A 288,358-nucleotide genomic window follows, 5' to 3' on the forward strand; every position below is an offset into this window, starting at 1 on the left:
GTAACTTTGTAACTGCACAGAAATCAGATATCTATAGGATTGTTCCATGAAGGGATTCAAAAAACATTTTTTCAGTGTCTAGATTGTTAATTATTGATTAAGTAATGATCTAGAAAGCGTAAGAGTTGATGACTCATGATAACATTCCAGTTATTAGCAGTCACTATAAGAGTATTTTCTTTGGATAAAAAAAAATACTGCTTTGGGTCACTTCCACTTGGGTCTTGTCTTGATACTTAACTCTGTTTTAAAATATTTCATGTGTCAATGTTTTGTCACCTCACCTAAACTTTAAGGCCCTTGAGAATGTGCACTGCCATAATTTATAGGCTTCTCACAGTGCTTAGAATATCATAAGCATTCACTAATTAAATAGATATATTTTAAAGATTTACATCACAAAAAGAGCCATCTACAACCAGAGAGAGAATTGTGGGAACTGAGTGTGGGTCACAATATAGCATTCTTATTCTTTTTGTTGCTGTTTGCTTGCATTTTTTTTCCTTACTCATTTTCTTTCCTTTTTGATCTGATTTTTCTTGTGCGGCAAGACAATTGTATAAATATGTTACATATATTGGATTTAACATATATTTTAACGTGTATTTAATAAAAGATTAACATCACAATCATTTTAGATGCACCCCATTGTCTCTCCTCTCTCCTTCCTAGTTCCACCTTTATCTTCGCCATGAGACCTTCCTGGAAACAAAGAAAATAAACAGTCAAATAAAACAATACAACACAGTGACCATGTCTTAACATGTATCCAGTATTCCATTTCTATAATTTCCCATCCCTCTAGGGAAAAGAGGGAGATATATATCTTTCTTTCTTCTTTGGTACTATGATTGTTTGTTATAATTTTAGTCACTATCTAACTTTATTTCATTGAACTGGAGTTATGTGTACTGTTTTCCTGGATTTGGGTAGTTCTATCAATTCAAATTTATTCATGTTCCTCTGAATTCCTCATATTCATTTCTTATGGTGAAATAGAATTACTTCTAGCTATCACAATTTTTTTTCAACCAATAGATATTTACATTGTTTCCAGTTACTTTTTTTTACCTCAAAGTTGTTTCTATGAATATTTTGTTTGAGATATTTCTTTTATTTTTTACTTCCTTGGACCAAGCAATGGGATTTTTGGATCTCAAAGTGTGAATAGGTTCTGATTACAGACGCAAAATTTGTGACTATTCTCTCATTGTGTCTTAAGAATCCATGTTTAGATTTTTTTAATTACAAGAGGTGAGGATCAGTTTTTCATTCTGTAGGCATTTCTTAACTGTACCCCACAATTCTGAATATAAGAAATTATTTAAATAAATTATTGTTAATTTAATTTTGTTGTTGTTAATTTAATGTTTAATTAATAAAAATTATGTTAATAAATTGTTAACTGAATGTTTGTTTGTATTCATTATATAAATGAATCCCAGACTGAATCCTAGAAGAATCTCTACAATCTGAAAGGAACTTAGAGATGGAAATAGAAAGATCCACCTCAAATATTCATACTTTTCATTTTTGTTTCATTATATATACATATATATGTAATCACATGTGTGCTTATATATATATATACATATATAGTTGTAATCAATATGTCATCATATGAGAATTTTTTTCTTCCTATTGGTGATGCTGGCAGTACAAATACACTGATCTGGGAACTTTTTAAAAGAAAATTTTATCTCTGAAAATTAGGTGAGTTGAAAATTTCATCTTTGAAAACATATAAAGCTCTGGAAAATTATTCAAATTTCAAAAAAAAGTTGTTCCATTTACAAATATTTATTCCTTTAAATCATAGTTTCCAACCATTTTTGTGTCATGTTTTTAAATCTATAAAATAAAATACATGTGATAAAAAAGGAATCCAGTTACATATATAAAGATAGATATAATAATGATAAAACAACTTTATGGGGTCCACGTTAGGAACCATTTGAAAACTTTTCTACTGGTTCTTTAAGTGGGGGACTCAGTTCACTAAAGAATTTTATAGCTCTTGAATAAGCGTTTGATATAAATGCTGAAAGAGGGTAGCATCATAGAAAGAGTTAAAGCTAAAAGTTTTGGTATCAGTGCTGACTGGAGGTCAAAAATGAAGATGCAACATCTTTTAAATATAAACCAATAGGAAGAGACAATATGATTTACAAAATATGACTGACACATCATTTTTTTGTGTCTTAACTTGAACTAGACTGCCAAGTTACTTTTGAAAACTTCATCTCCCCAGCTGTCATATTTGCCTTTTCATTTCAGTTTTCATTTTCAAGGCATGAACAGACTTGTCCCCTATATGTCAAAATGAACATGTGCATATAACAATGGAATTGTTCAAATATTTTGAGTAAATCCAACTAAAATGTCATGACTTTTAGCTTTTTGACAATTGATATAAAATGTGCTACCGTGTCTTATTTTGGGAAATAACATAGTATGGGGAGTAGTGTATATCTTACAGCCAAAGTTTAGCCATCTTACCTCCTTTTGACTCATGATATTTTGATTTATTGAATGTTTTTGAAATTATTTGAATTCACTTGGATGAGTTTGGAAGTCCAGTATATTTTATATGCTGATATTCTGAAGAGAAAATTGGGAGTATCTTATCCTTAATTCAGAATTTGTAAGGATAGGACTTCTGAACTGATCAATGTGGCAGACACATTGACAAAATTGTGTGAGAAGTTGAGAGAATCTGAGAGCTGTAAGGCAAGGATACCAGGATTTGCTTAATCTCGGGCTTCCACTTTCTGCCTGATCCCAGCAACAACAGGATTATGAGGGGTGGGGAGGGAGAGCATTGGATGTGAAGTCAGAGGACCTTGATTTGAGTCCTCACCCCTCTCACTTGCTACCTCTGTGTCCTTAGGCGAGACACTTAACCTGGAGGAGGGCTCTTCTATAAAGGAGTTGGATTAGATACCTCTGAGGTATATTTTCACTTTTAAATCAGCAATCCTGTGACCTTCAGTCTTCCACCTCTCTCTTTTCCACCTTCTTTGGGGCTCCCCAGTGTGACTATACCAGAAAGGTCTTCTCCCTTTCTCAGGACTGAAAATCCACCTTTGCATTTCTCTTCCTTTACGTGTTCTGTTTGCTTTTTCTTCATTTTCTTGTCTTATTTTCTTGACTCAATTGATACATGTTTTATCAAGTTTTAAATCTTTCCATTTGAGTAGATAGAGAAGGTCCAAAAACAGTGATAAAATTTTTTGGTATAGATAGAATTTTGAAAGAGCTAAAGAAGGGTCCTCGGTATGTTGGGTGTACCTACTATAGAGGATTTTGGCAGGACATAAACAAGAGTAGCCCAATATAGAAAGGTTTTGTGAGATAATCATCTGCAACACTGAAAGGAACACCCTCATCAAGATGTCAAATCCACCAAATTTTCTGTCAGTCAGTGAACATTTCTTATCTAGATTTACTTTATTCATTCTAGCCTTCTATTCTAACAGTAAGCATTCATCTCTCCTATGGATTCTAATCTTGTCTAATTCTTGGCTAATGGGGCACTAATGGCATGGAGATCAGTACTTTTTTGATTACAGATTTACAGAAGTAAGAATATTATTAGAGATCATCTGATAAAGCACACTTACTTTATAATATGATGTGAAGTAATTCTCCCAGCATCATGGAGAAGAAGAACTAGAATTCAAACTCAGGTTTTCTTACCTCATATTCATCACTGTTCTCCTTATTCTAAATCTCTATCTTTTGTTGACAGGAGTTGTGAAATTGTCAAAAAATGATCAGCGCTGTGCTTTTTTTCTTGAGATCGTAGTAGGTCAGAATATAAAATGTCATGCATTTTAAAGAAATCAGTCCTTGAGAAAGAGGAAAAAATTCCTAAAATGTTAAGATTTCTATTTTCCATCTGCTTTGTAAAAACTTCTTTTTTTCCTACCTCATAGCAAATCTTAACAGTTTTCATTTCACTTGAAATTCACTTGTTTATAGGGGGGGATGAGCCAAGACTACAATTAAAATAATGGAAAATTCAACATCTCTGACTGCACTTCTGCATTTAATTACTTGAGTAATTTTTGTCTGTAGGAAATATCAGTTGGCAAATTAGAGAAGGGACATGAACTGGATTAAGAAGAGGGGGAAGTAGGATTTTAACATGCATCTGCATGGATTACCTATAGTGTTTATCCAACTGAATGCACATCTAGGCCTTGCAATGCAAATGGATAGTGAATGTGATCCAGAATTGAACAGAAAAAGGAGAATGAGATGGATTGCTTTGGGGATTATGAAAAACTTTTTTTTTTTTTTTTTTTACTGACTCCTAAAATCTCATGAAAACTAAGACCTATCTTCTCGATACAGTTTATCAGTGTTGATATATGGCAACAAGACTTAGCATGCTACTTTCTCTGAAAAACTCAAAATGAGTGCTACATAGGGCAAGAGGTCTTCACAATTGTGTTTTGTGTGTGTGTGTGTGTGTGTGTGTGTGTGGCCCACTTTGTCAGTTTTATGGAATCTGTTGCCCTTTTCTCAGAATCAAGTTTAAAAGTGTAAAAAAAAATGATGAAAAAAATCCATTTCATTTGAGAATTGCTGCTGTCATGTAATATTATATTATTATTGATATACTTTATAATTTAGTTCTCTATAATATCTCTCAAATGCTTTCCCTTTTCTCTCTAATCAAATAACTATTATAATTCAAGCTCTTATTACCTTTTCCTGGACTATTGCATTAGCCTGTTCTCTCTGACACTATTCTTTTCCTGCATGCTTTTGTCAAAGCACTTTTTCTTCAGGGCAGATCTGATTATATGACTCACCTACTCAAGTCAATTCCAGAGGCTTCATCTTGACCCTATGATCAAATATAAACTTTTCTGTTTAGTTCTTAAAGCCCTTCACAATCAGGTCCCAACTTATCTTTCCAAATTTCATTGAATCAGGAGATCATTGTACATAGCAACAAGAAGATTATACAATGATCAGTTCTGATGAATGTGACTCCTTCCAACAATGAGATGATTCAGACCAGTTCCAATGGTCTTGTGATAGAGCCATCTACACCCAGAGATAGGACTGTGGGGACTAAGTGTGGTTCACAACAGAGTGTTTTCACTCTTTTTGTTGTTGTTCCTATGCATTTTGTTTTCTTTCTCATTTTTTTTCTTTTTTGATCTGACTTTTCTTGTGCAGCAAGATTAATGCATAAATATGTACGCATATATTGGATTTAATACATATTTTAAACATATTTCACATATATTGGATTTCCTGCCATCTAGGGGAAAAGGGTGAGGGTATAATGCTGGAGAAACGGAGGCAAGACAGAGATTAGAGGGTTTTAATATTTTATTAGTGGAGAGGTTTGACTAGTTGGCAGGATGGGACTCTTGTCTCAAAGCACTCAGCCTCTAGCAATTAATTCCAGAGACTTTTATAGAGCTCCAACTATTAGGGAAACAAAGTCAATGGGGGAGAAACATCTAGTAAATCCTAATTTCAGAAAGGACTATAAATTCTGATAAATTGGGAGTGAAGAAGGTGGTCAAGAAGGAGATGGGAAGTATAGGCCAGGAAAGATGGAGGGTGCTATCTAGGTATTTGAGATAAACCATCTGAAGTTTTATGATTCTTTGGAATGCCAGAGTGGCCAGAGCTCTGCAGCCCTAATTATCTCAATCCTAATGATCAGGAATGGGGGAGGAGAATATAGCATACTAACTCAGGGCAACTGAGATATTATAATTCAAGGAAACTAATGCAGGGAAATTGAGGTATTACAATTCAGGGAAACTGAGGTATTACAATTCAGGGAAGCTGAGGCAGAAACACTAAGGTATTTCATTCCATTCTCTCTCTCCTGGATATTAAAATCATTGAACCAGATTCCCCTAGATATCTAGAAGGTTTTATCACCATGATTTTGATTGACTATACCTGGTAGTGGATAAAATGGACAAGATTTGAAATGGTTCAAGAACCTATGATGAGGGCAAGGAGAAGGAGAAACAATAACCCTCTAAGGGATGTAAGAAGGATGGTTAGCCATGGGGATGAGTTAAACAGAGACTGGTACCAGTTACTTTCCTGATGCTGCTCCAGTCATCTAGACTCAAGATTCTTATGGACCAGAGCCAGACATTCCCTTATTATCCCAGAGTTGTTAGTGTAAAAGCAACATTCTTCATTTAGGGAAGCACAAAGATCCCCTCATTGCAAGAATAACAGGTCAAGCGCCTGTGGTTTTGGAGCACCAGCTAGCCAGGGAATCAACCTGGGTTTCCACTTTCAAGAAGGATGATTCAATCTGAGTTAATTCTGTGGTCATTTGCACACTTAATAGCATACCCAGAACTGCCCCTCAGGAGGGCTCCGTGCTTAAGGGCTGTGGTACTCTCCAGCCTGAGCCCTACTATGAGGGGAAGGAAGGGCAGAGCACGTTTCTGTATGATAAACTCCAACAGAGAAAAATGGGACCAAAAATGGCTCCGTTCGTCCCCTCCTAGAAGAACACTTAGCCTGGGAAACACCGCTACCAGGATATAGAAATGATCCAGATTTCTGAGCACACTTAGTCAGGTCATCACAGCTGGCAAATCATGAACCTTCAGGGGCCTGAACCAGACTGCAACATCCTTGAAGGATGCTGAAATGTTGATTAAGGAGCCAGGGTTACAGGATGGGAGGAGCAGGTCAGAAAGACTCATGGAAGCAGTCACCAGACAGGTGTCTGTGCCTTACAGATTTCCAAGGGTGATTTTTGGTTGTTCTTAAAAACAGGTAGATTGAGAAGTGGTCCCAGGAACTGAGTCTGCCAGGGCGATCCCAACAAGATAAAGGGGTTCAGAGCTAAGTGGGGACCAAAGGAGTTAGGGGGCTGTCAGCTGGAGCCAATGACTCAGAAAGGATAAAGGGATTTTGGACCAGGGCAAGGTCCAGTGGTGTCAGGAATGGTGTTGGCCGAATGGGGTCAACCAGGGCTGATGTTCTAGGAGGGACTAGTAAGGCAGCCAGAGGCCCTCTGAGGGGAGTGCATCTATACATTGAACTAGAAGGTAATGGCTGAACTTAAAACTGCTACCTGACCGGGAACAAAGGGTCAACCTTCAGGACCTCTCCCACTTTTGGTGGGGTAGTTGTTGGATAGTTAGGATAATGTGGAAGGGTTTGCAGAGTGGTCTGGGTCTGCTGATCAAAGGTTTGGATGATCATCTTGAAGGAGTCATTCCCTGGGAGTGAGTACCACCTGGCATTGAGGCATAGGAGGAGCCATAGGGGCTCTCAAGTGGGAGCAGGGAGCCAGGGTGGGATCTACTGTCATCGAGGTTCTAGACCTGAGTAGTACGGGGGACAGAAAAGGAGGGATCTCCCTCCAGGTCTCTAAAAGTCATTGTCCATGTGAGTCTTGGGGCATGTGGGTTTCCTGAGGCTTTGTGAAGCAGAGGGAGGAGGAGGAGAACTAGGGAAATGGCTCTGGAATTACACTTCTGGAGAAAATTTGAGAGGGAACCCTTAAGGGACGAGGTTATCCTGTGCAGACAAATCGGGTGATCACAAACAGTAGTAAGAAAGCAATGGATACGAGGACTAAACCTCCCAGGATTTGCCACCCAATGTTTCTCATAGGTCCAGTTGGGATTCAGGGGAACCAATGACCAGAGGAGTGGACCAGTCTCAGTTTCAGGGGGTCTTCACTAATTTCTGCTTTGCATTCTGTGGTGACTACTGGCTGTAATCTGCTGTAATGGATCCAGGCAGGGATAGACTCAACCTTTACAGTGGTAGACATGGTGAGGATCACAGTATGAAGTCCTTTCCACTGGGGTTCAAGGCTGGTGGTAGAAAATTTCTTTATCATGTTTTCTTTCTCAGTTTTTCTTTTTTTTTTTTCTTCTTGATCTGATTTTTCTTGTGCAGCAAAATAACTGTATACATATGTATAATATATTGGATTTAACATACACTTTAACATATTTAATATTATTGGACTACCTGCTATCTAGGGGAGGGGGGGAGGAGGGGATAATTTGGAACAGAGTTTCACAAGAGTCAATGCTGAAAAATTACCCTTGCATATGTTTTGTAAATAAAAAGCTTTAATAATTTTTTTTAATTGTAAAAGAAAATTTCTTTATCAGGACTGCATCACCAGGCTGGAATGGATGAGCAGGTTCAGCAACAGGGACAGGAAGAGCCTCTTGGACGAGATGTGAAATGTCTTTCTGGGTTTTCTGCAGGGCCTATAGGAACTTGATAAGGGAGGAGTTAGAGATTTCCACAGTTATGTCCTCTCTAATCAAAGGAAGGATAGGTGGTGGTTTCAATTTCAAAGGAATTAAACCCAATCTGTTGGGGGTGCATCTACTTCTAAGCAATGCTAATGGCAGTAATAAGACCCAGGAGCTTTGGGTTTTTAGGACAAGCTTTGTAAGGAATTTTTAAGTGTTCAACTCATTCTTTCCACTAGTCCAGAACTCTATGGTCAATCCATTCTATCCCAAGTGCCTTGCTGATACCCTGTGATGTTTTGTAACAAAGGCAGGGCCATTATCAGACTCTATGGTCCCTGGGAGAACAAAATACCCATTAGTTCATTTAGTATCTTTCTCATCACTGTGAGAGCCATTTCATTTCATGTGGGGAAGGCTTCTGTCCATTCTGAGAAGGTATCTACAAAAACTAACAGGTATTTGTACCCAGCTGTTGATGGCTGTATCTCAGTATAATCTACCTCCCATCTCTCCCCTGGGGTATGTCCCTTAAGCCTGATTCCCACACGGGCCTCTTTAATTCTTTTTGCATTTATTTGGATGTAGGTATTACATCTATAAATATAACTTCTGATCAGTTAGCTGACATCTTTTACATAATATCTGCTCAATAGCTGATACATTTTCTCTTCACCCAAATGAGTAAAATCATGTAAGTTCTTCACCATCAATCTGCTCAATGCCTGTGGAATAAAAATTTTGTCTTCCATGGACCACAAAGGGCCCTCCCTCTTTCCCTTGTTTTTGAAAGCAAAGGAATCTTTGGAAGGAGAGTACACAGGCACAGGTGTGGGGGGGGGATGGCGAGGGGCAGGGAAGAAGGGGGGGAGGTGGCCATGTGCTCGGCTGCTGAATTTCCATTGCTTCCATTGTCTCCTTGGATCAGTGACCTGGACAGAAGATAATAACAACAGAGAGGGGCAACCAACAGAGTCTAGTAAGGAAAGTATCTCTACCATATTCTTGATTTCTTTACCAGCGGAGGTCAGTAATCCCCTTTTTTATGGATATGGACTGTGGTGAAAGCCTAACGCCTGTCCTTGAATATGTTAGCCAACTTCCCTTCTGCTATATAGGATGTGAATCAGGAAATGAGATAAGCTTTATGAGCAGAAGACCCAGGAGAGAGAGGGATAGTCTCCCACTGCTGCCCCAGAAACACAGGTGTCCCCCAAAACAAAACTTTTCCTGTTTGTAAAAAGAATCAGGTCAGGGTTTTCCAGTGGGGTGTCTGAAATGTCGGATGGTACTGACTGGGGCTCATCAAGGGGCTAGAAGCAGTCATGCAGGGGGGCAGGGTGAGAACAAGGATGTGGGAGCAAGGTGGCAGGGATCAGGGCAGACGATTTGGAGAAAATTGTGATCCAGAAGCAGAGCCTGATAGTGGGTGATGAGCATGTTAGAAAGCCATTGGTCAGGGGTGGACCTGAGGAGAACCTCAATAGAGTGAGGGGCAGAGATAGAAAGAGACCCAAGAAAAGCTTATCAGCTTCCTTCACCAGGAGGGAGGTCGCTGCCACAGCCCTTAGACAGGGCAGTTACCCAGCTGTTGTCGAATTCAAGCCCTTGGAGAGATAAGGAACTAGGTGACAGGACACCAAGGGCCAAGCATTTGAATGAGAACTCCCTTTACAACACCTCTAGCTAGTGCCATGAAAAGATTGAGAAGTAGAACAGGGGCCTTGCTGAGGGCAGTCCTGAGGTGATCAAAGCAGCTTGTTCAGGAAGACCCCAGACAAGGGGACCCAGTCCAGCTGTGACAGAATAAAGGGATTTTGCTATCTCAGCAAAGGAGGGAATCCAAAGGCAGCAATAACCAGCTGTCCCCAGGAATTTGCAGATCTGCTTTTTAGTGGAAAGGACTGGGATAGATAAGATAAGTTCAGAAGACAGGGAATGGTGCCCCAGATAAGAGACCTTGAGGAGGCAAAGCTGAGCCTTCTTAGCAGAAACCCAGTAGCCAAGGGATTGATGGAATTGCAAAAGGACAAGGGCTGCTTGCAAGCAAAGGGACTCATCGGGGGCTGCAAAGAGAAGGCCGTCAACATACCAGACAAGGGAGCAACAAGATGTTCTCTGCAAAAGGGTTGGAGATCCAGATGGAGAACTTCATCAAACAAGGTGGGGAGTTTTTGAAATCCTGTGGCAGCCTAGTCCAAGTGAGCTGCCTTGAGAATTTCCCCTGGGGAATCTATCTACTGGAAACAAATAGAGATTGACTAACTGGCACAAGGGGTAGAGAAAAGAAAGTATCCTTGAGGTCAAGGACAGTATATACAATATGACTGGGAGGTTACAGGCTGTGCAGGGTGTATGGGTTAGGAACTGTGGGATGGATAATTTCAACCCGTTTGTTTACCACCCTAAGATCCTGAACCGGGTCTGCAGACCTAGGCTTCCTGACTGGAAGAAGAGGATTCCAAGGGGAGTTACAGGCAAGGGGCCTCCAGAAATGTAATGCCAGGGAAACTGAACCAAGACAAAGATTAGAAAGTTTTAATATTTTATTAGTGGAAAGGTTTGACTAATCAACAGGATGGGACTCTTGTCTCAAAGGATCCAGCCTCTAGCAATTAATTCCAGAGACTTTTATAGGGCTCCAACAATCAGGGAAACAAAGGCAAGGGGAGAGAAATATCTCATAAATCCCAATTTCAGATAAATTCTGATAAGTTGAGAGTGAAGAAGGTGGTAAAGCCAGAGATAGGAAGTCTGGGCCAGGAAAGATAGAGCGTTGCCATCTAGGAATTTGAGATAAACCATCTGGAGTTTTGTGACTCTTTGGAATGGCAGAGTGGACAGAGCTCTGCAGTCCTAATTATCTTAATCCTAATGGTCAAGAAGCGGGGGTGGGGGGGAGGATCTCTAACTCTGAGAAACTGAGATATTCAGGGAGACTATTGCAGGGAAACTGAGGTATTACAATTCAGGGAAACTGAGGCGGGGAAACTGAGGTATTTCAGGGGGAAAGAAGGGAGAATTTGGAATGCAAAGTTTTGTAAGAGTCAATGTTGAAAAATTATCCATGCATATATTTTGAAGATTAAAAAGCTTTAGTTAAAAAAACAAAAAACAAAAAACAAAAACAAACATTACTGCCTTGCTTGAATTTCTGATCCAGCCAAACTGACTTCTCTCTTCCTCATGCTCACTCCATTTTCATCTCCTTTTTCAATTTTTTTTTGCATCAGCCATCAATTATATTTGGAATCAATTTTCTCCTGATCTCTAAATCATAGACTGCCTCTCTTTTTAAGATGCAGTTCAAATATTATTGTATGAATTATTTCCTGATCTTCCAGATTGTTAGTGCTCTCTTTTCCAAACTATAGTTGTATTTAAATATTTTGTACATGTAATAGGGAATTGTGTTATAAATGCTCAGACCTTTGGGCACATACAATGAGTGAAAGAACTTCCATAACTGACAGATCGTAAATGTAAACTATCTTTTACTAGTCAACTAATTGACTTCCATTATGAACCAGAGCTGACCTATGCAGAGATAAGCAAATCTTGTGTCCTGCTTTTGGATATCAATACCACACACTAATACTAAACCTAACACTGAACCTATAGGACTTTGAAGGAGTCCTGTAATTAGAAACAGTCTCCAAAAGCCAGCTATATCCTCCATCAGAAAACTTAATAATGGCAATTCTCTATTCCATTCACAGACCGAAATTCTTAAGGACTCTGAAGGGAGATATCATTGATATTCAAACATTATGTATATGGATCTAATTTTTCAGGGCTTTCCTTATATATTTACTAATAACAGCTCTTGTCTACTAGCAGTTGATGGCATTATTTCCTGAAGGCCAGGTGATACCAGAGAGCTATGGTGATACTTAAAAAAAGAGTAAAGAGTATATATGCTCCCAGGGATTTGGGTCATAGTCAATGGAGGTGTATCTGAGACTAGGATTTCTACCATACACAAGCCAGCATCAAATTCAAAAATCAAAAACAGCACTGTTTGGCCAGATTATTGAGTGAAGGGGGAGCAAGGTCAATTAAGCTAGGAAAGATTGGTTGCAACCATGTTGTAAAAAACTTCAAAAGTGGAGGAAGAAGCTATGTTTGGAAGCTATGAGTTTTGAAGGAAGCCAGAAAGAGTGGTAGATTCTTTTGAGGAAATGAAGATCCAGTAGCCACTCTTAGATTGAGGAATACTGTTCTTCTGATCCAACCATTCTAGAGAGCAGTTTGCAACTTATATGTATACTGTTTGATCCAACAATACCTATATATTATTTATATATATGTATATGTATATATATATATATATGTATATACACACATATATGTATACATGCATATGTACACATATGTGTGTATATACACATATATTTGTACACACGTATATATGTATATGTACATATACATATACATATATGTGTGTGTATATACATATATATATTTATACACATATGTATATAAGTATACAAACATAAATATATTATCATAAAAAGGGAAAAGGACCTACATATACAAAATATTTACAGCAGCTCTTTTTGTGGTAGCAGAAAATTGGAAATTGAGGGGCTGCCAATCAATTGAGGAATGGCTATTTTCACTTAAAAAATTGTGACTTTCTTCTTTTGTTCTGTTTTTTCCATCACAACATGACTAATGTGGAAATATGTTTACATGGTTGCACTTGTATAATGAATATTTGATTGCTGTCTTAAAGAGGGGGATGTGAGAGTGGGAAAAAGAAAAAAATTGGAATTCAAAATCTTACAAAAATGAATTTTGAAAAAATATCTTTACATATAATTGAAAAATAAATACTATTCATCATCCCTCCCCCCCCCAAAAAAAAAGACCATTCTTGATTGAGATATTTATAAAATTTCAACAAGGGAAGGAATCTTCTTATAAACCACTTAATACATCATCAAGTTCTAATAGGTAGCTTTTTCCCGATATGCTTTCTTTCAAAAGATTGGACCTTTAGATTTCTGACAGTGGTAAATTATTTACTCTTTTTTCATTAGCCAGACTAGTTAAAATCCTTGGATTTATTTTAAAGATAATCTAATAACTTTTCTTTCATAACTACAAATTGATTTTCAAAATAGTAAAGCTAAGAGTTTTATTAGAAGTGATTTGTAAGTTCATTTTCTCTCAACATTTAATTTTCTATCTTTGCTTATGTGACAGGGGAAAGGAATACTTTAGCATTTTTAATTTTCATTTCTCTTACTAGTAGGGATTTAGACTCTTTAAAATGACAGGGATTGTTTAAAAATCATTTTTTTATATTTGTTGATAGTGTATATTTTTTTCTTTTGAAAACTGTTCATATCCTTTGTCTATATGTTAAAGAAAGGCTCTTAATTTTAGAAGATTGTGATTTCTTTCTATTATCAGTCTAATATACACTGTACCTTATCTCTAGCATTGTGATGTCTTTTATACTCTTTAAGCACTAAGGACAAAAAACAACAACAGACTTATAACAGAGATGTTAAAACAAAGATCTCTCTCTAATCTGTGTATTTTTATTTTCTGTTAGATTTGCCTTTATTGTTTTTATGCAATTTAAATTTTTTTTACGTAATTGAAGTTGTTTTGTATAATATTCTACAAAAATTTTCATGATCTTTAATCTTGATCTTCCTTGACTGAGTTTATGCATCAAGAAGATATTATTGTTATTAAAATCCAAAAATACTAAATATTCAATAGAGATACTCTGTTGAAAATCAACTATGTGCCCAACTATTGATTAATGGCTGAACAAATTGTGGTATAAAAATTCAATCATATTTCTGTGCCCTAAAGAAGGACAAATTTTAAAAATTGAAAGGGACATAGGAAGATTTGTATTAAATAATACCAAAGTAAAAAGAGCTTAAAAAATAAGATACACAGTGTCTGAAGATAAATTAACTAAAACAACATTAAATGTCAACAAAAGTCTGGTTAATTACTATAGAGAAAATTGGTTTAAGTTTTTTGTTAGTCATTTTTCAGTTGTGTCTCACTCTTTGTGAATCCATTTAAGGTTTTCTTGGCAAATATACTATAGTGGTTCAAAATTTCCTTCTCCATATTCCTTAAAATAATAACGAGCATATATTTAAAACCGTCAGTAAACATCATATGTAATGGCGATAAACTAGAACCTTTCCTAGTATGATCAGGAATGAAGCAAGGTTGCCCACTATCACTATTACTATTCAATACAGTACTAGAAATGTTAGCCTCGGCAATAAGAGCTGAGAAAGAGATTCAAGGAATTGGAATAGGAAATGAGGAAATCAAACTATCACTCTTTGCAGATGACATGATGGTATACTTAGAGAACCCCAAAGACTCTGCTAAAAAGCTATTAGAAATAATTCAGAATTTTAGCGAAGTTGCAGGATACAAAATAAATCCACATAAATCCTCAGCATTTTTATACATTACCAACACAATCCAAGAGCAAGAGATACAAAGAGAAATTCCATTCAAAATAATGGTCGATAGTATAAAATATTTGGGAATATATGTACCAAAGGAGACTCAGGAATTATATGAGCAAAATTACGAAACACTTCCCACAAAAATAAAGTCAGATTTAAATAATTGGAAAGACATTCAGTGCTCTTGGATAGGCTGAGCGAATATAATTAAGATGACAATACTCCCTAAACTAATCTATTTATTTAGTGCTATACCAATCAGACTCCCAAGAAACTATTTTAATGACCTAGAAAAAAATAACAACAGAATTCATATGGAACAACAAAAGGTCAAGAATTTCCAGGGAAGTAATGAAAAAAAAAAATAAATGAAGGTGGTCTAGCTGTACCTGATCTAGAAATATATTATAAAGCAACAGTCACCAAAACCATTTGGTATTGGCTAAGAAATAGACTAGTTGATCAGTGGAATAGGTTAGGTTCATAGGGCAAGGTAGTGAATAAAAATAGCTATCTAGTGTTTGACAAACCCAAAGATCCCAACTTTTGGGATAAGAATTCATTATTTGACAAAAATTGTTGGGAAAACTGGAAATTAGTATGGCAGAAATTAGGCATGGACCCACATTTAACACCACATACTAAGATAAGATCAAAATGGGTCCAAGATTTAGGCATAAAGAACGAAATCATAAATAAATTGGAGGAACATGGGATGGTTTACCTCTCAGACTTGTGGAGGAGGAAGGAATTTGTGTCCAAGGGAGAACTAGAGACCATTATTGATCACAAAATAGAAAATTTTGATTATACCAAATTAAAAATTTTCTGCACAAACAAAACTAATGCAAACAAGATTAGAAGGGAAGTAACAAATTGGGAAAACATTTTTACAGTTAAAGGTTCTGATAAAGGCCTCATTTCCAAAATATACAGATAATTGACTTTAATTTATAAGAAATCAAGCCATTTTCCAATTGATAAATGGTCAAAGGATATGAACAGACAATTTTCAGATGATGAAATTAAAACTATTTCCACTCATATGAGTGTTCCAAATCACTATTGATCAGAGAAATGCAAATTAAGACAACTCTGAGATATCATTACACACCTTTCAGATTGGCTAAGATGACAGGAACAAATAACGATGAATGTTGGAGGGGCTGTGGGAAAACTGGGACACTGATGCATTGTTGATGGAGTTGTGAAAGAATCCAATCATTCTGGAGAACAATCTGGAATTATGCCTAAAAAGTTATCAAAATGTGCATACTTTCTCAGTAAGAAATGACCAGCAGGAGGAATACAGAGAGGGTTGGAGAGACTTAAATCAACTGATGCTGAGCGAAATGAGCAGAACCAGAAGATCACTGTATACTTCAACAACGATACTGTATGAGGATGTATTCTGATGGAAGTGGAAATCTTCAACATAAAGAAGATCCAACTCACTTCCAGTTGATCAATGATGGACAGAGGTAGATACACCCAGAGAAGAAACACTGGGAGGGGAATGTAAATTGTTAGCACTAATATCTGTCTGCCCAGGTTGCATGTACCTTCGGATTCTAATGTTTATTGTGCAACAAGAAAATGATATTCACACACATGTATTGTACTTAGACTATATTGTAACACATGTAAAATGTATGGTATTGCCTGTCGTCGGGGGGAGGGAATAAGGGAGGGGGGGTAATTTGGAAAAATGAATACAAGGGATAATATTATAAAATATATATATATATAATAAAAAAAAATTAAAAAAAAAATGTGCATACTTTTTGACCCAGCCATACTACTACTGGGCTTATATCCCAAGGAAATACTAAAAAAGGGAAAGGGACCTGTATGTGCCAAAATGTTTGTGGCAGCCCTTTTCATAGTGGCTAGAAACTGGAAAATGAATGGATGTCCATCAATTGGAGAATAGTTGGGTAAATTATGGTATATGAATGTTATGGAATATTATTGTTCTGTAAGAAATGACCAGCAGGAGGAATACAGAGAGGCTTGGAGAGACTTACATCAACTGATGCTGAGTAAAATGAATAGAACCAGAAGATCGCTGTACACTTCAATGCTGTATGAAGAGGTATTCTGATGGAAGTGGATATCTTCAACATAGAGAAGAGCTAATCCAATTCCAATTGATCAATGATGGACAGAATCAGCTACATCCAGAAAAGGAACACTGGGAAATGAGTGTAAACTGTGAGCATTTTTTGTTTGTTTGTTTTTTTGTTTTTCTTCCCAGATTATTCCTTTGCAACAGCAACAACAACAAAATTCGGTTCTGTACATATTCTACCTAGGATATACTATAAGATATTCAATATGTATGGGAATGCCTGCCATCTGGGGGAGGGGGTGGAGGGAAGGAAGGGAAAAACTTGGAACAAAAGGGATAATGTTGTAAAATAATATCTATGCATATGTACTGTAAAAGAAAATGTTATAATTATAAAAATTAATAAAAAATAAAAGAAAAGAAATATCAAAAAAATTTTTCCTTCTCCAGTTCATTTCACAGATGAAGAAATTGAGGCAAATAGAGATAAATAACTTGTTCATGGTCATATAGTCTGAGACCAGATTTGAACTCAGGAAGATGAGTCACTCTGACTCTAGGCCAGATGCTCTATTTACTGTATCATCTAGTTGCTTTGGTATTATCTCATTGAAATTAATTACTTTGTATGTGTTTTTACTTAATGGCTTTTGAAGAATGTACTTTGTGGGTGATTTGTTTATGAATTTAGCTTTATTATCAAAACAAAACTTATCACTGCAATACAAAAACTAAGGCTTATGTAACATTTCTGATTTTTTTGAAATGATCTTTGCAATAAGTATATAAAATAATTGAAAAACAAACAAATATGATTAGGATCTTATGTCCTGGGAGAATGAAGGAAGATAAAACTGTCAGAGTAATTTTGAAACCAGCAGTTCTGAAAACATTAATATCTAGTTTTTAAATACCATCCTAGCATTACAAATCCCTTCTAAATGGAGTAAGCCTGATATTCAAATCCTAGAGATATAAAACATGGAAAGACTATATTATAGATCATAATCAGTGATAAATAGTATGCGAATAGAGCAAAATCTCAGACCAATTCTACCAATTCTATCAATATGCATATCATCTAAAGATTAACCTAGATATGCTTGGAGAATCATGTCCATTGATTGATTTTATATATATATATATATATATACACATACATATATATTTTTTTCTTTTTTCCACAGAGCCTTATGAAGACTGTCTTCTAAAGGTATGACTGTATTCTATTTCACTGGTTAGAGTGGTTGTTACCAATGAGATCACAGATCCTTTGAAGTCATAAAATATTGGTGTGTCGTAAAATAATGTTCTAAAATAAATATATCCTTTGAATTTTAGGTATATTGACTTTGTCTCCTTCCCTGGATGATAGTCTCTTTAAATCAGACATAACATTTTACATTTTATTTTGTGCCCTTCCAAGGATGTGTAATAGAAACTTTAGGCCTAAAAAGACAATTGGGTATTACCAATGATGAATTGCTTGCTTGAAATGGTACAAAAAAAAAAACATAAAGTAAGTGAGCTGACCACACAGTGAGACACCAGATAATAAGCCAGAATCATAAACTACAGCTCTCCAGATGTTGGAAGAAATAGAGGAAGGTCTCCAGTATGTTGGGGTGGTGAGGAACTTCTCTATGAGATTTGTGGAAAATTATTTACAAAAACAAGACAAGCAGATGTTCATAGATTTTTATCTGTTTTGGTCAAGATCTCCTGATAAAAAAATCAAGCATTCTTTAATATGTCCCCAATGCATGTAGCACAATTCTGGATATAAAATAAACACAATGGGCAGTTGAACACATACTGGATAGAGCACTGGGTTTGGAGTCAAGAAGATTCCTGAAATCTAGAAGACCTGATTTCAAATCAGGTCTCAGACACTTATTAGCTGTATGCCCTGGATAACCCATTTCATTCTGCCTCAATTTCCTCATCTATAAATGAGCTGGAGAAGGAAATGGCCAAGTGCTCCAGTATCCTTGCCAAGAAAACTCTAAGTGGGGTCATGAAGAGCTGGATATGACTGAAATAAAATACAATATGCAGCTAGTAAATAGTGGAACTAAGTTTTGAACCCCACATCCTAACTACTTGACTTATGTTCTTTCTATTCAACCACCTTTTCCTTTGAGGCTCTTATTCATATTTGATCCTCAAAGGGAGGATAAAATGAGGTGAGGAGGGGGAATTAAAGAATTGAAATTTGAAGGGAACCTTAGATTGCCTCTTAGATAAGTGGGGGATGACTGATCAAATTGTGGTATGGAAATGTACTGGATATCAGAAATGAATCTTGGATAGTATGAACTTGCAGGCTGAAGTCAGGGGAATCAGGAGAACAACTGGAAAGCAACATTGGAAAGTAAGTATCTCTGAAAGACTTAAGAATTCTGGTCAGTGATGTGATATATCATATCTCCAGACAAGCTGTGATGAAATATGATTTCTACCTTCTGACAGAGTGATGATGGACAGAAGGTACAGAGACATATGTTTTCAGATATAGCTAGTTTGGATTTATTTTGTTTCACTATTTATTGGTAAGAACGACTTCTCCTCCTGCCTCACTCTTTCATTATCTTTGTTTTTTATTGGGGATAAGGAGAGGTTGAAGTAGGATGGATAGCCATAGTGATGCCAGAGGCAGGGAGATGGAGGAGGGTCAAGGAGAGACAGAGAAAAACAGACAGTGACAGAGATACACTGAAAGAAAGAGAGACAGAGATAGAGAAAAAGAGATAGAGAAAAAGTCAGAAATTCACAGAGAGACACACAGAGAGGGGAGGGAAAGTGAGTGAGAGAAAGGCAGATAGAGCCAAACACACAGAGAGACAGACAGACAGAAACAGAGAGAGACAGAGAGAAAGAGACAGAGACACTTACAGTGAGAGAGACACACACAGAGAAACCCAGAGATAGAGAAGGGGAAAAGTGAGTGAGAGAGAGAGACAGACAGACAGAGACAGACAGAGAGAGACAGAGAAGTAGAAAGAGGGATACAAAGAGAAGCAGAGACAGAGACAGAGAATAAGACATTTTAAAATGCACAGAAGAGAGAAGGAAGTTAAGAAAGAAACAGATAACCAAAAGTTTTGAAAGTAAGTGCAGAACCTTATATACCTAAAAAAATAAATAGTATGAAATGAAGATTCACATTTCTCAATTGAATTCTCTTTTTATATTTTTATCATATAGAAATGTTGTTTTTCTGTGTGCTTAAGTAGGTAATTAAATTTTTTTAAAGAAGTGAAAAGAGGAGAAAAAAAGAGAAAAGTTATATCTTTGTATCTCAGAGGGGGCCTTAAAGAGCATAGCTCAACTCTTTTATTGTTAGTGAAGAGAATATTCTGCTCAGAATAACAAGAACAGTGACAAACAAGTCAAAATTTAATGAGTATCTCATTAAAGAGGATCTTTCCACCTGCAAGACTTAAAACACAGATTCAGCAACAAGTTGTATATCTATCACCACCTTCCTGCAAATCACTCTCTGGGAGGAGATCTGCTGTCTCAACTCAATCTCTCAGCCGCCAACTCTGACCTAGAGTCGAGACTTCTCTCCCTTGCTCAATGTTGCTTCTTTTATCCTCCCAGAGAATGGGCGTGGAATAACTCAGGGGCTTCTGGGAAAAAATACTTCAAGCAATGAACTTGCTCCTCCTAAGCATGCAAGCTCCTCCCCAGAAGTTCGAAGGGGTAAAACTGCCCTTAAAGGCCAGAACTAGAGAATTGTTAAGTACCGACTTAGCACTTAGTAAGAACCTAATATCTCATTATCTCATTAGCACTTAGTAAGAACCTAATACCATTTTCACCCCCAACCCATTCTATCACTACCCTCTCCTTCACTATAAAAACTTTTCCTTGCATGCTTCTTTTATGTGCGAAATTTCCCCCCTTCTTCTTCCCTCAAACCTCTTATAGCATGTTTCTCTTTCTTGCCTATCCATTTTTTTACATCATACAATCATAATCAACTCACTGTAGCACCATTTTTCTATGTAAAATTCTAAGTGCTGCAATAATGATTCAGTTCTTAGAAGCTATATGTATCTTCTCATATAGAAAAGTATAGTTTAAGTTTATTCATTCCTTTTGATTTAGCTTTCAAGTTTACTTTTTTATGTTTCTCTTGAATCTTATATTTGAAAGTCACATTTTTAATTTGACTCTGGTTTTTTCATCAGAAAAATATTCAAAAGTTCTCTTTTTCACTAAATATATTTTCCCCTTAAAGTACTATACTCAGTTTTGCTGAGTAGATTATTAAGATATTCTGTTGATAATTTTTTTTCACCCATATCTCGTTGGTCCTCCCCTAAAAACTATTACAGATACTTAATAAATCTGAGGGAATGGCTAGACAAAGAACAAATTAAAACTCCCCAATTAAATACCAAATTAGAAATTCTGAATATCTTAAATTGAATAAGTATAGAAGCATTCAGCTGAGCTCTTCCAACATTCCCCTCCAAAAACTTTAATATAAGGCCTCACTTTGAATTCTGCACTTACATAGAAGCTCAATAAGCATTCCTGAAAGTAACATAATGGTGAATTAATAGAAAAGATTAGATATACATGATACAATTATTTGGGCATAAAGGATGATATTATAAATAAATTATGAGAACAGGGAATAATTTGCCTATCAGATCATTGAAGAATGGAGGAATTTATGACCAAAGAAGAAGTAGAGACCATTATGAAAGGCAAAATAGACAACTATGATATTAAATTTTAAAAGTTTTTGCATAAACAAAACAGAAAAAGGAAAGTGCAAAGCTGGGAAAAAATTTTTATAAAGAGGGGTGAAGGAAAAATTAGGTAAAGAAATGAAAATACAGCATAAAAATTATGAAAATATTAACAGTTTAATCAAAGGACAAACAATGCTAAAGAAAATATCACCTTAAAAAACAAAATTTGCTAAATTAGAAAAAGCTCCAAAAATTTACTGATGAAAAGAAATCCTGAAAAAAGCAAAATTGACTAAATTATAAATAGAGGTACAAAATCTCAGTGAAGAAAATAATTCCTTAAAAATTAGAATTGGATATACACCCAGAGAAGGAACACTGGAAATTGAATGTAAACTGTTTGTACTACTGTCTTTCTACCCAGGTTACTTATACCTTCGGAATCCAATTCTTACCGTGCAACAAGAAAATTGGATTTACACACATATATTGTACCTACGTTATACTGTAACACATTTAATATATATGGAATTGCCTGTCATCTAGGGGAGGGAGTGGAGGGAGGGAGGGGACACTTTGGAAAAAATGAATACAAGGGATAATGTTGTAAAAAAAATTACTCATGCATATGTACTTTCAAAAAAATTATAATTATAAAATTAATAAAAAAAATTAGAATTGGATAGTTAGAATTGGAAGCCAAAGGGTCCATGAGATATCAAGAAACAATAAAACTAAGTCAAAAGAATGAAAAAATATGAAAACATGAAATATATAATCAGAAAAACAGTTATTTGATAAATAAATTAATGAGAGATAATTTAAGAACTATTGGATTAACTGAAAGCCATAATGAATAAAAAGAGCACAGGCAACACATTTCCAAAAATTATCAAGGAAAACTGTGCCAATATTTTAGATCCATCAGGTAAAATAGAAATTAGAAAAAAAATCCATCAACACCTAAAAGAAATCCCAAAATGAAAACTCCCAGAAATATTATAGCCAAATTTCACAGCTCCCAAGTGAAGGAGAAAATATTGCAAGCATCTGGAAAGACACAATTCAAATATCATAGAGCCACAGGTAAGATCACACAAGATTTAGCAGCTTCCATGTTAAATAAACAGAGATCTTGGAATATTATATTCCTGAAGGAAAAGGAGCTAAAATTTCAACCAAGAATCATTTACTCAGTAAAACTGAGTATAATCTTTCAAGGAGGAAATTAAAATAGAAGATTTTTAAACAATCCTAATGAAAAGACTAGAGCTGAATAGAAAAATACAAATTCAAATACAAGAGTGAAGAAGTATAAACAGATAAACATAAAAGAAACTAAAGTTAAACTGTTTATATTTTTATATAAAAGATGATACATCTAATTTCTAAGAACTTTATCATTATTAGTACAGTTAGAAAGAGTCTACATAGATAGAACATGTAAGTGTGAATTAATTATATTAAGATGATCTTATAAAAAAAATGTAAAGTGTTTGAAATAGGGATAATACTGGGAAAAGTGGGAAGGGAAAGGATAGGATAGAAAAACCTTCTTCATAAAAAAGAGGTACACAAGGAAGAGCTTTTATAGAAAGGAGAATGAGGGATAATGAGCAATGCTTGAACCTCACCTATTTTTTCAGTATCAGTTCATGTAAGTCTTTCCAGGCTTTTTCTGAAATCAGCCTAATCATCATTTCTTATAGAATAATAATATTCTGTTACATTCATGTACCCTAACTTATTCTACTATTTTCCAACTGATAAGCATTCATTCAATTTCCAGTTCCTTGCCATTGCAAAAAGGACTGCTACAAATATATTTGTATATGTGTATCTTTTCCCTCTTTTATGATCCCTTTGGGATACAGACCCAGTAGTGTAATTCTCTGTTTTGTAACCCTTTGGGCATAGTTCTAAGTGGTTTGGAATTTCACTTTCATTAGAATTGGCTCAAATCTGGGGGGGGGGGAAACACACACACATACATTATACATATTTAATTGAGTGTGGAAATCTTGCCACACACATACATTATACATATTTAATTGAGTGTGGAAATCTTGCCCAATAGGAAGAAAAAAGGGATAAGAGATACTGGAAAGAGTAGAGGAAAACGATACAAGGGGGGATAGATACAGGGAAACAATAGTCAGAAGCAAAACAAAGTTTTGAGGTGGGATAGGGAAAAAAGATACTGATTAATAGAAGAAAATAATATGGAGGCAAATACGAAGATGGTATTTATAACTCTGGATATGAATGGGATCAACTCATCCACAAAACAGAAACAGCAGAATGGCTTAGAAACTAGAATCTAACACTATTTTGTTTACAGGAGACACAATTGAAACAGAAACACACTCAAAGTTAAAATATAAGGTTTTAGCAAGATTTGTTATGCTTCAGCTGAGGTAAGAAAGGCAGCAGTAACAATCATGATCTCAGATAAACAAAAGCAAAAATAGATCTAATTAAAGGAGAAAATCAGGGAAACTATATTTTGCTAAAAGATACCATAGACAATGAAGTAATAATAAAAAAAAATTAAGAAGTTTCTCTGATAAATGTCTTATTTCTCAAATACATGAAACAAGAGTTATTCCCCAATTGATAAATCATCATGCAATATGAACAGGCAGTTTTCAAAAGAAAAAATCAAAGTTAACTATAGTTATATGAAAATATATGTTAAATTACTATTGGTTAGAGAAACACAAATTAAAATAACTATGACATACCACCTCACACTTATCACAAATGACAAATGTTAGAAGAAACTAAGGAAAACTGGATATAATAAATGAACAATTGGTGGAGTGAACCAAACATTCTGAAGAATTGTTTGGAACTCTATCCAAAAAACTATAAAACTCTGCTTACCCTTTGATCCAGTAATATCACTACTAGCTCTATACTCCAAAAAAACTTAAAAAATGAAAAGAACCCATATATACAAAAATTTTTATAGCAGCTCATTTTAGAGGGTAAAGATTGAAAATCAAGGGGAGGCTTAACAGTTGGGGAATAGTTGAACAGGTTGTGGCATATAATTGTGATGGAGTACTACTATGCTGTAAGAAATAACGAGAAAGGTGATTTCAGGGGAAAAAAAAACAACATAGCAAGGCCTATATGATGAACTGATGCAAGGTGAAGTGAGAATTGGTAGATCATTGTGTACACTAGTAGCATTGTTGTGATGATAATCAGCTGAGAAAGACTTGACTTCTCTGATTAAGAAAGGTCTTAATAATTCCAAAGGACTTATAGTGAAAAAAAAAAATAAGTGCCATCCATCCATTTCTAGAGAGAGAAGTGATTAATTTTGAGTACAAATTGAAGTAAGTTTTTTCATAGTATTATTTCTTTTTGACATTATGCTAATATGGAAATATTTTGAATGACTTCACATAGATAATTAATAACATTTTGTTTTTCTTCACAATGGGTAAGAGAGGGGCAAAAAGGAAGAAAAGAATTTGGAATTCAAAATTTCAAAAAAAGAAAGTGTTAATAATAAATAAATAATAAATTTGGAGAGTGAGGGGAGAATAAATCTGCTTTGGTAGTGGGAATGTTCATACCAAAAAAAACATCAATTCCTGAATGATAATATATATATATTACTTTTTTGAATACTAAAAGGTAGATTTCATTAAAAAAACTCTAGAGTTTCAAGTAAAGAGTAAGCATGTTCAATTATACTATTAGACAGCTACATTTTTAATTCTGCACATTTCATAATAGAAAAATATCTATGTTCTGCCAATTGTGTCTAGACCATTACACAGTCTTTATAAAAAGAGCTTGAGTTTTTAATAATCAGTACAAGTAGGACTGAATGCAAAATACATCATTCTAATTTAAATTAGAAAACTGAATCTGAGAAGTATCAGTATAAAATAGCATAAACTAATATAAAAAAAGCATTAATCATTTCCCCTTCAGGGTACTTTCTATCATCCCAAACAATAGTATCGTAAGATCACAGATTGAGATCATCAATAAATTTTAATATACTATATACATCCATTGCCACTTATATCTAAAGAAAAAAAATTCTATCCAGAAGTTCTGCATTAAATTAAAATTTATAGATAGCTTCAAAACGGTGGGAATACAACAAGCTATGTATAATAGAGACTAGTAGTTTCACAAATAATCTTTTTTCTGTTCTACTTTGCATATGGAAATGTTATCTGTTTTTGTGTGTTAAATTCAGAATAAAAAAGTGAAGAAAATAAAATAAAATGTTGAAAATTGATCCATCACACTCTCCCTTTGCCCCCCTCCCCTTTTCTGTTATGTCTTCACCATTTCTAAAGAAACAAAAAGGGCTGGCCAGCACTGCCTTCCATATAGCAAGAACAATATATATATTTACTTATTTATCAGACCTCTAACCGAACAGATTTTTGGACACAGATGAAGTCATGGCATTGTCCTGAATAATTATTAGCTGCATGATTTGAATTTTGCTTGCCAACATGCTTTGGATCTGAAATGTGCATTGTTAAATTATCTGCTATCTCAGCAAAAGTCTGGATGGTCTATATTGAAAGAAATGTATTTATATACCGAAACATTTTTTACTTGTGACAAAGGGCAAAGTGAAAGAGCTTGGTCTGTGAAACAAATTGAGATAAGAGCCATTTCTGAATTCTTTTTGTTCGCTTCCAATCTGGGTTGCCAGTGCAGTTCCCTGACCTTTTCTTAACTGTTTCTCCACTGCCTTTTCTTTAAAAAAAACCAAAAGCAAGGTCCTCAATCTACATCTTGTTTCTGTGTCATCTTGACCATAATAAAACTTGAAATCTGTATGGTTCTTTCCTTCCCTTTGAAAGTAGTCTCTTCCTCTTTACACATATAGACACACATATACACACATATATACACATACAAATACACAATCTCATGTGCTTGAGTCCCAACTTCATTTAGCTATGTGTATTCTTGTAGGGAATATGTATTTTAAAAAAAGGGTATATTAGCATGGAGGAACGATGCTCCTTCTTTTGAATGACTTGCATTTTTTTCACCAGTTCAGACTAATTTGACATTTGTACCTGGAATTTGAGTCAATTTAAATAATTGTCACCATCCTAAGTTGAGAGAATAGTAGGTGAATAGTGAGGTGTTTTCAAGTGATTCCCCCTGATATCACCAGTGGACCAGGTAAAACAATATCACCAACAAGAGAGTCCTGGACATAGTAACAGAATCAGGACCAAAATGGTGTTTGTTGTAGGAATCCTAAAGTTCGATATAAGATTTAGAACTGAAAGGGATAACATCAGCAACAACAATGAATGTTTCTATGACTGTCTTCTGTGTTTCTCAGCAGTCTATTATTTTAGACACCATAACTTCAAAGAACCTTGCCTTTTTCATCTCCTGTTTGGTTATAAATTATTTATGCAAATTAGCCTTGATAAATCTTCATAGAATTGTCATATGTATAGCTGCATATAGCAAATGATTTGAGATAATTCATACACAAATCTCAACTAAATAATCATAGTTACCATCAATCAGAATTGGGATATATTTCACAAATACATATGAAATAAATAAAAATTTAAAAGTGTTCCATAATGATAGTACTAGGGACTGAAAAAAAAATCACACAATTTTGAAATCATATACTAAAGTCTCTAATTCATATGATTTTTGAGTTAGAGCTAGAAGGAACTTAAGAGGCCCCCTATTTTACAGATAAAGAAATTGAATCACAGAAAGGTTATATGAATTGCCCAGAGTTATATAGCTAGTAAGTTATTAATTTATCTCTTTCCACTCTAACTCTTCAATCCTAAATCAGCTAGTTGTTACACTAGGAGAGAGAGGGAAAGACACACACACACACACACACACATACACACACACACAGAGAGACAGAGAGAGGAAAGGGAGAAAGAGAGAGACAAGGAGTGAGAGAGGAAGACAAAGAGAGGGATGGAAGAAGGGAGCAGGAGAGGAAATAATACAAGAGGTTAGTTTCTAGGGAAATAGTCTGAAAAGCATTTAAAGAACTAGATAAAGATGAACCAATGTGGGTAGAACTCACTAAAAAGTTGGGTTTCACCTGTTCTCCAGTCAATGTTTTGCATACCTAGGCCTCTTGTAACCTGTGGTTGATTTGCTTTTGTCTACCAACTAAATTAAACTTTGTCCCCCAAAGTGAGGTCATAGAGCTTAGTTTTAAACAAAGTGGGCCAAGGACCTGTACATTCACAGTGATCTCTTTAGAAAATTTCCCACTTTCCTCCTCATTAGAATTGTTTCTCTGTTTCTTCACAATTTTAGTTCAGGTTCCCAGGCTAAGAGGTTTGACTTTCCTCAGAATTTTAATCCATAAGATCCTTTCTCTAAACTCTTTTAAGTCTCTCCAAAAATCTAAGGGCTATACCACTAAGTTTTCTATTTTTTTCTTTATCAAAAATCCTAAGATAGAGTACTCACTTCCTCGCAAAGTTCCCCTAGTAGAAACTAGTTTTTAGAATTTAGAAATAATAATGATAAAGTGGAATGTTCAGAAAAGGGTGGCCAGACTGATAAAAAAGTCACTATAAAGAAGTTATAAAATAGAACTTAGTTGACAAGATATCACATCTTTCTATGTGAGGATTAATGAAGGAAATGGGAATGTTAATATAGAAAATAAAAAATCAAAAGAATATATAACTCCAAGTTTGGGGAAGATTATCAAAGACTTTTAATTGTTGGTCTCAGAAGACAAAAATAACTATGATGAGAAGTTGAAAAGAGATCGATTTAGGTCTATTCACCTGTGGGATTGCATGTTAACTTGAGTTGAACAGTGAAGAAATATGGCTTGAACCCTATCTTGTATTTATATTATAATAGAGTGGCAAGAACCATAAGATTAAGAGGAAATAAATTAGAATATAATAGAGTAGTAAAAAATAAAATAAAAAGAAGGCAAACAAGTATATAATCTCCAATGTGTTTATGTGTTTATGAGAAGGGGAACAAAACTTTGAGAAAATAATAGCTTAAGGTGAGGAATGTTATGGTGGAAGAAAGAAAACAATTAATTGCATCTAGACGATTTATTTTGTGATGCATGAAGTTTCAGAAACAAACTGGGACCAAGACTATTGGTAGCCAAGGATCTAGAACATTAATTTCTACACAGTTAATATATCATTTGGAGTAAAAAAAAAATTAGGGAAAATAAGATTATAAAGATTAAAACAGCTGGTTAGAGAGAATAGGGAGACAAATGAGAGGGAGAGGGATAATTTTGTGACATTCCATAAGTCAAGTGATATTTGGAAGGGGATAATCTTGTGATTTATCCAAAATTAGGTGATTTGAAAGCAGTTTAAACTTAATTTCACAAAATGGTAGTTAAAGGCAAAGAGGAGTCACTAATGTTATATTTTAATGTAGCCAGAAAGACTCCAGTTCCATGTGCTTTAGATTGTGTCAGGACAATCTCTCCTGCCTGAATTCTCCTGCCTGAGATGCTACCTTTCACAACAAGTTGTATCTTGATCCTCTTACTAGCTCTACCTCCCACTAGTCTTTGAGATTTTTCAGAATGTCCTCCTACTGCCTCTCCAATCATCCTCTGCATTCTTATGGCTCAAAGTCCACCATATGTCCTATTCCCTGACTCTATGGACTAGCGTACAGATTCTTAGCTTCCATTCACTACCTCAACTATCTCAACCCAGTAGTTATTTGACAGATGAATAACCGTAAACAAAGAGAAATTTGCTTACTATGCTACAAAGTATCTGAGACAGGATTAGACAAGTTCTTCCTTTCTCAAAACCTATCACCCTATTTATTATGTCAGGATGTCTTTGTCATTATTCTTTGATCTTCTCATTCTGTTGTAATATTCTCTCTAAAATGTAATGTTCTCTGTTGAGGTTTTCTTGGGATCTCTGGGAGCAGCCTTTGTTTCAGTTCAGTAATCACCACAAATGCATCCAGGAGTTAAAGTCCAAATCCTTTATATCTCCTTCAAAGTCTTATCTCCTTCACTTGGGGCTTGGCTAGTTTTCTGGAGGCCTTCCGGATCTTGATTTCAGTGGAGAAGTGAAGGAGGAGAGCCTGTCACCACTTTTCTGTCTCTTTCTGGCTGAGTTTGTCTGAGCTAATACAGTCTCTTATCAAAGGTGTGAATCTTGTAGAACTATAGTAAGCACTAAGTACACATACAGAACTAGAGAACTGCTAAGCACCATGCTAAATAACCATTGTCTCTATCAATTCCACTGACTTAGGACCTTGTTTCAACTTCTGGCCCATAACATTCTGTAATGTCTTTCTTCAAACCAAATCTTAAAACTTCTCTCAAAGACCAGCTGAAGATAATGGTTGTGTGTGACTATGGACAAATCATTTTACTGCTCTAAATCTCAGTTTCCTTATCTGTAAAATGAGGTGGTAGGATTAGTTGACCTCTGGGTCCTTTATAGATCACTAAAACAATGGTCCTACCATCCTATAATTCCTTAATCATGCTTTATACTCTCCTGCTAATTATCTCCCAATGTCTTTTACAATGTGGAATGTGATAGTTAAGAACCTTAAGGTACTGATTCTGAGCGAGAAGGATTACCAGAGGTTAATTGATCCAACCCCTCATTTTTTACAGATGAGAAAGTTGAGACTTGCCTAGATCCTACAACTAGTTTATGAGTCAGACTTCAAGTTCAGATCTTCCTGAATGCAAGACTAGCACTCTATCCACTTCATCATGTTATTATCATATCTAGGATTTCAACAGTGTGGTGTTTCTTCTATGAATCCTTCTCACTTTAGCAAATGGTCTTTGTCAATTGTTTTGACAAAAAAAAAATGAAATCATCTTCCCCCCCCCTATCTTCTGATATTATATGAGCTTATTTACTGCTTTGTTAATCTGCTTCTTGAATGAGAGTCACAAAGACCATCCATCAGGTATATTCAAGATCATTCCAGCTTGTTAGAATCTGCCAAAGCTTATGGTCTGTTGACATAGCATTTGAAAATATACTGTCATTTCCACATCATACTGAAGTGGAGAAGATTGTCTATTCAATAATTTTTATCAGATAAATGAACAGATGAATGAATGAATGAGATTGCCATTTATTTTGTCCCTCCAAAACATATATTTTTTTATAGTATGAGGCAGTGGAAAAAGAATGTTTGACTTGGAAGTCAGAAGATCTCTGTCAATGCTATTTGTCCAACTCCCTTAGCCTCTCTGGCTTTCATTTCTTTTTCTATAAAATGAAAGGAAGTAGAACTAGATGGTATCTGAAGTCCCTTCAAGGGTCAAATCTATGATCTTATGATATACGATCCTGTCTTCTCACCTGGTTAAACTTTGGCAAAATAAAGCAAATGTGAATGGCCAGGGAGATTGAATGCTAAGCTTCTGTAAATATGTTAAGGAATGTAAATGATAAAAGAAGCAGACTTTGAATTTACTTTCTGTGCAAACTATAAATTACCATTCATGGATGATTAGGATTGTTCTCTGTGTTTTGTATACAGTTCTTTTTATGTAGACACTACACATGTCTGTATCTAATTCCTGCTCTATCTTCATGGTTATGCTATTTTCAAGCATAAAAGTCAGATTTCCAAATGCAAGACCCTTCTTTGCATGGTTAAGAATCTCATTTTTCACTCATCTTTCAGAATGGTTGGGGCCAAAGAATCCCACTGACAGTAAATTTCCATAGAAAAATTCTTTTTTGAGCAATCAGAAATATTTAAGCATTTCCTTTACTGGATGAGAAATTGCCTTGTGCTCCTGACTTTGTGTGATCAATAGTGATCCTTTTGACACTTTTCTCTAGAAGCTCCAAGCATTTGCTTTATTGTCTGGGAAAAATTCCAAGCTGCTTAATTACATTCTGCCTATGTAAAATCCCCCCTTGCTATTTCAGCTAGATGTAGCATGCATTTCTACCTTTTCTTTTTTTGTTCTGTTACTCCATGTGGACAGCTGTTTTATTACATTAAATTGATTGCTTGAGTGAACTTTGAAGAGACCATTATAGGGATATTGGGAGGCTTAAGTATTAATTGCTTCAAATTCTTGAATAGCCTCAAGTGAAGAAAGTTAAGGATTATTATGGGTACCATCTCTATTGGCTTCTGATCCTCCTCATACCATTTCTTAATCTTAAAAGAACTATCTTGATATTTGAGGACTCAGTTTCTCTAGAAACAAATGAGAATTAAAGTGATGGATTTACTGAAGCATCAGCTTTATTCTCAGGGAATCTGAGGAATTTACTTAGGAAGGTATATATTTCTTTTTGAAATGCTAAAACCAGGGCAAATGTTTTCATTCTGGCTGCTGGGTTCCATTTCTGAATATATCCATTTCCCCACTTACATGCATAAGGGATCATGCACATGTAGAGGAGTGTAAATATGCAAGTTCCTCATTGTATGGCACATCCCACAAAGAAATGCTTGAGCCCTACATATATTATTCATTAAGGTATCTCTTACTCAAATGTCCTGCAACTCTAATGCACCTATCAATTATAGCCATTGAATATATTTTATGGTAGCTTGTCATGCTTAATGATTCAGTCAAAAAAGAAGAGTCAAGGGGAGGGTTGGAAGACAATAATCTTATTTTAGAATAAACACAAACATGAAAATAATCTCTTTTTTTACAATATGAATCTGGTATTTAGCAAGTATCCTTTCTCCAGCTCCTGAATTGTGCTTAACAAAGAGTGACTGAATTAGAAGTCTGGTACTTTACTTTTTTTCTGGTCCTGGATCTCATAGAAAATCAAGCCAAACATACTCAGTTCTAATCTAAGTATGTGGTTTATTAATAGCATACAAGCCAACAGCAGGACATTTATTTATGATAAAATGACAAGGAGACAACTACTTCTATCTAACTGTGGTCACTGTGTTGAGGGAAGAAGGTACTGAAGAAGAGGTTAGGCAGGACTGGGTGAGGTTCAGTTCTCCAAGGCCTGGTTCTGGCAAAGGAATTTTGCTAAACCCAAAAGCTATGGCAAAAAAGCTTTATTGTTAAAGAAACACCAAGAGGGATTCTCTTGGTGGACATATTCTCAAGAGAGAAGTAATCTGCAGAGTCATTTTCTGAAGACCCATTTTATGCATGAGTCTAAGGGAAGTCTAGAGTGGATCTTGCTGGGGTTGTGACTTCCAAGAAAGCTTATCTTGCTCAGAGAGGATGCAAGACCATTTGGATTTGTAGATCAAAAGAGACATTCCTTGATGATTTTACTTAATTTGAAAGGGCTCACTCAGATCAAGCAGTTTCACTTTCATTACCTGGGCCCCATTCTGACTCTGGCAAATGAAGATACAAATATGTTTTTCAAGAAATAGGAATTGAGATCCATTGAGTGTCTTGGAAGAGCCCATTATAGGGATATTGGGAGACTTAAGTAGTGATTGCTGCAAATTCTTGAATGGCTTCAAGTGGAGAAAGTTAAGGATTATTATGGCTGTTATCTTTATTGGAAGTTGAGGTTTAATAGTGAGGTAGACAAAAGGAGCTGGAATCTTTTATAAAAACATTCATTAATAATGTGCATATTTCAAATAACTTAAACTATTTCAGTCCTAAGTAGATCAAATAAGATAGATCACATAAACACGGGTTGGATTTGATTGCTACTGTTGTCAAGGGTTCAAAAGTCATTATAATTGTATCTCTTTCCTCTCTTCCTTCTGGAGAAAGTGGCTCAGTTTTCAGTTTTCGGTATCACCTGTTATATACATACAAAAATAATTAATAATGATAAAAGTAGTTAATAAGTAAATATAATAAGTAAACCAATTCACTAAGCTAGTCCATCTACTTGAATGTCAAAGATTTCACTTAATAAGGGAATATTTGAAGGTGGGGGAATGAGTCCTGTCTTTAAAGACTTGAAATTCTGTCATGTGGAAAAGGTATTAGATTTGTTCTCTTTGGCCCCACAGGACCAAGCCAAGAGTTGTATTTCTGAAGGACAAATTTTGGCTTGGTATCAGGAAAACAATGTATTGTCCAAAAATAGAATGGGACATTTTGGAAGAGACTGGTTCCCTTTGTATGGAAGTTGCTAAGGAAGTACCAGTTTTCACTCCTTGGCTCTACTGGAGATAGGACGGACCCTTTTTCAGGGACTATTAAACTATTGGACTAGATGATGAGTGAAATACTTTCTTATTTTCAGTTTCTGTGATTGTGATTATTTTATGATGAGCAAGAAGAGAAAAAAATTATTGGAATAAGATCATATTCACAAAAAAGTTCTGAATCAAGGCTATTGTTAAATTTTCAGTGAGCATTTATTACCTTATGGCAAATGCTATACATCAAGGTTTTATTTCTTGTTTTGTTGATTTTCTAAATTTACAAAATTAATGGAGAAAACATTTATAGGGAAGATTCAATTTAAAAGTGTGTCACATATATATGTGTGTATGTATGTGTGTGTATCTATGTCTATATCTATCTATCTATCTATCTATCTATCTATCTATCTATTCCTTTTGAAGAGGAGACCCTGAAGCTCTTGAAAATCCTTAAAGAAGAAAATATCCTTCAACTCTGCCTCAGTGAGGGACCTGCCCAGAAGGACAAACAGTTTCATCTTTATTATCTGGGTGGGGTCGCCTCAGTCCAGAAACTCATTGAATTCAATTCAAATTCTAGTTCTAGCTGAAACCCAGCAAGGAGCCAACTTGGGACTCTACCCACTGGTCCCCTTTAGCTAAATCTCTCCTTATAAAAAGAGGCAAGCTAAAATCCTCTCTTTGCAGAGGTTCCAAACATGCCATGCTATGCCATGCTAGGCTATGTCATGCTATGCCAAGAGCCTTTGTCCACTGGAATACTCTTTCCAGTGCCATCCTTTTCTACCCTCACTTATTTACCCAGCCAGACTATTTCTAACCTTACTTCCAATTCCTATAATGAACCTCTTTTATCAATTTAGGTTTTCGGGTCTGTAAATTCCTTATAGGAAATCTCTGCGCTGCCAGAAGTGAGTCCCCAAAATTCCCTACCCTGCGCCAAATCCCAAGAGATTGTAAGGGAGCCAAACCTCTCCATTTGGCTTCCTTAACTCCAAACCTACCACTAGACCTTATCATTTAACTCCCTGACCACCAGAAACCCTAATTTCATTTTGGTTCCCTAAATCTAAACCTCATCAGTTTCTCCAATCAAGAACTGGTTGTTAAATATTTACCACATAGGAGTGGCAACAAGTCATGTTAACCTCAAACAATGGGTTTTGCTATTCCTCTGGAGAAAATGAAAAGAAGTAAGTTAGGAGGTCTATTGGTTTGCCCTAACCCAAAGGTAAATTAGTAACCTTCATATTTCTACTTAACTTATTATATTCCCAATTCCAATTTAGTGTCTGGCACATAGTAGGTACTTAATAAATGCTTGTTGACTTAACTTGTTTAATTCCTTTTCCAGACATTCCCAAGGGGAAACATTTTGGAAAGGAAATAAGACACAAGGGAATCTAGCAAAAAGTAATGCTATCTATATTGAATTAATTGTCTTAGAGAATTGTCTTAGTAACTTTATATTGAAATATATATGAAAGGGGGAAAGAAATACTTATTTATATAGGAACTATTGAATACCAGGCACTTTACAAATTTGATCTCAATTGATCCTTGCAACAAGTCTGATGAGAATAGGTGGCATTATTATTCTCATTCAACTATAAAATGGGGATAATATCACTTATTCCCATCAGACTTGTTGTAAGGATCAATAAAGATCCCCTGTTTGCCTTAGTTTCCTTTATAGTTGAGGAAACTAAGGTAAACAGTGAATAAAGGATTTACCCAAAGTGACATAACTAGTGAGGTCTGAAGCTGGATTTGAACCCAGGTCCAGATCTTTATCTACTTTACTATTTTGTTGAATATGTCACTAAGAAGAAAGTTACTGTTAATAGTTAATTCTTATGTATTATGAGGAGAATGTAAGCCTAGATAAGGATTGTCTATTTAAGCTGGTTTTCCAAAAAGGCACAAAAAGCCTAAATTAAATATAAATATTGTGTTCCTAATCAAAGATTACAGCTACCTGACACTAGAATGAAAACTTTTAGACCTTGTGGTGAATCTGGGAATCAATTTAATTTAATCAGATTCACCAGGGAAGTACCAAAAGTTATCATTGCTATGATTATTGCTTATAGTTTACCCTCCCTGCCCCAAAAAGCTTTTCTGGTGTTAAAATCCATAGTGATAATATTATGAAATGTTACAAGAAGGTGTTATTACTTCATAAAATAATCCCTCTATTTACTATAAAGAAGGGGCAAATGCAGAGCAAGGAAAGTCCTAGAAATCATTTGAAAATTTCTCAAAGCCTGTCTTTATAACCTTGAAATATTTCTCTATTGACTGGAAATTCACTGTGCCTGAAATTTCCATTATTAACATCATTCTTCAAGGCCTTCTGGAACCTGTAATTTGAACTAGAACATTATGTTACATAGGAAAGATAATACTGTGATTATCTAATAGAATAATAGTAAGGATTGATTTATATTGCCATTTAAACATTGGTAGAAATGAGGGCCTTGAGGACAAAGCCAAAGTAAGTTTGGAGGATAGTAGAGGAAGCCAGGATAAGGGTTCTAAAGCTGTGATCTCTGGGCTTGTTTTTAAATTTTTAATAATTGTATTTCAATGTAATTTTTTTGACAATTCTAGATATTTTATATTACACATTGAAGAAGGTCCTGAGGGGTCCTGGCTGATGGATGAGTTCCTGGCTAGGATAATGAATGGTGTCTTAGGAGCCCCAGCCCTGGTGTTTCACTTTACTTGCTACTCAATCTCAGGGCTGCTTTTCCTTTATATCCTTTGACTTGCCCTCTCAAGGATGATCCTATTCTGAGGGGTCCTTGTTGAATGATCAGTCTCTGGCTAAGATCATAGTATGTTTTTTTTAATACTAATAACTTTTTATTTTTCAAACTACATGTAAAGATAGTTTTCACAAAATCTTGTGTTCCAAATTTTTCTCCCTTACTCCCCTCTCTTAGGCAGTAATTAATCCAATATAAGTAAAACATGTGCAATTCTTTGACCCCATTTCCACATTTATTATGTTGCACACACACAAACACACATACACACACACACACACACACACACACACACACACACACACACACACACACAATCAGATCAAAAAGGGGGGAAAATGAGAAAGAAAAAACAAGCAATGGGGCAGCTAGGTGGTGCAATGGATAGAGTACCAACCCTGAACTCAAGAGGACCTGAGTTCAAATCAGACTCAGACACTTAACACTTCCTAGCTGTGTGACTTTGGGCAAGTAATTTAATCCCAATTGAGAAAGAAAATAAGAAAGAAAGAAAAAAGAAATAAAAAAAGAGAGAAAGAAAGAAGAGGAAGGAAGGAAGGAAGGAAGAAAGGAAGGAAGGAAGGAAGAAAGAAAGAGAAAGAAAGAAAGAAAGAAAGAAAGAAAGAAAGAAAGAAAGAAAGAAAGAAAGAAAGAAAGAAAGAAAGAAAGAAAGAAAGAAAGAAAGAGAGAGAGAGAGAGAGAGAGAGAGAGAGAGAAAGAAAGAAAGGAAGAAAGAAAGAAAGAAAGAAAGAAAGAAAGAAAGAAAGAAAGAAAGAAAGAAAGAAAGAAAGAAAGAAAGAAAGAAGCAAACAACAACAAAACAGGTGGAGATACTATGTTATGATCCACATTCAGTTCCACAGTATCTTGAGGAATCACAGCCACAGTATTCACTTTTTTAGATTTGTTATCTTCTGCTTCTAACACCAAACCATCTGAGTTGCCCTTCTTCCTCCCTGTATGAATACATTTTCTCCCCCCACTCTTGTTTTTTAGCTCCCTTTTATTTCTTTTTTTCTGGATTAGAATGTAAACCTCCTTGAGAGTAGGGCCTGACTTACTTTCTCAATTTTAATTACCTTAGAAATCAGCATGATCTGTGGCACGTGGTAAGTGTTTAATAAATACTCTCCCTACCTTCCTCTAGCTTTCTCTCTGTATGTCTTTGTCTGGTCTGTCTTTTCTCTCTGTCTTTCTTATCTAAAACATAATTCTGAGAAAGAAGTCATAGACTCAGCAAAATTATCAGATGGGTCCATGGACACACACACACACACACACACACACACACACACACACACACACAGCTCAAGGAATGCTAGCTGTCCAGCTCTAGAGAAGTCCAACAGAACAAGGACTTTTCAAGCATGACACCAGATGGAAAGAATTAATTGCCACAAGGTCATAAAATCAATGAGTGTAATGACACCGTTAGCACCCTGGATACCTTAGAATCAGCCAGAGTCAGGATAAGCAAAAGTCCTTGATCTTTATTCTTGGTCTTTTGGGGTTGCCATTAGGGGAATAGATATAGGAGTCTCCACACCTCCTTTCTCTCTCTCCACTGCCAAAGAATGATCCAGCTCCACCCTCCCATGCCTCTTTTCATTCACTGTATACGCCCACAGATCCAGGCAGCACAGGATGGTGGGCCAGGTCATTCTCCAAGCATACGCTGATAGAGTATTGTCCAATTGGTAATTAACCAAAAGTACAAAAGTACTTGGACTCAGTGCAACTCAGTTTCAACCCTTTACAAATCAGGATAAATTTGATAATTTAGTTGGCTGAGACAGTCTTGTGTATTGGAAAGGAGACTTTGTTGGTGATCTGTATGTTGATTTTGCCTGCTCTTGGTGCTTATTGACAGCCAAAAAGTTTTACACTTCCTAAGAACTATTATTTCATCAGGATGAGTACTTCGCCAACCAATAAAATTTTTAATTATTTCAATCTCAATGAGTGATAAAAATATTTATTACCTGTAGGACAAACTTCTGGCACTGAACCTCTCCCTCTTCCCCCCAATCCAACTTTTTTCCCTCCCCATGCTGCCACTCCCAGTGACTGGTTCCCTGGGCTTATATTTAGTACTTTTATGACCTGACAAGACTTGCTGGAGCTTGTGCTCTCCTGGCATATCCCTGGAAAAAAACAGTATCACCCTCAAGACAAAGAGAATTGTTAGAGGAGCCTTTGGGCCAAGAGTTAATTTAATGTTCTTTTAAATCTTGAGCATTGTAATGTAGCTGATTTGCTGTGACCCTTCAGAAGATCTTTAGCAAGTGGGCTTATCTGCTTAAATTTCAAATCTTAAAATTTTAATTTTTTTAATTTTTAATTTTTTTTTTTTTTTGGCTACTCTCACTTTCTCTCTTGAATAGCATCAAGCATGTTTGGGATTCTCTTAGCTCAGTGGGAGTTGGGAGAAAAAGTTTCATTTATAAGCTCAAATGAATTTTTTCCTGTTCTAGGGCTAGAGACTACCGGAGTATTTAAAGTTAGTCTATTCTATCTTCTTTTCACCAATCTGAGATGGATGTAGGTCATTTTCAATATTTTTTCTTTACTTTTTAATTTTTTTTTTACTAATTTTACAAATATTTTGATTTACTTTTTTTATTTTCTGTGGCTTCCCCTCCCCTTGCCTTAGCATCAATCTTACAGATAACTCCTTTTTGTCTTCTTGCTGCCAACCTATAGATCTCATTCCTTCCCTGGCTGCTCCCATTTGCTCTACTGTGGTACCATATTTGGGCTTGGTCTTTGAAGTGTATTGTGTATTGTACATACCATTGTGTATGCTCTTTTGCTCTTACAAAACTTATGTTACATGTGTCCAAATTTCCTTAAGACTTTGTTATTCATAAGGAATATGAAAACTGGGAAAGAAAATCATTTCTATGAGGAGATATTGATAATGGGGGAGAAGGGGGTAGGGTTCCTCTTTTTTACCTAGGTAATTCATATGTAACTACAAGACAGTACTCAGACCTAGAAGATCCCAAGGAAAGATAGTAAGATGCAGTAACACTTTTGTTAAAAGAAAGGACTAATAGGTACTTGTCTTTTTTGTACAGTTCCCCCCCCCCCTTTTCTAATGATGGATGCCTTTTATCTTCAAATAAAAGTCATTTTTGGGTATATTCACTTCTACCCGCTAGGTCTGAGCTCTTTAAAAAAATAAGTTAAACAAATGTTAAATGAAAAAAAGTAATAAATGTAACAGTTATCAATCAGCAAGTCAATCAGCACTCATTTAAGTGCTTACTAATATAGTAGGTCTTGGAGATACAAAGAAAAAAAAAGGAAACATTCTTTGCCCCCAAGAATTTATATCCTTTGGATAAAACTTTATACATATATAATACATTGTTTCCTCCAATGCAGTAAAGAAGCTTCTCAAAAGGCCCAAATAAACCCTATGAAGAGCTTGGAATTCTTATAAAAGAAATTCAAAATAACTTTTATCTGACAGGTATATTCTTGGTTTGAAAATCTCATTGCTATAAGCAGCTGGCAGGGTAGTAGATGGATTACTGGAGCTAGAGTTAGAAAGGCCTGACTTTAAATCCAGCATCAGATACTTACTAGCTGCATAATCCAAGATTATCACATCTCTATGTATCTCAGTTTCCTTATCTGTAAAAATGAATATAATATTAACACTTACCTTCCAAGGTTCCTGTGATGATCAAAACATTTTTGTCTAAAAAAAAAAAAAAAAAAAAAAAAAAAAAAGATGCTTAGGTTAGTGTTTGGTTCTATATGAATACTTACTCCTTTCTTTCCCATTCTCCAAAAAAAGAACAGAGATGGAAGTACTTATCTCTTTTCTTGGGTCAAGATTAGTCATTCTACCTATACAATATTATGCCGTTATATTGGTTTTATTTTAGATTTCTTTTACATTATTGTAGTCATTGAATATACTATTTTCTTGTTTCTTTTTCATATAGCTCTTCTCATGTTTCTCTGAATACCTCATACTTGGTATTGCTTTTGTTGTAATAATTTTCCAGTATATTTGTGTACTATAATTTGTTAAGACAGTCTTTCATTAATGAGCTCCTACATTATTTCTATTTACTTACTCTCTCTGTGTGTCAATCTGTCTGTCTGTCTCTCTATCTATTCATTCCTTTATCTAGTTATCTATTCATTCATTCATTCATGTATGCGTTTGTTTATTAGTTGCTCACACAGAGCAGCAGTGGACTACAAATCTTGGAGGTGGAAGTTGCCAATCAGATCACCCACTTTAGTATGTGACCTTCTCTTTCTCAGACAGTACAGTAGTCACCCCAAAGCCCTAAACAAGGGGGCACTAAGAGCCCCAATTGTTCTTCAGATGCCTCATTTTTACTGGAAATGCCACTTCCTTAGTGGAGAGGAAATGAGTCTCTTGGCAAGGCCATTCACTGCCTTTGCTTTTAAGCAGAACACCCCCACATCTGTATCTATAGTTCTAGAGATGTAGTCCTTATTTTTAACTACTAATTCTAGAACATCAAAAACCCTCACTTAAAGTCCAATATGGCTTTAAAATTAAATGTAGTTATGCTTACATCTTTCAAAAAATCCCTATGTTTGACTTAATTATTGTCATCAAGGATATGACTTTTTACTATCTTTGACTTTTCCCTCAACTCAATGCAAATCAATTTAACACGTTTGGAAATACAAAGTGAAAGGAGGAAGGGAGGAAGGAGAAAAACAAAAAGTAGAAAAAGAAAGAAAGGGAGGGAGGGAGGGAGGAAGGAAGAAAGGGAGAAAAGGAAAAAACAGAAATAACAGTTCTTGTTCTCCAAGAACATATTCCAATTCTACTCAGTTGTCAGATTTGTACACTGAACTTCCAAAATATTTCTCACATATGTCCCTCCTTTCTAATTCCATGGCTCCCACCTTACCCCATGTTCCTATAACCATCTATCTATACTTCAGCAATAACCTCTTAATATCTTACACCTTGAATATCTAATCAACTTCAAATCACTGCTCATACCACTGATAGGATCATGTTACTTTCCAGTTCAAACTCCTTCTACGGCTTCCAAATACCAAGCCAAATTCAAATTCTTTAGTGTGGTATTCTAGTCCTTCCAAAATCTGGTACCATTTCAACATTCCAGTCATATTTCATATTGCACCCTTCTTTATGCTTTGCTTTGGTAGTCATTTACAGTTCTGCTCTATCTGCCTCCTATATCTTTATTATATCTATGTCAATGGAAATTCTACCTATCATTTAAGAACTTTAACTTCAATGTATTTCTCAGGTCTCTTACAGAACTTAGCTTATAACTTAATTTTGCAACTTATTTAGTATCATTTCATATTATGGTGACTGTGAAATATACTATCTCTTTCTGCTTAATTGCAAGTTTCATAAACGTAAGGATCATTTTGAATTTAGTAGTTGTATTCTCTCATTGCCTAGTACAGTATTCAATATTTATTAGGACTTTAAGAAGACCCTAGATACTTTGGTACAAGAAGATATTGTTGTATCCTTCACATAAATAACCAAACACACATCTGATATTAAGTATTTTGAAGTTTGTAAAGTACTTTATATACATTATCTAATTTAAACCTCAAAAGTACTTTGCGAATTATCTCTGTTTTATAAAAGAAGAAACAGAAGAACAGGAGAAAAAAAATTGATTTGCCTGTGGCTATACTACTAACAAGTATAAGAAGTACGATCAGAACCCAATTGCTCTTGAGAATAAATCTACTACTCTATTATATTATTATACAGACAACTATGCAGAAGGAAGGGTATTGAAGTGAGTAAATTGGTATATTTATGCTTTTGCAATATCTTTTGTTATTTAAATGTATCCTGAATTTCTTGATTATTAGAAATCTTCATATAAGAATGGAAGTTTTTTTTAAAGTTAAAAGCATCTTCCAAAGCAAAGAAATAAGTGTTTGAGGCCTAAGATCTTTCCTGAACATAAATAATTGAAAATTTGCTTCAGTTTTCAACCAGCACCATTTCTTTATCTACAATTTCTGAAGGAGTAGGTAGGTAGATTCAAAAATCTGTTTTAGCATTGTCATATTGTATAGACGGAGTTTGTTTAATGATTGTTTTTTATAAAGAAGATTATACAATGAAAAGAAATGGAAGTACAGGAGAAGGATAAAAAGAAATAATTACCTTTTAAGTATTGATTCCTGAATCAGTCAAGTGAGATAGTTGAGGGTACCAAGGGAAAACAGGAAGACTGAGCAGCAGATTAGTATAAAGACAAAGAGATCCAAGGAGTGGCTCACAAATGGACAGAAGTCAAAGGGAGATCTGGAGACCTAAGGATCTGCCCCTTATAGGACAAGAAGCCAGACAGTTCTTCCTCTATGAGAATGGGCAGTCAGTCAAAGGTGACCTTTACAGGACAGAAAAGAAATTTGCTAGAGGAGAAGTTTCAAAAACTCAGTCTTCTGGCCTGGACCCTATAATATATTGGAGGCATCACAATTAGTTTATAGTGCAATTGGAGACATATTTCACAAAATAAATGAAAATACCATAAAATGTGGATAACATTACATTTTAAAACAGTGAATATATGGTCTGCAGGGTTTGATAGCTCCTCCTTTCTATTTGAATTCGACACCATTATTCTGGGTTGTAGCTAGAGGAACAAAGTCTCTCTTTAAGTGAAAATAGTTTTATTGGAGAATATCATAGAGTATATGAAATATTTCCATTGACTAAAAAAAAAAGCAAAAACATTTTAAGCAAAGGGTATAGATATAAGTTATAGGGATCTGATTCCAGTGGATGAGAAACCAGAGAAAAGACAAAGAAGTAGGCATTTGTATCTAAGTAGACAGAAATACATACAATAGATTGAGGAGATATTTTGACATCCATGAACTATGAATATGGTTTTGAAATTTGACATTTCTGAGGCAGATGGCAAAAAATTAGGATTACAGTCTAGATAAGAAGGATGAATACCTTGAATGCCAATTGAAGCACACTTAAAACTATTTTGTGGGCATGTATGTGTGTTATCTTTTGTAACATAACTGATATGGAAATGTTTTGCATGACTTCACATGTATAATTAATATTGGTTTCTCAATGGGTGAGGGAGGGGCAAAGAGGAGAGAGAGAGAAATGAAAACTTAAAATTTTTAAAATGAATGGTAGAAAAAAATTTACCTGTAATTGGAAAATATTTAATGAAATAAATTTATAAATTTAAAAAGGATGAGTACCAACAAGTTCTGTCTTAAAATAAATTAAAAGGGATTTGTATATTTTAAAGGAATGTCTTAATAGGAAAACCTATTACAAGATTGTTCTTGTTTTTGTGAGGATAATTTTCTTAGAAACATTTTAAGATTGTTTTTTTTTTTTAATATGTCCTGGACTTTAAAAACTAAATATAGCAAAGCAATACTTGCAGGCCTCAATTCTTGAGGTTGTCATATATTGAGTACTGCCTATTGTTGACACTGCTTCATGTCTTTAAATCCCAGATTTGGCCCTTTTTTCTGGTACTGAATGCTTTAATCTCTGACTCCCATTATTGTTTTCCCCTTCAGTGGGACTGTTCCTCCCTCAATAAAGGTATAAAGAGGAGGAAGAAGAAGAGAAAGAAGGGAGCAGGGGAAATCCTTATTCATCTGGATATATACAAATATATTCATTTTCACCATCATTTATGATTTGCCTTTGTCCAGAATGAATTTCATCAAAATTTCCTTCCAAATTAATATTCCTACAAGTCTATTCAATGTTTAACCTTAAATCTTACTTTCAGTAACGGGTTCACATCCCTCTTAAAATACCTTTGGTTTTGCTATTGTGATCAGTTTGCTTAAAATCTTTTTATTTTAGTCAATTGAAATGCCACATGCTTAATTTATAATATTAAAGAGCACACTGATATTATTAAATCCAATCCATCAAATATTTATAAATCATTTACTATGGAAGCAGCTAGGTGACAATGTAAATATAAAAACAAGACCTGGAGAAAGTAAGACTCCATTTCAAATCCAGTTGTCCTCTAAATTAGAACAGGCTGGTTTTAATTCTTGTGTTTGGCTGTAATCTTGGTCAACTAGGTGGCCAAGTGGACAGAGCTTTGGGCCTGGAGTCAGGAGGACCTGAGTTCAAATTCCATCTGAGACACTTACTAGTAGTGTGATCTATGTCAAATTGCATAACCCACTCACTTTCTTCATCTGGAAAGTAATAATACCTATCTTGGAGGGTTGTTGTAAGGATCAAATGAGATATTATTTGTAAAGTACTTAATATATTGCCTAGTATATACTAAATGCTAAATAAATGCTTATTCCTTTCCCTGGGCAAGTCTGCAGCCCAATGTACAAATCCTGTTGAGATTAGACCTGGACTACTTACTGTGTGAAGAACTTGAGGTATTTGCATAGGCTATACCAGAGATACCCTGTTACCAGGTCCTACTAGTTCCCAGAGATGATTGTTAAACTTTTACTGTGAGCATTTATTCCTTGGAAATAGTAAATTCCATTCAGGGCAAATCAGGGCTTGATTTATTGATTTGTTGCTTGTCTAGATTTAAGGAAGTGATAGAGAATATGTTAATACAGATTCAACTTGTATGTTTTGCTGGTGATTTTGTTTTAGTTTTTGAGAAATGGTTGTTAAACATTTCCTGGCATATCACTGATTGTAAGTTATAGCTAAACTGCACTTACTCCTCACTTCATTCCCTTGGAATCCTTAGCTGCCTTAGATTCATCTCAAGTATTGCCTCCTAAATGATAAAGCTTTCCAGATCCTTCATTTGCTGGTATTCACTCCTCAAATGATTTGTGTCATATATCTTTGTCCAGGTGGGGAAGGAATGAAAACAAAATTTTTCTGAGTCTCTGAATCCTTAGTGTCTAACCTAGTTCCTTGCACATAATTGTTGTCATCCTTTGTTCTCGAAGAGCAACAAAATGGCATCACTATGTTAGAATCAAGTTGCAATGTGTCTGACTGTGGTTGATCTTGTAGTCCTCTACTACAGATCAGGCACAAATAGTCCATGTAAACATTTGGGGTAGATTCTCTAAATTTGTGCATCTCCTGGGGTTTTTTGTTGTTGTTGTTGTTTGTTTGTTTATTTTTTAACTACTTCAGTTGTGCTTTGCTCATAGAGCACATGTCTTGCTGGTGGTCCTATGCCAGTGTCTCCTCTGTGGCTCAATCAGTTCCATAGTTCTTAAGAGGGACCTTGATAGTGTCCTTTTATCATTTTTTCTGACCACTTTGTGAGCACTTGCCCAGAAAATAGTCTTTTTGGCAAGCATATATTTGGCATTCAAACAATGTACCCAGTTCAATGGAATTGTCCTTTCTGCTGTAGAATTTGAATGCTTGACAATTTAGTTTGAGAAAGGACCTCAGTGATGGGTATATTGTCCTGCCAGATGAGCTTTAGAACCTTTCTAAGAATTCAAATGGAAATGATTCAGTTTCCTAGAATGGCTCTGATATACTTTCCATGTTTGACAGACATATAACAATGAAGTCAGCACAACAGCTCTGTAGACCTTCAGTTTCATAAACAGTTTAATACCTCTTATCTCTTCCACTTTATTTTAGAGCTCCCAAACATTGAGCTAGCTATAGCAATATGTGTGTCAACCTCATTATCAATGTTGGGCATCCCTACTGCCAAGGTAAGTGAACTTATGCACAGGATTTAAAACTTTTCCATTTGCTGTAATTGATGGTTTCACATATTGATGGTGTGGTGCTGGCTAATGGAGTACTTGTGTTTTCTTGGTGTTAATTGTTATGACAAAATTAGTACAAGAAGATGAGAATTGATCCATACTTCATTAAATCTCAACTTCAGAAGTTTCATTGAGTGCACAATTATTTGCAAACAAGGGGGTAGCTAGGTGGCGCAGTGGATAGAGCACCAGCCTTGAATTCAGGAGGACCCAAGTTCAAATCTGGTCTCAGACACTTAACACTTCCTAGCTGTATGACTCTGGGCAAGTCACTTAACCCCTAACTCAGGGGGGGAAAATTAAATAAAAAAATAAGAATTAAAAAAAAATAAAAAATTATCTGCAAACAAAAAATTATGCATTAATGATCCCTCCATTTTAATTTTGGCTTGTAGCCTTTTCAAATTGAAGAATTTACCATATATGCAATACTTGACTTTGATTCTTATAGGTCCTCATTGAAGGCATTTGACAACATGGCTGAAAACATTGTTCTAAAAGGCATGGTAGCAAGAACACAACCTTGGTTCACTCCATCAGTGACTGGGAAAGTGTGAGAGCATTGTCCATTATCCAGAAGTCAGGCAAGAATGCCATCATGAAATTGAACTTTTCTGGGCAACCAAATTTTGACATGATTTTCTATAAGTCCTCATAACTGATAGTATCAAAGGCCTTGATCAGATCTGCAAACATTGTATCCAGACCTCTGTTCTGTTTCTGGCATTTCTCTTGGAGTTGAGCAAAAACAGTGTATGAACCCTTGGCCCTTTCCAAAGCCACACTATTTTGATTGAATGAAAATATTTAGCTTGGAGAGTCTAAGTCTATGATCAGTCCAGCACTCTGCACCAGTGCCTTTATTACTCTCACATCCAGTACATATCTTCGCCTCACAATTACATAGTCTATTAAATGGCAATGTCTGCTGCAAGGATATATTTACAAAGTGATGGCTTTTTAAATTTTGGTCATGAGATGCATAAGTCCTCAACAGTAAGTGATCATTGCTGTTGCTGTTTCCAACTCTATACATTTTAAGGACTACCTGCCATGTCTGGTAAACTGGATCTATTCTGGTATCAATCACCCAGAATTATAAACTTGTACTCTTTTGGCACACTGATGATAAGGGTCTCCAGGTCTTTATAAATATTTTTTGATCTCAACAGTCTTCATCATTATGGGAGCACAGTCACTGATGATGGTGGTATGATATTTTCCTGCAAGTGACAATTGCATTGTCACGAGCCTGTCATTCACTTCTTTTGAAAGGCATACGAGCTTGCTGACTAAATTAGTTTTAATTGCAAAACTTATTCCAGCTTTATGGTGCTCTTCTTTGTGGCAGCCATTCCAGAAAAAAAATATGTACCCAAATCTAATTTCAGTAAGCTGACCTTCATTTGCCAGCCTTGTTTCACTCAGGACTGCTATTTGGATGTGATACCCACTGAATTCTCTTGCAATAAAAGCTGTTCATCTTTTAGGTCTACTAAATTTTGTGTTGTCTATATATGTGTGACATTCCATGTATTTATATTGATATATTGATCATTTTTGATGATGTTTTTGTACATTGTGTGTGTGTGTACGTGTGATCCCACAGAAGGGGATCCTGTCTACTACATAGGTCAGGGTTGAGTAAGCAGACAATTTTTAGGTCATCTCTTCTAGTTCCTTCCTCACACCTGTAAATGAGCAATGAAATCCTTAAAAAACTGCTCAGACACCCAAGGGCCTGTTAAATCCCACCACTGCTTCCAGTGAGAAGATAATACTATGGCTTGGGCTTTCTATGTGCAGGGTTGTGACTATAGGTCTCAGTGTATTTGCACCTACTGCTTCTTCACTTGCCTGTCACCACAGGATTTTGAGATAGGAAGAAATGTAAAATGGAATGAGTGATATCTTTTGATTCGTGAATTTAAGTGAGATTGAATTACATGGAGTCATCATCAGCCTCACTTTCTCTTCCGGTTACCATTGTCTAATGGCAGAAGAGAATCAACAAGACTTGTGATAATTCACAATGCAGTGGATGGCCCAGATGTCTTCAATGTCTAACCAAGCTTTAAGCACTCCATAGCACAGCCTACTTAGCAGCCTTCATGACCATTGGAACAAATTATTCTCATTCAAACATTACATTAGAGGAAATCTGCGCATTCTTGGAGTAGATATCCCCCTAACTGACACATTTGACATCTCTTGGTTACCCTCAACCAATTTAGCCCATCTACTGTAGTGGTTTATTGGGATGTGACCACTGAGCATGCTACAGCTTCCTGGAGTCACAGATGAGTTGGGTGGAACACCAAAGATGGAAAGCAGACCTGAAAGGGCTAGGTAGCCCTCACAACAAAGGTACTAGTTTTCTCTAAACACATCCTACACCCCCTACAAAGAGTAGGTACTTCATAAATGCTCCTTGGGTGTAAAACAACTACCACTACTACCACTACTACCACCACAACTGATTTGCAGATGAGAAACCTTAAAGTTATGTAACTCCTCTGGGTTAACACATCTTGTAAAAGGCCCACTCAGGTCTTTTGAATCTCGTGAGTGTTTTTTTTCCATTCCCCCAGGCTGCTTGTAATGGTTAACTTACTGTTTAGTCTTCTTACATCTTCAAAAAGATAATGACCTGGAAACCACTTTAGAGAGTGAGTCAGCCAAATAACTAAATTCCACTTGTGATGTATGACAAGTGTGGGACTTTGGCACACTTAATTTTCACTTGACAAATCCTACTTTATCTTTAAAATAATAGACATTTAAAAAACTGAATTGTCAAACTAAAGGAAACTCTGTTGTTTTTAATTCTAAATGCCAAGCAAGACAGGAGATTCGTTTTCTAATGTTGGAGATTACTGATTTAGAGGGTAGGTGTATTTCCTTAGGAATTTCCTAGTCCAGTCTTCTAATTTTAAAGATGTGGAGACTGAGGGAATCAGAAGAGATTAAGTGATTTGCCTTAAGGTCATAAAAGTTATCAGTGGCAGAATCAAGATAAGAGCAGCTTATGGGCATGTTTTAGTCATTTTCTGACAATCTTGAGTTAATCTTGCTGATAAACTTTGAGTGTTTCCCGAAGAGGAAAATATTCATATGATAGTGTTTGGTCCTAAAGTAATTATTTAGTTGCTCACCACTGTTTGTAATTTTTAATAGCTGACCAAATGTTGTGCATTCAATAAAAATCTAAGTTGTATTCAGGGAACGGTTTTTCTCCTAGTACTGAGTTATTGTGACAGTTTGGGCTACAAACCTTTTACTCTTCTGGAGTCCCTAATTACAATCTTACCTATATGCAAGAGGGTGTTTTTTCATGAATTAGGAAACTGAATTAGAACTAAATATTTGGGAATGGAAAGGGAAAGAATGAACTGAGGTCTGAAATTGGCATGCCTGACTTTTTCCTCTACTTATTTCTTCTTGTTCTTGTTCTTCTTTTGCTTCTTCTTCTTCCTCCTCCTCTTCTTCCATCTTCTTCCTTTTCTTCTTCCTGCTCCTCCTCTTCTTGTTCCATCTTCTTCCTCCTCTTCCTCTTCTTTTCATTCTTTCTCTTCCTTCTCCTTTTTCTTCTTTGTCTTCTCCTTCTCCTCTTCCTTTTCTCCTTTTCCTCCTCCTCTTCTCCTTTTCTTCTTTCTCTTCTCCTTCTTTACTTTTTCTCCTCTTCCTCTTCCTCTTCTTTCTTGTTTTTGTTCTTCTCTTCCTTCTCCTCCTTCTTCCTTCTTTCTTTTTCTTCCTTCTTTTTTCTTCTTCCTTCTTGTTCTTCTCTTCCTCCTCCCCTTCTCCTCTCTTCCTCTTTCTCCTTCTCTTCCTTTCTCTTCCTCCTCCTTCCATCGTTCTCTGATTCTAAGGCAATTCTATTCAATTCATTTCAAGTTTTTATTAAGGGCCTCGTTCAGCACCTCTGTGTGGAAGGTGCCTCCTTAATACAGAGGAAAACCTCGGAGCAGATTGCACTCGTGTTAAGGACCACGCCTAAGTGTGAATGGGCAGGTCGATTCTCCCCGGGCCCCCACAGCAGTTGAATCATAACACCCCTGAAGGAATTGCATATCAACGTTCAGTGACGCAGATATTGCCTGTGAATTAGGAATGAAATAAATCGGAGGCAAAAGGGAGGAGGAGGGAGGCCAGAGAAAGTAGCTGCCTCTCAGTCTCAGGGTAACGTTATCAGCCTCTCACATGAAGGGATCTATTTGCTGGTCAGAATGAGATCCCCAGCAGCCACTCGAGCTTACTTTTGAGTGTGAAAGCTAATGTGAATGGACCTCTTGTCACGATAATGACAACTATCATTTATAAAGGTCTTTTTAAAGTTTTCAAAGAACTTTATAGATATTACTTCATTTAAGCCTCATGTCATCCCAGTAGGGTAGATGCTATCATTGTCACTACTTTAAAATCTGGTCTGAGTGATTTGCCCAACGTCCCTCGACTGGAAGCTATTTGAGGGAGGATTTGAATTCAGGTCTTCCTTTATCTGGCTCCAACACTCAGTTTACTGTGCCACCTGGTTGTCTCCGTATTCACCTGGCACGTTGATCAGGTTAATTACATTCATTCAATAAACATTTATTAAACGCCTATTATGTGCCAGGTACCGTGCTTGCAAAATGCTGTGCAGAATATAGAATGGTTCCATTTTCTAGAGTGGAAAACTGAAAGTTTCAGTGATTCATGGATTCATGGTTTCGTGCAAGCCTCCAGACAGCATAGCCTGGAGCTGTTCGGGTGTATCGAGGTCCCCCGTTTTCCCGGATAAAACTACACTATCCGGGTGCCTCGAGGCTGAGGCATCCCGGGACACTCGATCCCTGCGGTATCTTACTCGCTTCTCTGATCCTTTCTAGCCTTTCTGCGCCTCCACAGCTGCCTTCTCACAACCCCGCCTCGTTCCGGGACGGGTGCACGAAGTGTTCCTAATTAGCCAAACTCTCTCTCTCAGGCGCAGTTGACAGCAGGATATGGACACCTGTCAAACAGGTGGCTCCGCCCGTTTCTCCCCTCCCCCAACGCCATGGTACCAACAAGTGGAGGCTGAGTTGCGGACAACTTGGGGATCGCTTGCCCGGAATCCGTTTGCCTGAACGCGGGACTCCGGGCTTGACCAGAAGCTGGCGAGGCTAGCCACACCTGGGACACATGCACTCTAAGGAGGCCGCTCCCACTCCGCTCCCCGCTCCCGGCGCCCCAGCGGGCTCTCCCCCCGGCCTGGGGCCAGCTCGCCGAGGTCAGGCTCGAGAAGCCAGCTGCGGCTGTCGGACACTTTCCTCTTTCACTTTTCTTTTGAGCACCAAAGAAGGTTGTTTCTCTTGGCGCTCGGGGAAACCCTGTTGACCCTGGAAGGCGGAGGGCGGGCTTCCTCTGGCTGCGCTCTGCGCAGAGCAGTGCAAATGCGCTGGCTGGCTCGGACCCCGGCGGTCGCGTGGATCTGCTCCGGCCCCGGCTCCCGTCCGCCAGCCACCTCACCGCAACCCAGAACCTGCTAGCGAGCCGCGACCCTATGGAGGTAAGACCCGCGCGCTTTGAGCTGGAAAGGCAGGAGGGGGGTGGGCGTTCCTTAAACCACTTGAAGGTTAGTCCTCTCAGTCATTCCCGGGTCTGGGTATCCGACCCCCGCTGCCCTCCCGGAGGTTGCCCGGCCCATGCCCACTGCTGCTTTTTCTTTTTTCTTCTCTCTTATCCCGGAAGTGTCTTAGTTAGGCTCCTGAATCCCCCCTCCCCCCCCCCACTCCCGGCTATGGACTTAGTCGCCAGAGTTTTCTATGTTTGAGTTCTAGCAGAAAACCTTAGAGGTCCAACCCCTGTCATTTTACAGAAAAGAAAACCGAATTCCAAATTACCATGACTCGTCCAAGGTGATTCTCCTGGGAAGCCGGAAGACCCGAGACCCGAATAAACCCTCCATCCCAAGAGTCCACCTCCAGGCACCTCAGGAGCGCTTTCCCTACCTAGTCCTTGCGCTCCGCTCTCTTTCCCCCTCCCCCCTCCCCGGCCATGCCTCCTCTGCCCACTTCCAGTTTCTTTCCAGTAGATCTACTGCCACATTAGTTTCGGCTCTGGAGGGCAAGACCCCAATGGGGACCGCGAGAAACTGCGCGCGAGGGGTTTGGCCGAGAAGCCGAGCAGGTGGAGAGGAAGGATGGGGAAGGGAGGGGGGGAGCACGCAGGGAAGCAGGGAACTTGCGGCTTTTCTGAGAAGTCGCGCTTGCAGAAACTGCGCTCCTGAGTTGACAAGTTGCAGTTGACAAGTGTCGCAGTCACTATTGAGATTGTAGAATGACCGTCCTCTTTCTCTTCCTCCTCCTCGTGTGCGTGTGCGTGTGTGTGTGTGTGTGTATGTATCACGCATGGTTGTCTTATCCACCAGCTGTCCCCTTACCGTCTTGATTCAGATAAACACTTCCCCAAGAAGAGCCCTTGTGGACCTGGGACCCTTTCCCACCTCTGCTACCCGTTCTGGCCTCCGAGTCTCAGCTAAAAGTGCCCCATTTGGCAAGAAGCTTTTCCCTCTGCCATTATCTCCAGGTTCTCAATTATCTCTTCTACATATGTTGTTAACTCATGTTTGCTTGTATGTTGTGTCTCTCCCTCACACACACCTCTCCCCTCCCCCGCTTTCCCATCCCCCTCGACCGTTCTGGTCTCCTTCTTCCCTCCCTCAGAACCCGTGTTTATTTGTAACCCCCAGCGCCCAGCACAACACCTGGCACGTAGTAAGTGCTTAATAAAAACTAGTTGATTGACTGGCCTATTTTTAGCTCATCCGCATCTCGGGCAAGTTTGTAGGTCTACTACAAACTACTAAACTACAAACTAAAAAATGCCAGTTGACTGGCCTATTCTTAGCTCAGGGGCATCTCGGGCAAGTTTGTAGATCCTAAATGAAGTGATTGTTGGGAAGTGCCCAGAGCTCTTTGGGAAGAAATGCTGACTATGTGTATTTTTGACTATTTCTTCTACAGTTTATTCATGTCTTTAATTGTATTTTGGCAGTACCTTTTGAAATATTTTATTTTATTTTTAGTTCGTGAAAGGAAACAAACATTTCCATAACACTGTATAATAAAAAGATGGTCACATATGAAAGTGCAAATCTGCTATGTACAACTTACTATTCCTTTTAAATATACCACAAAGTTAACATGTACATTTTTCCCTTTTTTTCTCCTCCACTCAGATATGCCACCTGACTTATTTGCTCAGTCATTTTCCCCCAAAGTCATTCTTAAAACAATATTGCTAAATAAAGGGGAATCTTGTAGACCTAATGTGGGAGGAAAAGAGGGGAAAAAAGGAAAACTTCTTTGAAGATACTTTGGGCTTTAGAGCAGAGAGAACAGAAGAAATTCTTTAAGTGGGGCAATGCGTACTGAGACTTGAAAACAATAAATATCTTTTACCCCTTTAAAAAAAAACCAAACAATATTGCTGTCACTGTATGCTAGGGCTTCTTAAACTTTTTCTACTTATAATTCCTTTTTGCCCAAGAAATTTTTATGTCACACTGGGTATATAGGTATTATAAAATAGGTATACACATCAAACATTTACTGATAATAAATCATAATTTGCAAGAAGTTATTTACAGTTTAAGAAGCTGGACTGTATATAGTGCTCTCTTAGTTTTGCTCATTTCCCTTTTCATTATTTCCTGGAAATATTTCCATGTTTTTTGGAGATCACCGCGTTCATCATTTCTTTACTTTTCTTTTTTTTTTTTTTTATTTATTAAAACTTTTTATTTTCAAAACATATGTCTTGATAATTGTTCAGTGTTGACCCTTGTAAAACCTTGTGTTCCAAATATTCCTTTCCTTCCCCACCCCCTCTTTTTTTTCTTTCTTTTTAAAAATTAATTTTATAATTATAACTTTTTTTTTTGACAGTACATATGCATGGGTAATTTTTCACAACATTATTGCTCGCACACATTTCTGTTCTGAATTTTCCCCTCCTTCCCTCCACCCCTTCCCCTAGAAGACAGATATTCCCATACATGTTAAATATGTTATAGTATATCCTAAATACAATATATGTGTGCAGAACCGAATTTCTTGTTGCACAAGAAGAATTGGATTCAGAAGGTAAAAATAACCTGGGAAGAAAAACAAAAATGCAAATAGTTTACACTCATTTCCCAGTGTTGCTTCTCTGAGTGAAGCTGATTCTGTCCATCATTGATCAATTGGATCTGAATTAGACCTTCTCTTTGTTGAAGCTATCCACTTCCATCAGAACACATCCTCATACAGTATCATTGTTGAAGTTTATAATGATCTCCTGATTCTGCTCATTTCATTCAGCATCAGTTCAAGTAAGTCTCTCCAGGCCTCTCTGTATTCCTCCTGTTGGTCATTTCTTACAGAACAATAATATTCCATAACATTCATATACCACAATTTACCCAACCATTCTCCAATTGATGGACATCCATTCATTTTCCAGTTTCTAGCCACTACAAAAAGGGCTGTCACAAACATTTGGGCACATCCTGGTCCCTTTCTCTTCTTTAGTATCTCTTTGGGACATAAGCCCAGTAGTAGCACTGCTGGATCAAAGAGTATGCACAGTTTGATGACTTTTTTGGGCATAATACCAGATTGCTCTCCAGAATGGTTGGATTCGTTCACAATTCCACCAACAATGCATCAGTGTCCCACTTTTCCCATATCCCCTCCAACATTCATTATGATTTTTTCCTGTCATCTTAGCCAATCTGACAGGTATGTAATCTTATCTCAGAGTTATCTTAATTTGCATTTCTCTGATCAATAGTTATTTGGAAACTCTTTCATATAAGTGGAAATAGTTTCAATTTCATCATCTGAGAATTGTCTGTTCATATCCTTTGACTGTTTCTAAATTGGAGAATGGCTTGATTTCTTATAAATTAGAGTCAGTTCTCTATATATTTTGGAAATGAGGCCTTTATCAGAACCTTTAATTGTAAAAATGTTTTCCCAGTTTGTTGCTTCCCTTCTAATCTTGTTTGCATTAGTTTTGTTTGTACAAAAGCTTTTTAATTTGATGTAATCAAAATTTTCCATTTTGTTATCAATAATGATCTCTTCCTCCTCCACAAATCTGAGAGGTAAACTATCCTATGTTCCTCTAATTTATTTATGATCTTGTTCTTTATGCCTAAATCATGGACCCATTTTGATCTTATCTTGGTATGTGGTGTTAAATGTGGGTCCATGCCTAATTTCTGCCATACTAATTTCCAGTTTTCCCAGCAATTTTTTGTCAAACACTCCCTCTTTTAGATGGCAAGTAATCCTATATATATAAATAAATATAAATATATAAATAAATATAAATATATATATAATTAATCCTATATATATATATTAAATCCCTATATATATAAATTATAATATATATATTAAATAAGCATACATATTTATACAATTATCTTGCTGCACAAGAAAAATCAGATAAAAAAATAAGAAAATGAAGAAAAAACACAAACCACAACAAAAAGAATGAAAATGTTATGTTTTGATACACACTCAGTTCTCACAATCCCTCTGTGGGTGTAGATGGCTCTGCTCATCACAAGATCATTGAAACTAGACTGAATCAGCTCATTGTTGAAATGAGCCACATCCATTAGAATTGATCATCCAATAATCTTCTTGTTGGCAGGAACAATATTTTCTTGGATCTACTCATTTCACTCAGCATCAGTTCATGTAAATCTCTCCAGGCCTTCCTGAAATCGTCCTGCTGATTGTTTCTTATAGAATAATAATATTCATATACAATGACTTATTTAGCCATTCTCCAAATGATGGACAGTTACCCAGTTTCCAGTTTTTTGCCACTACGAAGAGGGCTGCCACAAATATTTTTGCACATGTGGGTCTCTTTCCCTCCTTTAAGATCTCTTTGGGAGATAAGCCCAGTAGAAACATTGCTGGATCAAAGAGTATGCCCAGTTGTTGTTGGATATTTTTTTTAGCCTAAACTCTGCCCGAAATGTAGCTTTCTGTTCAATTATGAGTTCTGAGAAGAGATGAGTCCAAAGACTTCATTAGACTGCCAAAAGGGTTTATAACTCCCCCAAAAGCTTAAGAACCTTTGTTTTAGAGCTGTTCAAAGCACTGCAAGGTTAAATGACTTGGTCGTCATATAGATAACATGTGTCAGGGGCCTGATATGAACTCAGGTTTTCCTGACTTTGGGACCTGCTCTTTATCTATGATACTTTACCCATTGCCTTATAAGCAGGTAGGTGGTCCAATGAATAATATTGGATCTTTAGTAACTTTAAATTACTTAAACTGTCCAGCCTTAGTTTCTTCATCTGTAAAATGGGATTAATAACATTTACCTCACAGGATTTTTCTGAGCCATATAAATGATGACTACTGCTGCTACTACTACTATATCCCATTCTGCTTCTCAAGATTATTCTTGTCACAATTAGACATGTATATGCTTAGGAATTCAAATGATAATAATTAGCAGTTATGTAGTACTTTAAAGTTTTCAAAGTGCTTTGCAAATATCTCATTTGATTTTTACAATAAGTTTGGAGTTAAGTAATTATTATCTTATTTCACAGGTGAGGAAACTGAGGCAGAGGTTAGATGATTTGGAGTTGAATTCAAGTCTTCCTGATTCCAGGTTCAATACTTTGTCACTTTGCGTCAGGAGTCATGGAGGTGACTATACCATGCTGTCTCATAAGGCACCTTAGAAACTATATAATTGCCTCTTAATTTTACTAATAGAAAAACTAAAGGGTATTTTACTCCAAACTCACAGGTTTCTTAACTGCAGATCTTCTGTGTGTAAATCCAAAGCTCCTTCTACCATTTGGGACTTTGAGAGACTTGTGAGAGTTACTTAGCAACTCCATTAAGATTGTTTGAAAGGGTATTCCCCTCCCTTTGTCAATTACAAAATAAAAATCAGGTTTGTTGGGTGTGACTTTCTCCTTTCTATCTGTGGGTGTCTTCATTCTTGCTCAGCAGAAGCTGAAAGAAAGGCAATTTCCTTGAAAAGGGAGATTCTGTATTTGTAGAAGTTATAAATGGCCAAAGGCAGTAAAGTAGTCTGGAAAGGGAGGAGGAATGCTGAGAAGTGGTGATCACCAAAAGGTAGGAAAAATAAGCAACAATAGTGAACCTGAGGAGGCAAAAGCCTTTCTTCAAGAATTCTGGATGCAGATAAGTGGTCTTCAGTTCTTAGTCTTAGCTTGATTTCTCAATCCAAACTAAGGCTTCTTTATATCAGTCTGTTGTTCCTTTTACCTTCTTCCCACTCTCCCTATTCATTCTTTTTCCCTTTAGTTTTCTAACACAAGAAATAATTCTTGACAGGATTTATTATTGTTGTAGAGTATTTTTGGAACTGATAGATTGGATGAGAAATCTCTTTTTATGCTAAGACCTTTGGGAAGTAGATACTTGTTCTTTGTTGCATCTGAGGTGGAAAAAGTGGGATTGGTTTGGAATCAGGGATTTCCTCCAGAGGTTGCCACTCACTTTTTGGATATGTTAGATGTTTGAATACTTGTTTCTGTCTCCATTAAATGAGATACTGTCATGACCATCTCGCTTGCTTCTCCATTAAATGAGATTAATAAGTATCACAATTCTGTAATTTCCTGTCCATAAAATCTTAGTCAACATTCTCAAACTCTTTGGAACTCAGCTTCCTCATCTATAAAATTGGGAATGTATTTTTCTTTTATGTGATTTACTGTTGTTTAGAAATTATTCAATCATCTCTAATTCTTCCTGACCCTCTTTGGGGTTTTCTTGGCAGAGATACTGGAGTGGTTTGTCATTTCCTTTTCTAGCTCATTTTATAAATGAAGAACTGAGGTAAACAGTGTTCAGTGACTTGCCTAGAGTCATTAAGCTGGTAAGTGAATGAGTCAAGGTTTGAATTCATGAGACAAGTCTTCTTGATAGGTCTAGTATCCTATTCATTGCTGCACTTTGTTGCCCCCAATTTTTGCATGGTAACCTTTAAAAATATTAATGCAATAAAAGTGTTATTATCTGTATGCTAATATTAATAATTGGTTTGGATCTGTGATTATATCCATAGGCTATAGAGCCATCCCCTACCTTTGTCAGATACAGAAGAGTGAAATGATTTGCTAGCCTGTAGTGACATAACTCATATGCATCAAAGGTTAGACTTGAATTCAGGACCCCTTGACTCCTGAGATGGCCCTTTATATCACCTTGCCATGCTCCTGCCTCTTAATGTAATAATAATAATAATAATAATAATAATAATACCCCTTTAAAATGAAGGAAAAAATCCTAAATAAGAGCTAGGATGATTTAGTAGAAAGAATAACTACAAGTGACTTGCCCTTTCTTTCAATAGAAAGCAGTATGATGAAATAGAAAGCCTCTTTTCTATGGAACTACAGGGTGTGGGCTTGAATTTCTACTGTACTATTCACTAATCATGGCTTTTCTGAGCCTCAGTTTTCTTATTTGTGTGTGAGGTGGTGGACTACATGGCCTCCATGGTCTCTTCCAACTCTACATCCAAGATACACTCATTTACCACCACATTTTGTGCTCAACATTTTGATACCAAATCATATTTAACTATCATTAAATGGAGCCATTATCCCTGGCCTGCCAACTTGATGAAGATGAATTAAATTGAATCTGGAAAATTATTATCATTATTTTTTTCTTTGCTGAGGCACTTGGGGTTAAGTGACTTGCCCAGGGTCACACAGGCAGGAAGTGTTAAGTGTCTGAGACTAGATTTGAACTCAGATCCTCCTGATGACTTGAGGGCTGGTGCTGTATCGACTATACCACCTAGTTGCCCCTGGAAAATTATTTAAAATTTCTTAAGCTATATTTGAGTATGAGAGACACGACAAAATAATGTTGCCCAGCAGGGGCAAAATAGATATTTTCCCATAATTCATCTGGTGTACTCTATTATGGTTTCATGACCAGGAAGTGAACAGACTAGGAAGAATTACTTGGTTGATGGGATAAAAGGATAATAGCTGCATCCAGATTAGCTTTGACTTCCTGCCAAGGTCAATGACCCCTACATTGGGGCTGCTGTAAAAGGCTCCATAAAGTGTATGGCATTTAGAGGCTAAATGCAGCATGATTTTATAGTCATTAGCTTGTGGAGGGATCTTTTCTAATTTTCTTATTGGTGCTTAGGGGCTCTAAATTGTTAATTATATGTAGTGACTTATATAAAGGTCTGTATGTGTCCTTGACAGCTTATCTGCCAAAAAAAACCCCACTTTTAACTTTATTTTAAGGAATATTAATTACTTTTATTTAAGGAAAATTGATTAGTTTTTATTTCACTTTTTTTTTTTTTCCTGGATCCATCACTCCTCCTATCCTTCACTCCCAAAGGAATTCAAACTCTTCTTTATAACAGAAAATCAATCAAAAATGCCTGTTACACAGATGGATGTGATATATTGCCTTATTAGTGACTGTCCTTTTCCTGCCCAGAAAGGAATTAAAGTTCACCATCTCTTTCCTGGAAACTTTACTATCTTTCATTTATTCAGTATTCAGCTTACTTTTATTGATTTTTCTCATTTACACTGTTGCATTCATTGTGTTAAATTGTTTTTTTTCCTTATTTCATTCTGCATACCTTCTTATAAATGTTCCTATATTCCTCCCAAATCCTCATAATCATTTTTTCTTATGGTACCATCATATTTTCTTATGTTCATGTGTCACAATTTTTTGAGCCAACATAAAAGAGTTCCTGGGGATATTTTGGTACATATTAGACCTTTATTTCTGTCTCTGACTTCCCTTGGGTTATTGCTAGGTAGGAATAAGTGATTGAGTCAACTTATTTTCACAAGTCCAAACTGATATAGAAAATGGCTGGAGAAATTCATAACTAATTATTTTCTCAGAGTCTGACTGAGTCAACAAGCATTTATTAAATACCTACTATGTGCCCAGCATACTGTGCTAAGTTTTCAGGATACAAAGGCAACACAGCAAGGCCAGTTTTACTGAATTGGAGACTGTGGAAGGCAGGACCCAAAAGGCAGGAATTAACTAGGTGGTTGTCCAGTTATTCAATCTCATCTGATTCTTTGTGAACCCATGGATCAAACTATACCAGGCCCTTCTAACCTTCACTATCTCATGGTCATTTTTCCATGATATTATTTATGCATCTCATCTTTAAGAGTTAAAATTATCTTATCCTTATAAGGACTATTTATTTGATCCTTATAAATTCTATTTTATTCTCTTCTATGAGAGTACAGGCCTGAAGAATTGGGTGTATGGTAGATTGGAAAAAATACCTTAAGATTTATTCCTAAAGCACAGCTCTGACCATGTCACTTTACCCCTACTCCTGTTAAAGGAGCTGTAGTGAATCCTTATTCCTAAATCAAATACAAATTCCTTCTTTAGGTTTAAAATCCTTCACAACCTGGCCACTTTCCATAAGAACTTTTTAGTTCTTATACTTGCCAGCCTCCAAATATGTTATAGTCAGGAAGATCTATATTTAAATCCCAATTCAGATGATTACTGGCCTTATCACCTGACCATCTCCGGGTAAGTTGATAACAAGGGCCCCCATTGGATGCTCCCGTTTTTGTTGTCTCTCTTTCATACATGGGATGCTCTGTTTTCATCTTTCCTCTGGGCTTTTCTACTTTCTGTGGAAGGCCTTTCCTAAAATACTGTGTTAACTCTTCCCCCCAAATTACCTCCCATTTACACTATGTGTATCTTCTTTGTATATGGGTGTTTGCATGTTTTCTCCTTCATTAAGAAAAACTCCATTAAGAGTTTCTTGAGGACCAAAGCCTTGTTTTTGCCCCCATCCCTTTTTTTCCCTATCAACAGCACCTAGAATTAAAAAATTAATACATATTTGATAGTTAGCTAATTGTCAGGATGCTCTTTCAGAACATCATACCAAAATTGTTGGAGTTTGAACTAGGTCCTATAGGGTTTTCTCAGAATGAGCAAGGTCCTCCTTTCATGGTGGGGACTTTAAAGCTGATGAGGATAGCGGATTTTAGGGGGTGAAGGAAGGAATTGATGACCAACCCTGAGTTTCTTTACAGGTTAATTATAGTGATTTGTTAGTGTACAGATTTCCTCAGTTTGTTTGAATGTGTCTTTTGAAGTACTATGGGTAATTTTGAGCTGTTTTTTGAATGTGTACTGAACCACAAAGTATTTTAATATAGGGTATTATTCAAGGAAAATCTTAAGTGGGGTCTGAGGTAATGCTCAGTCAGTATTCTTTTTTTTTTTATTATTATTAATTGGTAAACTTACAAGCACAATACACATTTCTAGTCTTTAATGAAATGTTTTTCATCTTAAAAATAGGAATAGCATGGATGTATAAAGAACTTGTAGAAGACTTAAGTTAAAGAATTGGTTCAGAGACATATAAGCTGTGACTCTACATAAATCACTGAACTTTTTAGAATATAAGGCAGCTACTTAAGACTTTTATGAATTAGGTACTTATTCTTATGATCAAGTACCTTACTCTTTTGGATGGCTGTTTACTGCTTTGGTAGAAGGCATTTCCATACCAGGAATTCACTATATTCTTCTTTCACAAGTCTAGATTCTCCTTCCCCAAAAGAAAGCTATCTTGACATTTGGGATTCTATAGATTCATTGAAGTTTAAGATGCAAATTCTTCCCAATTTTTTTTTTCTCCTGCCACCAATGGTTATTACCTTGCCATAGAGAAGGGTTTCTTAAACTTTTTTGTGTGATGTGCTTTTTGGGCAATATGGCAAATTATAGACCCCTTCTCAGAATAGTCTACTTAAGATGGATGGGTGAATAATAGATTAATTTTATTTTAACATCTCTATGCTTGCAGGTATTAATAAAACTACGACTATGTCCTAATGTAAAGACTGATCTTTTCATATCTTTATTTCTGTTTTACTTACAGATGGGATGATTGATAATTATCATTTCAAAAGTGATAAAAAAATAAAATCAGAGGTATCAATCATAATCTAAGACAAAGCAAAAAACAAAATAGAACTATTTTAAAAAGGTAAGCAGAGAAATGACATTTTGTTTAAAAGGCAGCATAAACAGTGAAGTCATTTTCACTCTTAACATATCTGCACCAAATAATCTGTATTTAAATTCTGAAAGCACAAATTAAGTATGTGAGGAAATAGGTAATAAAACTATACTTCTGGGAGACCTAAATGTTATTCTCTTAGAACTAGATAAATCTAATAAAAAATAAACAAAAAAGTAGTTAAGGAGATGAATAGAATTCTAGAAAACTTTTAATCTATATTTTCATATTATTAAATGTAATTTTTATTCATTATGATCTAAAAAGAATGTGTTTAATTCTAATACTTTTCTGCATTTTATTGTGAGATTTTTAAGACCTAATACATGCTCAAATTTTGTGAAGATAGCATCCACAACTAAAGGAAAGGTCTACACTATTTTTATTCCCTTTCAATTTTCTACAGAAGTCTATCATATCTTTTGATTAAAAAAAAAAAACTTATCAGTATCAAATATGAAAAGAATAAATTCACCCCTAATGAAGATGAAATTAAAGCAATTATTAAAAGGTATTTTACCCAATTATATTCGAATCAGTCTAAAAACCTAAATGAGGGGGCAGCTAGGTGGCGCAGTGGATAGAGCACCAGCCCTGAATTCAGGAGGACCCAAGTTCAAATCTGGTCTCGGACACTTAATGTTTCCTAGCTAATGTGACCCTGGGCAAGTCACTTAACCCCAGCCTATTAAAAAAAAAAAAAAAAAAAAAAAAAAAACAACCCTAAATGAAAGAATGAATATTTACAAAAATATCACTTGCCCAGATAATGCTTAAATAACCCTATCTTAGGAAAGAAATTTAACAAACCACAAGATCCTCAAGAAAAAAATCTCCAGGATCGGATAAATTCACAAGTGAATTATACTAAACATTTAACAAAATTTAATTCCAATATTGTATAAACTATTTGGAAAAAGGCAAAGTAGTTTTACCAAATTCCTTTTATGACACAAATATGGCATAGATACCTAAAGTAGGAAAAGCAAAAAAAGAGAGAGGAAATTATAGATCAGTCTTCCTAATGAATATCATTACAAAATTTTTGAAAAAAAAAATGCTAGCAATGAAATCATAGCATATATATATATATATCAACATACATATATACACATTTTCACATATGTAGACACATCAACATATGTAGATATGCATTTTCACATATGTAGACATACTGAAAGATTTCTCTCTTGATTAAATCTTTTCTTTCTTTCTTTTCTGTTTTTTGTTTTTTGTTGAGGCTGTTGGGGTTAACTGATTTGCTAGTCTTTCCTATTCCCACAGTTAGTCTTAAGTGTCTGAGGCCAGATTTGAATTCAGGGTCCTTTTGATTGAATCTTTTAAGTTTGACTTTGAGATCAATGATTTTTTTTTTTCCCCTAATGAATTCTACTCCTAATTCTGGTTATGAGTGTTTGTGTATAGCTCTTATTTCTATCTTTAATTCTATTTTAATTTTAATCCTTAACTTGCTTTGCTATTACTTAACCTACCCCCTCCCCAAGGGTTTTCTCCCTTATCTTCTCCTTCCACTTTTTCCCTCCCTTTTTATCTGATTCCCTTTAATCTACATACTTTATCCTACTCACCTTTATCTAAAAACTCTTTTATGCCCCACCTTATCCTATTCCCTCCTTCTTATTTCTTTATAGATTTTTAAAGAGTACTATATATCCTTCATTGTGTATATATGTATTGTTCCCCATTTAACCCATTCCTGATATAAGTTTTCAGAAAGATCTCCTCCTCTGTGTTGGTTCTTCTTCTATATCTCATTTGTATAATATCATTACTATTTTTACCTTTTACTAGGCAGTTTTGCTTTTTAGAGTCATATCATACTCAATTCTGCCCAGTCTTTCTTTGGAGTTACCTACTTACTGCTTTCAATCTTAAGCATGTGATATATATTTCCATGAAACAAAAAATGTGTTCTTGTTGAGCCTGTTGAAATTAAATTTTGATGCTAACTCTTATATGTTAAATTTTCCATTAAGATCAGGTTTCGTTGTGACAAAGTCCTAGAAATTTGTAAGTTTGTTGAATGTCCATTTTTTCATTCATAATTCATTTCATTATTCATAAATCATATTCATTAATTTCATTATGTATACTATAGGTTTTTATTGTAGCTGTAAATAAATCTTGTACAATTCTAATAGTAGGTCCAGCATGCTTGAATTTTTGTTTGTTTCTTGGAGAATTTTCTTTGGGGGTTTCAAAATTTAGTAAGGATATTCCTCTGTGCTTTCCATGTAGGCTCTCTGAGGCAGTGATCAGTGCATTTTTCTATGACTACTTTTCCCTTGTGTTCTATCACTCCAGGACGATTTTTTTTGATTATTTATTGCTTTATTGGGTCAAGGTTCTTTTTTTGGTCACAACTTAATTATTTTTATATTTGAATAGTTCTTGAACGGTTCTCTAGATCTGTTGTTTTTCTTATATCTCACATTCTCTCATTTTTTCATTCTTTATATTTTGTTTTGTTGCTTCTCTTTGCCCAATTCTAATTTTCAAAGAATTATTTTCTTCTTTAAGACTCTATCTCCTTTCCTAATTGATTGAATTTCTTTTCACAATCTTGGAGTTTTCTTTTGGATTGTTTGATTTTTTTTTCTTTTTAATTTTAGTTTTCCCTCAATCTCTCTCATTTGATTTTTAAAATCTTTTTTGAGTTCTTCTATAAATTCTTTCTGAGTAGGTAGCCATTTAACATTACTCTTTGGGGAAGAGCCTGCCTTTTTTTTTTTTTTTTAAAGTTCAATGTCTTCTTCTGAAGATGAATGCTAGTCTTTCCTATTCCCATAGCAAGTTTCTGTTCTTGGATTTTTTTTTTTCTTGCTGCTCATTTTTTTTTTTTTTTTTTTTTTTTTTAATGAGAACTATTAGTGTAAGCATCTCTAATCCTGGGATAGGGGGAGGAGTTCTATCTAATTCTAAAATTCTTTGGGTACTCTCAATTCATAGAGCTGGCTAACACTTTAGCCAGCATGTAGTTGAACCCCCTGATTGCATAATATCTGTATATATACCCTACTTTTCCACCACTTAGTCTTGATAATGCGTTGGCAGAAGGTTTTATACATAATGAAATGGAAGCTTGGCAACATCCAGTGATTTCTTGAGATCACAACTAATTAACAGCAGTGTTGGTATAAGAACCCATGTCTTCTGACTTCTAAATGAATGTTCTTACCCTTGTGCCACACTTACATTTGGTCTTATCTTCCTGTGATCAGATGGCAGCTGGCCAGATGAAGTTAGGGATGTACAACCTGAGCCCTAAGTGGTAATCTTCTTGGTTGTTGAGTTACCCTTCCCCTCACCCCATTTATATCATTTGTAAAACCACCTCTATTCTGTCTTACTGTTTATAGAAATCTTAAAGAACAGAAACCTGACCGAGGAAATTCTGGATTTGCCTTCAAGAATTTGCTCTTTTGGGATCACTTGAACTTGAAACAAATTGTTGCTTTTATTATATGCCACTACTAGAGAAAGCTCTTTAGTTAGAAACAACTAAATTTAGGCCATCGTCCTTAACTTTCTTTCTTTTTTTTTCTTTTTTTTATTAATTTTTATAATTATAACATTTTTTTGACAGTACATATGCATAGGTATTTTTTTTTAACAATATTATCCCTTTTACTCCCTTCTGTTCCAAATTTTTCCCCTCCTTACCTCCACCCCCTCCCCTAGATGGCAGGCATTCCCATACATATTAAATATCTTATAGTATATCCTAAGTACAATATATATGTGCAGAACCGAATTTTGTTGTTGCAAAGGAAGAATTATATTCGGAAGGTAAAAATAATCTGGGAAAAAAAACAAAAAACAAACAAACAAAAAAATGCTCACAGTTTACACTCATTTCCCAGTGTTCCTTTTCTGGATGTAGCTGATTCTGTCCATCATTGATCAATTGGAATTGGATTAGCTCTTCTCTATGTTGAAGATACCCACTTTCATCAGAATACATCCTCATACAGTATCATTGTTGAAGTGTATAACGATCCCCTAGTTTTGCTCATTTCACTCAGCATTAGTTGATGTAAGTCTCTCCAAGCCTCTCTGTATTCCTCCTATTGGTCATTTCTTACAGAACAATAATATTCCATAACATTCATATACCATAATTTACCCAACCATTCTCCAATTGATGGACATCCATTCATTTTCCAGTTTCTAGCCACTATGAAAAGGGCTGCCACAAACATTTTGGCACATACAGGTCCCTTTCCCTTCTTTAGTATTTCCTTGGGATATAAGCCCAGTAGTAGCACTGCTGGGTCAAAGGGTATGCACATTTTGATAACTTTTTGGTCACAATTCCAGATTGCTCTCCAGAATAGTTGGATTCTTTCACAACACCACCAACAATGCATCAGTGTCCCAGTTTTCCCACATCCTCTCCAACATTCATCGTTATTTGTTCCTGTCATCTTAGCCAATCTGACAGGTGTGTAATGATATCTCAGAGTTGTCTTAATTTGCATTTCTCTGATCAATAGTGATTTGGAACACTCTTTCATATGAGTGGAAATAGTTTTAATTTCATCATCTGAAAATTGTCTATTCATATCCTTTGACCATTTATCAATTGAAGAATGGCTTGATTTCTTATAAATTAAAGTCAATTCTCTGTATATTTTGGAGATGAGGCCTTTATCAGAACTTTTAACTGTAAAAATGTTTTCCCAATTTGTTACTTCCCTTCTAATCTTGTTTGCATTAGTATTGTTTGTACAGAAACTTGTTAGTTTGATGTAATCAAAATCTTCTATTTTGTGATCAATAATGATCTCTACTTCTCCTCTGGTCATAAATTCCTTCCTCCTCCACAGGCCTGAGAGGTAGACTATTCTCTGTTCCTCTAATCTATTTATGATCTCATTCTTTATGCCTAAATCATGGACCCATTTTGATCTTATCTTGGTATATGGTGTTAAGTGTGGATCCATATCTAATTTCTGCCATACTAATTTCCAGTTTTCCCAACAGTTTTTTTTTCTAATAATGAATTTTTATCCCTAATATTGGTATCTTTGGGTTTGTCAAAGACTAGATAGCTATAGATGTACTCTTTTTTGTCCTTTGTACCTAATCTGTTCCACTGATTGACTGGTCTGTTTCTTAGCCAATACCAAATGGTTTTGGTGACTGCTGCTATATAATATAGCTTTAGATCAGGTACACCTAGACCACCTTCATCTGATTTATTTTTCATTAGTTCCCTTGCAATTCTTGACCTTTTATTCTTCCATATGAATTTTGTTGTTATTTTATCTAGGTCATTAAACTAGTTTCTTGGGAGTCTTATTGGTATAGCACTAAATAAAGAGATTAGTTTGGGGAGTATCTTTATTATATTCGCTCGGCCTATCCAAGAGCACTAAATGTCTTTCCAATTATTTAAATCTGACTTTATTTTTGTGTCAAGTGTTTCGTAATTTTGCTCATATAATTCCTGACTTTTCTTTGGTAGATGGATTTCCAAATATTTTATACTCTCAACATTTGTTTGGAATGGAATTTCTCTTTGTATCTCTTGCTGTTGCATTTTGTTGGCGATATATAAAAATTCTGAGGATTTATGTGGATTTATTTTGTATCCTGCAACTTTGCTAAAATTCTGAATTATTTCTAATAGCTTTTTAGCAGAGCCTTTGGGGTTCTCTAAGTATACCATCATGTCATCTGCAAAGAGTGACAGTTTGATTTCCTTCTTACCTACTCTTATGCCTTTAATCTCTTTCTCGACTCTTATTGCCGAGGCTAGCATTTCTAATACAATATTGAATATTAATGGTGATAGTGGACAACCTTGTTTCACTCCTGATCTTACTGGGAAAGGTTTTAGTTTATCTCTATTACATATGATGTTTACTGACGGTTTTAAATATATGCTCCTTATTATTTTAAGGAATAGTCCATTTATTCCTATACTCTCAAGCATTTTTAGTAGGAATGGATGTTGGATTTTGTCAAATGCTTTTTCTGCATCTATTGAGATGATCATATGGTTTTTATTAATTTGATTATTAATATGGTTAATTATACTAATAGTTTTCCTAATATTAAACCCGCCCTGCATTCCTGGCATAAATCCTACTTGATCATAGTGTGTTATCCTGGGGATGATTTTCTGAATTCTTTTTGCTAATATCTTATTTAAGATTTTAGCATCAATATTCATTAAGGAAATTGGTCTATAGTTTTCTTTCTCAGTTTTCGATCCACCTGGTTAAGGTATCAGTACCATGTCTGTGTCATAAAAGGAGTTTGGTAGGACTCCTTCTTCTCCTATTTTTTCAAATAATTTATATAACATTGGGGCTAATTGTTCTTTAAATGTTTGGTAGAATTCACATGTAAATCCATCTGGTCCTGGGGATTTTTTCCTGGGGAGTTGGTTAATAGCTTGTTCTATTTCTTGTTCTGAAATGGGACTATTTAAGCAATTTATCTCCTCCTCTGTTAATCTAGGAAGCCTATATTTTTGGAGGAAGTCATCCATTTCACTTAAGTTATCAAATTTATTGGCATAAAGTTGGGCAAAGTAACTCCTTATTATTTCTCTAATTTCCTCTTCCTTGGTGGAAAGATCCACCTTTTCATTTGTAAGACTAACAATTTGATTTTCCTCTTTCCTTTTTCTGATCAGATTTACCAAAGGTTTATCTATTTTATTAGCTTTTTCATAAAACCAACTCTTGGTTTTATTTATTAATTCAATAAATTTTTTTTTACTTTCAATATTATTGATTTCTCCTTTTAATTTTTGTATTTCAAGTTAGATTTTTGGTTGGGGGTTTTTAATTTGGTCTTTTTCTAGCTTTTTAAGTTGCCGGCCCAATTCATTAATCTTCTCTTTCTCTATTTTGTTCAAATAAGCCTCTAAAGATATAAAATTTCCCCTTATTACCTCTTTAGCTGCATCCCACAGATTTTGGTATGATGTCTCATCATTGTCATTATCTTGGGTGAAATTATTAATTGTTTCTATAATTTGCTGTTTCACCCAGTCATTCTTTTTTTTTTTGTCCAGTCATTCTTTATGATGAGATTATTTAGTTTCCAATTACTTTTTGGTCTATTTACCCCTAACTTCTTATTGAATGTAGTTTTTATTGCATTGTGATCTGAGAAGAAGGCATTTATTATTTCTGCCTTCCTACATTTAATTTTGAGATCTTTATGTCCTAATATATGGTCAATTTTTGTATAGGTTCCATGAACTGCTGAGAAGAAAGTATATTCCTTTCTATCACCATTCAGTTTTCTCCAAAGGTCTATCATACCTAGTTTTTCTAATGTTCTATTTACTTTTTAAATTTCTTTCTTATTTATTTTGTGGTTTGATTTGTCTAAATCTGAGAGTGCAAGGTTGAGATCTCCCATTATTATAGTTTTGCTGTCTATTTCTTCTTGCAATTCTCTTAACTTTTCCTTTAGAAAGTTAGATGCTATACCACTTGGTGCATATATGTTTAGTATTGATATGGCTTCATTGTTTATGCTACCTTTTAGCAGGATATAGTTTCCTTCCTTATCTCTTTTAATTAGATCAACTTCTGCTTTTGCTTGATCTGAGATAAGGATGGCTACCCCAGCTTTTTTGGCTTTACCTGAAGCATAATAGATTCTGTTCCAACCTTTTACCTTTACTCTGTATGTATCTCCCTGCTTTAAGTGTGATTCCTGTAAACAACATATTGTAGGGTTCTGACTTTTGATCCAGTCTGCTAGGATTCTGACTTTTAATCCATTCTGCTAACTGCTTCCTCTTTATGAGGGAGTTTACCCCATTCACATTTATGGTTAGAATGACTAATTCTGTATTGCTTGTCATCCTGTTAACCCCTGCTTATGCTTTTCCCCTTTCCTTCCCTCTTACCCCCCCTATCCAGTATTAAACTTGTGAACACCACTTGCTTTTCACAGTCCTCCCTTTTTAGTATCCCTCCCACACTTCAAAGTTCCTCCCCTTATTTTACCCCTTTTCCTCACAATTTCTGTATTCCCTTCCCCTTAGCTTACTCCTTCCCTCTCACTTTTTAATGAAGTGGAAGAAGTTTCACCATAAATCGAATATGTCTATTGATACACACTACATTCATCTCCCTCCTTTCTTTCTCTCAGATATAATAGGTTATCTTTGCCTCTTCATGAGATGTAGTACCACCACTTTACCCTTTGTTATGATACAATTTCCTTTCCATCTCTAGTTTCTAGGACAAATTATATATGTGTTCTTTACATATCTTTATGGCAAAAATATAGTTCTCAAGATTTCTTTTTACCTTTTTAGAAATCTCTTGTTCTATATCTGAAGATCAAACATTTTGTGCAGGTCTGGTTTTTTCATCAAGAATAGATGGAATTCATTTATTTCATTAAATGTCCATCTTCTTCCCTGGAAAACGATGGTCATTTTTGCTGGGTAAGTTATTCTTGGCTGCATACCAAGTTCCTTAGCCTTTCAGAATATCATGTTCCAGGCCCTTCGTTCTTTTAATGTAGATGCTGCTAGATCTTGGGTTATCCTTATTGTGGCTCCTCCAAATCTGAATTGCTTTTTTCTAGCAGCTTCCAGTATTTTTTTCTTTGTCTGATGGTTCTTGAACTTGGCCACGATATTTCTTGGCCTTTTGATTTTAGGGTCTCTTTCAGTAGGTGATCAATGAATTTTTTTAATGTCTATTTTACCCTCTGTTTCCAAAACATTTGGGCAGTTCTCTTTGATAATTTCCTCGAAAATAGTGTCCAGGCTCTTTTTTCCCTCACATTTTTCAGGGAGTCTTATTATTCTCAAATTGTCTTTCCTGGATCTGTTTTCCAAGTCTGTTGTCTTTCTAATAAGATACTTGACATTCTTTTCAATTGTTTTGTTTTTCTGATTTTGCTTGACTACATCTTGGTTTCTCCTTGATTCATTCCTTTCTACTTGTTCGAGCCTAATTTTCAATGATGTATTTTCTTCACTCACTTTTTAAATATCTTTTTGTAATTGTCCAATTGTGTTTTTAAGTGAGTTTTTTTCTTTTATGGACTTTTTTTCCTTTTCATCCATTTTATTTTTTAGAGAGCTGTTTTCTTTTTCCAGCTCACTAATTTTGTTTCTCAATGATTTGTTTTCTTTATCCACTCTGTCTTTAAATGCGTGGAATGATTTCTCCAGACTCTCTTGCCAAGCTTCCCTTTCCTTTTCCTATTTCTCTTCTAGCTCTCTTGTGAGAGCCTTTTTGATTTCCTCTATGAGATTCTTTTGTATTGAGGAGCAGCTCATATCCCCCTTAAGGGATTCCTCTGGGGACAATTTGCTTTTAGTGCCCTCAGTATTTGAAGTCTGCTCTCTCTCCATACAGAAGTTATCAATGGTTAGAGCCCTTTTAAATTTTTTGTTCATTTTGTCAGAGCAGTACTCAAAGAAAACAAATTGACAAGAGAAACAATTGGTCTGGTTTTGGGGGGATGGGGCTGGATGGTGTTAATGAGCTTGCTCTACAGACTGGGGGGAAGGGCAGCAGCGAGGCACTAACAGGACAGCGATGGCTGCGCTCTGAGGCTCTGAGAATGTGCTGAGACACTCTGGGTGGGGGTGGGGGTGGCCGGGTTCTGAGAGACGCTACCTTTCTGGAGTTTTATTCTTCACCTCCGGTGTTTACACCTTCTCTGCAACTCCTGGTTTGCTGCCAAGATGGAGTATCCACACTGGTGTAAAAGTCTTTTCTCAGAAAAGGAAGAGATCGTACCCCACTCCACTCCTGTCAGGGTAGTGTGAGATGCCTGTCTCACTCTGGCTTGCCTGCCCTCAGTTTGTGCCCAGTCTGTTTGATCCTCCCCCAAGAAAACACAGACCTTCTCTGTTGAATTTTGAGGATGTCTTCTGTTGGTGAATATTTGTGGGTTTCTTTTCTGGTCAAGCATTAACTCCGAGGCTTGTCATGAAGTAAGTCCTGAGAGAAAACACAGAGCTTAAGCAGCTGTCTGCCTCCTCCCCGCCATCTTGGCCAGAAGTCCCATTCTTCTTAACTTTCAAGCACCTTATTTGAATTGTGCCTACTCCAGACTAGTGTGGTTTCATGAAATGCATGAGTCCTTTTGAGAAAACTGCACAAGGATGAATTGTCTTATAAACTTTTTTTCATTCATTGGGTATTTAATAAAAATTTTTAATAGTAAGGATAAATTACAAACAAACAAACAACAACAAAAAACAACTCACACACCCCAGGTATAAATCTACCATAGATTGTTCATTTCTATGGTGAGATGGGAAGAGGCCTTCCTAGAATACCATGATTAGTTTGGATATTCTTGTAGACTATATTTTGCTTAATTTAATTCTAAATTCCCATAGAACATTTTCTTCTCTAGATGTTGACTATAACTTAGAAAAGTGGAGGTATTTGGGGTTCAATTGTGCAGGGAGAAAAAATAGTGTTGTTAGGGGTAGTGATAGGAAAATCATGGTAGTAATATATATTAGGATTGTGTAACTGATATAGCCGTAAAATTATACTAGATTTTTTTTTGGGGGGGTGTTTTAATTTTGCCAGAGTGGTAAACTGCTGAGTGAATACGAGTTCATCTAACCCACTATATCTAGACCATGCTTCATACCTCATTCAGTCATTTACCAAGAAACCAGGTTAAGGTATGGTAAAGATTTCCTTTTTCCCACTACTTTAATCCTTTATTAGCAAAAAAAAAAAGTCAAGTAAAACTGATGCTGAGTGAAATGAACACAACCAGGAGAACATTCTACACACTAACAACAAGATTATCTGATGATCAACTATGATAGGGTTATCTCTTCTCAGCAATACAATTCCAATAGAATTGGTATGGAAAATGCCATCTATATCTAGAGAAAGAACTAAGAAGATTGAATGTGGAACAAAGCATACTATTTTCATCTTTTTTTTTTTAAGTTTGCTTTTTCTTTCTTGTGTTTTTTTCCCTTTTCTTCTGATTTTTCTTTCACAACATGACTAGTATGGAAATATGTTGAAAATGATTGCACATGGATGACCTATGCCAGATTTTTTGCTTTATTGGAGGGGGGAAGTAGGAAAGTTTTGGGGGGAGAAGTTTAGAACTCAAAATCTTACAAAAATGGATGTTGCAAACTATCTTTATTTATAATTGGAAAAATAAAATATTATTTAGGTAAAAATAAAGTTCATACAGTCTTAGAATAGACAGTCAAGACTTGACATCTGAGTCCTGGTGTACAGTCTCTCAGACCTTTGCTAGTTATAGGATGATGGGTAAATCACTTGTCTTCTCATCTCTAATTTCTCATCTATCAAATAGAGTTAGATACATATATTATAATTATCTATCTATCTATCTATATCTATATACATTTTACAGAGTTGTGAAGAAAGCACCGTATTAAACCTTTTAAATTCTTATTTTAATGTGGACTATTAGTCATCCTTCAATTCTCAGCTTAAACTAATCATGGCTCTGTGTGAGGTTTTGGTAATAGGTTAGGATCAGGGACCTCTGTGGGTTTATGGCTGCCCTAGATTCTAGAACCCTAGAAAAATCCCAAGACAAGGCTCTTAGAGAAAAAGAAGAGAAAGGACATAGGAAATAAATGAATGAAAAAACAGTCTACTATGGGTAAAGCAAAAAGCTATAAGTGCTAGACATAGAAAATGAGACAGCTCCTGCTCTCAAGGAACTTATACTCTAAGTTGTATATTGAGTATACATAATATATAAATATGCATGTGTATGTGTGTGTATATATATATGTACATATATATATATATATGCTTTTATTTATTTATTATTTATATTATGTGCTTATATATTTATTTATACACATATTAAGTATAAATAAATGGTGAATTTTATTTTGCAAATTAGTGATCCTACCATAAAAGATGAAGAGTGGGTGTAAAGAGGTGGTAATGACAGTACATGTAAGTCTGCAGGGCAGATCAGTAGAAGTTTGGTAAGTGCTAGTTTCCTGGTAAATGGCTGGATAAGATATGTCATCTCCTAGGATTGGTTAAATATGAGTGGGTTAGTTACACTCAGCCCATCAGTCTGGCTATCTCAGCCTATAATGATATAGACAAATGACAAATAGAGTTGGAGTCAAATGTGAAGACACTGGAAATTAACAGGATTCTGTAACTGTATGTTACTATATGTAAGGTAGAGAGAAAGGAAGGGTCTAAGGCAGATACTCAGTTTCAAACATAGAAGACCAACAAGAGTAAAATGGAAAGGGAGAGAGGTTTAGGAAGCTCAGATAGGCATAGTATTAGTTTGAAGTACCTGGGATAAAGAAGCTGAAAAGTCTTAATTTGTCTTAAATTAAGGAATAGAGAGCAAAAAAGACTTAAGTATTTTATCTTGCTCATTGTCAACTCAACTCAATTCAAATTGCTAAGACCAGCTCTTTATTATGAGAGAACCTATCAGGTACCTAATTATCTGTGAAGCATGGGAACTGCTATCTTTTTTTAAAATTAATTTTATAATTATAATTTTTGTGACAGTACATATACATGGGTAATTTTTTTTTACAACATTATCCCTTGTATTAATTTTTCCAAATTTTCCCCTCTCTTTCTCTACTCCCTCCCCTAGATGACAGGCAATCCCATACATTTTACATGTGTTACAATATAACCTAGATACAATATATGTGTGTAAATCCAATTTTCTTGTTGCACATTAAGTATTGGATTCCGAAGGTATAAATAACCTGGGTAGATAGACAGTAGTGCTAATAGTTTACATTCAATTCCCAGTGTTCCTTCTCTGGGTGTAGTTGTTTCTGTCCATCATTGATCAACTGAAAGTGAAATTGATCTTCTTTATGTTGAAGATATCCACTTCCATCAGAATACATCTTCATACAATATTGTTGTTGAAGCGTATAGTGATCTCCTGGTTCTGTTCATTTCACTCAACAACACTTCATGTAAGTTTCTCCAAGCCTCTCTGTATTCCTCCTGCTGATCATTTCTTACAGAACAATAATATTCCATAGCATTCATATATCATAATTTACCCAACCATTCTCCAATTGATGGACATCTCTTCATTTTCCAGTTTCTAGCCACTACAAAAAGAGCTGCCACAAACATTAGGTCTCTTTCCGCTCTTTAGTATTTCTTTGGGATATAAGCCCAGTAGTAGCACTGCTGGGTCAAAGGGTATGCACAGTTTGATAACTTTTTGAGCATAGTTCCAAATTGCTCTCCAGAATGGCCGGATTCTTTCACAACTTCACCAATAATGCATCAGTGTCCCAGTTTTCCCACATCCTCTCCAACATTCATCATTATTTGTTCTTGTAATCTTAGCCAAACTGACAGGTGTGTAGTGGTATCTCAGAGTTGTCTTAATTTGCATTTCTCTGATCAATAGTGATTTGGAACACTCTTTCATATGAGTGGAAATAGTTTCAATTTCATCATCTGAAAATTGTCTGTTCATATCCTTTGACCATTTATCAATTGGAGAATGGTTTGATTTCTTATAAATTAAAGTCAATTCTCTGTATATTTTGGAGATGAAACCTTTATCAGAATCTTTAACTGTAAAAATGTTTTCCCAATTTGTTACTTCTCTTCTAATCTTGTTTGCATTGGTTTTGTCTGTACAAAAGCTTTTTAATTTGATGTAATCAAAATCTTCTATTGTGTGATCAATAATGGTCTCTAGTTCTCCTTTGGTCATAAATTCCTTCCTCCATAGATCTGAGAAGTAGACTATCCTCTGGGGAACTGTTATCATTTTCAGAATTAGAGATCAGATTTCCCCCAAATAAGCAATTGTGATTTAAGGTCCTCATCAACTTTCTCATCCCTACTGTCAGCTCCCCTTAAGAAAAAAAAAAAAAGTTTAGTATCAGAGCTGATAGGGTTAAATAGGGAAAAGCCTTGTCCAGTCTTCAAATAAACCTTAGCAGACATAGATTAGAACCTCAAAGATTTCCTACAGCAAACAGTTTACCCTTATATCAGTGGATTTATACTTTGGGATCAGAGGAAACATTTTATGCGAAGAATTTCCAATTTGAAGGCAGAAGATATGTTTGTCTCAACTCTGCTATTTATTAACTTGTTATTTTTTCCATTTTTATTATTTATTTATTTGTCTATTCATCCATCCATTTATTGATTTATTTATTCACTCATTTATTGATTGATTGATTGCTGAGACAATTGGGATTAAGTGACTTGCCCAGAGTTACACAGTTAGAAAGTATTAAGTGTCTGAGGCTAGATTTGAACTCAGGTCCTCCTGACTTCAGGGCTGGTGCTGTATCCACAGTTAATGTGTTATCTAAGGCAAGTTAAATAATAACTTTGGGCCTCATTTTTTTTTATCAGTTAAATGAGGATAAAAATACCCATCCTGTTTACTGTGGAAGAAATCTTTGTTATTCTATATATTTGTTTTCAACTTTGTGATACACATTTTGCATGTGTATATGTGCGTGTATGTAATTAGCATTTTAAGGTATACAAAGTGATTTTCCTAGATTATTTTATTTGGTCCTGATGATATGTGGATATGTCTTTCTTGTCTATCTGTCTGTCTGTCTATCAATCTATCTATCTATATATCTATCTATCTATATACAGAGAGAGAGTCCCAAATATCTTAGTGCAGTTTTAAATATTTTTGTTCAATCGTTTTAGTTATGTCTGAATCTCTGTGACCCATTTGGCATTTTCTTGGTAGAGATATTAGGGTGGCTTGCCATTTCCTTCTCCAGCTCATTTTATATATAAAGAAACTGAGGCAAATTCTCCAATTGATAAATGGTCAAATATGAAGAAATTGAAATCATTTCTAGCCATATGAAAGGGTGCTCTAAATCACTATTGATCAGAAAAATGCAAATTAAGATAACTGTGAGGTACTATTGCATATATCTCAGAATGGCTAAGATGACAGGAAAAGGTAATGATGAATGTTGGAGGGAATGTGGGAAAACTGGGACACTAATACATTGTTGATGGAATTGTGAACTTATCCAACTATTCTGGAGAGTAATTTGGAACTATGCCCAAAGTGTTATTAAACTAAGTATACCTTTTGATCCAGCAGTGTTTCTATTGGGCTTGTATCCCAAAGAAATCTTAAAGCAGGGAAGGGGACCTGTATGTGTAAAAATGTTTGTGGCAGCCCTTTTTGTAGTGGCAAGAAACTGGAAACTGAGTGGTGCCCATCAGTTGGAAAATGACTGAATAAGTTATGGTATATGAATGCTATGGGATATTATTGTTCTATAAGAAACGAACAGTAGGATGATTTCAGAAAGGCTTGGAGAGACTTACAGGAACTGTTGCTAAGTGAAGTGAGCAGAACAGGAGATCATTGTACATGACAATAGTAAGATTATAAAATGATTAATTCTGATGGTTGTGACTTTTCTCAACAATGAGAAGATTCAGGCCAGTTCCAATGATCTTGTGATGAAGAGAGTCATCTATACCCAGAGAAAGGACTGTGGGAACTGAGTGTGGATCACAACATAACATTTTCACTTCTTTTGTTGTTGTTTGCTTTAATTTTATTTTCTTTCTCATTTTTTTCTTTTTGTTCTGATTTTCTTATTCAGCAAGATAATTGTATAGGCATGTATGCCTATATTGGATTTATATATGGTTTTTATCATGTTTAACATATATTGGATTACTTGCCATCTAGGGAAGAGGTTTGGGGGAAGGAGGGAAAAATTGGAATGCAAGATTTTGCAAGGGTCAATGTTGAAAAATTATTTTTGTATATGCTTTGAAAATAAAAAGCTTCAACAACAACAACAACAACAACAACAAAGAAAGAAATAAAAAGAAAAAGAAAAAGGAACTGAGCCAAACAAGGTGAAGTGATTTGTCCAGAGTTACACAGCTAGTATGTGTCTGAGGCCAGATTTAAATTCAGGTCTTGCAAAGCTGGTCTTCTATCTATTGCACAAGGTCATCTGCTGAATTCTGGGCCATTGCTGGTCATTGTAATGTTCTTGAATTGTGAGGGTCGGGTTGTCTGCTCAATTATAATCTTCTCTGGGAGGAGATCTGTAAAATCTTTTCCTTCTATATGCAGGTTTTTTGGGAGCTCTGAATCTCCTCCTGCTCTTGTCCTTTCAGCCCAGAGTCAATTCTCTCAGACCCAATGCTGCCCTTCTTTTATCCTCCCAGAGAATGGGCATGGGATAACACAAGGGCTTCTGGGAAACATTACTTCAATCAATGAACTTGCTTCTCTTAGAATTCCTAAGGTGTAAACTTCCTTTAAAGGCCCAAACCAAAGGTCTGAGCCAGAGAACTGTCAAGTCACCCTGAGTTCTCACCTTGTAATTGTCCAGACAACCTGAATTCTCACCTTGTTACTGTCCAGACAACCTGAGTTCTCACCTGGTAATTTTAACAGGTCATCCTGACTTTTGTCTTACCTCTAGCCTTCACTGACTCAGGGAACTCTGCCTCACTCAATTTTTGTACAAGTCAATCACCCTGAGATGTCATTGGTCCTCTTTGAAAATGAAGGGCAAACATCATTAATTGAGGGGAAGCTGACATGGTTATAACTACACTTGAGGAAAATCACTTTGGTAGCAAAAATGATTGGAGAATGGATTATTGAAGGAAGAGATTTGAGACTGGGAGACTGAAATGAACTGCAAAAAATCTATGAAGGAAGCCACTGTTGGCACCCACAGAAAAAGCTGAGAATTAGCAGTAATATTGGATGATTTTACATGTATAACATATATATGTATATATCTGTAAAATATAAATATGTACAAATATATAATATGTATATTTATGTAATAATAGCCATTTCTAAGGTGGGAAGTATGGAGGGCAGAAAAAAAAAGAAAGAAAAAAGAGAAAAAAGTTACAGGATAATTTTATTATATATTTGAAAATAATAACATTGTACATAATATATTTGCAGTATCATGTACAATCATATTGTTGTTTTACTAGTTTACTTATTGAATTACTATTGTTTTATTTATTTTTAAATATTATGGAAATTATTAAAAGTAAAAGAAATACAAAATACTATAGTAATAGTCCACATGAGATAAAAATGGCTTGCCTCAGAGTGGTGGCTATGTGATTTGGAGAGAAGGGAGCAGGTAGGAAAGATATTGTGAAAGTAAAGACAATGTTTCACAATATATTTGATATATAGTGTAAGTGTGAGTAAGATGACAGTGTTCGTGAGCCTGAGTGACTGGGAGTGTGGTAGTGCCTTCAGTATTGATAGGAAAGTCTGTTTTGGGGAAAAGATAAAATTTAGTTGGGGTTACATTCAAGGAAATGAGAAAGATCTATTTTGAAGTGTCCAGAAGGCATTTGATGAGTGACATGAGAAGACTATGGCTAGGGGTGGAGGCAAGGGTCAGATAGGGACAAAATAAACTGATGACCTTTTGGTAACTGTGGAAAGGATATTGGAGCTAGAATCTGAGGGTCTAGATTCAAATGCTGCCTCTGACACCTAGTAATTGCTTAGCCTTAGACAAGTCTTTGTTCCTATAATGGTCAATTTCTTCTACTGTAGCATGATTGATCCTTTCCAATTTGAAATCTATAATCTTACTTCCATGATTTTTTTATTTGGGTTGGATAATAACTGCCAAGTCAAATTTGATATGAACGGAGAGTTTTCAAATGAAAAAATAACCCCATAACTTTTTAATAATCACTTTAAATAATATGCAATGCAACATCTCCACTAATTGAAGTCGCAATTTAAAACAATGTGATACTGCTGCATAAGCATCAGATAATTAAAAGTAAATAAAATTTGATGTACACAAGAATTTAGAGAAAGTCATGTCCATTTGTTATTGGTAAACTTAAAAATCATAGTAATGTTTGGATAGCAATTTGGAAGATTTAGTTACAGTTAGAAAAATTCTTAAGCCCTCAGATCCAATAATTCCTTTTAATAAAAAAAGGAAGTTGTTCAAATATTTTCATATTTATTTATTACTGTAAAATCTGAATGTAAACCAATACTAGAAACTGTATAGCAATAGAGAAATAGCTAAACAAATATAGTACATCAATATACACCAATAAAATAGAATCCTATAATGCAGTTAAGACAGATATAAAGAAACTGAGAAATATGGAAATATTTTATAATGTGCAAAATGAAAAATAGAGTATAACCAAATGATTAGCATGTATGATTATTTAAAGAATGAATAGACAAAGAATTCTGATGAAAATTTAGAATCATGGAAAAATTGATATCGTAGAAAAACATGTTTTCTATTTAATTTAAATAATTATGAATCAAATTTAATTAGATTCATTGATATTCATCCTTGTTTATAAATAATTAGTAAAATAAAAATAACTTTCTTATAACTGTTGCTTTTACTCTCATACACATATACAGAAATTTTTTTCTTAACAGAATTGTGTAATTTTTATTAATATATCATCACTTAACATGTAGAATTAGAACCAAGGTAGTCATGTTTCCTAAAACTTTAGGAATAATAAGAGCTTGGCTCTCTGAAAACAGTTAATGATCCTGTTTTCTACTTTCAGTCAAAAACATTTAAATAATACTTGGTGACAATCTTTCCAAATTTATTTCTCTATAAAATATAGGACTCAGACTAGGTGATTACTTAGCCCTCTTTCCATCATGACTCCAAGTTGATGGACAAATCATAATTCATGTCATCCTTTTATTCAATCTTATTATCTGACTAAGTTTTGTTAATTCATTTGACATCTCTGAGCTTCAGTTTTTCATCTGTCACATGAAGTTGTTGAATTCAATGATTTCCAAAGATCTCTTCCTTCCATATTTAAATGTTGTGGATGTGCTTTAAGAATAAAGCAAAATTCCAGTGTTGTCACACCTAAAATAGTTGCTTGCTTTATGATAAGTAAGGATACTTGTAAGCTGCTTCTGACAGTCATAAATTTTTGCCCATTGGTATTCACAAGCATCTTCAAGATGTTTGTTTTGGGAACTGTGGTGGGTATATGACTTAGTGAAGTTTGGGTGGGAGAAATTAAGACTTTTAGATCAATCACTTTATGTTCTATGTATTTTTTTTTTCTTTAATTAGGGCAACATAGACTACAGAGTCCACTCCCATAAGGGTGGAACCCAAGGATAACTCACGATATTCACTATAATCATTAAGTAACAAAAGGCAGTATCTAAAAACTAGGAATGTTACCCACAGTCTTTTGATTCTGGGTAATAATAATAGCTCATCTCTATAAAAAAGTTTTGTCTTGCAAAGGGCTTTTGCATTACATTATCCCATTTTATCTTCACAACAACCTGTGAGACAAGTATAGCAGGTGCTACTATTAGTGTTACTATTATTATGACTATTTGACAGATGAAGTCAATGATAGAAGATAAGAGACTTGTTTGTTGTTACTTTGGAGAAGTGGAATATGAAGCTAGGTCATATTTCATTCCCTGCCTAGTTTTATCTTAGGCTATGGGTTGTTTCAATTCAGAATGAGTTAGTGGCTGAAGTCAATCAAAAGGAAATATTAGAACTTGAGAAAAGAGGAGGAGGAAAGGGAAGAAGGAGAAAGGAGGAAATGGAGAAAGGAGAATAAAGAATGGAGGAGGAGTAAGAGAAGAGAAATGGGAAGATAGAATGAGGAGAAGAAAGGGAGAGAGGTATATATGGGAGATAAAGGAAAGGGAAAAATATAAGGGTAGAGAGAAGAGGTAATAGAAACTGGATGGAAGGAAAGAAAGGGTAAGAGGAGAAACATATCTTGGTGGCTACAACATGGAGTTTTCAAAAGGAGATGAGGGAGTTTAGCGGAAGAAAAAGAAAGGATATTTCTCTCACCTCCCAAGCTTTCTTGATCTTTAAGGTGGGAGTAATAATACATTTGCCATTTTCTTCTCCAGATCATTTTACATTTGAGGAAACTGAGACAACAAGATTAAGCAACTTGATGGAGGGTCTCACAGCTAGCTGAGGTCAGATTTGAACCTAAAAGGAGCCTTTGGACACTCTACCCATTGAATCACCTAGTTGCCCAACAACGATCACACCACTAGATTGTTGTGAGGATTAGTAGATATCATATTTGTGAAGTGCTTTGTAAGCAATAAAATGCTCTGTAAGTGGGAATTACTGTTGTTATTATTCTTTGTTGTGATTTAGGAGTAAGTACATTGTACTTCACCAGGTTATAACCAGGGACTTTGAAGTGATGTTGGGGCATAAGTTTCACATACATAGAGAGTGAGAACTGAGAATCAGCAGCAAGAATCAGACTTGGCAAGAAGTTAATAATGAATAAGATTCAGTTCTCTTGATTTTTCACATAGCTCTCATAATAACTCACAAGAATTTTTGTGATTTATAAATCTGACCTTCTCTGTTCTGATGCCTTCCTTTCCCCCTATCTTGTTGCTATATTGCTATTGCTTTAATTTTTTTCTTCTTTTTCAATAATTTAATTTCCCCCCAATTGTATCTATAAATTTTTTTAGCATGTTTTTTTAAAATTTTGAGTTCCAAATTCTCTTCCTCCCTCTTTGCTTTCCTCTCTTCCTGAGATAGTAATTAGTTTAATATAGGTTATTCCTGTACAATGAGATGGATAGTGTTTGTTTGTTTGTTTGTTGTTGTTGTTGTCATTTTGTTTGTTTTTACTGAATCCCTTTTAAAACACTTTGAGAGGGTAAACAAGCTTTCATGACAGAATCTGTTATGTAGAAACCCAAGGAAAAGGAGGAATAGTATCAATTTAAAAAAGGCTCTTGGAAACAGGGAAGAAAAGATTAGGGAGAGGAGCAGTGGTTGTCTTAATAATTTGAAGACTATTAAGTACAAGAATGATTAGAGTTGACTCCAAAGGGCAGAACTAAGGAGCAGTGGATGGAGACAGCATAGAATCAGATAAATTCATGACACGAGGTGAAAAACAAACAAGAAAATCATTAGAGCCAAAACAATTAGAGCTATCTGAAAGTGAAACAGACTGATTTGTGAGGTAGTAGGTTCCTCTTCATTGGAGGATTTATGTAGAGTCTGGACCATTGCTTGTTGAGAATGATGTATAGCTAATTAGATGCAGAGAGAAGTGCATACCCTTCAGGTCTTCCTCTAGCCACCTTAAGGGGAAAGAGAGTGAGATCTATGTCATCAAAATTGAGAACTCCCCTTCTTTGAAAGGGACTATGCCATCCCACACTAATTTCACTTCAAGGCTAACTTAATCATTACTAACATGGCCAAGCTTCCTTCCCAGAATCATGTTCAGAATTCCCAAGGTGGAGCTATGAGATCCAAAAGGTGAACCCATGCTTTAGATTTAAGTGTGAAAAAGTCCTTGAATGAATGGGAGTGAAGTTGCACAATATTGACTGAGAACTCTTGGTTATGTTGATTTTATAAACTAATCAAGCTAGTTCAGAAGTCAAATTATTCAAGAAACTACAAAAGAAATTTGACATTTTATTAAAATCTCTGGGGAGGAATGGGATTAGAGGTGAAGGCAAGGGGAAAGAAATTCTGTTCCTATCTATATTGTCTGTGTGTGTGTGTGTGTGTGTGTGTGTGTGTGCGCGTGCGCACACACACGTGCATGTGTATGTGTTTGTATTTATTATTATTGTTATTATTTTGGCAAGGGGAAGAGAGATGGACAGCAGAATTGTAAGGCACCTAAAAGATCTCTAAATGCAACTTTTGTGAGCACAGTGCTCAAGATAATCTCTATGGATTCTTCCAAAATATTCTGGAAGACAGAAATTGCCACAAGGCAATTATAAATTCCTTCAGTAAATTTCCTTACTAAAAGTGCTCACCAGATTGATTACAGTTATTCCTTCCACATTGTGTCATCTGCTGCCCTTGTATGGCTTCTGCAAATCTCCCTCTGCCTTCTTATGTCAAAATGATGATTGGGGAAGTCATGCTATGGAAGGGATAATTATTTCTTTTTCCTAGACAGAATTCCTAGACTCCCAAATATTTTTTATGTCTATAGTTATTTGAAATGGAATTTCTCTATCTACCTCATTGCTAGTAATATATACACACACACACATGTATAAATGTTGAATTTATTTGGGCTTATTTTATATCCTACATCTTTGCTAAATTTGTTAATAACTTCAAGTAGTTTTTTAGTTGATTCGCTAGGACTTTCTAAGCATAAAATCTTATTTTCAATAATATGTGATAGTTTTGTTTCCTCCTTATATATTCTAATTCCTTTAATTTCTTTTCATTCTCATGTTGCCATAGCTAACATTTATAGGATAGTATAAAATAATAGAGGTTATAATGGGCATTCTTGCTTCACTCCTGCTTGTATTGAGAAGGCATTTAGCTCTTGCTTGTTATAAATAATGCTATCTAATGGTTTTAGATAAATATTACTTATAATTTTAAGGTGAGCTCCAATAATTCCCATGTTCTCTAGTGTTTTTAATAGGGATGGCTGCTATATTTTGTCAAAAGCTTTTTCTGCATGTATTGAGATAATCATATGATTTTTATTAGTTTTGTTATAGATATGATTAATTATGCTAATGGATTTCCTAATATTGAACCAGTCCTGCATTTTGGTATAAATCATAGGGTCATAATCTACTCATAAGGTATAATATTTGTGATATATTGCTGTAATCTCTGGTAGTATTTTATTCACATTTTTTTGCATCAATATTTACTAGGAAAATTGGTGAATAATTTTTTGTCTGTTCTGGCTCTTCCTGATTGGGATATTTATGTTGTAAAAGGAAATTGGTAGGACTTCTTCTTTGCCTATTTTTCCAAATAGTTTATATTGTATTGGGATTAATTAATCTTCAGATGTTTGGTAGAATTTTTCATTTGGTTCTTGGGATTTTTTCTTATAAAGTTCATTGATGGATTGTTCAATTTCTTTTTCTAACATGGGATTATTTAAGTATTTTATTTCCTTTTCGGTTAATCTGGGTAATTTATATTTTTGTAAACATTCATCCGTTTCATTTAGATGGTCAAATTTATTGGCATAGAAATGGGCAAAATAGACCCTAACAGTTGTCTTAATTTTCTTTTCATTGTTGGGAATTCATCCATTTTGTTTTTGATACCTATGAACTAGTTTTCTCCTCGACTTTTTAAAGTAAAATTAACCAATGGTTTATCTATTTTGTCACTCTCCCCATAAAATCAGTTTTTATTTTTACTTATTGGTATAATTTTTTTAAAATTTTCAATTTTATTAATTTCTCCTTTGATTTTTAATATTTCCAATTTGGTGTTTAACTGTGGATTTTAATTTGTTTTTCTAGTTTTCTTAGTTGCATGCCCAATTCATTGATTTGCTCTATCTCTATTTTATTCATGTAAGCAATTAGAGATATTTTGGCTTCATCCCATACATTTTGTTAGGTTGTCTTACTGTTGTTATTGTCTTTGACAAAGTTATTGTTTCTATGATTTGTTCTTCGGTCCACTTTTTCACTATTAGATTATTTAATTTTCAATGATGTTCCTTAGAGTTTTCCTTTGGGGATTTCATTCAGGCAATGACCAATGGGTTTTATCAATTTTTATTTTGTCCTCAGATTCTCTATCAGGGAAGTTTTCTTTGATAATTTCTTGAAAGATGTCCTGGCTTTTGTTGTTATTGTTGTTGTTATTATCATTATTATGGCTTTCAAGGTAGTCTAGTGATTCTTATATTATCTTTCCTGGGTCTATTTTTTAGGTCAGTTGTTTTTCCAATGAGAAATCTCAATCCTCCCTCCCCCTTTTTTATTTTGTTATATTTTATCTTGATGTCTCATAGTCATTAATTTTTACTTTTTAAATTCTAACTTTTAAGAATTATTTTCTTCAGTGAACTTTTGTACTTCCTTTTTCATTTGGCCAACTCTGTCTTTTAGGGAGTTATTTTCCTTGGTAAATTTTGTTTCCCTTTCCCCTTGCTATTTACTCTATTTTCATGATTCTTCTATATTGTTCTAATTTCTTTTCCCATTTTTCTTTTACTTCTCTTCTTTTCTATCCTTTTTAAAAATCTTTTTTTCCCCCCCAGAAATTCTTTTTGCATCTGAAACCAAATAACATTTTTTTGAGGTTTCACATGTAGCTATTTTTGATACTATTGTTCTCATCTCATCTTATACCTTGATTCTCTCTACCACCATTCCAGGAAACCAAAGTCTTTGGGTTCCGGGGGGAGTATGGTTGCAAAGCTGAAACTTAAACTAATTGACCGAAGGGCACCACCAGGAGTGGAGACCTGCTGCGGATATGGGTACGGCCCAGCGCGAGATTTATACCCTCATTTGTAATGTTCTTGAATTGTGAGGGTCTGGTCGTCTGCTCAATTATAATCCTTCTCTGGGAGGAGATCTGTAAAATCTTTTCCTCTGTGCGCAGGTTTCTTGGGATCTCTGAATCTCCTCCAACTCTTGTCCTTTCTCAAATCAGACTGGTCTCCTTTCAGCCTGCCTAGCGTCAAGACTTTATCCCAGAGTTGATTCTCTCAGACCCAATGCTGCCCTTCTTTTATCCTCCCAGAGAATGGGCGTGGGATAATGCAAGGGCTTCTGGGAAACATTACTTCAACCAATGAGCTTGCTCCTCTTAGAATTCCTAAGGTGTAAAGTCCTTTTAAAGGCCCGAACCAAAGGTCTGAGCCAGAGAACTGTCAAGTCAACCTGAGTTCTCACCTTGTAATTGTCCAGACAACCTGAATTCTCACCTTGTCACTGTCCAGACAACCTGAGTTGTCCCTTGGTAATCCTAACAACTATAGTAACTTTCTATAGTCAAGCTCTTTTCTTTCTTTCTTCTTCCCTCTCTCGTTCCCTTCTTTCCTTCTTTCCTTCCTCCCTTTACTCCTTCCTCCCTCCCTTTTTCTCCCTCCCTCCCTTTTCTTCCCTCTTCCTTCCTTCCTTCCTTCCTTCCTTCCTTCCTTCCTTCCTTCCTTCCTTCCTTCCTTCCTTCCTTCCTTCCTTCCTTCCTTCCTTCCTTCCTTCCTTCCTTCCTCCCTTCCTCCCTTCCTCCCTTCCTCCCTTCCTCCCTTCCTCCCTTCCTCCCTTCCTCCCTTCCTCCCTTCCTCCCTTCCTCCCTTCCTCCCTTCCTCCCTTCCTCCCTTCCTCCCTTCCTCCCTTCCTCCCTTCCTCCCTTCCTCCCTTCCTCCCTTCCTTCCTTCCTCCCTTCCTTCCTTCCTTCCTTCCTTCCTTCCTTCCTTCCTTCCTTCCTTCCTTCCTTCTTTTATCTTCACTCATTTTTTCCCCTGTCTTTTTAAATGTCTTGGTATTTTTATGTGACGTTTGGGTTCTGGTTGCGTACTAGCTCAAATTTTTTGTGCTTGGGCTTTGGTTCTTAATTCTGGCTTTCACTGAGCTTTTGGGCTAGTTGTTTGCTTTTGCTGGAAGACAGACTTCCATTCTGGTTTGTCCTGGGGACTCCCCTTTGGCCTCCCTTGGGTGTGGAGTTTAGCTTCTGGCCTGTTCCATGGGTGAGGCCTTGTTACTGGATTGCTATGATAACAGAGTCTTTCTGGTGACTGGCTGTGGAGGAGAGTTCTTGCTACTGGTCTGCCCCAGAGGTGGGGCCCTGCTTCTGGGCTGCTATGGAAACAAGGTTTCTCTACTGGTAGGTCCCAGGAGTCCCAGGAGCTGACTCTCATTGGAGAGGGATCAGCACTGCTCAGCAATGGGATCAGTCAGTCAGTCCCGGGCCCATATGGCTTGTGCTAGGAGAGGCATCACTGGGGTGAGACCTCTTGTGCTATATTGACTGCTCACTTGCTTAGAGTTTTCCTGGTTTGCAGAAGGGTAGAACTTCCCTGAAGATTGCTCAGGCGTGAAGCCTTGCTGCAGGTCCTCTGTTGTGCATCTGGATGCTGCCTACTGCTGTTCTTGGATCAAGATTCCCTCCCACCCCAGTGAGATTGACCTTTTCCTGTCAGACTGAAAAGTTGTAAACCTGGTACTAGACCAATTCTGAGATGGCTTTCTAATTGTTCAGAAGGGAATTTGGAAGGCTTCAGAAGTTTCCTTCCTTGCCCTGCCACCTAGACACTAGAAGAACCAAGGCACATTTTAAAACTTATTGATATTATTAATTTTTTCATCATTACTTTCTTAAATCTAAAAAAAAAATCAAGCCCTGACTTATAATTTTATAAGGTGTGCAGAATGATGAGGTGTATGAATTCTTGGGCTCAAAATTTAGTAATCAGGGTGGAGCTTGCTCGGCACACCCATGTGCATAATTCTGGACAAGTTACTAAACTTCTTATTGCCCCTAAGCAGATTTCTATGAGTACATGTCCATAGAGAAGATGCTGAGATCTATATTGGTAGAAAGAAATTTTTTCCCTAGCATGTTCCCTGTGGCAATGAAACTATAAGTCTGGTCCCAAACCAAAATGATTTGAAAGAAGGGTTCATGGGAAACTACTTTGCTAGCAAGAATTATAAGAAGGGCTGGATTCCTATGTACCTTATCCATTGAGTTCTAATTGAGCAAAATCACATTCTAAACAACATTTCTGATGTCCTTAAAAAATTTCCAATAACCCCCAAATTTCACTGTTAATTTTTCAAATCCATGTTTGTTTTATTTGGACTTCACTCCCAGGTATTCATGTCTTGTTTTCTCCTTGCTTGGGAAAATGCTTCTCATCTTGCCTGCCAAGAAGGGGACCAGACTGGTGAATCTGATTTGACTTACAGTGGACAACTTTACGACTTTCAGGCTTTACAAAGTTTTAGAAAATAGCATCTTTTGTTTGACTGTGTTATTCAAGACTCCATGGATGGATAGCTTCCTAGTAAGGGAATTTTCCCTTTCTGATACCATTGTGAAATGAAGAAAATTGAAGAATAAAGAAATCAACAGAGTGAGCAGAAAAATAAGGAGATAAAAATCAAACATAGTTTCCAGTCTTTCAGCTGTCTAAGTGTGAGGCTGTTTGGTGTGCCAAATAATTATTTACTTAGCATTGTGAATAGAGTGCTGTATTAAAATTTTGGAAGACCTCCATTGAAATACTTTCTTAGTTGTGTGACCTTTTGCAAATCACTTAGCCTCTGTCTCAGTTTCCTCAATAAGTAAGATGTTTTAAATAGCTTTTAATTTTTTCAAATACATGCAATGATAGTTTTTAACATTCATCTTTGCAAAACCTTGTGTTCCAAAATTTTCTCCTCCTTTTTCCCCTTCCCTAACCAGGAAGCAATCAATATAAGTTAAACATGAACAATTCTTCTAAACATATTTCCATATTTGTCGTGCTGAGCAAGAAAAATCAGATCAAAAGGGAAAAAAAAAAACACAAGGAAAAAACAAGCAAACAAAAACAAGGTGAAAATATTATGCCTTGATCTATAGTCAATCTTCATAATTCTCTCTGAATGCAGATGGCTCTTTCCATCACAAGTATATTGGGATTGCCATCAATCAACCCACTGTTGAAAAAAGCCAGGTCCATCACAATGGATCATTGTATAATCTTGCTGTTGCTGTGAACAATGTTCTCTTTGTTCTTCTCACTTCACTTAGCTTCAGTTCATGTAAATCTTTCCAGACTTTTCTGAAACTAGCTTGCTCATCATTTCTTATAGAACAATAATATTTCATTACATCCATATAACTTATTCAGCTATTCCCCGAATGACAGGCATCCACCCAATTTTTAGTTCTTTGCCATTACAAAAAGAGTTGCTACAGCCTTGTGGGTCCCTTTTCCCTTTTTTATGATTTCTTTAGATACTTATGTGCCAGGCATTGTTTTAAATAACAATAAAGGTGGTCCCTGTCCTCAGAGGAATTCTATTTCAATGGATAGCTAGAATAGAAAGGATGAGTATACCCATGGCAGTGGAGTTTGGAAATGTACAGGAAATGGCCTGCTATGGTAGCCTGATTATGGACAAGAGAAAATGAAAACTTGTCTATCAGAGCTGAAGAATCAAAGACTCTTGGAAAAAAGTAGAAGAAGATAACCAGAATACATGAGGGCAGATTTCTATGTGGGGGAAATGTGGCTGCCCTAAAGGAAAAAAAAAAAAAGAGAGACATAGTTTTAAAATGCCACAAACCTTAAAACATATTCTTTTGAATAAAACATTGACCCCAGATAGTCAAAATAACCTCACAAGGTATCATTCTACTTTTAAAATAAGTCACTAAATCAGAATATTGAAAATGGAACCCCAGAAACTCTCCTTTTCCCAGATGAGAAACTGAATGAATAAATATATGTCTAATATTATATGTTATGTAATAATAATATATAAATATATAAAATAGTATGTATACATTTTAACCTGTACTTATGATTGTATTAGTGTAGGGAACTCCTGGTGGGTGGGAAAATTCCCTCTATCCATGCAGTTTGACACCAATTATGTCACTTAAAAGAGTTGATTAGGGTTTATGAGATTTTCAGTGACTTGGCTAGGGTCACATAGCTGGTACCTTTTTGAAGCAGTACTTAAATCTGTATCTTTTGTGTTCTGAGACCATGTTTCCATGTATAAAATGCCAGGCTGCTTCTCAAAAAATAGTCATTTCTGAAGCCTTAGTATTTGTAGTGATTATTCTCATCAGACATATTTTAGAAATGCCTGTGTTTTCTATTCAAAGTAATTTTCTTGTATTTGATCCATTAGGTTGACTTGCCTCCCTAGGATTATCAAATCTAGAATTGGTCTTCATCAGTTTGTATAGTCCAGTATAAAGAATTATTGATTGGGCATCAGAGAACTTCAGCTGAAGTCCCAGCTATGCTGACTTTGGGCAAGTCATCTAGCATAGGGTTTCTTAACTTTTTTTCCCCACTTCTGAGCCTTTTACACTAAAAAAAATTTATATGACCCCATCTTGAATCCAAGCCAAGATATTTCTGTTCAAGTATGCACAGTGCAAAGAACACATGTGTGTTCAGAACCAAGAGTGCAATGAAGTTGCACAATTCAGTAGAGGCAAGTACCGCCAGAAACACCTCAGGTTGATTATGTGTTTGATTTTGAGTTAATTTTTGGTTGCTTTTACTGTTGCCAAAATTTCCATGACCTCTATATTCAATTATGTGACCCCTAATTAGACAGTTTAAGCTGTTCCACTTCTGTGAATCTGTTTTATGATTTGTAAAATAATGGAATGGGATTAGATGCCATGTAAGGAGGTTTTACACACACACACACACACACACACACACACACACACACACACACACACACATATATATATATATATATATATATATATATATATATATATATATATATATGCTGTTCTTGTTTAGTCATTCAGTCCTATTTTATTCTTCATGCCCCATTTAGGGTTTTCTTGGCAAAGTTCCTTTTCCAATCAGTTGCCTCCAAATCACCAGGTATCTCCGGTCATCCTTAGTAGTAGTGTTTCTGATGATCTCCTTTAGGTTCATAATTAATAGATTTAAGTGGAGGTGGGTGGCTTCCTTGGAAGCTATTAAAACCAGATTTAATTGCTTTAGTGTGAGTCATTTTTTATATCCCTGCCAAATACTGTCCACACCAAAATGTGACTTTGGTGATCTTGCTCGAGGCTGGAAAAGTACTGGTCTTTACTGAATAAAATTAACTTTAAGAATTTACTCAAGATATGCAATTCTTACTAACAGTAGGGATATGGAAATTTTATAAATCACCAGAAATTTTTTATCCTTGAAATGAATTTATGCCTTTGAAGAATTAGGACTAAAGGAATTCATTAAGTTTATTTTTTTTTAATTTGTTTTATTTTTAATTGTTTTTTCTTGCTATACATGTACATTAATCTTTTTTTAAAAATACACATTTCTTTTTTTTTTTCCCCTTTGAGGCAATTGGGGTCAAGTGACTTGCCTAAGGTCACACAGCTAGAAAATGTTAAAGTGTCTGAGGTCACATTTGAACTCAGGTCTTTCTGACTTCAGGGCTGGTTCTCTATCTACTGGGGTACCTAGCTGCCCTTAAATACACATTTCTTTATGATTCATGTTGGGAGAGAAAAATCAAACCAAAAGAGAAAAACCATGACAGAAAAAAAAAAAATCCTGAGCATAGGATGTATTGATTTAATCTCCATAGTTCTCTCTCTGAATGGGAAGGGCATTTTCTAGGCAAAGTTTATTGGGATTGCGCTGGATCTCTGAACCACTGAGAAGAACCAAGTTTTTTTATAGTTGTTCATCGCACAATCTTGCTGTTACTGTGTACAATATATTCCCATTTCTACTTGTTTGCTCAACATTAGTTCATGTAAATCTTTCCAGGCCTTTCTAAAATCAGCTTGTTCTTCATTTTTATAGAACAATTACTGTCATATACCATAACTTATTCGGCCATTTCCCAATTGATGGGCAACTACTCATTTTCCAATTCTTTGACACCATAAAAAGAGCTGCTACAAACATTTTTGCACATGTGGGTACTTTCCCCTCCTTTATAATTTCCTTGACATACAGATCCAGTAAATGGCACTGCTGGATCAAAGAGTATACACAGTTTTATAGCCCTTTGGGCACAGTTGCAAATTGCTCTCCAGACTCCCTAACAATGAATCAATGTTCCAGTTTCCTACCTCCCCTCCTATCATTTATTATTATCTTTTCTTTTCTTAGCCAATCTAAGGTGGTATTTTAGAGTTGTTTTAGTTTGCATTTTTCTAATCAATAGTGATTTAGAGCATTTTTTCAAGTGACTAGAGATGGCTTTAATTTCATCATCTAAAAATTGTTCATATCCTTTGACCATTTCTCTATTGGGGAATAACTTATATTTTGATAAATTTGACAGAGTTCTTTATATGTTTTAGAAAGGAAGTCTTTATCAGAAAAACTGAGTGTAAAATTTTTTTTCTCCAGCTTTATGGCGTCCTTTTAATCTTGTTTGTGTTTGGTTTTGTTTCTGTAGAACCTTTTTAATTTAATGCAATCAAAGTTGCCCATTTTGTTTTCCATAATGCTCTCTGATTCTTGTTTGGTCATAAATTCCTCCCTTCTCCAAAGATCTGATAGGTAAACTATCCCTTGCTCTCCTAATTTGTTTATGGCATCACTCTTTAAGCCCAAATCATGTACTCATTTTGACCTTATTTTGATATAGGGTGTGAGATGTAGGTCTAAGCTGAATTTCTGATATATTATTTTCCAGTTTTCTCAGAATTTTTTTTGTGAAATACTGAATTATTATCCCAGAAACTGGAAGTTGAGAGTGTATCAAGTATCAAATTACTATAGTCATTGATTATTGTGTCATGTGTATCTAACCTATTCCACTGATCTACCACTCTATTTCTTAGCCAGTAACAAGTGGTTTTGATGACTGTTGCTTTATAACAGGGGTACAAATAAACCATCATCCATTTTTTTTTTGTTTTTTGGGTTTTATTTTCCATTTATTCTCTTGATATTTTTGCCCTTTTGTTCTTCTCGATGAATTTTGTTATAATTTTTTCCTAGCTTTATAAAAATTTTTTTTCACCAGTTTGGTATGGCACTGAACAATCAGGGCAATTTAAGTAGAATTCTACTTAATTGTATTAGCTACTTTATTGTATTAGCTGGACCTACCCACTTTTTAGATCTGACTTTATTTGTGTGAGAAAGGTTTTTGTGTTCACATAATTCCTGGGTTTGTCTTGGCAGATAAACACCTAGATATTTTGTTTTGTTTACAATTATTTTGAATGGAATTTCTTTTTCTCTGTCTTGACACTGGACTTTGTTAGTAATATATAAAAATGCTTATGATTTGTGTGGGTTCATTTTCTATCCCGCAATTTTGCTAAAGCAATTAATTATTTCAAGAAGGTTTTTGGATGATTTTCTAGGATTCTCTAAATATATCATCATATCATCTGCAAAAAAATCCTTTAATTTCTTTTTCCTTTCTTATTGCTATAGCCAACATTTCTATTACAATAATGAGTAATAATGGTGATAATGGGCATCTTTGTTCCACCCCTGATCTTACTGGAAATGTGTTTAGGTTCTCTCTATTACAAATAATGCTTGCTGAAGGTTTTAGATAGATGCTGCTTATTATTTTAAAGAAAACTCCCTTTGTCCCTATGTTCCCTAATGTATCTAATAGGCATGAGTGCTTTTTTTTTTTCCAAAAGCTTTTTGTGTACCTATTGAGATTATGATGATTTCTGTTGATTCTGTTACTGATACGGTCAATTATGGAAACAGTTTTTCCTGATATTGAAGCAATTTTCTATCCTCCTATAAATCCTATTTGGTCATGGTGTATGATCATAATGATAAGTTGTTGTAATCTCTTTGCTAATATTTTACTTGAAATTTTTGCATCAATACTCATGTAAATTTCTCTTCAGGAAGGCCTATCAGCAGTGGATGTGAAGTGAGAGGATCTAAAAAGGATTATCAATGCAGAGTGAGAAGGTACTTTGAATACCATTTAGGTTTACCCCTTCAGTTTTACAAATGAGGAAACTGAGGTCTAGAGAGATTAAGTATTTGTCCAAGATCACAGTGAGATATGTAGAACTGGAATCTAGTTGTTCTAACTCCAAATCTATTTTAGACAAAGAAATGAAATTCAGAATGCCTGAGTCTGGGTCAAACAGTTAGCAAGGAGCAGAGCTGATTAGGGTCCTCAGACATTGCATAAAGTTTCTTTCTCCCTCCCTCTCTCCCTTCCTTCTTCCCTCCCTCCTTTCCTTCTTTCTCTTTCCTTTTCTTCTTTCCCATTCTTATTTCCTTTTCTCTCTTTCTCTTGTTCTCCATTCCTCACTTTTTCTCTTGCTTTTACTTTACAAATTGAGTTATTGTGAATTTTTTATTTTTGGTTTTTTCCTATAGAGGTTTTTTCTTGTCAGTAATCTCATTTACTCAAAAATCTAAAACTGGGATCATATGAAAAGTTTTGTAACATATTACATAATTTCAAGTAGATTTCATAAGTTTTCTGAGGACCAATTTAACTAAATATGGTACAGGCAGTCATTAAGTAACATACTGGCTAGTTAGCCGTAGTTTCTTCAGCCATGGAAACCTATGAATCAACTAGATATAAACCAATGAACCAACCATATTTCCTGTGCTGCCCACTTCCACAGTGATAGTGACTAGCAGAAAAGGGAGGCTGGGTCTATTAAGAATTAAACAAGTGTTAAGCAACTTACAATCATTAGCTTAGCTATTAGTATCTTTTAAAAAAAATTGACATATTTTCTTGTCCCTCTCCTCCCCTACCCATATAATGAAGAATATTTTTTAAAGTGGAAGAAAAGGAGAAAAATAATTGGCAAAAAGTGACCAATGGCAAAAATCTGAAAATTTATACCAGTATATTTTCTTATTGAAAATATTTTTCTCATGCAAAGTAGTGGGAGGAGGTGTCTTCTCATATGTTTTCTTTGGTGCTCTGCTTACTTTGTAATTTTGTAACATTTCTATTCCTTTGTTTGTAGTTGTTATTCTTTACATTTATACTGTTGTAATCATTGTGTACATTGTTTCCTTGGCCCTACTTACTTCACTGTGCATTATTTCATAGAAGTCTTTCCATGTTTTTCTAAAATCATTGAGTTCATCATTTCTTTCTTCAGAAATAATAGCTTTTCATTTTCAAAATACATGCAGAAATAGTTTTCAACATTTACCCTTGAAAAACCTTGTGTTCCAAATTTTTTCTTTCCCTTCCTCCCCACCCTCTCCTCATAGATAGCAGGTAATCTGTGCAATTCTTCTATACATACTTCTACACATGAAAAATCAAATCAAAAAAGAAAAAAATGATAAAAAATAAGCAAATAATAGAAAATGTGTGAATTTTCCATAAAATGGTCTTTTGGGGGTCAGCTAGGTGTGCAGTGGATAAAGCACCAGCCCTAAAGTTCAAATCTGCCCTCAGACTCTTAACGCTTCCTATGTTACCCTGGGCAAGTCACTTAACCCCAACTGCCTCAGCAAAACAAATAAATAAATAAATAAGTGATTGTCTTTTTGGAGAGTGTATGTTTGACATTCAGACAATGTGATCAGCCCAATGGAATTGTACTTTCTGCAGTAGAATTTGAATGCTTGGCCATTTACTTTGAGAAAGGTCCAACCTAATTTTATATTTCAAATAAACAAGTTTCTCTTTACAAAAAAAGAACATCCAATTATGATTCAGCAAGTATTATACCAGGCATGATCTTGATAGGGAATGTATTACATTTCCTGTGAAACCTAGACTTGAGGTGGGAGATAGGATTAGAGACAGAGGGGATACTGGCTAGAAGATTATCCTTGGAAAAGCAAATACAGCAAATTGTGAACTTGGATTTTTTGTGCATCGAAGGGCAAAAAGAAGAATCACTTTTGGGGGGCATTTGGTCATTTTTTTGGTTACCATGCTTATGATTAAGTTTGGGGAAAAATATAATATTAAAATATCTGCTATAGAGAATGAAAACATGGATAGGTTCTGTAAATTACTCATTACTGATGTGGGAGTCATCTCTGTATACAATCAGTTCACCAATTTATTAGAGCCAAAATCAAAATAATAAATCTAGAAGAAAGAATAAAAGCAAGAAAAAGAAATATATTAAATATCATTGACACTCAATAGTAGAAAATAGATGGAAGAAAGGAAACTGACAAAGATTATAAGTTTCATAAATAAGTTTAATCTATGTGAATTAATTGCTCCACTGACTTGACCCAAAAGAATCTAAAGCCACAAAAATTTGGCTTGCTTGCCAAATAGAGGCATAGTATTGTCAAACCCTTACCAGTTTAGAATCTGAACTTTTTTGTTAAACCCTATAGAAGAGGGGGTTGGGAGATTATAAATAGTGTTTCTTCATAAAACACTGAGAAACATGGGAAGAAAAAGTTTAAAGAAAGCTTTTGGGGGGGCGATTCTGGGAAGATGGTGGAGTAGATTGGTAAATTTTAAGTCTCCAGATTTCCCACACAAATAGAACAAATTTGCACCTCAGGGAGAACATTAACTGGTGAAAAATCAAGAAGACTTGGAGCAGAACCAGGTCCTCCTGATACAACCTGAGAAGATCTGAAGGAAATCCCTGAGAGCCATTAACCTGTCTGAAGTGCAAATACTTCCAGACCGAAACACCCAGTGGCAAACTGGGTGTGGCTGGAGTTCTCTGCAGGAACCACAGGGACTTTCACCTCCTGATCTGTTTGTGGAGTCTGGGTCTGAGCCCATAGAAAGGGGGAACCTCTGGTGATTAGGAACACCATGCTGCTGAGAGTTGGTCCTGAGTAAGAAGGAAACAGCACTTGGTTAGTAAAGAGGCAGTAGGGCAGAGATGCTGCTAACTGTGGGTACTTGCAGAAGTGGGGAGCTCTTGTTTTGGGACTCCTGGTCAGAAGGGAGAGTGAAAGGAAGTTTGAGGCACCATCCCACCACTCCACAATTAGAAGTGCTTAAACTAATACCTGTTGTAAAAAATGAACTTATAAAGCATAAATGATCTCACTGTGTATTTTGTTTTCTGACCTTTGATTTAATAGGGAAAAAACCTACCACCTTGAGGACACTATTCTAGCAAAATTATCTTCCCTCTATATGTGAAAATTATTCCATATTCCTTGGAAAATATAAATAACAAATAACTCTGACAACTATGTGCTTATTGGTATGAAGTAATATGCCAGATAAAGAAATGGCGGCAACTATCTTGAAGGATAATCCAGCACAGAGTCCAAGCTAAAGAGGGATTCCCTGGAAATAGTATGGTCCTCTCTTTGCTTCATTTGCATATACCATTATAAAATTCTCTACCTCTAACCTGAGAACATTGTAGAACTTCCTAAGTGATAGAAAATATTAAAACGAGAATATCCTAATTTACCAAACAGGACAAAACTGATATGAAAAATGCCTAGTGTCCAGGCCATGATATGCAATTGAATGAGCAACTTGGAGTGAATCTAGCAGTATATACACATGCTATATGTATCTATATGTATCTATATCTCTTTCTCTATATATAGATATACACACTAGTAGAATTGTTCTCTCTCATCCTTTTTTCCTTTTCTTTATTCTTTCTTCCTTTCTCTTCTTTCTGCCCATCCTCTCTGGTGTCTTATTCTGCCTAGTCCTCCTCTTCCTCCGCTTTTTCCTCTTCATCATTCTCTTCTTTCTCCTTTTTTTCTTTCCCCCTTCTTTTTCCTCCTCCTTTCTCTCCTCCTCTTCTTCCTTCTCCTCCTTCCTTCCTTTTCTCTCCCTTTCTTCATTTCTCTTCCTCTTTCTTTTCTATTTTATCCTCTCTTCCCTTTCCCTCTCTTCTTTTCTGCATTGTTCCTCTTCCACTCATTTTCATATCACCCTACCACTTTTCATTCCCCTTTTGTCTCACTCTTCATCTAACAACTTTTCTTCTTCCCCACAAAGAGTCAACAACATTATTATTTTGATAATTCTGAATAACTTGTAGTCTTAGAATCCAAAAGGCAATGAAGAGATGTTTGATGGATGTGAATAAATTCCATATGTTGCATAGAAAAGTTATCCTTCAATACAATTCAACAAACATTTATTGAGCATTTACTATATGTTAACCATTATGCTAACAAAGATATAAAGACAAAGTAAAGAGGTCCTTAAGGAATTTACATTCTACTTGGAGGCAGGAGAAGTAATATGGACTTTAGGATTAACGGGAAGTTTGGGATTAAAAGTTGGGTGGATATCTTGCCATGCTTCTTTAAAATGAATTTTTACTCTTTTACTGCCTCTCTCTGCTTTATGAAATGATACTGCTCATGATTTTCTATCATCTATAAGATATGTTTTTGTCATGCCAAGGAAACTAATATTTCACTAATATTTCAAGAGTTATTAATATAAAATTTACTTTATTGAAAGTTTTTAAAATGTAACTAATGATCAAATCTGGTTTTAATGGTTTGTTAATATTTTAATGCCAATTTATTATTATTGTTGTTTAGTGTTAAATTGCTCTTGCACACTTGATATATCTGCAGCATGGTAAAAAAAAACTTTTAGATGAATTGATGTAATTTGCTAGTATTTTATGTAGTAATTTTACATATACATCCATTAGAGATGTGAAAAGAAACATGTCTAGATATGAAGATAAGACAGTATGCTTAATTAGCTTTGTAATTTTAGATAAGTTGGGAGCAGCTGGGTGGCACAGTGGATAGAACACCAGCCCTGAAGTCAGGAGACCTGAGTTCAAATTTGGCCTCAGACAATACTTCCTGATTGTGTGACCCTGGGCAAGTCAATCCCAATTGCCTCAGCAAAAAGCAAATACATATATATGTGTGTGTATATATATGTGTATATATATGTGTGTGTATGTATATATATAATGTGTGTATATATATGTGTGTATATATAGGACAAGTCACTTAGTCTCTCTGGCATTTAGTTTTCTTATTTTAAAATGAGACCATTGGGATAAATAGCCCTTAAGATCAGAATCTAATCTATGATCCTGTTTTGCTTTTCCTGGATGCGTGAACAATTTACTCTTTAAAAAACAAACTCTGAAATTTGCCAACTGCATTTCTGGCCAATTTGAATTTAGACTTCTCTCTTGACAACTGATATATCCTACAAATTATTATTCATCTTTTTAAAAATATCTCTCTGAAATTTTCATGTATGATTTTTCAAAATATATGATATACTTTGTTTCTTCATAATTTTCTATAAGATCTCAGAATGTAAAAAAAAATGTAAGAGTCTTTTTGTCTATAAGGTTCTTGAGTTATGCCTCTAAGCTTTCATCTCTAACTCTGCTATTTCAATTTGTATAATTTTCCTTCCAGTTGTACTTTTTTTGATTTTGGTTATACAATAATTTTGATATTAGTTATTTTTCTTCTTTTAGGACCATTCCATATTCTCTCCATATGGCATGAAATGAGGTTAGATTTTCTCATACTTTTTCTAAGATTTGGGATTCTTCCCCCTCTTCTTGAATGTTACTATCTTCTTTATGTATAAAGAGCCCCAGGTGAGGGACCTTGTCAGATGTAGATGGTGCTGTTGATTAATTGATTTTGTTAATAATTAGTTAATTCTAAATGCCTGTGGTTGGGACAGTGGTAGCAGTATCTGGGGGCATTCTAGAGAATGACTGATAATATTTTTATTTAGTTTCATGCAGTAGTAAAAGGTGAGCATAGATCTATGCTTATTGTCCCTTAATCTTGAGCAGTACTGGTTTTTATTAGTATTTTACAGTTCTCTAAACTTGCATACACATGTCCACAATAATTGTAGTTGACAGAAAATAGAATGGTAATTTGAAATTCTCTGTAATAAATTTGCCCTTTAGCAAAAACTTACTGTTCTTAGGTGCCAAAAGAAACAATCTTTCTCATGTGAGTGGATAAAACTAAGATGTGTATAAATTATGGAGGTGCAGGTTTACCAATCTGAAGGTGGTTTGCATTGCTCTCTTGCCAATCATGGGAGATGTTTAAAACATGATTCCCATCCCTCCCTTTACCTATGATCAATCAATGCTTCTTTATTCTGCTATAGTTTTTCTTGCCAAAACTAATGAGTTTTTCTCTTTAATAGGAGTTAGTTGTTTGGCAGCCATTATTAGAAAAATCCCACTTCCCTCATCAGTATATGTTGTCTCCCATATTAACTTATGGGATATATTAACTTCATCAGCTTTTCAGTTTTTGATAGGAAGGGGTGAGTTGTTGTTTTTTTTTTTTTCTTACTATTGAATTTAATCCATTTAGCTAGTTATATTAATCAGATTAATGGGATAATTGTCAACCAACTCTAGTTTATAGGGTCTCCCTACCATCTAGGAGAGAAGTGGTAGGGTGGTATAGTGAATCGAGGATTGACCTTTGAGTCAGGTATATCTGAGTTCAAATATAGCCTCAGGAACTTCCTAGCTGTATGATTTTGAATGAGTCATTTACCTTTTGCTGTTTCAGTTTTCTTCAACTATAAAAGTGGGAAAATAATAATAATACCCCACAGAGCGGTTGTGATGATCAGATTACATAACATATATATATTTTTAAGTGCTTAGTACGAAAGTGCTAGCACATAGTAGGTTCCATATAAATACTTATTCTACCCTCTTCTCCTCCTTGGGACACATAAGAAAACATTTTTAAAAAAAGAAATCATAGTGTCTGATTTTATCTTATAATTGTAAAAAATGCTTATAATTATCATGCAAACAGTAATTAATCAAATTGTTAAGAATTTGAATTTTTTTTCCCCAAGGAATTGGAAAGTAATTGCTTTTCAATTTTCAAAAGAACTTATGCTATTGAAAATTTTGAAAATGGGTGTGTGGAAATGTCTGTATCATTATGTTATTTTTTGTTGCAAGAAAATTCATATCTTTATATTTTAAAAAACCAGAAATAGAATTTTCTTTTGTATCTTAAAATCTAAGAGTTTTAGTGAGATTTGAATCTATTTGTTAAAAATATAAAGATGGAATACTTTTGAACTTGTTTGCATGAGAAATTGATTGACATAGGGAAGATAGAAGTTCAGTGATTGAACTTTTAAAAAATATTTTCTTAATTGATCAGTGGGATTAAATAATGAATATCCTGATTTAATAAACAAAACAAACTGGGCACTTTTCCCCCGTAAGGATCTACATATCTTCCATCATTTTGAGATATCTTTTAAATCTGTGAAATTCATTAAAACTGCATTTTGAAATAAAACAAATTTAGAGTTTGTTAATTAGCAAGCATTTATTAAGCACCTGGTATGTATCAGACATTGTGCTAAGCCCTGGAACCAGACTTTAGGATCTTTATATTATTAAATATTAAACTAAAGAAGGAAGGAAACAAACACTTATTAAGTACCTAATTATGTGCCAGACACTGTTCTATATATCACATTTGATCTGTACAACAACCCTTGAGAGGTCTTTGCTACCATTATACTCAGTTCACATTCAGAGGCTAAATGTCTTGCTTAAAGTTACAGAATTAGCAAGTTTCTAAGATTTTCAAATGTAATAAAGCATTTTCAGTTGTAATACACTGCTGGAAATATTGCTAATTATATAATTGATAATGAATGTCATTTTGATGAATGAATATTTTTTCTATCATTAAATTTTGTTAAATTATTATTTTCTTTCTTGATGTGCTTTGGTCTTTCTTACTCAGTCGTTTCATCTTCACTTGTTATGATATCATGGCTAACCCAGCTTGGTCACACCTCTGCCTGTGTTTGTTTTTGACTGCACTAATTTTGTTCTTTGATATAATCCATCTCTTTCTCATTTTGAAAAAGAATAAATGATCTTGACTTCTCTGGTTTCAGGAGCAAGCACAAATAATCAATCTTATTGGATTATAATCAACTTGGTATCTTTTTGCTGATTTTGGAAGGGTTCCCTGGTATTTTAATTCCTTTCTTTCTGTTCTCTTTGAATTAAATTCTGAAAATAGTGATAAATAAATAAAAGCAGAATAGAAACATTCTCATAACAACTTCACAATTAAATAGTTATAACTAGCAATTTTCACACTGTGCACACTGCAAGTGATGCACCAGCTTACTTTTGTGGTAAAACACACAGGGAAAGAGGAGTGAGTCTTCTATGGGGTGGGATCACGCAAAGGAGAAAGCATATTTCAAAACCAGGAGAATATTGTGGTAGCCCTTTAAATTTCCTTTCCAAAAGCTTGATTCATGATTCTGAACTTTAGTAGCATCTTAAAGTTTTGCAGAATTACTCACTACTTTCCAACCTCACCACTGAATCAAAACACAGTTATCAAGACTTTCCTTTCTATACAATTTTCAAGACTTTCCCATCTACTTGCTTTCTCATTTGGGACTTATAAACATTTATCCCCAGCAGAGTGACTATGCTAGGCCAAGTGAGGAAGTATTTCTCTTCCTTAGTCATGAAACTCTCTTAGTTTGACTTCTTAGTTGTAGATCAAGGGATCAGGAACTCACTGTAGGAAACTCTTATTCCCCCTAAATCATTCCTGGCTGGATTTGGAGTAGCAGCTTTCATTAAGTAATCTGAATCCAACAGGGTTTAAGCAATTCTCAGGTTGTTGAGTTAGGCACTTTCCAGAGTTGCTTTTCACTCTCAAGGGACTATTTTTAGTATCCTGAAGCAATAATTTGCTAAAAGGCCTGAAAGAGTTGGATGCAGCTTCCCAAAGTGCCTTCATCCACAAAAGTAAGTAGTTTGCTTACTGGGAAAATGATTTCAATAATAAGATTGAGTGCTTTAAATTATTAGTGAGACATCTTTTCTCCAGAAAACTGAATATGCTTTTGTATAGTAGAGTAATCTCTTTGTAGGAAAAGTGTTAATGTAACAAGTGTGCCTTGCCATTATATAACATTTATTCTCCTATTTTAGGTAGAGAAACTAGTCTGAAGATATAACATGGTCTAGGGAAAAACCAAACAAACAAACAAACATAAATTTGGAAGCATAGCTCCATAGCCTCTCTCTACCCCATCACATGGTACTATGTGAATTTGTCTCATCATCTTACTATGATTCACAAGTTTCTTCATTTGTAAAATGGAGATATGCTCTCTAATGTCCCTTCCAGCTTTAAATCCAATTATGATCCACTAACTTGGCTAAAGGGAAACCAGGTGGCACAGTGGGAAAAGCACTGTATGGGAAGTCAGGAAAACTCATCTTTTTGAGTTCAAATCTAGTCTTAGATACTTACTAGCTATGGGGTCCTGGGCAAATCTCTTAGCCCAGTTTGCCTCCATTTCCTTATCTGTAAAAATGAACCAGAGAAGAAAAGGGCAAACCTGCAAAATACTTGCATTATTGAGTAGTGTTCAGAAAACTGGGGGGTCAAGAAGACTTGGTTAGAAACCCTCTTTGGACATACACTGTCTGGATTTCTCTGGTTAGTCTTGAAACCTCTCATTGCCTGAAGGCAATTGTGTTAATGCCAGAAAGAAGGTGGAGTGCCAGTGCTGGATTGCTTTAAGAATGGAAATTTCCATAAGAGACATTTTCTGTAACAATGAAAAGCCCAGATTCAGCCCAAGAAAGAAAGAGAACTGCTTGATTTGACTCAAATTCTAATTTGTTAGGTATTCCTGATAGTGACACCTCAGGTGTCTTGGCTTTCCTTTCCTATTTACAAGGACATCTCTTGAGTATTAAGAAGAATGAGGGAAAGAAGTCTCCATTCTCTATCCTGACTTATTTAATTCATGCTGCCAAAGCTGTTTTGTGAAAGGGATAGATTTAATAAAATAATGAGTGTGTGTACAAATGTTTATTATATATACAGTGTCCCGAAAGCCTTCATGTAATTTAAAGCTTTAATAGCTTAAAACTGTGGCCACACTGCTATAAATAAATGAATGAATGACTAAAGGTGTGTGCACATATGCATTTGAGTATTTATATATGTATGCATTTCTGCAAGTGTATATATATATATATATATATATATATATATATATATATATATATCATCTAGGTTTGATTCAAAGGGGTACAAGGGATTAGGTACAGGGTGAGAATTTTATGAAGCACCATATGCACAGCACCTCACAAAATAAATAACAACAGAATGGAAAGGATATTTAGCTATGTCTTTGTATGTCAGAAGTAGCAGCTTCTGCGACCTTGACTAGATGATAAGTATGGATTGAAGAAATCTGAAAGAGGAAAGATTACTGAGTAATAGTGATAGAAGCAGATTCTGGAAATAACAGTGTGGAATAAGGAACATTGTGAATTTTCGATAAAACCATTTAGTAGAGAAGGTAGGAGTGAAAGTATTGAAAAGGCACTCCTACAAAGGGTGGCTGGGGATGCATGGTCAACAGGAAGGATCTTGGGATTAGTAAGAGTCAGCAAGTAGTGGGAGCAAGAAAGGAAAGAATTTTAGATAAAAGCCTGTTAATCTGTAATGCTGAGAAACTGAGGCAAGAGTATTTAATCTTTTATTTGAAAGGGAGAGATTTACTGGGACCAAATGGATCCATGGTTTGGTCCCAGGGCTAAATGAGACCATCTTCTTCAAGAATCCAGCAAACAATATGAGTTCTCAATGACATATATACACGTGGCTCAGATACAGGGGGTAGACTGAGGCAGGGGTGGAGTCAGGGTGCTGAGAGCTGGAACATGGGGTTATGGATCTGGTTCTGACAGGATGGGGGGAGGCATTCTGATAAGTAGGAAAGGGCTGGGGTCATGATGTCTAAGATAGAAGGTCTTTTATCCTTATCAAATATTCTGATGATTAAGAGGGAAAGGTGGTGTGAAGCCTGGGGTTTGGGGCAGAATAACTGAGGTAGGGCAATTCAAGGAGAGAGTGACATAACAAACTAACCAGGACAACTTAGGGAAACTGAGTCAGGCTAATTAGGGAAACTGAATGAGGATAATAAAAGAGAACTATGGCACAACAAATTGTAAAGAAGGCATCCCAGAGAACATAATGTCTGTGGTTGGATTTGAACTCAGGTCTTTCTACAGGATTAATATATTATACCACATAGATACTAGCATTTGTATATTAATCCAGTTGTTTTTTGACCAGAGTAGAGTGAAGCAAAATGATGAGGTTCAGTTCCCCTCGATTTCCAGTCATGGAGCCAAAAATGATGAGGTTCAGCACAGGCAGAGAGTTGTGGGAACCCCTTTCTGGTTGGTGCAGGTCCTTTGTAAATGAATTTATGAACCTAAAAAGTTAGACTGGCAAAAAGAAGTTTATTGGCACTTGGCATTGGGAAGTTAACCTTTTCTAGGAAGACTGACTTCCAAGTGGCAAGGTCCTGGCAGAGAGGTCTAGCAGAGAAGTCCCAACAGAGAGGTAAAGAAGGGCATAGTTCTGTTAGGGAAATGTGTGAGGGAGACAGAGGTTAGCCCTGAAAAAGAGAATGTCTTTTCAGCAGACAGAGAGTCCCTTGCAGGTAGCTATGCCAAGGGCAGTCCCTTCTTGCTTTTAGGCCCTGCAAGGACCTAAAACTCTCTGCAAGGAATTGAGCTGAAGGAAGCTTGGTGTGGGGGCTGGGAGCAGTTTGAGTTGAGATCAGAAATCAAAATAGAGAATCTTTGCTTGGTTCCCTGGAGCAGGTCTCTCAGGGGAGAGCTTGCTTCTCTAAGGGAGTTTCTCAAAAATTCCCTAGAGGGAGAGGGAGAGAGGGAGACACACAGAGACAGAGATCGAGACCAAGAAAGCGTTTTGGGGCACCCCTCTTCAAAACTATTATTTCTTTATATTCTCATCACTTAGCCTGGTCTAGTTTGTGGTCCTCCTCCTTCACTCCCTTTTTTCCTTTCTTCCTTCTCATCCTCCCTTCCTCTGTACCTCCCATCTTTCTTCCCTCTCTCTTCTTCTCCCTTCTTCTCTTCTTCCTTCCTCCCCTCTTCTCTTTCTCCTTCTTTTCTTCTATTCCTCCCTCTCTCCCTTCCTCTGTCCTTACCTACAGGTGCTCTTAAAAAACATTTTTTTTTTACTTTTATACCTTTGAATCCTCCCAAGATATCTTGGAATTTCCTGGCTAGATTTCTTTCTTAAGGACCAGATTTTAAACCACAACTTATCTGATTCTAACTGGCCATCAAGAGGTCCTAGTCAAACTCCATTTGGTCATTGTTTGGGTCCCAATCAACTCAGATTGAATGTGAATAGCAGTTCTTTTCTGCTTTGACCAGAAGAGTTTTCCCTTCCCAAATTCATCAATTCATTTTTTTATCTAGATTTTTTTTGGACTAGGTCAAAGATGAGATTCTTTGCCTCAAATGCTACCTAGCCTTAATCAAAGAATGGGTGCAGCCTCAGTCAAACCTTAGCTTAAAAAGACCAAGGTCTCCCATTGCATTCAGGGCCATCTCCAATAATCTTGATCTCTACCTGGCCACTGAATCCAGATGGCTGTGGAAGACAGAGGGAGGCAGATGACCTTGCCCAGCCCTCTCACCTCAATCCAAGTCACTTGCATGTCCTGGCATCTCCTCCCTGAGCTCATGGCCCTCTTCTAGAATGGACAAACAGCAATAAGTTAGCCCAGTGCCTGGCACATATTAGATACTTATTAAATGTTTATTGACTGACTGAGCTAGATAACATAAGCTTTTTTTAGCTTCCATATTACATTATTTATATTGATTTAATGGACTATGGAAATCCCTCCCTCCATTCTTATTCTTTTTTCTTTTTCTTTTTTTTTTTTAACAGGAACTGCTGTTTTTGCCATGTCTTTCTATTTTACATTTATGAAATTGTGGTTTTGAAATCGAGTTTAGAAATATGAGCTGTTATTAAGATGCCAAGATTTCAAGGTTCTTCTGAGTTCATCTTACTCCAACACATACCTGAAGATTTTTATGAAATCATGATCAAATGTCTATCATTTGCTTAAAGAACTTTTGTTTAAAGGATAATACATTCTCTACTCCTAGTTCTTCCAGATAACTACTTACACTTGTGGGTATTGCTAACTACTAGGAAGTTTTTCCATACAGCAAGCCAATTTTTGCCTTTCTATGCTTTATGTTAATCTCTTAATTTTATATTCTTGTGCCAAGCAAAATAAATATGATGTCTCTTTCACATAACATCAATGAACAAATATTTATTAATCATACTTTATGACAAACATTGTGCTCAAAGCTGGAGATTCAAAGACAAAAGACAAGAATTTGTAGTTCCTGTAAATACTTGAAGATAGCTTTCATTTTCCTTTAAAAGTTTTTCTCTTCCAGTATGAACATTCCCCATTTATTCAATTGTATTTCAAAGTAAATGAATTCTTGGGTTTATACCATGTTAAGGTTGTTAACCTTTAACCAAATATTAAAGGTTATTCTGGTTAAAGCTTAGTATGAAGATGTTATCTAAGGGAAAAAAAGTAGAAAAAGGAAGATTACCATACTTCTACATACAATGTAAATGTGTAATACTGAATGTTAGAGGTAGTTGCCTTGTATAAAGCACTTGGCCTGGAGTTAGGAGGACCTGAGTTCAAATTCAGCCTCAAATAGTTAGTAACCTCTCAACCTCTGTTTATCTCAGTTTCTTCTGTAAAAAATGAGGATAATAGCAAATACTTCACAGGGTCATTGTGAGGGTCAAATGAGATAATATTTACAAAAATGTTAAGCCCTCCACCACCTCTATATCTCAAAGAAATATTAAAAGGGGGAAGTGGATTCCTAATGTGCAAAAATTTTTATGGCAGCTCTTTTTGTAGTGCCAAGGAATTGGAAAATGGGTGGATGCCAGTCAATCGGAGAATGGATGAGTAGATGAATAGGTTATGGCATATGAAAGTAATGAAATATTATTCTATAAAAAATGAGTGTGCTGGCTTTAGAAAGAAAGGCCTGGAAGAATTGACATGAAATGATGCTGAGTGAAACAAGTAGAACCAGGAAAACATTATACAAAGTAACAGCAATATTGTTCAATGATCAACTATGATAGACATGATTCTTCTCACTGGTTCAGTGATCCAGGACGATCTCAGGGAACTTTGGATGAAAAACACCATTTACATCCAGAGAGAGAACTATGGAGAGTGGATGTAGAGCCAAACATACTATTTTTACCTTTCTTTATCCTCTTGTGGGTTTTCCCTTTTCTGATTTTTCTCTCCCAGCATGATTCATATGGAAGTGTGTGGAGGATGAATCTTTTTGCATGTGACTGGGAAAAAATAAAAACAATAAAATTGCTTAACACAGTGCCTGATGCACGGGAGGTATGATAATAATTATTTCCTTCTTTTACTTCCCCTTGTCGGAAAAAGGTATCCATGAAGACATGCCTAAAATAAGGATTTTCATGTTAGAATAAGAAGCATAAAATACTTAATTTTTTTTCTTTTGAAAAGTGTCAAGTATTTGGTACTAAACATAGGAGGAACATACAATGCTTATGTAATCTGATGTAACACTACTTATGCTTATTAGGACTGACAGTTTATTAATAGGACACACTCATCAGTGCATACAATCAAGCTTTATCGATTCTTTGATGATATAAACATAAAATGCTTTAAGGACAAACTATTAACTTAAAGATCCCAGTAAGCATGTTTCATTCTGGTGTTCATTACAAGATTCCCTCTCTTCCCAGTGAATGGCCATGTATCTTCCTCTGAGGGAGCATTCTGAAAAGACTCCATCAATTTGAACTACTGTCAACATAGGATGATTGCATTCCAGGAGGGAAAACAGAAGAGTCTGTCCTAGTCATGGCCTAGAGCAAGATGTTGCCCGGATCTTCAGGAAATTTTATGGTTCTGCTTAAGGAAGAATATTTACAAATTACATCTAGATTCTGATAGGTGGTTGTTTGCCTATGTTTATGATGGAAGGAAAGTATCAAGGAAAGCTAACATCATTAGAAAGTCTTTATCAGTTGTTTACCAGATTTGAGGGATATACACTTTATAGAAGGTGTAAAAAAGGGAGGATACTTAAAATGGAGTTGTTCATTCTGCTAAAATATTTACTCATACTGTATTTCATCTGGCTGCTGGATACTTTTCTCGGTTTTGAAAAATGGTCTATAACAGGTTCCAAAAGTCACTAAAATGTCCAACTAACAACTTCAAATGTGCTATGTTTATAGCACTTAAGATTAACACTTAAGTATTGACATCACATTAAGTATTAAACTATTTTTAAGATGTTGATGGACCAAAGGAATCTCCAGTTAGGATTTTTCTGATTATCTATAGTCTTTCATACCTAGTCTTCTCAAGCTCAAGAATGTTACTTAATGTTATTTACAAGTAGATGTTGCACAGATTTTTAATTTCCCAGCTGTTCTTATGGCCTTCAATTCTTGGGCTTGTATTGATGATCATTTATTTTGTTTTGTTCTCTTTGCAAAGTGTGCCCTAAACCTTTAAATGCTGGCACAACCCCTTGGTGCTGCTTAAATAATTGTTGCCTAATGCCTAAGGTTCTGTTGAGTTTCAATCAAGGTTAAAAAAGTTATACTCTATTTGTACTGGGGCATCCAAGAAAGGGATGATAATAGGGATTAGAAGCAGTAGGATCATGAAGACACAGATCGTGAAATCACAACACTTGCATATATGTTAAGAGCAAATAGAAGTTGGCAGATCTCTGTTGTGTGAGTTATCTTTAAAGGACATGAAGTAATTTACTGGGTCCATCAGTGATAAATATTGTTTTCTGATTTCATTCTCCAGTGGTTTCCCTAGTATCAATTGGTAGCTGAAGTGAGTTTGTTCTACCACATTTTGATTTCTTCAGTAATGTTTTACATACATATATATATATATGTATATCTATATATATATATATATAGATATACATATATATATACATACACACACACCTGGAATTAGACCATTAGATAACATTGCTTATTAAATTTATCGTTTAGTAGATCAATGTAATTTACTTGCCACATTGTTTTCAGCGCCATTAGTGATGGATGTAGGTAACAGTTTTAGCAATGATCTAACTTTTTGACAAGCAGGATAAATAGTACATTGAATTTATATTACTATATTACTATTTTTCATTTTTTCCATCTAGTGAGCTGAATGCCCAAGGGTCCAGTTTTCTCATATGTCCATTTCACTATGGTTCCATCTCTCTTGTTACCTTCCTTTATTTTTGTCTTCCTCAATTTGCTAATATAGTCCACTTTCTCAATCCATTTTGCCTCATTTGATTTTCCTTTGGTACAAACTGAAACGTGCCCAACCTTAATCTTCATGTTTATGTTCACATTATCTTTCTATGATTTATTTCTCCAAACCTTGTTGTTCACTGTCCAATTATCATTCTTCCATTTAGCTTATCTATTAGCAACAGGCTGAATCAGTATAAATTACACCACCGTCCAGGTTTTCCCTAGTGGTTCTGGTGACAATGAAACACTGCTCTTAATTTAGCTTATTGGGCTGACTTTCTAACCCCTTTTTTGACCATTTGGTACCTGGTAGATTGACTGAGGGCAGCTTCTCACTACTTTCAATGACAATGGTGGTTCTATCCATATGAGAACCACGTATTGCTTTTGTCTGTTACCTTTTGACAGTTTGGGGGCCAGTCAGCCAGGGGTTTGCCTTTCTGACAGCTTAGTTGACATGCTGTTCAATAGTAAAGGTCATTATCTCCTTGTTTCCCTAGCACTGAATCTGTCAGCTATAAGTCATTTCTACTTGAGTAATGACTGCATGGTCTCTGTCTCATGTTGAAACAATGGCTGCTTCAAGCTGGAAAGGGGTGTAGTTCATTAGGTGAATAAAGTTTACATTTCACAACTAAAATGCATAAAAGAAAGAGTTACCTTTCTGGCCCAATGACAAAGACTTGTAAACTCAGGACTCTGGAACTTAAACTGTTCTACATACTTAGGGTCCCAAGAGGAGGATTTTAGGATTCAGGAACACAAAGGATCCCCAACTTAGAAATGGAGGCTGCAGGGGGAGGTTTTAGGGAGCCTACCATGTCAGAAAGGCTGGAAATAAGGATAAGCTGCTGAGCTCAAATGTAGCAGTAATCAAGCCAGCCTTGGGCAAGCCTCTCATCAAGGAAGAGAAACTGCATGGTCACTATTCCAATATTTTGATCCATGTTAATACAAGAAACAATGTTCATCGTATCAGTGGTATATCTTGGATCAACCCCCCTGTTTCCTTAATATTATAATCCACCGACAAGGTCATTTTCTATATTTGTGTATTTGATCTAAAGATCGGTCATCTTTTGGTCCAAATATATTTGGCATATAAAAGACTTCTCATTATTCCTCTTTGGCTTGGTTCTCAGGAACTGTCATGTGTCATTCATTTTTGAGTTCTACTCTGACAGAATCTGAAGCAATCAGAACAGGAGTCTCAACATGTCATAGCCTCTTGTATCTGCTCTAGTGCCTGCTGTTGTTTCAGACCCCAATCACAATTTTTCAGTTTTCTCATGACCTCAGTCATTGGGGCTAGCATCATCACCTAAGGGTGGAATTTGTTTTCCCAAGGACTGAACAATTCAATAAATCCCTGTTTCTTTTTTATACTTTGGTCTTTCAAGATTAAGATTTTTTTTAACCATTGGTTGGAGAATTGATACTACCTTCAGGGATCAAATAATATGTAGAAACTTAACTGATAAAGTACCGTTTCCATAAATTCTGTGGGACAACTCTTTCTTTTTTTAAAATTTTTATTATAGCTTTTTATTTAGAAGATAATTTTTCAGCACTGACAATTGCAAAACCTTTTTTTTCCAATTTTTCCCCTTCTTCCCCCCATCCCCTCCACCAGATGGCAGGTAAACCAATATGTGTTAGATATGTTAAAGTATATGTTAAATATAATATTTGTATACATGCCCATACAGTTATTTTGCTGCACAAGAAAAATCAGACTTTGAAATAATCTACAATTATCCTGTGAAGAAAATCAAAAATGCAGGAGGACAAAAATAGAGGGATTGGGAATGCTATGTAGTGGTTCACACTCATTTCCCAGAGTTCTTTCACTGGGTGTAGCTGGTTCAATTCATTATTGAAAAAATGCAACTGATTTGGTTTATTTCATTGTTGAAGAGGGCCACATCCATCAGAATTGATCATCATATATAGTATTGGATAGCTATCTTTATTCTCTCAGTAATCTTTTCTGTAACTATCTTCACTTCTTACTTACTGTGATTTCTTTATTCATAATTATTTATATAATATTGTATAAGGCAAGTATCTTTTTCAATTTTCCTAGATCTATATAAATTGAGACATAAAATTAGGCTATTATCTTGTGGAAACAACAGGAGGTATATTGTACTTACTCTATCGTATGAAGGAAAATTGTTCCTGACTTTCTTAGTCACAATGAACTTAAAATCACTTAGAGCAGTGAACAAAAAACCAAAGGTCCATTTTATTTAATCATTTCCTAAATATTAGAAAGAGTTTCCTTTATTAATTCAGTCTTGGCATTAAGTTTCCTATTACTTGCTATAAATCTCGTTCTTCTCTGGCCTTTTGTAGTAGCCAAACCAGAGAATTATGAGGGTTAATAATTTTCCTAATTAGGCCTTTCTTTTTATGTTACAAATATTTTACTCTATTGTGGGAATTTTCTAATCCTCTTTTTTATTTTCTACTAAGGGGTATTTATAGCTTGCTTTGGGGTAGCCAAGTCTGCTGGATCCCATAAGACTTTTCCCATCAATAATTGAACATTAATTTTTGGTTTCTGCCATAGGGCAAAGTTTTTACTCAATATGTCAATTCCAATTATTGCTTCTTCTGACCCTGAGATAGCAACTACTCTATAGATCTCCTCAGGCCAAGTTGTGATTTTTAGCTTTATATATACACTTTCCAACCTGGGGTTTTAGAGTCTCTCAAATCATTTATCGAAGTTTGGTTCATTTTCTCTTACTGGATCTGTAGCTTCCATAATATGGTCACTTATGAGCTAGTATCTAATAGAACCAACCTGTGGGGGTCTCCATCCTGACTATGTCAAATTATTGTGCTAGATAGGAGCAGTTGGCCTCCTGTAAGAACTTAAAGGGATGGCCAAAAACCCATAGAGAAATGGTCTCATAAGTCAGAGCTTGGTTGACCTTTCCACAAGGTCAAATTCCAAAAACTTTCTGCAACATTTTTCTAAATCTTGGGCTTTCTTTTTGACCACTGTCAAATCCCTAATAAAGGTCAGTACTTTGTATTGTCCCTATTTGGGTAAAAATTCATTAATTCTAATATTCCTGCTGTTTGGGAATCAACATCAAATTTAATTATTTTTTTTCTCTGCTTTTAAAAGCACATTTATATTCTGTTTATTGCCTATTTGAGTTTCAAGTCTACAGTTGTGAGTATATTTTCTCTATTTCTTTTAATTCTCTTTTTTGACTCTGATCAACCCCAGATGGAACATTACAATTCATAGTTACACTTTCTTTTTAATTCTGTATTCCAAAACACTCAGTACAATGCCTGGCACATGGTAGGCTTTCAATAAATGCTTATTGATTGACTATACCTTTCTTCTTCCAAATCATGTCTATTTTCAGAATTAGTTTCCTCTTAACTTTGTTTGAATATTGTCAAATTTGGTAATAACACAACCTCTGTGATTTATAATAGTTTTCAGGGGCACACTTTGGTTTGCATGGTCAATTTTCTTATTATTGGTTCAGCTTACTAATGTATTTACCCTATTGTTGATTTTGGTACCCCAGCCACACAGCAAAATAACTTCCAAGGTGCATGATACTGAATCTATTATTAAATGAGGCGTATGGTGATAGAATTTACCAGAAAGAAGGAGATTTTTCTTTCCCAAGATGACTCATAAAAGAATGTGTGTTAATAAATAAATTAATTAATTTAAAAATCCCATAAGGAATGACATTGAACATCATTTAGTAGTCTAATTCCTTAATTCTATAAAGCTCAGCTTCTTAAATTTTTTTCCATTCACAACTTCCGCTCATCCCCTGAGAAATTTTTACTTGACCAAGGGCAGATAGGTATATAAAACAAATATACAAATTAAACATTTACTGATAATAAAACATAAAGAAATTTATTTGAAAACAGTTCTTCGATACATACATACAATTTTACCATTTATTAAAATCAAAAGCCTATTAGTGTGCAATGAAATATATGTGCTTGTTTATTTTTATATAAACAATTAAATCTTGGTGGAAGATTTGATACCTTTCTGGTTGCCAAATTTTTTTTTGCAACTCCCATATTGTTACTTGATCTCAACTCAGTTTTAGAAGCTTTGCCACAGAGAATGATTCTGAGGCCTAAAGTGAGTAATAATTTCTTTAGGATTATAACTTTATTAAATGTTTTTTCTTCCCACCTCTCTCTAAGAAAAAATATAATCTTCTAGAAGGTAGCACCTCTTTTTTTTCATATAATAGCTCCTAAGATCTAGGGCAATGCTTAATACATTGTGAGTACTTTAAAATGTCGTTTGAATTAACCACCCTGAGAGAATGGATGAATGAATGTATAATGAACACGTTATTATTCTTTGTAGCACCACCTAGATAATAATGAACACAGAACACAGACTTGAACTCTAGTCCTCTTCCTTTAAATCTAAGAGATTTTCAATTCAGGTTGATTCATGTATATTGAACTGATTATATGTGTATTAAATACATAAACTCAATACATGTGTATTAAATTTATAAATTAAATAACATGTGTTATATATGTAAGGCATTTTACTAAGTTTGGGTGTACAAATGCAACATGAAAAGGTAGTGCCTTTAATGAGCTGCCATTCTGCTTGGGATGAGATAGTGGTCAAGGATACAACATGTATACAGAAAAGTAAATACATGACATTTAAAAAAATAATTTTATTTTATTGACATGATTTTAATGTCATGAGTTTTATTGATGTTATTTGTTTTAGCATAACTTTAATTTCCCCTAGTGTTTCTTCCCTTCTCCCCTTAGAGTCATTATATAAAACAAATAAAAAAATATGTATATATGCATATATATACATTTGTGTGTGCATAATTTATACAGGAAAGCTAATTTCCCCAGTATTTCTTCCCTTCTCCTCTTCAGAGAGTCACTGTATATAACAAATGATGTATATGTATGTATATACATATTCATGTGTGTATAATTTATATAGGGAAGCTAGGTGATACAGTGGAAAGAAAGCTACTTTCTGATCCTGGGAAAGTCACTTAACCCCTATTTGTCTCTGTTCCTCATCTATCAAATGAGCTGGGAAGGAAATGACAAATTACTCCATTAGCTTTGCTAAGAAAATCCCATGGACACAAGTTGATGGGGTCATGTAGAATTGGACATGATGGAACAACAACAATATTATATACATATGTGTGTATGTATATTGTATCACCCATTAAGAGGGTCACGATGGGAATGTGCTGGAATTGGAATCAGAAGACTAGCAGTTTGGTTCCTGGCTCTCCTGCTGAACTGCCTCTGTGACCCAAGTAATTTATACTCTTGGGTCTTGTTTTGATCAAATTAAGATCCGTTCTAGCTCTGAGTCATATAAAACAGAATGATTTCAAGAGAGAGAGGGACAATGAAAGCCAGTCCCTCTGGGATGCTCTTTGAAATGTCCCAACAATCATGGGTCAATCAAACTGAAGTTTTCCAAGGCAAGTTTTTAAAACACTCACACACACAGACACACATGCGAGCATAGAAGTGTTATGTCTGGAGTTAGACAGCTCATTAGTTTACTTTTCCAAAAAGTTCACAGAAAGCAAAATTTTCATGGTTCTGTGTAATGGGAAGCCAGTGACATTACTCAGTCTGAGTCAGAGCCATTGTCTGGGGTAGAAAAACTGAAAGCTAATAGAAAGTCACAAAAGGTCAGATAGTGCATGAACAAAATTTATTATAAAAATGTGGTTTTAAAAAAAAAGTCTTATTAATGTCCTTTATTTTCATACCACAAATATTCCCATCCCACTCCAGGGATCCTTCCCTTGGAACAAATGCAGTAAGCAGAAGCAGCTAGCCTAATGATGTTGTTTGATGCTGTATACCACCTATCATATTCATAGACTCCCCTACTTCTTTGGGGAGAGGAAGAAGAGAAGTGTACTTCTTTGGAACTAAAAATGGTCCATCCTTCATTGGATTGAATTGTCTTTTTGTTAATATGATTGTAGTCATGGAAAGAATGGTTATATGGATATGATTCTATTGGTATCTTTTGTTTTAAATCTTGATCATTTCCTATACCACCCCCCTACTCAACAAGTCTTCCCTGGGGACAAAGAATTAAAAAAGAAATAGAAAAAAAATCACTCAAGCTTATGAATACATCAGCTGTGTTTTATAATATATGTGATAATCTACATGCATAGTTCCCCTCTCAGCATTTGTAATTGTTTAGTCATGGTCAGTTCTTTGTGACCCCATTTGGGGTTTTCTTGGCAAAAATACTGCATGGTTGCCATTTCCTTCCAGAAGAGGAAACTGAAGCAAACAAGGTTAAGTGATTTGCCCAGGGTCACACAGCTAGTGATTGTCTGAAGAGGGATTTCAATTCAGGAAGATGAGTTCTCCTGACTTCTAATTGGGCACTTTATCCATAGTGACCTTGGCATATATAAACATGACATAACATAAATATATATGTATGTATTTGTTATATACATATAGTTGTAACACATGTATACATTATGTATTATATGCATGTATTTGTTATAGACATATGATACATATGCATGTTAAATATATTATGTAACACACAATCTATAAATTATGTGTAGTATGTATATGCATACACGTGTGCACACATGTATATACATAGTTATTGACTTTTAATGTTACCTTAATTTTCCTCAGCATTGATTCCCTTCCCTCTCCTAGAAAGAGATTGCATAAAGAAAAAAAAGAATATGTACATATAAAGGATATATGTATGCATGTGTATCATATAATATATTTTTATAATTATAATACAATAAACAATTATGTATAATTAATATGTAGTAATATAGTTGTGTATATGTATAGAAGGGCCATTAACTGAGGAAAAATAGTTGAAGGCATGGCATTGAGGAAATCTCCCATTAGAAATGCTGCTGTATTTAACAGAGATTCAGCTGTTGCCTTAAAAAAAATCTTTCGTTATGTTACCCTAAGTGCAAAATCTGAGGATTGGGATGGTAACTTGGGCCCTCGTGTCTCAGGGAGGGATTGTTGGAAAACAGCAGAAAGGTTTGGAATTCAGTTGTTTGCCAGCAGGAGATGTGCAGTATAATTAAACTGTCGTCCGCACTGATAGGTTATTACCAGCAGGTAATAAGATATGTGCATCATTGCAAATTGTTGTACAGTATTTCATGCAGCAACAGACGAGGTACGTCTTCTGTGGCAGCTCAGAGTGATCGTTTGGAGATTGTTGCCATTATGAGGGTTATAAATCACCGTCTACACTTTAATAGTCAAACAATTATCCATCCTGGCAGTGCCGGAAAATTGTTTTGTAATGAACGGCTGATTTTTAGGATGAAGGATGGTATTTTTAAAGATCATATTTGAGAAATATCAGGAGAATTCAAAAAAGTATTTGCATTTTCAACATTTACACATGGTGGCTGTATGGTACAATGGAAATATAGTTGCATCTGAAGCCAGATGAGCTGGATTCAAATCCCAGCTCTTCCATTTAACACCAGTGTGATACTGGGAAAGTCACTTAACCTTAGTTCCCTTGCTCTACTCCCACAAGGGGATTGGCTGCAATGACTTTTAAAGTCAGTGTGGCTATATGAGGTGTGACTGGTATGGTTTTAGTTACAAAAGTTTAATGGAGATAGTGCCACTGGTTTTCCAGAAATATCATTTTAAGTTGCCCTTTTTTATATGTTTTTTTTTGTTTGTTTTCACAAAAATTTTATGCATAGGTAATTTTCCAGCATTGACAATTGCAAAAACTTTTGTTCCAACTTTTCCCCTCTTTCTCCCTATCCCTTCCCCAGATGTCAGGTTAACCAATACATGTTAAATATGTGAAAGTTTAAGTTAAAAACAATATATGTATACGTGTCCAAACAGTTATTTTGCTGTACTAAAAGAATCGGACTTTGAAACAGTGTACCTGTGGAGGTTGCCATTTTTTAAAAAGAAATGAAGATTATACATTTAGTAATTGAAGCTTAGACATTATCCATTTCACTCTCTTCATTTTGCAGAGAAGAAAACTGAAAGCTGTTAAAAGTGATTTATTCAAGATCACCCAGACAGTAAGCATGAGAGCCAGGGTACAAACCTCGGTCCCCTGACCCGAAATATACTGTGCTGCTAGTACTTTCATGGCGGTCTCACCAGGGGAGAGCAGAGTTGTCACTGTACTTTTAGCAAAGAAATGTATTAGTGCCACTGGATCAGACTAGAAGGTAGATAAAATGGGTGACTTTTCAAAAGTCAGGAATAATGAGATGGCTCATGTGAATCATAGTAATGAACAAAGAAGGGAAAGTGAGAGAGCTTGTCAAATAAGACAAATGTATGTAACACAAACCTGTCTCCTACCTTTCCCCCTTATCCTTTATGCTTGCCTAGAGTCCCTCTTCTCTCTTAATTCATACAATCACAGCTTATATTTCTATACCATTTTAAGGTTTACAATTCCAATTGAGATACTGGAGTTAGAAGGGACTTCAGGCTAACTGATGAAAGCCACAACTGGACAGTAAAATTCTGGACATTATCCCAATGAGAGGATCTCTAGGGGACCCATTGTGTGTGTGTGTGTGTGTGTGTTGTTGGGGATTAGAGAGCCCATTACCTTGACCCATTACCATTCTAGTTTGGAATAGCTATAAATCTGTAATTTCCACCCATTATTCTTAGTTTTATCATCTGGGATTAAACAGAATAAATATAATACTTCTCTTCAATGATTATAAAACTTTTTGATCTTAGGTCATTTTTTTTCACTCTTAAAACTAATTGAGAACTCCTTAAAGATTTTTTTTAATATTTATGAAAATTTGCCATGTTAGAAATTAAAACATCTTAGTATTATTATGAAAATATTTTTGACTTTTGCAGGCACTCTTCTATTTTTTTATTTAGATTGTTGAAAACAGCTATCATGTGAACCACCAGTCTTTTCTTCTCCAGGTTAAACGTCCCTAGTTCTGTTAAGGAATCCTCATATGTATTGACTCATCATTCAGGCTACCCTTCTTTGAATATTCTTTACCTCATCCATGACCTTTCTAAAATGGGACACTGTAAATGAGCTTACTATATCCCCTCCCCCTATAGCTTCATAAAAAAACAAAATACAACGGGGCTACTACTTCCCTTATTCTGAACCATCTGCCTTGCATAAGTCTAATACCACTTTAGCATCTAGCATAGGTGCCTTATCATCCTACTGAATCCCATTGAGCTAGGAGTTCTCTGGAGACTACAGTATTTTAATGTGAGTTGCTGTCTAGCTCTATCTCTCCCATCTTTTTTAATCCATTTGATTTTATGTCCAATTGTAGACTTTACATTTATATTATTAAATTTAATTTTATATAATTGTATAGTCTAGGTTTTCAGTAACTCTAGATTCTTACTCTATCATTCTTTTTATATACCTATCCCTTCTACATTTGTGTTACCTACTGATTTGATAAACAAGTTATTACTAAAAAAATTAATACTATAAAGTCAAGGATAGCTAGATGACTATTATACTTCTCTAGAATCTCCCTCTGAGTTGACATTAAGCTATTAATCAATTTTCACTTCATTTATCTTCTAACTCACATCTGTCTTATTCCCAAGAACTACATAATGCCTTTTGTCAAATGCTTTGCTTATATTTTTATTAATTACATTTTTCTGATTTAACAATCTAGCAGTTTTTACATGCAAAAAATAGACACAAGGTTTGTTTTTCATGAGATGTTCTTGAGACCATGCTGCTCTTTGTAGTCACCACTTCCTTTTCTGTATACTCACCAAGTATTTTATAATGTATTTTGCAATTTTGCCAGGAACAGATGGCCCGTATTTTATATATACTACATTTTTCTTTTTATTCAAAATTAAGGGTAGAACAAAGATAGCAGGGACTCCCCTGAGTTCCTTCAAATTCTCATGCAAACAGTTTTAAAGTATTATCTCAGGATGAATTCTGGAGTGACAGGGTCAACAAGGGCGTAGGGAGCACTGGTCCAAGATTCAGGGATTTTTGTGCTGCCGTTTTCAGAGCTATCTCTGGGGGTTTATAAATTTGCAGTTCTTCTAAGATGGTATGATCTAGGAGATGTATGGTCCCTGCTTTTGTGGCCTGTGCTCTGGTTTGTGAGCAACCACAAGCACTATTATCTGCCCTGAAACTGTGACCAGGATTCTGATCCCCCGTGACATCATATTCTAGTGTGATAGTGTTCCTCCTCACCGTGGGAACTTGCATTACATATGGACAGTGCAATAGAGTCCTGCACTCAGTGCCAACAAAGAGTCCTCTGTATTCTCCTTTGTCTGTTCCCTTTATGGTCTGTGGGCTGAGAGCTCCCAAAGTTGCTATTGATTAGAAATAAGCAAATTGAACAATTCTAACACCTCATAAGCTGTTAGGTTGACTAATATGACAGAAAAGACAGATCAAAATGTTAGAGGAGATGTAGAAAAATTGGGACACTTACGTACTGTTGGTGGAATTGTGAACTGATGTAGCCATTCTAGAAAGCCCACAGGGCTATAAAACTATAAACCCTTTGGCCTAGCAATATCATTACTATTTATATATTTCAAAAAGATTTTTAAAAAGAGAAGGAGGACTTATATGTACAAAATATTTATAGAAGATCTTTTTATGGTGCTAAAGAATTTGAAATCAAGAGGATGCTCATCAACGGTGGAATACCTGAAAGTATTATATGATTGTGATGAATATCTTGAGCTATATAAGCTGTGATGAGCTGGATGACCCCAGAAAAACCTGGAAAGATTTGCTTGAATTGATAATACTGAACTGAGTGATCAGAACCCAGAGAACATAGTACATAGTAATAAAATTATTTTATCATGAGGAACTATGAAGGATTTAGCTATTCTTAGCAATGCAATGTTCCAAGCAGATTCTAAGGGACTTAATGATCAAAAACGTTCTCCACCTCCAGAAAAAAAAAACAAAACCTGATGGATCCTGAATGCACATTGAAACATATATATTTTTTAAACTTCCTAAGTTTTTCTCATTTGTTGTTGTTTTTCAGTCTGCATTTTCTTTCACAATTTAACTAATATCAAAATAGTTATTCCATGACTGTTTTTCCATTAATGTAGCCTATATTAAATTTCTTGTCTTTTCTGTTAGTGATGGAGAAAAAGGGAAAGTGGAACAGAATTTAGAACTCAAAATTAAAAAAAAAAAGAAAAAAATGTTAAACATTCTTTTTGCATGTAATTGGGGGAGGGGAAGTATATATACAATCCACACAATCATATCTCAGCTAAAATAAATCTTACCTTGATTTTCTTGGGGAAAAAAAAGATACAAAAAAAGGAAATTAAGATAATAATAGCTACTTTCTGGTTCCCAGATTTCTCTCTCTCATTCTCCTTCTGGTTTTTATTTCCCATAATTTTTGAGATACTGATATTTGCTTACAGTCACATTTAGCACTTATTTGGTCAGTAGAGATCTGGTTCTTTTAATCTTGATGAATTAAAATCATCAAAGAGGGGTAGCCAGATTTGCATTATTTTCCCACATATCTTGGACTTCAATTCTCTATTAGTTATTTTTGTTATATTCTCTTTTGTCCAAAGAGCATTTTCCTTGACAGAAAAAGTATAATCCAAATAAGAATGGAATGTTTCATTTGCTTTCTATTTTCTTTTATCCTTATCTCTTCTACCTCAAACAGTTGTCCTACACCTCATTCTAATCTCAGTTTTCCCCTATTACAGCTCTCATGATTAAATCCATTTTATTATCCTAAACATTTCTTGTCAGATTTGTCAGACTTACCCCCCCAATTACATGTAAAAATTTTTTTTACATTTGTTTTTTTTTGAACTACTAAACTACTAAATAAATAGATTAGTTTAGGGAGTCTTGTCATCTTAATTATATTCGCTTGGCCTATCCAAGGACACTGAATGTCTTTCCAATTATTTAAATCTGACTTAATTTTTCTGGCAAGTGTTTTGTAATTTTGCTCATATAATTCCTGACTTTCCTTTGGTAGATATATTCCCAAATATTTTATACTATCCACAGTTATTTTAAATGGAATTTCTCTTTGTATCTCTTGCTCTTGGATTGTATTGGTAATGTATAAAAATGCTGAGAATTTATGTGGATTTATTTTGTATCCTGCAACTTTGCTAAAGTTCTGAATTATTTCTAATAGCATTTTAGCAGAGTCTTTGGGGTTCTCTAAGTATACCATCATGTCATCTGAAAAGAGTGATAGTTTGATTTCCTCATTTCCTACTCTAATTCCTTGAATCTCTTTCTCGGCTCTTATTGCCGAGGCTAGCGTTTCTAGTACAATATTGAATAGTAATGGTGATAGTGGGCAACCTTGTTTCACTCCTGATCTTACTGGGAAAGGTTCTAGTTTATCGCCATTACATATGATGTTTACTGACGGTTTTAAATATATGCTCCTTATTATTTTAAGGAATAGTCCATTTATTCCTATACTTTCAAGCGTTTTTAGTAGGAATGGATGTTGGATTTTATCATATGCTTTTTCTGCATCTATTGAGATGATCATATGGTTTTTATTAATTTGATTATTAATATGGTCAATTATACTAATAGTTTTCCTAATATTAAACCAGCCCTGCATTCCTGGTATAAATCCTACTTGATCATAGTGTGTTATCCTGGGGATGATTTTCTGAAGTCTTTTTGCTAATATCTTATTTAAGATTTTAGCATCAATATTCATTAAGGAAATTGGTCTATAGTTTTCTTTCTCAGTTTTCAATCTACCTGGTTTAGGTATCAGTACCATCTCTGTGTCATAAAAGGAATTTGGTAGGACTCCTTCAATCCCTATTTTTTCAAATAGTTTATATAGCATTGGAGTTAGTTGTTCTTTAAATGTTTGGTAGAATTCACATGTAAATCCATCTGGTCCTGGGGATTTTTTCTTAGGGAGTTGGTTAATAGATTGTTCTATTTCTTTTTCTGAGATGGGACTATTTAGACTGCTTACATCTTCCTCTGTTAATCTGGGCAAGCTATATTTTTGAAGGTATTCTTCCATTTCATTTAAGTTATCAAATTTATTGGCATAAAGTTGAGCAAAGTAGCTCCTAACTATTGTTCTAATTTCCTCTTCATTAGTGGTGAGTTCTCCCTTTTTATTTTCAAGATTAACAATTTGCTTTTTATCATTCCTTTTTTAAATCAGGTTTACTAAGGGTTTGTCTATTTTGTTGGTTTTTTTCATAGAACCAACTCTTAGTTTTATTAATTAATTCAATAGTTTTTTTTACTTTCAATTTTATTAATCTCACCTTTTATTTTTAGAATTTCAAGTTTTGTGTTTGTCTGGGGGTTTTAAATTTGTTCCTTTTCTAGCAATTTTAGTTGCAAGCCCAATTCGTTGGCCCTCTCTTTCTCTATTTTATGCAAGTAGGCCTGTAGAGATATAAAACTTCCCCTTATTACTGCTTTGGCTGTATCCCACACATTTTGGTATGATGTATCCTTATTGTCATTTTCTTGGGTGAAATTATTAATTATGTCTATGATTTGCTGTTTTACCCAATCATTCTTTAGTATAAGATTATTTAGTTTCCAATTATTTTTGGTCTATTTTTTCCCTGGTTTTTTATTAAATGTAATTTTAATTGCATTGTGGTCTGAAAAGGATGCACTTACTATTTCTGCCTTACTGCATTTGATTTTGAGGTTTTTATGCCCTAGTATATGATCAATTTTTGTATAGGTTCCATGAACTGCTGAGAAGAAAGTATACTCCTTTCTGTCTCCATTTACCTTTTGCCAAAGATCTATGATATTCAACTTTTCTAGTATTCTATTTACCTCTTTGCCTTCTTTCTTATTTATTTTGTGGTTTGATTTATCTAATGCTGAGAGTGCAAGGTTGAGATCTCCCACTATTATAGTTTTGCTGTCTATTTCTTCTTGCAGCTCTCTTAATTTCTCTTTTAAGAATTTAGATGCTGCACTACTTGGTGCATATCTGTTTAATATTGATACTGTTTCATTATTGATGCTACCCTTTAGAAGGATATGATGCCCTTCCTTATCTCTTTTAATTAGATCAATTTTTGTTTTTGCTTGATCTGAGATGAGGATGGCTACCCCTGCTTTTTTGGCTTTGCCTGAAGCATAGTAGATTCTGCTCCACCCTTATACTTTTAGTTTGAATGTATCACCCTGTTTCAGGTGTGTTTCCTGTAAACAACATATAGTAGGATTCTGACTTTTAATCCAGTCTGCTAACTGCTTCCTCTTTATGAGGCAGTTTGCCCCATTCACATTTATGGTTAGAAGGACTAATTCTATATTGCTTGCCATCCTGTTAACCCCTGCTTATGTTTTTCCCCTTTCCTTCCCTCTTACCCCCCTACCCAGTATTAAACTTGTGAACACCACTTGCTTTTCACAGCCCTCCCTTTTTAGTATCCCTCCCCCACCTCAAAGTTCCTCCCCTTATTTTACCCCTTTTCCTCACAATTTCTGTATTCCTTTCCCCTTAGCTTACTCCTTCCCTCTCACTTTCAATGAAGTGGAAGAAGTTTCACCATAAATCGAATATGTCTATTGATACATACTATGTTCATCTCCCTCCTTTCTTTCTCTCAGATATAATAGGTTACCTTTGCCTCTTCATGAGATGTAGTACCACCACTTTACCCTTTTTTATGATATAATTTCCTTTCCATCTCTAGTTTCTAGGACAAATTATACATATGTTCTTTACATATTTTTATGGCAGAAGTATGGTTCTCAAGATTTCTTTTTACCTTTTTAGAAATCTCTTGAGTTCTGTATTTGAAGATCAAACATTTTATGTAGGTCTGGTTTTTTCATCAAGAATAGATCGAATTCATTTATTTTGTTAAATGTCCATCTTCTTCCCTGGAAAACGATGCTCATTTTTGCTGGGTAAGTTATTCTTGGCTGCATATCAAGTTCCTTAGCCTTTCAGAATATCATGTTCCAGGCCCTGCGTTCTTTCAATGTGGATGCTGCTAGATCCTGGGTTATCCTTATTGTGGCTCCTCCATATCTGAATTGCTTTTTTCTAGCAGCTTCCAGTATTTTTTTCTTTGTCTGATGGTTCTTGAACTTGGCCACTATATTTCTTGGCGTTTTGATTTTAGGGTCCCTTTCAGTAGGTGATTGATGAATTTTTTCAATGTCTATTTTACCCTCTGTTTCCAAAACATCTGGGCAATTCTCTTTGATAATTTCCTCGAAAATAGTGTCCAAGCTCTTTTTTTCCTCACATTTTTCAGGGAGTCCGATTATTCTCAAATTGTCTCTCCTGGATCTGTTTTCCAGGTCTGTTGTCTTTCTAATAAGGTACTTGACATTCTTTTCAATTGTTTCATTTCTCTGATTGTGCTTGACTACCTCTTGGTTTCTCCTTGAGTCATTCATTTCTACTTGTTCAAGTCTTATTTTCAATGATGTATTTTCTTCACTCACTTTTTTTATATCTCTTTTTAATTGTCCAATTGAGTTTTTATCTTCTATGGAATTTTTTTCCATTTTATCCATTTTATTTTTTAGAGAGCTGTTTTCTTTTTCCAGCTCACTAATTCTGTTTTCCTTGGAGTTGTTTACCTTTTCCAGCTCACTAATTTATTTCTCAATGATTTGTTTTCTTTATCTATTCTGTCTTTAAATGCGTGGAATGACTTCTCCAGGCTCTCTTGCCAAGCTTCCCTTTCCTTTTCCCATTTCTCTTCTAGCTCTCTTGTGAGAGCCTTTTTGATTTCCTCTATGAGGTTCTTTTGTATTGAGGAGCAGCTCATATCCCCCTTAGAGGATTCCTCTGGGGACAGTCTACTTTTAGTCTCCTCAGTATTTGAAGTCTGCTCTCTCTCCATACAGAAGCTGTCAATGGTTACAGCCCTTTTGAATTTTTTGTTCATTTTGTCAGAGCAGGACTCAAAGAAAACAAATTGACAAGAGAAAGAATTGGTCTGTTTTTTGGAGGATGGGGCTGCATGGTATTAATGGGCTTCCTCTACAGACTGGGGGGAAGGACAGCAGCGAGCCACTAACAGAACAGTGATGGCTGTGCTGCGTCTGCACTCTGAGGCTCTGAGAATGCTCTGAGTCAGTCCAGGTGGGGGTTGGGGGTGGACGGGTTCTGAGAGATGCTAGCTTTCCAGGGTTTTATTCTTCACCTCTGGTGTTTACACCCTCTCTGCTGCTCCTGACTTGCTCCCAAGATGGAATATCCACACTGGGGAAAAAGTCTTTTTGCAGAAACGGCAGAGATCATACCCTGACCCACTCCAGTGTGAGCTGTGTGAGCTGCCTGTCTCACTCTGTCTGCCTGCCCTCAGTCTGCGCCCCAGTCTGTTTGACCCTCCCCAGAGCACACATAGACCTTCTCTGGCGAATTTCAAGGATGTCTTCTGTTGGTGAATATTTGTGGGTTTGTTTTCTGGTCAAGCATTAACTCTGAGGCTTGTCATGAAGTAAATTCTGAGAGAAAATGCAGAGCTCAAGCAGCTGTCTGCCTCCATGCCGCCATCTTGGCCGGAAGTCCCCTGCTTTCACTTTCTTTGTACTTTTATTAAACAAATATGAGGACTAAGAAGTTTGGCATCTACATTTGTTTGTTTGGAGAAACTGCATTCCTCCTCAGGATTATTTCTTTTTGTCTTTAGAATTTCCTTTTTTTTTTTGGAACTTCTCATCCTCATTGGGCTGGTCTCCCCTGGGCATTTTTGCTACATTTTTTCTGACACCCTTTGGAATCTTTTCTTCCCAAATCTAGTTTGTATTTTAGATTGTACCTGGCTTCCTCTTCTTCCTTAACATAATGTTTTACAGTGTATCAGTTACTTATCCCTCATGTTCTTGCTGGGCAGCTAGGTGGCAAAGTGGATAGATCTGGGCCTGAAGTCAGCAAGTTCAAACTTCGTCTCTGATATCTACTAGCTCTGTGACCCTGAATTATCTCAGTTTCCCCAGCTGTTGAAAGAGCTAGAGAAAGAAATAACAATCTACTCTTGTATATTTGTCACAAACACTGGAAGTAAAGTCATGAAGTGTGAGACATAACTGGTATGGGTCAAAAACAATAGATTCTTGTTATATCCATTAGTCCTGCTCATTAAAAATGAGGTACAAAATAGCATTGTGGTTTTTCTTTTTTTCCCTTCTCCTCTGTTATTCAAAGGATAACATCATCATGAAAGCAATTAGTAGTTTATAAATTGTTCTGCTTTTGGCTGAGAAAACTCTGGCAATTATCTGATGATTGAAACTTCTTCATGTTTCTGTGCTCGGCTTATGGCACATATCCCAAATCTCTCCTTTCCTTCTCCTTTTCCTCCTTCCTTTTAGACAGTCTATAATATTCTCTCACAACAATGTTGCTTCTATTCTGTTTCTATGGGTCTTCACATAGATGTTCTCCATTGTTATCTTTCACACTAAGATTCCTAAATTTTTTATCTGAATATATATATATATATATATATATATATATATATATATATATTTCTATAGTCTATATGTCTCTCTATATATGTATACACATAATACACACACACATACACACACATACATATATATATATATATATATATATATATATATATATATATATGTATGTATTTGATATGAAACAATACTTTAATTTCCTCCTGGTTTAGCCATTACTTTTCTTTTTAAGAAAATACCTCTTTTCTGAATCATGTTTGAAGCTTCAGGGTCATCCCATGAAATCTCATTTAAACTTTCAAGGGCCTGTAATTAATAAACTTTTCCACTGAAGAGAATATTACAGCTGTATTTGATCAGTTTTGTCATCTTATAGCTATGGACCTTTTCAATCAAAAGACAGAATGTTTTATATAGTTTTCCCAAACAGTTTCATCAGCCACTAAGAAAGCTCTTCCTTCAGCAGTCACATGACACTGGAAGTTACAGGGATTTAGGCTGAAATTAGCTCTGTTCTTTTTCCTCTTCTTAGAAATCTTCTATTCTTTTTTTTTTTTCTTACTGAATTTTATTTTCCTTGCTAAACTTTGACTCTTTGTGCTAAACTGCCCTTTATTGTGTTCAGAAACCCATTTATTTCTAAGGAGTTATTAAATTTCCAGAATGAGGTAATTCTATCCAAATCTCTACTTCCTTAAATTGAACCATAGTACTATAATAGGAAAACTTTTTGATTTCACTACATTATCCCGTATTTTTTATGCAAAAATATCGGTGACTGTCTAGTCTAGAAAATTTTGTAAGGCATTTGAGCTCTGTCCCATCTTGCCCAGCAACATATAACTGCTTCATCTTTCTCTGTGGCCTTTCTACATTGTCCTTTAATAAAAAATTTGCAGCCCCAGGAAATTTTGTGGTGAACACAACTATTCTTATTATACAAGGTTAACATTATAAACACAATAAATTAACCTAAGACATTGGCAGTTATATATTTTTGTGTTATTTATTTATGTGGTAACTATGAGTACTTTAAAAAAAAAGGAAAGAAATAGATCAGAAGAAAAAAAAATTTAAAAAAGTAAGTTTAAAAAAATGCTTCAAACTGCATTCAGAGTCCTTCAGTTCTTTTTCTGGATGTGGATAGCATTTTCCTTTTTAGAGTCATTTTTATTTATCATCACACACTATTGCTGATACTGCATACAATATTTTTCTGGTTCTGCTCCCTTTGCATCAGTTCATACAATTCTTTCCAGGTTTTTCTGAAATCTTCCTCTTTATAATTTCTGATTGCACAAGAGTAATCTATTATATTCATATGCTACAGCTTGTTTAGCCATTCCCTAATTGGTGGTTGATAACTCAGTTTTCAATATTTTGCCACCACAAAAAAGGCTGCTATAAATATTTTTGCATATATAGATACTTTTTCCTTTTTTTATGATCTCTTTGGGATACAGACCTGGTTGTGGGATGCACAATTTGGTTGCCCTTTGGGCATAGTTCCAAATTACTCTCTAGAATGTTTGGTTCTTCAAAATGGGATAGTTCACAACTCTACCAATAGTGAATTAGTGTCTCAATTTTTTCCATATTCCCTTCCACATTTATCATTCTTTTTTGTCATTTTAGTCCCTCTGATATGTGTGAAATTATACCTCAGAGATGTTTTAATTCGAATTTCTCTGATGAAGAGTGATTTAGAACACTTCTTCATGTTTGTATACATAGCTTTTATTTCTTCATCTATAACCTATAGCTACTTTAAATGAAATTTAACTTTTTGCTTTTTCTGCTGTGTTTTGTTGGTAGTATATATAAATGTTGATAATTTTATGTGGGTTCATTTTATATTCTGCAACTTTGCTTGAAATTGTTAATTGTTTCAATTAGTTTTTAAGTTGAATTTCTAGGGTCCACTAAGTAAACCATAATATCATATGCAAGGATTGATAGTTTGATTCTTCATTGATTATATTTTATTTGTTTTCTTATTTTTTTTCTAGAGCTAGCAATTCTAGTATAATATTGAATAATAATGGTGATTAAAGACATCCTTGCTTCACTCCTGATCTTGCTGGGAAGGCTTCAAGTTTCTCGCCATTACACATAATGATTGCACTTGGTTTTAGATAGATACTACTTATTTTAAGAAGAGCTCCACTGATTCATCTTATGTTTTCTAATGTTTTTAATAGTTGTTGTATTTTATCAGAGGCCCTTTCTGCCTTGATTGATATAATCATATGATTGTTGTTTTTGTTATTGATATGGTCAATTATGCTGATAGTTTTCCTAATATTGAAATAGTCCTGCATTCCTGGGATAAATCTCACCTGGTAATAGAATATGATCTTTGTAATATATTGCTGTAATCTACTTACCAGTACTTTATTTACAAAATCAATATAAAATTTTATATCAATATTCATTAAGAAAATTGGTCTATATTTTTCTTTCTCTATTTTTGCTTTTCCTGGTTTAGAAATCAACACAATAACTGTGGTTATTAAAAATTGAAATCAAATGTTTCTTAACTATTTGGTAGAATTTTATCTGGAATATTATGCAGGAAAAGTTAATGGATCAATCTTTCATCCCTACTTAAACAGAAAGAATGGAATAAACTGAATTCAATTTTTTTTTTCTTCTAATGTCATCAGTATAAAAATTTCTCCTTATTTGAATCATCATCTTGCTCAGATTTGATTTAATTTTTTTGGTAACAAATGATCAGATTCATATTCAGAATTTGCTTTACTTTCTGTTGATTTTTCCCTCTTATTGTTTACCATGGAATTCAAATAACTATCCTGTAGGCAATAGATGATTTCAATGCATTATCTTTGTGAGTCTCTGTCCATTCCTTTTTTCCTAATGAAATCTTTTTTTTTTTTTTTTTTTTTTTTTAACTGAGAAATACTTTCTGCCTTCCTTCTTCTTCCCCTTCCCCTCTACTGGGAAAAGAAAAAGAAAATCCTTTTGACAAATATGCATAGTGAAGCAAAAGAAATTTCTGAATTGATCTTATCTCAAAATAGAACTCATTTTATACTTCAAATTCATCACTTCTGTGTTATTGTTCATTAAACCTTTGGAATCTAAGTCATGTTGTTGATTAGTTTTCTTAAGTCTTTCAAAGTTGTTTGTCTTTAGGGAAAACACTTATTATGTGCCAGGCACTGTGTTAAGTGCTTCATAAATATTATCCCAATTGATCTTTACAACAAATCATTCAGATAGATGCTATCGTCCCATTTTTATAGTTGACATAATTGAGGCAAGCAGAAGTTAAGTGACTTGATCAGGTCACATAGCTAATGAGTGTTTAAGGCTAAATTTGAACTCAGGTCTTCTTCCCATCAACACTACCTTTTTGAAGTTTGTTGTTGTTGTTTTTTTTGTTGTTTGTTGTGTTTGTTTGTTTGTTTTTGATCTCATAACTTCTTTTCCTGTTTCTGCCTATTTCATTCTGCATCAGGTCATATAAATCTTCTCAGGTTTCTCTGAAATCACTCCTTTTAGCATTTCTTACAGTAGAGTAGCATTTCATTATTTCATTATTTATATTAGCCATTCCAACTGTTGAACAGCTGATCATTCTGTCATGTTTTTGCTCTCTTCCAGGCCTCTAAGGATAATTGAGACAAAGATAGTTAGTTCAATGAAACAAAATTGATGTAAATCAGGGACACACTTTCTGATGAATGTTCTAAACCAACTCTGTTATACTTGGCATTTGTGGCTAAACTAATTGGATTATCACAAATAATCTTACCTTTTTCTCTGGTTAGTATCATAGGTTCTGTATATGTGGTCTATGTACCAGAGTATCTATATTTTCCTTGGTTAATAGTGTATATGGAATACATAGTTGACTGGTACTACTATCCATCTTTAACATATGGCAGGAAAGTTGTTGCTGGCAAAAATATAAATTGTTATTGGTCCAAACTTGAAATTTAGCTCCATTCTTGTGGCCTTTATATTATTTTGGTAATAACACTCTATAAAACCAAAACTTGTTTACTTGCTTTTTTTCTTTCTTATTTTTTCCCCTTTTGATCTGCTTTTTCTTGTGCAGCATGATAAATGTAGAAATATATATATATATATATATATATATATTAGAATTGCACATGTTTAACATATTTTAGATTACTTGCTGTTTAGAGGAAATGGAAGAGAGGGAGTACAATTTGGAACACAAAGGTTCATGTTGAAAACTATTTTTGCATATATTTGAAAATTCTGAAAAAGCCAAAACCACAGTTCTCTCATATCTTATTCATGATATGTATATTTGTGTATGAACTATCTAATACAAGACTCTTTATATTTTTTTTTTAGTTTTGTTTCTTGTCAATTCAGGCATTTCTTTGCTATTTTTCAATGTTGCTCTTGCAACTCTATATGCTGGATATACTCTCTGCTCTTAGATGGATATAGGGATAGTTGAACAATTACATATAATGAATTAAAGGGCCATCAGTTTTCTCTTCCCTCTTATTTTTTAGTTAAAAGCTTTTTCATTAGATTTTCAAAACTTCTAGATAATATACTTTTTTTTCTCCTTAATAAACGAACCCATTTTAGATGTACTCCATTTCTGGCCAAGAGCTCATTATTCTTCCTGACTTCAGAGCAGGTGCTCTATCCATTATACAATCTAGTTTCATCATCACTACATTTTGAGTTGTGGTCTAGAATTTACCTCAGAAATGGAAAGGGTAGACTAGAATGATTGCATGCTACTTTGAGAGCAACTTGAAGGAAGTTCAGATCTTTAGTCCAAAATTAATTATTATATTCCAGGATCTAGAAATAAACTGGAGGTATATGATCTCAGAATCTCTTTTGATCATTTAAAAAATATCTTTTTTTGGTGAAGCAATTAGGATTAAAAGATTTGCCCAGGGTCACACTTCTACTAAGTATTAAGTGTCTGAGGCTGGATTTGAACTCAGGTCCTCCTGACTTCAGGACCCATACTCTTTCTACTGTACCATCTAATTGTCCCCTTCTGGGAAAATTTTTAAAGGATAAAATAGCTGTTAGATGATGGACCAAAGCTGACCAATTTTTATAAGACAGAGAAGAATTAGTTCTTGAAGCAAAAAATAGGTGGTTTTGTTGTTCAGTTGTTTTAGTTATGTTTGGTTATTTATGATCCTATTTGTTGTATTTTTAGAAAAGATATTGATGTGGTATGCTATTTCCTTCAGCTCATTTAACAAATAAGGAAACGGAGGCAAACAGGATCAAGTGACTTGCTCAGAGTCACTGAGATATTAAGTGTCTGAGATCAGATTTGAACTCAGGTCCTCCTGACTCCGGGCTTGACATTCTATTCATTGTACTTTTTAGTTTCCCAGGTATCTTGACATTGTAATAAATTTCTAAAAACACATGATTAAACAGAAAAAGCAGTTATAATAAGTCAGCATATGATTGATAAGAATAATTTGTGCTGAACTGACCTTTTTTCTAATTTGAATTGTGATTGGGTCCCTATATAGGCATACCATGGGATTGTCATTAAAAGAACATTATCAAAATTTCAGAAAGGCAATTGATAATGTTACTAATAAATTTAGTTGGAAGAGTGGAAATGAAGTGATAGGTGAATTCATAGAGCAGTAACTGTACCCAAAATATATTGGTTAATGGAAGGGGTCCATCAGGAAGAAATTTTCTAGTAGCATATTATAGGGCTATATCCTTGGTCCTATTCTTAATATTTTTATCAGTGATCTGCAAGAAAATCTAGAAAGCAGATGTATACTCTCTCTTTGGATCATTCAGTCTAAGTTAAGGCATCATTCCAATAAGGTCATTCCTTGACCTAAAAGCTTTGGCTGGTTGTCTAATGCTATTGAATTATTTATCCTGGATTCAAGGCTGTCTGCTTTCAAGATACCATCTTGGCTTTCAATACTTGCTTGCCATGACGGTGAAGAAATACTATGACTCTTTTGTGAGCTGTTATTATTGTTTCCTTTCACCTGCTCTCAGCTTCTTTCAAGACTGGCCCTTCTATGACGGACACATCCTGTATGTTTCCTCCTTGGATCCTTTGTCCAAATCAGGCCCTCGACTTGGAATAACTGTTTCAAAGAGAAGAACTAGAACAAATGGGTAAAGAGAAATGAGAGGCAAATTTCAACATAGAAGTAAAGATGAATTTTCTAGCTATTAGAATGGTCCAAAATTGTAATGGGCTGCTTCGTGAATTAGTGGACTTTCCTGTAAATGAATATTTTCAAGCAGAAATTCATCATAGTATCATAGATTTAAGGCCTTGGTAGAAAATTTAAGGTCATCTATTTAATTTCTTTACTTTATGGCTGAGGAGGAGACCTAAAAATAACTAAATGACGGTTGTAGTCTCACATGTAGCAAGTACCAGAGCATGATTTAAATTCAATTCTTCTGATTCAAAATACATATTTTTTTTCCTTATGCGATCTGTCTAGGATGTAGAATTTTTTGCTATTTCTTCTACTGAGGAGGAAATTCAGGGGAAATGAGTTGAATCGTTCAAGAATGTATAGCAAAGAAGTAGAAGAAAGAAGTCTGGAAACTAGTTATTTTTGGTTAAAGTCCATTGCCAATTACTATACAATCTAGTTTTTAAAAAATTATAATACTCTCAGCAATTAGTTACTAATTTGATATTTGGTAGCAGTAGAGTAGGAAGGGAAGAAACAGAAGCATATAGGAGATCTGATTCAGATTTGTATAAGAGAGTAAAAGAGAACTAGGGATCAGCTCTCTCCTCTCTGTCCCTCTCTCCATCTTTCTTCTCTATCTTTTCCTCTTTTTATTTTCTTCCTCTTTTTTCTCTTTTCATATTTATCATCCCTCTTCTTTCATCTCCTCAAGCCTTCAGGAATTCAACTAGAAAATTGTCAAATGAAGTAGGTTGTGGATTTCACTAAACTTGATGTGCATGGGCTGGACATGGCTGTTGTTGCTTGTCCTTTGCAAGAGGACTAATAACATCATAGGCCAAGAATGACCCAAGCATGAATTGGACTAAAATGAGATAGTATTGTACAAAGTAAAGTCATCAATTTCATTCTCTCATTCATCTAAGTCCAGTGGCAAAACAAAAGTTAAGATGACGGGTATGGTCCAGGATACAGTAGATCATCTTGGTGATTTGGTGTTTTCTGTATCTGACCAAGCTTTAGGTTCTTCTCTGGGGCGCTTTAGCTACCTTTGTAGCCATTGGAACATTTTTTTTTTCTCATTCTACTGTGCATCCTTGTAATCTCAGCTACTGAAAAAGATGAGCCCAAGTGAATCACTTGGGCTTAGAAGTTCTCCATCTCTCCTTTTTAATTGGATAGGATATTTTTTTTGGGGTAACAGAAAATTCCCTATAAGGAAATGTTAGATTTTAGTTCTCTTGAAAGGAATAAATGCCACTGACCCCATGAGAACTCTCCAGAATGCCCTCCTATTAGTTAATGTCTCTGCCTCTACATCACTATGGTTTTGCATTTACTTGATTTGTATTTATCTGCATACATACTGTATCCTACCCAGTGTGATGTAAACTCTTTGAAGGGCGGATCTATTTCATTTTTGTCTTTGTATCTTTAAGGCAATTCTTAGTGATTTGTTAGTGGTTGTTGTTGAGTCATTTTGGATGTGTCTGACTTTCCATGACCTCTTTTAGGGTTTTCCTGGGAAAAATATGAAATATGGTTTGCCATTTCCTTCTCCAGCTCATTTTACAGATGTGGAAACTGAGGCAAACTATGTTAATTGACTTACCCAAGATCACACAGTTAATAAGTGTTATAGATCTACATTTGAACTCATATCATCTTGATTCCAGGGCCATTATTCTATCCACTGTGCTACCTAGCTGCACTATGTCCGTAGTAGACACTTAAATTTTTATTGAATTCTGTTTATTGAATCACTCTGTATCAATCAGTTTCCTTGTCTATAATACAAGCTGGTTTGACTAGCTTGACCTCTTAAGGTTTCTTTCAGCTCTTAATCTGTGATTCTATTTGCTCTTCTAGAGAATAGCATAATTTAATATCAAGTTTATTCATTATTTTAAATAAAGCAATTGATAAGTTAGTATATTGATTCAAATATTGATTGCCTTAACTTTTAAAATTTCACATGGTTTATCTAAAACTTGAGTAAGTCTATAATTGATGTTATTTTTTAGTCTTTAAAAAAACTGGCTTTGAAAAAAAGCATGTTAGATGAGTATAAAATGTGATAATAGTAAACTTTATAAAATAAATACTTACTAAAACTCCTAGGGCCTCAATTATTTCTATGCAAATGACTTGCAGATATACATGTCTAGTTCTAGTCTTTCATCTGAACTTTCTGTACATCATCATCAATACCCTATTGGCCATTTTCCATTGGATGTCCATCGCCATCCTAAACTTAATGTTAACCCATTCTATTTCTTTTCAAATGCTCCCTTAAAAAATTTCCCTAATTCTATTAAGGGTACCCACCATCTGTCTTTTCAGTTATCCAGGGTACAATATCATGGTCATTCTCAACCCTTCATTCTCTTTCATACCAGATACTCAGTTGCCAAATTCTCTTGGATCTACCTCAATTGCCACTTGGCTTCTGTTCCCTTTCTCCCCTCATGGACCATAATCGAGGTTGAGGCCCTCATCACTTCTCTCTCATACTGTTCTACCTTGCTAATGTTCCAAACAGATGTCAAAGCCATATTCCTAAACCATGTTTCTTATCATGTTATTCCTTGACTCACAGTGCTCCGGTAGTGGTCTTTTATTTCAAAGATCAAGTATAATCTCTTCTATATAGCATTCAAAGCCTTTTATAGTCTAGGTCCAGCATACCTTTCCAGAATTATTATACAAGAATCTCCTTCATGCTGTGCTATATATACAGCATACATACATACATATATATATATATGTATATATATATATATATATGCTTGTCTTAGTGACTTTTCATGAGCAAATCTTCATGATTGGAGTGCACTCCCTCTTTTCTTCCATTTTTTTTTTTTTTTTTTTTTTTTTTTTTTTGTAATTTGGCTCCTTTTCCATTTTTTTATTATCTCTTTGAGATACAGACCTAGTAGTAGTTCTGCTGGACCAAAAGTTATGTAGTGTTTGTTTTTTTTTATTGAAGCTTTTTATTTTCAAAACATACACATGGATAATTTTTCAATATGGATAAAATTTCGACCCTTGCAAAACCTTGTATTCCAAATTTTCCCCTCTTTCCCCCCACTCCATCCCCTAGATGACAAGTAATCCAATATATGTTATACATGTTAAAATATATGTTAAATCCAATATATTTACCTGCATTTTTAAAGGGCAATTGATTGGCATGGTGGTATAGAGAGCCCAGTTTCTTAAACTATGGTTTGCAACCCTATATGGAATCTTGTAAGTAAGTGTGGGGGTCATGAAATTATGATTTATTATCAGTAAATGTTTCATTTATATGTTTTATGTATATTTGGGGTCACATGAAAATTTCTCAAGCCAAACAAGGTTGTGTATGGCAAAAAGTTTCAGAAGCCTGGTATACAATATAGCACTTGGAAAGAGGAAGATCAGAGTTTAAATCCTGTCTTACATATTCGCTAGTTGCGTGACCCTGGGTTAGTCACTTGATTTCCCCATTTGAGTTTCCTCATTTGTAAAAAATAGGATAACTACTTCACAGGACTGTTGGTGATCAGATGAAATAACACATGTAAAGTTTTTGCAAACAATAAAGTGCTATCTAATTGCCACCAATTATTATCAGCTATTACTTAGAACTTCCAGCATCTTTCAAAGCTCAACTTGAGAGCCACCTATTATGTGAGGTGTTTTTTAGGATTCTCTCCCAGCTACTAGTGCTTCTTCCCACATGGAGATTTCAGTGCTTTCTGTTTTTATATTTTATATTAATTTTATACATATATGTTGCTTCCTTGATAGAACATAAACCCCTTGAAGGTAGAAAGGTACAGTTTTTGTCTTTTTCATTCCCAGTACCCAGAACTGTTGGGGACAGATGACTAGTTGATTGATTCTTTGTCAGATTGCATCTGCAATGAGCCATTTTAGCTCTTAGGAAGGTACTGTATATGTGGTTTATACCCTCAAGGAACTTAACAATCTAAAACAAAGACTGAGGTTTTCTACTCCCCAAACTGAAATACATGTTTACTATAAATATGAGTTCTATTTTCAAAAGTCCTTACACTGCCTGGAACAATCAGAGCCTGATTGATTCTCAGGAACTGAATAGGTGAGCTTAAGAGAAGATGTATCTGCATGTAGAAAATCAAGTATTGATTTTCTATTTGATTCTATTATGTAACAATCTCAGCCACGTTTCTGTTTATTTTTTTTTCCTGAGTTAAGTTCAGAAGTTCATGAGTCCAGAAGTTCAGTTTTTCCTCTCTGAACTCATTTAAAATCCAGTTGTCCTATAGACTCAATTACATTATCAGCTTTGCATATCCCCACACAAATAATGAATATCTGTTATCTCACTAACAAGCCTTACAAGATGCAGGTGGATGCCAGGAAATCTGTTATTGCTGACACTAACTAGCCATTCAGGTGGACACCACCAATAAGCTTTCCATAAGAACAAAATGGAAGGAGGATTTGTTGTTAGCCCTGCCTTCCAGAATTCCATCCAATCATACTGTTTTTCACCATGTATGATACTTCAGAATTTGTGGCCATTTCCATCTTTGATGCTTCCTGTTCTTTGTTTTCTTGTCAAAACTATGTAAAGGCTGGCAAATCCTTCCTTGTAGTCTCTTAGTTGGCTGAAGAGTCACGTGTTTGGTACTTTGTGCCTCAGTTTACCCTAATTTTAATCATGACAGTGCTATTCTTATCCCTGTTTTAACTTTCTTTTTGTAACAAAACCCTGTTTTGTTATTGATTTTGGAACCATAACGCTAAAGCTAAAGAACATTTTGTTTTTTTGTTTTTTGTTTTTTTGTTTTTTTAATTTTCCTTTTAAATTCTATAGAGTCCAATTCCTGATGCAGCCATCTGGCTCCATGGAGTAATGTTGCAGCATCATGCACCATGCTGGTAATGTCACGGGTACCACGGAAGACAACGAGAGCATACAGCCAATCTATTGGGGGTAGGGTAAGTGTTTAAAAATTTTTTCAATACAATGCAAAAAAGTTATATGGCTAATAATAATGAAAAATGGTGGTCATGATACTTTGCTTAAAGGCAGATGGCATAATGTCAGCACCTGACAGCAGAAGCAGAATTGGAATCTTATCAGTAATTTTACTTGGTCCCTTTTGAGGAATAAGAGCAGTGGAAACAATTCTCTACTTTTCAAGAGATTATACTATTGGAGTAGTTAGTTCTTACTTTGAATTGGAGTTGGATTTAACTTTTAGTCAACTTCTTATTGTTGCTGTTGCTTTTAATATCTTGCTTCCATATTTCAAACTAAGTTTAAAGTATGAATATATGGACAATTTTTGATGAGCAACCACAGTGCAGGTCTCTGAGAAAATGTCTCCCTCAGTATTTTTCTCTCGTTTTAACTATGCTATCTAGACTCTTTTCTAATCATCCCCTTTATCAGTAAATAGTCAGACACAGTTTTTGATGTAGAGACATTTGGCAGCCAAGACAGTGAATTCAATCTTAGTATTCATGTGAGTGGTATGGCATTCAGGGTACTCTGGCCTCAGCAGACCACACTTAGGGCATTGTGCTCACTGCTGGAGCACCGTATTTTAGAAAGAATATCGGCAGACTGGTCAGTGTCCAGATTAAGGAAGCCGTGAAAGGCCTGGAATTCATGTCATAGGAGAATTATTTGTAGGGCCTAATGCTTTGCTTGGAGGCTGAAGTAGAAGAGAAATAATAACTTTCTTTATAAGCCTTTTAAGAGGCTCTATTGCAAGTTGGGTTGGGATCTTTCTCTTTAGTCTCCAAGAACACAATGAGGTTCATTAGAAAAAAGTTAGAATGAGTTAAATAAATGATTTAAATTAATGAAAAACAATTATTTCCATAAATGGATTCCACTACCTGGGTAGGAAGTTCCTGGAAAATCTTCAAGAAAAGGTTGGATTTCTACTTGTTAGCTATGATACATCGTTGCTGTTGCTGTTGCAATTGTTGCTGGTGGTAGTGGTGGTAGGCCTTCTTATTCAGATTTGGACTAGACTAGATTTTCTCTAAGAGCTCTTCCAAATCCATGATGATGTTGATTATCATATTCAAAACACTTCTTGGTGTTGTCATCCATATGAACTCTGAGAAAATCAAAGATGTCAAAAATGAAACCCACTGTCCTGAACAATTTAGGACAGTTAAATGTTTTGTGGTCATGGAAGATTGCTATTTTGTCAAGTTGTGGGATCTGGAAAAAAGTAACTAATGGTTTATTTCCTTTACTTTGAATTAGCAACTATTACAACCTATGCTCTGAATTGATTAGAGGAAAGAAGGAGGTATCAATCATCATATTCTTCCTAAGTCTTGGGTCCTTTTTTGAATTAAATTTTTGAGTTTTTTGGGAGCTGAAATTTTCTCAAGGTGATGGTTTACAAATCAGAGGTTAGAAGGGAAGAGAAGAGTTAACGAGTAGTTGTTGCTTATTCATATTTAAAAATCCAGAATCTTAAAGGTGGAAAATCAAGTTTGGTTTCTAGTCAACTTATGAATACATTGTAGTTAAAGAGATTTCTTATTCCATTTTCCTGTTGGTGCTGTGATCACCTAATTTGATAGCTTTCCCCAGGAGTGTAACTTACGGTGATAAAGGCGAGACAAATCAGTATTTGTGTTGGCTTTTTGCCATTTTACTCTACTAAGTCTGACTCCATCTGGAGTGTTATATTTAGTTCTTGGCCTAATGTTTTAGGAAAAAAAAAACACAGAGATAAGCTAGAGAGTGATAGGAGTGCTATCACAATTAGTCAATCTACATGCATTTATTAAGCACATATTTATAAGCTGGGAATTATGCTGAGTGCTGGGGACCTAAAAGGGGGTAAAAGAAAAAAAAAAAAAAAGAAAGAATGAAAATTCTTTCTCATAGCCACAGATGCCACCTGCCTTCAAGGAGCTTACATTGTAAAGGAAGAGACAACACAAATGTTAATAGGTATATGCAAGATAAATACAGGATAGATGGAGGGTTACTTTAGAAGGGAAGATATGAAGTGGTAGTAGGATTGAATAACTTTTAGTTTCCACCATATGTTTACTACTTGAAGACAATTCTTTGGAGCTAAATCAGGAAAGTGCTTGTTTTTGTGACTTTTTACATGGAATTAGGAATGTCATTATATGGAAATACATAATATATAAAACATTATTATATGTAATTATTACTTAATATAATATGACTCATATAAGGCATAAAAGTAATATTATATAGGACCATCTACCCTATCATAATAGTATTTTCTGTAGTGAAACATTTGTATTCATTTGTAGCATCCTTTTGTTTTTCTAGTAGCATGGGTATCTTGCCTTCTTGTTATAGAGACAAATGTTTATATATGCAAATATATGTATATATATATATATATATATATATATATATATATATATATGTATGTTTTACTGAGTTCCTTTGAAATGAAAACTAAAGGAGAACAGATTTTTCTTTGCTGGTCAGTGTGACTGGCTCAAAGAATCATGAATTTAGGAATATTAGGTCATCTAGTCTGTACTTAAACTTTTTCTTACTTGCGACCATTTTTTACCTGAGAAATTTTTATATGACCCAGATATATAGATAAATACATAAATCAAACATTTGCTGATAATAAATCATAATTTTGTGACCTCCACATTCAGTTATGAGACATGGGGGCACATCCTGCAGTTTAAAAAGCTTTGATCTAGTTCAACGCCTTCATTTTGCAAATGAAGAAACTGAGGTACAGAGAAGTTGTGATTGCCCAAGGTTAAGCAAACAGGAAAGATAGAAGAGCTGGGATTTAAACCTGCAATCACTTTCTACAAATCCAGAACTCATTTCACATTGATTTGGGTTCTATGTATTGTGTCTGTATGTATGTATGTGTGTGTGTGTGTATAGCATATATCTTTTACTATGAGTCCTAAAACATGTATTTACCTATATATAGTCAGATCGAGTCAATAAGCATTTATTAAATATCTATTATATGCCAGGAACTGTGCTAAGTGCTGGGGCTACAAAGGCAAAAATTATCCTTGTCCTCAGGGAGTTTTCATGCTAATGAAAGAAACAAGAGGTAAACAATTATGAATATAGAATGGGTGAATCTATGACCACATATACATATAGGTATGTATACACACATCATATGTTCATAATTTACATACATGCACATTCATATGTGACAAAAGATTGACATATATTGAAATTGAACAGATGAATAAATGAAAATATATTTCTTTTTTCTCTCCCCCCCCAAAGAAAACCCTTAGGCTCTTTTGAATTATTGGAAGTGAGAGGGTCAGGGATGAAGAAAGGCCTCATGTGGGAGGTGGCAATTAAATTGAGCACTAAAGGAGGCTACTAAATATACCTGGAGGCAAGGATTTAGTATATTCCAAACATAAGGATAAGATAAAGTATTTTATGTATTGGAGACAATATGAATTTCATTAACGACTTAGGAAAAAAATAATGAAGAAAAAGGCAGATAAAGTTCCTATCCAAAGATATGATTCTGTTGAAACATTCTCCATAGGATTTAGTAAAACAAGTTTTGTAAAGAATCCTATTAACTAGAGATGCAAATGAGAAAAATTTTAAATAAAATATATGCTTTGGATAAAATAAAGGTTTTAAAATTGTGAAGCAGTTTGATAAGAAAGTAAGAAAATCCCAAATGTCACAATACCCTGAAAATGAACATAAACCAAGATCTGACTTTGCAAGCCTCAAGGAGGCTAAAGCAGGCATTTGAATTATGAGCATAGGATGGAGCTTTCTGACATTTATGCTTGACTAGGTGCAACAAGCTATAGGAATTATGACCAGTAGGTCACCTAGTGACAAGAAATGTGGTTATATAGTATATCTGTGGAAGTTTGTGGTTTCTGTCCATTAAAAAAAAATTGGCCGCAATCCATGGCATTATAGAAAAGTATTAAAAAACAACAATCTGAGTTCCTTAACTCGACCAGATTTAACTAAAATCGATAGAAGTAATTTGGAGGATCCCATTAACTGGCTATAATTAATGAACCCATTTATCTTCTCAATTTGGGTAGATTACTAAAGAGTGTATTTTCCTAACTGAATTTTATTGATTGCAGGTTGAGATGAGATGATTTGTTTTTACAGTACATTTATAAAAAAGAGATTCTTTTTTGTTCACAAATATCAACCCAGAAATTATACTGTATTGTTTCTTTCAGGATGTTGACGCTCACATTTATCTTTGTTTATAATGAAACTTGGCTGAAACCTTAACATTTTAAAATAAAATACAACTTATTAAACTAAAGTTTTCAGATTTCAAGAAATGATATTTTGATTGTGGGCTTTTTAAAAGATCACATCCAGATTATTGTGTGATTTATTGAGTATTTTGAGCGATTTCATTTGGGGTTTTCTTTGCAGGAAGTTTTTTGTTTTGTTTTGTTTTGTTTTTTGGCCATTTCTTTTTCCAACTTATTTGACAGATGAGGAAACTGAGACCAACAGGATTAAGTGACACAGCTAGTTTGAGGCTGCATTTGAACCCAGTATGATGTCTTACTGAGTCCTTACTGAGCTTCTTTATTTTTCTGATTGACAAAGTAATAGTGTTGTCAGTCTATCCTTCAATCAGCTGTCAAATTGATGTTCATAAAGCATAGTTGCCTCTCTATTTGGTTAACTCCAGTGGTTTCTTATTACTTCCAGGACCAAATATATAAGGTCTTTTTTTTTTTTTAACCTGATCCCTTCCTATTTTTCCAGTCCTATGACACTTCTTGAATTGACTTGACACTCTTCTCCATACTTTGCAAAACTAACACTGGCCTCCTTTTTGTTCTTTATATAAGACATTCCATCTCCTGACTCAGTACATTTTCAAGGTCTGTCTCCCTGTACTTGACATTCTCTCATTTTTTATCTCAATCTTGCCACTTCCCTGGCTTCCTTAAAGTTCCACCTAAAATTCTGCCCTCTGTTAAGAAGTCTTTCCAAATTGCTCTAATGCTACTGCCTTCCCTCTAAGGTTATTTCCAATTTATGTAGTCTATATCTTCTTTGTACTTGATTATTTTCATGTTTTCTTTCCCATACTTTGAACTCCTTTAAAACACATTTTATGGCTTTTTATTTTTATTTTTTTGTATCTCTAGTGCTTAACACAGTTCCTAGAACACAATAGGCTTGTTGGATAAATGCTTGTTGAGTTGACTTTTGTTAATCTCAGTGTGAAGATCGATTTATATCAATTAAACTTCTTTAAAAATAATGTATCCTGGATGTGGCTCTCCAACAATGAGATGTTCCATACCAGTTCTAATGATCTTGTGTTGGAGAGAGCCATCAATACCCAGAGAGAGACTGTGGGGACTAAGTGTGGATCACAACATAGCATTTTCATTCTTTTTGTTGTTGTTTGCTTGCATTTTATTTTCTTTCTCATTTTTTCCCCAGTTTGATTTGATGTTTCTTGTGCAGCAAGATAATTATCTAAATATGGATGCATATATTGGATTTAACATACTATGTTCAATATATGTTGGACTACTTGCCATCTAGGGGAATGGGTGGGGAAAGGGGGGGGGATAATTGGAACACTAGGTTTTGCAAGGGTTAATGTCAAAGAATTATCCATGCATATGTTTTGAAAAAACAAAAAGCTTTAATAAAAAAAAAAAGAAAATAGGAAAACTGAGAAAATTTTGTATATCCTCTCTTGCCTTACTCATAATTAGTATTTAATAAATGATTTATCTTTCTCTCTGCCATACTCTACCTGTTTGCCCTCTTCTGCATGCCCTTTCCCTTCTCCCTTTTTCTTTTCCTTCCTGCCCCTAAGCTATGTGTATGAAAATGTTGATATCAACTCTTTGTGGTGACACAAACACTGGAAGCCCATAAATTGGGGAATAGCTGAACAAATTGTGATATATAAATGTGATGGGCTATTATTGGGTTATAAGAGATGATGAAGAGGATAGTGTCAGAGAAACTGGGAAGATCTGTATGAACTGATGAAGAATTAGAAAAACAATTTATACTAAAACAACATTCTAAAAATGACAAATTTTAAAGACTTATATATGAAGAATATGAAGAATGAAATGAGTAGATCCAGGAGAACAATTTATATAATAGCAATAAAATTGTAAAGACAAAAACAGCTTTGAAAGCTGTAAGAAATATAATTAATGCAATGATCATCCATGATTCCAGGGAACCATGCAAATCCTATGCAAAATAATTCATATTTTTTAAACATGGCCAATAAGATTTTGTTTTGCTTGATTATGCATGTATGTTATGATGAATTTGATTTTGTTTTGTTTTTTCTTTTTCTAAGGAGTGGCAGTATGAAGGAAAACAAATAGATTCCTATCACTTAAAAGATAAAACTTTAATTCCAAAGTGGAAAAATGGTTTTAATGTAAAAATACCAAACACAATCTTCATTTCATAAGGAGGTTATGGAGAAAATGTTTTGTAAAATAAATAGGAGCATTTTCTATTATCAGATTATTCAATTATTCGATTACTGTATTTTATGCCTATAACTAAGTGGTCATATGGGGAAAAACACGATTTCTGAAGCTATCACAATGAGACAATATTTTAGAACATATAAGATCTTTTCCTTTTTCCTTACTCATCTTTGGAAATAGCCTTATAAGTGGTATTTCTGGGCTAAAGGGTAGGGGTACTTTAAAAACACTTTGGGCATAATTCCAGATTGCTCTCCAAACTGGCTAGATCTGTTGGGAATTCCACCGGCAGTGAATTAGGGTTCCAATTTTTCTATATCTCCCGTAACATTTGTGTCTCTCCCATTTGATGATCTCTTTCCCATTTGATGATTTTAGATAAAAATGATCCCTCAAGATTGTTTTAATTTTCATTTTTCTAATCTATAATGATTTAGAGCATGTTTTTCAGTAATATAAATTGTTTTGATTTCTTCATTGCAAAATTACCTGTTCATATCTTTTGACCATTTATTAATTGGGGAATGGTTCATTTTCTTACAAGTTCTTTAAATGTTAGAGATGAGGCCTTTATCTGAGGAAACCATTATTTCCCCCAATTTTCTGCTTTCCTTCTGACCTTAGCTACATTTATTTTATTTGTACAAACTTTTAAAAAATTTAATATAACCAAAAGTAATCATTTTCCACCTCATACTGCTCTCTACCTCTTGTTCATTCATAAATTGTTCATTTATCCACAAATCTGATAGTAATAGGTTTTGTGATCTTTAAATTTTCTTATGATATCTGGGTCATATGTCCATTTTGAGCTTATCTCGGTAAATGGTATAAGGTATTGGTTGATGCCCAGTTTTTACCAGACTTTTCCAGCTTTCCCAATATTTTTTTTAACCAAATGATGAATTCTTATCCCCCACATTTAAGTTTTTACACTTGTTAAACACAATGCTACAAGTCATTTGCTGTTGTGAAGCATATATCTATTGTCTTTCTACCTTTTTATTCCTTAACCACTACTATATTGCTTTAATAATTACTACCTTGTAATATAGTTTAATATAATTTAAAATCTATTTCATTTAAATTTTTATTAGTTCCCTCGATTTTCTTGACCTTTTATTCTTCCAAATGAATTTTATTATTTTTTCTAACAGTAAAATATAAAGATAAGGTTAATAAAATATAGAATAAGAAAACCATTGAATCAATAAATAAAATTAAGGAATGGTCTTATGGCTATTGGCTAAATGATTTTTTTAAAAGGGAAGAAAGCCAAATAATTAGTATTAAAAATAAAAAGGGTAAATATATCACTAATGAAGATGAAATCAAAACAGTTATAAGAAGTTATTTTGCCTGGTTATATGTAAAAAAAATTAACAATTTAAGTGAATTGGGAAAATATTTATAAAAACGAACTTCTTTAATTAGAAGAAGAGGAAATAAAATATATATTTTTAACTTTTTTTATATTTTTATTTATTTATTTATTTTGCAAGGCAATTGGGATTAAGTGACTTGCTCAGGTCACATAGCTAGTTAAGTGTTAAGTATCTGAGTCTAGATTTGAATTCATGTCCTCCTGACTTCAGGGCCTATACTCTATCTAATGTGCCATTTAGCTGACCCCAAATATCTAAATAACTCTATTTTGGAAAAAATCAATTGAATAGGACATAACTGAGCTTCTTTAGGAAAAATACCAAGACCAGACAGATTTTTATAAGTGAATTCTATTGAACATGTAAAGATCAACTCTCTAATATTAAATAAATTATTTGGAATAATGGGCAAAGAAGGGATCCTACCAGACTCCTTTTTTTTTTTTTTTTTTTTTTTTGGCATTTTTGAAATTTGGAGTGATATGAGTGACCTCTACATATCAGCTCATGTTTTAGAGGCCATGTTTAAACTCAAAAAGGTGAGTCTTCCTAACTACAGTTGGCTTATGCCTCATGTCTACCAGCCTGCTTTCTAATTTTTCCAACAATTTTTATCATATAATGAGATCTTGTCACCAAAATATGTATCTTTATATTTATCAAAAACTGTATTACTATGATCATTACTATTGTTTATTATATACATAAAATATTCCATTGATTCACTCCTATTTCTTAGCCAGTATCACATTTATTTTATTTTTTGATGGTTACTGCTTTGAAATATGTTTGAAATCTGGTGCTGCAAGACTTTCTTCCTTCACATTTTCTCCCCATTTATTCTCCTGATATTCTTGACTTTTTGTTTTTATAGATGAATTTTGCTATTATTTTTATAGCTTTATAAAATAATTCATTGACAGTTTGATTAGTATGTAACTGAATAAGTAAACTAATATAAATAGAATTGTCACTTTTATTATATTGGCTCATAATTTAATTATTATTTCTCCAATTATTCTTTATTTGTGTGAAAAGTTTTATGTAATTGTGTTTATACTGTCCCTGGGTGTGTCATAGTAAATACACTGCCAAATATATCATACTGTCCAAAGAAATTTTAAATGAAATTTCTTTTTCCATCTCTTCCTGCTGTGTTTTGTTGGTAACGGTGATGACTTATGTGGATTTATTTTATGTCCTGAAAATTTGCTAGTTGTTAATTGTTTCAACTAGTTTTATTGTTATTGTTGTTGTTGTTGATTCTGTAGAGTACATTAAGTATACTATCATATCATTGCAAAGAGTGATAGTTTGTTTTCTCATTGGCCAATTTAGTTTTTCCATTTCTTTTTCTTCTCTTATTGTCATAGCTAGCATTTTCAGGATAATATTTAATAATAGTGGTGATAATGGGTATTCGTGCTTCACTCCTAATCTTACTGGGGAATTATGATTTATTCTCATCACAGATAATGATAGCTCTTGGTTTCAGATATTTTAAGAAAAATTCAATTTATTCCTATACTTTCTAGTGTTTCTTATTAATAATGGGTTTTGTATTTTTCAAAAGCTTTTTCTGTGTTGACTGATATGACGTGATTTTTATTTTTTGTTATTAATATGGTCAATTATGCTAATAGTTTTCCTAATATTCAGACTGCTCTGCATTTTTGATATAATCCCATCTGATTATAATATATATGATTTTTATGATATATTGCTATAATCTCATTTCTCATTTTTTATTTGAAATTTTAGTATCAATATTCACTAGGAAAATTGTTCCATAGTTTTTCTTTCTCTAATTTTTCTCTCCTTGGCTTAGCTATCAAAAAATTTTTGTTTTGTTAAAAAGTATTGATGAGATTTATTTTTTTGATGTTTATGTTTAGAGATGTAAATTTTCCTTAAATATGGCTTTGGATGTATTCTCCAAATTTTAGTATATTGTCTTATTATTGTCCTTCTCTTTAACAAAGTTATTGATTTTTTTAGGATTTGTTCTTTGAACCACTTTGTCTTGATTATTTAATTTTCAATAATTTTTAATATATGATTTTATGACCCTTTATTAAATGTAATTTTAATTGCATTATGTGATGAAAAAGGCATTGCATTTGGCGGTAATGTTTGCATTCTCCAATGGTCAACTTTTTTTTGAAGTTCCAGATACAGCTGAAGAAAAGGTATATTTTTTACTATTCCCATTCATTTTTTTCCAAAAATATGGCAGAGATTTAAGTAGCCATAGAATAAATAAGAAAGAAATTAATGAAATGAAAAAAAATCTTAGAAAAGTAAGACATAATAAACTTTTGGAGAAAATATAGAGGAAAATGTGAAATATCTCATTGGGAAAGTAACTAATCTGGAAAACAGATCTCCTTGATAATTTGAAAATTATCAGATCACCTGAAAGCTACCATCAAAAAAAATGTTTTTACATACCATAAAGGAAAACTGCCCTCAATGTCATAGATTTAGAAAGTAAAATAGAATTGAAAATATCCACTGATTACCTCCTGAAAGAGACCCACAATGAATAGTAAAACCAGGTTCTAGAGATTCCAAATCTTAGAAAATGCAAAGACAAAAAAAATAGACCTAATAAAAAGAGATAATCAGGGAAACTATATATTTCTAAAAGATAGACAATGACAATATAGACAATTTTTTTTGATGGTAGCTTTCAGGTGATCTGATGATTTTCAAATTATCAAGGAGAGATCTGTTTTCCAATGAGATATTTCACATTTTCCTCTATATTTTCATTTTTCTGACTTTTTGTTTTTATTGTTTCTTGATATCTCATGGAGTCATTATCTTTTATTGTCTAATTTTAATTGTACCTGGGAGTCATTTTCTTGGAGTCCTCAAGATTTTTTTTTAGATATTGTGTATCTTTTTTGCTAGGCTCTTTGTAGAGCCTTGGACCTGCTTTTCCTTCTTATATTCAGTCTGTTCTTGATTGCTAAAATGGACAGTGCTTTTAACTCTTCCAGGGATGGTGCTAGAACTCCAAGGAAAAGTCTTATTCTCACAACTTCCAAATTTCACAAGATAGGAGGGAGGAGACTGAGACTAAGTAAAGCTAAGACCAGGCTTTTTTTCCTTCCCCCATCAAGCAATTCCTTCTCAGATGCATTGTTTCCTGAGTCTCCATTCTGCCAGACACTTGAACCCTCCATTCCAACTAGCTCACTGGTTTTACACAAGCCCCACATTTTTCAACTATTCTAAATAGATTTTCTGTGCAACGTGACCCCAGTTAATCCATTGACTTCCAAAGACACAGAACAGATCAGCGTCAAACCTAGTCTAAAGTCTGTCTGTGATTGATTTTTCAGTGAAAGTGCTCCTGTTTTGCTTATGTCTAATGAATATTTACTATAGTGGAATGAAGGTAATTCGTGTGAATCTGACTTATGCTTAAACCAACCCTGTAAAATCAGTTCAACTATAGTACATTTATGGATATTATGATTCTAATTTTATATGCAATTGAAGCACCGAGCTCATGAATTATCCAAGTATAGCATGCTAGAGTTTGAAGCCAAGTTCTTCAATACCAAATCTTTTTCTCTTTCCCCAATACCATATCCATCTGGATGGAAATTTTCAAGGTTGTAATATTTCTCTTTCCTTTTGATGGTATTCCTTATCCAAGCCATAGTTAAAAAAACAAAAACAAAAACAAAAAACCCCAACAATAAAAAAAGCAATAACAAAATACAACAAAAAACAAATAGTCATGAATTCTCTTCCTAGAGGTTATGACATTTATTCTGTTTATTCTGTTTCAGTCCTTGATTGCCTGTGGGAACAAATTCGCCCCCACAGAGCAAAGATGTGAAAGAGTAATTTAAAACTTGAAGGAAAAGGAACTGGATTCAGAAATTATGTCCTCAGTCACTAACATTAAAAATGAAAAGGTACAGCAATTTCACAAATGGCCTTAAGCCCCAAGCCACTTGCCAGACATCCCACAGAGCCCTAGCAAACGTCCATGGAACACAGTGTGAAAAACCCCATGTGAGGATTCATTGTCTGTTTACTTTGTATCCCAAATTCCAGTTTTTATCACTGCCAAAAATAAATCTTTTAAGCTCTATCTTCTTTGTACTATATATAATTTTTTTTGCTAAGCTTTTTTTAATGCTAATTTTGGGCACTGTCTAATTTATTTCCCTCTATCTTCTGCCCTCCAAGCCCCAAGTTTGGGGTACTTTTGGATGTTTTTGCCTCTTATCTCTCTATATTCAGGACATGAACAAGTACAGATACTTCCTCCTCTATTCCATTGTTCAACTGGTACCATATTTCTTTGTCATTATAATGGAAAATTCCTTTCTCAAGAGTTTAGTAATTTTCCATCTACACCAGTGGGACAGTGGAAAGATCATGAAGCTTGGCAGCAGAATACTTGCAAGAAGGAGGGAGCCTAATGGTGGCTTACAGATTCAGGAATAAGGCTTTGGGTGACAAGGGATCTTCACTTTGATCCTCTGAATTATGCAACTAAAGGAGGGAATTCAATTAGATCAGTGGTTTTCAAACATGTTCATGCATGACTATCAATAAGATTTCTCCCCCCCCATATTGTGAGTATACTGATTAGGGGGATGTGGGAGAGGGAATAGGAAAGAAGAGGCAATATTCCTAGAGATATTGTCAGGGATAAATTGCAACCACTCTGTGGGACTGATGCTCATCTCAGAAAGGAGAAGGTTGGATCATTACACATCTGATGGGAAGGAGGGGAATGAGGGAAGATTGGGCTGTATTTGGGAAGGTGAAGTGTGGCTATGTTGGAGATATCACCAATGATTAGCTATCACAGTGAGAGTGAGATTCTTCCCATTTTTGTTCCCTCTGATTGACTGAACTCACAACCCTTAGAGTTAGGTCATGGCCCCAACTTTGGAGACCAATGAATAAAATAATCCCCAAGGTTCTTTCCAGCAACAAGATTTTATGCATCCTATGAGTCCTGGTTCAATGACTAACTGTGTAGCCTTCAGCAAGCTATAAAAACCACCCAAGTCTCAGTTATATCATCCATAAAATCAGCATTGTAATGTTTGAACTATATACCTCATAGATTTGTTGGGAAAAAAATGCTTTGTAAATTGCAAAGCGCTGTATAATGTGAGCTACAGTCATTTAAAATTGTTTGGCACCCTTTAAGATCCTTTCACATAAATCAAAGCTGAAAGCCAGTCTCTCCTGGGAATATTTCTAGATTCTTATTCTCTCCTTCCCTTCTCTGGTATAAATCCTGACCTACCCCTTTCCTTCAGCATATGGTTCTCCTTTTCTAATTGCATCTCATGTATTTAGTCAATGATGATCAGGAAACATCCCAGCAGCTGGAATGGAGAGTATTGGGCTTTCAGATTAAATTTGGAGTCAGGGGACTTTAGTTCAAATCTCAGATCTGCTACTTGCTATCAGAACATCCCATGTAAGGCAGCTTTGCTTCATTAATCAACAGGAAGTGTCTTCCTCAATTTCAGACTTTGTTTTCTATAGCTAAGTAATTTTCCTCCTTTAATTCTTAAATGACCTACAAATGTCTCATTTCATTCCAGTATCAAATTTAAACTACCATTGGACTGGCCTGAGCCAGACCTTACCAAGAATAGTATTTAAAGCTCTTCACAATCTGATTCTTTCCTACCTTTCTGGTCTTCTTAAATTTTATCCCCTTCCATATACTATTTTGATCCCAATCCACTGACCTCGTTTCTATTTCTCATGCATAACATTCAGTTTCCTTTCTCTGGGCCTTTGTATTTTCCCCATATCTGGGGGCATGGAGATCTCTCTGCTCACATCCCCTTCTTCCTTTAAATCTCAACTCAAATTGAGACCTCCTGCAAAAAGCTTTCCCTGTCTCCCCAGCAAACTTCCATTCCAAGGTTATTTGACATTGACTTTATATGTACCCTGTTTTGTCACCTGTAAAACAAGGATAACAATAAGGTTGTGAAGCTCCTCTGAGTTAACATATGTGATCATGCATTACATACTTTAAAGCATTATTTTATAATAATTTTATAATTAATACAATAACATTACTCTATATAATAATATTAGAAAATATCCCTTGAAGGTTATAACTATATTTGTTTTTTCTTCATATCTCCTGGGCTTAGCATAATTTCTTGCACACAAGAAGAAATTTTTGCTTAATAAATGTTTATTGATTGATTGTATACACTTCTTTTTTATTGAAGTTTTTTATTTACAAAGCATGTGCATGAGTAATTTTTCCAGCATTGACCCTTGCATATCTTTTGTGGCAAATTTTGTCCTCATTCCCCCCATCCCCTCCGCTAGCTGGCTGGCAATCCAATACATGGTAAATATGTTGAAATATATGTTAGATCCAATATATGTGATTATATACACTTTACACTTGATTGTCTACATATATATGTATATGTATATATATATATATATATATACATATACATATACATATATATATATATATATACACTCTGTGCTTCATGCAACTCCAATTTTGGTAGACTGGACATCCTTTCATTGAGGCAGATTATAATCCTTCTGCTTCTTGGCAATTATAGAATGTCATCTCATTGAGGACAGGAACTATTTTTTTTTGTATTGCAGGACCTAGCATCATGCCTTATATAAGATAAATAGTTAGCAAATGTTTTTAGTATTGGATCGAAGGCTGTTTGAGAATGGCTTTCACCCAAAAATTCATCACCCTTTGATAACAAATTTTTTAAACTTATATAGGTTAGCCCTCAAATAGTAGACAGAATTTGTCTCTGGCTTGGTCTGTGATAACACTCTGAAACAATATTAATTTTTTCTACATTTTTTTTACATCAGACATGTTCAAATATGAAATACTCCCTTTTACTAAAGAAAAAAATAGTTTAAGCAAAATCAACCACCACATCTGATAGCATACACAACAAGGTACCCATTTATAATATCTCATCCTAAGAGAGAAAGGTATTCGATTTTACTATCTGTGTTCAGGATGGAGATAGGGAATTAAAATTTAATAGAAGTTTGTAATCATTCTGTAGATTGTTCTCTAGGATCTGATACTCTATCTGTCGTTGACTGCCCAGCACTGGGTTAACTGGGTCAAAAGGCATGGAGATATGCTTTTATCTATAAAATTTTTCATTGACCCTATATTACAGACTGTTTAGACCTGTCATGAGTCTGTCATTTCCCTTTGATTGTTGGGGAGACATAAAATAAATAAGACATAAACTGCCCTCTAAGCACTTTATAATCTGGTAATTATAAATGTAAACAAAACTTATCAGGATACAAAGATAAACTTAAGCACATAGTAGACAAATAAAGCAATATTATGTGGGGAAGAGAGAGGTTTCTTTGAGATTAAGAAATCAGAGAATTAAACAACAATAAACATTTATTAATCATCTACTTCATATGGAGACCTCTGTACTGAGAGAAAATATAAGTCATGGTACTTGTTCTCCTAGACCTTTGAGTGGTGACATACACAAGTTATTGAGACTGGACCTGGGATTTTCTTGGTAGAAGGAACTCCCAGGTGATAAAACTTCCTCTACAGAAATAAGTGCCTACCCCAGATTTTCACTGACTCTGCAATTTATAGTCTAAGAGAGTAATTCAGAATAGTGAGAAATTCAATGACTTGCTCAGTCACTCTGTGTCAAAGGCAGGACTTCAGCCTATATTTTCTTGCCTCTCTCTCCATTACACTGTGGTCTATGTAATTTATAATAATAAATGATAAATGTAGACAAAGGCTACAAAATTATGTCCTTTGTGGGGTCTGAAAGATAGTGGACCTTGAAGGATGCTTAGCATTTTAAGAGACAAAAATAGGGGAGGGCATTTCAGGTATTGGGAGCAATAAAAAGTTTATACAAAGGTGGGAAGGGACAGAATGATTTAGGGGAATAGTAATAGCCCAGTTTGGTTAGCTTATACAGGAAGTAATTGATATTTAATTATTAGAATGTCTTTTGGGAGAGTCACACTGGGTAATATTGAGTTTATTCTTCTTCCTCCATTAAATAAACATCTTCCATAGGGGATACAGTGCTGGGCAAGTTAGGAATTCCTGGTTAGATACTCATTAGCTGTGTGACTTCAAGCAAACCATTCTACTTTTCTGAATATTTTCCTCATTTATAAAATGAAGGGATGGATACCAGTGAACTCTAAACCTACTTACTTATTTATTTTCAATATAATTCTATTTTCCCAAATTCATGTAAAGATAATTTTCAACATTCTTTATTGTAAGACTATTCTGAATTTTTCTCTCTTCCTTCTTTATTTCCTCCCCTCTCCAAAACAGCAAATGATCTAATATAGAATAAACATGTGCAATTCTTTTAAACATATTTTCTAAAGCATTTTCTAATTATCTGATGAGCTTCTCCCTTACCACCTGAGTGCCTGCTTTTTCCATAACTCAAAGGTATAGAAATTAGGTAAAAGCATACTACACACCCTATCCTCTTGTAGCTTTCATTGCGAAACTGAAAATTATGAGGTTGAACATTGGCCTGGCACAGAAAAGAAATACAATAGTAAGCCTTTGAATGCTACTCCTTTGTTAATTTGTTAGTTTTAGGTGATGATAGAGGGCATGTGATTCTTCTGAGAACAGTTTTCAAAATAATTATAATGAGTTAGGAATTTCCCACAAATCATTGGGACAAGCTTTGAGCCATTTCTGTCTAGAAGGAGAATAAATGGAAATTCTGCTTTCAAAGTATGAAGAGATAAAGATGTTTCAGTGAGATGCTAGTTTAGAGATGGTGTTCTGTGTTTTAAAAAATAAAATATGAATAATAGTTGTTTTCATTGTAGCAAAGAACTGGAAACAAAGAGAATACACCCAAAGAGTAACAATTATGGGATATAGATATAATGGAATATCATCATTCTTTGAGAAATTATGAAGGAGAAAGTTACAAAAAAGTCTGGGAAAACTGGAATAGACTTCTTGTAAACTGAGCAGACTCAGGAGAATAATTTAAATAGCTAACTTACTATGTACCTACTATGTGTCAGGCACTGTGCTAAGCTCTTGATTATTACATCATTTGATCATCAGAACAACCCTGGAAGATTGGTGCTATTATTATCTCTTTTTTATAAATGAGGGAACGGAGGCAAAAGTCACTTGACTCACCTTACATAGCTAGTAAGTGTCTGAGAACAGATTTCAATTTGTTTTCCTGATTCTGGACCTTGCATTTTATCCACTGCATTACTTGGCTGCTCCAAGTATATTTTGTATACTTAAAAAAATCCCCAAACTAGCTGTATATAATAGAGGTTCATGTTTTCACATATAATGCTCCTTCTGCTATGTATGTGAAAATATTCTCTTTTGGAAAGTGTTTGTTGAATTAAAAAAGGAAACAACTACATCCCATAGCACATGCGTTAGCAAAAGCACTGTGAAGAAAAACGGCTTGGAAAAACTTTAGAACCCTGACCAGTACAGAGACTAATTTGAAATCGAGGACAGTGATGAAATAAAATAAAATTTAAAAATCAGAAATTGGTGAAGAGTTGCCGGTGAAGAATGAGACATATACTTTTGAAGAGTCAAATTGTGGATTGATTTTTCTTTATTTGTGCTTATTTGTTATAAAGATTGTGTTTTCCTTTTTTCAAAAATTAAGTAATGCTGTTTGGATAGAAGGGAGTGCCTAGTGATATCAGTCTCCTCAAAAAAGGAAAACAAAACCAAGAGGGCTACTGAATCATTTTGAAAAAAAAATACAGAGATGGGAAGACTATTCAGAGGATAACAGATAAGCAGGTGAGCTTTGGAAATTAAATGATGAATTTATCATCTATGCTTAGCAACTATGTGATCTTGGGTAAATCACTCAACCTCTTTGCCTTAATTTCCTCATCTGTAAACCTCCCTTCCAGTGTTGTGAGGATTAAATGACATACTATTTATAAAGCTCTTAGCACAGTGTCTTGAGTATAATAGGGGCTATATCATTTTTTTTTTCAGTTTTTCCTATTTCAGTTATTGGAGACAGCAAGTGAAAAGGCTATGGAAGTGGGAAGAAAAAATATTGTGTCCTGTGTGGAAGAGACTAGCTTTGAAATGTCATAAAAAAGCAATTTGGTTAGATTGGAAAGAGTAATGGGATAAGAATAAGAAAACCTGGGATCTACAGGTCACTTCCATGCACTGAGATCTTAAGTGTAAAGAGATTCTGGCCTTTGATCCCAGTCCTAAGGAACGGGTAACCGTATGAATGAGCATGCTGATGTGTTTGGGGCAGTTTGGGAGCATGAGTGACTTGGTGACAAAGTAGCCTGTGGCTACATAGCCAGAAAGGGGGTTACAGGGAGGGTATTAGCTGACCAGAGCAATATTTCCTCCTGCCTTTCTCTTGGGAGAAAAGAGACAGTGCTCTAAGAGGGAGAGGCCTTGGGATCTCCCTCAAGGCTGGTGTGGTGCTTGTAAATATGGGCTTTGGTTCTTGGCTTTCCTCTTTTGTTTTATGGGGGAAAGACTAGAAATATAAATCAGAGATTATGAGCTTTAAGACGTGAGAAAAGTGCAAGAGGGAAGTCCATGCGGTTTGGGGCCTAGAGACATGACTTTGGGGAGTGAGCCACCCTAGTGTTAGCTGATATAAGAACTTAACCACTAACATTGAATGGAACATTTAAGTGTGAACTTGGTAGGACCAAGGCTATATTAAATTTCAACATTTTTTCCCAGACACCAAGGTTTTATAGAAGAGAATATTTCCTCTGATTTAGGGGAAAATGTTTGTACTACTCTGTTTTTATTATATCATCAGAGCAAATGCTCCTTTTGTTGATGTTAATTGGTTAAATGGAATTGGGGTGCTAATGCCTAATAACAGGGTAGGATTAGGCTATAGTGTTAGAAATATTACAAACCCTCAGGGAATCCTCTTAGAATCCTGAGCGTGAGAAGTAATAGGTCTGGATGGTTGGATAAAGCCAAAGAATATATTAATTATATAAGTCACTTGATTTCCTGGAATCTCAGTTACTTATCCTATTTTAAAGATATAACTACATTAAAAAAATCCTGCTCTTTATCTTTCTATTTTTATTTGCTATTTATCTTTTGGATTGAGGTGAAAATTTACTAACATTTTTTTGCATGATTTCATTTTATGTGAATACTAAGAAATACATTTTGGTAGACCTCCAGAGAGCTCATAAATAGAATTAAACAGATATCTTTATGCAAATTTTATAGAGAGAATAGGTATGTTTTTCCATAATTATTAAAATTGCCTCATATTCTTTATACTTAGTACCTACAGCTCTTCTAATAGAGCAAAAAACCCAACATGTTACTTTTTTTTTATATAACCAGAAATGACCCCATGACATATCATTCAAAGCCTACTCAGCTCTGATTTTGCATAACATAAAAACCAAAATGGATATTTTTAACTATCTTCATGAAATCATGAAAATGTAGAAGACTGAGATGGCATGCTGAGGGGAAGCTTAATGGCCAGGAGATGTGGAGATTAAAATTATCCCATCTACAATAAGAGAGACTGAGGCAGAGCTCTGAGCCATTATTATTAAAGGTTCCATGATTTCCTCTAATGAAGTGGACCTCAGATCTTCCTCATGATCTGCGATGCTTCCTCCTTCCTGGGCCCTATTTTTACACAGCTAGATGTCCAGTCATTCCAGAACAGCTCTACCGAATGCAATAATTCCACTGAATAAGCAATATATCAGCAGGGTCACAAGATGGGTGAAGCAAGGACTATCTCCACTTAATCTGGGCAGGAGGAAATAGTACCAGCTATCACAGTCAATTATCCAAGTACTCATAAGATGACCATCTGCTCCCATTGGACAATGCGATGACTTGGAGGTACAAAAATATTTTGGGAGACTTCCCACGTAGTTGTCGCCTCTGCCAAACTGGTCATCATCACAAGGCAAAACAAGGGTGGAGGGCCTATAATTAAAGCAAGGGAACTTCGAATCTGTAGCTCATAGTTCTGAGGCCTTCTACATAGAATTTTGAAATTATTCCATCTATCAAATTGATTAATACTGATTGAAATCGAGTAGGGAACCAAAATGAATTATTTCTTTCAGAGCACAAAGGTGATCATGTCCATCTTTAGGAGACTGATTTTGTTTGTACCATTCTGGTCTCATTGTTTGAATAGTATTACCTAAAAATACATGACTCCTGAATGCAACAAGCCTAGGTATCTTTACAATTAAAAAGTCTTAAAAAGGAGCCAGCATGGGATAGTAGAGTGCTTTCTGAGCCAGGATGGAGTTCTGATACATAATAGATGTGTCTTTTAAGAAGCAACTCTTTTTTATAATGGTTGATTTAAGTGTCTTTGATATTCATGGCATTGTTTAATGTAGAATTCATCCAAAGTGATTATTCAATCCATCAGATCTGTTGTCAATAAATTCCAAAGCTTCTTAGGCCTTCCATATAATTAGGCAATTTTGTGAGATTATAATTTGCAGAGGAGATGCCATAGAGGGAGTTTCCTTCACTTGGGAGTTCCTTATATCAGTAAAAACATTGATTAGGTCCCTATTGCATTCCCTAAAATAAACATACATTTGTTACATACATATGTATGCCACTGCATTAGAATTCAGTGGTATGCTCCAGTTCTTTTTTTGAAGGGAGACTAATATTCTATACAACATAGGTATAGGAACTGCTTATTAATAAAGCCTGAAGTCAGCCCATTTTCATTTGGGATTTGAGGAACAAAGGGAGCTTTTGCAGTGTATGAACTTAAACCCATGTATGCATCTCTACATAAAAGCAAGGATGCTTCAGTCAGTGCAAAGGGAAACAGCTGTTTATCTGTTTTCTTTGAGTTTTATTTTCTTTTTACATGGCCATTCTGTCAGTATGGGGCTTCATAAAGCTGTAGGATATTGATAGGGAACTACCGAGTCCATGTGCTTTGGAACCCAAGCCAATGATTTCTGAGCTCAATAACACTATTTTATGATAGCTAGAGGGAGAACATGAATCGGAGTATTGGAGGCAAAGGGGCTAATGTCTCCAACACTTTGTCCAGATGCCTGCCATTGGCTGTGTTTTATGTTTCTCAACTCTTGAATGAATACCATATTATTGTTTTTATTTTTATTTTTTGTTTGAACAGGAGATACATATCAGATGGCTTTACTTCTGTTGAACACTTGATGTAAAGGCTTATTGTAAGAATACCTCCATTGAGATTCCTTAATGTCCTGGCTATAAACCAAAAAACTCATAAAATCTGATTGGATATTATCTTTACGGGATACCACCCATACTCTCATAACAAAATAGCAATTCTGAAACTTCATAATATTTTTTCTTCAGAGCATTCCTTTCCCTTTGTCAAATCTTACTGTTTGGCCCTTCATGTCTTTAGAAATACTCACCAAGGACATCTTATGTAGCAGCCAGAGGCAGTGGAAAGAATGCTGAATTTAAAATCAAAGAAAGTGGGTGTGACCCCAAAGTGCTCTTTACCACCAAACATGACTTTCAACCAATCTTGTGGCCTTTCAGTAGTGGGGAAGGGAAAAATAAGGAGAGACAGAGGGAAGGGGAAAAAAAGGAAATTTATATGATATACATGATAGATGTGTATTTAAAAGTAGTAGCAAGTTATATATATAGTAGATGTAAGTTTCATGTGCAATCAAATTTTTTTTTAATATACTATTTTATGGACATGCTTGTTTCATTCTTAAATTTAAAAAAAAAAAAAAAAGAAATGATTTAGGGCTGATGATCTTGAAGCAACTTTTCAGCTCAAAACTCTTTGAACACATTATCTTTCCTATAGATCATTTTTTTCCATTTGTATTCCCAAGGATTCCTTGAATCAGACAGACTTTCCTGGTCCTATTTCAACTTAGAAAGAAAGTGAAATCATCCAAGTCTGTATTTGCCTTTTGGTTTCATGTTTACACTTTTGTTTTTCCTTTGGCTTTGGTTAGATAGATAGATAAAGCATTTATTAAGACCTTTCTTTGTGTCAGGTATAGAATAATTCAGGGTACCAGATGTTATCCCTATTCTATGATTCCTTCTCTTATCTCTTTTCACAAGTTGTATTGTACCATATAAATTATCTCATACTCTGTGTGTATTTTAAAGGTAAACTTACTTAATTTTAAAATTTGGATTGAATTTATTTTAAATAAGTGAATTGATTTTCATTGACTTTTTATTTTCATGATCTGGTGCAGACTTTTCTATTTTTCCTTGTCCAAAGATACAAACCTTAGGCTTAGTAGTTTCCCCTCCTCCATCCTCCTTCAGTGAATTTTTTCCCCCCACATTGCTGATTGGTTTGTCCGTAATGGTCTGTACCCAACTGGACCAATCTCTTCATGACTACCTGCCTTGTAGTACTGATATAAGGAAATGACAAAGTTCCACAAAAAACTGACCTGTCATCATCCTCTCCATCACTGCCATGTAATTCTGTACATCATCACAGTCCTGTAGAGACCCTATTTCTGCATGTAATTGCCAAGTATTGGATGAAACCTTTCTGATTCTTTGGTGTTCATGTCCCCCAGTTTCTAGCCCCATGGTGTGACCCATAGTAGATACTTAATCAATAATCCTCAAGCTCTTCCATATTTCACTGTTATTGGTTCTGTAGTCCTGTCAGTATTCCTGGACATGACTCCTGGACAGTCCTGTCATGGTACATTTGTACTGGTTGTCTCCTAGGTAGGCAACATTCTCTCTCTCTCTTTCTCTCTTTACCTTTGACTATTAAAATCCTCAGACAGCCATATATCTCTCCAAAATTGTAGCAGCTTGGTGACTTAGTCCACAGAGAAGGAGACCTGAAGTCAGGAAGCCCCAAGTTCAAATCTCACTTCAGAGGCTCACTGGCTGTGTGATCCTGAGCAAATCATTTAATTTCTCAATGCACTGGCAACTCACTTAATCTCTTAATTCACTAGAGAAGAAAATGGCAAACCACTCCAGTATATCTGCCAAGAAGACTTCATCCAGGGTCACAAAGAATTGAACACAACCAAATGATGCTTCCCTCCAAAATTACTTTATTTTATTTCAGGTTAGACACAGTTACATGTTTACATATTGTATCTCCAGAATATAAGCTCCTTAAAGCTATGGATTGTTTCCTTTTTTTTGTCTTTATATCCCCAAATATTAATCCAAAGCCTAGCCCATAATAGATATTTAAGTTGGATTTAATTGAACTCTTTCCCTAAAAATATTTTGTTCCCTGTTCTGTTGAGATATAAACATTTTCAGTGTTCTAGTGATATGATATGAAAAAATATATGTGATATATAATATACTATAGTATTTAATGTATTTTATCATATTAACATAATATGAAGTTGTGTAACTTTTTACATAATAACTTTTAACTATATATATATATATATAAAATACACAATATAAAATATTTTATATGTGTGCACACACATACATACACACATGTAGCGAGCTATCGTCTCCAGAAGCTGCCGGATCGCTCTCTGGGAAGAGATCTGCTGTGTCTACTCAAATCTTTCCGACAGATTCTTCTTCCTGTAACGAACCGTTGTCTCCAGGCAGTTGCTGTTAACTCTTGTCCAAAGAAGTGACTTCCCTTCCTGCAGAGAGCCCCGTCAAGCCTGATGCAATTCAGAGTCTTTCTTCTTGAATCCTGGCTCTGAATCTCCTCCAGCTCTTATCCTTCTCCAGGCCGATCTGCTCTCTGCGCCCAGTGCTGTCTCTTTTTATCCTCCCAGAGAATGGGCGTGGGATAATGCAAGGGCTTCTGGGAAGAACCACTTCAGCCAATGAGCTTGCCCCCTCTATCAAGTCAACCTGAGTTCTCACCTTGTAATTGTCCAGAAAACCTGAATTCTCACCTTGTCACCATCCAGACAACCTCAGTTCTCACCTAGTAATCCTAACATCTCCCCCTTTCTTTTGATTTAAAACATAGGACAGTCATGATCTTGAAACATAAATCCATCAATATGGGAAGTATTACACATAATTACATAAATTACATAAGCACATAGTAACATAGTAGCATAATACATGCTAGAAGTATATGACAAATAACATAATCAAATAATCATAAATTGAAAATTTTTAAATGTCCATAAGTCCATTGTCCATTAGTCTCATCTTGTGTGAGGAAGTCCAATGATTCCTGCTGGTTTTTAAAGTTCTTTAACAGTCTTCTTATTAGCCATGCTCTTTCAGTGTCAAATGTTTCTTAGATCTTCTCCTTTATTTTGAGGTCTTTCTCTTTTTCTGTCTCTCTCTGATGGACAAGGCGAATATGACTCGTTGGCACCCATCTGATTCCTTTTCCTGCTGAAGAAATACAAGCAAACCCTCTCTCCCAGGCAGTTAACCTATCTAATTACCTTCTATTTACCACTTTCTAAATCTCTTCTCATCATCTGGCAATTACATTGGAATTGTTTGCACTGGACACAGCCCTGTTGGTTTAAAAGGCCTGTATTCTCCCCAAGTGTAATCCATTTTTGCAATCTGATTGCCTTTTGACTGACTTATCAGGTAATCACTTTCTGCCATGTGATTGCTTCTCTGCTGATTGATTAAATCAGAGTCCTGGCCTTCTAAAGGTTCTTTGGGTGTAACATCAGCTGCCATCATGCCCCAAGTCTTTTTTGCCTGGGGCCCTGGACCTGGGCCCCTCATCCTATTTCCCTGAATTACTCTACACTCTGATGCCCAATGGAGTCCTCTGTTGCATTTTGGACATAGGGTTTTAGGTCTTCTTTCACCCTGTCTTCTCACTGTATCTCCATATCTACACTGAGCTCTTAGATGTCCAATTTTTCCACATTGAAAACATCGCCGAGTTTCTCTAGAAGGCCCTTGCCAGGAGGGACCCTGTCTTTCCACATTCATCATCGTCTGGGTGTAAAAAGCATTTGTTCCCACTGTAGCACAGCGTCTTATGATCTCCTCTAAAGGAGCATTTTTGTCTAATCCCCATATAATTCTTTTGCAAATCTCATTGGCATTTTCCTTAGCCAGATGTCTGGTCATTATTTCTGTAGCTGAATTTTCTCCAATAGTTCTTTTGACAGCAGTTTGAAAACGTCCCACAAAATCTGCAAAAGGTTCATTGGGACCTTGCTGTATTTTAGTGAAAGCCTCTCCACGATCTTTCTGTCCAGGAAGGACACCCCAAGCTTTTATTGCAGCCTTAGCAATTTGTTCATATATTGTCATGGTATAATTAATCTGTTCCGAATTCTCTCCATACTGACCTTCACCAGCTAAGTGCTCAAAAGTGAATTGTGTGTTAACTCCTATTTCCAAATTGCATCTGACTTGAATTTTACATAATTCATGAAATTCCGCAAGCCATAATAAATTTTCTCCAGGTTCCAGACATGTCCTTGCTATGGATTTCCAATCATTCGGGGTTAGGACTTCATAAGACAAACCATCTAGTAACATTTTGACATAAGCTGATGTAGCCCCATAAAGGGTACAACCTTTTTTCAAATCCTTAATTTTATTCAAATCTAAAGGTGCATATCTTCTCCTTTTTTTACCTACAGAGTCAGTATTTTCAATCACAGGATATGCATGTATAAAATCACTTATATCCTGTCCTTCTCTCTTAGCTTTAACCAATGCTTTTTCTAATCTTGTCATAGGCTTAGGCTGCTTCACAGGCAATTCTGTTTGTGTTTCTGCCTCTTCCCCTCTTTATTCCTCCATCTCTGAAGGTGGGGTTGATGTGGGCCTGTCAATAATCTGTTCTCTAGGCAGGGTTGAAGCTTCTTCAAGAGAATCATACCATAATTCCTCATTTAAATCCTCTTGCTCTAGGGAAAGATCTTGATCTTTCCTTTTTTCCTCACACTTCCTCCTCTGTTCATTTTTAAAACTTTTCCTTCTCCTACAACTTGCTTGATAGTTTAAGGCTAATTGAACTATGTTGTAGATATAAAATACTTCTGCAGAAATTGAACGAGGCCCATTTTTTGCTTGAAATTTTTTCATTTCATATCCCACTAGCTTCCATTTATCTACATCTATCTTTTCTTCCTCTAAGAACCAAGGGAATGTGCGTCTTAATGCAGCCAAGAGTTTAGCAATCTGTACCCAGGTTACAAGTAAACTCTGCTCCTCAATTATGTTGATTATACTCTCTATAGTACCACTCCTGAATGGGGGTGGGGCTGAGGTTGCTTCTGGGGCTGGGGATGAGTCGGCTGAGGTCCAGGGATTGAATATAGCTAACATCTGCCCCATTTCAGCTATAAGAGATTCCTGGTTTAGCCCTTAACAAGTTAAGTTCCTGTTCGGGCGCCAAATTGCGAAGGTCTGGTCTAGCTCCTCTTGTCAGGATAAGCAAAAGTCCTTGCCCCACGTTGGGCGCCAAATGTAGCGAGGTATCGTCTCCAGAAGCTGCCGGATCGCTCTCTGGGAAGAGATCTGCTGTGTCTACTCAAATCTTTCCGACAGATTCTTCTTCCTGTAACGAACCGTTGTCTCCAGGCAGTTGCTGTTAACTCTTGTCCAAAGAAGTGACTTCCCTTCCTGCAGAGAGCCCCGTCAAGCCTGATGCAATTCAGAGTCTTTCTTCTTGAATCCTGGCTCTGAATCTCCTCCAGCTCTTATCCTTCTCCAGGCCGATCTGCTCTCTGCGCCCAGTGCTGTCTCTTTTTATCCTCCCAGAGAATGGGCGTGGGATAATGCAAGGGCTTCTGGGAAGAACCACCCCAGCCAATGAGCTTGCCCCCTCTATCAAGTCAACCTGAGTTCTCACCTTGTAATTGTCCAGAAAACCTGAATTCTCACCTTGTCACCATCCAGACAACCTCAGTTCTCACCTAGTAATCCTAACACACACACATATACACAAACATACACACAAAACAAAAGATTGGGAATAAAAAAAGAAACCCAGAAGCTTAGTCAATCATGTTTAAAGAGGATTGAGCTTCCCCATAGTAAAAAACAGTACAGTGATGTTTTGAATTGTCCAAATTCTATTAGTTTCATTTATTATCTTTAAAGACTGAAGGAAGTTCAGATATTGGAATATTATAAATGAGAAAATTTCAATGGTTTTTCTAATTAATTATATTGTTTACTTGAACATACTCCATTCTTATTTATTAATGAGTGCTTAAGAAGGTACAAATGAACTAAGTAGGTTGATATCATTTTTCCCCTTTTCAGCTAATTTTACATGGGATTGTTTTTTGCAAGATTTTCCAATAAGTGGTTCTTCATAGACTGTTTTCCTTTTTGCAGATCTTTTCTTTTTCTTCACCTAGTAACCCAACCATTTCTTTTGAGGTATGCAGTAGGTTCATTGGTGAGTAGTTGTTAGGAAGAAATTTTCTCCTTTCCTTTGATTTTGATTAATCTTGAGTCACTGAGCCATAACTGTTTCCTCAGGGGTACTCTATAGAATAAGCAGCTAGACTAAGCTCTGCAATTTAATTCACTAATCACTGGGCTTGTTTCATGGAGCTTGTGTGGAATGAGGTTCTTCTAAATGAAATTTTATTGTGCACCAAGTCAAAACTCATTAATGTGGGGCCCTCTAACATAGAATTGTTTGGTTATTCTCCTGGGCAAAAGTAGAATTTTTTCTACTTGTGTGGATTTGTTTGGAATTCTTGAAGAAGAATTAACTCTTAATTTCTTCAAGATATTTTGAAGTGAAAAATAGTATTTTTTTCTAATTACATGTAACTTATTTTTAAACTCTTAATACTTTTGAAAGAAATATTATTCCTTCAATATAGGTGTTTCTTCCACTGACCAAGGAGACAAATTTTTTTTATCTGATCTTATTCTATGTGATGTTTCTCTGCCTTTTCATATATTCCCTCCCATCCCAGTTGTCATAGTAACACAAGATTAAACATGCAACAAAATGCAATGAGACCTCATGCTCATGATTAATATCTCACTTTTGTCTTAACACATCTCTCTTCATAGAGATGCTCCAAATCCCTCACCCCCAAAAAATATTTCAAAGAAAAAATGGGCCATAGGAAAATATAGCATTCAGACATATATAAATAGTTTTTCATTTTATATGACAGTATGGCTAGGGAAATAATGTGTAACTGAAATTCATAGATAATACAAATAATTGATTTTAGTGTGCAGATTCAATTTTATCTTCCATTAAGTCCTTTTGACTTTTTAAAATTAGAAAGAGGTTAAAACCTTAGCTCCCTCCCCAATTTAGCTCACTTGCTAGCTTCTATAAGTGAAATTTCATCAATAACCTCAGTTGTTAATATTCCCTCATATACCCCTCACCCCCATCTCCCAGTCAGTTATCAATCAACAAGCATTTATTTAAGCATTTTCTATTTGCTAGACATGGTAGCTGTCATGAGGTCATGAGTGATTTCCCTTCAACTCTAAGAATGTTGTGGAGTCACTCAATGGACATGTTTATACCTTTGATTAATTTTGCATCTTAAAAAGCTGATCAAGGTATCAGGGGTAGAGCAGATTGTAAATTATTTTTTGTATATTGAAGGATATGGCACCCCAATTTTTTCATCACTCTCAAAATATACCACAAATTAGTATTAATCTCTCTTCAGTAACAGTCTCTCAATGGACTCAACTCTACCATGAGCCTCTTCTAACAAAAAGTTCTAATGTTACTTCTTTTCCCTGACAGGAAGGTACAGAAGGAAGTGAGTCAATTCTATTGTCCTTTAGATCATCATTATAGAATGATTGAATTAACTAAGTTAGACCCAAGCCATCATAATTCATATTCTGGCTAAGGACTCTTTGATGTCCATCATCAGGCCTTAATGATAGCCAGACTTCCTAGAGATAGGGAATTACTTAATAAGCCTAAATGACTTCTCATTCATTAGAGGTATTTATTGTTATTGTTTGTCCTTCATCCTCACAGATGACCATGACATCAGGGAGGGGATGCCATACATAATATGTAAGTGGATTGGATTTAAAGGAGGGAGGTTGTGCAAGGTCATGAGCCTCACTTTTCCCTATAGAGCCATCTAGGTGAAGACATAGATCAGGATGACCAGAAATGGCACTGGATACAGTGGTTAAGGCTAGGCAAGAAATGAGTCAGCAAATGGCTTTCTTTACCTAGTCAAAGATCTACCTATTTATATACCTATGTACAAGACTCTCAGGGTTTCTGGCAAAAAGAGAAACAATTGCTTTTTACATTTACTCTGAGTCTATAATGGACTAAACAATTATCCAGCAGGGCTGGGCCTGCGACCTGTTGTTGACCAATCAATGAAAGGGTTGGAGGCATGGTCTTTAAGAATGAAATCTAAACTATAAACCCCAGAGACATCTTGGGAGGTTTGAAGAATCAAAAAATTACATTCTTTTGGGTAAAGTACCTGTAGGTAAGGGTATGATACCTCACGTGGACAAAGGGAAGGAAAACAAAGAAAAGAACCATGTTTCCTAACTGACCAGTTCCAATCGGGTCCCTAGTGGGGCAGCAGCTACTCTTATTGACAAAGATTGCTGGTTTGTCCTTTATTCTCAAAAAGGACCATGACTTCAGGGAGGATTTGCCATGACATGTAAGTGAATTGGATTGAAGTGAGAGAGGTCTGTGTACTTCCCCCTTTGCCTCCCTGGCCTTCTCCCTATTTGGAGCCATCAAATATGTAGATCAGCACTGGAGGTATTTAAGCATGGCCTGGTAACAGGGTAACCTTTTGAAAAGATATGGGTTGGATTATATGGCTCCCAAAGATCTCTTCAACTCTGACATCCTGTGGTTCTATGAACACATAAAACATTTGTCAAATAAAGGAAATTGCCTCTCAGCATTTAATAGATAAACAAATAGATGAAACAGCTGCTCCAAGGTTTACTTCCAGCCATGTAAATGTGTAAATAAGTGCTATCATTTAGTTGATCTCTGGCTCAAGGCTTCGCTTTCTTAAATATGTATGATACTTAAATTACTTTTTGAGAAATCTTGAGTAATCACTACAATTGTTATGTCATTTACTTTCTTTTTTTCTTATTTTTTCCCCTGAGGCTGGGGTTAAGTGACTTGCCCAGGGTCACACAGCTAGGAAGTGTTAAGTGTGTGAGACCAAATTTGAACTCAGCTCCTCCTGAATTCAAGGCTGGTGCTCTATCCACTTCGCCACCTAGCTGCCCCCATGTCATTTACTTTCTCAAAGTCTGCCTTGATTTCTATAATCTAAGGTATAGAATATATCCAATTTCTTCTGCTGGTTATCCAGGCCCTTGGCTCAACCTGTCTCTAGTGTTTGGCACACAGAAGGCAAACTTATTGATAGATTGATCTGCATTTATATGACTTGCTATTATTTCCCAATACACATCAATTAGAGCATTCTTTTCATTGGTCTCAGGCTTAAAAAGCCTTAAAGCACAAAACCTATCAATCTTCAAATATTAATTGAATGGTGCTTATTAAGCATTAATTAAATGATAGCTACCCTTATAAAAATATCCCCAAAGTGGTTTTAAACTTAAATAGCTTAAATGAAATGAATTTAATCAATTAAAGTTTAAAACTGTACTATGATTTTTAGGCTACCCTATGCTTTTGTGTTTTTTAGAGAGCGTTTATATTTCCAAAAAGAACAGTGAGGTTGGGAACTGGGACACCTGGGTTCTAGCTCCAATACTTTGCTGTTCAAGAAACAGTGAAATGCCAATAATGGAGGTGGTGCTAAATCCCTAGGGAGCAATACTTGGGTTTAAATCCCACCCAAGCTTTGACAACTGAATGAAAATTGATGTAAACTTTTTTATTTTATTAAGAAATATTTTGATCCTATTGTCTCTAAGATGATGAAAATATTATACTGCATCAATTGATTCAGTTTGATCCTTCCAGGTATTTTAAAATTCCTGTCTTTATGGTCCTTTATGCAGCCTCATCTTCTTCATCTGTCAGATGGAGATAATAATTACAAAAGCACTGGCCTTAGAGATTTCTCATGAATGAATGTTTGCAAAATGCTTGCATATCTTAAAGAGCTGTGTAAATGTCAGTTATTATTATTAGGTGTGAGACCCCAGTTAATTAGCTGGGCAGCAGTTAAATTCATGTTCTTAGTTTTTTCATCTTGAAAAAAGGATTAAATAATCTCCAAATTACTTCAAGCTCAAAAATTAGATGATTTTTATATCCTCTGGAAGGGAACAATCTAGAAATATTTATTGAAGTAGAAAGTGTTCTGGTTTGGAATCTGAAAAATGGATCCAGTTCCATACTTATTAACATTGTGGCTTTAAGCATGTTACTTTTTCTTTGATCCTTTTTTTTTTTTTAAACATATTACTTTGACACAGAAGATATGCTCAAGAAAATACCCAAACAACTCCAGGAAGAGAACATTCCCCTCAACACTGATGCAAAACCACTTAATGAAATGATTGTGACAGATGGTACATGTCATCTTCCACTTTGGTACTTTACCATTTGCAAAGATGTAGGAGATAATGTGTTTAAAGTGCTTTGGAAATTTTAAAGTACAATGTGTAGGGAATTATTATACTTTCATAATCTGGGATGGACATTATCTATTATATTGACCTGATTTTTGTGGCCTCATAATGCAGCCATCATTTATTTTATTGTGGTAATTGGACAGTATATAATATTCTTTTGACTGCCTTCTGTATTCTGCATGCATAGCTTTCTACAAGTCTTCACATATTTTTTTTAATTTTTCACATTCATTGTTTACTATAGCATGATATTTCTTTATACTCATTGACCACAATTTCTCTTTTTTTTCATTTTTCAATAGTATTTCATTGTCTAAATACATGTAAAGATAGTTTTTAACATTCATATTTGTAAGATTGGGTTTCAGATTTTTATTCCTCTTTCTTTTTCTCCCTCTTTCTACAAGACATCAAGCAATCAATTTAATAAATTAAATGCATGCAATTTTTTAAAAAAAACATATTTTATATTTGCATAAGAAAAATTAGACCAAAAGAGAAAAAAAAACATAAAGAAGAAAAAAAAAAACAATCAAAGGAGGAAAACAATCAAAGGAGGAAAAAAGGTGAAAATACTGTCTTTCAATCCACATTCATCTCCATTGTTCTTTCTCTTCATGTGGATGCCATTTTCCATCCAGATAAAGTACAATTTCTTTTTATTATTATTATAGTTTTTTTAATTTATAAAACAGATGCATGGGTAATTTTTCAACATGACCTTTGTAAAACCTTCTGTTCTAACTTTTCCCCTCCTACCCTCATCTCTTCCCCAAAGGGTAGATAGTCCAATACATATTAAATATGTTAAAATATATGTTAAATCCAATATACATACATATTTATATAGTTATCTTGCTATACAAGAAAAATTGTAGTCCACACTCATTTCCCATAGTTCTCTCTCTGGGTGTAACTGATTCTTTTCATTACTGAACAATTGGAACTGGTTTGAATAATCTCATTATTGGAGAGCTACATCCATCAGAGTTGATCATCATATAATCTTGTGTAAAATGATCTCCTGGTTCTCCTTATTTCACTTAGCATCAATTCAAGTCTCTTCAAGCCTCTCTGAAATCATCCAACTGGTTATTTCTTACAGAAAAATAATATTCCATAACATTCATATACCACAATTTATTCAACCATTCTCCAATTGATGGGCATCCATTCAATTTCCAGTTTCTAGCTCCTACAAAAAGGGCTGCCACAAACATTTTTGCATAAGTGGGTCCCTTTTTCTTCTTTAATATCTCTTTGGGATGTAAGCCCAGTAGAAACACTGCTGGATCAAAGGGCATGAACAGTTTGATAACTTTTTGAGCATAGTTCCAAATTGTTCTCTAGAATGTCTAGATCCCTTCACAATTAGTTTTGCTTGTACAAAAACTTTTAAAATTGATATTGATTTTCTATTTTGTGATCAATAATGATCTCAAGTTCTTCTTTGGACATAAATTCATTCCTCTGCCACAGGTCTGAGAGATAAACTATCCTATGTTCTTCTAATTTATTTATAATCTCATTCTTTATGTCTAGATCATGAACTCATTTTGACCTTATCTTGATATACCATGTTAAGTGTGGATCAATTAAGCTATAATTTCTTTAACTGTTTTCAATCATTGAGTAAATAGCTTAGGCACAGCTATTTGCTTACACATAATGATGCAATGAGGAAAAAATGTGAGTCCTTTCTTACTGTCTTGAACATTCTTCTTGTATAAATTTGCTTAGTAATGGAACCACTGAGTCTGATTATTAAAAATGTAGTGACTTTTTAATATAATTCTAAACTGTATTTCAGAATGGATAGAGTGATTCATTACTCCACCCACAATAAATCATCATTTTTATCTTCACCACAACTTCTCCAGTGCCAAATTTTTCAGATTTTTTTAATCAAAGTCATCAACATAATGAGGATGAATTTCTACTCAGAGTTTTGAAGTACAATTCTCTCATATTGACTGATTTTGAACATTTTTTAAAGAACTATTAATAATTTATATCCCTTTAAAAAAAACAAAAACATTGTGTTCATACTCTTTGATTTTTTTGTCTAACATTTAATGGCTCTTAATCATATAGGTTAGATTTTTAGATTTTAGATTTTGAAAGAAAAAAAGTGAAGTAGCATGTGGGTAATGACTTGAGAGAATATCAAAGGTTACAAGGATCTGAGGTTTCATTGGGGGTTAAAGAGTAGTTTAAGGAGAGGTTGGGAATAGAGAGAGGTGGACTCATGGGAGGTTTTCGTTAGATGGAGATGGTCAGATAGGGATATCAGAATTTCTACTTAGGGAAATGAAACTCTTGTGAGCAGTGGTGAGACATAGCATGCGGCCATCCTCTGTGTGGCTGAGGTGGGATTTAAGAAGGCTGAAGAATTGGAATGTTTGGGAGTTTGTTGGCAAATATGTGAATATTTGTCTCTCTTATAAGGGCAGGAATTGGAGAGGAAAGGACAGAAAGATGGCGAGTCAGATGCTGAACTCCTTAAGGTGGGAATTGAGAATAAGGTGGAGTTTGCTATACTACAGCCACCACAATTTGTGTTGAGTGAAAAATTTTGATTGAGTAAGCTTCAAAGGGTAACTTTGCTGAATCATGGAAGTAAAAGGAAATCAGAAGGTGATGGGGGGTAGAGTAAGAAGTAGTCTTACTCTGCCTCTAGGACCAGTTTGTGAAGTGTCAGTAAATATCCTTTCAGATAATAGAGTGAGTAGCAGACTATCAAAGGAACATAGAAAAATTAGTAATCATATTGATGGAACCCAGGAAGAAATTTTAAGAAGAAAAATGTCACAGTAGATAGATAGGAGTTGGAGTCAGTAAGACTTGAGTTTGAATCTCAATTCAGATACTTACTAGTTGCGTGATCTTACTTGAGTCATATGAGCTCTAATAGCCTCAACTTGCTTATCTGTAACATGTGAATAATAGTAACCCTTACCCCACAGGGTTTCAATAGCCACTGAGATAACCTATAGAGAATGTATGCTAGCCAATGCAAAATTAAGGACCTTATACTAATCCAAGATATTAGAGAAAGTGTTTATGTCAATAAATCCATTAATTCCAAACTGAATAGGTAGAATATAATTGCTTCTACAGCCCTTAGTAATTCAAAAATCCATTTAATAGTTCTCATCCAATGTATATATATATATATATATATATATATATATATATATATATATATATATATATATATATATATATATATATATATATATATATATTGTATTTAATTTATACTTTAACATATTTAACATGTATTGGTCAACCTGCCATCTGGGGGAGGGGGAAGGAGGGGAAAAATTGGAACAAAAGGTTTGGCAATTGTCAATTCTGTAAAATTACCCATGCATATATCTGGTAAATAAAAACTATAATTAATAAAAAAATTAAAAATTAGTTCTCATCCAAAGTAATGTTACCCAGTATTTGGATTTAGTATTGTATTTCAATATAGAATACTTTCAGTCCAAGGATACTCTATTCATTGAGCTTCTACTACTCATGTGTTGAAGCTGTGCTCTTCCACCATTGAATGCCAGCAGTTGCTATCCCAAGTAATTTGAGTCAGGCTCACTTACAGGTGTTCTAGTAAATGGTTAACAACCAGATCTCCTGATGAAGCAATAAAACTTATAAATATGACACTGTTTTAAATTTAATCTACACTATTAATATTTTCTCCAATTTTTTAAGTCTATACAATCAATAAAGTCCTAATTGGCAGTGTTTCTGAAGTCTAAATCCTTATAGAAGTTGGCTCCCAGCATATCCCTAGCTGATTCCTGATAGAATGGGGAAAAATCTGCCATAGCTGGACAATCTAGTATTCAAGATTCCCATCTGAATACTGGTTATTTTGGCCTGTTCAGGAGATAGCTGGTAATAGATTCTGTAGATGGTTTTCATATTGCTGAAATACATGGTAACACTTCCTTTTTCCCCACCTTCAACTGTAGGAGCTTCTTGTTACTTCCAGGGTCAAATATTAGAGTCTGTTTTTTGACTCTTATTATTTTTATTCTTATTATACTTACCTTTTTCTTACCTCATTATTATTATTACCTTTCTATGCTTCTTTGATTCTGTACCACTGCACATTCCTCATATTGGCTTATGTTTTGTTCCTCACATGTTGATCTTATCTTTTAAATCCTTGCTCCTACACAATTTTTCCATCATATTAGGAATGCTTTCTTTTCCAACCTCTAAATTTTAGAATTCCCGACTTCTGAAAAGTTTTCTTGTACACTACTCTCTCCAGGAGGTCTTTCCTATTTCTTCCAGCTGCCAGTGCCATTTTCTGTTAGGTTATTCTACATGTACGTGGTCTTTATTAGAATGCAAGCTTCCATACAATCTGAATATTTTTCTTTGAATCTTTAGTTCTTATACAGTATCTGTATATATTTATTTACATTTAATATGCTAATTGATTGATTGATTAAATTTTTTTGCCCCCAAATTGAATGGAATCATTCCTAATTGTAGAATCTGGAATTTCTAATTCTAATTAATTCAGGGTTGCTAAAACTTAGCTTTCATTTTCCTGTTTCTTTATCCCTCCCACATAAGAATATTCATTTCTTTCTGTAATAGATCAATAATTCTTTTATTTGTGGTGGAAGAGCATTGATTATGAAATCAAAGGTCCTGATTTCAAGTACCAAATCTTCCAGTTACTACTATGGTTATAACATTTGACAAGTAAATTTCTATTTCTAGGCCTCTTAAGAGAGATGTTCCCTTTGACTAGATCACAGAGTGTGGGAAGAGGGAACAAGGTCCAATGAACCTGGAAAGACAAATTGACGTTGAGATTGTAAAGGGCTTTAAAATCAAAGCAGAGGAGAGAAATTTAAGGTTTTTGAGCAAAAAATAACGTGATCTGTTTAGAGTTGGAGAAATCATTGTGGTAATAGTTTAACATTTGAACTGGAAGAGAGAGAGACTTCCAGGTTTCCAGGACAATGAGAAGGCCATTGTCCTAATCTTAGGTAAAGAGGTCTTCAACTAAGATGGTAGCTCTGTGAGTAGATAGAGAAGGGTTCATATGTGAGACATGGTATGGGGGTAGGAAGAATATGATTTGGCAGCTAATTGGATTATCAGAGAGTGGAGAGAGAATAGTTGAGAACACCATGATTATAAACCTGGGAGACTAAAAGAATGGTTGTAACTTCAACCAAATGAAGATTGGGGAGTGAGAGGGCTCAGGGGAAAGATAATATATTTTAGAAATGTTGAATTTGAGGCATTTCCAAGACAATCAGTTTGAAATGTTCAGTGGGCAATTTGCAATGAGGGACTAAAGCTTAAGGGAGATACTGGGGAGCTATATCATCTGCATAAATATGTTAATTAGATCCATCTGAACTGAAGAGGTCTCTGAGAATGAAAGGAAGAGAGAGGAAAGTTGACTTATGCATGTTGCAGAGTTTTTAAAAATTTCTACATTTTCCCCCACTGAGTCATCAAATGTGAAACTGTCAGATTGCAGAGCACAAGTTTCCCTTTCTTCTAAGCTATCTTTCCAGTTTGATCTCTTGCTGGAATTTGGGCCCAGCTCTTCTTGACCACAAATACATAATGTGAGTATGTGTATAATTTTAATCTCTTTATGTCTTTACTTCTAATTCCTTTCAGATGTTCAAATATTTACAACTAGATCCAGGAATAATTTGCTTTAATTAGATGGACCGTCCAATTCAATCTATGCCATTCATCCACATTGACACACACAGTTAATTCAATCTCTTTCACTCTGAAAATGAGATAGTGGAAAAAGCACTGAAGTTGAATCCTGGTTGTCACTTTTGTGACCTTTATTAAGCCACTTCATTTTTCTGGGACTCAATTTTTTCATCTGTCAAATGGGGGATTGTTCTCAATTCCTCCCAAGACACAGTCCAAGATACTGTAATTCAGAAATCTTTTTGATCCTTTTACCCCAATCTTTGCTATTTTACAGAAGTGAAATCCACAGTGCTAAATCGAAGAGGGGAAAACAGAGTAGGAACATATTCCCAGGGGCTGCTTTCATATCAAGGAGCTGACATCTGTCACTTATCCTGAAACCACTTTACTAAGTCTGTCATAGATGGAAGCAGAAAAATCACAGTTCGACATTGAATGTGACTAAACTTTCCCTTCTCTTTGACTTAGCAATTCATTTACTAGGAAATATTTCTCAAAGAAGGGAGGGACAGAAAAAAGTGTGTTTTTATATATATTGTACATAAATATACATATGTGTGTGTGTCTGTGTGTGTATGTGTACACATACAATAAGGGAATTAGATTTTTCAGTGGTTAGAGCACTGGAATCAGGAACATTAGGCAAGTCACTTAACTGTAGCTAGCCTTAATCTACTGGAGAAGGAAATGGGAAAAATCTCCAGTATCTTCACTGAGAACACCCCATGGACATTATTAACTTGCTATAGCCCATTGGGTCAAAAAGAGTTGGACACGACTGAATAACACCACAACCACACACATATATGCAATATATAAGACATTTATAATATAAAATATGCAAAATAAGTATGTATAATATTAATTATATATTAATTACATATCATGTACATTGTAATATATGAAAATAAAATATATTTACATGTGCATGCATGCATATAAAACACTTGCATATATCCATATATTTATATATCTAGATATTCAAAGCAGTCCTGATCGTGGTAGAAAAGAAATAGAAACAAAGTAGGTGCCCACTGGATGGAAAATGGCTGACAAAACTTGGCATGTGAGGGTAATAGAATAGTTTAATGAAAGATAGAAATGAGAAATATGAGGAATTCACAGTAATGTGAAAAGATTTGTGTAAATGAATGCAAAGTGAAAGTAGAAGCAGCAAAAACAAGGAACAAACCAACCCTGACTTTGTGGGTATAAATAACATCACAAATAGAATTTGAAGTCTGTGTAAATGAAAATCTAATGAAGGTCCCAAAGAACAAAAAGAACCATGGCTCCCCCTCCCAGCAGAGAGGTGAGGGACAACTAGGGTAAAGCACTGTATACATCATCAGCTAGAATCACTACATGGAGGAGGTTTTGCTTAGTTGTTTTTTTTTTTTTTTCCTTTTTCATAAGGTTGAAAATATCTTCAGGGAATGGGGTCTGAAATTACTTTGCTATCAAGACATTTCATCTGTGTGAAGACAGAAGGCATCAATAAAATATATTTTTAAAAATAAAATAATTTAAAATAGCATAGGGTTAAAAATGTACCACAGTATGACAGCTTAGAACATATGGTGGATCTCAATATCTTAATAAACTGGTGGATTCTCTGAGGAATAGAATGCCCTAGATAGAATTTTAAAATAAAGAAGAAGTACAAGAACAGCAAAAAAATGTGGGGGAGAAGAAACAGCAAAACTATTTTTTTTTGTTATTCCTGCAAATGAAAATAGAAAGAAGCCATCTAGCAAGTAAGGAGAAACCAAGTGGTCAAACAAGTGAAGACTGGCTGAACCAATTTTGTAGATGAAAAAAATATAGTATTCCTATGCCATTAGAAAGGGCAAACATGAAGAAATAATAGAAAAATGGGAACATTTATATGAAGTGAGACAGAGTGAAGAAAGCAGAATCAGGGAAACTAATATAACTATCTATTATATATATACATATAATTGCAAAAATGTAAATGTAAAAGACAAAAAAGCCAAATATAATTTTAATGGCTAAACTGAACCCTAGAAAAGTGTTTTTAAAAAATGCATCTCTTTCCTGTCATCACAGGAGTGGCTGACTATGAGTGAGGAATATTGTGCAAGTTGTCAGCTGTAGCTAATGTGTTGATTAGTTTTCCTGAAATGATTTTTTTTCCTCTAAAACCCGTCTTTCAAGAAATGTTTTTTTGGCTTAGAATAGGGAAGGATGTTTCAGAAATATGTATTATAAAATTATTTCTTTTTAAAGTAGTTCATTTTTTTCAATTGTTGAGAATTTTTCTCCCATGTCTCCAACTCTTCCTCCCCCTTCCCATAAAAGAAAACAAAAAACTTGTAAAAAAGTAAACATTGAAAAATACAAAAATTTGTATATTGTCCAAGATATGACTTATTCTTAATACATTACTTTTCTATCATTTCATTGATTCTCTAAAGCATGATTGATAGTTGTGTTGGTCAGAGTTTTTGAGACTTTCAAAATTGTTTTTATGATGCTGATAGTATGTTATTGTTCCGCTCACTTTACTCAAAATAAATGTGTACATGTCTTTCCAGTTTCTTTGACACCATCTTTCTTAACTTATAGTACAATATAGAATTCCATTATAGTCATATATCATAATTTGTTCAGCCTTTCCCCAATTGATGGGTACTCCCTTGGTTTCCAGTTAAAGCTGTTAGAATGTTATACTCGTGGGCACTGAGTCATGGGCCATACATATACAGTTTAGTCACCTTTGGAGCATAATTTCAGATTGATTTCTAGAAAACTATGTCAATTCAGAACTCCAACAGTATTTCAATATTCCTGTTTTCCCAAAGTACCAGCAATATAAGTCATTCTTAAATGTTTCAGGCAGAGGTAGGTCATATCTATACTTACCTAATATAGTGCTCACTCACTCTGGTCTGGGTCTCTAGAATTCTTTGCTGGACACACATATATAATAGCATTTATAACTAAAGTAGTTCAGGGAGGTTGAGATTCCATATGTTATCTTCTGTGTAATGAGGGGTGGAAAAAGAAGGAAATTTTTGTTATTTGGTGAGTCAAAACCATTTTAAAGCAGCAAGAGCACACTTATTGATTTTACTTGCTACCTAAGAACAATAAAAAAGACTTGAGTTTTTGAATGGTTAAGCAGCAGTTACCAAAAAATAATGTGGCTATTGTTTTTTGTTTTTTGTTTTGTTTTGTTTTGTTTTGTTTTTTTCAAATCACTGCAGTCAATAATTCAATTTCACGTGGTTTCCAAGTTTATGGGTTTAGTCTCTCCAATACTATTTTCATTTTCTTGGCTAGAGAGACAGACAGTAGACTTTATGGATCAAGTACAGTATTGGACAGATTTGGAGTCAAGAAAATCTGGGCATAAAGCCACCTCAGATACTTAATAGTTGTTAGTGAGTGAGTCAATAAGCATTTATTTAGCTTCTGTTATGTGCTAAGCACTGGGTTGTACCCTGGGGATAAAAAGAAAGGCAAAAAAAGGTCCTGTCCTCAAGTCCTTGTGTAATGAGGGACAACCTGCAAACTATGTACAAACAAAACCCAGAAAAGATAAATAGGTAATGAACCAAAGAAAGGGATTAAATTTAAGAGGGCTTTTCCTAAAAGATGAGATTTTACCTGGGCCTTGAAGGAAGTGAGGGAAGCCAGAAGGTAGTGATTCGTGGAGGAAGGATGGGGGGGAGGGGAGCATTGGGACAGCCAATGGAAAAGCAAGAAGTCAGGAAATAGAGTGTCTTGTGCCAGGAACTGCAAAGAAACCATTGTATCTGGATAAAAGACTGGGCTTGGGAGAGGAAGGAGAGCTTTGAATGTCAAACACAATTTTTATTGGATCTTGGAAATGTTAGGGAGTCAGTGGGATTGATTGAATAAGGAGGTTGACATAGTTGGATTTGCACTTTAGGAAGATTACCTTGACAACTATATAGAGGATGGAGTTGGAGTGGGAAGAAGCACAGGGAGACCAGTCAGTAGGGATTAAGGTGATGAGGATGGTGGATTCAGGAGAAAAGGGAGTTTGGATGTTACAAAGGTAAAATTGATAGGACTTGACAACAGAATGTATGTGGAAAATAAGATAGTGCAGAATCAAGGATGATCCCAAAATTGTGACATTTCAGTGAACTATGAGCAAGATTCTCAGTTGAGACAGTGAGAAGAACCACAGAAAGTCTAAGGAGAGATAAAAAAGTATGGAAAAGTGGCATTGGTGAGGGAGATTGTGAATTAATTAGGCAGGTATGAAAGAATTTTATTGCCCCAGTGATTTTCCTCCATCTTCAGTGAGTCACCCTAGTGTAAGTAGAAGCAAAGTCAGTGGGTCTCGTTGGACAGAGACTAGAGAAAAGAGGAGAATATATAATTGAACTAGTTTACTGAAGGGTTGAGATGAAGAAAGGGATAGAAAATGCAAGTAGTGCAAGGGCAGAGACCTGGGAGAGAATGAAGAGGTTGGAGGTTTGGAGGTCATGCTAAGGATGAAGAATAGGGTTTTAAGGAAGAGGTGAAATGACAATAGGTTGTCGCTATAAAATGGAATTTCAGAGTTTCCCAATACAGAAGTGGAACATTTGTGGGGGATGGCAAGACCATATCCATGACAAAGTGAGATAGGTAGGATAGGTGGTATGAAATAAATTAAGGCACTGTAAGAGTACAGCATTTGAAGGGTTATCATTATGTATATTTAAGTCTTGCATAAGGAGATCTCTTCCTCTGAGATCCTTTGGGAACCAAGATTGAATCAATTCTGCAATTGTTCTTTCAATATACTCATCATTCATGTAACTTTTTGGACCTGAGTATTTCTCCGTGATCTTTGTTTGGTATGCTGTGCCCTATTAGAATGTAAACTCCTAGATGTCAAGAACTGGCTTGACTTTTGTGCTTGCCCCGGATTTAGTACAGTGCTTGGTCTATTGTACTCAATGTTTTTTCCTCCATTCATTCAAATACAAAATCATTTTTTAACTGATATTCCTGAAGTCTAGGAAAACTAGAGGTTTTGTGCTATGAAAAATTAATTCTATTATCTGATGCCAAATTAAATACTTAATCTCAAAAGTGATAGAACCAGATCTATGTCCTGAAGACAGGGCTGTTATCACAGCATATAGTTCCTTATCCCCTCAATTTAACTTTTCTAGACTGCTGAAGGGGTTAGCAGCAGTGGCAAATAGTGTCCTCCACAAGTTTTGTCCTCTGAAAGCTTGTTAAAGCCAGTTAGAAAAGCTAGGCATGCCCTGGAGCAAAATTTTCAGCAAACAGAATTTAGTGTAATTCTGTTCACATCTCTTCACCTGCCCTTAGCAAGCTGTCATAGGTTTAGCCTGGTTGCTTATGATAATGGCAGCCCACCATGGAGGAAATTAGGCAGAGAAAAAAAAAATACCCTTGCATTAGTATCCTCAACATTGGGGATTGGGGAGTATGTGTAAAGAAATATTATGAGCTCAATTTGATAAAAATTATTTAGCACAGGTGGCTGGTTGTGAAGCTCAAATGTGTTAATCTGTGTGAAAGCATCTTTATAAGAGTAAAGCGGTTTAAATTATGAGCTGTTATTATTATGAGCAATCAGGGTTTTGTCTGAGAAGAAAAATAACTTTGTGGTTGCTTTAAAAAAACGCTCTAGGAGAGCTGGCTGAGTTATAATATGATCCTACCAGCATGGTTTTCCTGGGGTCATCTAGCCATGTTTTTCTTGAAGCTTTACACAGCCTGAAAAAAAATCATAGCTACATTATTGCTATATAATAGAGATATACCCAGAAAGAAGATGGTTACAATTCTTCCCCATCCTTTCCTCTACCTGATTTCAGGAACTTCCGAATATCTATGTCATAGGGTAATTGAGGAAAGGAATTATATTGCAATCATTCTTTTGCAAAACAGAATATTATAAATGGTTTTTGATAATTAGGATACCTAGCATATCCCAACATGCCCTTATAACTGTCCCTATGTTATTTAGAATTCTAGGTTAATCATTTTAAGTGAAACTTGATTTGGTTCTATACAAGACTCTTTTATTATTGATTAAATTCATTCTAAGTAATTTTCATGAATTTAAAAGGCTGTTCTCTAAAAGCATTTCTAATCCATTCTTTGGCATTCTCACATTTGGAGACAGAATTGTGCTGATTTTTTTTTTTTTGTAAATTGTATAAATCATAGTTGCAAATGTTTCACATAATAGAGAATTTATCAATTCAAAAAGAGACAAAACAGATGTAGAATAATCAGATGCAGATTGGTAGTTATTACTCTGAAAACATAAACAAATAAAAATTTTAATGTTAAGGTAAAGCATGGGACCACCATGCAGCTGCTGTCATAGATTTAAATTTGTTCTTGAAGTAACAAAGAAAACCAGAGTAAATAGTGGTTGATCACAATTAAGGTAACTGTGAACTATTTTCTCCCTATTATGACTTGTTCCAAATGATATTTTATTCTACAAGTCATAGGCAAATAATAAATTAGTGTTTAATATTTATACTATTATTTTACATGAATTGTGTAACATGAAAGATATATTTACGAGACAGTCTTGCACTTTCTCATCCCCCAGTTATCCTAACTGTCTTACATGTTTAAATAGGTACCATTATTTACTTGGTGGCAGGCTTCTGAATTATAGGAATAATGCCTAGGAAGACTTAAATAGTTTAAAGTGAGGTATGCTATGAAAAATTAATTCTATTACCTGATGACAAATTAAATACTTAATCTCAAAAGTGATAGAACCAGACCTATGATTTTATAGTTAAAGGGACCTTCTGGATAAGGAATCTCTTTCTACCCATGCAAGTGGTTCCTTTTTTTTATTTGCAATTTATAGTCATATATTATTTTAGGCATAATTAAATTTGTAGTTTTTATGCCAACACCTATCTATCTGCCTTTAGTCACACTAACCCTAACAGGCTTCATTAGATAGTATTATATTCATAGTGTTAGCATAACTTAATAGATAAATGTACCTTCAAATAAATTTCCAACTGTAAGAAACAAAATACCTTCCCCAAAATTTCACAGACTCATGGATAAATGCAGGAAATGATGAAGGAAAGATTTATTTTACCTTCTTGCAAGAAAGGGTGCTTAGATGAGTAGACATATCCTTGAAATTCCTATAGCAGCATTTTACTTACTATTCTGAAGCACAAGTTCTTCCTCTGATTCCTCATTAATTGGATTTTACAGAAGTTACAAGACATGAATCTCCATCTTCATTATATAGCCACTCCCTGCTCCCAAGGAGCTTTTATTCTACAAGGGGGTAAGATACAGAGGAGGGGTAAGGGCAGAGAACAAAAAATTCTTTTCAAATCTCAGGCTACCACCCCTGATTTCACCCCTGATGAAAAAGTCAATGCCTGCTCCCAAACAGTTTACAGTCTTTTGGAGGAAGATAAACTCCATCCTAGATTATTCTTTGATATTTTTGTGGGTTTCAGTGTTCTAATTTAAGTTTCATTTCTCCATTTTAATTTTCATAATTGTGGAAACCAAAGGTCCATCCATTTCTCACAATTTCTCCATTTTTAAAAAATAATTTGGTTTCCACATCCTTTTGTAACCCCTCAAATTTGACTAATATATATTTTTTTACATCCCAATTCATGAGTCTATAAACCTTTGCACAGATTTCCTTACATAGGAAAAATAATTAAGAATTCTCTGCTAATTCTTCTAACAGGGCTGTACTAGAAATGAAATTACTTTTAACTATTTCCTCCTTTTTGCTAATAACCTTTTTAGAATCATTCTGTTTTCCCATGCCATTCTGCTAGTGGCATCTAACTGTTCTGCTATTCCCTTCAGTGCCTCTCTAGTAAAATAACCTATCCAATAATATTTACTTACTAGAGTAGGAACGAACTTAATGCAAAACTAAATTTCTAGCCTTGAATTCATCAGTTACTATCCTTGACTTAATTCTTCCTGAGTTAGTCTTTCTTAATTCATCGAATGCCAAAGGAGTAACCATTTGGATCAGTGCACAGGTGCCACTCAGTTCTCAGGTAAAACTGGCTTGATACCTCTATGATACCTGCCTCTATGAAACCTCCCAAGGAATCTTTCACCCTGCCATGAGAGGAAAACTGATTGATCTCCAGAGCGAAATATTAATATAAATACTATTATATAAAATATTAGGCAATTAGTATATCCTGGTTTATTTCCTTACAAAAGGGAAAGATGGAAAAAAGCATTGAAGTTCTCCCCAGAAATGTTATTTCAGTTAACTGAAAGCTCTCATGCTTGAATTAACTCGTGTTTTTCCATATCCAAAGGGAATGGCGCTATCTGTGCATGGGGCAAACTATAGCACAGTCATAGAAACTCCTTTTTATTCAAAGTACTTTACCAAATTCTACCCAGGCATTGATGTCTATTACTTGCCTTAAGTCCTTGACTTGATTCCAAACTAAGAGATCTCCAACTATTACATATATTCCTAACTTACTCTTTGATCTGCATTTTCTAAGTGTCCTGCCCTTGGAGCAAAAAGAAAAAACAAACAAAAAAAAAAAAACCCAAAACAAATATTATTTCAAATTGGACAGTCAGTTCCATAAAATCCTCTTTTTCTATCAGGACACAAAATCTTATGGCAACTACTTGTCTGGCTAGTCAAATCCTTATAACGCTATAATTTGACAAGCATCCAACTGTATTATTAGTGGGGTATTCTTCCCAGGATATTAATCCAAAATTTAATCTGATGTTCCCATACTCCATAATTTGACAAGCATCAAACTGTATTGTTCATGAGGCATCCTTGCCAGTAATAGTAATCCAATGCTCCTATCCTCTATAATTTGACAAGCATCAAACAAACTGTATTGTTTGTGGGGGATCCTTCCTAGCAATATTAACCCAAATCTTAATCATCCTAAGTCTCAAATATATTGTAGCAGGAGTGTAGCATTAATCCTACATGACCTCCCCTTTCACAGAATCAAGGTAGTTTGGTGCCCACTTACCAATCAATTCCAGTTCTTTCTCAAACAAATGGGGGCCCAAAGTCCTCTGGGGTATGGGATAATGATCTCATCTTCTGAATCTACTTCCTGCTGAAAATAGTGTTGAACTGGGTCATCCTACAGGGTCCTAGAGGAAGTCTGAGCTGATTGAAGACCCAGTGGGTTGAGTCCAACCCCTGAAGCTGGTCAATATGGCTTTCTGGTGCTAATCATTTTAAAGTGAATTGCTCTAACCCTAGAGGAAGAAAACTAGAGAGAGAGCATGAGAGAGCACTAAGAGCAGAACCCTCATTCTTGGGAAGTACACTCATATCTTCCCTGAAGATTCTGTAAGTAGCTAGTTAAGCATTATTTCTTTTAGTAGACTACATTATAACCTAAAAGCAATTTTGAGAAAGAAGGGATTCCATCAGAATAACAGAGGTATATACAAAACCCTTCCATCAGAGGTCCCATTTGCGTGCATTAAAGCACGATATTAAGATAGAAATTAACCCAAACTTCTATAGGATACATGTGTAAAATCTCTCTGCCAGTATTTTTTTCCCTAGATAAGTATCTCTCTACTGGGAGAGGCCAATATAGATTGGGCAACAGCTCTTCATGTCAAATAAGTTAAGAAAACATATTTGTGCCATAGGACACACCATTACAAACAAATGTTATTTTCTACATTAATAACAAACTTAAATAAAATTGACTTTCTCATTGACATAACAAAATAGTTCCTAAGTTACATCTCTCCAAGAAAACTTGAATACATTAAAATCATTTTCTCCAAACCATACTAAAAATGTCTCAGCGTTGGTTTTAGTAATCAATAAAATAACAGGTGGTCCCCCATATAGTTGCATCAATTCTTTTTATATTATTTTGAAATCTTTGAGGATTGATGTCTGTATGAAACAAGGCCCTAGCAATAGATAGTTGACTAGGGAAATATTTACCTAATTATAAAATATAATGACTAGATTGAAAACAGTATGAAAACAAGATATTACATACTTGAACTGTGCTTATTATTTCTATTGACCATTTACTCTAATTATAGAACCTTGCTATAAGAGGAAAAAGCAGGAGCCTGATTATAATTGCATAAAACTGATCCTTTTAGAGCTTCAGCCTGAAAGCTCATAAGTCATAGCTGACAACCAGTCATGTAATAACAATCCCCTTATAGCCAACTTAGCTCTCAAATGGTGGCTTACTAACAATAATTCCTCAGATAATCATTCCCAAATTCAAAAATCAAAACAATATCCATTATAATCCCAAGAGATTTCATCTCAATAGCAAGTTTCACTAATCAGAGGTTTTAGATCCTAAACTACCTATCCCATATATCTGCAGAGCACAATCAAAACTATATGCAGGACTGTCAGCCTGAAATCCTAATCTTTTTACTTCCAAAAATTTTTTTAAAAGTTATCCTTGCAATCTAATACTTAATGTGCAATAAGAAAATGGGATTTACACACATATATTGTATCTAGGTTATATTGTAACATATGTAAAATGTATGGGATTGCCTGTCATCAAGGGGAGGGAGTAGAGGGAGGGAGGGAATAATTTGGAAAAATGAATACAAGGGATAATGTTATAAAAAATTACTCATGCATATATACTGTCAAAAATTTTATAATTAAATAAAAAAAAGAAATTTGCCCATAAAAAAGTTATCCTTGCATTGCTAAGTAGTAGAACCTTTGATATAGCACCACACATGATTTTGCCTTAAAACAATTATAGACTTGAAAAACAAAAATAAAGAGTGTTATTAATACCATATAAACATAAGCTATTCCTTCAAACAACAAAAGCAATTAATGTTAAAGGAATTTCATTTAACTAGCTGGGAGTGGGCATTAAGGAAGGTTAGGGGAGGGAGGGTGAGCATGAGTGAGTGGATTTTCCCAATAGGGAAGGATGGACTAAGCCCTCACCTTCCTGAGCTAACAGATCATGCAAATAACTAGTTTACAATTTCAATACTAAATTTCAGATTAACTACCAAAAATCCCACCAAGAACCTCCAGAAACCTAAAGGTGAAGAGACCTCTACACCCAAAACCAAGCTTTTTCCAAACCAAGAATGTTCACAAACGAGGGAAATGACCCAAGGACAGGGGCTGAATCCACCTCACCTGTCTGTCCAACCCCATCTTAGAATCCCTGAGGCAGGCAGGGAGAAGGCACTGATGGAGATCAGTTTAGCTCCATGGTCCCATTGTGGGGAGTAGGTCCAATCTGAAATCCAAGTTATATCAAACTCCTGAAACCCATCCTCTGTAGAAGTTTTGAGCAGTTTCATCTTGCTATGGCCTGTCCATTATGTCCAAGGCTAAATTTCCCTATAAAATTTACTTATGGCCATCTAATGACTGCTGCCCTCCTTTGGGTCAGTCTGCCTCATGGTGTTTTTCCCATTCCCTTACCCCATTCCACGTAGTATCTCCCCTAACTCCACTAAGCTTCCCAACCCCTCTTCTCCTCCTTATGGTTAATTCTTTTAGGGAGCCAAGAACCTTTCAGAATTTAGCTTGTCAACTAAGGGCAAACCACTCCATGGGGTGTTTCTTTTCTCCTGGCAAATGGCAAGTTCCACTAAGGAACTTACCCATTTCATCACTAATTATCAAAACCCATTTCTATGCTCTCTTGCTCGATCTGATATTTACCATTTTTGATGTCTATTATATCCCTCCATTTTGTCTGTAACCTCTTCCCTAAATAAATGTATCTTTTGTCAAAGAGAATGGTAACTGAATTTTTCATACGACCAAATGCCAATTTTTGGTATCAATCATCATCTGGTGTCTATATAACCCACCTCATTTTTGGCTCCTCAAACCACATCATTTGGTGCCAGCCCACTATCCCATTCTTCTCTTTGTAGCCACACATAATTCATATCTATAATACTTATCAATTTTAGATTTCAGTATCATGATAACAACCCCAAATAACTTAATTAGCAATCTCATAATTTTCATAAGTGATAGGGTATATTATATCTATTTGGCTATCACAAAAGTGGAATGAATCTCATGTAATTTACAATAAAGTCTCCAATTTTAACATACATACAAATTGAAAAAACTCTTTTAAAAATCAGTACTTTGGCCTGTGAGATTCTAACTAGATGTTCCATTCAAACTATCAGTTGCTTTTGCAAATCGATATTTCTTGTCTCTTGTTTTTAAAACTACCTTTTTAAAACTTTCTATAAAGTTTTATAAATTCTACCCTTTAAGTATTTCTTTGTTAAAGGGAGAAAACAAGACAAACCTTTAGATTCAGAATATAGGTAATATCTAAATAACTTTAGACCAAACTTCACAAAATTTATACCTTATGTTCAGCAGAACTGAAAAAAAATTTTAAATCATAGCTAATGTAATTTTTAGAAATTGCCCAATATACAATTTAGCAAGCAACATAGAACCTTAAATATATTTCATCTAATTAGGAGATCTATATCTAATTGTGACTACTTTAGGTAAGTAACCAGAGATCTATTTTAATATCCATTTTTAATAACTTCAAGTTAAATACAGATTTAAATTTCTAGTAGCAATAATCCAATATTAATGCAACATATTTATAAAATCTTAGTCCCAAATGCATCAATTGATTTTTAAATTTAAACACACAGTAATTTAGGTCCCTTTTTTGGGAGACACTCCACCCCCCAAAAAACCCTCCATTCTCTTAGGATGCCTTAAATCTTTGGAATGTTAATAAACTATGATACCTGAGATGGAGACACAAGCCCTTGGGAACAAAATGTCAATGGCTCCTATCCCTCCCCCTGCTGAATTTTGTTCTCCCCCCTATGTGGACTGCTCTATTGGGAAGGGGAAAAGATTTTAACGTGTAAAGTCGATTTCCCCTGATTTCACCAAATCATGAAGAGATAAGCAACTTTTACAGAATCCAGAGTCCTCTGAGAAGAGTTTTGGGATTCTGGATAGGAATCATCTAGATAAAAACTAAGGCTGACTTTAGAGCATGGGGACATGAGAGACTGGACTAGGCATAAGTTCACATGCAGCAGCCCTTGCCATTCCCTTCTAGGGAGAGAACTTTGAAAGCTTAAGACAAATTCAAGTTACTTTGCATTATGATGCATGAAACGAGCACTTTTAAATCCCCCAATGGCCATTTCTTTTACTTTGTAATTCAGCTGACTGAGAAAGCAGTAAACAAAATATAGATTCACACACACACAAACACAAACTGCTTTTAAATTCCTTTTCTTTCTCTCTAGTACAGAGTTGTTCCATCTACTTCCTGGAGAAGAACCTCTCCTCTTTCAGTACCCCACTTCTTTACTTCTTTCCCAGAGTTTCTTGTAAATATCTCTATAGATCCTTCCTGCACCCCTGCATGCAGATCTTCACACTGCAGTGATCCCAGATCATTAATATTTACTCAACTCTACATTTCCTTACATCCCCGCTCTTCCAGGATTTTATAAGAGATATATCTAGGAGTTCCCATTCCTTGGTGCTACAAAATTCCCCATTTTGCCAATCTGACAACTCAGATTCTGTAAGATGGCCCCAGCCACCAAAGGCAATATTAGATGCTTTTTATTCTTTACTTTGATCTGTGCATAGATTTGCCTGACTACTGAAGAACCTACTCTATTTCCCTTCCTGATTTCCTGGATTCATCAGTGTCTTTACTTACCAATATGATTTTAAGATCTTGGATAGTCTTTAATGGGGGGGACCTGGAGACAAGCCACAGGGTCATTGAAATCAATGGGTTGCATTTCTTGCACTTCAACAGGGGCCACACCAACTCATAATTTCCAGATCCCAGATGAGCCCCCATTTGTAAGAAACAAAATATCTTAAGAACTCCACTGATGAATGCAGGAAAAATTTATTTTACATTCTTGCAAGAATGGGTACCTAAGTGAGTAGAAACACCTTTGAAACTCCAAAGGCAACATTTTATTTCCTATCCTGAAGCACAATTTCCTTCCCTGGTTCCCCATTAATTGGATGTTACAGAAGTTACTGGAAATGAATCTCTACCCCTTATTACACAGTCAATCTCTGCCCCAAAGGAGCTTCCATTCTAGAAAAGAGGAGGTAACTGAGGAGGATTAGGGGCAAAGAACAATATTCTTTTTAAATCTTAGGTCACCACTTCAGTGGATTTCATTTTTCTAATTTAATTTTCATAACTGTGTTAAACAAATACCTATCAATTTCTCACACAACTAAAAAGGTAACAAAAATAGAAGTTGAAATATATGTAAAAGGGAGATCTTGGGCATTTTAAGTTCAAGTCTTCAACAGATCTCAGTTTGACTGGGTTCACATCTATTCGATGATTAAAGCTAGGTAGCAATTGAGACAAAAAAAATACCAAAACAAAACAAAACAATTCTTCTTTAGCCTAGGCCAAAAAAATTTAATTGATTAATGAATTAATGAATTTGGGAGGGGAAGACCCTCAGATTTCTACCAAAGAAGAAATGGTTGTTATTTTCATTCAATCTGAGTCAATAAGGACTAGAACAATGACCAAATGGGATTTAGCCTAGAATGTATTGGTGGCCAATTAGAATATAGTCTTAAGTAATATAAAAAATATTAACAATTAAAAGTTTGTCATAGATATATTTTTTAAAAAGAAAACTGCTTGTTAAACCTCAAACGAGATTACAAAGAATTGGACATGAGTAAAAAATGACTGAACAAGAAGAAATTCCATGAGAATAGGGACGTTCTCCACTTTGGTCTTTGTTTCATTCCAGAATAGAGGTATTTACATAAATTGTTATAGGGTTGCATGATCTTTAGGAAGTCACTTTATCTCTCTGAGCCTAGTTTTCTCATCTGTAAATGAATATAATTAGATTTGCAGAGCGTTCTGCAGAATAACTTAGATAATGTGTGTAAAATCTGCCAGGATTTTCTAAGTACATACCATGAAAATTTTTGTTTTGAAATTCCAGGGCCATCAGACCTTTAAAACGTAGAAGGCTGCATGGACTCTCAGCTGTCAAGGAAGATGGTGGTGTACAATTGAAAGAACACTGGGTTTGGAGACCTGCTTTCAGTCAAAGTTGTATTCCTTCCTATCTTTGTGATCTTGGGAAATCAATTCTCCAGGTCTCAGTTACCCGTTTTGTAAAAGAAGGGGTTGGACTAGATAAATTCTTAGGTTCCTTTGAAAGCTAGATCTAAGAACTTTTGTTTATATGTAAATTACCCACTTTGTGAATCAGTTATCTGCAGAAATCAGTTGTTTCTAGTCCACCTCTTTTTATTTTTAGCCTACTATTCTTCTAGAGTGAGTGTTGCTGTTGACCTAAGCAGAATATAATTATGAAAATTTAAATCATGTAAAAATATATATAACAAAATGACAATAGATTAGATATAAAAATATATTTTAAAGAATTCCACATATTTAACCTGTATTAGATTTCTTGATATTTTGGGAAGGGAGGTAAGGGAAGGAGAGAGAAATTTGGAACACAAAGTCTCACAAAAGTGAATGCTGAAAACTATCTATACATGTATTTGGAAAAATAAAATACTAATTTAAAAAAGACATTGAGGAAAAGATAGACCTCTCTAAAGATAATCTCACAATAAAAGAAGTGAAAGTCTACATTTGATATGGTTAGAGAAGAGATGAAAATTAAATAGCATATGTCATTTTAGTACCTACATTTCCAATGAGTTCCTTTTATTCCTTTTTTGGTATGAGTCCCAAATTCTTGTCTAATAAGTCTATTATAGATCTCAGAACAACTGGGATTTTAATAATTTGAAAATTTTGGGTTTTTTAAAATGTCTTTCATTGGATTTGAGAAAATGTGAGAGAGAAACATACAATCCAAGTTAATTTAATGCCAAACATTAATTGGGGGGAAATGGTCAAAGCTCCCATCAGGTTAGTGCATTCTCTTCTGGTGTGCTGGGAAATATTTAACAAGCAATTTTCTTTAAAATATTAATGACATACTTTTAAGTTAAATCTGAATTAACATTTTCTCCATCTAGACAATAACTCTAGACAATAAAACAAATAAAATGCCAGCTTCTGCAGTGTAAATGCTTACACTGAAAATTTAACAATAGGATCTTTTGAACTAGGCTTGCTCCAGGACACTCCAGATTTTCCCCCTCCTCAAATTTTCTTGTATTTTCTTGTATGTTATATCCATAATAAAATGTGAATGCTTTAAAAAATAAATAAGCAAATGAATTAATAAATGAAAGAGTGAGTGGATATGTTAGTTATAATGTGGGGATTGTTTATGTGCCTTCTAATGCCTCCTGGCACAAAGATGGAATTCAGACAGGCAATTGGGAAGACTCAAGTTTAAATGTAACTCAGGGACTTATAAGCTGTGTGATGCTAAGCAAATCACTTGTCTGCCTCAGTTTCTTTAATACAAAAGGAGATAATAAAAGCATCTACCTCCTAGGGTTGTTGTGAGCATCAAATATTTGTAAAGTGTTTGGCACACAGTAGGAATTTAATAAATATTTGTTTCTTTCCCATTATTAGCCATAACATGTCACCTTTCATAAAATGAACACTGTTCAAATAACCATTGTCTAATTATGTTTTTCAGAAATCAAACTTAAGAAGCACTTCTATGCAGTGCTACTTGTGGCCCATTTTAAATTGCCATTTTTTCAGTATTTTAAATGAATCTGGGACGTATTTCTTCATTCTCAGGTAACATGCTCTTTCATTATACCTACATGTACAAATAGTTATCTCTGCTTAATTCAACTTGCTCAAATTCTGGGCATTTTTGTATAAAACTATGGTTTGGAGGGAAAGGCACATTCCCTCATTCATTTTCTTCCTTGACTATATCTGGGATAAAGGGGATAGTGTGTGTGATTGATTGATTGATTTATAGTGTGTGATTGGATTTATTATTAGCCTTTGATTTATAATCTTAGAAAGTTGTTGAAGGCAACAGCAATAGGCCCTCAATTCAAATCTTCCTGAATTAGGTAGCCTTATTCTCTATTATAACAGAGGTGTCAAAATCAGACTAATATCAAGCAAACTTCCCAAGTGGGCTCCACATAGATTAAAAATAGTTGGGAAATATTGAACAAAATACATTAAAACACAACACCAACAATGTTATTTATTATGTAGTTTCTAAATCAATATGCAGTCTACAGGGGTCCCTTTCTGTGTTTGATACCCCTGCTCTGACACACCATGTTGCTTCTCAGGTGTCCCCAAATAAATTAGACTCCACTGACCCTACCATACATGCTTTTAAGCAATCCATTTTCTGATTTGTTTGGGAGAATGGAGATAAGGCAGAATAGAAGTGGGATAGTATGATGTAAGGGGTAGTGAGCCAGCCAGGAAGAGATGAGTTCAAATACTGTCTCTGACACATACTTGCTGTGTGATCCTGGACAAGGTACCAAACTCCCAGTACCCTGGCAATGATAGAGGATTTGTTAGAGGGAGTCTCCTCATTAGGAATTCCCTATATCAATGAGGATACAAAGAAAGGTTAATTGTTTTATTCATAGCTATATACTCATTTGTCTCTGCAGATTACTAACTGATTTTCCCCCTTCCTTTTGTTGCTTCCAAACGTATTTCTTATTTTGTTTTTTTTGCTCTGAGGATTTTCCTAGGGTGACATGTTCCCTAATCTAAAAATATGACAGCCCATTTTACCCTGTAACAAACATCACCAGAAGGGCAATGGAGTCAGATTTTAGAGAGAAAGAAAAGTGATAAGCTGCCATATTCCATTCCTTCCGGCAAGGTGGAACAGGGTTGGGTTACACTATTTCTCTGTAGAAAATTCCCTAAAATCAGCTGTTACTTCTGCTTCTTTTTTATCATAGATTTGTAGCCAAAAGATACCCCAGAGGCCATCTAACCAACCACTTTTTTTTAAAAGATTTTCATTAAAGTTTATAAATTTTCAAAACGTATGCATGGATAATTTTTCATCATTAACTCTTGCAAAATCTTGTTTTTCAATTTTCCCTTTCCCCTTCCCCTAGATGGCAAATAGTCCAATATATGTTAAATATGGTAAAAATATATGTTAAGTCTAATTTATGCATATGTATTTATATAATTATCTTGCACAAGAAAAATCAAATCAAAAAGAAAAAATGAGAAAGAAAATAAAATACAAGCGAACAACAAAAAGAGTGACAATGCTGTGTTATGATCCACATTCTGTTCCCACAGTCCTCTCTCTGTAACACACTTATTTTACAGATGAAGCACTTGAGACCCCAGAAAAAAAATTAATTGACCTTAATCAAGGTCACACAGGTGTTGACTTGCATTAAAAACCTTTAGGCCTTCAAGTTTGGAAGATGAGCCTTTCTACATTTTAAGTGGAATGAATGCATCATTTGTTCACTGTGTTTTAGTATTTAAACTCAGGTATAACTAAATCTAAATAGGTGATTTTAAAAATAGACCAACCTTGCTGGTCTATGGATTTGATCAAGATGGATTTGTCAAGCAGATTTAACAGTGAGCTCATGATTTAAGGGAGTATGTTCAACTTAAGAGTAAATGATTTTTAAGATGACTACTTGGATGTCTATTTTTGTTCAGTCATTTTTCAGCCACATCCGACTCTTCATTTGGGGTTTTCTTGGCAGATACCAAAGTGATTTGCCTTCTCCTTCTCCAGCTCATTTTACAGATGAGGAAACTGAGACAAGCAGGATTAAGTGACTTGCCCAGAGTCACACAATTAAATGTCTGGAGCCAGATTTGAATTCAGAAAAAAGATGAGTCTTCCTGCCTCCTGGCACTCTATCCACTGTGCTTCTGAAGTGCCCTATGAAAATGGATGTTACTAACAGCAACAACAAAATGGGTTTTAGCTTTTCATTGGTATAAAGTCTTGTCAATGTATTTGATTTTGTTATTCTTCCTTGTGACTTCATCAGTGCCTACGTGACTTCATCTAAGCCTTTGATCCTTTGATTCCATGTTCTCTTCTTATTAGTAACTAACTAATACCAAAGGCATGCTGGTGCAGAAAGGCCTCATAATTTGCTTTTGTTTCAGCTGCATCAGTGCCCATCTGCCTAAAACTGAAGCTTCTCATTGGCAAGATGTCATAGTTGAATTGAAGCAGATTCCAGATATTATCAAAGTAAGTATTGATTTTCCTATCCCCTCCCGGGGCTAACTGGCTTTACCTGTACAACACTGGAAAGTCACTAGAAGTCCACTTGTCTGGGTATTAGCTAGTACACAGCCCAAATGTGGAAAATACATAAACAGGTTCTAGGGGAATGATACAGGAACCCTTTTCTTTTCATGTTTCAAAAATCCTTTGTTTAATTTCAAAAATTTTTAGATGTTTTCATCCTCCAATTTTTCACATATATAATTTTATTTTCTTTTAGAACCGTAATATTGATACGACTCTGTATACTGAAAGTAATGCCCATGTGAGTATATTTGCCATTTCTTTTGCTTGTGCCATAATTATGGTGGTGTTCTATTTCTAGAGACCTGAAGAGGGAATTTTCTTAGAATCAAGAAACCCTGGAAGGATCATATGAAAGAACTGAAGATTTGGGGGAGAGCATGATAGCTGTATTTAAGAATTTAAAAGCTGTCATGTGGAAGAGGGGCTAGTTTTGCTCGGCTTGACTCCAAAGAACAGAACCAGGAATAATAGGTGAAATTGCAGAAAAGCATATGCTAGGCAAAACTTTTTAATAATTGGAGATATCTAAAGTTAGAATGGGCAACATTGAGGGATAACTAATGAGTCCCCCTTAATGCATGTTGGCAGAGGTTAAATGACTCTGACCCCAACCAGATTCCTTCTGCCCATTCTCCTTACAATTCTGATAGTTTGTGACTTTATAATAGAGATCATACAATTCATATTTCTCATTCTTCAAGATATTGTGATATTAGTGAGTTAATGTTAGGAACAGGATAGAACATCTGTCTCCTGATTTTCTACTGTAGTCCCTGACTTTTCTCCTTACTCACTTCCAGAAAACTATCATCCCAGAGCTGGCTTGGAAACAAAGTTAATATACATTGGTTTTTGTACATCTCTTGAATGTACACAAGGGTATAAGGTGACTGCCCCTATGGACCTATATTTCCTCTATAATATATGCTAGTCTAGTTCTTCCTGGATCTGTCTCTAGGGCTGGTTCATGCTGAACCCACTTCCCCGAATAAAATGAGAGGAAACAGGCTTAAAGAATGGGAATTACTTTTTCTGAGAAGCCAAGAGAACTTTGTTCTTCCAGCCCTTATCATTTAGCTGAAGTTATAGAATTTAAATTTCATTCTTCAACATGTTCCTCTATAGTCAGTATATTTTTAAATTTTAAATTAATTTTAAATGAAAATATTGTGAAAAAGTCTCCATGGACTCCTGTTCATAGGATGCTGACAAGGTAAACAAAAAATCTTCTCCCTCCAAACAAACTTGCCAGTGCCGAGAATCTTTGATTATATCGTATAAACCACCAATGCATATAAAAATGTCTTAGGTGGATACCTGAGACTCAGAGTTTCAGATTCATAGGATGATACCATCACATATATATATATATATATATATATATATATATATATATATATATATATGTATATGTATAACTTATAGGTCAACTAGTCTACCCCCTTCCCCTCCTCCCATTTTACAAATCAGGAAGTTAAACACAGGGGAGGGGAATAAGACTTTCACTTGGTCACACAACTAATTAGTGTTTGAAGCAGATTCCAACCTAGTTCTATATCTATTATATGGTGCTATATTCCTCAGAAAGAAACTGAGAAGACCAAAAAAGGGAGAGGGAGAACACATATTAAGCCATAGTAAGACAACTCCATCTTTTTAAATTTTTTTTTCTTTGTTATAGAAAGAAAAATAGAAGTCATTGTTTAAAAAAAAATTACAGTCAGGCCAATTATATTATCTGCTATGACTTAGCCTTCACAGAATTCTACAGCCCACCCAACCACACTTTCATTATATACCCACATGAACTCTCTGTTTTCCTAAAATTGAGCAAATGTGTGCCTTAATGAGATGGAATCTCCCTCTCTTACAAATAAAATACAAAATCCTGCCTATTATAAGTTGTATGAACCAAGCAACAAATCTATAAAACTGATCAATTTTCTCAAATGTCCAAAGGAAATATTTTGATCTTGCTTAATTGGACTGAAAGTACCTGAGGCAATCTGGTTTCTCCCATGTTTCTGGATATAAAAACCAAGTCTCTCTTACCTTTTACTTTACTCCGTGGAAGACAAGGTTTGGGTTAATTTACAACTGGGCTTCCCATCAATAGTATCCTAATCAGAATCTTTTTGATAATGTCGATCTTTGCCAACGCCAGGATCGTGGCGTTAGTCTCCCAGCCAACTAGGGCACTATTCGACTAGTGTTGGTCATCTTCTTCTCCCTGACTGAGTCTGATGTGCTTTGCACTTTTATACTTTTTCCACACAGACTACATGAATAATTAACCACCAGCAAGCTTAGCAATTTATTTTTAGTAGCTCTTGCAAGTCTCAAGGGTTTGGTTGAAGTGAAGTTTGCTTGTTTAGACATTCTTCCTTGAATGAGTCAGATCACTGAATAGGTTCCTAGCAATTTCTATCTAGACTTCAGTTTTTCCTCATCTAAAAGCAAAATCACTTTTTAAGGATTAGTAGTTACAGATGTGTGTCAATACTCTTCAAGGAACTGCTAACATTACAATACTTCTGAGAGGTGGATAAGAGGTACTCCCCATTTTGCTTATAGGGAAAAAGATATTTGGTTCATATCCTTCATCTGTAAAATGGCAGAGATAGTAGGCCCTTCCAGATTTAAATCACTGAGTTAGGAAGTTGCATAAGCAGATTTTATATGATTATAGGTGTGTCTTGTCTCAGGTCAGACAGATAATGAATGGCTGAGCCAAGACTCAAACCCAGGATTTTTAATTCATTTTAAGCCTTTCCCCACACTGAACACAAGAAATAGTTTCTAATGATTAGAGTGGTCCAAAATAAAAGATCCAACAACTGCTTTTAGAGACAAAGAGTCTCTATTTAGGGATGAAAAACTTCATGTAAAAGTCTTCATGCAGAAAGCTGTAGAAAGGGATTCCCATTGAGATTTAGGTTGCCTCTGAGTTTCCATGTGTATGAGAGGGGTTTTGACTTCATGACTTCTTCCAACTTTAGAGCCTATGAATTAGGGGAGAACTTGAACCAAGGTGTCCTAGTCCAAAATGTTTCCCATGCACCACCACATGGCGGTCCTAGATTGTGGATTCTTCTGAATATGTTTGTTTTTTTTTTTTTTTTTTTTTTTTTTTTTTTTTTTTTCATTTTCTGCCAGAGTAAAAACTCCTAAGTTAGTTGATTCATAGATGTAACATCTTGGAACATGATCTGTCCTTAAGAAATGTTTTGATAGAATGAGTTTTTGATCAAGAATTTTAAAATGTGAAATTATTTACTAAAAAAAAAAAAAAAAAAAAAAAAAAAAGCAATGAATTCTTGTAAAGCAGCATTTTTTCTATTTTGTTTGTAGCCAAGTTGCAAAATCACCATGATGAGGTGTTTTCTTTTGGAGCTACATGTGATTTCCTATGAATGTAATGATACTGTGCTCAATCAAGCAGTTGAAAACATCTTCATCCTTGTCAATGACAAATTATCATCAAACAGGGTGAGCTTTCTCTGTATTGGTAAAATAAAACTATGATGTAGCTTTGTTTTTTTGTTTGTAGTTTTAGTAGGTATTTATTGATGTTTTGTTTTTACATCATCTGCCTTTTTCCTTTTATTTCTACTCTTTTGTTCTTCTCAGAAAAAAAACCTTTTATAATAAAGAATTTAGGGGGGAAATTAGCTAAAACCAAAAACAAAATTGAAAAAGTCTGATGCCATATTTCACATCTGGTGATAAAGAACTTTCCTGGAATGAATAAAAGGCTCAAGAAGGTTGCTACAGCAAGGAGACATCACTAATTTTAATCTGATTTAATGAAATCTATTCCAGTTTACACACAATTCCTAGATCATATTCGTTGTGTTTAAACAGATTGAATGGAGACTTTCCAGACATCATTTAAACACATATTATATGTTACATTCACCTTTTAGATAAAACTCATTTGATTTTAAGGAAAAAAATAAGGGGAAAATAAAATTGGGCCATTAATCAAACAGCCTTTATGAAACTTAGTATGTGTCTCACCATGTAGTGTAGATACAAAGAGTGAGATATGAGCTAAACTCAAGGTATCTCCATACTAGAATAATTAATAAACTTGTTGCTATTTGTTCTTTGCTCTAAAATAATTCATGGAATTATAGAATTGGATGTACCTTCAGAGATCATTCAGTCCAACACCTTCATTTTATAGATAAGGAAACTGAAACCTAAAGAGCTTCAAAATGAATATAACAATAAATATTTTGCTCTGTGTTGACAAAGACAAAAAGCAAACAGGCCCTACCCTTAAGGAACTTACTTTCTGACTAGGATAATATATAACAAGTACATAGATAAATCTAAAGTATCTAAGAGTTAAAATAAGTATATGAAGAGGAGGAAAGGTTTACCAAAGAGCAATTTGGGGATGGATCAGGAAAGGTCCTTTGTATTTTAAAGAAATAAAGGTCTCTAAAATGCACAGTCTTCCAGAAAATAAATTCTATTTTTAATGGCTTCCATTAACTTAGTAGTTTTTTTGATGGTAGACTGTATTTGTTCTTGTTTGTTTGTTTGTTTTTTGTTGTTATTGTTGTTGTGGTGGTGGTGGTGGTGGTTGTTTTTTTTGGGGGGTCTCAGCTGCCTAAATAGTGCCTAGCAAAGAATAAGCAGTTTTTGGGTTTTGTTTCAAATTTGTTTTGAATCAGCATAGAAAAACAGTGTAAAGTTCTTAAGGTTGAAACTAGATTTATTCACATATAACAGAAACAATTTCAGATTTTACAATTAATCAATAAAGAACTTTTTGTTTGAGAATGATAGTTTCAGGGGATAAACTTGTGGACAAATGTAATGTTTTTGCTGTTGTTGTTGCAACTTTTTCAATAGTAAAGGAAAGATAAACTCTCCTCACATTTTCTGAAAGCTCTACCCAGAAAATTCATGGGCTTTCTTAGGTTCTTAGCTAAGAACCTTGCTAAAATCTGTTTTTTTTTGTCTTCCCCTTTGGCAGAACATCAAAGAATCAGGATGCAAAGAATGTGAGGAACTAGAGGAAAAAAATGTTGAAGAATTTTTACAGAGCTTCATACGCATAGTCCAGTTATTTATTGGCACGTCTTAATATCATTTGCTGCCTTTCAGCACTCCTGTTGGTGAAAACTTTCTGCTTGGACTCTTGGACCAGGGATTCATGTCCTCAAGTCACTGGAATTTACCATTTTATCAAAGATAATGATCAAGACTATGGAATTAATTCATGTTGCAGAACAAAGACAAAAAATGAACCAATTGTCTTGTGATCTCTTTTAACTTTGTTTTAAATTTATTATTGAAGCTCTACATTGTCCTATTGTGAGTTTTAGCTTTCATCCTAAATGACATGGGATGGGAAAACAAGGCTGTTGTGCCCTGAATTGGGCCTCATATTTAAAGAACAGATGCATCTGGAAAAGACCTTTTGAAAGCAATGAAATTGGGACATTTCGATGGTACAATAGAGAGTACTGGCCCTGGAGTCAAGCGTGTGACCTTGGACAAGTCACTTAACCCTGATTGCCTCCAAAAGAAAAGAAATGAAATAAGATAGTGAGAAGAGTACTGGATTTAGAGGGAAAGGGCATGAGTTAAATTCTGCTTCTAGAATACCTTGTCCTTCTGGGGCAAGTCCCCTAATTTTTCTGGGCCATTTCCTTAATTGTAAAAGGAAGATGTTGGACAAGATAACAATCACTAGTCTTTATACAGAGCTTTAAGGTCTAAGCGACTTACAAAAATATTATTTCATTTTACCCTGGGAGGTTGATGCTATTATTATCCCCATTTGACAAATGAGCAAACTGAGACAGACAGAAGTTCAATGATTTGCCAAGTCATAGAACTAAGAAAAAGCCAGAAGTGACTGCTTTCAAAGGTCCAACCCATATGTAAATCCATGATTCACTGAGAAGAAAACTTAGATTTTGAATCTATTTAGTTCAAATACAAAATGATTTTTGAAAAACAAAGGTCAAGTCAAGATTAATGGGGTGCTTTATCATTTTTTTTTGCCATCTATTGATGACAATGAAGAATTCATAAAACTGTCTTACAGGTGATGTAACTTGTTTCCCGAACTATAAAGTGGGTACAACAATAGTACCTACCTCCCAAGATTGTTGTGAAGATATTTGGCACTTAGCATGGTGCTAGGCATACAATAGGTGCTATATAAATGCTAACTATATTACTAACCTCCGTCCTTAACAATGTCCTACTATGATGGGGCAAGATGGTTTTACCACACTCATTGCTGCATGTTTGTAAATGATGCATGACCTGTAAGTTTGTAAAGAGCTGGACAGTAGGAGAAAGAGAGAGAGAGAGTCTTTCACCTGACGTCCTAGTTTGGGAAAAAGAGCAAAGACAAAGCAAAATCAGTGAAAAAGGCAGTGGGACTATTTACACAGGAAAATGAGCACTGGCTTTGGAGTCAGAGGACAAGACTTCAAATGTGACCTCTCTGGCTGAATTCAATTTCCTCATCTGTCCAATGAGAGCGGCGGATTAGATGGCCTTTGAGATCCTTTTCAGCCCTAAATCTATGATTCTTGGAAGAAAATCACTGATTGGAGTATTTGTTTTTCTTTTTACTTGTTCAATGTATATAGAGCATAACTCTCAGGTTGTTGTCTTAAATAACATATTTTGATTTATTTCTACTCTACAACCTTTAATAGTTAATAGAAAAATGTCAGTACACTTAGGACACAGGTTCTCAGGGATGTATAGATTTTTATTTTAATGGAACCTGAATGGATCTTACTTTTATGCCTTATACAGACACACACAATGTTTGCTTTCTCTCCCCTCTCCAGAATAATCTCCTACCTACAACAGGCTCACTGCCCTGAGTTTATAACGGTCTTCAGTGTGTATTTTAGAGAATTGGGACCAGTGAGATAAATTTGATAGTATGTCTGTCACTCATGAGTAATAGGTCTAATTTCCAAAGTATTCTCAGTGTCATCATCATGGCCTGAAAGAAGGATTACAATGCTCTCAGTAATAGATGGTAGTAGATAAGCACTAGGGGAAAATAAGCTTAGGGAAAACTGGACATGATCTTGCTGGGAAAACTTGGATTGTTCATGTGTTGAGTTTATGCCCAAATGTGAAGGGCCAGATTGTCAGAAAGTTAGCTCCTGCTCATGTCTTTGACCACTGACTACTTTCAATCTCCAGGAAACTCTAGTACTCCATGAAACAGCCTGTTATTATATAGGTAGTAAGTGTCAGAGTTGAGAAACCAGGATTTTTGATTTCATCAAGTATATCTTATTTCTACACAATGTGTATATATATATATATATGTTTGTATTTGCACATATGTAAATAATATTTTATATAAGGAATTTTCATACTTCATAGGATCATAAATTTAGAGCTGAGAGAAAAGTTCACTGAGCTAATCAATCCCCTTGAAACTATGTCAAAGGACTTACCCCAACTCACACAGACATGGAGCTGTTCAGACATCAGAGGATCTGAAATCAAATATTACTTCTGATATAACTTCTCAGATTTTGAGTAAATCATGTGATTTGCCCAGTTGCTCAGTTTCTTCAGCTATAGAATAAGTAGCTGGAAAACAGAGGAGTTGAGAGGTCTGGATAAGTCCCATTTTTTTTAAACTGTGGGTTGCACCCTCATTAGGGGTCTCATAACTGAATGTGGGGATTGTAAGATTATGATTTTTTATCAGTAAATGTTTGATTTGTATACCTATTTTTATATATCTATATTCTCAAGCTCACATAAAAATTTCATGGATGTAAAAGAATCACAAGGGAAAGCCCTGGGATAGATGCCCGCCGGAAGGCCCTCTTAATTCTAGGTTTATGATCTTAAGTGAATAGAGGGTGGATTTGAACCTTGGTCTTTAAGTCCAATCAATGTCCTTTTTATATTGTACTACCTCTTGATGTTAAACATTTAAGCTCAATTGAGTAAATATGAAGCATAAATTTGTATCTTATTCAATTCTCTTTTTAAAACGACAATGATTTAGTTACGAGTTCTCTCTCCAAAAAATTCTTGGGTGCAGAGTTCCATCTATGTACACACAGAAATACCCATTTGGACAAGTCTTGCCATCTGCCCTTCTCAAGATACACTGTGTTGTGATGGACAAGATCCTGGAGTCAGGAAGTCCTTAGTTCCCATCTCATCCTTACCATCTGTATGACCACAGGTGAGTCATGACTACTATGAGCCCTAAATTTTCATATCTTTAAAATGGAGATAATAAAAGGCAATGTATGCAAAGTACTTTGCAAACCGTAAAGCACCATATAAATGTCAGTTATCATTAGCATCATCTCAGAAAAATACATTTGGTTTCTATCTCACCTTTCCCCTGAAAAGTTGAAGTCATTTTACAGAGGCTATAAATAAAACATTAATCTCTATGTCCCTGGTCTTTGAAAAGAGAGTGGACCGAATGGATATAAGACAGTAGGATCAACTATTAATACTGATTAGACTCTGTACCAAAGCAATAGTGATGAAAGTTCTCATGGGAAAAAATCTTATCTCTGGATACTGATAAGAAGAAAGGGCCATTTCAGAGGGGAGGGGCTCTGGTAATTACTAGCATAATCAGTATAAAATTAATGAGCCCAGTGATTTTATTATTGTTGTTGTAGCCATTAGATAAAGTGTCAACTCTGATTCCAATCTGGACTCAGACACTTAATGGCAGTGTGACTCTGGGCAAGTCACTTAACCCTGCTTTCCTCAGTTTCCTCATCTGTCAAACAAGATGGAGAAGGAAATGCCAAATCACTCCTATATCTTTGCCAAAAAACCTCAAATGGGTTATGAAAAGTCATAGATGACTAAAATAACTGAACAAGAAAAATTATTGTTAGCAATAACAATAACAGCTAGCATTTGTAGAGTACTTTAAAGTTTGCAAAGCACTTTATATACATTATCCCATTTGATTCTTAAAAGAGTCCTGCAGGGTAAGGACTTCTTTTTTTTTTTAATCAATGAGAAAAGAATATGTAAGAGATTAAATGAGTTATGCAATAATATCTGAGTGCTTCATGTATTTAAAAAATATTGCAAGGAATTATAAAATCATCTTAGTATTTAATGATCATGAATAGGCAGTTTTTAGAAGAAGAAATCTAAGCTATCCAGAGCCACATGAAAAATGCTCTAAATCACTAATAATTAGAGAAAGACAAATCTAAATAATTCTAAGGTATTACCTCATGCTCATTAGATTAGCTAAACTGACAAATAAGGAAAATGACAAATGTTGGAGGAGCTGTTGGAAAAACAAGAATATTAATGCACTATTGGCAGAGGTGTGAATTGTTCCAGGCATTTGGGAAAGCAACTTAGAACTATTATTAATAATTATATAAAGTTTAACATTTGTACAGTATCTATTGTATTGTTGCATTTGATCCTCACAAAAACCCTGAGAGATAGGAGTTATTATTACTCCCATTTTACAGAATAGGAAACTGAAGCAAAAAGGAGATTTAGAGTCAGACTGGTAGTAAAGGGGCCAGGTTTAAATTCCTGTCTTCCTGACTTTAGGCCCAGAACTCTAGCTGGTGAACCACCTAATTTCCTATAATCCAAAAGTTATTAAACTGTATATACTCTTTGACTTTATGACAATGCTACCAGGTCTATACCCCAAAGAGATCAAAGAAAAATGAGAAGAGCCTATATGTAGAAAAATATTTATAGCAGCACTTTTGTGGTATCAGAGAACTGAAAAGTAAAGGATGCCATACTTAGGGAATGGCTAAAAAAGTTATTATATATGGATATTATGGGATATTATCTTGCCATCAGAAATGAGCAGGATGGTTTCAGAAAAACCTGTGAAGACTTATATGAACTGAGCAGAACCAGAGCACTGTACACAGTAACAATAGTATTATAATGATGGTCATTTGCCAAAGACTTAGCCACTCTGACCAATATAGTGATCCAAGACGATTCCAAAGGATCCACGATAAAAAGTGTTCTTCACCTCCAGAGAGAAAACTGATGAACTCTGGGTAACGTGCTTTTTTACTTTCTTTATTATTTTTTTAATAAAAATATGGCTAATATCAACGTTTCACATGACCTTTTGTACATAATTAATATCATATATTGCTTATTTTCTCAATGTAGTGGAGGAACAGGAAGAAGGGAAAGAATTTTGAATTCAAAATGTAAAAAAAAATGTTAAAAATAAATATATTAAAAAAAAAAAAAAAAGAAATGAAGTGAATGATTTCAGAGAAACCTAGCTAAACAAAGTGAAGTGAACAATTTATACTGTAACAATGGTATTTTTAAAGATAAGTAACTTTAAAAGGTTTTGGAACTCTGATGAAAAAATGACCAAAAGCAAAATTCCAAAGCACTCAAACATGCTCTCCATTCCAGATATAGAAGGTGATGGATTTAGACAGTAGACTGAAGCATTTTTTAACGTAGCTAATGAGATAATTAATTTTGCTTGATCATCCATATTTTTTTTGGTTTTTCTTGCTTTTTCATTGAGTGGGGGCGAGGAATGAGGAGAGAATTTGAAAATTAAAACAAAATTGAATTCATAAAAGGAAGAAAGAGAAAGTTACCAACAGAGAAATTCTATTAAAGAGGGTGAAAGGAAGGATAGCAACAAGCATTTGCTAAGTACCAACTATGTGACGGGTGCTGTATTAAAAACACTCCAATAAAATTGTCTCATTTGATCTTTATGACAACCCTCGGAGGAAGCTGCTATTATTTTCTCATTTTACAGATAAGAAAACTTAGTCAAATAGCTATTAAATGACTTGCCCAGGAGTATACAGCTAGTAACAGATCACATTGAATTCTGGGATTCCTGAATTTGGGTTTGGCACTCTAGATGCCCCTTTCTTTAAATTAACAATCTTCATGGAATCTAATCTGGAAGGGACCTTAAAAAATCTTTTTATCCAGCCCTCCCATTTTGCAGATGGCAAAACAGATCAAGAAACATGAAATTACTTGCACAAAGTCACACAAGTATTCACTAACAGCAGTGGATTAAAAGCTAGGCTTTTTCTAACACTGGATCCAGGGTTCAGTCCAGGTATATGAAACATGTTTTGGATTGGTGTGTGGTGAGGTGATGTCAGTATCTATTTGTTAACCCTATCTTCAGTTCTTCCAAAGATCTAAGATTTTAGACACTTCCACAAGTATTGATCATCCTGCAAAACTGAGTTAATACTATCATAGATCCTACCTGAGTTATTTTGACTCTCAAATAAACTAATGTATCAGTAATACTTTGTAAATCTCAAAGCCTTAAAGAAATACAAGTTTCCTTTTAAAAATACAATTGGAGAAAATGGTAAGTTTTGAAACTTATGTAGTTTATATAATATATTGAGGATATGTAAAATTATTAGAATCCTTGGAAGAAGAGTAGAGAGTTATAATTAATTTGAAATAGTTAAGGCAATCTGATAATCAGATCATTATCATAGTTTCAGAAACCCAAACTATGTAGAATAGCAGAGCCATGGCTCAGTTAATCAACTTTTAACAATAACAAAAATGAAACCATTATTTGCCCACAAGCTTATGATGAGTCAGACATTGGATTTGGCAGCTAAGCAGGTTAATGTGCTTTAAAACTATGTATAGCCAGGAGGGAGGTGAATAATAGTTCTATTATATTCTGAAGTGCTCAGACTACATTGAGAGTGTTGTGCATATTCCTGGGCATCGTGTTTCAGGAGATATGTTAACAAAATAGAATATGTCTAAAGTGGAGGTGTTTTGATGATGAGTATACGAGAGAAGATGCAATAGAAAGATTGATTGAATTAATCCATCAATGACTCAACAAGCTCTGTGGGTAAGGCTCTGAAGAGAATGGGAGATGCTTTGTCTAGAAAAGGGCACATTTGGATGGGCAGGGCAGGGTCATCATAGCTGAGCACTTGATGGAATGTATATATTCAGTGCCATACCAATTAAACTGCCATGAAATTACAGAGATAGGGGAAAATAGTACAAAATTCATCTGGAAGAAAAAAAGATCACAAATTTCAAGGAACTTTAAAAAATGCAAACAAAGGTTGCCTAGCAGTACCAGACTTAAAATTATATTATAAAACAATGGTCATTAAAACCATTTTTGGTTTTGGCTAAGAAATAAAGTAGTTGATCAGTGGAATAGGTTAGGTTAGGTATACAAAACATAATAATTAGTGATTATATTAATCGAATGTTTGATAAACCCAAAGACACCTGCTTCTGGTAAAAAAAACTCACTACTTGACAAAAATTTCTGGGAAAATTAGAAAATAGTATATCAGAAAGTATTGACTGATCAACACCTAACATCTTATACCAAGAAAAGGTTGAAATGGGTTCATGATTTATACATAGTGATATTATAAGCAAATTAGGAGAACAAAGGATAGTCTGTCTCTCAGATCTGTAAAGAAGGAAGGGTTTTATGGCCAAAAAACTAGAAAACATGAAATGCAAAATGGACAATTTTGATTATATTAAATTAAAAAGGTTTTGTACAAACAAAACCAATGCACCCAAGATTAGAAGGGAAACAGAAAACTGGGGAAAAATTAACATCCAAAGGCTCTGATAAAAGATTTATTTCTAAAATGTATAGAAAATTGACTCAAATTTATAAGGATATTAGTCATTCTCCAATTGATAAATGGTCCAAAGATATGAACAATTTTCGGATGAAGAAACTGAAGCATTTTTAGTCATATGAAAAAAAGCTCTAAATCACTGTTGGTTAGAGAAATGTAAATCAAGACAACTATGAGGTACCCTCAGATTGGATAAGATAACAGGAAAAGATAATGATAAATGTTGAAGAGATGTGGGAAAACTGGGATACTAATGCATTGTTGGTGGAGTTGTGAACTGATCCAATCATTCTGCAGAGCAATTTGAAACTACGCCCACAGAGATATCAAACTGTGCATATATTTTAAATCAGCAGTGTCTCTACTGGTCTGTATCTCAAAAAAGATCATAAAAAGGGAAGGGGACCCATATGTACAAAAAAGTTTGTAGCAACCCTTTTTGTAGTGGCATTTAGAAGTTATTGAGTAGGATAGTGACATGTCAGAAGAGAAAACTCTATGGAGCATGGATTGGAGGGGAGAGAGATTTGAAGTAGGGAAAACTTTTAGTAGACCATTGTAATTATCCAGGCAAGAAGTATAAAGTATTTTATCTAGGATGGTGCCTAGGATTAAAGAGAAGAAGAATGGCTGAATAAGTTGTGGTATATGAATGTTATGGAATATTATCGTTCTATAAGAAGTGATTAGCAGGATGATTTCTGAAAGGCCTGAAGAGATTTACATGAGCTGATGTTAAGTGAAAGGAGTAGAACAAAGAGAAAATTGTACATGGCAACAATAAATGATCAACTGTGATGGACGTGGCTCTTTTCAACAATGAGGTGATTCTAATAGACTTGTGATGGAGAGGGCCATTTGCACCCAGAAAGAGAACTACAGGAACTGAATGTGGATCACAACATAATATTTTCACCTTTTTCATTGTTTTTTGCTTTTTTTCCTTCTTTTTCATATTTCCCCTTTTTTTAATCTGATTTTTCTTGTGCAGCATCATAGATATGGAAATATGTTTAAAAGAATTACATATATTAACCTATATTGGATTATTTGCTATCTAGGGGAAGAGAGAAGGAGGGAGAAAAATTTGGAACACAAGGTTTTGCAAGAGTAAATGTTGAAAACTATCTGTGTGTATTTTGAAAATAAAAAGCTATTATTAAAATATTAAAAAACCAAAATAATCAATATTCTGTTTCTCTGTCTTAGCTAATGTAAAGTATTCACTTGAGTGTCAAAAAGAAAAAAAAAAAACAACAACCCTTTACCTCAATAAATTTACATTTTCTCAGGGGAGAATAAAAAATATGAGCACATACAAATTATGTAAAAAAAATGAATACCAGTAAGTTGTGGTGGAGGGCGCTCACAGCTGCAGATAGTCAAGTAAGGCTTCATTAAAAGGTTTTGCTTGATCTGAGTTCTGATCTGAGATAGAGATAAGGAGGGAGAATATTAGATACATAGGAAGCAACTTGTGCAAAGGCAGGTTGATGAAAAAAAAATTATCAATCCTAGTTCATATGCTAGTGCAAAAGAAGGGGAGGAAAGTATAATAATATATTTTTCTAATATAATAATAATGTATAATAATATATTTTCTAAGTATAGAAAAATAAGTTGGGGTCAGATTGTAGAGTTTTAAAAGTCATAGGTAACAGGGAGCAATATATTGGAAGTGATTGATTGGAATAGTGACATGGTCAGAAGGGAAAACTTTTTGGCTACTCTATGGAGACTGGATTGGAATGGGGAGAGACTTGATGTAGGGAAGACCTTTAGTAGACCATTGTAGTCATCCAGGCAAGAGGTAATAAAGATTTGATCTAAGATGGGGACTGTAACATTAAAGAGAAGGGAACATCTGGGAAAGATGCAGTAGATTCAATTGAATCTATTGGGTAGGGGAAAGTGAAGAGTCAAGGATAACTTTAAGGCTGTGGACCTAAATGGTGATATCTAGAAGGAAACTTATAGGGTGGGGAGAGAAAAAAATGATGAGTTCTCCTTTGGCTAAGTGCTACCTTTCAGTCGTTTGAACTGAAAAATTTGAAGATCTTGGCCATCATTTACCTATTATTCACTTTCCAAAACAAACACTTCCTGAGACTCAATAATGGCTGAATCTCAGGATTCAAGGGGCTGTCCATACCTGCAAATATTTCTCATGAGAAGCAAGTAAAGTCAGCTGCTGAGCTACCACAACAGAGCCCTTATTTAATGGGGCTGTTCATTTAAAGCACAAGTGGATGCCACTTTGGTTCCCGGCTCAGCTGCTCTATTTCTCTGTGCACTACTGTGTTGTGTTTCTCTTTTCAAACCAACATGTGCAAAGTACTCGGGGTGGAAAATTATTTGTTGCTCAGGAGATCAACATCCAGTTTAAGCATGGAATTTTATTCCATATTTTGATTATTCTGTCTTCACACTATTCTATTCTGGTGTTTTGTTTGCTTTGCCCAGATGGTAAATGCGCCATTAAGTTTATCCAGCCTGAATTAATTATCTTTTTATAGTAAAAGAAAATCCTCTCCTTTTGACAAGTAAGATGTTTGTGTCATATTTATGAATAAATAAAGGCAGCTGTTATACACAGCTTTATTAATAGCACTGCCTCTAAACAACTCATCTGGAAAGAAATTTTCTCTCTTCAATGCTATGAAGGCTCTTGGTGAGCTCAAGTTTATTAAAGAGTGAACACCGCAATCCTATTATCCAAATTGCAGCAAAAGAAGAACAATAATATAGTCTCTGGGAAGCAACCCCTCTGGTTAGAGTCTTTAACAGCAGGTACTCCTTCCTTACCCAAATCATGCCTTTGGGATTTCAAGATCTAGTTTCTGAAAAGACACAGGAGACTGGAGGGCTGTATCTCCCAGCATCAGGAGTTAACACCCAACAACAATTGAGTGAATATGGTCTGAACTACCACCAACATTACCCCCTCTCTCCAATAAGTTTGATTTTGTTGTTGTTTTTGTTTGTTTATTTTAAAATTTGGGAAGCTTTACAATTCAGCAAGAGATCTGCCTTGAAGTTGAACTTAGAAATCCTAGAAGTCATAATCTGTGCAAAGTGTTGGGGTAGAAAATTATTTGCATAACAACACAACCATTCTCAAAGTGTTCACCCCAGCTTTCTGTTGTCTTATATTCAATCATCAGCAAGGATTCCATTTATGAGAGGCAAGAATCTTAGTTCATAACATCTTTACTATTTTTTTTTTTATTTTATAGTTCTTCTTAATGTAGGATACAGAGGAAAATTGCTGGAGTTAAATGATAATAACAGCTCTTCAGGGTTTATAAATCACTTTACATGTGTCATTTCATTTGATCCTCACTACTGCTCTTATTATCCTATTTTTACTGATTAGAGAACTGAAACTAAGAGAGATTAATTGAAAAGCTGGAGGTGACACAGCTAGTAAATGTATGAGGCAGGCTTCAAAGTAAGTCTTTTTGATTCCAACTTCATCATTCTATCCACTCCATTTACATATGTCAACATGATATAATGGATATAATTCTGGAGCCTAAAGATTCAAATGCTAAATCTGACAGAGCAAGATTTTCAATCAAGGGCAAATTATTTAATCTTTCTCTGCCACAGACACTTACCTCTCTAAGACATCTTTTAGGTCATCAATGGGTTGTGATTTACCTCAAACAATATATATTAATATAGGATGCTTAAGGACTTCTCTTAAATAATGAGCATCCTTGAAAATGCAACCTTGGAGAAAATAGCTCTTTAATTATTACAGAGAGATGTATGTTCTTCTAAGGTATAAATCTCTGACATGAGCCATAGGCCTGAAATGAAAGGATTTTGTTTCTTCAAAGAGGGCAAGGCCCCCCAATGTTCCAGTTTGGGTAATTTTACTATAATCCAAAATATTACAGGGTTTCCTCAATAAGTGTCATGATTAATCAAAAACAATCAAGCAAATTATCTATATATAAACAATCAATTGGACAACATCTGCATAATATATATAAGCTTTAACTTTATTTTAATTTGCTACTTCATTGATTAATTTAAAAATTCTTGACCAGATAAAGCAGCCAGACAGTGATTTGGGCCGAGTTCAAAGAGCCAAAGAGTGAATGCAATTTTAAGTTCAAATGTGCATAGTGCTCATAGATTCCAAGATAATGTCAAGCACAGAATACCATCTTTTTAATACAAATATTCTCCTATTGGCATGTGATTTCTAGTCACAGAACTCCCACAGCATTTAGAGAATCAAGGTGGCAGATACCCCAAAGGGAATAAGACACCTAATGGGGATAAGTAAATGGCAGCATATTATCTATCAATGCCATGTGGTCAAGGATGTGGGGTAAGATTGAAAAAATATATGATGGGAAAAGGAGACTGGGCTGGTTCTACAATAGGTGTGTTATGTTGATAGAAAGAGCTGTAATAAAACCTCCAATGTGTGGAGAACCTATGAATGAACAAGAAAAGAATCACAGATTATAAGAAGGTATGGGTGGACTGATCTCTACTCTTTCCGCATCTCCTTTTTGGTGGTTACTTATTTATTTGCTGTATTCCTCTGGTAAAATATAAGCCACTCAAGGGAGAAGGATGTTCCCTTGTATCCCAGCACCTTGTATATTATAGACATATATTTTCCCTAACACGTGCTTGTACAGCTGGACTCTACCTGGTCATCAGAGCTATAACTAGAACGAGGTGTCCACTACCACACCCATGAGATTGGATTTATAGAGCTCTTCAGGCATTTTGGATTAACTCAGCAGAAGAAAGAAAAGAATTTGGCATCTAGTTAGCAAGAGAAATTAAAAACAAGAAGCTTCCAAGTTCTTCTCTCCCCCTCACTACTCTTTCTGACTCATGTTCACTCAATGAAAATTCTGACAAATATTGTTTTCTGCCCTCCATGACACTCAGTGAATTTATCTGGTTCAGAGTCTCTCTTAAAGACTTCAAACACTTTCCTCAACTTACTAATATTTTTTATGATTTATTCTACTATTAACTTAACCCAGCTGCTCAATTTACTCATTTTCCATGACCTATTCTACTCTATTTCAACTCAAGGATGATCCTATCTTTGAACTCATTATCTCCTCACCCCAAATCTCCCTCCTTCCATACCTCCTTGTTACTGTCAAGGGGACCATCTTTTTAGTCACTCAGACTCCTATTCCATGTGTCATCCTCACTCAACCTTCCTATCCATCCTGTTGCCAAAGCTTATTGATTTTAATCTCTTGCATAGGGTTTTGTTCTACTCTGACTTTGCCACCACAGACCTTCACAGTCTGCTGCTTGGTCTCCTTGTCCCAAGTCTCTCCACTCTCCACTTCATCCTACTCAACTGTTAAAATGACCTTTCTAAAGCAAAGGACAGACCATGTCACACTATTAAGGTTGGAAAGGGATCCCAAAAGGTTGGGGTTACAGACTGGTGTCGCAAGAATTTTTAGGCTTGAACCCATCTCCAAGATAAGGGGGAAAATTTATAGTAAGCTGGATAAGTTTTAAGAGTTTTAGCAAAGAAACAGAAGCAAGAAGACACATTTATCCATGTTATTGAAATGCTAATGTTATGTAATGTTAGGGGTAGAACCAAGGAGTGGTCTCAAGAATTTTGTTATCACTGCCCAATTAACAATAAGGTTTGTAGGACTATTCTAAGACCAAAAGACTTGAAATTATTGACTGATTGTTAGAACAAGTCTCAGGATCACTAATATCTTCTCTAAAATCTAAGGGAAGAAGTATTATTATATTCCTAATTTTATAATCATTGACATATTTAAAAAAACAGAAATACCCTAAGATCAGGGTACCCTAAAGTTATTGCTGTCTCCCCCAGAGGTTATATTACATGAGTACCTCTACTCACACTCCAGAATCCCCCATCACCTTCAGCATCAGCAAGTCTTCTTACATCCTACAGGCTCATGGATGGACCCTGTGACTCAGTGACTGACCTTCCTGGGGTGAGAATGGGAACATTTCCTGACTTCCTTTGAATCCAAGGTACAATCCTATGAGAAACCTCATTCCAATCATTGCCCTGCTGGCCTCCAATCTCACATCCCCCACTGTAATGTTCTCTCTAAAATGCAATGTTCTCTGTTGAGGTTTTCTTGGGGTCTCTGGAGGCAGCCTTCCTTTCAATTGAATAATCACAAGTACAGCCAGGTGTTAAAGTCCAAATCCTTTATTATCTCTTTCAAAGTCCTATCTCCTTCACTTGAGCTGGGGTAGTTTTCTGGGGGCCTTCCAGAGTCTTGGTTTCAGTGGAGAAGCGAAAGAGGAGAGCCTGTCACCAAGGTGGTGTGAGATGGGATGAATCTGTCTGAGTCCAAGGGCTTGTGTTCCAGCCTTAAGCCTCCAGCCTTCTGTCTGCTTGTCTCTGAATCTCCCTGGCTGAGTATAAATCAATCATTATATCACTAGGAAACCATTATTTGTTGTAGGATTCTGGCCCATAACATCTCCTAGTAGGATCAAATCAATCATACTGAACCATGCTAAATTAGATAACTATTGTCTCTATCAATTCACTGACTTAGTACCTTGTAAGTAAGAATCCTTTGTTTCAAGTTCAGAGCTCTGGCCCATAACATCCCACAAACTACATGTTCAGTAGAAGTTTTCCACTCAACATATCCAAAGTGGAATTCATTATCTTTTCCTTTATACACTTTCTTTCACACTCCTTTTTTCTCTGTTACTGTTGTTATTTGGGTCCCAATTGGCTCATATTGAATGTAAATAACAATCATTTCTGCTTTGGCCAGAAACCCTGAGGGTCTCCCCATCCCAGATTTATTTATTTACTATTCTGATTTTTGTTTTTTGGACTAAGTCAAAGAGGAGATCATTTGCCTCAATTGCTACCCATTTTTAATCACAAATGGGTATAGCCTTAGTCAATTTGAGACCTGTTGAAGTCCAAGGTCTCCCTCTGTATCCAGGGCCATCTCTAGTCGTCCTGATTTATATCTGGCTACTGGACAAGAAGGTTCTGGAGGGAAAGGAAGACAGGTCACTTTGTACAGCCCTCCCTCACTCGCATGTCATGGCACTGGTTCTCTGAAGTCATGGTCCTCTTGGAGAAGGATAAACAAACAACCATTTTCTTATTTCTGCAGGCTTGTGATCTAGATCTTATCATTAGTCCCTTACTGCTTCTCCCTTTATTCCCCCATCCCTCCATCTTCAGTCTGTTGTTAAGGTCTATCAACTTCACTTTTGCAACATTTTCCCCTGGTGCAATCCTTATCACCTCAAGTTTCAACCATTGCAGTGGTCTTCAAGGCTCCTTCCACTCCCATCTATCCTTCATTCAGCCCGAAGTGATTTCCCTAAAGTGGAAGTCTGACCAATAAAGTCCAAATACAAAATCCTCTGGTGTCCTCAAGCCTTCATAACCATTTCCCATTTCCAGTCTCCCTACATCTTATTCCCTACTATGTCCTTCTCAATCCAGTGACAAGGACCTCCTTTTTATTCCACAAATAAAAAATGACATTTCTTGATTTGAGACATTCCCCCTTCCCACCTTCCTCACTTCTCTCTGAAATGTTCTCCCTCTACATCTTTATCTATTGGCTTTCTTCAAGTCCCATCTTTTACAGGAAGCCCTTCTCAACATCTCTTAACTCAATATCTCTTTAATTTGTTTTTTTTTATTCCTTCCTATTTATCCTGTATGTAGTTTATTTGTACATATTTTGTTGTTTGTTGTTTCCCCTGAAAAATCATGAGTGCTTTGAGGGCCAGGACTAACTTGTATCTCACCAGGATCCAAGACCACCTCTCTCTCTTTAGACACCCTCTTTTCCAGAGCTAAGCCCTAGCAAGCAAACTAGCCTTGAGCTGTTTAAGAATTTTTTGGGCTCTGGATGAACTTTGCTGTAACTAAATAGCAGAACTGATGGTCCCTGAGTCTGGGCAAGCACCAGCAGGCCCAGCCATGAAGCCCTTCTTAGGTTTTTCCTCACTGTTGCTATTATGTCTCACCATTGTTGCTACATTATACCGATTCTTTATCTAGACACAAATACATAAATCAAGGTTTAGCCCCATTGCTTCACTTCTCTTACTAGAACGAGCTCCAACATATGTATCTAATTTTTCTACCTTGATAGAATAAAGAAAGCTTTTTGCTTTTAACTCCTGTGAGCTATTTGGTATTTTGGGAGTTAACAATGGTTGCCAAACCTCTGTGATTGATTATTTGTTATCAGTGTTGACAGTCACTTTCTGGCACATAGTAGGTGCATAATAAATGTTTTGGTGCTGTTTGTTTGCTTTCTGATTGGCTGATTTTTAATTCTAGTGCTTTCTCTCTGTTCATCTTGCATATAGCTTGTTTTTAGGTCCTTGTTTGGCCCATTATTGCTTTTCATTGAGAGCCTCTGACTCACTCCACATTCAGTTAGTTGCCAAATCCTGTCAATTCTATCTCTACAGCATCTCTCTAATAATTTCCCCCAGCTCCATTCACACAGTCACCATTCGAGTCCAGACCTTCATCATCTCACAACTGGATTTTTATAACAGCCTACTTCCCTGCCTCAAATCCTTCTCCACTACTCTCTCTCCTCCACACATAGTAATTCACCTAAAACACAAGTGTGATATAGTCACTCCTCTATTCAGTAAATGCCAGTGGCCTCTTATAACCTCTAGGAGTCTAGGATCAAATTCCCAGTACTTCAGTTAGTGAATTCTTTGAGATCTGCCTTGTGCTTTATTTTGTTCCCCAGCAATGAGTATAATTCTTATACACATTAAGTGCATAATAAATGCTTTAATGATTGATATTTGTTGTTTGGCTTAAATTTCACAGGTGAAGTGAATCCCTACACAAATGACCACTGATTTCTTGAAACAATGATATTAATAATGTGATGCTCTAGACGTCTCCATTTCCTATCTGCTCATATGAATAATCAAACTAAGTATTGTACTATTTTTAAGAAATGCATATGCCCCCAACATACCTAATCACACTAAAATAACTTCATGTTTTGGATGACACTATATATTTTTTGTCATTTTATCCTACTTACCAATATTTTCCTACATTATTTTGTGATTATTCTCACTTTTTCTAGTTTTTATTAAAATTATTTTTGCTTCTTGCCTAGATTTATTTTTTCCATCCTGTTTAAGAACTCCTCACCTTACCAGATAAAATGCAAACTAGAGAGCAATTTTTAAAGCTCTTCTGCATTCTATAAAAAGGGAAAGCAGCCTGTATTTTTTGCATATTTATGGAGAATGGGTCATGCAGGAACACAAGCATAGTATATATCTTGAGGTCATTCTGTCAGTGCCCATTGGCATATCCTGTACAATGTTGTCCCAACCAATGCAATTTCGCAATAAAATTACACTATATTAAACTCGACTTCCATATTATAAGAACCCACTGCAACAAGATTCAACTGATTTTATACATACACATATATGAATATATATATATGTATAAATAAACACATGCCATGTACATCTATATGCATGCCCATGCAGATATAAATGTATATGTATACACACACACATATATATAATATATATACATATATATATATATATATATTCATAGGCATATGTAAATGCTGTGTTTATGTATGCACATATATATGTATACACAGGCATATATGTATATTTATATAATAGAGGTGACGTTTGCCAATGAGAGAAACGATTGTTAAATAAGCAAATATTGTGAAGATCCAGATTTTTCTCCTTACTCATTCAGAGAATTGGGCAAAGCTTAATCCTCTGAAGGTCAGATCAGATAATGAGATGAAATCTTACAGCTGGTACCCCACCCAACTAAAGAACTGTACAACTCTCTAGAATTATAAATTGTAGGGATGGAGCTGGCATTCATAGACACAATTTCTTCCCGTGGAAGTTCTCTATGCCAGTTAGATTACAGGTTCAGACTCTAACCATGGCCTCAGATACTAGGTTCAGAGGAGAAAGTAAGGGCCATAATGTCAGAAACAGATTAACTTTGGTCTTCATGTTTTAGTGCCTGCCAGAATGGCTGGAGTAAGCATAAATAAACACAAAATCAATTGAGTGCATCTCATTTTCTATATTCTTAGAGAATAAGGAAATCTGAACTAGATCTGTGTATGGAGGTACAAAGGAACTGGGAGGCTGATTTGATTTGGCCATGGTCCTTAGGGACGACTCCAGTGAGATTTGTTTCTGATTTTTTGAAATTTATAATCTCAAATAATGAATGAGAATTAAATGAAAAGAAAGGGCACAGTCTTACATATCAGTATTTACTTTATATATTTAGGTAAGTCTGAGAGATTTGACTTCCTGTAACGAGCCGTTGTCTCTGTCACCTTGTCACTGTCCAGACAACCTGAGTTCTCACCTAGTAATCCTAACAGGTAAGTCTTTAATGTCTTGGACAGAGTGATCACAGATATTGAATTGGAAGAAACCTTAGTGACTTTCTAAACTACCCCTCTAATTTTTCGTTTGAAGTTCTAGCGAGTTTAAATGCTTTCCCAAAGTCATGCTTATTTATAGCAAGTCCCAGAGTCAGGATCTGACTCGTTGATTTGTTCATTTTATTCTTGTAGCCATCACATGAGGTAGGTTTTATTACTGTGTCCATTTTACAGAAATGAGGTACGCTTGGATTCACATAGCCACTAAGCATCAGGTTGGTTTTGAACTCAGGTCCTTATTACTCTGAGTCTTGTGCTCTATGGACGGCGCACTTGACCATTCAAGGAACAATTGAGGAAATCAGGAAAGGTTTCATATGGAAGATGGTCCTATGGTGTTTCTTCCTTCTGCTATTTCATTTAGTTCTATCATTAGTATTTGACTTATCCTTCCCACTTGTTAATCTATTGAGGTCAAGCACCATTTTGCTACTGGGGAGCTGTCAAAACTGATAGGTACTACAGGCTAGAGATAAAATAAAGTCTGCTTTCTAAAAAAAAAATCCCCTTCATTCACTAAAGGGCAGCTGGTTGCTAAGCAGAGAGTAAGAAATAATGGTGGTGGCAAAGACTAGTAACCTGTCTTATTATTTTTCTACTCTTAAGGTTACTTCTGAAGTAAGAGCTCACTACCCGGATCCAGGTGGAACACGTGGGTAGAGTTGATGGTTATAACACTGAGTTTTAGGCCCAAGATTACCCAGCCAAGCATAATTCTTGTTTAATTCTTCTTACCACCTGATCCTGTTTGTGTCTGCCAGCACTTTTAATAGGATGTCACTCCAAATCACTGAAATATAAAGACAAGCCCTGTGATTTACATTGTGCTACAGAGTGATTTCTGTTTCCCTGGGGATTGCAGGAGGGAGCAATTATAGCAGTGACATTGTGTGTTAATGTTGAGTTGTTCCTAGCAGGGAAAGCCAGTAGACTGGCCAGACAAGATGGCTCACTTCTCTCTGAGATGTCTGCTAGAGAGGAAGGGTGAACCGTGGCTATAATCTCCAGGTCCCAGAAGTAGTTCCAGGTGAGAATACAATCTGGGTTCATCTAGGAAAACTGTCACCTGGACATTGCCTCATTTATTTATATTTTGTTGTATTCTGGTTTAGAGATGCTGAGGATTTAGCACCAGAATTTACTACTTACTTCCAGCTGACAGGACAGTTAGATCTAAAATCCAGCAGGCTATCATGTCCCCAAGGCCTGCTCTCATCCAATCTATCCATCATTGCTGAGGAAGGTGACAAAAGAATGGGCACAAAAGGAGTGATCTACTTCTCAAGCCCAGTTTCCTGGTGCATTTGACACAATTTTAGTTAGAATTTAATGCCATGACATCCTCCCCCACTCCATCACCATTACCTGGCATAATGGAGCATACACCAATCTTTCCAGTACCATTTTGACCTTAGGCCTCTGGGCTTCTGATAAAAAGAGATGAGAAGGTGAAATGGGATTTCTTCACTAACAGAGGTTTCACAAACTCTTAAGTTACAGAATCTGAAGGTTGGGAACATTTCAGAGGCTACCCTTCCAAAAGCTAAAGACTCCCCCAAGTAAGAATCCCTTAACATCAGACCATTTAAGGGTTACTTGAAGACTTCCTATAAGAAAGAATTCCTCCAGCAGCAGGGGCATGCCATGACACTTGGAGGAATTTTCTCTTTATAAAAAGTCTACATTTGCCTTCTTGAAACTCCTGCTCATTGAACCTAGCTTAGCCCTTTAAAATCAAGCAAGAAAGTGAAAATAAGAGGCAGGAGAGACTGGGAATCAGAGCGTCTGGGTTAAAACTGTCTGTGCTGCTCACTAGCTCAGTCACCTCGGACAAATCATTCTCTCTCTGTAGCTCAGTTTATCCATCTTTCAAATGAGGGGTTGAAGCATATACTCTCTGAGATCCCATAATACTATATTATCCCATAATCTGGTGCATTTTGTAATCTCTATTATTCCACAATCTCTTCTACAGATAGAAGGAAAACCATAGTAACATTTTCCCATTCTCTTCTCTTCCTTGGGCTTAACATTTTTAGCTCCTTCATATGCTCTTCATAGAGCATGCACTCAGACCTTCTGAATAAAGGTCTAGGGTATTTTCCATTATTTTATGTTGCCTTGTACTGTGAAGAAGGCACAGCAAAGTAGAAAATGAAAAGATAGATTGTATATGACTAGTGCTATCAAACAGCTCATATCTATGATCATATTTATAACTAAGGTCACAGCAGGAATAAGGATGCAGGACTATATGGGAATTACACAATTAAAAAGTGAATCATGAGTCCAGTTTTATGTTAAGGTGATATTAGAGAAAACATTTGACCTTTCAGTACCCAGTGACATCATTGATAAAGTAATAAAACTGATTTTTAGTATGACCAAAGATTATAATTTTTGTATGTGAAAAATCACAGCTCCAGTAAAAAAAAAAAAAGAGTTAAAATCACACTATTTCAAGACAAGACTTCAATGGATTCCATGTTCTCAATGACGTGGGTATTTCACATTCTTGTTAGCAACTAAATCTTCCACAAGTCTGTGGGTAATATAATGGTTAACAATACCTGGGAACATTTTCATTGTGCCTATTAAGAGATTGAATGCAAAATGCCATGAGAGAGGGAAAATTACAAGAAGTGAGCAAGACTTCAGAATAAAAAGAGGAAAATGGCAGTACAGCCAAGAAACTTACAACAATGACTAACATGAGTTTCCCTTATCTCGCTCAGAAAATAACAATACCTTTTTCTTTAGGAGGAATATCCATTAGATTTCAAAGCTTGACACATCAGGTAATAAGATACAACATTTTTCAGATCCTGAAGTTCTTCCATTTGCTCACTGGACAAGTCACTCTTACCCACTTCCCATTCCCAATCTTGCCATGGCACGCTGATACAGCAACTAGAAGAATATTTAGATTTTTAGAGGTTCCTAACCTTGGCTCCACACACTTTTTTTTCCTTTTCTTTTTTTTTTCTTTTTTGCTGAGGCAATTAGGGTTAAGTGACTTGCCCAAGATCACATAGCCAGGAAATGTAAAGTATCTGAGGTCACATTTGAACTCAGGTCCTCCTGATTTCAGGGCTGGTACTCTATCCATTGCCCCACCTGGCTGCCCCCTCCATACACTTATTTTTTTTTTTAACATTTCAGTACTTATCATTCAATGTAATTGGTTTCCTTTGAGATACTATATATTTTATTTTATGCTTATAAAAAGAGAATTTTGTTAAGAGATCCATGGAGTTTAACAAACTGCTAAAAGAATCCAGGATATTAAAAGAGATTAAAAATCAAGGAAGAGAACTACAGTAGGTAGGTAGGTCTGGAACAAGTACTTACTAAGAGGCAGGCACCATATTGAGTTGAGATTCATGTAAATAGTTCCTTTATAGCTACTAGATGCATACAGGTGGGGTCTGTCCCAGGCAATCAGGCAGTGGGAGATGTTCTTTCTTCTTTTGTCTCCTGGCTCTCTCTCCCTTCCCTCAACCCAACACAAAGGGGAACATTTTGTTTTTAAGGAGTCTTCTGAGTTTAAGCCATGTACAGATTTTGCACACTGTCAGCACAAGACAAAATGCCTTTTTTTGCCACTACTTTCTTCAAGGACTAATAATTTGATCTCTGCACAGTTGTTTCTCCAAATAACTTAAAAATAAAATTGTCCCCATGAATGATTTTGTTTTAATGTTGTAGCAATCAGACGTAGGAGAATCCATCAAGTGGAAATGAGAATTGCTGTTGCAAAAGGAATTCAGGTTCAACCTGTAGGGTTGAGCCCATAAACTACTAAGGAATTGCTGGCGGGTCGTCTCTCAGTGAGATTGCCAGACACTGGTAAAAGGTATTAAAGGAAGGGAGGGAGTGTTTTTTCTCCAGGAGTTTTTAAAAACAGCAGAGGTTTTTCTTTCTCATAGTGGCAAGTCCATTCCAAAAGATTAATTCCCTGCTTTCCTCTCATTTTATTACATAAAGGATACTTAATTTGAGCCCAGTCTTTTAGGTTTGAGATTGGAATACTCGGGGACACAAAAGCGAACCGAGGTACAGACAGTTCAGTAAATAGAAATCTGCCTCAGAGTTGTTGATGATGGTGATAACTAACATTTATATATTGTGCTTATTATATGCTAGGCACTAGATGCTTAAATATTTTATAATCATTATCTCATTTGATCTTCACAATACAGAAAAAAATAAAAAAAACAAAACTGCCACAAACAGAAATTAAATGACTTGCCTAGGATCACAAAACTAATACATGTCAGAGAATGCATTTGAACACATATTAACTTGACTTCAAGTCTTGCACTTTATCCACTATACCACCTAGCTGCCTCCAGTTTGGAAGCTCTAGGTTCATTTTATTTTATTTTTCAATTAATAAGGTTTTGTTGTTTCTCTTTCCCATGCCTTATTCCCACAGCCATTTCATAAGAAACAGAAAAACAAACGCCCTGCAACAAACATGCATAGTCAAATACAGATGCCCATATTGTTCATGTCCAGAATTGTCTATCTCGTTCTGCATCATGAGTCCATCATCACTCTTGGGCATGTCACCTAACATTCTAAGACTACAATTTATAGAAGAAGTGCCAACTGGCATCAGTAAAGGGAATTTTTTCCCTGGAAGTTCCCTGTATCAATGAAATCACAGATCTCGATAAAAAAAAATTGGCCTAGCAGATGGGAGGTGATAATCACAATATATGCTGTCCCTGTCAGACAACATGGGAGAACTGGTTTTAATTCCAGGTGCCAAAATTTAGGAAGGACTTTAATTAATATAATCTATATCAATCAATATATTTAGGCTCCTTAAGGACACCTTTTCAGTAATTTCTTGGAACTATAATTAGCATTGATCATCTAAGTAGTACAGTGGATAGAACTCCAAGCTTGAAGTTAAGAACACTTCTCTTTCTGAATTTAAATCTGACACTTACTTAGTAGTGACTCTGGGCAAATCACTTAGTCCTGTTTGTCTCAGTTTCGTCATCTATAAAATGAATTGGAGAAGAAAATGGCAAATCATTCTCATCTCTTTGCTAAGAAAATCCTAAATGGGTCATAAAGTGTTGATAATAACTGAAAAATGATAATAACAAATTACAAGCATATTGTTGTATATTGCTATTATCTCTGCACTTGTGGATTTCAAGCAAAGGTTGGATCATCATTTATTATCAGTCATCTTCACTTTTGTCCTGACACTAGAGTTTGATGGCTTTGAAATTTTGGGCAACTCTGCCTCACTTGAATTCAATTCATGTACAAGTTAAGACATTATCCATGATGTCATTGGTCTTCTAAAAAAAAAGAATGAACAATAAGAGATTCTTAGCCTAGTTGGCTCCAGAGACACTGCTTAACTTAAAGGATCTTGAAAATAATAGTAAAGGCTTAATACTTTATATAAACTGGTAACGTGGATCCTGATCTTCCCATAATATGACAAGAAGCCTATGATGGTAGTCTGGATCATGCTCCTAAACTCTGGAAACTGAGTCAGGTTCATTAACTCTATGGTTTTAAACCAATGTTTCTCTATTGAGAAGAAATCTGACCTATATATGAACCAAGTTTTAGACCTTGAATCCCACTAACACAATGCTTTAGAAATTTAACTAAAGAACCTAGCCTCCTAGAAAAGGTTCTTTCTTTGAATTCATAAATTACATAAATTACAGGTGTGTTTGTTTGGGGGGCCAGATGAAGAGAAGTAAACTGAGATTCTGAGGTTCTCTGTTAAAAAATATATTATTAACTGTAAAGAAAAGTAACTTCAAAAAAAGAAAAAGAGAGAAAGAGAGACAGACACAGAGACACATAGAGTCAAAAAAAAAAAAAAAAGAATAGAGACAGATACAGAGACAAAGAGACAGAAAAAAAGAAATCCAGCAAGGAAATTAAATTTAAATCTTTAAAGAGGTGGTTTCTTTTATATTTGGAAAAAATACAGAGCAAAAACTCATGTAGAGACTGTTGGTTCTTCTTTGGAAAGGAATTATAATCACGAGAAGCCCTTAACCTTTCACGAACCTCAAGTAGCTACAATTAAAGCCAAAATTTTTGATCTCATGAGAAAAAGAAAAAAATGAAATCAATTGAGTGGAAGGGTCAAGTTCTTCAGGAATCCTGGTCAGTCATTTCCATTAGATGTTTTCTACTCATAGCCACGTCCATATGTCCAGGAAAAGGAGGAAGGAACCTAACTTCATTCTAAGTATCCATTGCAATCTGCTTTTAAAACAGGTGCCCCAAACATTAATTTATTTTGAAATTAGTGAAATTCTCAGGAAATATTTAACTTTTTTATTTCTTTATGTTTATAATTTAAAAAATACTAGTCATATTATCTGATGAGAAAAAGAGACACCGTAGCAAAAGCATTCATATTCTCATCTTTAGACAAAATCTGAAGTCATTTTAACATTGTTTTTGGGTCCTCACAATTGAATCAGATCTTAATCTTAGTTCACACAAATCTCAAAGGTAGTAAATAAATAGAGATTGCTCAGAAACATACTTGTCTTTTTTAGATAATACACTCAGGCAAAACTCAGTTTTTTATAATTATTCCCAGAAATATGATCAATGACAACTGCTTTCTCCACTTACCAATTTTGGATTTGTTAATGTAACAATTAGGGGTTATTTTCATTAATACCCAACCCTATGCAAGAGTAAAGATCAGGTATTATCAATCAGTACCTCAACCCCATATATCTAGTGAACTTTAGGGTATAACCTCCAGGTGCTCTATATCTTCCAAAGAGCTGACTTCCTCTTTTTCTGTAAGATCTAACTCTTGTATCACTGCTTTGCCCTTATTGCCCTTATGTTTGGTTTATGTATTATCAGAACTCATGAATCCCTCCTGATTTCCTCAAAGAAAACTTTTCCCCATCTTCTTGATCCTCACTTAAGCCTCTATTCCAAGTTACAACAAATACTATTATTAGATACTACTTTTGAAATTGAACTAAATACTACTAAATAGCCTAATACTAAAAATATAATAAAATGGAATTATCAATGAAGGTCAATGTTAATTTTTTCCCCATTCTCACAGTAATAGCAGCATAAATTTAGAGCTAAAAGAGACTTGAAAAGTTATTTGATCCAGTCCCTGCATTTTACAAATAAGGAAACTGCAGTAATAGTTAAGTGATTTTCTTCAATGGTTAGAGACTAATAAGCCAAAGGAATAGGTTTAAACCAAGATAAACTGCAAAAATCAACAATTATCACTTGTTTAAATGATGCAGGGATGAATCAATAAAGGGAAGGGAATTGACTCCAAGAACATATGCTAAGAGAATCCTGAAGCTTTTGCACATACAAATAATTTATAGATCACCTCCTTACACATTCCCAACTATCACCAACAGCAAGTAGGTATTGAAAGACTCTCTTCCTGAGATAAATCCTAATATTCCTTAAAAAGAGATAAAGCTCTCTTCTGGACCTGATTTGCTTCTGTCTCCTTTCTGGTCACTTCAGGGCAGAAATGTCTTACCTCTATGACGTCAGCACCATCTGAACTGATGGATGCACAAAGAACATGAGTCACCATGTCTTGCCCTGCCGAGAGTAGGTACATTTTTATATGGAAATGGGGAGGAGAGATACACCAATAGAAGAAGCTAAATTGCATTAAATCATTGTCGCACATATCTTTACTATATTACGGCTAAGTCAACCTCTTTTTGTGAACTGTTCAATAATGAACAATTGTCTCTCTTCCTTCAAAAATTGAATCTGAACTAAGAGCCTTTCCCCTAATACCTCTGTTCCATACACACATTTCAGGTGCCCTATTGGTAATGTCTTTACTCCTTCATTGATGTTCATTTTCATCTCACTCTGTGACAATCACAAGGTTTGGGGGATGGTGGAAGGAGGTGCATAAAGCCCTCCCATCAGAGATTGTTTTAAATGCTGTTGACCAGCAATTCCATTTTTTCCCCTTTGCAGTTACTGAAATCGTACTGCTAGAAATAATTTCCCTCTACTTTATCTTGTTTTCCAGAAGCACTTAGGACCTAATTTCCTCTTGACTGGCTCTTTCCCCTTGTTCACATACCCCATCAGGAATCCTTAACTTGTGTATTTCTCACTTGTCAAGTTTTCCCAGATATTAGTCCTCAGGCACCAAGAATTCTATGTATAAAATGCAAAAAAGAGATACTGTCTCTATGTACATACAGACTGATGCAAAAATCATCTCGTTAATAATCCAAACAGGAAATTCTTTTCAAGTCTGAGTTATTGGATAGATAGATCTGCCTGCCTTAATCTATTGAGCTAGAAAATTGCCATATCATTCTATCATTTTTTGCTGTGTAGATATAGAGACCCTATCCTTCTTATAGCAACCAGAATGACTTTTTAAAATAGCTATTGATATAGACACAAATATAACAGTCCATTTCTAGCTTATTCTCACTGAATACACAAGGCCAAATACACTTTCTATGTCTTTGTTTTTATTTCTACTGGGTGAGACCAACTCCAGTAAGATTTTGGCCATTGTTGGACACTGAAACCTTTCATAGACACTGATGATCAGTCATTTTGAAGATGAAGATAAAAACAAGAGCATTTATTGAATGAGATTTATTCCCCAGCAGGAATAAAGCAGCTGTTGGTTGGGGAAGGCCTGTGCAATTAACTTAACAAATGGAGTTCATTTTCACAGCATAGTTCAGAATGACTTCAAAGGGAAGTGAGATGCTTAGTCTATCGAGATGATTTTGCCATCCCTGGATTTTCCTGTGACTTCTGAATTAAAGAAAGAATGAAAGAGTGAGTGGGATGGAGGGGAAGAAAGAAAGAAGCAAGGAACCAAGAAAATAGAGAAAAATAGAAAGGGAAGGTGGAAAAGGAAGGAAGGTAAGAAGGGAAAAGCAGAAAGAGTAAAAAATGAGTAGAGAGGAAGAAAAGGTAAAAAAGGAGAAAATATTCTGAAACTCCATCACATATTTACTAAACATTCAATGAGTAAATGGGAAGACAGAGAAACAGTCTCTTAAATAAGAAAGGACTCTTGGAAACTCTCTATAGGTTTCAGAGAAGGTACTAACCTTCACTGGTAAGTTTTCTTAACTAAGAGTTCCCTGAACTAATGAAATCCCAAGTCCTGTCCTTATCCCCCTTCATTCAATAATGAATGTAATAGCCTTCTAAGGGGATGACTCTCATGGGAATGTGTAAGATCTGGTGTGGTTGTTAAAAAATCGGTAACATTGCTTTATAGACTTGCCTTACTAGAAGCAGAATCTCAGAGGAGACAAAAGACAGACTAATGAATAATCAATATAACTGTGTGGGATTTATATAGTCTATAGAGAAATTACAGTTATGTACTGAGAGAGAACAAGGAGAGCAGAGATAGTGTGCAAAATGGTTCTGCTTAATAATGGAAAGTTTTCAGGCTTATATACAAAGATACATGCATATATATGTAATATAACATATATATACACATACATATATACACACATATATATGTCTATATATAATGTATATATATATATATATGTATGTATATATATACACACACACACACACACATCTATATAACCTAATGCAGTAAGAAATACACATTTGTATCCCTAAAAATAAGCGATTTAGGAGACAAAGCAACCTATAGGAAAAGGAAAACCTGTTTTCCACAAATACAGCAACCAAGTTTCATTGAGGCTTTTTAACTTATACTTTCATCATGCCATATTGTTAAAAACCAGTTATTTATTAGGTTCAGAGAAATAGCAACAGCACCAAGGAGGTGACAGTTTCCTAGGGAAACTTCTTGAAGGTTAGTCTCCTGAATCATCATTCTCCTCCATGTGGCCATAGAAGCTGTGTATGATCTTCACTTAGCGGGATGAATGAGATCCTAAGTCATAGTCCTGTCTGGGTTGTTCTCATAATAGGACTGCAGAATGGCCCAGTCTTTACAGGATTAGAGTCATGCTGTGATGATCCTATGAAAGCCTGTGAACAGGACACGAGCTTTCTCGTTGGTGAGTACCTGGGAACTGGAGGATGACTTTCTTTACTACCTTCCTAGAGAAGAGGGCTGGAGAAGCCTGACAAAATGGCAGAAAATAGTGACTTTGGAGTCACAAGATCTTAGTTCAAATACTGTCTTTATCACCATCTTTGTAACTCTGGGTTACTCAGTTTCTTTATTTGTAAAATGAGGGGATTGGACTAAAAAAACTCCTGGAGTCCTTTACATCTCTGAATCTTTTATAGTTTAGTCATTTATGTCATGTCTAATTGTTTGTGATCCCATTTGGAGTTTTCTTGGCAAAGATACAAGAATGGTTTATTGTTTCCTTCTCCAGCTCATTTTACATTCTAGGACAAACAGAATGCTCTTCTATGTGTGTAAGTCCAGAATGGAACTCAGGAATAATAGTCTAGCCACCTAGCTGCCCTTAATCTATGCTCCTCTAAATACTCTGAAAATGTCATAGAAATGCCTTCTGCATGCTTTTCATTGCTCCATACTATTTATAGCAAAAAAAAAAAAAAAAAAAAAAAAAAAAAAAAAAGATATTAAAGATCAAATCTAGTCCACTCGTATTATGGAAGCTAAAACTGGTACCCAGAGAGCACCACTGGTCTAGAACAGTTGAATCAATTTGGGCAACCAAAAATTAGAAGGACTCCTCTAAGAAACACCTTTATGAATCTACCATGAACTTTTTTTTTTGTTGAAATATGTATAACTAAGTTTAAGGTAAAAACTTGTCTCTTCTTCTCCAGTCCAAACATGGGAACCAAAGTACTGCCATGAATTAATTTGACTGACTTTTAGAACCAAGAGTATATTTCTGAGGTAGAATCTACAGACAATTTCCCTGTCTATTTTCACCATGAACATAAAATCTCCATTTCCCCCGTGACATGCTCTGTATTCTATTACCAGACGGTGTCACAGCCAATTGGTACTCTTGTGCAGCAGCATATAAAACCTAAAGCAGATATCTGAGGGTGCACTAAATATAAAATGGCTGAGTCATTCTGTCTTATAGGGAAACATATGGGAATCTTGCCTTCCTAATAAAGAAAACAATGGGAAAGGCAGCAGCTACCTCGGGATTAATCTGAAGTACAAAGCTCGGAGACTTAGCAAACAGCTTGAAAAGTGTAATAGTTTTAGTCTGTTAACTCTCAAGTACAATGGAATGGGAGGGGATGGGAATTTGTTTCATGAAAAATTTTAAATTAAGCTAACTCCTTATAGATTTCAATAATACTGATGAACAACTGTAGGTTAATAAGAAAATTCCAATAGAGCAGTTCATTTCTCAGTTCTGTATATTATTTGTCCCCAAACAAAACCCTCCTTACTACCAAATGTTTACCATATTCAGAATCTGAATGACTATGCCTAGTTCACACCTGGAGATATCTGGAATCTGCTCATAGCTTCCTATACATAATTAAATTGCTCTCAAAACAGGGTAGAAAAGTCTCAGAGCATGTGTCTGTCTATCCATCCATCCACTCATGCATCCATCTAATCATCCATCAATCTATACATTTATCTACATATCTATCTATAATTTATCTATTTACTATTCATATCTATCTATCTATCCATCTATCTACTTATTCATCTATCCATCTATGTCTATCCATCTAATCATCTATCTATCTATCTATCTATCTATCTATCTATCTATCTATCTATCTATCTACCTGTCTGTCTGTCTGTCTATCTATCTGTCTGCTTACCCATCCATCCATCTATCCATCTATCTATCTATCAAATACTTCATTTATTTACTGTAGGGTATGCTCCACACCAGAAGATTCATAATAAGGTATAGCAAAAAGACAGAACACTGGATTTCAAGACAGGAGATTTTGGTTTAAATACCAGAATTTCAATTTATTACTTGTAAGATATTTGCCAAGTCATTTAACTTCTCTAGGCCTCAGTTTTCTTAGCAGTCAAATGGAGGCTCTTCCCAACTCTAAATCTTAAGATTGTACATGTACTATTGTGGCCCAGATCACACACTAAATAGGGCATCTTATATGCAAAGATGGTAAAAAAATATATACTGCCCCAGTATGTATATGTATATAGATATATGCTCCATATGGGAATTTTTTTTAGGGTGGATGATGGAGGGACAGTATGCCTTTTACTTATAAACCTATGACATACCACCCATAGGCAAGTTTTTGTTAGCTCAGCATGTAACCTAAATTTCTTTGATTTATATTACAAACAGATGTTTTATTGATGCTTATTTCTTTCCTACATCACTATTATTTCACAATAATTCCTCTTTTCTTTACCCCATACCTTAGCAAAGCCTTCTTCTGTCACAAAGTACAGCTACACAAGATAAAAGAATAGTTTGTCAGTTTTTGATAATATACGTCATGTATAGTTGTGGTGAATGTTTAACAACCAGTTCTCTGGGGGGGGGAGTATGCATGAGACAGATTATATGCATTATTAACATTTTCTCCATCACTTTCTTAAGTCTATACTATTGATCTAACAATAAGTCAAATCCTGTATTTTAGAGTTTGCTGATTTCTGAAGAGTAAAAACATTCACAATGAAAAATTTAACAATTGCCTCTCAAGAACTGATCTGAGTTGTCTCTAGCAAAGTCTTGCTTATAGTCCACTACTTCTTTAAGGAGAGGGAAGCAATCTTCCCAATTAGTGCTCTGAATTAAAAATTGATCATTACACTAATGAGAGTTCTGATGTTATTCAACTTTGTTTTCCTCCCATCATTATAGACAGAAGCAGCACAGAATACCTCTGACATTTATTAGCTGCGTCACCCTGGCTAAATTATGTGCTTTCTCAATGTCTTAGAGAACTCTCTAAGGTTCAAATCAGACTTCAATTATTTTCAAAACAAGTGTATCTACTATCTAGATTTCCTTATTGGGAGTTCCCTACATGGGTCTAATTCAAAGAAATAAAGTTGTGGTCATTGTGTGGATTGTTTTTCTCATTCTGCTAACTGGCTTTGTATCTGTTCATATAAGGCTTCTCACACTTACCTTAATTCTTTGAATTTTTCATTTTTATAGGATAATAGTATTATGTTACAGTTATATACTACAGTTATCTACTCAATGGGTATAATCTTTACTTCACATTCTTTCCCAATTCAGAAATTTTTTAATACAAAAAACATTCGTGTTTTCTAAAGGGAGTAGAAAATGCTTGATATACTTGTAAATTTAATCTAGATTATTAACATTTCTCCTATCATTTTCTCAAGTCTACAAATTAATAAAGCAATAAATCAAGACCTGATTTGTAGCGCTTTCTGATTTCTGAGGGGTGGATTGGTTAACTCTTATGTAAACTCCTTGAGGACAGCTATTATTTCATTTTTCTCTTTGCAGCCATGTGTCTTGCCCAATGCCTTGTACATAGGCGCTTATTTAACTGAGTACTAATCATGGCTTGATAAAGTTGCAAAGTATAGAAGATGGAAGAAAATTGTACTTTTTTGTCGCCCCTGATGATCAGATTTGTGATAGTCTTTCCCCTTTGCCCTTAGAGAACATTTTGCTTTATAGCTCTATATTTCTCTTGGTTCTGTCATGAACTACATTACAACTGTCATCAGATCTGAGGATTTTCAGCTCAGAGGCCATCTAGTCCAATGCTCTCATTTTATAAATGAAGAAATGGAGCCGGAAGAAGTTGGGCAATTTATTTACTTGGGCAAACAAATTTTAGAGGGAGGATTAAGACATGTCCTCCAGAGGGAGTATTCTGTTTTATCTTCACCTAAATTCCAAGAGATTGTTCTTATTTAGCTTTGCATCTCTCTCTCAATATTTATTTTGTGCTCTGCACACAGTAAGTGCTTAATAAATGTTTATTGCATTATAATTGTATAGTAAATGCAGAGCTAGATAAAATAGCTTCCCTCATAATGAAGAAATTCTCATTTGTTATGAGTTTTCTGTTCAATTGTCAAGAACCTAGCCTCCTTCCCAACCACTTAGAGCAGATTAACATAATGGGGTCTGCTGAACAGGATACTTTCACTGGAATTTAAAGCAGCCTGATGGATTTTTTTAAATAGCCTACTTGGGCAGTTTTAAACCATCAAGGGAGCTAATTGATTGACTTAATATTTCTGGTGCATCCACAGAATGTGATGGTGGCCCATATGCTTGATAGTCAAACATGTTTGCTTTTGAAGTGAGCACTCAATGGCTTTGACTGGATTAATCTTTTGATAAAATGCCTGCCCAACACTTTACATTATGCATGGGATGAGTGGGTCACAAATCAGTTCATAATCACCTGAGATGTTTTTCTCAGGCTCTGGAAGAAAACTTATTGAATACTGAGCAGCTTCTCTTAGTAACTCAACAAGTTACATGGACATAAGGAAGTGAGGGGAACAAATGGTGGATCTGGGATCTGAGAACACCTGAATCCCAGCTCTGACCCTCATTATCTGGGTGAACTTGGGCTAGTCACTGAACCTCTGTGTCAGAATTTACTCATCTGTAAAATAGGGTTAATAATAATACTTTTCTCTCAAGGTTCTGGGGATAAAATGAGATAATATTTTATATAATACAATATTTTATAAACTCTTAAGGGCCATATAAATGCTATTGTTGTTATGGCTATTGTTATTATTAGCATCATTATTATGTCCTATGAAAATGATTGGCAGCTCTGAGGGCAGTGAAGTAGGATTATTGCCTTGACACATGGCTTCTGCTCACCATTGGTCCTGCTCTGTGAGTGGAATCACATTTATCCAAGGGTTTCCAATGAGGGTAAGACCACTATAAACATGCCCACATTAGTGTTGAACAGATAATGGGAAGGGGGGTCTCAACAGAAGGAGCTATTCCTATTAAGTATGATACACAGGAATAATAATTTGCATGTTTATAGTTCTTTATGGGTCACCAAGCCCATAACAACCTCTAGGAATAATTATTATTCCTATTATGAAGGACTAAAAAGGGGATGACATTCTAATTGTCACACAGTCAACATATACAAGAACCAGGATGTGGCCCTGGTCTCCAGACTTCTAGGCTGGTGTGCCTTGTCTACGTACTCTATATTTCTAAATTATAGATGAAAGACTATTAAAAAAAAAAAGAAATAAAGAGCATTTGCAATTTTCAGGTGTCAAAACCATTAAGAGGTCGGACATAAATAACCAATAATGGTTGGGCAAAGGATACACTAAGGGTGTCCAGCTCTCCCAGAGGATGAACTATGATGAACAGTATCACAGAGGGCTTCGAATATTTTGTGTACTATCTGCCACTTTAACAGTTCAGAGGGTAAAAGGTGTTTTAACATGATAAATCCTAGAAAATTGCCTAAATTTGGGGGTTAAGTGACTCATCCAGGTTTTCAAAGCTAGTAGTTCCCAGATCTGCTATTTGCTATTTGATTTTATGCATGTCACTTAAATCCCTTAATCTCTTTTGGCTTCAGTTACCCCATGTAAATTTCCTTCTGTTTCGCAATCTGTTTTTCAAGTGTCAAAAAAGGGATTTGAACCAGAATCTTCCTAATTCCAAGCCTAATGTACATGCTCTTTTATTACCACAATGTTTGTAGATAGTAGATAGTTGTCATCAGCATTCATTTATGGATTTAATACGCTGTGTTTTATTTTTCTGCTTATATTTAAACTTGCATATGTAGTTGTCTGAGTTATTTTTTTGTCTTTTTAAAATTAATTTTATAATTATAACATTTTTTACAACATTATCCCTTGTACTTCCTTCTGTTCCGAATTTTCCCCTACTTCCCTCCATCCCCTCCCCTAGATGGCAGGCATTCCCATACATATTAAATATTTTATAGTATATCCTAGGTACAATATATATGTGCAGAACCGAATTTTGTTGTTGCAAAGGAACAATGAATTGGATTCAGAAGGTAAAAATAACCTGGGGAGAAAAACAAAAAAAAATGCTAACAGTTTACACTCAATTCCCAGTGTACCTTTGCTGGTTATAACTGATTCTGTCCATTATTGATCAATTGGTATTGGATTAGCTCTTCTCTATGTTGAAGATATCCACTTCCATCAGAATATATCCTCATACAGTATCATTGTTGAAGTGTATAATGATCGCCTAGTTCTGCTCGTTTCACTCAGCATCAGTTGATGTAAGTCTCTCCAAGCCTCTCTGTATTCATCCTATTGGTCATTTCTTATAGAACAATAATATTCCATAACATTCATATACCATAATTTACCCAACCATTCTCCAATTGATGGGCATCCATTCATTTTCCAGTTTCTAGCCACTGCAAAAAGGGCTGCCACAAACATATTGGCACATACAGGTCCCTTTCCCTTCTTTAGTATTTCTTTGGGATATAAGCCCAGTAGTAGCACTGCTGGATCAAAGAGTATGCACATTTTGATAACTTTTGGGGCATTAATTCCAGATTGCTCTCCAGAATGGTTGGATTCTTTCACAACTCCACCAACAATGCATCAGTGTCCCAGTTTTTCCACATCCTCTCCAACATTCATCTTTATTTGTTCTTGTTATCTTAGCCAATCTGACAAGTGTGTAGTGGTATCTTAGAGTTGTCTTAATTTGCATTTCTCTGATCAATAGTGATTTGGAACACTTTCATATGAGTAGAAATAGTTTCAATTTCATCATATAAAATTGTCTGTTCATATCCTTTGACCATTTATCAATTGGAGAATGGCTTGATTTCTTATAAATTAAGGTCAATTATCTGTATATTTTGGAGATGAGGCCTTTACCAGAACCTTTATTCGTTTCTAATCTTGTTTGCATTAGTTTTGTTTGTGCAAAAGCTTTTTAATTTGAGATAATCAAAATTTTCTATTTTGTGATCAATAATGATCTCTAGTTCTCCTTCGGACACAAATTCCTTCCTTCTCCACAAGTCTGACAGGTAAACTATCCTATGTTCCTCTAATTTATTTATGATCTCGTTCTTTATGCTTAAATCTTGGACCCATTTTGGTCTTATCTTAGTGGTGTTAAATGTGGGTCCATGCCTAGTTTCTGCCATACTAATTTCCAGTTTTCCCAGCAGTTTTTGTCAAATAATGAATTCTTATCCCAGAAGTTGGGATCTTTGGGTTTGTCAAACACTAGATTGCTATTTTTATTCACTATCTTGCCCTGTGAACCTAACCTATTCCACTGATCAACTAGTCTATTTGTTAGCCAATACCAGATGGTTTTGGTGACTGCTGCTTTATAATATACTTCTAGATTAGGTACAGCTTCATTTGATTTTTTTTTTTCATTACTTCCCTTAAAATTCTTGACCTTTTGTTCTTCCATATGAATTTTGTTATTATTTTTTCTAGATAATTAAAATAGTTTCTTGGGAGTCTGATTGGTATAGCACTAAATAAATAGATTAGTTTAGGGAGTATTGTCATCTTAATTATATTCACTCAGCCTATCCAAGAGCACTTAATGTCTTTCCAATTATTTAAAATTGACTTTATTCTTGTGGCAAGTGTTTTGTAATTTTGCTCATATAATTCCTGACTTTCCTTTGGTAGATATATTCCCAAATATTTTATACTATCGTCCATTATTTTGAATGGAATTTCTCTTTGTATCTCTTGCTGTTGGATTGTGTTGGTAATGTATAAAAATGCTGAGGATTTATGTGGATTTATTTTGTATCCTGTAACTTTGCTAAAGTTCTGAATTATTTCTAATAGCTTTTTAGCAGACTCTTTGGGGTTCTCTAAGTATACCATCATGTCATCTGCAAAGAGTGATAGTTTGATTTCCTCATTACCTACTCTAATTCCTTGAATCTCTTTCTTGGCTCTTATAGCCGAGGCTAACATTTCTAGTATAATGTTGAATAGTAATGGTGATAGTAGGCAACCTTGTTTTACTCCTGATCTTACTGGGATAGGTTCTAGTTTATCACCATTACATATGTTGTTTACTGACGGTTTCAAATATATGCTCCTTATTATTTTAAGGAATAGTCCATTTATTCCTATACTCTCAAGTGTTTTTAGTAGGAATGGATGTTGGATTTTATCAAATGCTTTTTCTACATCTATTGAGATGATCATATTGTTTTTGTTAATTTGGTTATTGATATAGTTAATTATGCTAATAGTTTTGCTAATAATGAACCAGCCCTGCATTCCTGGTATAAATCCCACTTGGTCATAGGGTATTATCCTGGGGATGATTTTCTGTAGTCATTTTGATAATGTTTTATTTAAGATTTTAGCATCAATATTTATTAGGAAGATTGGTCTATAATTTTCTTTCTCAGTTTTCAGCCTACCTGGTTTAGGTATCAGTACCATGTCTGTGTCATAAAAGCAATTTGGTAGGACTCCTTCAATCCCTATTTTTTCAAATAGTTTATATAGCATTGGAGTTAGTTGTTCTTTAAATGTTTGGTAGAACTCACATGTAAATCCATCTGGTCCTAGGGATTTTTTCTTAGGGAGTTGGTTAATAGCTTGTTCTATTTCTTTTTCTGAGATGGGACTATTTAGATTGCTTACTTCTTCCTCTGTTAATCTGGGCAAGCTATATTTTTGAAGGTATTCTTCCATTTCATTTAAGTTAACGAATTTATTGGCATAAAGTTGAGCAAAGTAGCTCCTAACTATTGTTCTAATTTCCTCTTCATTAGTAGTGAGTTCTCCCTTTTCATTTTCAAGACTAACAATTTGCTTTTTCTCTTTCCTTTTTTTAATCAGGTTTACTAAGGGATTGTCTATTTTGTTGGTTGTTTTCATAGAACCAACTCTTAGTTTTATTAATTAATTCAATAGTTTTTTTTTTTACTTTCAATTTTATTAATCTTACCTTTTATTTTTAGAATTTCAAGTTTTGTGTTTGTCTGGGGGTTTTTAATTTGTTCCTTTTCTAGCAATTTTAGTTGCAAGCCCAATTCGTTGGCCCTATTTTTCTCTATTTTATGCAAGTAGGCCTGTAGAGATATAAAACTTCCCCTTATTACTGCTTTGGCTGTATCTCACACATTTTGGTATGATGTCTCATTATTGCCATTTTCTTGGGTGAAGTTATTAATTATGTCTATGATTTGCTGTTTTACCCAATCATTCTTTAGTATAAGATTATTTAGTTTCCAATTATTTTTGGGTCTATTTTCCCCTGGCTTTTTATTAAATGTGATTTTGATTGCATTGTGGTCTGAAAATGATGCATTTACTATTTCTGCCTTACTGCATTTGATTTTGAGGTTTTTATGCCCTAGTATATGATCAATTTTTGTATAGGTTCCATGAACTGCTGAGAAGAAAGTATACTCCTTTCTGTCTCCATTTAGCTTTTGCCAAAGATCTATCATATTCAACTTTTCTAGTATTCTATTTACCTCTTTGACTTCTTTCTTATTTATTTTGTGGTTTGATTTATCTAATTCTGAGAGTGCAAGGTTGAGATCTCCCACTATCTCCCACTAATTAAGAGAGCTGCAAAAAGAAATAGATAGCAAAACTATTATAGTTTTGCTATCTATTTCTTTTTGCAGCTCTCTTAATTTCTCTTTTAAGAATTTAGATGCTGCACCACTTGGTGCATATATGTTTAATATTGATGATGCTTGATTATTGATGCTACCCTTTAGCAGGATATGATGCCCTTCCTTATCTCTTTTAATTAGATCAATTTTTGTTTTTGCTTTATCTGAGATGAAGATGGCTACCCCTGCTTTTTTTGGCTTTGCCTGAAGCATAATAGATTCTGCTACAACCTTTTACTTTTAGTTTGAATGTATCACCCTGTTTCAGGTGTGTTTCCTGTAAACAACATATAGTAGGATTCTGACTTTTAATCCAGTCTGCTAACTGCTTCCTCGTTATGAAGGAGTTTACCCCATTCACATTTATGGTTAGAATGACTAATTCTATATTGCTTGCCATCCTGTTAACCCCTGCTTATGTTTTTTCCCTTTCCTTCCCTCTTACCCCCCCTACCCAGTATTAAACTTGTGAACACCACTTGCTTTTCACAGCCCTCCCTTTTTAGTATCCCTCCCCCACCTCAAAGTTCCTCCCCTTATTTTACCCCTTTTCCTCACAATTTCTGTATTCCCTTCCCCTTAGCTTACTCCTTCCCTCTAACTTTCAATGAAGTGGAAGAAATTTCACCATAAATCAAATATGTCTATTGATACATACTATGTTCATCTCCCTCCTTTCTTTCTCTCAGATATAATAGGTTACCTTTGCCTCTTCATGAGATGTAGTACCACCACTTTACCCTTTTGTATGATATAATTTCCTTTCCATCTCTAGTTTCTAGGACAAATTATACATATGTTCTTTATATATTTTTATGGCAGAAGTATATTTCTCAATATTTCTTTTTACCTTTTTAGAAATCTCTTGAGTTCTGTATTTGAAGATCAAACATTTTACATAGGTCTGTTTTTTTCATCAAGAATAGATGGAATTCATTTATTCCGTTAAATGTCCATCTTCTTCCCTGGAAAACGATGGTCATTTTTGCTGGGTAAGTTATTCTTGGCTGCATATCTAGTTCCTTAGCCTTTTGGAATATCATGTTCCAGGCCCTGCGTTCTTTTAATGTGGATGCTGCTAGATCCTGGATTATCCTTATTGTGGCTCCTCCATATCTGAATTGCTTTTTTCTAGCAGCTTCCAGTATTTTTTCCTTTGTCTGATGGTTTTTGAACTTGGCCACTATATTTCTTGGCGTTTTGATTTTAGGGTCCCTTTCAGTAGGTGATTGATGAATTTTTTCAATGTCTATTTTACCCTCTGTTTCCAAAACATCTGGGCAATTCTCTTTGATAATTTCCTGGAAAATAGTGTCCAAGCTCTTTTTTTCCTCACATTTTTCAGGGAGTCCGATTATTCTCAAATTGTCTCTCCTGGATCTGTTTTCCAGGTCTGTTGTCTTTCTAATAAGGTACTTGACATTCTTTTCCATTGCTTCATTTCTCTGGTTTTGCTTGACTACTTCTTGGTTTCTCCTTGATTCATTTATTTCTACTTGTTCAAGTCTAATTTTCAATGATGTACTTTCTTCACTCACTTTTTTATATCTTTTTGTAATTGTCCAATTGTGTTTTTAAGTGAGTTTTTTTCTTCTATGGAATTTTTTTCCATTTTATCCATTTTATTTTTTAGAGAGCTGTTTTCTTTTTCCAGCTCACTAATCCTGTTTTCCTTGGAGTTGTTTACCTTTTCCAACTCACTAATCCTGTTTTCTTTGGAGTTGTTTACCTTTTCCAGCTCATTAATTCTGTTTTCCTTGGAGTTGTTTGCCTTTTCTAATTCACTAATTTTATTTCTCAATGATTTGTTTTCTTTATCCACTCTGTCTTTAAATGTGTGGAATGACTTCTCCAGGCTCTCTTGCCAAGCTTCCCTTTCCTTTTCCCATTTCTCTTCCAGCTCTCTTGTGAGAGCCTTTTTGATTTCCTCTATGAGATTCTTTTGTATTGAGAAGCAGATCATATCCCCCTTAGGGGAGTCCTCTTGGGACAGTCTGTTTTTAGTCTCCTCAATGTTTGAAGTCTGTTCTTTCTCCATACAGAAGCTGTCAATAGTTAGAGCCCTTTTAAATTTTTTTGTTCATTTTGTCAGAGCGGAATAGAAGAAAACAAATTGACAAGAGAAACAATTGGTCTATTTTGGGGGGGGGGGGGGCTGGATGGTGTTAATGGGCTTCCTCTACAGACTGGGGATAGGGCAGCAGAGAGCCACTAACAGAACAGCGATGGCTGTGCTGAATCTGCGCTTTGAGGCTCTGAGAAGGCGCTGAGTCAGTCCAGGTGGGGGTTGGGGGTGGCCGGTTCCCGAGAGAGGCTAGCTTTCTGGGGTTTTATTCTTTACCTCTGGTGTTTACACCTTCTCCGTTGCTCCTGGCTTGCTGCCAAGAGGGAACATCCACACTGGAGTAAAAGCCTTTTCATAGAAATGGAAGAGATCCCACTCCTCCCCCCACCAGTCTGAGCAATGTGAGCTGTCTGTCTCACTCTGGCTGCCTGCCCTTGGTCTGTGCCCAATCTGTTCGATCCTCCCGCAAGCAAACGAATTTCAAGGATGTCGTCTCTTGGTGATTATTTGTGGATTTCTTTTCCGTTCAAGCATTAACTCCGAGGCTTGTCATGAAGTGAGTTCTGAGAGAAAATGCAGAGCTCAAGCAACTGTCTGCCTCCATGCAGCCATCTTGGCAGGAAGTCCAGTTGTCTGAGTTATTAAAGAGACTCCAAAGTTCCATTCTTCTGGGATGGTTTTGTTTGGCCAACAATACCTATTTTACTGCTGTTTTTATATGTTTGGATTCAACAAAGTCTCTCCTAGGATCTAAGTAACATTTCAAAAGATTATGCATTGGTTTCATGACTCATTCATAGTAAAAACTGCTTTACTCTTTTTTTTAAACTAAAAAAAAAATCCTGATCTGAATCTTCTGATTATTCAGTCCTAAAGCAAATGTTGGACTATCAGACATAGTCTTTGCAAAAAAAAAAAAAAAAAAAAAAAAAAAAAAGGTTTATTTTCTAGCATATCAGAGAAGGTTATTTTCTCTACATAGGAAAGTAGACACCATCCACTCAGAGAGGAGCTAGTATTATTGCATGCTAACACACTTATTACTTGCTTATGTTCCTGGGATAGCTGAGATTTCAGTTAAATGACTTACCCATTGTAATAAACCTAGCAAGTCTCAGAATCAGAATTTGAACTGAGATGTTGCAAGCATTTAACTCCAAGCTTTCTCAGAAATAAATCTGGATCAAAAACCAAAGTTCAACAGGAAAAATTAAGTGCAAGGTTTAATTGCTAAACCTAAGAATTATATACAAATTACATGCAAATACCTGATGGTTAAAAAGCAAGATTTTCTCCTAAAAAGATAGATAAGTAGTGGTCCAATGGAGAGAGGGAAAAATTATGCACTCCAAATGGAAAAATAACAGCCATAGTCTTTGATGCTATAAGTGTGTAGCTATGATGTGTAACATCTTTCTCTTTCTGCTTCTCTCCATTGATGGAGAAAGTAAAGGTCTTAAGGGATGGTCATGCAAACAGAGAGATGCTCAAAAAAAGATAAAGCCCTTTACTTAGAGATGACCCTTGAACTTATTTATATACTTGTAGTACATTATGTATTAGAAGTGCCCATTAATGTCTATCTTTTCTATGAAGAGACTTTCTTATGACAAGGACAGAAAGAAGTTGTTGGTAGATGAAAAGGCTTGCTTTTGAGAACAAATGACTCAGAGATTCTGTAGCCTTTTGAATCTGGGAAAATTTTGGGATTTTGTTTTTTGTTTCTACACTAATAATTAGTTCTATTCAACCAGGCAAATAGTTTTGATTAAATTGAGATTCACAATAGCTTCTAATATCAACGAAGCAAATAATTAAACTTGGAGATAATATTCTTTTAAAAGAAGGATTCTTCACCTGGGATCTATGGGCAAATTTCAGGGGGTCCAGGAATTTGAAATTTAAAATACTTTGATAACCATGTTTCTGTATCAATGGTTGTTTTTATAGCCTTAGGGTTTTATTTTGTGCATTTAAAAACATTCTGAGAAAGGATCCATAAGCTTCAAAAGACTGTCAAAAGTAGTTTCCATGACATATAACCATTAAAAAAAATCTCACTTTAAATATTGGTCTGAATTTTGTACTTTAATAGGCCAACAAAACTACTTCCTATATAGTAGATGTAATAAATAATATATTTGTTGAATTCAACTCTTGGTTATTTTTAAAAATAATTCTTTTAAAAATAAATAGCATGATTGAATGGAAAAGTACACATGTTCTTTTCTTTAAAACCATAATAATAGTAGTTAACATTATAGAGTACCTACTATGTACCAAGCAATGTGCTATAAACAATTTACAAATACTATGTCTTTTGATTCTCACAACAACCCTGGGAAGTTGATATTATTATTATCCTCATTTTACAGATGAGTAAACTGAGGTTAGCTAATTTACCCAGGATTACATACCTACTAAATTCTGAAGCCAGATTTGAAGTGACATATTTCTGAAGCCACGTCTAGTATTTTAGTCCCTGAACTTCTATATCTAGAGCATCCCATGTTACGTTCCAAATGAGATTTTGCTATGCTGAAGTTTATATTAATTATTTTCAAAGTACTAAGGAGGTAACAGATAATCATCTGAATTTTAACTTTTCTAAATACAAATATATATTATTAACAATAACCATAACACTATGAGTTACTGCTTGTAAAATAATTTCAGGTTTTTCTAAGAATTGAATCTAACTTTGAAGAATAACATTAATCCAGTTAGAAAGGTAATTCATGGCGCCCCTTTTGCTTCAAGAGATCTACCAAGCTTAAATTATAGCACAAGGATCCAGACCCATAAATTGTTTATTGCTATGGTGCAGTGGGCTGTTTTTGTCTTTTTTTTTTTTTTTTGTGGGGGTGGATAGTTGGAGGTGAAGGGACAGACTAATATTCTTTTCAGATAATATAAGGTAAGTGACTTATGCTGCTTCCTCCCCTCCCATTTTATATTACCTAAATAAATCATAAGAAAAATTAGATGATCAAGTGGGGCATAAAATAAATACTTAGGAAGTAATTTGAAAGTTAGAATAGTTACTGTAATAATAATAAAGGCTGTCTTAAGTTCAGCCGTAAGTCAACATTAATTAAGCCATACCAAATGCCCATTTATAATTAAGTATTTTAATTTTACTATGGTCTCTCAGAAGAATTTCTCTCAGAAATTTAAAAATGGGGAATGGAAAGACATTTAAATAGGATACACTGTTCCACAGTATGGCTATTTCCCTTCTCCTTCCCTTTTACACTAGAACATTATTTTAAAAAAACAAAGAAATGTGAGCTAGTCAAATCTCAATCAGAGAATGAATCAAGATGGGCTGAATGCTAGGTTCAAAATCCACTTTAGATTGAAAATTGCTGATGACATAAACCCTACTCTAGTGCAGTTAAGCTTCCTAATTGAATGCATAAGAAAATGTCTATTTAAGTTATGTTTTTTTAAATGGTGACAGAATAGTAAGGAATGGATAACAATATAAGTAACTTAAAAGTTCAAGGTGAGTCAATAATGTGGTGTGGCAAGTAATAAAAGTTGTATTATTTGGGGTTATGAAGAGTGGGGCATGACTGAAAAATGACTGAACAATAATGAAGGTGATGGTATCTAGAATGAAGAATTACTATTCAGTTGTATTCTGTCCTGCTCAGATACATTCTGGATCATTGTGTTTGGTACTTGGCTCCATATTTTTGGAGCTGATTGATAGAGAACATGCAGAGGATGATCCTAATTTTTAAGCGTTATCATGATCTGCCTCCAAACAAAATTTTTGGATTTATTATTTAATATCAAACTAGGAATATTAACTATACCAATAAGAGAAGAAAAAACATTTAAGGAATTTGGTAACAAGGAACTAAAACTATCAGCCTTTGCAGATAACATGATGGCATACTTAGAGGAAACCCAGAGAATCAACCAAAAAAACTAGTCAAAATAATTAGCAACTTTAGCAAATTGCAGTATATAAAATAAGCTCACATTAATCATTAATATTTTGAAATATTGCCAACAAAGTAAAGCAACAAAAGATAGAAAGAGAAATGCCTTGTAATATTAACTATAGACATCACAAAGTATTTGGGAGTCTACCTGCCAGAACCATATGAACACAATTACAAAACAATTTTCACACAAATTAAGTCAGATTTAAACAATTAGAAAAAAAAATCAATTACTCACAGGTAGGTTGAATCAATATAATAAAAATGATGATTCCAGTTAAGTTTATTTAATTTGTGCCATGCCAATCTACCAAAGATTATTTTATAAGGTAGAAAAATAATAACAAAATTCCTCCAGAAGAACAAAAACTCAAGAATATTAAGGGAATTAATGAAAATAAAAGTAAAGAAAAATGGCTTATCTATACCAGATCTCAAGCTCCTTCTTCCTTCCCTTTCTCCTTTACTCGCTCCCTCCCTCCCTTCCTTCTTTCCTTTCTGTTTCTTTCCCAACAAGACGAATATGGAAATGTTTTTCATGAATGCACATGTATAATCTACAACAAATTCCTTACCATATGGGGATGAGGGGAGGGGAAAAGGGAGAAAATTTGGAGCTCAAAATGTTTTTAAAACAAATTTCAAATATATTGAAATATAGATGGGAAAAAACATCCAGCCTCAACAAAGGACTGTCCTCAGGAAAAATGGAAAATCCAGAGTAATTTTCTTTTGGCATTGAATAATAAAGCATAAAAAAGGAAATCAGACAAGGTTTCTGGTCAATGTTTGATAGTTTTCCTACTCTTCCCTCCCCTACTGTTGTGCCACAGTTCCCTTTTATTGTCCTGCCTTAGTTTCCCTGAATTGTCCTGCCTCAGTTTCCCCAATTGTTCTGCCTCATTTTCCTTGAATCGTTCTGCCTCAATCCCCTTCATTGCAACTCTCTAAACTCTGTCTGGCCTCAGTTTCTATAGCATTACATTTGGAGGCCCCAGCGAGATACGATCTGAGAGCAGGATTAGAGATTGGAGAATTGCAGGTCTTGACAGGGAGCCTTGAGCTGGCTGGTTCTGGATTCTTTTAGGGAAGCCGGCATCTGGTTTCTTCCAGAATCCCATGGACAGACCAGTTCCAGCCACAGCAAGAACTCGCTGTCAATACCCCTATTGGCCAAAGGAGAATCTGGTTTGAAACCCCTGCAGGGCAAGTTTTCTGTCTGGTCTGATTGCTAGCAAATCTAGGTCCCCAGGAAAAGTTGGGCTGATGAGCTATTCAACGCTGGGAAGTGCCAATGGGATGCTATGTAGTCCTATCTGGTTCTGAGCGCCTTTGGGCACTATCTGGTTATATCCGGGCATTCTCTGTGAAGACAGAAAAATGTGCTGGGTCTTGCAAGCCTATTTAAACAGCTCAGTTTGGGTCTCTGGGAAGGGGAGATTGTTGATTTGAAAATTCCCCTCATGGCACTCCTGAGATATCAGGAATTTTCTCCTAGTTTGTATGTTAAATAGTTTGTTTAATGTTATAATTGTGCAGTCTATGTCAGTGTGATTTGTGTTCTGTGTTCTGGGACTTGTCTGTTTTGTTGATTTAAGAGCTCTGCTAAGTTTAAGAACAATGATTAAGAATTTGATTTTCAATGTTGCAACTGTGCTTAGACTATAAAAATTTGCTTGAGATTTTCAACTTCTTACCCTGTTGTACTAATTTATAAGTCAAAGAACAGAAAATCTTGGCTATTTTAAATTGGCAGGAAAGTTTTTCCCTGAAAAGCAGGTTTTCAAAACCTGTTAGAGTAGAGTAAGGGCAATAAAAATTTATCTGATTGAAGCTCAGCCTGGCCAGAGAAGAGAGCTAATTGCTGTAAGAACATACAAGCAAAAGAAAGAAAAACTAAAAAAAAAAAATTGCATTTGGTTTGGTTCAGAGTATGTTACCTTCTGAAACATATCAGGTAATTTGTTAACATTGTAAGTTATGTTTTATGGAGTTATTTAGCTATTTACTGTATTGTGAATCTTAAAAGTTTTGAAAGGAAAGGAAAGGAGAATAAAAGTGATTTAAAAAAGGATTGATTTGTAGGAGCAATTAAAAGTTTGCATGATTTTAGGAAGTAAGAGAAAGTATTAGGAAGGTATTTGGAAGGAGAGAGAGGTTAGATGGGGAGGGAGAAATGGGAGAGAATCTTTTGTGTAGAGTACAGTTTAGTTCCCCACCCCACCCCAAAGTGTGTTCCAGCCTTTTTTTTTTTTTTTTTTTAAATCAAGTTTCAGCCTCCTGGTTCTCAGCTAAAAGGAGCAAACTGTGATTTTAAGAGACAGGACTAGTTTTTAAGTTAATTGACTGAATATTTGTGTGTGTGTTTTTTTTTTTTTAGATACATAATAATTTTCTTGGTTAAGGAATATGGTTATAAATGTGGGCTGTAATTGGTAGGGTTATTTCTAACAATTTAATTAATATCTTTTAAGAATCTTTCACATTCTCTAATGTGGTATTTGGATATTCTGTATAAGTTTAATTGATTGTATTGGTTATTTAAAGAGCCTCTGAAATAATCGTTTTTTCTTTATCCTTTTCAAAATGTTTCTGTTATGGACAATATGTGGTTTGGAATTTTTCTATATATTGGGTATTTTAAAGCAAAATGATTTGTATGATGTTCAACTTATGAAACATCTACTTGGATATGAAAGATAAGTTGTGAACTTACTGGGATAAGTTTCTTACTGTTATCAATATAAGGTCATGGTAAATACCTGTTTGGGATTTATCTGAAACTTTAGTTAATGGGATTTGTTATTGGAGGTAAAATTTCTTGGGCTTGTAGCTGATACTATTTTGGAGTTTTAAAGCTCCACCCTCTAACAGTTAGTGGGAAAATTAACTGGAGTAAAACTGAGTTAAGGCTATTTTATCTTATATGTGCTGATGGATTAGTTTTGACTGCTTATATTATGTTATAGTCATGTCCCTGCATTTTTTCCCACCTGTAATTGATCAGTACTGTAATCAATAAGAACTGTTAATGCAATTCAATTATGTCATACCTTGCTATTTCTAATCTGATTATGTGTAATTATTATATCCTAAATATTTAGGCAAATGAATTTTTACTCTGGTCATTTGTCTGTTACTGGATATTTGTGTCTATGGATATTCATTCAGGTTTTATATTTGATATTCAGGTTTTTAAGGGTTTCTAACTAATGAGAGGACAATTAACAGTTGTCTGTGAGACCTAACTGCTGTTTTATTTATTGGGACTGTTGCTGACAACCTTTTGCCTGTCCTGTGAAGCAAACCTGTTAAGCTGCTGGCCAATTCATACTGCCCTCTTCACATTTTTCAGCAGTCTTGTGAATCAATCTCTCTCTCTCAGACTGTTCTAAATTTTATTTGTTAGATTTGATTTTTGTTCTAGATTTTGGTCAAATTAGAGCTATATTGAACTGCTTCTGGGCTTGGAATCAGTACACCATACCCATCCCCCTGCTTGGACTGAGGATCTCCATCCCTTATCAACATGAAGGAGTTTTTGAATGAGAAGCTTTGCCCTGCCCTGATGGACTTTGTAAATCTTCAAACTGTTCAGACTGAATTGGAAGTCCTTTAAGCAGTCCTTTAAACTTACTGGACTATGATTGCTGGTTATGTTTTAACTTTGAAACCCCTTATTCTGTTGGAATCGCCCTGGAACACTAAGCTTTTTGGATTATTTTTTAGAAACAACCAGAAATAATACACATGTTTTGGGACTGGCAGTCTCTCCGTTCTGTTTCTCCAGTCCTGTAACCCCAGTTCCTTAATTAGTATTTCAGCATCATTTGGGAATGATGTTTTGTATCAGTAGAATTTTTGTGTTGTTTTGCATCAAAGAATGCAGTTTGGTATCAGGCCTCTAAAGTACGGGGCTTGTGTGCCTTGCCTTGATAGTCTAACTGCATACTCTGCTAACTCTGCCAGTAATCTGAATCCTTTCTGTGTCCTGGGAACAGGGTTTCCCAGTCTTTCTGTTCTCCCAGGAGGGGACGGATGGAGCCACTTTCGGTCCCATTTTTCCTCTTGGAGTCTATTAGACATGCTTTGCCATTTCTTCCCCTCATAGTAGGGTTGCGGCTGACATTGCCCTTAGCACTGCAGCTCTCTTGTCCAGCAGCAGTTCTGGGTACCTTGAGTTAAGTGCAAAAATATCCACAGATCTAACTCAGATCAAACTGCAGAGGACCTGACATGCTTGCAACAAGGAGCCTTTGTACTGCTCTTAACTCTGGGGTTGTCAGGGAGAGACTTGTCTTTGACACAAGTCCTTGCATTTTTCTAGTTTTATTTTGATTTATTTGCTTTACATAGGGTTGGTCAAAATTATGGAGCCAAGACTTTCCAGGTATATAGAGGAAGGTAATTCAATGATTTGAATATTCAGAAGAGAGAGTGTGGAATGTTGCACCACAGTTCCTTTTTATTAGCCTGCCTCAGTTTCCCTAATTATTCTGCTTCAGTTTCCTTGAATTATTCTGCCTCAGTTTCCCTGGTTGCAACCTTCCTTTTCTGTTCATTAGAACTGAGATAATTAGGGCTGTGGAGATCTGGCATTCCAGAAGATAAGATTCCAGATGTCCTCTTTTAGATACCTAACTAGCATTGTCTGTATCCTCTAAGTCCAGACTTCCTGGCTCTAGTTGGACACCTCCTTAACTCCCAATTTGTTAGAATTTAGGTTCCTACTCCCCAACCTGTCAGAATTGGATTGATGGTCACTGCCTGGAGATTCCTGCTCACCAGATATGTATGTGTATGTGTATATATATTTCATGGGAACCTCACATTGGTTGCTGAATGCTTTGCACATCAGCTCTGGGGGCAACATGCCCCCCAGCACAATCTCTCCCTCTCAGAAGTCCAAATAAAATATTAAAAAATCTCTAATCTCTATCTTGCCTCAGTTTCTCCAACATTACACTACCATTCTATCCTGCATTCCACTGTCTAAATAACTAGTACTAATGACATCTGATAAGCTCCTCTCAGTCATATTTACATTTCAATATGAAAATAACCACAACAATAAAAAAACTCACAAGAAACTCCTTCTAGATTTAAGAAAATGAATCTCTAATAGTGGAATTTCAGATGTTTTGATAGGGGGAAGGGAATCTTGTTAGGTCCTGGAAATTTGTGTCACATAGTTTTGTTACTTGATAATGGTGATCATTGCTTGGCTATGCAGATATTTGAGGTCTTAGGCCTTTTCTTGTGACTATTAGTAACTAACCCTAGCAAATTTAAAGACTCTTTGAGTTCAATTTTACGCTGATCCTGTTAACCCATCCCAAACCCTTCCCTGGGTACAGCCAGTTTCTGTAAATAATGGTCATTTAAGTATAACAACTCAGCTCTGTTTACCTTAAAATAAAAAAGATGTTATTTGAGAGAAGGGTAAGCTTAATCATTCTAAAGGGAAGTATGTATTCAGTTTTGTGTATGAGAAAAACTAATCCATATATAATGTGGACAAATGGACTTTAAATAGTATGACCCTGTCTTTGGGTAAGAGCAACTAATTCCAGAAAAATTATGTCTCTGTGATTAATTAACATTTCTGGAAGACTAGATACTATAAAACCTTCTGAGTAATATCTGTGACCTTTAGATCCTGAAAAGTTCTCCCTTTGATAAGGTACTGGCCCTTTAAGATACTGCTCTTTCAATAGAACAGGCTATTGATATTCCCCCAAAGGGCCATAAAACTGTGCATACCCTTTGATCCAGCAATATCACTATTAGGCTTGTATTCCAAAGAGATTTTTTAAAAAGGAAAAAGACCTATTTGTACAAAAAAAAATAGAGAAGCTTTTTGTATGATGGCAAAGAATTGGAAATTTATGGGATGCCCATCAATTAAAGAACAGTTGAACAGGGTGTGGTACATGATTGTAGTAGAATATAAGAAGAAAGAAATGATGAGATTTTAGAGAAACCCAGAAAGATTTATATGAACTGACACAAGCTGAAGTGCAGAACTAGGAGAACATTGTACATGGTAATAGTAATGTATGGTGATTCAACAGCTAATTACTTAGCTGTTCTCAGCAATACGATGATCTAAGACAATATCAAAGGACTTATCTTAAAAAAAAATACTATCTGCCTCTAGAAAAATAATTGATGAAGTATAAATGCTGATCAAACTAAACTTTCTTTTCATTGTATTTTTAATTTTTTTTGGTCTTTTTCCCCCCACAAAATCACTAATATAGAAATTAGTGTTTCATGATGAAGCTTACCATTTTGAGGAAGGGTTGAAGAGAGAGGAAAGGAGAGAATGTTGAACCTAAAATTTTAAACACTGGTTGTCAAATATTGACCAGCAAACCCTATCTGATTTCAGAATGCTTTCTCCACTTCTTCCTTAAACACCTATCCAACAGTCTGTTTATTTGATCATCTTAGTTCTACATTTTATCCACTTTCCATTTTTCTCTCAGGTTTTATCAAGCCTGGAGAATCACTAAGCTAAAGTTCTCCAAAACTTCTCTCTTCATACAACCCATTCTTGAAATTACCCACTTGTTGATTGAAGCTTTCCCTGATTAACAAAAAGAGAGATAACAAAATCCCTTTGAAAGCAATGACAAAACATTCTTGTAAATCCCCATTATTGAACTTTTCCCCAGTAGGTTCCTGGTCTTTTGTTTGGATGTTAAGATAAGCTGTTATTTCATTAATCCTTTGATAAATTCAACCAATTCAGTATTATATATTGTGGTTTGTCAGTTCCTTGAGGATGGGTAATCATGTATCCTAATCCCCTCACACAAGATGTTTTTCCTGATTTGTGTAGTTAGTGCTCTCCCTCTACTTATCAAATGATCACATACGTAGTTACTCATTTGCATTTTGCAACCTCAACAATGCAAACTGCTGGAGGGTAGAGACTTGTGTTTAATTGTGTCTTTATATCTCAATTGCCTAGTACATATTATGTGATTAACAAATGTTTGTTAAAGTGTATCAGATTTATTCTGCTTAGCTCTATACAGATGCCTACATTAAGATAGGACCTTAAATAAATCTTAACTGCAGAACTGATTTTGCTTCCCTCTTCAGAATAGAATGGAATCTGAGTTATTCTTCAAACTCACAAAAAGATAGAGAACCTTCTTATCAAGTAGGGACTGCCTTTTTTATTTTTTTTTCCAGTTATACTCAAGTTCATGATCTTTCTACCAACCACCATTTTTACTAGTATGTGTCCTTTTCAAATCTAAGCTGAGATCAGCTATTGAAGCGAGGTCTTTGGATACTATTCCTCTTCTATCATCACTGAATAAATTTTGGTATCATCATGGGAATTTTTTTTTAATTTTTAAATTAATTTTATAATTATAATTTTTACAGTACATATGCATGGGTATTTTTTATTATTATTATTACAACATTATTGTATTGTATTGTATTCACTTCTTTTCCAAATTTTCCCCTCCCTCCCTCTACTCCCTCCCCTAGATGACAGGCAATCCCATACATGTTAAATGTGTTACTGTATATCCTAGATCCAATATATGTGTGCAGAACCGAATTTCTTGTTGCATGCTAAGAATTGAAGGGAATGTTTTCTTGAGGATACAATTAATTATTGAAGAATTGAATTTCACTTCATGAATTATATCTTCCCTATTGGTCAGAATCAAGTACCAAAATTAACAAGGGTAATTACTTTTAAGTAAAAAATAATTTAAAGATGATTAGCTTGATCAGTTGGTGGCTTGTAATTATTTGGGGATTTATGGTTTTCTATTAAAGTAGTCCTAGTTGAATCTCCTCTTCTCCACAATGAGTTTATCAACAGAGCATTTTGTTGATAATTTATCATTTATCACATCTCCCTTTATAAACTGTTTTACCTTTGGCAGATGTCTATTTGATGTCCTTTACTGACATGAACTGGATCTCTAAGGGTGTTGTTTGAAGCCTCATGTTTAGACTTGTTTGATCTACAAAATCGGTATTATTAATAAAAGGGTCCATCTCCCTTTGTTGACATCAGTCAGGCTATTTGTCTTTGTAAAGGTGGGGAATCATTGACTTTATTTCACTCTGTATATTTAAGGACTTTAATGATGTCTTGCATATAGTAGGTACTTAAAAACTGCCTCTTAGAGTGAATTGGAAGATTGTGTCCACATTACTAATTTTTGGAAGAATCAGAAGATATCAGACCAATGAATTCATGTATGGAGAATCCCCCCCAAAAGACATTCCTTTTCTCAAAAATGATGAGCACCTCTTCTGCTGCAAGAGAATTGCTTGGATTAAAAGGTTAAGTAACTTGTTTGGGGTTAGCTAGTAGGAGGAAAGCAACTGGAGGGGGAGCATTTATTGAGTGCCAAATACTGTGCTAACATCTTTACATATATTATCTCATTTGATCTTTGCAACAACCTGGGAAGTAAGTGCTATTATTGTCATCATATAACAGTTGAGGAAACTGAGGCAGATAAAGTTTAATAAATTTTCCCAGGAATACTCAACTGACTCCAGGTCCAGCAGCCTAGGTAGAATTTGAACCCATGTCTCTCTCTCTCTCTCTCTCTTTTTTTTTTTTTTTTTTTTTTTTGATTAAAAGACTGACATTCACTCTACACTTATTCATTCAGTCCTATAGTTAGATTAATTGAGGGTGAACTTTATTCCTCTTTCTTGAAATCTCTTATCAGATCAATATATCCACCTATATTTCTATACTGCTTTTCTGTTAGTTTCCAGATTAAAACATTTGCATTTACAGTACATCCCTCCCAGAAATATTGTAGGAAGTGATCAGTTAGGAATAACACCTCATAAAACATGCAAACATAAGATTATATTTCTGTGTTGCTCATAAAAAATCTTTAGAGATGATTTAACTCTAGTAAATTGGTTTATGTATTCAATGCCCTCTTTAAAAAGTCAACCAATCATTACCCATTAATGTTAATAAGAATCATATGATTATATCCATAGGCACTGAATCTTTTTTCAATGATAAGTTCTAGGAAAAGGAATACCTTTACTGGAATAAAAGAAGGTTCAGTAGGTTAAAGGTGACCTATTCATGAAAGCTGTCCCTCCTCCCATCCTAAAATCATTTGTCATGTTGTCAAAACAAACATCTATTTCCTAAGAGGCAATATAGTCCAGTAGAAAGAACTAAACTTGGGGGTCAGAAGATTTCTGTTGCATATGGATATGTCACTCCATTCCTTTGACCCTTAGGAATGATGTACAAAGTTATTGTGAATAAAGTGTTACATAAAAAATAAATTATAATGATTTTTAAAAGTAAGAAGCCTAAAATTTCTTCTGAACTTTTTTTTTCATACTCTCTTACCCTCTTTTTTCCATTGCCTGATTTAAATTAAATTCTAGAATCCTCCAGTGCCTCACTAGTGACATCTTTTATACCTAATTTCTTACTTAGGTTAGGGTTTTTTTTTCTCCCCATAGAGAAAGAACAGCTTGGTCTTCACTTACTTTCTGAGCAATTTTGGTCATTAACTCCAGAGATGTATGGTGCAATGACCAGTGTCCCCATGTTCTACAACATAGAGACTAAAGTTCTTGGAGTAATATCAAGATTAATTTATTGTGTATCCTTTTCACTTTATTCATCTCCACTTTAGTCACATTGACTTGCATAAGACCTTGGATAAATTTCCAAAAGTATAAGGTTGGTTTTTGTTTTATTTTGTTTTTATAAAATAAAAAAAGACTGAATTTTTATGATTATTCTTTAAAGTAAGAAAAATAAAGACTAGGACCCAATCTTACTGTGTACTTTCATCCCCTTAACTTTGATATCAATATTTCTTCAATTAATAAATTCTTGGTATCTGATTTTAATTTCATCCAAGCTGTTTTCTGGTCACTGTGTTCCTTTATTTTATTAAGGCAACCATATCATTTTCCTTTGTTGATCCAGATCTGGTGCTAGTCCTGGTGGGAATCTTGATTAAAATGGTTGCAGTATATTAAATTTTAGAAAATTTCTGAGATCTTATTTTCACTTTTAGTTTTTGAAGAGTCTCTCTTAGTGTTGGCTCTCTTCAACTTCATTGTTCATTCATTTAACATTAAATTCCTGCTATGCCTTATGCAATGCTAGATCCTGAGGGTATATAATGATAAATATGAAATAGTCTCTGCCCTCAAGGAACCTACATTCTGTTGGGGTGGAGAAAAACTACTGGCAATCATATATATTTTATGATTGCCAGTAGTATATATACATATATATATACACATATCTATATATATCTATATATATATCTATATCTATCTATCTATATATATATATGTATATATATATATATATATATACATATAGTACTTTTTTGGGGGGGAGGGAAGAGATAAAGATCAGATTTTAAAAGACCTCATAAGACTTTTATGTATTTTACTCAGGAAAGCATTAATGATTTTTTTAATTGAAGAACATGTAGTTATGATTTATTAATTCCCCCAGGATAGCTTCTTGTAGAGTTCACACAAGAATGAAGCTTTGCAGGAAATTGAGAATTCAAGAAATGGAGGTGAAGGAGAACATTTTCAGCATAATGAACAACACAGATGGAGGAAAAGGAGTGTTGTGAATGATAAACGGAAAATAGGACTGTTGAGCTAAAACATAGAATGAGTGAAGGGTTTGTGTGTGGTCTCAAGTGCTCACTCCTCATCCCCTGAGTTGTGGAGAACTTCTAGCAGGAGCCTGAAAGCAGTTCCAGAGAAAAAGCCAAATTCCAGGGGAAAAAAAAAAACCAAAAAAACAAATCTTCCTTTGTCACAAATAACATATCCTGGGAAGTCATCACCTTTGTAACTACACAATTCTGGGACTAGTCTTATACTTTCCAAATGCATGAGATTTTCCCCAAGGGTGTGAAGCAACACCAGCCAAGATAATCTCGTACAACTGTCAAAGTTTTAATTTCATACAAATAAGTAGACAACTGTCAGTAGATACCTATCCCATCCTTAATATTATTCCCTCCTTGGCCCTCTAAAACTCCCTGAGTGCTATGTGTGGTGCTCTGATTTCTTAGTTAATGAGAGGAATAGTGCAAGGCTCCATGGGACAATATGTTTTTCCCAAGTGATTTCCAAATTTAATCCACCCTTTAGTAATTACATTTGTAGATAATGGGAAAGAAAGCACTACAGCAGAGTGCCTTTAAATCATAATTAATTGCACATGCAAATGCCCTGCTAAATTTGGATGCTCAATTAGACAACTAATTGCACTGAAAATGAAAGCCTGTCCTTAAATTGATGACCATGGACCCCCAGTCTTGCCGTGTGCATCCTCTCATTTAATCTGGCAACAGGTGTTTTGCTAGTCTATGCTATCAGAGATAAGCATAAAACAAAGTATAACTTACTAAAGGAGGCTGATGTGTTCAATAAATTTTAAACCAGCTCCCCAGAGGCTGATGTCCCCTGGAATATACTAGGATTTGCTTGATGGGTCTACATGAAGAATGAGCTTATGATTCAGATGCTGCATTGGGGAAAACATGATAATAGTGGAAAGAATAAAACAGTAATAGAAAAAAATTTTCAATAGGTATAAAATAGATATGTTCAATAGAACTGGAGGATTTTGATAGTAGAAAAATAGAAAGATAGAAAGATAGTCTTGCTGGAAAAGGGGATAGCACTTAATCCTTTGGTTTTATGGGCAAGACAGGCTGGGAGAGGAGCACCATTGCAATAGGACTCTGATGTCTGCAGAGTTGGAGGGGAACTTCCAGAGAAGGTACAAGGATTATGGTGCATATGTTGAAGAAGCATCTTCCTCTGCCATGTTGGTGTGCCATGGAAATTCATCTGTCCCTTGCCAAGTAGTGGTGATATAACTTTTAAATCGGTTTATGTATTCTGTGGTCTTTCCTAGAAGTCAATCAATCTTGCCTATTAATGTTAATAAGACTCATGATGTTCTATTGCTAGACAATGAATTTTTTGGTGGTCTGGCGTTCCAGGAACTGGAATAAAGATTTAGTGTGATAAAGATGAGCTACTATTGAGAAGTTGGTTTTCCACCTCCATTTCTTGCCTGCTCTTCTACAGTAGAAGTCTATTTCCTGAGAGTAGTGTTGTATAGAACACAAAAAAGAACTTTGTAATTGTATGACAGGACCTAAGTAAGACCTAGACTCTTCTATGCACAAACTATTTTGGTTGGGGGTCTCTAGGTTTCCCCACCTTAGACATTTACTAACTTAGCAACCAGTGGAAATGCCTTTCATCTACATAAGCTTCCATATCTCATCTGTGAAATGGGGATAATAATATAGAGGTATCAGGTATGTATCATGTTGTCAACTCTGAAAGAATTCAGGTTCAGACAGTCTCTGACCCAAGCAAAGTTATTTAAATCAGATTTACATACTCTATGGGCAGACTAAATACCCTGAAGAAGTCAGCAGCCTAGCAGCAAGACAAGGATTTTTATAGAGTAAATAGTACTGATTACAGCACAAGATATGTTCATTTTAAGATTATAGGAGGAGTTAGCTAAGATGGGGAGGTCCTAAAGCTTTGATAGAATTATACTACCTAGAATTACTCAGAATGTATATAGAAAAGCCCACTAGGTGGAGTATTAAGGTATGGTAATGATATTATAATTATCCTGACTTCTTCATAAGTGCACCCAAAAGTAGAGCAAAGAAGGAGAGTACACAGGTGCCATGTCATGGAAAGATATATTAAAGTTTGTGGTTTAATGTCCTGGTCTACATCCCATTGATACTGATGCTTTTTTTATTGATTAATTTATATGGTATGGCTAGACTTCATAAAGGATGGAATTATAGATCATGTAGATTTTTACTTGTATCTGTCAGCTAGTGATTGAAGCAAAAATCAGAATCCTATCACTCTCTTCACATTGCAGTCATTAACACTTTATTGTCAAATTACTTTGCAATCTTTAAAGTGATATATCATTGTGAACTATTATAATTATTAATCATAATTAGATTTATCTTGAATACATTATTTAAACTCCTTGGTCCTCAGGCTCTTTATCTATAAAATTAGGTTCTTACTGGTATATAGTGGTAGCCAGAGTAGGAATGTGATCTATAACTCCACAGAAGAATGTAAACTACTTTGAGTAAATGTAAACAGCAAAGGAAGCTTCAACAATCTCATGGGGCCACTCATATGTGACTCTGGGCCACTCTGGCACTGTTCTTTCTTAGTTCTGTTACCATATAATGTCTGATGCGGTCTGGGTTTGGTACAGGTATCCAGTATACCATTCTGTCCTCCTGCCAACCAAGAGCTGGGTCTTATGAATAAACTGCCTGAAATAATCCAATTAACCAACAAAAACTACCAAACTCTTTCTTTAGTATGTCAGTGTTGTCTGAAAGGGTCTGTGTCCCTACAATTGGCATAACAGGAAAGGACTTATTGGCCCCTTATATCTTGCCTTACAACTGGCTTAGAAGACAGGATAGTCTGCCCCTCTCCAAATTTTGTGTTCTTACAACTGGATATAAATTCTATGATCTTCTTATGGTAATAGGAACTTTTTTTGAATAACTCTATGCAGCTGTGTGATTTCTCATAGTTCCATGGAATCAACGCCACAGGTGAGTCCAGAACTCAGGTTTCTATCCCAGTGTTCTTTTAGTTAGTTAACACTACTGCTATTTGTGTAGTACTTGTAAAGTTTGCAAAGAGCTTTATATACTCATTTTTGTCTCATAGTAATCCTATGAGGCACAGCTAGGTCCTGTTAGTGTGAATAATGAATCCCTTGAAATAATCACATTTTTTTCCATTTTGCACTATTAAAATTATACATATTTATAAGCTATGCTAATTGGTTCTACCTCAGTCGAAATATGCAGAAAATATGTAGAAATATTTGGGTAATGTGACTACTCTATGGACTCATTAGAACATTTCAAGGTATTCATTATTTATACTATTTGAGATCTAAGAGTCTTAATGGTATTGTCATCCTTATCATACTGAATAGGAAACGGACTCAATGAGGTTAAGAAATTAGTCCTTGACTCAGGAAGTAATTCTAAGAACTTTGCATAAGTAAACATAATATGTGTGGAGACATGAATTTGGAAAAGGAACGTTGACCAAATGTACCCAAACTTCCAATGCTTTACCAAATGAACATTTGAGCAATTTCAATAAATTAACTACTAAAAACTAAGAGTTAGAGAAAAATAAAGGATAGGAGGAAATATTTTCAAACTCACTTATTTCTACATGAAAGAAGATATAACCAAGACATCAAGATGCTACAATTCTGAAAAAAGAATATATCTAAGGCAAGTGCCTAAATTAATTTTTTTTTCACTCTGTTTCATCCACTTTGTTAACCAAATACATGACTGGACATTTTCCAGGTGAGTCTTCATGTCTATTGTGATTACAGAGTAAGAAAAGATCATCAGTTCCTTATTTGGAAACAAGGAATGTCACCATGTTGCCTTCACCAGGAGAAATTTGTCATCTCTGGTCTGAATCTGTGGGTGCCATTTTCAGAGTTGACTTGACCAGTAAGTCAATTCTCTTTGGACAATTGGAGAATACAACTTTTTTCATGGAGCTACTTTTAACTGCAGGCAAAAGCCTTGACTCTAAATGAAGTTTAAGCATCATTTAAAATAAGAGAGACTGGTTGGGGAGTGATTAGGAGATGAGGATGTTGGATGGAAGACACAATATTTATTATCGTTGCTATTATCTTGTTTGTTTTGATGGTATAGCTGATTGAGAAAAAATCTGGATATATCCTATATATCCTAAATACTTAAGTGAAAACTCTTGGAATGTTATGGGAGATTGTCAACAGTAGGATGGAGTGACAAAGGTGTGTGTGTGTGTGTGTGTGTGTGTGTGTGTGGTGTGGTGTGTGGGGGGGGGAGGAAAAGGTAATTTATTTGCTACATGCTCTACCTCCTCCCCAACCAAAAAACCTTCGAAAGTCTCCAGTTCTGCAGAGTCTCCACAGATTCTAACCAAGACAACAGACTTCTCCTCTGAGAATTAGAGTAATCTATGATCATCATTTTAGAATAGCATAGGAGCTTAGAGGACATTTGATAAATAAATTGAAGCTCAGGGAGGTTAGGGTTAAACTGATAGACATATTTAAATGTTGAATCTCAACCAAACTGCAAAAATAATCTGGCCTTAGATTCTTCTTAATTGTATTACTTGAAACAAGTCACTTTTATGTACCTCAGTTTCCTTATTTGCAAAATGGGGATAATAGCATCTAAGGTGGCTGTGAGGATAAAAAGAGATAATATTTGTAAAGAACTTTGTAAACCTTAAAATGCTATATAACTTGTAGCTATTATTATTGTTGTTGTTATTACTTCCTGCCTACCTCACACTGAATTACATTTATCGTGTGTCCTAGGGTTTCCCACACTTTGTAGGAGTTATTGGCATGTAGCCATGCCTCTACCTTATAGAAATCTATGGGATCCCTCTAGAATCAATCAATTAATTAATCCATTCATTTATCAAGGAGAATCCCACTTATAAGAGTTCTTAGCTTAGTACAGTTACCTGGCCACTATTTTTTGAATAGTTCTTCAACTACAAATAACCAATATCAACTCTAAGGCTACTTATTGCTTGTTAACCTTAAAAATGACTAAGGGATCACATGTGATTTCATCCCTTAACAGCTTGTGAAGCACATCTATTTCGCACTTTTTCTTCTTCCCCCTAAAATATTCTGAGTTCCTGATTAGTTAATAATGACAATCACTGATAATTGTAGAGTGCTATAAGGATAAAAAAGCATCTCATTCATTCATTTATTCTCTGTCTGTCTCTGTCTCTCTCTGAGTGCACAATACACATTAATGAGAAAAATAGTATTTTATATTTTTGCATTTCTCTCTAATGTCTAGCTTAATAAAAGACAGCTGGATGATCATATCTGCTTCTATTTTCTATTTGATGAAATAGGTGACATGGTGGATAGAACATTGCATCTGGAACCAAGAAGACTCATTTTTCTGAACTTAAAATCTGACCTCTGCTACTTACTAGCTATATGCCCTGGGTCAATTTACTTAACCCTATATGCTTCAATTTCCTCATCTGTAAAATGGGCATGAAAAGGAAAAGGCAAATCACTTTAGCTTCTTTGCCAAGAAAAATCTTAAATGAGTTATAAAGAGTTGGACATAACTAAATAACAATAATATATGAGGAAGAAAATCCAGGCTCAAGCAGTTAAATTTAGTTGGAAAATAGTATTTTAATAGGTAAGTAACATCTTAGTCTTATTGTGAAAGTAGTGTTAATTTTGTGGATTCTCCCAAAACACCATAGGGACCCTCTAGGAGCCTTGGGGCTATAAGCTGAGAACTATTTTCTACTGAATAGTAACATGGTACAGGGATAAAAACATGGTACAGGGAGATTCAGAATAAGTCGCCCTGGTCTCTACTTCCAACTGCCCTGTCTTGCTTCTGGGATCTTAGACAAATGATGTCTTCTCTCTGGATCTCAGTTTCCTTATTTTTTAATTAAGGGGGTTTAACTATATGATCTCAAAGGATTCTTGCATTTCTATGTCACTGATCTTAAGGTACATCATCTTAAATTCTGAATACAAAGTAAAAAGTTTTGACTGATTTTTTTTAATTTAATGAAACTAGAAGGTTAAGATACTTTCTGTGCAGGAAATCTAATTCTATTCAATCAGGAAAGGCTAAACTTTTAATAAAATTCAGGATGTAAGATGATGAAGGGGTAAATACCAGGTGTGGAGGACAGACAGTCATGGAGATAAGGAATGAAATTAACACAATTAGGAAAAGTTTAAGAATTCCTATTCACCTGGAATGTGGAAAGCAAGGAAAAATAGTGACATATATTTTTTGAGATCTGCATAGCAAATACTAATATAAAAATTCTGTGAAAGAAATAAGCTTTCTACATAGGGTGTAACCTGGCACAGAGAAAATCCTATTTGATTGTTATGTTCAAGTCACTCACTTAGGAATTCATTTATTACAATTTTTTTTTTATACAAAGGTGGTATAATTTATGGGCAACTTGAAAGAAATACTTCAAATGTCAAAGTATCTTTTTGTTGGCAAACTCAGCTGTTTATAAGAAGTTTATATATGCATTACTTAACAGATTAGTACAGCTATCATTATAAAAATTAAAAAAAACATTATTTCCCCTTGAGCAGATTTTTGTCACTAAAAGAAAGGAAAAATGCATACCATTCAACCAAGGAATTAGGTCTTATCCTAAAAGATTATGGGTGTGTATGTGTGTAGTTATAGAAGCTCTTTTCTGTAGAACTCGTTCTTTGGAGAATATCTGAATAAGCTACAGTATGTGATTATGATGTACTATAAGAAACGATGAGCAACTTTTTGTTGTAGCTAGAAACTGGAAGATGAATGGATGTCCATCAGTTGGAGAATGGTTGGGTAAATTGTGGTATATGAAGGTTATGGAATGTTATTGCTCTGTAAGAAATGACCAGCAGGAGGAATACAGAGAGGCTTGGAGAGACTTAAATCAACTGATGCTGAGTGAAATGAGCAGAACCAGAAGATCACTGTACACTTCAACAACAATACTGTATGAGGATGTAATCTGATGGAAGTGGAAATCTTCAACATAGAGAAGATCCAACTCACTTCCAGTTGATCAATGATGGACAGAAATAACTATACCCAGAGAAGGAACACTGGGAAGTGAATGTAAATTGTTAGCACTAATATCTGTCTGCCCAGGTTGCATGTACCTTCGGATTCTAATGTTTATTGTGCAACAAGAAAATGATATTCACACACATGTATTGTACCTAGACTATATTGTAACACATGTAAAATGTATGGGATTGCCTGTCATCGGGGGGAGGGAATAGAGGGAGGGGGGGATAATTTGGAAAAATGAATACAAGGGATAATATTATAAAAATATATATATAATAAAAAATTAAAAAAAAAAAAGAAATGATGAGCAAGATGCTTTCTGAAGAACCTGGAAAGACTTTTGTGAACTGAAACAAGTGCACTATGTACAAAATAACAGCAATATTGTAAGATGATCCTGTGAATGGCATAACTATTCTCAGCAATACAATGATCTAAGACAACTCTGAGGGACTTGTGATGAAAAATGCAATTCATTCTTAGAGAAAGATGGTAGCTGAATACAGACTGAAGCATATTTATTTTGCTTTCTTTAATTTTTGAGCATTTTTTGTTCTACATTTTCTTGGCTACTATGAAAATGTTTTGCATGATCATATATGTATAACCTATCTAATGACTTGCCTACTTAATTAGAGTGAAGAGGGAAAAAGAAGTTTGAACTCAAACTTTTAAAAATGAATGCTAAAAAATTGTTTTTAAATATAACTAGGGAAAAATAAAATACTAAAAAAGGGAAAAGAAAAGGAAGGAAAGCTCAACCATACATTTCTACTATAGAGTTTGGATGTACTTAGAGACAGGGTTACCATGGTAGAAGAAGAGCAAACATTTTCTTGGGTTCCAACTCAAAGACAAGAATGCAACTGGAAAAAAAAAATCCTCCCCCAATGACTTCAGAGAAGAGGAAGAGACAGGGAGCCTCTAGTTCTAGGAGAATTCTGTTCTCTAGCCGTAGCCTTTTCCTTTGCTTTCATTGGATGGTGAAAGGATCATTGCTCACTTTAAGGAAAGGTCAAAAAGAATGATGTGAATGTTTTCATTATTCCCTATTTCTCAAAGGAAACGTATCAGAAAGACAATGATATTCAGCTCTCAGAAAAGAATCTCCAGAGAGCTAAAATAACACTGAAGCCAAGAAACAGACAAAAACCTCATAGATCATTCACTGCTAGAGAACACACATTTAAAATCACAACATGAAAATGTCCTGCAGCTACCAGGGAAACGGGTCATTAAACCACTCTCTAATGAGGCTGGAGCTACCATTCCTTCATTTGGCTCAGATGCGTGCACCTGAGTTGGCCAGCTTCTCCGCTGTCTCAGAGGACACGCTACCTGATGTGTTTTGTCTGAATGCAGGGGAGAATAAACTGCTCCTTTCTGGGCTGCTCATTCCCTTCTCAGGAGATCTCTGCTTCAATTTCTATCCAGAGGTTTTTTGAAATACTGTCAAGCTAAGCACTGAGGGACAGCATATAATGTGAGGGGAGACATATCATCAATGAATAGACAAGAGAAGTGTGTTAAAATGAAAAAAATCCTCACAATTTAAATGGAAAGAACTATTTTCTTTGAAAACAAATAAATGCTCCAATGAGAAGTGGTATGAGAGGGCTGATCTTGGAGTCAGAAAGAAATGGGTACAAGTACCATTTCTGACAAAATACTGGCCATTGATTCCAGGTAAGTCATTTTAGAGTTATGTAGATTGTCGAGATTTACTTTTTTTGAGGATTTTTTTTTGTCATGAAGATTGTAGAACTTTATAGAGATTAAATAATTAATCTCTAAGACTATCAACTACAGAGAAGTTATGTCTCTCTATTGGTAGAAAAAGCCACATAGATTTGGGATTCCCTCTACTCCCCCCCACAAATTAATAAATTAAATTAATTATAAAATTCATTAGAGAAAAGTAAGAAAGCCAAATTCCAATATATCAAAATATATATGATTTTATCAGCATGGGTACACCTTCTAGGGATAGTCAATTAATTACTCATTTATTTATTTTCTTATTTATTTAAGAGCATACCATGTTCTAGGGGAAAATACAAATCATAATTGCTACTCAGTTGGTGGTTTTCAAGGGTTGTTATAGTCAAAAAATTCATTGCCCTGAAGCTAATCTGGTAAGATTAGTCCTGGGATGAAACAGCACACATGGAAGCACCTGAATCTAAGGCCAGCTCTATCTGCCATGCTGGGTTGTTTCTCACCGAAGTATTTTTAATGGCACTCAAAGAAAACAATTCTTTCTGCCAGACTCGTCCTTTCTGGCTTGGTAAAATTGGTCATTACTTGCCTTTTACTGTCATAGACTTTCAATACCCAGAATCAATTTCATGCTCTGATGAAATGCCAGGGGAACACCTTGGGCAAAGAATGAATATATAAATCCAAAATTCAACAGACTTTATTCAATCCAATCCAATCCAATAATTTAAAAAAGCATTTTGAAATGAGCAGAACCAGGAGATCACCGTACCCGGCAATAACAAGATTATACAATGATCAATTCTGATGGATGTGGCTCTCTTCAACAATGATTCAAACCAGTTCCAATTGTTCAATGATGGAGAGCCATCTACACCCAGAGAGAGGACTGTGAGAGCTGAGTGTAGACCACAACATAGCATTTTCACTCTTTTTGTTGTTGTTTTTTGCTTGCATTTTGTTTTCTTTCTCTTTTTTCCTGTTTGATTTGACTTTTCTTGTGCAGCAAGAGAATTGTATAAATATGTATGGACATATTGGATTTAACATACATTTTACCATGTTTAACATATATTGGGCTACCTGCCATCTAGGGGTGGGGTGATGGAAATTGGGGGGAAATTGGAACACTAGATTTTGCAAGGATTAATGTTGAAAAATTATCTATGCATATCTTTTGAAAATAAAAAAAAATTTAAAAAGCATTTAGTAAGCAATTACATTTGCACAGGTATCATGATCATTATGGGGATATAAAGATAAAGAAAAAAATCTTCCCTGCCCTTAGAGAATTTACATTTTCCTAGGAGAAAACAATAAGCACTAGGATAAATAAAAAGTTAGAGAAATCAGAAAAGGCCTCTTGCATCTGAAATGGATCTTGAATCCGAGAGTTATAAAATTTCAGAGGCATAAGAGATCTGAGAGAGTGTCCCAGATCTTTTGTACTTATTAGCATCATAATTTTTAAAATATTCTAGCTAATCCATGTGATCTTTTAGACTTTGCCTTTTCCCACTGTGCATGCACCGATAGAGAAAGAAGGCTTAGTTTAGGTGTTAAGAAGGTAATGTCAGGGGACTGACCTTTGAATTCATCTGGTTATAGCTGTGTGACATATTAAAAATAACTTAACTCCACCCCCTCAGGAATTTAGAGATCATCTAGCTCAACTTCCTCATTTTGAAGGAGAGCAATTTGCCCAAGAAAATACAGCATCAGTGCCCTGGACATTCACCTGTGGATCATATAAACTAGATTTCAACGTCAATATGTTTAGTAGAACAAAGGTATTCCAATGCCCCTGATATACAAGCATAATGCCAGAAGATTATCTTCGTGAATTAGTTTTGAGTAATAAAGCAAAATATTCGTTCTTACTTCCCTTGGTACCTTTACAATATGAAATTTTCCCTTTGTCTAGTATTTTTGACCTTTTCTCTCCATTAATGCCACTTCCACTTCTCTGATCTTTCCATCTTTTGTTAGCTCATCAAATATAAATATTTACAGGAAAAAATAAAACCCTCTAATACCTACTTGTTAGAACCAAGCAGCTTTACCTCCAGCTGGTTTTGTGCTGGTACCTGAGTCTCATTTTTGGCACTTCTTGAAAATAAACATATAGTGTATGGAAAGAATCAATCTTATGTGCCAGGTGAAAAATTTGCTGAATATTATTTATTTTTCATTTTTTCTTTAGAAAATTAATCAGACCAGGAGAGGAAAATGTCATTTGACTTAACCACTGAAAAACATTTAAGAGAATTCATTTTGGAGGCAAAGATTCCATTGAAATCCCAAGGTAAAACAGTGTCAACTTTTAGAGGACTAATGAATAGAATTAGTTTCTATGTTTCACACAGATCAACTACTTATAATTTTTAGTATATGGTATGGAAAGAAAGAGTGCTTAAGGAAGGGATGGAATTATTTGTAAGGCTGTGGAATAATTTTTTCTTTGCCAAGATCTTTGTCTAGTAGCAATATTTTTTTTTAGAGAAACACATAGTCCTAACAATATAAATGCAATAGGAAGAGAGGGAACAATCAAGAGTGCCTACTATATGCCAGGCACTATGCTAAGTGCTTTATAAATATTATCTTATTTGATCTGAATCCAAAAGGTTGTAGAATCTGAAAAGCACACTAGAATTGGAAGTCATTTTGAAGAAATGGGAATGAACTGAAACTCTATTGAAATGATAACCAGACAAGAGATGAGAATATGTACCTTTTTTTTTTTCTTTACAAAGGTAGCAGATGATGGATGTGGAAGCTTGTATGTACTGTCAAACGTGATAGTTGTTTTAGTTTTGCTGAATGTCTGTTTACAATTTCTTTTTAATTCTATGTTGTAAGGAATAGCCTTCTGGGTAGAGAAAGGGGAAGGATATGTTTATAAATGAAAATAACATAAGAAAAAATGATATTAGTAAAAATTAACAGTCAACTAGAAAAGCAAAATCTACTTTGATTTACCTATAAATGAAATTAATCTATTTGAGAGATTTAAAAAAAAATACTCAACGTGGAGATTATTCAAAGACAGCTCTGATCTGCTTAAGATTATATTTTGGAAAAAAACATCCAAAATAAGGGGAAAAAAAGAGAAAAGAAAAGAAAGAATGTGAAAGATTGAAAAACCAGCAAAGCATAAGAGGCTGAAGTTCATTTAGAAAAAGTGTAAAACTGGGTCTTGTGCTGAGAAGGGAAAGCCATAAATGTGTAGGAACGTGTATGTGGGATTGGGGAAACAATCATAACTATAGCTTGGGGCTTGATTAAGTTGTTAAACATTTATTGATGAGATGCTGAAAGGGTCTTGCAATTTGGTTTCTGTGGTTGTATGTGTGTGTATTTATGTACATACGCGCACACACACACTTGTGCCAATTCAAGCAGTTTCTTGGTGCTCCAGGCTGTTCATTTAGATTTTAAATTGCTGAAAACATGTCCACCTACATTGGTAAAGAAAATGCCTCACCTGGGCCTCCCTTCCCCCATACTAATTAAATCATAAGTGTAATCATCATCTTTATATACAGTCAACATGGCCTAGGGGAGAGAAAGGTGCATATGAAATGAAAACTGCAAGCATGAAATAAAACCTAGTATGCTTAAGTAAACTCTGAAAAAGGAGGACTTGCAATCTTGACTTAAGAAAAGGCAATGATAAAAATCAATAAAATCAAAAGAGACAAGCAAAAAAAAAAAAGGAAAAAAAAAACTTATACTGTGTTTAAAGGTACCAGAGATAATGCAAAAATGAGGAAATTAAATATTCAATATCTGGGAGCAGCTAGTTCTTAAAAGGTAAACTGGGCAATCGATAGCAGGTACTGGAGGTAACACTAATGCTAAGAGAATTTAGTGTTCCTTTTTAAGAGCAGGGAATATTCAATAAAAATATAAGCAAGAAGGAAAATTTACAGCTGAAAAAATAGTTGGAAAGACTTGATTTTATCGATTTATAGTAATTTTTGAATGGGAATATTGGAAAACACTTTTTCCCCCAGCTGATTATAGTAATTTTGGAAGGTTGAAAGATTTGACATTTGCAAGGTTATAATGAAATTATAACCAATGCAAAAAGTCAGTTATAATAAGTATGCCCTTTACATAGCATAAAAAAAAATGACAAACCAAAAATCAACATGATCTAAGGCAATGTGCAAAGGATAAAGACCTAATTGGTGACTGAGTAATGATATACTGAATAATAATAGGGCTAATAAATACATGGAAATATAAATAATTATATTACAGAAAATTATAAGATAAGACAACAACAAAGCGTGAAGGATATATCTACAACAATACAACACAATAAACTCTTTTAAAGTATTTGCTGTGTGCTAGGAACTATGCTAAACACTGGGTATGAGAGTAAGGAAAAGAAAGAGTTCCTGTGTCCTCAATGAGCTTATAATCCAATAGGGGAAGACAATTCATAAAAGGAAGCTGAAAAAATGGGAAGGAAGGAAAGAGAGAATCTTTACTCTTTAGAAGTTTTCTAACTTTTTTTTTTAATTCTGGTTTTCCTTCTACCCATTTTCTTTGTTCAAGTCATACCCACTAAAGGTAAGTGTCATGCAGGTCATGAGCCCTATTTCATTCTGTCCCCATACTAGTTTTCTTAGTGATCTCATCAGCTCTCATGGATTCAATTATCATCTCTATGCTAATAATTCTCAGATCTAGCAATCCTGCTCTAACTTCTCTCCTTACCTCCAGACCACAATCTCTCCATATTTATTAGACATCCAAACTGGATATTCCATAGATCTCTAACTGATTATCTCTCAATTGGTCTATTGCAATAGTCTGCTGGGCAATCCCTCTGTTTTAAGGGTCTCCCAGTCCACTCTATTCATTTCATATCTAATCTTCCTAAAGTACAGATTTGACCATGTCACCTCCTATTCAAAAAACTTCAGTGACTATTAACTCCTCAATCACATATAAAATCCTCTGCTTGGTATCCAAAGGGTTCTTCTGTATATGATCGAAGAGTCAGCATTTTTTATAGTGAAAGAACACTAGAAGCTTTTCTAGTACAAATGAGTAAAATAAAACACTTTCTCTTCCCATTAATTGATGTAAATCTAAAAATACTTATTGTAGCACTCACAGAAGAGAACAAAATCAAAGGCATAAATATTGGCAAAGAAAATACTAAACTATTGTTAGCTGCTTATGATATGATCTTATACTGAACTGATTCCTCATGGAATCAGCCAACCACCCTCCTCCAAAAAAATCAATAGCTGCAGCTTACAAAATACATGCATACATTGTTAGTGCTTGAAACTACCAACAAAAATAATAAGATGTAGAAAAATTCCTTTCTAAATAAATAAAAGTACACTATAATATCTGGGAGTTAGGTTGCATAAATATAAGTACAAAGTCCTTGACCAAAATAAAAATAAATTGGAGAGATATCTACTGTTTGTGTTTGCATTATGTCAATATAATTAAAATGATGATATAATCTAAATTAAATTACATATTTAATGCCATACTAAGCAAATTAACAAGAGGATACTCTTTAGAACTAAACAAAATAGTTACAAAATTCACTGAGCAAAAATATATGAATAGGGAATATATGAATAAAAGTGATATAACATCATGAGACTTCAGATTATATTCTAAAATGGTAATTATCTAAATTATTTGATATGATAAAAAAAGAAAAATAAATTAATAGAGAAGAAAAGAAAGCAATATACATAATGAAAAAGTAGTATTTCAATCTTTAATGAACTAGCCAATATATTACTGGGGGGGAAGAATTCCCTTTTTGATAAGAATTTCTGGGAAAACTCAAAAGAAGGGAAGCAAGGCATTTTCTTTCTCTCTTGGTGTCTTTTGACCATTATAATTGCATAGCATTCAGCTTTTTTTTCTTTCCACAAATATAGTTTTATATATTGTTTTCTTAGTTTTGTTTACTTCATTCTGTATTAATTTATGTCTTTGCTATTTTCTAATCATTGGGAATCTTTCCAATTTTTTGCTACTACCAAAAATACTACTTTGAACATTTTTTCCATGGTACCTTTCTATTTGCTAGGATTAGCAATGGTATTTTTTTTAAGGGTAATGTTTGTAATTCCTCCTTTCTAATTAATTTTTCCTATCCTGTGCCCACCTATCATTGGGATATGACTCTTGATATTATATATTTATGTTATTTCCTTAAATATCTTGGCTATTAGACACTTAGCAAAAGATAGGATACAAAGCTTTTCACCATTAATAGCTTCCCTTTTCATTCTTCATATTCAATAATTAGTACAGTGCATGACACATTCTAAGAGCTTAGTGAATGTTTATTGAGTGACTGCCAGTTATCCTACTTGTATTTCTTTTACTGATACAAAAGTTTCCAAGTTCATAAGTAATATGATATATTTATGATTATCTCTATGCCTTATTTAGTTAAGAATTCTTTCATATTCATTGCTAGGAAAGTATTTTGTTATCTTCTAATTATTTTTAATGGTATGACTTTACTTAGGTTTCACATTCATCTTAAGGTTATGATATATTTTATAAAATATTAGGATGACATTTCTAAGGAATGCATTTTTATGTTAGTGATCACTTTTTTTTCTCTAGATAAATGTTCATAAATCATTCTTTGAAAACAAATTTTAAAAAATTTACTAGGAACAGAAATCAAGTTTATTAATCTGTATTAAGCAAACTTCTCACTTTTTCACATTTTTTTTCAGTGAACAAATATCTGCCTCTTTCTCCCTTGGGGGAAAACCCAAGAAAAACAAATCCCCTAAATATATTAACCAAAATATGACTAAGTTGGCCATCTCCAAAATGTATATCTTGCCATTTATTTATTCTATCTCTAATCTGTCAAAAGGTGAGCTGCAATTCCTCTAGAGTTATATTTTACATAGCTTGATTAGAGTTGTTTTTCAAAGCTGATCTTTTGTTTTTTTAACAATGTTTTTGCTAGAATATAAATGGTTCTGGTTCTGCTCACTGCATTCTCCATCAATTCACAAATTCACCCTTTCCTTTCCTTCCTATAGACTTCTTTTCCTTTTCTTTCCTATAGACTTCTTTTCCTTTTCTTTCCTATAGACTTCTTTCACTTGATGTCAGATATAACTTCTCCCATTGCCAAATATGTCCCTTATCCCTCAGCTTTTCTTAATCCTTTAAAGGACATCAAAACAACACAAAAATCACTCCCAGATCCTCTGTCTTGTTTGATTTCTTTTGTGGCCTTTGCAGACATTATAGTTCTTAGCTGATGTTTATATTGCTTCCTTCATCAGAATGGAAACATTTCATTCTTATGAAGTATTTTCCAATGTATTTATCATTTTAAGTTTCTCTTTATTTTTATATGAATCAAAATTTTGACTCAGCTCTAGTCTTTTCAGCAAAAATGCTTGGAAGTCTTTTATTTAATCATTTCCCCCATGTTGGGAAGTTATAATGGGTAAGTTATTCTTGGTTGTAAATTTCATGCTGTCATTTTCATTTTCTATACAGTCCTTTTAAAAATATAAATTTGTCAATGAATTCCCTATGTAGCCATATTTAAATCTCTAGATAGTTCCTTTTTCCTCCCAAATCAAATGACTTCTATTTTCATAATTTCCTTCTTAAGAATGAAAATCTTATATTGCTTTTTCATCACTCTCCAGTCAAGTTTCCTTACAGAAAATCAACCATTGAATCTCTTCTTTGAAGTCTGTTTTCATATCGTTTATATGCATTGCCAACTTAGCTTCATATTTCCATGTAACTATCACTTATTTTTCTCCATCCCATCAAATGCTCTCCATGGTTCACCTCTTGAATTTATGGATTCTTCATTCTTGACACATATAGTAATTTGATTCCATCTCCTTCAGCCTCTTCTCCATGGAGGGCTGTAGGGTGAAGTATAAAATCCCTCCAAAAGCTTTCCTTTAAAGAGGGCTCACTCTACTTTCCATCTGCTGCTCTGCCTGGTTCCAACTCTGAAATAAGATGTACACCAGGTATCCTCCCCACCTCCACGAACTTGTCGCACCCTCCACTTTGCTGACTCTTTTTTGTTGTTGACTACCCCAGTAGATTGCAATCTCCTTGAGGGCGAGGGCTATCTTTCTTTTTCTTCTCTGCATACCCAGCACTTAGCACAGGGTCTGGCATAAAAGAGCTGCTTTAAAAAAATGTTTATTGAGTCAAATTGAATTAATAACCAGACCATCCCAGCATCATATTGTAGGCATAGCTTCCGTGCTTCCAAGTCTTCAGTGTGACTCTTTGTTTTAGGGCTTTATTTCAAGCTATTTATCATCCACACATTGAATATTTTTATTTAGACATCTAAGGCCATATGTTATGTTGATGTCTCTGTTCTTCAATGTTGTCTCCTATAAATTACCTATTGGTCCTTTCTGCTGCCATTATTTTTAATATATTTGTCTGTAATTTTCAGACTTGTCAGATTCAGAGAGACAGTTTTTACCCTCTCCTTTCTTTTTAAAGCACTTATGATTAGATTTTTCAATATTCCCTACAAATATATTTTATAAGCTTTTTTTTTTCCTGGCCAGTTTCCCATCATTCCTCTACTTTACGTTATGACAAAACTAAATCCCAATCTTAGAAAGCATCTTCTTTGCCAACTCTCTATTCGCATTGCACCTTACCTTTCATTCTGAATTCCTAATTTTCAAAAGTCAGGAGAATAGAAAATACTTCCACAAAGGATGTTGTGTTAACTTTTGTGTTCAAGATAATATATTCCCTGATAGTGTTTTCTAGAATCCTCCTGTTGTCCCTCATCAGGTCTGCCACAGTGTGCCTGTTCGATCTAGAAACTTAGCAGATCTTCTTGTTTATGCCAGATCAGCACATGTACCCTTCAGTCATCATGGTTGCCCTTGTCTTCCTCCAAGGATTGCTGGAGAACTTCTGATCAAGTACCACTTGTGAATCCATTGTTCCTTAGAACAAGGGTTCTTAAACTGGATTCCCTGGATGTTCTTTTTTTTTTTAAATGATAATTGAATTTCAATGTAATTGGCTTCCTTTGTAATCCTATAAATTTTATTTATGTATTTAAAATTGTTATTCTGAAAAAGGGTTATTATATTTTACCAGTTTGCTCAAACTGTCCAGTTCTGCTCCCTCAAAAAATTAAGAATCTCTGTTTCAAAAATTGAGTGGGCTTCCTCCATAGTTGGAAATGGTCCAACTATATCCTTTTGAGGAAGACCTGCCTTGACAGGGTCATAGTATTTTTTTCTCCACTTAAATATATACCACTGACCCTCCCTCCACTTTCTGTTCTTCTGTCCACTAGGCAAATGCTAACTATAAGTTTCCATTTCTGGACAGCCTCTTAACCTCCAAAAAATTTAAGGTCAAATCCCTTGACTATCTACTTCCTGGATAATTTCTTAACCTTCTGTATTTATTTCTGACTTTCTGGACTTAGTTATTTTGGCAATAGCAGCTATCCTTTTGTCTACTGGGAAATGTGATACTGGACTTCTTTTAACTCGGACATTTTCTTTGCCCTTGGATGCATAGCTCTTCCACTTTAATCTTATGTCACTTCAGGTTTTGGCATGTATTGTATACATACTTTCTTTACCTGGTCACTTGAATACTTTCTTTACCTTGTCACCTTGAATCTTTAACAACTTAGATCTCCTAATAGCAGCAAAGTAACAAGTCACTTAGACAATACCCAAAATGAGCAAAACAGCAAATAATTGGGTAGTTAGAACCAATGAAGGTTTGAAACCCATGAAAGAAAGGAGAGTGGGAGAAGAGAAAAGAAGAAGCTATAATTTCATGTATCTGCTTGATTGTATTAGAGAAAACACTGTGTTTTCAGTCACATCTGTATATCCAGATAGGAATTGTTAGCAGTTTTGATTTAGATTACAAAGTATAGTGAAAGATGCCACAAAGTGGTACAGTGGATAAAGTACCTAACTTGAAGCCAGGAGGATCTGAGTTCAAAACTGGTCTCAGATATTTGTGTGACCATGGGCAAGTCAATTAACTCAAATTACCTCAGTTTCTCATTTGTAGAATGAGCCATTTTAGTTTCTTTACTGAGAAAATGTCAAATGGGATCACAAAGAGTTGGACGGAAGTAAGTGTACCAATATATGACTTTCCAAATTGGTTTAATGAAGCATTCTTAGTATTTATGTTTGTAGAATACTATGATTATGGATAAAAAAGGAAAATAATTTGTCCTTAATTTCTTTATGTCTTGGTAGGAAAAAAAAATAAAACAAGGAAGGAAGCACAAAACATTTTGGCCATAAATTTAAAGACTTACCAAGAACAGAAAGTTACAAGTCATTGAATGAACTTAATTTCTTCTCACTAGAACTTGAATCCCTGTCAAATTATATGAAAGCTGATTTTCTCTTATGTTTGAATTGGTTATTTCTATAATTTGCTGCTCAAAAGGGTTGTTATGGTAAGATCGTTTGCATTTATTTGTGAAGAGGTTTTCTATAGATGCAATGTTAAAACTCTGAAATTATGTTCTGCTTTTTAAAAGTCTCACGATGGGTAGAAGGGGAGACGATGGGGACCATATCAAGGAAAATCTATTATTATATCCTTCCTTTGGTCTGTATTCTCCTTGAAGAAGAATTCCAGAGAGAGCATTTCAAAGGCATTAATTCCTCAGGTGAACATGGAAGAATGAAGGCTAGTTGCAGGAATAATTGTAGGTCTTCCCTTCTTCCTCCCACTAACTCCTAAATGAAGCCTTTTGCAAATGTAGTCTTAAGGTTTATATAAAAGAAAGACATTTATTCTAAACAAACCAAGCTCATTTAGTAGCTTCATGATTTCTTTTCACCTGCTATTTCATGAGGACACCGATTTCCACTTTATATCCCCTGAGAAGGAACATTATCATATTATGAAAAACTAAATTAGCTCCCTGACCCAGCAGACTGAGGTTAGCTATTTGCAAGGAAAACTTGCTGCTCTTGTGGGCTGACTTCCTTAGGAACAGGAACTTTAGGCTGTGAATTGAGAAGTACTCATTGTTCCACCTTTGAAATGAACTTAATAGAACAAAGGACTAGAAAACAATTCTCAGTTCCTAAAGGATAGAAGGTTAATAAATGCCAAATTACATTACCTTGGTGATTGGAAACTTTATCATAATTATTTTGGAAAGATTAGAAGAACTTGTGATTTCTTTAGCATAGGGAACTCTGGGTATGGAAACTCCCTTTACTGACATTGATCATAAGCCATCTATAACTTGGAACTCATTCCAACAATGCAACTTACAGTCCATTCATAACCAAACAGATAAATCTTAGGGAAGTTGCTGGAGGTATATTAAGAATAAGTATCAGAGGCTAATTTCAAACTCAAATTTTTTTCTGACTCAAAGTCCATCCCTCTCTCCCTCTGTGCTATGCTCCATCTCATTCTCATCACTGTTATTATTTCAGACAACCCTTCTATATCTTTTACTTGGCAGGAGCCCTTTTTCAATTTATGGAAAATTTTTTTCTTCTCTCATACTGAGATAAAGACCAAAATACAGAATTACCCTTTTCATAGACTTATGTGAAGAGATCATTCTTATTCCAGGGAGACAATATAATATAATGAAGGATGCAAAGTGATAGATACCCACTTTAAATTAGGCTGGAGGATTTAAAGCCACAGGGCAGATTTCAAATGCTGTCTCTTAAGCTTTATCTCCTTAGACTTCAGTTTCTTTATCTTTGAAGGAAGAGGATTGAACTAGATAAGCTCCCTATCAGGGCAGGATCTAAAAATCCCATAATGCACCTGACAGGTACTCTGTCAGCCTTTGCCTTAAGGTCTCCAGTGAGTGGGAATGACTGTCACTTGTGGCAGCCAGTTCCCTTTTGGGGTTGCTCTAACTGGGAGAAAGTTTTTCTTGACATCAAACTAAATCTGACACTCTGTCACTTCAACTTGCTCCTGGTTTTCTCCTCTGGGGCCAAGTAGAACATGGGCAACCCTTCTGATATATATTGGAATAAGCTCTTATTTGCCCTACAAGGCCTTATTCATTGATTAATCAGTGACAATTTTAATGCTTTAAGAATTTGTGATTTCAATGAAAGTCAACATAGATTTCAACCTGATTAAATGCTCATTGAAAACATATTTTTTATGATAGGTTTTTATTTACATCCTTCCCTCAGATGGCTGGTAGACCAATACATGTTAAATATGTTAAAGTGTATGTTAAATACCATATATGTATACATGTCCATACAGTTATTTTGCTGCACAAGAAGAATCAGACTTTGATCTTGAAAACTTATAAGAATTTCTTATTATTCAGTTGTTTCATTCATATCTGTCTCTTTGTGACTTTGAGTATCTTTAAATTTGATGATGTTGGCCAAAATTCCACTCATCCTGACACAGATAAAGCTTAGTGGGTGATATGTCAAGCTTTAGGATCATGAATGAGAAAATCTGTGATTAGCAAAAAGTACCACAGAAAAATCATTGATTATCAACATGATTATTAGAATTACTTCAGAATTTAGAACTCACTTTCAATAATAACTTTCAAGATAACTGCCTTATGTCCCACAAAGAATTATGGTCAAAATTGGGAGAATATAGGTATTCTAAATCCCACCTTGATGTTCTGATCCTTATAGAGATAATTTGCATTTCAAATTGGAATGTGAAGGTTTAGTAAAGCATAAAGAGTGTGGGATTTGGGTTTGGAGAACCTGGGATTAAATTGGGGCGCTGCATTTTTCTATTTGGATGTTCTTGAGCAAAAGTCATGTAATTCCCTTTAAGATTCCTATATTTCTAAAGGTATGATCCAATTTTCCAAAGACACAAAGTTACAAATATGCTATTGGTGGTTTATAAGCTCTTGATTGATAAAAATGCAAACATAGAAGCATTTTTTTTTTCTGGAAGAAACCGGGAGAAGACTACAGAAAATAATGATAATGTTGAAATTTAAGATCTTGTTACCAGGGAAAATAATAATGAAAGCATCAGCAACACATTTAAAGCAATGAACATCTAAGTAATGCTTTCAATATTATAAAATAGATCATAGCATATTTGAAAAATATCCTAACAAAAATCTGGACAATATTTGTAAACACAGGGCCTATCACTTCAAAATAGTTATGTAGAAAGAGGAACTTTTTCTTATCAAAGAGGGAACACATGATACAAAGTTAAGAGAAATTCTTTTGGAACAAATAGATATTACTTCATCAATAAATTTTAAAGGCTAGCATATGTCTCTGATATTGCATTTTTTAAGTGACCCTGAAGTGGTTACATTTGGATTGAATTTATGGAATAAATTTGAATAGAGCCAATGCAATAATTATAATCCAAGGCTGGAACCAAAAGGTCCTTTTTGGGGAACATCTACATGAATTCAACCAACAATAGGTCAATCAAGAAACATCAAATGATTGAAAAAGAAAGAGAGTGGCTTGTAATATCAATTCAAAACCAGGTCATTGCTACCAGAAAGTGTAGATGGGTTATACTTAAGAGCGTAGACAAGGAAAGAGCATAAACAATGCAACACAACAAGATGCAAAACATATAGCAACAACAAAGTACCTAGAAAGACTCAATTAGGTGGCTAGAGTTTTACATCAAAAACTCATTATATTTCATAGTCCAATAGTGAATAAAATCCCTGTCTAACAAATCAGACCATAAAATATTCTTGATAATTCAATCAATAAGCTGAATTCGAGTTGCATGATTATCAGAAATAAAATCGTTATACTAAATTACTCATATATAACATTGTTGCCTAAACATTTTAAAACAATATTTTAATGGGTCTATCCATGTAAAATATTCCAAAACTCTAAGTAATATGGAACAAAAAGATTTTAAAATAGAAATTCAGTAGAAAAAATCAGTTGTATGAGAATAGGACAATGTGTTCTATATGCTGCTAAAGTAAGCCTAGAGATATAAGCTTAAGAGCTAGTAATTTCATTCAATTACTAAAAAGCAATTATTTTATCTTCCTGTGCAATAGCCCACAGAACTTTACATAAAAGAATAATAGCAGGATAAAGCTTTGTCCCAGAACTGTTTTATCTGAACTCCACTTAAAAAGATAAGAAGAATGAGATGAATAATAATGATATTAATATTACATTTAAATAGCTGATGTTTATATAGGGCTTTAAGGTTTTCAAAGTGTTCTTCAATCAGCATGTCACATACTCTATTCTTCAAACTATTGAATTGTCCTGACCTATGAGAGAGCCATCCCCTTGATCATTACTCACAAAGGTTCTATTTCTATCTTCACGAATTCCAAAATACTTTTGATCATAATCTCTTATATCATCCTTATGTTTTAAAACCCTTAATTTCTTCATCCTTATTTTAACCTTTAATGCTGCTATCGCTTCTTTTTTTTTTTTTTTTTCAAACTATCAGCCCTACGCTGGAAACATTCTCTGCCGTCCCTTATACTGAACACTCAGTGAAATAATTCAACTTTACATTATAGTCTACTTTGGCATTTCTTGTTCCATTTTCCTATCACTGAACATAATTAAGAGATCACTGGAAACTTTGGCGAAAATAGTTTAATTAGAATAATGAAGTTAAAAGCCAGAGGGTAGAAGGAAAATATCCCTTAAGAGTCAGAGCTATAACCAGGGTAAGGCAAATAAGGCTTTGAAATAGACATCAAAATTTTAAGGATACTAAAATTTAACATATTCTTTCCTTCTTCTGCTCAACTGAATTTATCTTTAGTAATTAATTATTCTCACATCATGAAATACAGACTTGATTTTTGCTTGCCCTGATTATCTGAATTGATATTATAGCTTGATTTAAATTTAGTCAGAGGCTAGAATGTCATTTTAAAAATAGAATATAGAGTTTCCCATGTAATTAAAGCTTACCTGAGCCTCCCCCTAGGGAGTGAGGCATTAGTAATTTTCTAAGCTAATAAGCTGTGGGTCCAAATAACAATAGTTACTTTGGCCATCGACAGTCTGAACAGCAATGTCAATCACCCGAGAGTCTCATGGACACCATGACATTTTCTCATTATGAAACTCTCAAGAACAATTACCTATTAATGAATAAAAGTCAGGGCTGGTGATTTTGGTTCTGAAGCAAACCATTTGCTATAGGCAGCCTGATTAGACCTACTTATCAATTGAATCTGTGCTATATGGATTTGATTGTGGTTGTGGGGGAGAAGGGCTTGATTCTATCATTCCATCTTCTTGTTAGCCACCTTGCACCATGATAAGCAATTTCATTCTTTGTGAAAATAATTTTAACTCCATTGCCCAAGAGATGGGCAATCCACCCAAATTTTCCACTCTAAACTTTTCTATTTTAGCTGAGCATACTGCTCTACTTCCTGTTACACCAAGATTCATAACCTTGACATCATCATCATGATAAACTCTCCCTCTCCCTCATCTTTTGTGTTCAATCACTTGCCAGTTCTTATTGATTCTGCTCCACAACATATCTAGCATCTGCCTCTCTCTCCACTTACATAGCTACCAGTCCAGCTCAGGTCCTCGTCATTACCCTTCCCCTGAACTATTATAATAGTTACTTTATTGCTGGCTATTCTCTACTCAGCGCAACTGTAAAATTGATATATGTATAAAGTATTTGTTTGGCCACATAATACACCCTGCTCAAGAATTTTGTATAGTTCCCTATTGCCTTTAAGGTAAAATTAAAAATTCCTTTTTTTCTGGTATTTTAAGTCCTTCACAAGGTTGTGTGAAAAACCTGCCCTTTTCAAACTTATTTTACATTATTTTCTCCATGCATTTTACATTTCAGTCCAACTGGGCTATTTACTCTTTCTTCTTCCTGTATAACATTTTATCTCCTCCTTCCATGTTTTTGGATGTACTATATACATGGAATGCACACTCTCTTCATTCTCTTCTCTTAGAATCTTCTGTTCCTTTTAAGGCTCAGCTCGTGTACCATCATTTATGGAAAGTTTTTTCTTGATCTCTTTATTTGTTAGTGCTTCCTATTCCACCTCAAATAATTTCATATATATAATATATTTGTATATGTAATATAACTATCTACTTATGTTACAGTTATGTGCATATGTATAGTTATAAACATATAGTTATCCCTTCTACATCACAACATTTCCTATTTCAGTTTTGATATATCACAGGTCAGCAAAAGACATGAAATAAGAATTTTGTGGAAGTTTTTTGTGGGAATTTTGTAGATGACAAGTGAAAGTCCCTTTGTATAAAAACAGAAAAAGGTTTTAGAAAACTCAGAAATGCATAAAAATATATGTATAATATTAAACATAAAATTTTTATAAGAAGGTACTATAAAAAAAAGGAATATGTATAAAAGAAAAAGAAAAATTCAGTCCACAGAGGACCAAGAAATTTTACATGGATTTTCCAGATCTCAGGAGTGGGCCCTAAGCCCCATGATGTAGAAAGGATGACTATATGTGGCTGTGTGTGTCTGTGTATGTATGTGAACGATGATAAATAAATATATAAATAACATATAAGCTAAATTATACACATACCAAAATATAAAAATATAAAATAATATATAGACTAATACTAATAGACTAATTAGTCTATATATTATTTTATATTTTTATATTATGGTATGTGTATAATTTAGCTTATATGTTATTATATATATATGTATATATATATATATATATATATATATATATATATATATATATATATATATATAAATACTATGTACACATGCCTATACACATGCATACACACATATCTTTTTTCATGCTGCATATTATCCTCCCCTTAAACCCTCAATAAATGTAACCTCTTTGAGCATAGGGATTGTTTTTCTTTTTGTCTTTGTTAGTTAGACTGGTTTGGTTTTAAAATGAATTCTTTTTCTAGCTGTTTCTCCTTCTGGTTTCACCTTCCACAAAAAGGAAATAGAAAGGCAAAAATTAGGAATCCTAGATTACTTGTAAGCAGTTTGTTTTTCTCTTTTTTGAATGAAATGACATTTCATTTTTGAAGCATGAGTTGTAAACCCAACAGAGCTGTTAGGGACACATTTTGCAGCATGGTCCAAGTAGCTATAGGATAACTGGAGAAGACCACATATATTATTTAATGATGAAGCCTAAGATTCTGAGGAATGTTCCCTTTGTGATTTAACTCAGAGACCAGGAAAGACTTTTTAAGTGCCCAGAAGTATGGCTAATGAAAGTTGAGTTTCATGGTCCCTGTACTCAGTCTAAGCCTTCCCTACACTGCTTAGAGACAATCTTCTCAAGGAGAAACAAAGCCTACTATAAGTCCATATACTCTTCAAGCTTCAGTTAGGATTAAAATGATCAAGGGGAAAATGATGATAAGAAACTAGGAAGGGATTTTGTTTTTTGCTGAATTTTCTTTCTTCTCTTAGAAAAGGATAGGACTTGATAGAAAGTCTGGAGCTTGGTCACCTTTCTTCCGAGATGAGTTATTTCTATGACATCTCTTCTTCAGTTGTCAACTTCTTTTGTATCAGTTGTTCATAATGTGACCCAGCAACTTGAGTGAGTTTTGTCAATGTAGGACAGATAGGAATGTGAGGAAATCATTTTGATAAATGCTACATTTCTGGTGATTCTCTCTGAAGAGACATTCTCCCAATCTGCCCCCTCCCACACCCCCACACCCCCCAAAAAACAAATCCACAACAAAAACAACTGAAGACAGGAATTCCCATTAGGAAAAAGCCTTACTTGAACCCAGTATTCAAAGATGCTCTGGGATAATACTATTCCTGTTAAAGAATTTTTTGAACTAACAAGGAATAATAGAATTTCTGTCTCTGTCTCTCCCTCCCTCCCTCCTTTTTTCTCTACCTCCATCTCTCACTCCCTCCCCTGTCTCTGACTCTGTTTTTCTCTGTGTCTCTTTCTCTCTTAGTCTCAGTCTCTCCCTGTCTCTATTTGTCTGTCTGTCTCTCTCTCTGTCTCTCTGTTTCTGTCTCTCTCTTTATGTGTAGGAAGAGGAAGCTATCAGGAATGTGTCCAGGAAATAATTAAAGGATTTGCAAACTAAAAAGAGAAGAGCCAGGATGGCACAATGCCATTAATACCAGTTTGTAGTTGCATTATGAGGTGGATGGGAAGAGGGAATATAAATGGCAGTGTAAGGATTTAAATTTAGTCTAAGATTGGGATGAGATTAGTGATTTCATTGATATAGGAAACTCTCATCTGAGGAAGCTCCATCAGGTCAGTAGCTTCTTTGAAAGAGAAGAGCTAGGTATTGAGAACTGAAGTCACATACCCAGTGTATGTCAGAACCCAGAACTTCTTGGCTCTACACCTTCTACATAGTATAAGGAAGAATTTTAAAAATCTGATTGGATTTGTGATCTCATTAATTGGACTCCCCCCCCCCCCCCCCCAGAGCACATTTCACAACTCAAATAGATCTGTTTGTGGACAACTTTTGTTTAACTTCCCTAGAGGAATGTAAGCTGCTCAAAGACAAGCATTTTAAAAATTTTCATATCCACCACAGTGCCCAAAATGGAATAAATATTTATACTTTTCCATAAATCCATCACAGAAGAATCACCCACCACATTGCAACTTTTCTTTGTGAGTTCTTCATATGCATGGGTACCTACAAGGTACATAGATTGCTTACTGGTCATCCATTAGTCGGGCTATATGAGCAATATTCTGCATTTACCAATTGAAAAATCTCTATAATGATGCTTTTACAATACTTTGAAACCTTTCTTGCTTATATCCTACATTTTATTCACATTTACCTGGTGCTTTTCCTTCTTTGGGTGACATAGGATTTTAACCCTCTGAGACTATGATATTGTGAAAGGATAGCATCCTTTCAAAGAATATAAGGAAAAATTCATGATAACAAATAAGAAGGGAGCTTGCTAAATCCCCCTTTTTATGAACTTAGAAGTCTTTAAATATTTATTAGAGGTGATTCTGTCTAAAACCAAGATTTGGAGACTAGAAAAAGCCTCTACAGCCTCTTTAATTGATAGATTTTTAAGAACTTCCCTACATTTTCTATATCACATGTGAAACAAGTCTATCTAAACTTGATACCATGTGCAAATGCTTTTAGTTTCCTGTATCTTCTTGTCCCACTCTCTCAATCTAGTCTTCACGCTGCTGCCAGGTATTTCACATAGATAGAGCCAATCATCAACCTTTTAAAATAATGTTCAGAATCTTTATATTGGCCACCAGATAATGTTCAAACCCCTTTGTCTAGCATTCAAGGCTTGTTAACACAATATGGGGTCATCTTACTTTTCCAGTCTTCTTGTATATTATTTTTCTTCACACACTTTATGTGTTCGTCTAGCTGGGCTACTTTTTGCCTATTAAATTTACTGTACCCTTTCCTGTTTCTGGGTCTTTGCTCAAGCTTTACATGAACGTCTGAAAGACCCATTCTTCCTGTCCTACTTTGACAATTAAATTCCCCAAATGTCATTGTTTTTAATAGAAATTTGCCTAGTTCCCTGACTAGGTAATGAGCTTCCTTCTCAAACTTCACAGAGCAATTAATTTTGGAACTTCCCACATAATATTTTATATTATAGTTACATATGATCATACCTTCCCATAGTCTGAATCTCATTCTTACCTTGTCTCATCATTGAAGGAAGAAAAGAAGAATTTGTTAAGTATTAATTATGTGCTAAGCTAAAATACAGATGATATATCTCAATTTACCCTTATGATGACCTTGACATATAGATGATAGAGATGATGTCCATTTTACTGAGACAAGTTAAGGGACTTGCCCAGGAGCATCAAACTAGTAATGTCTGAGGGAGAATTTGATTTCCGTCTGACTCCAGCCTAGTGCTCTATTCTCTAAGCTTCATGACCAGCCTTTTTCCTATCATGTATTTTTCTGATAATATCCTTTAAACCCTCTTTTATGTAACTCCTGATTTGCAATATACTGCAGCCTGCTAAAGATTTATCGTATGTCTTTTAGGTGATCTTCAGATCAATTCTTCAGATACTAGCACACATGTTTCAGGGTTTTTTACTTCAAGGAGAAGGCAGTAGGGAACACAATTTCCCAGAGGCATTACAGCTCCTTCTCACACTCACCTTTCCTGGGCAGGCTGCCTAGTCTCATTCTGAAATCCAAGAAAGTGATTGACCTGTGCTCGCCTAGTGGCTATTAGAGCTGTGTTACTGAAAACGCCCCATGTATGAAGAACAGGGTTTTAACTTTAATTAAAATAGGCCTGGGGAAAATGTATAACCTGGAAAGAAAATGGCATAAGGTATTTTGCTTCAAAGGATAAAAATGCTAATTCTGAGAAGCTAGATGTTTCAGCAATGAGACTAGAAGGGATTTTCTTAAAAACCTTTCTCCTCTCTGGAAGGATCAGGGACTATTTTCCCAACTGTGTCTTCTTCTCTCTGCTTTTAGCTCTTACAGCCAGCAGCCATGCAAATGAGGAACCTACTTTCATCTAAGATGGTGAGGATGATTACTTGAAGGTTCCAAATGCTGAAAGGTGGAAAGCTCACCTCCATTTTCTTAACTGGATTAGACAACCCTGAACTGGACACCACTCAATTTAAGGTAATCTCTTGGCCAGAATATTTTTCTTCATGGGCAAAAATCACAAATCGGAAGTTATGAACCAGCCAGACACTCCAAAGAATTTACTCATTCAACTATTTTCTGAGCATCCCAAATGTGTCACTGAGAAATCAGGGAATGAAAGTGATTTGGGACACAGGATTCAGAGCAATTCCTTTTGCCTTTGCCGGCAATGAATTCCTATCATTAAGCAAGGCGCTTAAATTCCCCAAAGACCAAAGCTCTTTTATCTACTAACACAGTTATTTAAAGAAGTAGATTTTCACTTGGATTTCCATACCTTTTAACTTGTGTCAAATCTAAGCCCTGGAAGGCTTCCTTATTTTCCACTCAATTAATGAATTATATGGTTCAGTTTCTCTAACTTCAATCTAACAGCATGATTATGGTAAGTAGAAACTTGGTTCTTACTCTTGCTCACTAAACAGACTGTTCTCTGTTGTAACTGGGAACCTAATACCTGAATTCCTTTTTTCTGTTCTTTAGGAAATGGATGCTCTACCCATCTCCTGAAAGAGTGAATTTTACTTGAGTGTGAATTTGAAATGACAAAGAAAATCAGCTATTTTGGTTACTCTGATATTTTTAGATTAATTATAAAATTAAGTTCCCTAAATAAGGGATTGATATAAACTCCCTTTAGTCCATAAGAAAGATGTGAAAAATTTAGTAGTATCTTTTGAAAAATCTTAAAGCAATGATTATAGGTGTTCCAAAAGCATAAATATAGGATGTAAGCAGGAAGTGATCTTCTCTGCATTGCTAGGATGAACTTTTATGATTGGTTAATATTAAAATTTCCTGCCTCTAATCATATTGTTTTCTTTGCTCAAAAAGTCCTTAGCTGCTGGTCTGCTGAATGTCTTTATTTTTCAAATGATCTGAAAAGTGGTCAGTTGGATTAATTGCTGATATATTTTAAAGAGGATTACTCAGTGAATTTTACAATATTTAAAATGTATTTGGTTTTCATTGTATTTATAGAACTTAGAAAATGAGATATTTTATAATTTATAGCTTCCTTCATGTAAAAAAATAACTGATGAAAATTGGTTTGTCATAGAGGGTCTTGTATCATAAAAAATATAATTAAGTTCCCTTCTTTAGAAAGACCCTAAAATATGTCACAATAACACAGTCTCTTAAATCTAAGTCACCTATAAATTTAACAAATAGATAGAGAAGACTTAGTAGCAAATAGTTTAGAATAAGACATAATAAAATAATCATCTAAAAAGCTAAGTTTCCTTACCAGAAGAAAGGGGAGTTTGTCCAGAGGGTAAGTGCCCATTTCTGGCAGCTGAAGAAAAATGAGCCAGAGGTTAAGTTCCTCTTTCCGTTCTAAGTGTAGACATGTATTCTGCAAAGGAAGGTGGAGGGTGACTGCTAACTACTGACCACAAGGTCCTCTTTTCCAGTATACTTTCTGGTTAACAAAGTTTCCAACATGTGAAGGAAAGGACATCTGGCACAGGATGAAGAAAGTCTAGGAGAAACTAACTAGTCAGGTAATCTGCATTGGCCAACTGAATTATGTCCAAAACAGGTTTCTGTCATTTTTCCAATTCCTTTTTTGTTGTTGTTACAAAAAACATCTCTGTAAATCATTCTTTGTCTTTGACCTCTCAGGAGCAGGTGACCTGGTTTTACAGGTTAAATCATAGACAAGTTGATAACTGTCCTTAATTCCCTTTTTATCTTATTCAATTTTAAAGCTACAAGGACTTTTTTTCTTTGTATTTTTTGAGGGGAGGAAAGAAAAGAGAGTAGGAGAGAAAATAAAGGCTTATTAATTTAATAAATATTGGGGGAGAGGAAATATATATCCAATAGAATTCTTAAATATTGTCTCTATTAGACTTTAAACTGCTTAAGAGTAGAGGCAGTTATGTTGCTCAGTGTAGTTCTGGGCTTAAAACCAAGAATACTTTCCTGAATTCAAATTCAGCTCTAAATACTAGCCATGTGAAAATGGGCAAGCAATTTAACCTTATGGGCCTCATATACAAAATGAGCTGAAAAAGAAAATGGCAAATCATCCTAGTATCTTTGCCAAGAAAACCACAAATGGGGTTACAAAGCTTCAAACATGACTGAATATTGATTGAAAGTACTATTGAGCACCGAGGGCAGAATGTTGCCATTGCAAAATCAGAGCGTCTTCCCCATTTTAAAATCTCTTGCCCTTTCTAATCTTTGTTGAAGGAGAGAGCACATGAATGCTAGACCTCAGAACTCATATATATGGGGAACTCTCAGGAAAGGAGACTTCCTTTACTAATATATGTATAAATATATTTACTAATAAAAGTGTGGGCACTTTCTTGAAATTTATAGTTTAGGGAATTGCATTGAGAGATTAAGTAATGTTAATCTTAAGTAAGATTAAGTAAAATCATGTAGCTGGTGAGTCAGTCAACAAGCATTTTATTTAGCACTTTCTATATATCAAGCTACTATGTATCGTACTGAGTATGAGGGGATGCAAACACAAGCAAAGTCAGAGGTAGTCCTTTTCTTTTTCCTGAGGCTGTTTTGCTGAATCTATGGATCTTGAACTTGGAATCACAGGAGGAGATTTTAAATGAATAAGTTCCAAGAAAGAGATAAAGGTTACATAAAAATGGATATGTTAGGGAGGGAGCTAGGGGCTAACAGCTAGATATCCAAAAGGGGACCGGTGCTCTAAATACTTCCATATAATCTAACATTAATCTGGCTAAAGGGAAAAATGGAACAGGAAAAATAATAATAGCCAGCATTCATATGGCCCTTTAAGATTTATAAAATGCTTCATAAATGTTAAATCATTTTACTCTCTCAGCAACTCTGGGAGATAGGTGTTCTAATTACTCCTCTTTTAGTTATTAAACTGTGCATACCCTTTGATCCAGCAGTGTTTCTCCTGGGCTTATATCCCAAAGAGATTTTAAAGAAGGGAAAGGGACCTGGATGTGTCAAAATGTTTGTGGCAGCCCTTTTTGTAGTGGCCAGAAACTGGAAAATGAATGGATGCCCATCAGTTGGGGAATGGCTGAATAAATTATGGTATATGAATGTTATGGAATATTATTATTCTGTAAGATATGACCAGCAGGAGGAATACAGAGAGGCCTGGAGAGACTTACATCAACTGATGCTGAGTGAAATGAGCAGGACCAGGAGATCATTATTTACTTCAACAACAATACTATATGATGATCAATTCTGATGGACGTGGCCCTCTCCAACAATGAGATGAACCAAATCAGTTCCAACAGAGCAGTAATGAACTGAACCAGCTACACCCAGCAAAAGAACTCTGGGAGATGACTGTGAACCACTACATAGAATTTCCAATCCCTCTATTTTTGTCAACCTACAATTTTGATTTCCTTTCACAGGCTAATTGTACACTATTTCAAAGTCTGATTCTTTTTGTACAGCAAAACAACTGTATGGACATGTATACATATATTGTATTTAATTTATACTTTAACATATTTAACATGTATTGGTCAACCTGCCACCTGGGGGAAGGGGTGGGGGGAAGGAGGAGAAAAGTTGAAACAAAAGGTTTTGCAATTGTCAGTGCTGGAAAATTACCCATGCATAAAATTTTTGTAAAAAGAAAAAAAAAAGATAAAAATATTATTCCTCTTTTACAGAAGAGAAAACCAAGCCAAACAAAAGCCAAGATCAAACATGGAGTTTAATGTCTGAGGCAGAATTCAAACT

At 35.0% G+C, this 288,358-nt stretch overlaps 1 protein-coding gene and 2 long non-coding RNA genes across 12 annotated transcripts; 1 reads left to right on the forward strand and 2 right to left on the reverse strand.

Moving 5' to 3' along the window:
• Positions 1-374: 374 nt before the first annotated feature.
• On the reverse strand, positions 375-52,039 carry LOC141547813 (uncharacterized). The gene is made up of 3 exons (XR_012483634.1): positions 51,954-52,039; positions 40,025-40,060; positions 375-702 (listed from the first exon to the last, which is right to left on the reverse strand). It is a non-coding gene; the product is annotated as an uncharacterized LOC141547813 (long non-coding RNA).
• Positions 50,975-208,878, forward strand: IL15 (interleukin 15). Of its 8 annotated transcripts, none has more exons than XM_074276390.1 (8): positions 50,975-51,619; positions 56,684-56,783; positions 139,327-139,451; positions 193,239-193,345; positions 195,695-195,782; positions 196,039-196,083; positions 199,197-199,334; positions 200,836-201,427. In XM_074276390.1, the coding sequence occupies exons 3-8, from the start codon at positions 139,386-139,388 to the stop codon at positions 200,944-200,946; spliced, it is 555 nt and encodes a 184-aa protein (XP_074132491.1). In that variant the 5' UTR covers positions 50,975-51,619; positions 56,684-56,783; positions 139,327-139,385; the 3' UTR covers positions 200,947-201,427. The 8 variants fall into 8 exon arrangements, 7 of the variants coding, with proteins under 7 accessions (XP_074132491.1, XP_074132493.1, XP_074132492.1 ...); XM_074276392.1 differs by lacking the exon at positions 56,684-56,783 and adding an exon at positions 72,756-72,853; XM_074276391.1 differs by lacking the exon at positions 56,684-56,783 and adding an exon at positions 118,862-118,912.
• LOC141547812 (uncharacterized) lies at positions 168,748-198,064 on the reverse strand. Of its 3 annotated transcripts, none has more exons than XR_012483631.1 (5): positions 197,898-198,064; positions 183,788-183,905; positions 182,297-182,351; positions 179,502-179,619; positions 168,748-170,330 (listed from the first exon to the last, which is right to left on the reverse strand). It is a non-coding gene; the product is annotated as an uncharacterized LOC141547812 (long non-coding RNA). The 3 variants fall into 3 exon arrangements; XR_012483633.1 differs by lacking the exon at positions 197,898-198,064 and adding an exon at positions 187,771-188,025; XR_012483632.1 differs by lacking the exon at positions 168,748-170,330 and having other exon boundaries at positions 178,001-179,619.
• Positions 208,879-288,358: the final 79,480 nt, after the last annotated feature.

Source organism: Sminthopsis crassicaudata, chromosome 6 (assembly GCF_048593235.1).
Source record: "Sminthopsis crassicaudata isolate SCR6 chromosome 6, ASM4859323v1, whole genome shotgun sequence".
Classification (NCBI taxonomy): domain Eukaryota; kingdom Metazoa; phylum Chordata; class Mammalia; order Dasyuromorphia; family Dasyuridae; genus Sminthopsis; species Sminthopsis crassicaudata.

Coding starts and splice junctions, on each gene's coding strand:
- IL15 (XM_074276390.1), top strand. CDS start 139,386: ATGCTGGTAATGTCACGGGTACCACGGAAGACAACGAGAGCATACAGC. Junction 139,452..193,238: donor GCCAATCTATTGGGGGTAGG/GTAAGTGTTTAA, acceptor TATGTTTTTCAG/AAATCAAACTTAAGAAGCAC. Junction 193,346..195,694: donor ACGTATTTCTTCATTCTCAG/GTAACATGCTCT, acceptor CTTTTGTTTCAG/CTGCATCAGTGCCCATCTGC.